At 44.5% G+C, this 208,812-nt stretch overlaps 2 protein-coding genes across 3 annotated transcripts; one reads left to right on the top strand and one right to left on the bottom strand.

Annotated features, from left to right (window-relative positions):
- Positions 1-449: 449 nt before the first annotated feature.
- Positions 450-43,030, bottom strand: LOC146351210 (allantoinase, mitochondrial-like). 2 transcript variants are annotated; one of them, XM_084846838.1, is made up of 12 exons: positions 42,875-43,030; positions 41,008-41,165; positions 26,901-27,052; positions 20,878-20,992; positions 18,269-18,415; positions 16,555-16,600; positions 13,892-13,985; positions 12,957-13,143; positions 7,670-7,808; positions 4,538-4,710; positions 3,757-3,789; positions 450-1,118 (listed from the first exon to the last, which is right to left on the bottom strand). In XM_084846838.1, exons 1-12 carry the CDS (start codon positions 42,903-42,905, stop codon positions 957-959), a joined length of 1,437 nt encoding a protein of 478 aa, XP_084702964.1. In that variant the 5' UTR covers positions 42,906-43,030; the 3' UTR covers positions 450-956. The 2 variants fall into 2 exon arrangements, with proteins under 2 accessions (XP_084702964.1, XP_084702965.1); XM_084846839.1 differs by lacking the exons at positions 20,878-20,992; positions 26,901-27,052.
- Positions 43,031-54,480: 11,450 nt separating this feature from the next.
- KIF1A (kinesin family member 1A) lies at positions 54,481-194,551 on the top strand. The gene is made up of 48 exons (XM_084846837.1): positions 54,481-54,651; positions 67,378-67,538; positions 98,815-98,891; positions 101,070-101,249; positions 103,955-104,020; positions 105,417-105,595; positions 107,907-108,018; positions 109,379-109,456; positions 110,229-110,294; positions 113,659-113,676; positions 114,250-114,325; positions 115,447-115,525; positions 117,640-117,782; positions 123,515-123,648; positions 125,125-125,204; positions 126,239-126,314; positions 132,204-132,283; positions 133,255-133,361; positions 135,256-135,339; positions 135,776-135,956; positions 136,319-136,391; positions 136,867-136,960; positions 138,102-138,250; positions 139,897-140,075; positions 141,007-141,144; positions 150,150-150,268; positions 153,000-153,085; positions 153,776-153,914; positions 156,939-157,107; positions 158,051-158,141; positions 159,530-159,648; positions 162,177-162,232; positions 165,311-165,419; positions 168,238-168,304; positions 169,413-169,497; positions 170,696-170,801; positions 174,805-174,831; positions 184,132-184,246; positions 184,943-185,076; positions 185,410-185,471; positions 186,291-186,436; positions 188,192-188,404; positions 189,333-189,410; positions 191,146-191,270; positions 191,417-191,563; positions 192,892-193,084; positions 194,143-194,261; positions 194,509-194,551. Exons 2-48 carry the CDS (start codon positions 67,433-67,435, stop codon positions 194,549-194,551), a joined length of 5,103 nt encoding a protein of 1,700 aa, XP_084702963.1. The 5' UTR covers positions 54,481-54,651; positions 67,378-67,432.
- The last annotated feature ends 14,261 nt before the right edge of the window (positions 194,552-208,812 follow it).

Raw genomic sequence — 208,812 nt, 5'->3', positions numbered from 1 at the left:
AGCGTGCTGGCCTTCCGACCTGCTGGGATGCCCCCCTGCTGTGCATTCCCAGAGAGTAAACAGCTGAGTAAATGGCAGAGATTGTCAAAAACACTGAACGGGGAGGTGAGGGGGCAGGGAGATCATGGGGGGACTGTCTGAGTGTCAGTCCCCATCCACCAGTAACGTGCAAGGAGAGGGAAAGAGGCAGGAACCAGGGAGGAGTTGTCGCTACACCCCAAGCAGGTGTAATGCTTTTTGAGGAAAGGTGGCGATGCCTCTGATCAGCATCACCACCCCCATGAGAAGGAAAGAAACGAAAAGGAATATGACAGGGACAGCCATCTAAAGAGAACAACCCAGTCCTGCAATGATACCGGATGGGGAAAGAACCAGCATTGATGTGGAATTCTCCGCCTGTGTAATGGAGCCCTGAGATAAGGTCATAACCATCATGAAAGAATACTTATTGACAACTCTCCACACGCTTTGGTTTATTACTGTCTCCTTTACTGTAAGCACTGTGTTACACTAGATTTGATAATTAGATGGATAATTCACAAAATAAACATTTTGAGATGAAAAAACAACAGCAAAGAAATCACCCAGATCCTTCTCCTGTTTCCCCCCTGATCTTTATTAGACTCATTTACAGTTCTGGAGAGCAAGAAGGAAGGACTTTTTGGCCAGGTGCTGATCCAAGTACCTGTCTTTTTCTGTTCCATTGTCACATATCCTTGACATATCAGCTGGAGCTATTGACTCCATATTATTTATTCAATGGTTTGGGGGGAAACATCAGAAATTTCTGGCACTGCTCTCATTTTGATTCCAAGGCCTATGTGAAGGGAGTTGCTTCTTTGTGTTACTCATCCTCCTCCCTTTTCCCCAATCACTCTTCCAGTTCGTATTATTCTTCTATCCAGATTTGTCCATGGCACTCTGATTTGGCTTGTAGGTTTGTGGTGTTCCCTCCATTAGTAGTATGGTGAAGAGACTCTTGTGGGCATCTTTCTCTCCGTCACAAGCAAGTCTCCTTGTGCCTTGGATGCAAACTTCCCATTCAGATAAACCAGCCTGCCACGTACAACAGTTGCAAAGACCTTGCCACAAAGCTGGAAACCCAAGTATGGGGTCAGCTAAGGATGGAGAAAAAAAGAGAGAGAGAAAAAGTAAAGATAACAAGAATGCAAAATCCAGAGTCCTGGGCCACATAAGTGGCTCTGTTTAAGATTGTTTTGATCCATCCATAGCAAGTACCTGCAGGGCAGCAAGGCAGGACAGTCTTTGCAGCACCACAGAAAGCTCCAAAGGGACCAACGTGCTCCAAGGTAAATTGAGGCCATATGATAGGGGTCCCCAACCTTTTTGGACCCATGGGCACATTTGGAATTTTGAGAAACTGCTGTGGGCACCACCACAAAATGCCTAATCAGTGGATCATCACTTTGGCATCTCCCTAGTGTGTCTATGGATATTACGCTGCGTTTTATTCAGCAAAAACATTTGTTTGGTGTCTATTGGACACCGCAACTTCTCTTTAATAAGAGATTGTCTAATTCAGCTAATTATTGGTGGTGCAATACAGCTAATACACAGACAATACCACCCTAATGGCAGAAAGTGAAGAGGATTTAAAGAGCCTCTTGTTGAGGGGGAAAGTGGAGAGTGCAAAAGCTGGTTTGAAACTCAACATTAACAAAACTAAGATCATGGCATCTGGCCCCATCACTTCCTGGCATATAGAAGGGGAAGAAATGGAAGCAGTGACAGATTTTACTTTCTTGGGCTCCAAGATCACCACAGACGGTGACTGTAGCCATGAAATTAAAAGACACTTGCTCCTTGGGAGGAAAGCTATGGCAAACCTAGACAGCATAGTAAGAAGCAGAGACATCACCTTGCCGACAAAGGTTCATATAATCAAAGCTATGGTTTTCCCAGTAGTAACGTATGGCTGTGAGAGCTGGACTATAAGGAAGGCTGAGCGCCGAAGAATTGATGCTTTCGAACTGTGGTGCTGGAGAAGACTCTTACGAGTCCCCTGGACTGCAAGGAGGTCAAATCAGTCAATCCTAAAGGAAATCAACCATGACTGCTCATTGGAAGGTGAAGCTCAAATACTGAAGCTGAAGCTCAAATATTTTGGCCACCTAAAGCGAAAACTCCCTGGAAAAGACCCTGATACTGGGAATGATTGAAGGCAAAACAAGAAGGGGACGGCAGAGGATGAGATGGTTAGTTAGCATCACCGACGCAATTAATATGAACTTGAGCACACTCCGGGAGAGAGTGGAGGACAGGAAGGCCTGGCGTGCTATGGTCCATGGGGTCATGAAGAGTCGGACATAACTTAACAACTGAACAACAACAAATACAGCTAATGCTTCTTTTAAACATATGTTTTGGCAATGTCCAGTAGCTTCTTTTTTGGGGGAGGAAGTTATTACACAGATAAATTTTGTACTGGAACAGCCTTTAGTATTCACTGATGTACATGCTCTATTAAATTATTTACCTGCTTCATGGAAATTAACAAATAGTCAGCATAAATGGATTCTCTGCATCCTTTTCACACCTAAAAGACTGATATTACAACATTGGAAGGATAAACACTCACCTCCTATAATGCAATGGATTGAGGACCTTACAATGCTTTCAATATTTGAACAGGTGGCATATAAACACCACCTTCAAATGGATACTTACCAATGGATATTTGGTCCACATTTGTTGAAGCCTATGTATAATTGCTAGAAAGTTTTATGCATTGCCTATGCATTCATTGCTATGGATATATACAAATCCATGTACATATATTAAAAAAACAGGAAAAAATTATAAATAAAAGTTTTGCAGGTGCACACGGGCTCCATGTTGGAGACCCCTTCGCCAGCACCATTGGAGGTGCTCAAGGGCACTGTGTTGGGGACCCTGCCTTATGAGTTCCTCCATCCATTCTAGTTCTTCCAACCTCCACCTCACTTGAAGAGTGTGACTCCTTAATTCTCCAGTCTGAAGGTGAGCACTTATCTTTTCTGTGGCTTCACACCTGGGGCACCCTCTGCACCATTGGGCAGGTGCAGTGGAGTGGGAGTTACTTGACTCTTCCAATGAATCATGCTCGGAGCAAGGCATCCATAAAGATTCTGGCTCAGGTCCCACAGACTCCTGACCACTAGCCTCAGGTTCCACATCAGGAACTTGGTCCAGGTCCTCAGCTGGTGGTACAGCGGCCGCAGACACAGCCAGCCCATCCTCCTCTGACTCTGAGCTTGAGGTTGTGGCCATGATATCATTCCATAATCTAAGACACCAGATGTGAAAATTATTCACACCCCCTCTGCATGTATATATGCAATGGCTGATGCCTGTTTGGGCCAGTGTGTTAATGAATATGGATGGGGCAAACCCTGTGACACAGTGACTGAAAAAGATAAACACTGAATAATAGCCCATAAATGACAAGGTTGGGGGAAAAGCAAGGAAGCAGGTGGTTGTGCTCACCCCTCCTTACAGTTTTTGTTTGTTCATTTTTGCCTGCCAAGCAAAGGGGTAGATGCTGTTGAGATGACTAAAGAGCCAATTCATTATATCCTTCACCACCATATGAACTGACACTAGGGATGTCCCATTTGCCTAGCAGTAAAGCCTGCCCTAACTAGAGGCCAAAGAATTTAGTGAACTGTACAGTAATTTACAGCAAGGAGCCTGGGTGTGGGAGGGGGGTGGGGGTGGGGAGCCGGAGAATGGACAAAACACGAGCCTTTCCCATACCTTATGCTTGTGATGAATTATGTCTTTATTCACCTGAGAGAGGAAGAGAGAGAAAGTCTTTGTAATATACCTTAGTTTGAGAATGTTGCTCTAGATAGGATATTTCCCCCCAAAATAATATGCTTTTCCTTGTGCTGTTATCAAAGAGAACAGGAATCCTTCTAAACTGGCCATTTCCTCAATCTGCTGGAGCAGGTTATGGACTATGGGGTGCTTTCAGATGAGGCTTTTACTGTGCAATCACCCTTCCCCATTCATGGAATTTTACAGGAGGTCCAGACGTCGTCACATTGAATTTGTAGCTCTCCTGTGTTTTCCTATTGCTTCTTCCATCTTTTTTCTCACCAGATAAAATAGTTAAGGGAAAAAAGGGAGCATTCGCACTAGCAGTCCTCTGTCTGCAAGCATCCTTGGGCTCATGGATCACAAAAACTCAAAGAAAAGTGATGCCTAGACTATTGGCCATATGAAGACTGGCTGAAAACTAAGTGTGTGAAGACTACTCTCTTGCTAAGAAGCATAAACAGAGTTCAAAGCTGTTTGGTTGAAACAACTATTCTGCTATGATTTTTATACTGGAAACTTTCAAGAGCAAGTGACTCTGTGGACCCCTCTGCCATAAATCTGGTACATTTAATTCTCCATTTGGTATTAAGTAACTTGCTTGTTTTCTAGAATGACAACACTTTACTAAATTAAATATTCTGCATTTAGTCCTGTCCCAGGCCCCCAAGGTGACACTCAGAATAAAAGATTAACCTATGTCCTCTTCCATCATTACCTCAAACTCCTTTTCTGGATTCCAGATCACCAGGTCTGCATCCATCCCTGGATGAAGCAACCCTTTGCGGTCATCCAGTCTGCTCAGAATAGCGGGATTTTTGCACATCAGTTGCACTAGATCATGGAAGGAGAACCCTCTGGATTTTGCAGAGGTCCAGAAGAGAGGAAGACCTGCATGATTTCCAGTCACAATTAGGGGAGGACTGTATTGTTAAAGAGGCTGTTCTTACCTGGTTCATTCTCACAGAAAATCACTTGACATCACTTAGAATTCCTAGACCTGAAGATTTGGTAAAGATCTATAAGAATGGGGCAAATTGTTTCTCAAAATGAGCCTGCACATATTGTTTATGGTGCCAAAAGGCCTGTTAGTCACATGTTTTGCCCTTCCTTTATTGGCCATATTTCTCAGACCTCCACCATCTTGTTCCTATGACAACACTGCCATCTCTTTCTTCAAGGAGAGGAAACAAAGTAGGAGCCGAAGCATATTATGAGAACTGGACATCCAGATGGGGTCAGATCTTTAAAACCATTTTAATTATTTCTAATAAAGATAGCAATAAAACTATAGGTAGCAGGTGCCATCTTAGAAGAAGCATTCCTCATTCTTTCTCACACAGGAGGGAATGTCTCTTCTACAATTTGTTGTGACACTTGCGCGCATAACCAAAAAACAAAGCAAGTGTGCTACTTTCCCTGGAATAATTTTTTATTATTTATTTGTTGCACATTTAAACCACCCTAGAATCCAAGTTCTCTGTGTGGCGTACAATGCGTTAAAACATAAAATACAGAGCATTCATATGCAAATGTGTGCCGATTTAGGGCGCAATCCTATGGGGATAGTGGATCACCTCCGAACTCAGAGGCAGCTGACTATCCAATGCAGGGCGGGCGGTGCGTGGAGGGGATCATCTTCTCCACGCTCCAGCCACCCTGCATTTGCAGCTAGACAGCCAATTTTGGTTGTCTAACTGGGGCGCCTTGGAGCAGCAGTGGGGATGCTGGACGGTGCACAGGAAGCATCGTACTGGCGCTTCCATGGTTCCCTCCCCACTCCCAGGAATGTCCCCTTTTTGGCTGCTCTGCACTGCTCTTCTGAACATGGAGCAGGGGAAGAACCATGCCTCCTACGAGGTGGTGGGGAGTTGGATTTCTGGGAACTGAGCTCAGAGTACTGGCCCTGAGCTTGGTTCCCATAAACTGAAAAATCCTATAGCCATCCAGATGCTGTCTAGCGGCCATAGGACTGCACCCTTAATCAGTTAATTATTTTGTGAAAACTGATATGCTCAGTCAAGTAGATTTCTTTAATTGGGTGAAAGCCATAATTTACCTAGAAATAAATTCTTCTGCTTTCAATGGGACTTCATAGAATCATAGAACAGTAGGGCTGGAAGGGGCCTATAAGACCATTGAGTCCAACCCCCCTACTTATTTTGTAGTAACCGTGCATAGGATTCCAGACTTTGCTTTATTGAATATTCCTGTTAAAAACAATGGGTTGGATCCTGAGTTGACCCTCTGCAAATGGAAGGGCTCCTTCCATTGGTGGATGGAACTGGGATCCAGAAGAGCCTTCCCACTGGAGGGAGGTGGCAGGGCAGTGATTTTTCTGATTCCTCCTTCCTCTGACAGCTCCCAGTGCCACCTCACACACTGTTCTGAAGGGACCCCAACCCTCCAGTTCAGATTTTCAGTGGCACTGGGGGTTGCAGTGGGGAGGAAGAGTCAGGGAAAATTGCCTCTCTCCTCCACCCATGAGATCATCCAGTTGGTGGAATTCTGCTCCTTACAGCTCTGGATCCAACCCAATCAGTTAATTTACTTTACATAGTGAAAAACTAAACTATAGCATATTTATTATTTAAATGGAATGGGAGGCTTTGAATGGGGTGCTGGCTTGCTATGCCTCAGGCTGCTGATGGTGCATGGGACCACAGGGTATCACTTCCTCTTTGGGTGAGGGGTCATAGCTCGGAGGTAGAGCACATGAGTTGCATACAGAAGCTCTGCTGTGTTCCGTTTCTGGCATCTTCAGTTAGGAGGACGAAGTAGCAGGTGATGGGAAAGACCTGTCCCAGATGCTAGAAAGCTGCCTCCTGTCAGAGCAGTCAAAACTGGGCTAGATAGACAAACCCTCTGAGCTAGTATAAGACAGCTTCCTATATTTGTAGCTTGGGGGTTCTCCTGGAGCCACCTTTGTCACTTGAGGCTCAGGTGGCCTCAGTGGCACGGAGTGCCTTCTACCAACTTCGGTTGGTAGCCCAGCTATGCCCCCATCTGGACAGCAATAAACTGGCTTCAGTCATCTCTGCTCTGGTAACCTCCAACTTAGATTACTGCAATGTGCTCTACATAGGGCTGCCCTTGAAGACGGTTCAGAAGCTGCAGCATGTGCAAAATGTGGGGGCTAGATTGATAACAGGGACAAGAAGGTCTGAACATATAACACCAATTCTGGCCCACTGGCACTGGCTGCCTGTATGTTTCCAAGCCTGATTCAAGGTGCTGGTTTTGACCTATAAAACCTTCCACGGCTCAGGATTGCAATACCTGATGGAACACCTTTCCCAGCATGAACCTGTTCATATACTATGCTCATCATCTAAGGCCTTCATCAGGTGCCTCCTCCGAGGGAGGCTCAGAAGGTGGCAGCAAGGGAGAGGGCCTTCTCAGTGGTGGCCCCCCAATTGTGAAATGAACTCCCCAGCAAGGCCTGCCTGGCACAAACATTATTATGTTTTTGATGCCAAGTTAAGACCTTCCTCTACTACCAGGCATTTGGCAGCATATGATAAGATTTTAATCAGGTCATAGGATTTCCTATTGTTGATTGTTAAGAGTGTGTGTGTGTGTGCGCGCATACATGTGTGCTGTCTTTTTATATATTTTATTGTCAACTGTTCTTATATTATGTATAATTACAGTATTTTTAAGGTTTTTAATATCTGTAAACTACCCAGCAAGCTTTGGCTATTGGGTGCTATAGAAATGTAATAAATGAAATGAAATATTCTTGAGTCATGAGAATAGTTAATTTCATTCTTAGCAGCATCTGCTCAAGTGATGAAGAGAAGAAATATGATAAACAACAACAATAATAATGTAGCTAATAACATCTTACCAAATTGTAGTGAGGCGATCCCTGCTTGAGCCTTGAGGAAATCTCCGCTATTCAAATCTTTCAAGTCTTGGGAACAAGGAGTATGGGCTGAGACAACCATGTCTATCTGTCCTACTTGCAAAGCTGCCCACAGCTGCTCCTAGAGATAAGGAAGGAAGGAAGGAAGGAAGGAAGGAAGGAAGGAAGGAAGGAAGGAAGGAAGGGACAGGTTATGTCAAGGAAATATTTTCACTGTTCTCTTGAAGCGACATGAAGTAATCAGACTATTAAGGTGCCAATAAACCCACCCAGGGCTAACTAATTCATTGATACTCCTGCAAACAGAGAGGTAACACTAAGTTTACCTCCCAGTGATGTACCAAAGTTTCCAGCCTGAGCTTCCAGCTCTGAAATGGAGCCTCCAATAACAACAGTGGCAGAGCTGCCATTGACAGGTAGTTCTCATTGGCTTGCCAAGGCAAAATAGAATGGGCATGGAGAGGAAACTGCTTTGGTTGATGATGTATATCTAGAAATAGATATGGACAGTGTGGCCACATTGATTCTTCTGGATATCTCTGCCACCAAATCCTCCTGGACAGTCTTAGGGAGCTGGGAATAGTAGGCACTATTTTGCAGTGATTCCACACCTACCTGATGGGTTGGTTCCAGGGGATAGTATTGGGTGATCTCTGCTTAATATCTATGTTCAGCAGCTGCAGGAGATTGTTCATCAGGCGGAAATGCAATGCCATCGGTATGCTGGTGGCACCCAACTGTTATTTTTCTTTTTCACCAAATCCAGGAGCAGCAGTGGATTCCTTGAAGCAGTGCATTGCTACTGTTATAGGCTAGATGAGGACTAATCACACCAAATCCAGACAAGACCAAAGTTGATGGGTGTTGACTGTGCTTGTGTACTTGAGGAACTCACCCAGTTCTAGATGGTGCCATGCTCCCCTTGAAGCAGTTTAGGGGTGCTTCAAGACTCAGCTTTGTTCCTGGATGCCCAGCAGGTGTTGGCTGTGGCTAAACTTTTATCAACTACATTTCATATACCAATTCAGAGCTTTCCTTGAGGACAAAGACATGGCAACTGAGTTGCCCATCCTGGTGACTGTTTGGACAGATTACTTTAATGTGCATTACGTGTAGTGGCCATTGATTAGGACAACTCAGCTAATGTCGAATTCAGCTGCATGTCTGCTGACAGGTAGCAGCAATAAGGAGCATATATTAGTGCAATGGTTGCTTGTATGCACTAGCTTCCAGTTCATTCTGTTATTATCCGTAAAGTCTTCTATGGTCTGGGCCCACTATGCTTGTGGAAATGGATTTGCCTTATCTCATATAAACCTCTTCATATTTTAAAAACCAGTGGAGGGAAGGGACTTTGCTTTAACTTCTTCTTCTTCTTCTTCTTCTTCTTCTTCTTCTTCTTCTTCTTCTTCTTCGATTAAGGCTGCAGTCTTAATCACTTTTACAAGGGAATCAGTCCTACCGAACTAAATAGGACTTACTTTTGTTTCATTATGCTGGCGCAAAAACAAAGTCTTGTTTGTATATGTAGTCAAAGAAAGATTGAAGATTTTGTAGATTATTGATTATACTTTCCATTATATGATAACCCTAGAACTAGATCTTTATCTTAGCTGCTGGTGCCTCTTACTGAAGTTTTCGAAGATTTGCTTCCTGTTATCAGATCAAGATAAATATGTCACCTACAAAGTGGTTTATTTGCTGTTGCAGCTTGCAACATTCAACATATATTTGTCCACACAATTGCCATTGCCTGTAATGGTGCTCATCTGATATAACTGTTTTGCTTTAGGCTTGCTGGTGCTTGCCGGTACATACTTTCCATTTATATGTTGAAATGACTCTGCATTTTTATTTTAGGTGTTGGGTTTTTTTGCACTTTGCAATGTAGTGTTTCGGTTCCCTCTATTTGCACTGTAATTTTAAATCATGATGACCTATGATTATAAACAATAAGACTGACTTGACTGAGCTGCTATTTTCCTATTTTTACTTTGCATCACTTTGGTTACAATCAGTAGAAAGCTGAATAATAAATGCTAATAAATCATAAATGCTGAAGTGTCCAGGAACAGGGGAAGAACAAACAAACCTGATCTGGCATGCATAATTGAGACTTGGGTGGGTGAACAAGGAGGAGTTGGTCTCTCTCAGCTCTGCCCACTGGGGTACTTGGTTCAGCATCAGGGTAGGCTTGAGGGCTGGGGAGGGGGGTTGCTCTGACTGTTGGTTCTGGGGGATGTCAACATCCATGCTGAGGGCACCTTGTCTGGGGTAGCTCAGGATTTCATGGTCTCCATGACAACCATAGGACTGTCCCAACATGTCATTGGCCCAACGCATGTAGCGAGGCATACTCTAGACTTGGTTTTCTCAACAGGACATGGAGATGGTGATCTGAAGGTGGGGGACTTTGCTTCAGTCCCTCTGTCATGGTCAGATCATTGCTTGCTGAGGTTTAGACTTATGGCAACTTTTCTCTGTTGCAAGGGTGAGGGACCTATTAAGATGGTCCGCCCCTGGAGGTTAATGGATTCAGATTGTTTCCAGAGGGCTCTGGGGAGGTTTCCGGCTGGTAGGGCTGGCTCTCATGTTGAAACCCAGTTTGATCTGTGGAACGCAGAAATGATCAGGGTAGTTTATATGATTGCCCCTGAGCACCCTCTCCTGAGTAGAGCTCATACTGCTCCATGGTATACGCCAGAGCTGACAGTGATGAATCAAAATAGGAGGTGGCTTAAGTACAGATGGAGAAGAACTCCCAGTGGGTGCAATTGAACCCTGGTGTGTGCCTATGGTAAGGTATACTCAGGGGCAGCGAGGGCAGCAAAGAAACAACATTCCACTGCCTCCATTCAATCTTCCATTGGAGCTTTTCAGGGTCATCCATGGCCTATTATATGCTGGCCCTAGGGACACTGTAGACCCATCTGAGGCCCACTGTAATTCCTTTGTTAGGCACTTCCAGGATAAAATCTCTTGCATTCGCCAGGACTGCCATGTTACAGCAGGTGAATCTGGTGAGGTGTCCAGAGCACAGCCTTGTCTAGTTTTCTTGGATGAGTTTCAGTTGGTACAGCTCGAGGATGTTAACAAGATGCTTAGACTGGTTCATGCAACCACTTCCATATTGGATCCTTGTCCCTCTTGGCTTATAAAAACTGGCAGGGAAGGAACAGTTGGCTGGGCCAGGGAGGTGATAAATGCCTCCTTGTGAGAGAGAGTGGTCCTGGGCTGCCTCAAAGAGGCAGTGGTGAGACCAGTCCTGAAGAAAGCCTCCTGGACCTGGAAAATCTTAATAATTTTAGGCCAGTGGCCTAAAATGTTCCTTTCCTGGGCAAGGTTCTTGAGCGGGTGGTTGCCAACCAGCTCCAGACACTCTTGGATGAGACTGATTATCTAGATCCATTTCAGTCAGGGTTCAGGCCAGGTTTAGGCATGGAAACAGCCTTGGTCACCATGCATGATTACCTATGTTATGAGAGAGATGGGGAAGTGTGACCTTGTTGATTCTCCTTGATCTCTCGGCAGCTTTTGATACCATCAACCATGGTATCCTTCTGGGATGATTGTCTGAGCTGGGGGTGGGAGGCACTGCATTGCTGTGGTTTCGCTCCTTCTTGGAGGGTCGGCTGCAGAAGGTGGTGCTTGGGGAATATTGCTCGGCCTGTGGAGTCTCCAGTATGGGGTTCCACAGGGGTCAGTTCTGTCCCCCATGCTATTTATCATCTACATGAAACCACTGAGTGCGGTCACCCGGAGTTTTGCAGTGCATTTGCATCAGTATGTTGATGACACGCAGCTCTGTTTCTCCTTTTCATCTTCTTCAGGGGAGGCTGTGGATATGCTAAATCGGTGCCTGGCTGCAAAAATAGACTGAATGAGGGCTAATGAACTGAAACTCAATCCAGAAAAGACTGAGATGTTGTTAGCGGGTGGTTCTCCTGACCAGATGGAGGGCACTCAACCTGTTCTGGATGGGGTTGCACTCCCCCTGAAGGAGCAGGGTCATAGCTTGGTGATCCTCCTGGAGCCGTCTTTGTCACTTGAGGCTCAAGGAGCCTCAGTGGCACAGAGTGCCTTCTACCAGCTTCAGCTGGTGGCCCAGCTATGCCCCTATTTGGACAGGGATAACCTGGCTTCAGTTGTCTATGCTATGGTAACCTCCTTATCCTCCTTTAGTGCTCCTTTAACTCCATTGTCATCCAACGGTCTAACTGCCTCCCAATCTGTTTCCTGCTTCTGATATTTTTAAATAATTCTGTATTGTTTGTCTTGATGTTGTTAGTGATATACTCCTCAAAGTGCTTTTTTGCATCCCTTATTGCCTGCTTGAATCTCCTTTGTGCAAGCTTGTGCTCCCTTTTGTTTTCCTCATTTGGGCAAGACTTCCATTTTCTGAAGGAAGCCCTCTTTTCTCAAAGAACTTCCTTGACACTGTTGGTTAACCATGCCAGTGACCTCTTGGACTTGGTACTACCTTTCCTAAACTCTGGTATACATTTTAGTTGAGCTTCTGTTATTGTGGTTTTGGGTAACTTCCAAGCATTTTGAAGGGATGTAACCCTCTTGACTCCCCCTTTCAACTTCCTTTTCACCAGTTCCCTCATTTTAGAAAAGTTTCCTCTTTTGAAGTCAATGCATTAAACTGTCAAACGTTGTGGTGATTTGTCACTAGGCAATTAATAGTGCATAGGATGGGGCTGAGTGTCTTCTATAGGTGAAATTCCATAGTATAGTGTGTGTGAGTGCATGTGTGCGTGCGCGTGCACACGCGTGCATGCGTGCCTGTGTATGCATGCTCACTCTTCCCTGAATGCCATTTTAGGGCACAATCCTGTGCATGTTTAGACAGAAAGAACTCCTACAGTTCTCAGCATGCCCCACCCAGTATAGCTGGCTGGGGCATGCAGGACTTTTTCTGTCTAAACATGCATGGGATTGCGCCCTTAATAATTTTACATGCATTATTCATCCAGAACAACCTAAAATTAGAGCAAACAAGCAAAGTCTAGTGATCACATATTGGCTTATTCCATTCTTACTGAATTCCATTCCTACTGGCTTATTCTGTTGTTGCAGATATTCTCAACAATATTTTCTTCATACACCCCAAGTTTTCCTGCATATGTCCTCTCTTGTCCTATCGTTTATATTTTTAATGCTTAGCCTTTCCATTTTTTAATTATTATTTTTTTTGCCATCCTCAATTGTGCCTCTCCTATTTCCTATATACTTCCAGTTTTCCATATATTCCACGATCTCCCACCTGGTTGTTTTTCTCCCTGATAGGAGGGCAGCATTTGTAGTAGGTTCCTCCTGGAGGAATGCATTCAGATGTCAGGTTCAGGTAGTGGTGGGTAGTTTCTACAGTGATTGGTGCTCCCTTCTGACGAGCATCATTGATGATGGGCAAAGCTTGAGCAGAGGAGAGATTAATGATGTGGCATGGTATCCTGTTAGGTAGAAAGCATAGGACAATTAAATGTTCATTGATTTCTCTTTCAATGTAGCCTGTCACTTAACTCCATGGTTTCTGGGGCTGACAGAGTGGTCCTATGGCGAGTGTGGCATTTGCTCAAGAGTGGGCAGTTCTGAACAAGAATGTTCAAGAGCTAGGGGCATAATAAATTATAAGGCATATCTACAAATGAAACCCATTTGCTACACGTAGAAAAAAAGCTGTTTCTAAATTTCTTTTCAGAATGATTTCCCATCCTATAATATCAGTGTGAAGCATTTAAAATCTTCTAATATTTTGTCCTTTTTGTCAAGAAGCTAACTCCATGGGATGTGTATAATTAGTAGTCCTACCTGCAGGAGGTGTGTGCTCAGATAACTCCAGACTGGGTTTCCTCCTTTTGGATTCTACACTGTTTCCAAGCTTTAATTATCTGATCCAGGGGAGTTGAAGACCCCTGCCCCTCACACCAGGGTCCCAATCCAGATTGGCTCCCCCATTCCTACAATTTACTTTTTAAAAGCCATTCACACAACTGCTAATTGCATCAATAGCATCTCATCTGGTTTGGGCCTCACTTCCAACCTAATCTAGGCATTTAGGGTGAAATCTATGCACATTTAGACAGAAAAAAGTCCTACGCCTCCCAGCATTCCCCAGCCAACCATGCTGGAGTTGTAGGCCTTTTTCTGTCTAAATATGCGCCCTTAAAAAACAACCTGATAACAAGGTCACTGTCTCACTTGTACTGGAGGCAGAGCTCAGCAATGGTGATGGTGGCCTTCACTTCCATGGTGTCAGGGTGTGAATCCAAGAAAGTGCTGTACTCTGTGGTGTCTGTGTGGGCAGAAGAAAAAAGACAAAGATACTATCCTACAAAAGTTAATGCTGCTGCCATAAGGTAAGGATGGGGAACCTTTGGGCATTTCAACACGAGGCTTTTATTGTATGCTTGTGATTGGTCACTCACAGGAGTTTGCGGGTCCTTTACACAATGTCATCAACTTCCAAGGGCATCTCCTACGCTTTCCAACATTTTAGGAATTCCCAGTGTTTAAAAGATTGAGCACAATGCACTAATAAATGTTAATCCACTGTAATGGCATGTATAATTGTGCATTTCTGCTATACCACAGCACCATCTAGTGGCTGTATAACAAAACATGTAGCACTTACAGCCAAAGGAAGTCCCCAGGGGAAAAAAGCATGAGTCAGCTTGTGTAAGGAGCTGATCTAAATACTGCAAAGAATCCGGAAGCAGAAGTTGCCCGATAAAAAGCCTGGTGTGGAGAAGCCCTTTGGCATGCTGGGATGTGGGTCCTTGGCAGGTGCCCAACTATACACAATGTCCCTGATTCATGAGTCTATTCTGCTTCCATACTGGCTGCAGAGGAAATGAAGCCACTTCCTCCACAGCTGGTGTAGATACCAACAGGACTGGTGAAGCAGGGATAGAATGCTTTGCTTCATCTGCATGATGTAGCGGATTGGTCTGGAGAAGGAGGACCATCCATCCCTGCTTCACCACCCTGATTGGTTTATGTGCAAGCACTGCTCAAGCCAGCTGCACCTGCCACGGCCACTGCCTGTGCTCCTCTGTGGGGGTGAGGTCAGCAGACAACAGTAGCTGGGAGCTCCAGCCAGCAATCCAGAAGCACTGTTGTTATGCCAGAATAAATATGTTAGTCTTTAAGGTCCCACAAAACCCTTTGTTATTTTCTTTCCCAGCAGTCCACAGAAAATTAAAGGTGCCATAATGAGGCCCAGAGTACAGTACAGGTGGTGGCATTCCTCTGCCACCCACCACTGGTAAGCCAGCAGCAGCAGAGATGGAAGTGGTGTTGGGAATATTGCAACCTTTTCTGCAAGTTACTCGAAGGGGGCAGTGTTGCAGTTAGTTAAGTCATGCGAATTTGGGGCATAGCTATCCTTAGGATCTCTGTAGCCGACAATGTGGTTTCCTGTGATTTCTTCCTTTTGCTCCTCCCCTTCCTTCCCCCGCCCCCTCTCTCTGACCACCTCTATTGCTGTGTTTGCTCTCTCGCTCCTGCTGGTGTAATGGGACACAAAATGGATTGAACAAACTCTTTTGAAACTCTACATTGTATATGCATTGCATATGCAAGAATATTTGTGAGTAAAACTTCAACGCAGCCGCCGCATGATCACATCACTCCGGTGCTGAAGGAGTTGCACTGGTTGCCAGTTGTTTTCCGGGCCAAATTCAAGGTGTTGGTTTTGGCTTTTAAAACCCTATATGGTTCCGGCCCAGCCTATCTCAAGGCACACCTCCAGCAATACCAGACAGGCCGCTCAACAAGATCAGACTTGGATGGCTTTCTCTCTTTCCCATCAGCCAGGACAGCTAGGCTGGTGAGGACAAGGGAGAGGGCCTTCTCTGTGGTGGTCCCCACTCTGTGGAACTCCCTCCCTAGGGAACTCTGCCAGGCCCCCTCTTTAATGAGCCTCTGCCACACATTAAAAACATGGTTGTTCATGCAGGCATTTGGGGTGGGTTAGGGTATTTTTAGAAATACGATATTTTAATGTGGAATTTTATTGTTTTAAACTGTTGTATTATTGTACATCACCCAGAGTGGCCAGGTGACCATCCAGATGGGCGATTAAGAAAATAAATAAATAAATAAATAAATAAATGGAACTGTTTTCTTCACTGAAAATAATTGTTTATTGTTCTGTATCCTTTATTGTTCTAAGATAGCCTATGGGCATGTGGGACTGGTAAATGCTCGTTCCGTTTAGCCTTTTAGTTTTTTGTTTTTCTCCTAATTGCCTTTTCAACAGAAAGCATCGTTACTAAATAATCCCATCAAGTGGAAGCCCAAGGGGGAGGGGGGATGTGCATGTGTGTATGTGTGCAAATATGGAACCAGCCTTGTTGGCTTCAATTCTGGGGCTCCAGGAAGATAGCTGGCAAAGATTGTGGGTGGTTCAGGCAAGATATTCCAAGTGCCTGCACGCATTAAAATATATGTTATTTTCTTAGGAAAAGGTCCTCTCAACTCCCTGCACATCACAAGAAGATGGTACCCATGTTTTGTGCAACTCAAATCTTCCTCCATTCTATGTCATAAAGAAGAGGCCATTTGGAGTATTTCAAACATTTCTCTCTAGACAGTTCACTGCCTAGGGATGCTGCTTCTTTGCTGTCTCCTCTGTTATCCACACTCTCTTATCCACCCCTTTGATGGTGACTCCTCTGTTATCTATCTCTTTGTTGGTAGAAAATAAGATCTAAGCTGAGCAAACAATTTAGTTTACTGGACTACAAAGGAATGACCAGGGGCATGTGATGAAGGAGAGAAAATGCATCCATGTCTCCTGGAAGACATATTTGGTAGGGTAAAAGGAAAGGTACTGGCCAGGGGATGAGCATCATACATACCTTCCAGGACAGGCATCAACTGAGTTGGCTCCTGTTCTGCATGGAACTGGGTAGAGAGTCCCAAATGGAAATAATGTTTAACATCATTTCTTAAAAAAAAAAAAAAAGCTGCTACAGGGAGATAACAAGTCAACAACAACATCCTTCTTTAAAAAACAAACAAAAACAAAACAAGTTCAGCTGAATTGCCATCTCAAGTGCTTAATTTAAAGGGGGGAAGTGTCTTGTTGTATTAAGAAAAAAAATGCAATACTGAGGTACCTAACATAACAGCACCTCCCTTTTCTGAGATTTACTGCTGGGAAAGGGTTTGCTCTAGTTTGACAGAGATGCTTCTTATTGCCTTGGAATCTAGGTAGTCCATGATAATATAGTCTATAGCAGTATCTTAAGTCTGTAGCAGTATTGTAAATCTTGGGCCTTGGTTCTGTTCTCCCTTTCACATGTTAGGTGAAAGTAATCCCCAAGAGCAAGAGAATGTGGGGTGTTGCCATCCAGATTAGGGATTTGATTGAACAGAGAAGATACTGGGATGGCCCAAGACATTTTGTTGCCTGAGGCAGAGCAGCAGATGGTGCCCCCTTCCCAAGTCAAGCAGAATAGTACCCAAGACAGGTGGGGGGTTTGGCCTCTGAGGCAGAAAATCTCACAAGAGCCTCTCTCCCCCACTCTAGCAGTAAAAATACACTATTAATAAATTAAGCAGCTAACCATTTGCTACCCTTGCATGGCACTGAGAGTGCTTCCAGATGACGCTTTTATAGCAATATCGCTCTGTCTCATTCATTGAATTTTATTGGGGGCTTCAGTAACATCATCTTCCGCTCATAACCCTCCCATGTTTTCCCATTGCTTCTTCCATCTTTTTCCTTACCACAGAAAATCAGTCAAGAGAAAAGATGGAATTTTTTTCTACACAATGCCTTCTGAGTAGTAGCGCTTGGATCTTTCCATCTGGAAGCACCCTTATCCTGCAGTTGCCCTGCTTATTCATGGAATTTTACAGGGGGGTCTAGTTGTAGCCCTTCTGTGTTTTCCCACTGCTTTTTTCATCTTTTTTTCTTTCCAGAAAAAACAACAACAACATTAAGGAGAAAAAGCTGGAATAGCTGTACAATGTCCATCTAGAAGCACCCTTAGAGACAGCTGCCTGAGGTGGCCACCTCACTCTGCCTAATGGTAGGGCCAGCCCTGTAAACAGAATTTCAAGAGAAACAGCAAACACAGAGAGCAATCCTATGGCCTCTAGACAGAGTGTGTGTGTGTGGGGGGGCCATAGGAGAGGTCAGATTCCTGGATCCAAAGGTGGAGACAGTGCTCTGACCTTGGACCCAGGAGTCCAAGCTCCCCCCCCCACCTTGCAGGTGGCACAGAAAGAACCACACTGGCTGCCTCTCGGAGGTCACAAAGCTGACCTCGGAGGGAAAGGAAAGGGTGGGTGGGGAGAGGATGGCTTATGCCATATTGCAGGCCTCCCCAGCCTCCCTCCCTCTCCCTCCCAGACGCCTCAGCTAGATGGGCCTGACTAGTGAGAAAATACAGAGTGGGAGGAGTGCAGAGGCAAAGATCACCTCCACTGCTCCTCCTGCTCTGCTTTGGATGGCCATAACCCTCCGAGTTCAGAGGCTTACAGCCATCCCCATAGGATTGCGCCCACAGGTACTTAAGCAGCTCAAGGGTGCTTGAGTGGTAGCATAGGAATCCAGATCCTTACCAGGAGCACACAGTCTATGTCTTGCAATTCATTCATTGCCATGTGTAAATCATGCAGACACACATGGGCAAAATCCTCCACACCGGTGGCCATCAGGAAGCACTGAAATCCAGGAACACCAGCCTCCAGCATTGGTAGGAGCTCAGCCTAACACAGACAGCACAAGGAGACATGCTCAGAATTCCAGGGGGCATGAGGTGAGGTTAACAAAACAGAAAGCATGCTAATGGTATAAGAGGAACAGAAGAATGGCTGAAGTGTATGTTAAATTCTGTAATCTTGCAATTCCTGCAAGTATCCAGCTACATTTAGAGCAAAACCAAGTGGATGAGTCCCAGAATGATCAGCCCCGTATCTCTGAAGAGGATCAGCTAAATACTGCACCAGTGTAGGTCACATTGGAATGAAAGGGGGTTATTTTGCAAGAGGGAATTGGACACCAGAAACCCAATATTTGCTTGGAATTAACAGGAGCGACTCTTCTTGAGTGTAGCAGGGCATAATTCCACATTTTAAATGAGTGGCTCCAAAGCTTGTTTTGAACATGCATATTGGCCACAGATGAGCCAACAAATCAAAGGTTCTCCTGACTGCAGACCCTTCCCCTTTCATCATACAAAGGTGTTACTATCCTTCCTCCCCGCCCCCTCCAGGCAATCCATCTAAAGAGATAGTTTTGGGGAGACTTAACAATCAGAGCCTTAATTGCAAATGGATTAAGGCCTCATTGATCTGGCAACTACGCTCCATAAGGCATTTAGAACATGTCTCGGGGGCTGGAGGGAGCCGAGTCTGTGTGTTTTAAGACTGCAGTTTTGGGAAGAATTACAGGTATCTCAGCTTCCATGTAAAAGAAACTTTCTCACGTATGTGTAAGGTTTTGGTACTTTCCAATAAGCCCCAGAATACTTGAGCCTTCAGGGTTGGTGGTGGTGGTGGTGGGGTATATGTGAGAATGGCATGTATAATTTTTGCCTAAATTAGCACACATCTGGAAGCATGAGCAGGACCTGGCTTGCAGACTATATAGAAGTCTGAAAAAAACACACCCGTGTAAACATGTTCACATTACAAAATACATGCGTCTTCAGAGTTCATCTGTGTAGGCAAAACTGCAATGTGAGAAGCAATGTGGGACTTCTCACATAGAGAAAGACAGATTCCCACCACTTTCTTCAAATGCCACCAGTTCCAGGTCAGAGTCATTTGCATAAGTTTTATTGTGAGGTCTGTTGTTTGATTGATTGTCTGTCTTTCTCATCTTATATGGTGACTGGCTCCATGCAACATTTGATAGGGCAAAGCATTCTGTCCAAGGCAGGGTAGGGGGAAAATAACTCTCCCCCACAAGTCAAAAGGCATGAGAGCCTAGATAAGCTGCACATTTTTTTCCACTGGGAATTTTAAAAATATGTTATTTGAAATAATTATATAATAATTTTATGTCTCAAAAGAGTCAGAAATCAAGAGGGAAATACAAAGATTAGTTATTTTCCCCAACTAGTACATATTATATGAAAAAGGAAAGGCTAGGAAGGGACTCCCCTTCATGGATCACTGTCTTGTTGTGGCGAAGGGACTTGCGTAACTCAGTGAAGCCATAAGCTATGCCGTGCAGGGCCACCCAAGACGGACAGGTCATGGCAGAGAGTTCTGACAAAATGTGGTCCACTGGAGAAGGAAATGGCAACCCACTCCAGTATTCTTGCCAAGAAAACCCCATGGAACGTATCACAAGGCTAAAAGAGATGACGCCAGAAGATGAGCCCCTCAGGTCGGAAGGTGTCCAATATACTACTGGGGAAGAGCAGAGGGAATTTCCAAGTAGCGCCAGAAAGGGGCCAAAGCCGAAAGGACACTCAGCTGTGGATGCATCTGGTGGTGAAAAGAAAGTCCGATGTTGTGAAGAACAATACTGTTTAGGAACCTGGAATGTCAGATCAATGAATCAAGGTAAGCTGGGAAATACTGAAGACAAAAGGAGAAGGGGATGGCAGACTATGAGACGGCTAGATAGCATCACCGATGCAATGAATATGAATTTGAGCACACTCCGGGAAAGAGCAGAGGACAGGAAGGCCTGGCGTGCTATGGTCCATGGGGTCATGAAGAGTTGGACACGACTTAACGACTGAACAACAACAACAACAGGAAGGGACTCAGCTTAGATGGTGATGGAGTCAAGAGTGACTCTGAGGATGTACAGGGTTCCTTTTCCCATACCACCAATTAATTACAATTCATCCATATATAACAGGGCTTCCAAGTCAACTAATTTGCTTTTCAGACAAACTTTGAGCCCCCATCTCTTATTTATGAAACTGAGCACTGCTTCCAAAACCCTTGAATAAGATACAGCAGAGGTGGAGAACTTCTAGCTTATTGACCAGATGCAGCCCACAGAAACTTTGTATCCAAACTGTAGCCTCCCCTCCAACCATTGTAATGGGGCACAATCTATCATCCATTCATAGCCTCCAATATTGAACTAATTGTTCTGGGATACTTCTGTGTCTGGGATACTCTCGATTTCTCATGTCTTTACAACCCACCCTCCAAAGTACATAAGACACAGGGGAGCTGATGCAGTTGCACTGCTGGATACAAACCTGATTTCCAGGTACCATGCCACCCCAAAAGGCAACATCAATATAGCACTGCCCCTTGGCAGACTGGAGCTTGGAATCAAGGGCAGACAAGGTTGTTGTTGGAGGACTAGAGTACCTGTGTGGTGGGATGCAAGAGAGGAAGATGTTATCTGGAAAGCAACTAAATTGTGTCCAGGATCATTTTTAACCCAGTCTGTCTGCCAGTCTTGGAGCACAGTCTGTAATGCATCTTAATATATCCCACATACTAATAGCAAACTCATTATCTGAGTCTGGGTCCTTATATAGCCAAAATGGCACCATCCACACACAAAAGGGGAGGTATCAGCAAGCTTGGCAGAACTGCAAGGTTTGCAGAAGGTTGTTGTTTTTGTTGTTTATTCGTTCAGTCACTTCCGACTCTTCGTGACTTCATGGACCAACCCACGCCAGAGCTTCCTGTCAGCCGTCGCCACCCCCAGCTCCCCCAAGGTCGAGTCCGTCACCTCCAGAATATCATCCATCCATCTTGCCCTTGGTCGGCCCCTCTTCCTTTTGCCTTCCACTTTCCCTAGCAACAGCATCTTCTCCAGGGTATCCTGTCTTCTCATTATGCGGCCAAAGTACTTCGGTTTTGCCTTTAATATCATTCCCTCAAGTGAGCAGTCTGGCTTTATTTCCTGGAGTGTGGACTGGTTTGATCTTCTTGCAGTCCAAGGCACTCTCAGAATTTTCCTCCAATACCACAGTTCAAAAGCATCTATCTTCCTTCACCCAACCTTCCTTATGATCCAGCTCTCACAGCCGTAAGTTACTACGGGGAATACCATTGCTTTAACTATGCAGCCCTTTGTTGTCAGTGTGATGTCTCTGCTCTTCACTATTTTATCAAGATTTGTCATTGCTCTCCTCCCAAGAAGTAAACGTCTTCTGATTACCTGGCTGCAGTCAGCGTCTGCAGTAATCTTTGCGCCTAGAAAGACAAAGTCTGGCACTGCCTCCACGTTTTCTCCTTCTATTTGCCAGTTATCAATCAAGCTGGTTGCCATAATCTTGGTTTTTTTTGAGGTTTAACTGCAACCCAGCTTTTGCACTTTCTTCTTTCAACTTCGTCATAAGGTTCCTCAGCTCCTCCTCGCTTTCAGCCATCAAAGTGGTATCATATTTCTGGTTGTACTGATCCATTTAGTTTTCATGGCAAGAATACTGGGGTGGGTTGCTGTTTGTCAAGAGCACTCTGGTGGCTTCTCCCAGTAGATTCCAATAGCCAACTCAAGACACAAACAAAAGGATTCTTTTCAAGGCTTTAATCCTTTTACAACTTAATGACTCTTTCAGATGCTAATCACCAGCAACTAAGCAAGGAACCACAGGGTAGCCTAAGTTTCAAGTAGTCAGTTGATCCCCATTTGAAAGAGAGTCACTTGAAGACCCAGAACTTATGGGCTAGGGAGAGATCCTCCCTCTTTCCCCTGGGTCCATGGGACGCGGCCGTTGCTTGAGCGCCAAACGGGCGCTACGCTTCCTTTCCGCGCCCTCCATCGCTTGTTGCTCTTTGCATCTGCATCGAGCATCTAAGAAGCCCCCCTCCCACATTCCCTCACTACCCGGGTCACTATCTATCTCTGGAATGCTGGCAGGAGAAATCTCTGCCAGGTGCTGAGCCTGTGAGGCATGAGCTGACCCCTCTCCCACGGATAGCTGTTCCTACTCAGAATCCGAACTGCTCTGAGGCTCTCTGGGCTCAGTTTCCACCCTGACACCATTACCTTCCCCAGGGATCATATTTAGTCTGAACTCTCTGCCATGACCTTCCCATCTTGGGTGTCCCTTCACAGTTTAGCTCATGGCATCATTGAGGTGCTCAAACTCCAGCACCACGACAAAGTAACAATCTCCTTTGCTGGAGTTGCAGAAGGTAGCACACACCATTCTCCCTCCTCTTCACATTTTATCATCACAACAACCTACCTGTGAGGTAGGCTAGGCTGAAGGAGTGAGTGACATGCCCCAAGGTCACCCAGTGAGCTTCATGGCTGAGTGGGGATTTGAACATGGGTGTTTCCAGACCAGTCGTGGTATCTTCTCTTTGTTAGCTGCCTTAGATGATTTGGAAAGGTGTACCATAACTTTCCCCTTCATGGATCACTGCCTTGTTGTGGTGAAGGGACTTGCGTAACTCAGTGAAGCCATAAGCTATGCCATGCAGGGCCACCCAAGATGGACAGGTCATGGTGGAGAGTTCTGACAATTTGGTCCACTGGAGAAGGAAATGGCAACCCACTCCAGTATTCTTGCCAAGAAAACCCCATGGAACATATCACAAGGCTAAAAGAGATGACGCCGGAAGATCAGCCCCTCAGGTCGGAAGGTGTCCGATATACTACTGGGGAAGAGCAGAGGGAATTTCCAAGTAACGCCAGAAAGAGTGAAGCGGCCGGGCCAAAGCCGAAAGGACACTCAGCTGTGGATGTGTCTGGTGGTGAAAAGAAAATCCGATGCTGTAAAGAACAATATTGTTTAGGAACCTGGAATGTCAGATCAATGAATCAAGGTAAGCTGGAGGTGGTCCAACATGAGATGGCAAGATTTGAACATCGACATTTTGGGAATCAGTGAACTAAAATGGACAAGCATGGGCGAATTTAATTCAGGTGACCATAATATCTACTACTGTGGGCAAGAATCCCTTAGAAGAAATGGAGTAGCACTCATAGTCAACAAAAGGGTGGGAAAAGCAGTACTGGGGTACAATCTTAAAAACGATAGAATGATCTCAGTACGAATCCAAGGCAAACCATTCAACATCACAGTAATTCAAGTCTGTGCCCCAACCACTGAGGCTGAAGAAGCTGAGGTTGATTGGTTCTATGAAGTCCTACAACACCTTCTAGAACGAACACCAAAAAAAGATGTCCTCTTCATCATAGGGGATTGGAATGCTAAAGTAGGAAGTCCAGAAATAACCGGGATAACAGGCAAGCATGGCCTTGGTGTACAAAATGAAGCAGGACAAAGGCTAATAGAGTTTTGCCAAGAGAACATGCTAATCATAGCAAACACTTTTTTCCAACAGCACAAGAGGCGACTCTACACATGGACATCACCAGATGGTCAATATTGAAATCAGATTGATTATGTCCTTTGCAGCCAAAGATGGAGAAGCTCCATACAGTCAGTAAAAACAAGACCTGGAGCTGACTGTGGCTCAGATCATGAGCTTCTTGTTGCAAAATTTCAGCTTAAATTGAAGAACATAGGGAAAACCACTAAACCATTCAGGCATGACCTAAATCATATCCCTTATATGATTATATATGATTATACAGTGGAGGTGAGGAATAGATTTCAGGGATTAGACCTGATAGGCAGAGTGCCTGAGGAACTATGGACAGAGGTCCGTAACATTGTTCAGGAGGCAGCAACTCAATCCATTCCCAAGAAAAAGAAATGCAAGAAAGCCAAGTGGCTGTCTGATGAGGCTTTACAAGTAGCTGAGGAAAGAAGGGAAGCGATAAGCAAGGGAGAAAGGGGAAGACACATCCAACTGAATGCAGAGTTCCAGAGAATAGCAAGGAGAGACAAGAAGGCCTTCTTAATTGAACAATGCAAAGAAATTGAGGAAAACAATAGAATGGGAAAGACTAGAGATCTCTTCTAGAAAATTGGAGATCTCAAGGGAATGTTTTGTGCAAAGATGGGCATGATAAAGGACAAAGAAGGCAGGGACCTAACAGAAGCAGATGAGATTAAGAAGAGGTGGAAAGAATACACAGAAGAACTATACAGGAAAGATCTGAATGTCCCTGATAGCCATGATAGTGCGCTCACTGAACTTGAGCCGGACATCCTCGAGAGTGAAGTCAAGTGGGCCTTAGGAAACATTATTAACAACAAAGCTAGCAGAGATGACAGTATTCCAGCTGAGCTATTTAAAATCCTAAAAGATGATGCTGTTAAAGTGCTGCACTCAATATGCCAACACATTTGGAACACTCAACAGTGGCCACAGGACTGGAAAAGGTCAGTTACATTCAAATTCCGAAGAAGGGCAATGCCAAAGAGTGTTCCAACTACCGTACAATTGCACTCATTTCACATGCCAGCAAGGTGATGCTCAAAATCCTACAAGCTAGGCTTCAGCAGTATGTGAACCGAGAACTACTGGAAGTACAAGCTGGGTTCCGAAGAAGCAGAGGAACTAGAGATGAAATCACCAACATTCGCTGGATCACGGAGAAAGCAAGAGAATTCCAGAAAAAGTCTATCTCTGCTCAATGACTACGCTAAAGCCTTTGATTGTGTGGATCACAACATACTGTGGCAAATTCTTAAAGTGATGGGAGTACCAGAACACCTTACCTGTCTCCTGAGAAACCTGTACAAGGGTCAAGAAGCAACAGTAAGAACCGGACATGGAACAACCGATTGGTTCAAACTTGGGAAAGGAGTACGACAAGGCTGTATATTGTTGCCCTGCTTATTTAATTTATATGCAGAGTACATCATGAGAAACACCAGGTTGGATGAATCACAGGTTGGAATTAAGATTGCCAGGAGAATTATCAACAACCTCAGGTATGCAGATGATACCACCCTAATGGCAGAAAGTGAAGAGGATCTAAAGAGCCTCTTGTTGAGGGTGAAAGTGGAGAGTGCAAAAGCTAGTTTGAAACTCAGCATTAACAAAACGAAGATCATGGCATCTGGCCCCATCACTTCCTGGCATATGGAAGGGGAAGAAATGGAAGCAGTGACAGATTTTATTTTCTTGGGCTCCAAGATCACCACAGACGGTGACTGTAGCCATGAAATTAAAAGACGCTTGCTTCTTGGGAGGAAAGCTATGGCAAACCTAGACAGCATAGTAAGAAGCAGAGACATCACCTTGCCGACAAAGGTTCGTATAATCAAAGCTATGGTTTTCCCAGTAGCAACGTCTGGCTGTGAGAGCTGGACTATAAGGAAGGCTGAGCGCCGAAGAATTGATGCTTTTGAACTGTGGTGCTGGAGAAGAATCTTATGAGTCCCCTGGACTGCAAGGAGGTCAAATCAGTCAATCCTAAAGGAAATCAACCCTGAGTGCTCATTGGAAGGACAGATACTGAAGCTGAAGCTCAAATATTTTGGCCACCTAATGCGAAGAGAAAAGTCACTGGAAAAGACCCTGATACTGGGAAAGATTGAAGGCAAAAGGAGAAGGGGACGGCAGAGGATGAGACGGCTAGATAGCATCACCGATGCAATGAATATGAACTTGAGCACACTCCGGGAGAGAGCGCAGGACAGGAAGGCCTGGCGTGCTATGGTCCATGGGGTCACGAAGAGTCGGACACGACTAAACGACTCAACAACAACAACAACAACAACAACACACTGGCTCTCAGTGTTAATGTTTGGTGTGTGAGTGGGTTTGGGGGTTGTGGTATTGTTATGTATAGACATATTTCCAAGGAAAAGCTAGGGTTTTTGGTGTGGAAACTAAATGTTCCAATGCGCCCTTGGTTACCTGTCCTATAGCATCTGGATATGACCAGTAGCTGGCACTGCAGGACCATAGATGACATTTTAGGAATTATTTATGCACAGAAAAAAGGTTCCTGCTGCCAGAAGAGACACCTTAGTTCTGCCCAGAGTGTTTTTTAGCTACAGATCCCAGAAATCTGTAAGATGGGCCAGAGCTCATGGCTGGGCAAAGTAAGTTTATGTTGTGACACAGAAAGCAACAAAGACAGTTGGTTGCATCCAGTGCAGTGTGAGCTCAGGGATGCTCATTCAAGGGGAATTTCAGTCCCCTTTTCCCTGCTACAGCTCCACTTGGAAAGCTTCTCCTATGGGTCCTGAGGAAATACCTGGGATGTGTGTGGGGCAGGGGGTACAATGGGACAGGAGAACTGGGGAAAAGTGAGCAGAGGCAGAAGCTTACACTGCCGATACTCATTTACTAAGAGATTAAGCAATACTAGTCAGTTGAGTCTCCTTGTACATCCTGCACTAAAATAGGAAAATCCCTGTTCCCTCCCTCCAGCCCACTGGTACCGTACAAGGGCATGTCGATAATGGTGGTGATGCCTCCTGCAGCTGCAGCCTTAGTCACTGATGTAAATCCCTCACGAGCTGGATGTCCAGGCTCACAGATATGCACGTGAGGGTCTATTATCCCAGGCATGACCACGAGGTCTCCAGCATCTAGCATCTGTAGACAGAAGAGGTCATGAGACTCACAGGTCATTGCAGAACATTCTAAGGTTGGCTTCATGGATATGAGCCCCTAAAATGCTCACGTCCTTTTGAAAAAAGCTGGATTTTAATTCCACATGCAGTTTAATAATTTAGCCTTTGGGGATGCTACAGAAAGCTTTAAAGAATTATGGCACAACATTTAAAAGGGTAAGAAACTAGGAAGCACACTTTAAAATCTTGCGGCTGCAATTCAGTACAGAGTAAGAAGGCTCTTAAACCCATTAATTCTGTGCTGGATTGTGGCCCACAACCGTTACAATTTCTAAGAACACTTCTTAGTTTATTGGATCATTTGGAGTCAGTGGTGCCATGAGGGTAGGACTTTGGGGGCAGATGTCCAGGGCCCCACTCATCAGAATAAGCAGGAGGGCCCCTAAATGCAGCAGGGTTGATACATTATCATCTAGAGAGAGCCCCTGCCCCAACAAGAAGTAAGTGAAGTAATACACATTACCATCTAAAGAGCCCCCTCCCCATAAGACTATAAGATGGGGTGGGGGTGGGAGATAAAGGGTGTCAGCACTATTAAGTCCAGAGTCCAAAACTGCCTAATTGCACCACTGTTGGATGTTAATAATGATAGACTTCTTGCTCACTCCAGCTAACAAGCATGATGGAAATAACAAGCAGAGTAACGAGAAGAGTCATCAGTGAGAGATTACAACCAGTGGAGGCTGCTGGCTTTGATGTAAGTGGGGATGTGAATTCACTCTGGGTTCCAGTCGGAACTCTAAGGGAGCTATCCAGGGTGATGAACCAGCCTTCACTGATTACAACACAACATGAATGGTTTCCAAAAATGTATTTCTTTGTAGCAGACAGTACATAATTTGTCAGTCAGTAAATGGCTTTGTGTGTGCTAGGAAACCTCAACCACTCCTCCCTAAATATCCTAAGAGTTATAGATGGCATCACCACCATTCAATTATCAGTTGTGATATGGCAGCCACCTCCCCAAGTTCAGGCAAAATCAGTGCATACAAATTCTGTTGCAAATGCATGGATATAACATGCACATTTGCAATGCAACCCTTCCCCTATCTACTACAGTTCCTTTCATTGTGACTCTAGATGCTGCACTACTCCTAGGCCCTCAGCCTCATTCCTATGCTGGAGTTTTCAGGTTCTGATTTATGCTAATTATAGGCAATTTTTGTTGTTGTTGCTGAGGTCCAGCTTTGAATAGGCAAAGAGGGAATGTCAGGGGATGGAAAAGAATGGATTCCTCATGTTTTTAGTGAATGACCCTTTGTATAAGTGGATGAATTCAGGCATAGCAACTGTTTGTCTCCTTCCTACCGCCTGGAAATTCACTGACTTTCAGTGGCTCAGCTGCATCTTATGTCATTCTTGATTAATTTGTGTCTTTCTTTAATCTCTAATCATTGTGCATTCCCCAAGGACCCTCTCATTGTCTAGAATTTATTAGTGTGCAAAACAGACCTCAGAGTCAATTTCTTGACTTTACAGGCTCCTTCACACCGGACTTTTATCCTGCGATTGAGATTGCTCCTTCATGGAAGTTTGTGGGCTCTTTATATGATGCAGTGATCATCCCAGGCATCTCCTGCACTAAATGCCCTTTGTTCAATTTTAAATAGATCACAGATAATGAGCTATCAAATTACCCTGTTGTGGTCCACTTCAGTTCCCTCCCTCCAAAGAGTTAAAGCGGCAAGAAGAGGAGCGAGATCAATGAAAGATAATGGAAGACTCAGCTACGGGGAGAAGGAAGTGGGTGAAAAAGGGAGTCCTTGTGCTGTGCTCCTGAATTTAAAACGGTAGCAGAAAGCCCTGTTTTAAATGCAGGATTTTAGGCTGTTGTAGAGATGCCCTACATCTTAAATGAAAAGGAGGAAGGTGGAAACAACAAAGGGCATATATTTACACTGCAAATTTATGTTACATTTACCACTTTAGCTATTGTGGCTTCTCCCAAAGAATCTTGGGAACTGGAGTTTGATGAGATGCTGTGACTTCTGTATTAGAGATTCTTAGCCCACCTTTCTCATAGAACTGCAATTCTCAGTGTTTTCTGGGAAGAGGGAATAACCATTTATTTATTTATTTCAGCATTTACGTGCTGCCTTTCAATGCAAAGCCCAAGGCTGGTTACACAGATGACTGAAACAAAATGTATATAAAACAACACTGTAACTACAATGAAAAAGTAATTACAAAACTAAAAACAGCAGCTTAAAACATCAGCAAACCCTGCACAGAGCACTGTAATTAGAAACAGATTGAAATAATAGAAAAATTTAAAGGATTGTTTAAAAACTAATAAAGATGGCCCCAAACCTCCCTCCCTTGGGAGGAAATTCTACAAATATGGGGCCACCACCAAAAAGGCTCTGCCTCTAGAGCCTGCCAGTCTAATTGACCTTGATGGCAGGCCCATGAGCAGGGCCCCTGAGGCTGATCTTAAGGCATGGACAGGTTTGTAAGGATTCAGGCAATCCTTCAAATAACCTGGCCCCAAACTGTTTAAGGGCTTAAAGGTCAACACCAGCACTTTAAACTGAGGCTGGAAACAAATAGGCAGCCAGTGCCACTGGTACAGTATGGGTCTTATTTGTTCCAAATACCTGGCTCCAACAAGCATTTGGGCAGCTGCTTTCTGAACCAGCTGAAGTTTCTGAACCATCTTTAAAAGTAACCCCATGTAGAACACATTATAGAAGTCTAGTCTGGATGTAACCAGGGCATGTGTAACTGAGGCAAAGCCTACCCTTCTAAAAAAGAGTAGCAGCTGGCAAACAAGCCTAAGCTAGTACAAGGTGCTCCTAGCCACTGACAGCACCTGCACCTCCACAGACAGAGAACCTCTAGTTGTGAACTTGGTATTTTAGGGAAACTTCAAACCCATCCCGAACCAATTGTGAATGTCCATGCAGATCAGCAGGTTTCGTAACCCACAGTATCCCAGTCTTAACTGGATTAAGCTTCAGCTTCTTCGCCCTCATCCTTAAAAAGCATGGGGGCAAGATTGAACCCTGAGGCACCCCAAAGGCCATGAGGTGAAATTGAGGTCCCCCAGCCTTTCTGGAAGGATAGACCACCTTGTGGTCTATCCTTCCAGAAAGGACTAGAGCCACTGTAATACTGTTGCCTCTAAGTCCCATCCCAGTAAGATAGTACAGATGGAAACCATGGTCAGTGGTAATGAAAACCACTGAAAGGTTTGGAGTACCAACAGGGTTTCACTCCCCTGTTCATTCTCCAGTGTGTCAGCAACCAGGGCTATTTCCATCTTCAAATAAGGCCAAAAGGCAGATTGGAACGGATCCAAATAATCAGTGTCATTCAAAAACAATGAAGACTCTTATGGCAACTTAAAGACTAACACATTTATTCTGGCACAAGCTTTTGTGGACTATAGCCCACTTCACTTGAGAGAAGCCACCACCTTATCCAACATTTGACTAAAAATAGTAGATCGGATACTGGACAATAATTATCCAGGATCATAGGATCCAAGCTAGGTTTTTTAATTTTTAGTAATGGAGGGAGCAATCCTATGCAGATAGATGGCTGCCTCCGAACTCGGAGGGGATTGTCTCCTCCGCACTCCAGCCGCCCTGCATTTGCAGCTAGATGGCCGATTTCAGGGCCTGGGGTGGTGAGGCTGGACAACACACAGGAAGTGTGGTACCGGCAGTTACGAACTCCCTGCCCTGCCCTTGGGAATGCCCCTTTTGCCCCACTCCGCACTGCACTTACGAGCGCGGAGCACAGGGATGATCCATGCAGCCTACAAGGTGGCAGGGGTGGAGAGACGGTTCTCCAGGAACCGACCTTGGAGCATGGGCTCCAAGGTTGATTCCTGGAAACCAACCTATCCTATGGCTGTCTAGCCGCTGTCCAGCAGCCATAGGATTGTGCCCGAAGGGCAGTGGGAACATACCCTCTCTCAGAGGCTCTCTCTGCTGCCTCTGAGATCCAGATTGAAAGACCAGCCCTGGCTGATTTCAATAATCAGGAAAGACAAGATTCTAAAGGATTTGGACCGCATTTAATATTTATTTACTGTACTAGTGTTTTAGGGGATTTTTTTAAAGGTTAGTATTTTTTTACTCTGGTGTTTTTCTGGAATATTACCTCACTCAGACCTATCTTTGCAAGAATTTTGTTTTAAGGTTGTGGGACTGATTACAGCATCAAGCAAACTCTGGGCTTTCCAAACCAACTTTAAGTTTTCCTCAAGATGTCAGAGTTCAAGGCTGCAACTAGCGGCACTTTTTCATATTGTTATACAGAATTCTCTAAGTGAATATTCTTTTGAGGGATTAGGCATTGCTGGCCTAATTCTCAGAGGTAAACCTGTCTCTGGACTGTACTACTTCTGGCTGCAGATAAGGGGGCGGGTGTCACATGATTGATGCTTCCCCATATTAAAAAACAACAACCCTGCACACAGAAAACTAGCATGTCAGGAAGAAGGCATACTAGAAACCTAATTGAAAGATATATAAAGAATGGGGCAGGGGGAGAGAAGAGCAGAGCATATGTGAGGGGTTCTTATGCAAACCCCAATTCTCTGAGCCTCAGACCATCTGTAATGGGATGATGATGATGATGATGAAGAAGAAGAAGAAGAAGATGATGATGATATTAGCCCAGCTTGTAGGGCTGCAAGGATTACTGAAATAATGTATGTGACACTTAAAGGATTACTGAAATAATGTATGTGACACTTAAAGGATTACTGAAATAATGTATGTGACACTTAAAGGATTACTGAAATAATGTATGTGACACTTAAAGGATTACTGAAATAATGTATGTGACACTTAAAGGTGGCATGTTCTTCATAAGAATATAATACCTGTAGCTACTTGATGGAAACTTCACAATTAATCAGCTTGTACTATGGATGCGCCCAGTATTAGGCGCTACCCATGATGCACACAGATCCTCCACAGAGCATGAAGAATCCACTGCAAGCTTACACTGGTTGGAGGGCCCAACTATGCTATGCCAATATTTCCACAACAGTACCGAGCCACCAGGAGAGTGGGACAATAGGATGGCTCTGTGAAATATGAAATCTGCAGGAAAGAAAGCGGTACGTCATTTATAAAATACTGGCTGGTTCACAATACTGTAATTCATTAGCAGCATGGCACGCAGTGTTGCTTCAGCAGTTGGCTGGCCTAGCTCTCTTAAAATAGTAACGCCAGAGGTAAGTTTCCTGGAAAATGTATAAGAATAATTTCCTCCAAAAGACGTTTCCGGAAAGAGGGCAGATGATGCAGTCTTCCATTTGTAACACCCTTGTGTTTTCCCACCACTTCTTCCATCTTTTTTTTCTTATTACAAAAAAAATCTGTTGAGGAAGGGAAGACATGCCTTTGATTGGTAGTGCTAGGTGCTGTCCTTCTGGAGGCACCAGAAGTTGTGGGATGAAACCCGCTCACTGTCACTGATAACTTTTAGGCGGGCAGTTAAAGCGTTTTTATTCTGCCAGGCCTTTAAGCTGTTTTAAATTCTTGCCTGCCAAATGCATTTGGGGTTTTGGCTCTGTTTTAATGTTCTCTGTTTTTCATTTTTGTATTGTATGATTTTTAAGTTGTAAGCTACCTTGACAGCATTTCTGAGGGCCAAAAGGCAAGATACAAATAATGTTATAAATACAAGTATAAACACAGAAATAGAAAAATAGATACAGACTTTGACATCTTTAGTGCAGTAGGGGAGAGGGTACAAAGGGAGTGCAAAACCCTTGATGGGTGAAATATAAAACAGTTAGCTCCAGGGTTCTGTTGTATACATGCAGCATATGATCTTAATTAGCTCACAGTTGACCACAGCTGAATCTACACATAGCAGTTATACCATTATCATACTGTTATCATGGCAACCCACTCGAGTATTCTTGCCAAGAAAACCCCATGGAACGTATCACAAGGCTAAAAGATATGACGCCAGAAGATGAGCCCCTCAGGTCGGAAGGTGTCCAATATGCTACTGGGGAAGAGCAGAGGGTATTTCCAAGTAGCGCCAGAAAGAGTGAAGCGGCTGGGCCAAACCCGAAAGGACACTCAGCTGTGGATGTGTCTGGCGGTGAAAAGAAAATCCGATGCTGTAAAGAACAATATTGTTTAGGAACCTGGAATGTCAGATCAATGAATCAAGGTAAGCTGGAGGTGGTCAAACATGAGATGGCAAGATTGAACATCGACATCTTGGGAATCAGCGAACTCAAATGGACAGGCATGGGCGAATTTAATTCAGGTGACCATCATATCTACTATTGTGGGCAAGAATCCCTTAGAAGAAATGGAGTAGCACTCATAGTCAACAAAAGGGTGGGAAAAGCAGTACTGGGGTACAATCTTAAAAATGATAGAATGATCTCAGTACGAATCCAAGGCAAACTATTCAACATCACAGTAATTCAAGTCTGTGCCCCAACCACTGATGCCGAAGAAGCTGAGGTTGATCGGTTCTATGAAGACCTCCAACGAACTTCTATGAAGACCTTCTAGAACGAACACCAAAAAAAGATGTCCTCTTCATCATAGGGGATTGGAATGCTAAAGTAGGAAGTCAAGAAATCACCGGGATAACAGGCAGGCATGGCCTTGGTGTACAAAATGAAGCAGGACAAAAGCTAATAGAGTTTTGCCAAGAGAACATGCTGATCATAGCAAACACTCTTTTCCAACAGCACAAGAGGCGACTCTACACATGGACGTCACCAGATGGTCAATATCGAAATCAGATTGATTATGTCCTTTGCAGCCAAAGATGGAGAAGCTCCATACAGTCAGTAAAAACAAGACCTGGAGCTGACTGTGGCTCAGATCATGAGCTGCTTCTTGCAAAATTTCGGCTTAAATTGAAGAACGTAGGGAAAGCCACTAAACCTTTCAGGTATGACCTAAATCATATCCCTGATGAATATACAGTGGAGGTGAGGAATAGATTTCAGGGATTAGACCTGATAGACAGAGTGCCTGAGGAACTATGGACAGAGGTCCGTAACATTGTTCAGGAGGCAGCAACGAAATCCATCCCAAAGAAAAAGAAATGCAAGAAAGCCAAGTGGCTGTCTGATGAGGCTTTACAAGTAGCTCACGAAAGAAGGGAAGCGAAAAGCAAAGGAGAAAGGGGAAGATATACCCAACTGAATGCAGAGTTCCAAAGAATAGCAAGGAGAGACAAGAAGGCCTTCTTAAATGAACAATGCAAAGAAATCGAGGAAAACAACCCAATGGGAAAGACTAGAGATCTCTTCAAGAAAATTGGAGATCTCAAGGGAACGTTTTGTGCAAAGACGGGCATGATAAAGGACAAAGAAGGCAGGGACCTAACAGAAGCAGATGAGATTAAGAAGAGGTGGCAAGAATACACAGAAGAACTATACAGGAAACATCTGAATGTCCCTGATAGCCATGATAATGTGGTCACTGAACTTGAGCCGGACATCCTAGAGAGTGAAGTCAAGTGGGCCTTAGGAAGCATTAGTAACAACAAAGCTAGCGGAGATGACAGTATTCCAGCCGAGCTATTTAAAATCCTAAAAGATGATGCTGTTAAAGTGCTGCATTCAATATGCCAACAAATCTGAAACACTCAACAGTGGCCACAAGACTGGAAAAGGTCAGTTTACATTCCAATTCCAAAGAAGGGCAACGCCAAAGAGTGTTCAAACTACCGCACAATTGCGCTCATTTCACATGCCAGCAAGGTGATGCTCAAAATCCTACAAGCTAGGCTTCAGCAGTATGCGAACCGAGAACTACCGGAAGTACAAGCTGGGTTTCGAAGAGGCAGAGGAACTAGAGATCAAATCGCCAACATTCGCTGCATCATGGAGAAAGCAAGAGAATTCCAGAAAAACGTCTATTTCTGCTTCATTGACTACGCTAAAGCCTTTGATTGTGTGGATCACAACAAACTGTGGCAAATTCTTAAAGTGATGGGAGTACCAGACCACCTTACCTGTCTCCTGAGAAACCTGTACGAGGGTCAAGAAGCAACAGTAAGAACCAGAGATGGAACAACCGATTGGTTCAAAATTGGGAAAGGAGTACGACAAGGCTGCATATTGTCACCCTGCTTATTTAACTTATATGCAGAGTACATCATGAGAAATGCCGGGTTGGATGAATCAGAGGTCGGAATTAAGATTGCCGGGAGAATTATCAACAACCTCCGATATGCAGACGATACCACCCTAATGGCAGAAAGCGAAGAGGATCTCAAGAGCCTCTTGTTGAGGGTGAAAGAGGAGAGTGCAAAAGCTGGTTTGAAACTCAACATTAAAAAAACTAAGATCATGTTATCTGGCCCTATCACTTCCTGGCATATAGAAGGGGAAGAAATGGAAGCAGTGACAGATTTTACTTTCTTGGGCTCCAAGATCACCACAGACGGTGACTGTAGCCATGAAATTAAAAGACGCTTGCTCCTTGGGAGGAAAGCTATGGCAAACCTAGACAGCATAGTAAGAAGCAGAGACATCACCTTGCCGACAAAGGTCCGTCTAATCAAAGCTATGGTTTTCCCAGTAGTAATGTATGGCTGTGAGAGCTGGACTATAAGGAAGGCTGAGCGCCGAAGAATTGATGCTTTCGAACTGTGGTGCTGGAGAAGACTCTTACGAGTCCCCTGGACTGCAAGGAGGTCAAATCAGTCCATCCTAAAGGAAATCAACCCTGAGTGCTCATTGGAAGGACAGATAATGAAGCTGAAGCTCCAATATTTTGGCCACCTAATGCGAAGAGAAAACTCCCTGGAAAAGACCCTGATGCTGGGAAAGACTGAAGGCAAAAGGAGAAGGGGACGGCAGAGGATGAGATGGCTAGATAGCATCACGGATGCAATGAATATGAACTTGAGCACGCTCCGGGAGAGAGCGCAGGACAGGAAGGCCTGGCGTGCTATGGTCCATGGGGTCACGAAGAGTCGGACACGACTGAATGACTGAACAACAACAACATCATAACTATTGGTACACATGACACCAATGGGCACCAATAGTTATGATAATGGTATGATAACGGTATAACTGCTATGTGTAGATTCAGCCCACAATTCTGGCTTGAAACCAGAACATTTTTTTCCTGCAAAAAACATATAACATGTTTTCCAGTTTGCAATGGAGTAATGCCTATAAAGTAGTCCTTTATTTATTTTATACGTTTTTATACCACCTTTCTGCCAAGGCACCCAAGACAGTTTATGCTTTTTAAATACAGAAAGAAAGAAAGAAAGAAAGAAAGAAAGAAAGAAAGAAAGAAAGAAAGAAAGGTAGGTTACAAAAGAATAAATAAATACACCAAACAAACACCAGAATACAGTTCTTCAGCCCTGCTGAAGGCCTCTTCAGGAGCTGATGACACGGGCTCCACAGCCTGGGTTTCTCCTCCTCTGCCTTCCCTCAGGGAACATAGGTCTTAAGTAGCCACACAAACCGCACCACCCCCGGAAGGTGGGGGAGGGGCTGCCTCAACAGTCTTCTTAGCATTAGTCCATCCCAGCATCTCAGTTACTCAGTAGCACATGTGAAGCTGTATTTTCATGTTTTAATATGAACACACATACTAAATGGCAGGAGATTCAGGACTGACAAAAGGGCACACTTCTTCACGCAGCACATAGTTCCACTGTCGAATGTGTTGGCATATGATGATGTGATGGCCACCGATCAGATGTCTTTAAAAGGGGATTAGACAAATTCATAGAGGATAAGGCTATCAGTGGCTGCTAGTCCTGATGGCTCTATGCTGCCTCCAGTATCAGAGGCAGTACATCTACATACACCAGCCATGGGGAAAATAAGCGGGATGGTGCTATTGCGCTCATGTTCTGCTTGTGGGCTTCCCATAGGCATCTGATTAACCACTGTAGGAAACAGGATGTGGGACTGGTGTCATGGATGAGTCCCAGCCTTTGCCGATGTCTGACAGCTCTGATTCTGAGTCAGAGTTAGAGCTGCTAGATCAAAGCATGGGGGCGGGACCCTCCCTAGAGCACCTAGATGCTGGGAGAGATTCTTCTGAAGGCCTTGACAAACAGATGGCCCAGGATCAGTCCCTGCCCCCTCCCTCCACCGTAGGAACCTCTGAGGAGGAGGAGGAGGGACATGACTTGAGATTCGCAAAGCTAGGGCACATCGCAAAGCTAAGCAGGAAAAGTTAGGAGCAGGGCTCAGATGCTCCGCCCAGATAGCCGCTCTTGGAAGCCAACGTAGGAGGGAGCCACCCTAAAGGAGGCGCATCACTGCCAAGCAAGCTGGGCCACAAGGTTCATGCCCAAACTGCTGACAACTTCCCTACTCCCTGGTTTTGACTCCTCTGCTTAGAGATTGTTGATTAGTTGTTAAAGCTTAGGGCAGTCTCAGAGTTTCCTTGGATCTGCATTTGTAGAGAGGCTAGTCTCTAGCAAAATAAAGTCATATTAGCCTGAAGCTGTGTCTATTGTGGTGTTGACTGCGAAGGGAAAGGAATATCCAGTTCTGACAACTAGATAGGTCTGATCCAGCAGGGTTCATTTCTTTCTTTCTTTGACTTGCACCCCAACTTTCTACCAAAAATGACACTCGAGGTGGGTTCTTCTTACATTCTTCCTGCTGACCATATCTCACGCTGATGACTCACATGCATAGATTATTTTTATAAGAAAGAGAACCAGTAGTGTTTCTTCCAAAATTTAACATATGAACTACACAATGAGAGAAACACATGGGCTGCTCAGGGACAATTCACAAACAGAAAAAAAATGTGTCAATTATTAGCCATGAAATATGGACAACACTGCCAGCACCGCACCAGCAGGGCATTGATAAAGGGTCACTGGCCAGGCAGCTAAAAGTTCAGCTGGCAGGGGAAAAGGGGTCAAATAAATGAACGAACAAACAAACAGAATACCTTACCGTGGCCTGTACCCAATGCATTAGCTGTGAATTTGAGTTACTACTCCTCACTCACATTATGGCCGTAGGGCCTCATTTTTCACTCAGTTACACTGAAGTCAATGGAGTCACAGCAATGTAAAACCTGTGTAACTGAGTGGATAATAAATTAGCCCCCAGGGATATAATGTTTGGTGTTGGGATAGTTCCCTTCTACAAGCTACCTCATGTAAGCTCTCCAAATACTGGGCTCTGGAATATCTTTTCCTTTCTCTTTCATAAAAGGCTTGGGAACTGGCTATCTGAAGGAGTGCCTTCTACCACATGAACCTGTCCAAACCCTTCATTCTCATTAGAGACCTTCCTTTGGATTCCCTTACCATATGAAAATAGGCAGGTGATGACCAGGGAGAAAGTTTTCTCAGTCATGGTGCCCCATACATGCCATACCCTCTCCAAAAAAGCTTGCTTTGCACCCACCTAGATGTCTTTTCAGTGCCACTGGAATACTTTTATTTGCCTAGACATTCCAACGTGTTTTTAGCCAGCTAGTTGTGTTTTTACAGCTTACTGGATTTGAAGGATTCACTGACTTTACTGGTTCTTGGCTGATGCTTCTGTGATTTGTATTGATTTTATGAAGTGTTTTATTACATTACATTGATTGCTTTTATTGTACATAGCCCTGGAAGCTTTGCACTGAAGGGCAGCCTATGTATTCAATAAATAAATGCACTTTTTATTTGTTTGTTTGCTTTATTTTTATCCCATTTTTCTTCCAAGGAGCGCAGAATGGCATCCATGGTTTCCTCCAATTTAATTTTTACAACAACCCTGCAAAGTAGGTTAGGTTGAGAAGTGTTGATGGGCCAAAGCCCACTTAGAAAAGTTCATGGCTGAGTGGGGATTTTAACCCAGTTTCTCTACCCTGCTTCAGCACTCTAACCTTTACACCACACTGGCTCCCATATTGTATTTATCTGTTCTTGTGCCGCTCATAATTGTATTCTTTAGGATAGCCTGCCTGCCCAAACTGGTACCCTCCAGATGTTTTGGACTTCAGCTCCCATCAGCCTGGGCCGCCATGGGCAATGATCAAGAATGCTGGGAGTTGTAATTCAAAACATTTGGAGGGCACCAGGTGGGGAAGGCTGGTTTAGGAGGAGGAGAGATACGTAACAGATGTAAGTGATGCCTCATAACGTAACTCCATGGAGCAGGAGCTATTAGCTTGGAACTGCAGACAAGAGTGGGGTAAGTGTAATATAAAGCTGGCTCAGAATTTGTCATCAGTGCAGATTAACAAAACATTATGGGGGTGAGGTGACATGGGGTGTGGTGTGGTGCATATGAAACATTTCAAAATGTCAGTGCTATCTAATTTTGAACTTTTGGCATTGCTGATATTTTAAATGGTTCAAAATAATTTGGAAATGGAACATGTCCATAAAATATTTTTGCATGTCAGTGTTTGAAATCCCAACACTTCTTATAACAATATTTTAAATGATACTTTGTTTTAATTCTCAGTCCATCTAACAGTTTTATCATTGACCTAAATAAGGCAAATTGCCCCCTATGTCCTATGGATTTTATTCCCTCTAGCCAGATAAACATAGTTCACTATCTTTGTTTCATTCCTACTCGTATCCTTTAACTAGATTCCCTCCCTCATTAATTTAGGGTAGACTGGCCAAAGTTATCCATGCTCTGGTAATCTCCCATTTAGAGTGCTCTAATGCATTATACGTAAGGCTGCCTTTGAAGACAGCAAGAAACTGCAGTTAGTAAAGAATGTAGTTGCTAGAATACAAACCAACCTGTCATTGGGAACGCATCTTGTCAATATTGAAAGAATTCCACTGTCCCTGGTCTGTCTGCAAACTCAATTCAAGGTTCTAGTGTTGACCTATAAAACCTTACATGGCTTGAGACAAGGGACGTTGTCAGGCACTTAAAAATATTTGGGGCTCAGGTCCATAGGACACATATCTGCATAAAATCTGCATATGCTAATATTATATCTATATATGCAAATATAGAAATAATTACTAGGATATATTTAAATTTCATAGGAGACAAAGCCAGCCAATAAGAATAAATTTCTCATCCAAATCATCTCAAAATAAATTCTTCAGTTAATTTGTACCCTGACCCAAATCATCCCAAACTAATAAATTTTTGTCCTCTAAGCTTAACTGCCATGCAGAGGAAGGATTTTTTGGCATATGTGTGCATGGGAAGGGGAGAGATAACTCTTCCCTCTCCAGCTGGAATCCTTCTTGAAAATTGTACCCTGGACTAATGGACATTCACGTCTCTGTGGAATATATCCAGGGCCCTGGGAGATAGATTTGGGGCTGGGGCAGTGGAGGCTGGTGTCTCCAATTTCGGAGGGGTGGTAATTCCATTCTGGGTTTTAGTTAGAACTCTAAAGGTGCTATTCAAGGTGCTGCACCCTATCCCCAAAATGGGTTCAACACCTTGGATAACACCTTTAGAGTTCTGACTGATTCTAGCAAAAACCCAGAATGGAATCACTGCCCCTCCAAAATTGGAGCCACCAGCCTCTACTAGGCTGGGGACCCATAGGTCTAGGACAAGCAATGCCCCTGCTTGAGACCCAAGTACCTAAAGGAATGCCTAATATTGCATTAACCTGCCCAGTCATCTGCCAATGCTCTCCTCCAAGTACCCCTTCCATCTGAACTGAGGCAGGCGACGACTGGGGAGCGGGCATTTCCAGTTGTGGCACCATGACTTTGGAAATCTCTCCCCAGGAAGACTCACCTGGCACCTATCCGGTTATTTTTTTCAACACCAGGCCAAAGCCCTTTTATTCTCCCAGACCGTTAAAATGATGTTGGGTCTGCAACTGTTTTTAATGCCTTTAAAAACAAACTTTTAACATTTGTTGCTTTGGATTGTATTTTTTGGATTGTGTTTTTGTTTTACAGTTTTATTTGTTAAACCTTCCTGGAAATTTGTTGTTGCAAGGCAGTATAGGAATCCATAAATAAATGAATAAAATCATTACTTCATACCTTCTCTCCACTGGGTCTGGCCCAGTTTCTCTTTGGCAGAACATCAACTATCTTTCCGTTAGAGATGACAATCTCTGCTGGGCCAACAGTATTATCCAGCACCACTCTGTTGCTTCTTACAACCATAATCTCTGAACCCACATCCACTTTGGCTGGCCCTTAATTGAAATTAGTAGAGAGGGAGAAGTAAAAAAAAAATCCCCAAAATGCCTGCATCACTTCTGATTTTGCTGTTTCTGTTACTTGCCCATAATGAGATGCCATCTATGTAGTGCACTGTATTGACTCGCCCTTGCACTTAAACCTAAATCAGGCAGTATGGAAGAAGTCTGGATATTTGTCTATTATTCCTTTACTTCTCAAAATATGGAAGAATCTTGAGTGGATTAATACACCAGCTGTTTGTCCTGATAATAAGGTTTTGGATTAGGTAGGTCCCTGCTTGTCAGGAATTAAAAGGAAATGGAAAGTTATTTGGCAAAGTGAACAATGGAATCAATCATTGCAAAATACTTGTAAGGTGAAATGAGATCTATGACTGAGATAGAAAAGGAAGTTGGATTCCCAATATTAATTAAATGAAATTAAAAAGAAAAAGGGTTGTATCCAGTGGTGTCTGTCTGCCAGTGGAATGGACACCAGTAGCAGAACAGATTTCCCCTCTCCTCTGCAGAACCCTGCATGCCCCCTGAAGCTGCTCTGGAGGGTTGGGGGACCCTACGGAGAAGTTTTAAAGGGGCACTGGATGCAGGGAGGAGGAGAAAAGGGAAGTCCCATTGTCTGAGAGGAAATCTGCTCATGTGACATTAGATATAGCTCAGAGGGCAGTATTAAAATGTTGTCAATGCACCAGTGTGACCCACCACTTGTGCCACAGAAAGCTAGCAATTCTTAGAGTAACCCTAGAAACTAACTGAAATGCCTGTTTCTGGAACAGGCCAGCGAAGCTTGCAGAAGGGAGCACCACTGATCTGTCCCATTCCAGAAATGAGCATTTCAGCTCATTTCTGGGGTTGCTTTAAGAAGCACAAGCTTCCTGTTATGCCAGCAGTGGGTCCTGCTGGCACAACCTAATCATCTTTTCTTTCAGTGTTACCAAAATTTGTAACCATGTTCTAACTATTCAATTGAACTGGACTGGAATTTATTGCAACCTAGCTTCAAATCATTATGATCTGAAAGTGAGATAAATCAAAATAAAACTGAACGTAGGTAGGTACATATATAGGGAAATCAATTAAAACAGCTCCTGTTGCAAAGAGTGTGCCATATAACTGACAGTGGAGGAGTAGAAAGAGGTTCTTGCTTGCCTCCCTTACCATGATAAATGGCGAGCAATCTCCGTCCCACAATATTTTTCCTCTTTCTTTTCTTTACCCTTCCTCTAAATAATCTGATTAAATCTGCTGAGGAATTGTCTTGGGGGGCTTCCAGACAGAAGGCTCCTAGCACTACCGGTCAAAAGGCATTGTGCACCTATTCCATTTTCTCCTCCTTACCAGATTGTTTTTTGTGGTGAGAAAAAAAGATGGGGAAAGTAGTGGGAAAATATGGGAAGGTTACAAGTTGAAGATGACAATGTCTGCCCTCACCCCCTGGTAAAACTCCATGTTTAAAGCAGGCCAAATGCAGGAGAAAATCCTCATTTGGAAGCTCCCTTCATCTGTGCCGATGTTGCTATAATAACATTCTGAACACTACCCAGAGGATCAGTCTTGCTGACAGTGGGCATGCTCTATGACAATAATACTCCAAACTGTCTCCCAGCTGGTAATTTCCTTGCTTCCTTTCATCGTGCAAATGCAACCTTCCATCCAGGGCCTCTTTATCAGGTTTTGCTCCCTCTGTCCAACAGGTCTTCACTCACCTGCCTGGGTGGCACTGCTTTTCCGAGACATGTCAGGCTGGTGACGAGGATCAAAACCCTTGGATATTGCCCCTTGCTATTCTCTTGGCTATTCCCTCTTGCCTTCTGGTGCACCTTTACATGAAATGTTACAAGACCACAAAGTCTCTGAATCACAGAGAAAATAGCTGGGGGCTTGGTCTTGACTGAAAGGCTGGGTACAAACTGTGAGAATAAAGCAAACAAATAAATAAATTTCGGATACCTTGGAGGTTAGTGATTGCACTGGTGAAGTTAATCATTAATAATTTGACCTTTTGCAAACATAAAGTCATCTTTCTTTCATAAACGACCCCCTGCCCAAATCAGTGGCAAAGGATTCTATGAACTGTTTCTTATATTCACAGTCTAAGATACCTTCAGTGCTACTACAATAAAATATCATTTTGTACACAGAGGACTGTGTACAAAAGAAGCCCATCCATCTCCCAAGAAGGTGGGTGATGACAGTGCCATTGCTCAGTTGCATTTTGCTAGTACATTTACACAAAGAAATGGATTTACTCTGGAAATGGATTTGGGGGGCTTGGCTGCCCCTTGTGGGTAGATTATCAATCATAACACTGCAGTGTGGTATCAGACAAGTTGGTCCCCAAGCAGCTATTTTATATGCAATGATGCAAACAGAGATTTGCTTTGTGGCAGCTACAGGGGCATCCTAAGTATGGCAAGTGAGATGAGGAATCCTGTTTAATTGATAAAACAAGCAATAAAAAAGAAGCATAACAATTCAAAACAGAGTCAGGATTTGAACCACATAATATACAGTTCACCCAACTCTGGCAAATGTGCAGTCATTCCCTTCCCTAGAAATTGCAGTATTAAATTTCTACTCCCCCCCTCCCCCTGCCCCCTCCCCCTGCCCCCTCCCCCCCATACACACATACCCAAAAAAGGAGAGAATTAAGTATGCAAGGCTGGCACCAGGTACAAGGGAGCGCTCAGCAAAGTGCCTTCTGGTGGACTCACTCCTGTGTCAGTAGGCTTAATTGGTAGGTCTGCTTGGCAGAGGCAGACAGCAGCATTCCAGTCAGCATAGGGCAGCCTGAAGCTGCCATTTTCATTTCTAAGAATGCCCATAACATATCATCACTCTGAGACATTATGGGGAATGTAAAATGGTGGCTCTAAGTTGCCCGGCCCTCATTGAAGCACCATTTAAGGGGGTACCAGTGGTGGGCCCTGCCAGGGTGCTGGGCTCCTGGCAGCTGCTTTAGGATGCCGGTTGCTGAGGCTGGCCCTGTAGCTGCCCCACTTGCCTTTTAAAATGCTTACTGCAAGGGTCCCAAAACTTTTCAGGTTAGTGGGCACATTTGGAATGTTAAATGTCATGGTTGCGCTCACAAAATGGCTGCCATCGGGCAGGCTTGCCCATTCATAAAATGGTTATCATCATGGTGGACATGGCCAGTCATAAAACATTAATTTTCCAGAAGGCAAACTGGTGAGACTAGAAGAAAAGTAACTTGCTCAAGCACATAAGTAAGGCAGAGGTGGGGTCTGAGCTTCAAAACACAAAACTGTTCTTTTGTGTCCAAATAAAGATGGTGCTTTGCAGCATGCCAGTCTACCAATTTTTAAGAAATAATTACTTTTTTAAACCTTAAGGAATAAAATAAAAACCAAGAGGGGCAGGGAGCCTGCCAGGTGCCGAAAGAGGTGTCCATGGGCACATTGGTGCCTACAGACACCACAATGGAGACCCCAGTCCTGCCACGTATCAATTCTGGATGTGGAATCCCAGCCCACTCTGAAAGTCATTAGGATCCCATGAAAGGAAACATTAGGAACTCTGCCCCTTACTAGACACTGTGCTATCCCTGTTCTGCATAAGCCACACATTTCCTAATAGGAGAACATTCCGGAGTGACAGCTCTGATGGCTCCACCAGTGCCTGTGCTAGTGCTACAGTTAGATCCTCCTGCTGGTGAAAAGGGATGACTTGCTTCCATCCACCGGTCCTTCCTGATCCCAAGAGCCATTGTTGCCTCAGTGGCTTCTGGGTATCAAGTCACATATGGAACATAACAGTGATACAGCTACCTATTATTAGAGGGACAATATTAGCCCTGCTCGGATGTTTAGCAGAATGTGTGAGGGCTACAACCATGTAGGGGAAATGGGGGCCAGTCCCTTCCCCCTCACGTTCCCAGGTAGAACTCTTCCTGTGACTGGAGGCCCTGCATATTCTATTTGATGCTATTGTATTCTGTATGGTGTCGTTAGCAGCTTCGGGCCTCCTTTTGGAAAGAAAAATGGGATACAAATAAATGACGTTGATGATAATCAATTGTTCTAGAGTTTGGTCACCTCCAATGAACACAAACACTCATTCCTCTCCCCTGCTGGTCCCCATTCAAATGCCATCATAACAGCAGTGCTGCAACCCTGCAAAACAGGCATTAGACAGTGCAGTGAAGTACCAGCAGGGCTTGAAGCAAACAGGAAATGCTCCAGCTGGGTCTAGCCAAGTGCAGGGAAACATCTCCTCCTGTAGGTGGTGATGCAATGAGGGCAGAATGCACTGACTGCAAACCTGAGCAGCGGCAGCACAAAAGGGAGCCTACAGAGGTTGGGTGTAACTCAAAAGGCTTCTCTACTGCAGTGTATGATCCTCAGTTTACGTGTCAGGTTCTAGGTTACAAGGGATGTCAGGAAGAAAAAAACAATCCTTTCTTCTAATATCTGCTATCTGAGTGTATTGGCTAGAGGCAGATTTTAATCTTTTAAAGAGTCTTTGAAGCTGCAAAGCACTCAGGGTTGATCCATGTATGCATGTACATTATCCAGTATTTCATCACCCGATGATTCACAACTGAATGTTTGATCTGCCACAATTGAAAAGTGACATGTTTGAGATGATTTTAGGTAATATGGGGTGTGTACAGACCCTAGAGAAAAGAGGCTATGTTTATTTCTTCTTCTAAAGAATGAGCCAGGTTTCCCCACATCTTCACAGTGTTTTCGACAAACGTACTTATCAGCCAATCACTGATTTAGGTCTTCTCCACATGAACCTAAAATCCCACACCCTTATGGGGGCTTCTGCTTCCAGATTCTTTGTGGGATTGAGATTGGCTCTTACACAGGCTGACATGGGCTGTTTTGGGGGGCTTTTCTTTCTCGGCAAGTTCTATGCATTTTATTTTAAAGCCACTAGATGGCACTGTGGTATAGCAGAATTATGGAAGTACATCCAGACCCAGCTAGTAAAGCACTTCATTGTGCTTCTTAGAGAAAAATCACACTTCCCCCAAGCTTTACAAAGCCGGGATAAAGATCATAAAGCACAGGAGGGACCCTGGAGGTTGACAGCATTGTGTAAAGGACCCATAAACTTCAGTGAGTAACCAATCTTGATTGCAGGATCACACAACCCTGTATGGAGACACCCTTAATATTGTCTGACTTGAACTTCTTTCCATACCTCAAGCAAGCTGTCCATCTCAAAAACCTTTTTAAGTATTTTATTCAATTTAGCATTTGTTTAATATCTTATCTATTTATTTAAAGCCACATTCAATTCTACAGGATTAAAATACCGCTCCCAGGGAGGGAGGTGAATTTGTGATGTCCCACGCCTTACCCAATGAGTGCAGTGCACGGTCAGCTCTTGAACTCCTTTTCACTCTGTTTTTCCCCAGAGCTCAATCCTGGGGAGAAGAACATGGTTAATGCACTTGCACATCAGCTCCATCACCTTGATGTATATTTTAGATGTACCCTCAAAAGCCTTTTCTGTGTATTTTGACCTGAGATGACTGTCTCACAAGTGTAAGGTTGCAATCATCAAGCCACAAGCATCATCATCATTGCACATTTGAAGCTTCATGCACACTATTTCAGTGGTCATTTCAACTACCCTGTAAGATAGGCCAGCATTATTTATACCAATATCGCAGATGGAAGAGTGAGGTTGAAAATCATCTATGGGAGATAGTGGGGCTGTCCACACAACACGCTAACCCATACTCAGTGGTTGAGTGTGGGTTGTTGTTGAACCATAGGTTAGCGTGTTGTCTGAACTCAGGACATTTTCCAGAGGGTGGCTTGTTAACCATGCAGTGTGGCTTGTTAACCATCCTGAACAAACCAACAACAAACCGTGGGTTCTCAAGGCGACTTGTTAGAGAAAAATAAGCCACATTGCATGGTTAACAAACCATGCTGTGGAAAATGTCCTGGGTTCAGACAACACTCTTCAACAAACAACCCATGGTTCAATAACAACCCACACTCAACCACTGGGGCTGTTCACACGTCATGTTAACCCATGGTGGGTTATAAGCTACGCACAGTAGGTTATTTTGCAAATAGCCTACTGTGCCCCTTCACACAATCTAACAAATACGCACACGGTGTAGTTTATTCCCCCCCCCTCACCTCCTCCTTCCCCAGTAGTCCTCTTGCCCACCCGGGCAGGTATCCCAACTTCCTTTGAGGTGGGAAGCGTAACCCATCATCCCTTGCGCTGCCGCTATGTCACCAGCTTTTCTCCAGTCAGCCCACTTCACGCTAGGAGTGTATTCTTCTGTCTTCTGTCTCTGCCATCTCCTCGCCATTCTTAACACACTTCCCCATGCCCCCACAGTCCCACCCAACTCACGTCACCCTGATTCTCAAGGCCTTCCTTCACACTCCTGCTCCCTGCTCCCAGCACCACCCTGCTTCCCAAGTCAGATTTTCAAGCCCTTGCTGGGTCCCCTGTCTCTGCCTATGTCCCACAGAAAGGGATGGGGTGCCTCCAACTCCTTGAAGCTTTGCACAAATGGGGCAAAATTTACTATGCAGGATCCCACCATGGAGAGCCTCCACATGCACTACTGAATAATTCCATGAGTTTTCTTTTTCACAGAAAAGTGAGGATCTAACCACAAGTGAAACTGTTTGGGAACAATGTGGAAGGGGGAGAGAGGATATGCTTTGGGGCTTCTCCACACAGGGCTTATTGTGCGATCAAGATCGGTTGCTCACAGAAGTTTGCGGGTCCTTTACATGATGTCATCAACCTCCAGGGCCCCTTCTGTGGTTTATGACCTTTATCCCGCTTTTTGAAAGATCAGAAATAATGTGATAAGTGACATTAATCTCATCTATCTGCTGTGTGTAAAGATGGTGTTGCGCTATAATCACAATGCTATCTAGTGGCTGTAAAATGAAACATATAGAAACATATAGAACTTGCCAAGAAAGGAAGTTCTCGGTTCAAAGCACGTGTCCACCTGTATAGAATCATAGAATAGTAGGGTTGGAAGGGGCCTATGAGGCCATCGAGTCCAACCCCCTGCTCAATGCAGGAATCCAAGTCAGAGCATCCCTGACAGATGGCTGTCCAGCCTTGTCTTGAACGCCTCCAGTGTGGGACAGCCCACCACCTCCCTAGGTAAAGGAGTATAAAGGAGCCCATCTTAATCCCGCAAAGAATCCAGAAGCAGAAAGCCCTGGTAAGGATGCAGGATTTCAGCCTCATGTGATGAACCCCTTGGAGTCAGAGACACAGCTGAATGTGGTAGGAAAACAAGTTGGCTCCAGGTCGCTCCGCTGATTAACACATGTGTGAGTGAAAGCAACTAAGCACCAAAAAGGGGTGGTGTGCCTCCAACTCTTTGAAAGTTTGCAGGAATTGGATGAAATTCAATATGCAGGTTCCCCTCATGGGGAGGCACCAGATGCACTACTGGATAGTTGTGTGGATAACTTTGCTTTTTCTCAGAAAAGTGAGGATTTAACCACAGGTGAAACTGGGAACCACATGGGCGAAAGCAACTTTGCAGGGAGGGAGGAGTCGGGCAGCAAAGAGGTCAGAGCACCAGCGGCAATGCAACCTCAGGAACAGAGATGGCTTAAGAGGAGCAGAGTGGTGGCAGCATTTCTGGCTACTCTTGCCAAGCGGCTCTGTAGGCAATCTCCATAACCCATGCTGGCGCAACCGACCGCATGCTATCCCACCATAGGTAAAATAACACTTACGGCAGGCTGTAAGTTCTCAAGGTGGCTTATTTGGGGTAAATAACTCACCATAGAGGGAAAAACAGCTCACAAATGACATACTAACCCATCATGGCTTACTCTGGAAAATAAACCATCGTGGGTTAGCGTGTTGTGCGAACCCAGCCAGCTTGTGTCTCACACACTTTTTAAGTTCTACGTGTGGAAAAAATCAAATAGTGTGGATAGAAATGAACTGTATCAAAGAAATAAACCTATCTTGATAAGGGCAGAGTCCCTGTATATTTTTTACCTTTTAACAGTGGCTTAAAAATAATTTTAAATAAAATAGCAAAAACAACTCACGGGGAGTACTTTTATTTTCCATCATTTTTTATAGGCATTTCCATCTCACCCTTCATTCCATATGTTCTCAGGGAAGCAATTATAAGGACAGAAATACAAGATGAAATTTCTGAAAATGCACATCAACAAACTGAAAGCAGCAATTTTAATAGAGCAGATAAAATAATAGCTGGACTAAAACAATTTAAATTAAAAGGCTTGGGAAAATAAAAACATTCTCTCCTGTCACCAAAATGATGTCAGTGTCAGCATCAATAAACAACTCTGGGGAGAGCATTCCAAAGATAGGGTACCACCACTGGAAAGGCCCTCTCCCTGGTAGCTACCCATTGCACCCAGGAGACAAAGGAATTTTCACCTGCAGAGCCTGTAATCAGAGCCAGGCAGAAGTGGAGGCACCAAAATATTTTGTTATTGTTTGCCAAACGTTTGAAATAGATATATTTCTTATAGTGACATCAGTGACATCCTGAGCAGTGTTAGAAAGGATAACGCTGATCTGTTTTCAGAAGAGATTCTCTCTTTATCAACAGAAATGGCTGGCTCTCTGCCAAGCTGCTAAGGCCCAGCATCCAAGATCTCTGAGCAACAGAATAGTGTGGAGGAGGAAGATCCTTTAAAATTCTGTTTGCAAAATGGAATTTCAAATCCTTGTTCAGAAGGGGCTCCAGATAATTCAGAAAACCACAACTGCAGCCACTTTTCTTAAAAGATCATATATCAACTAGGTTTTAATTACAGCATCACAAAACTTGAAGAACGGAGTGCAAAGTAAAGGAAACAAAGAGGTACTATAGGCGACCTCTAGGAGAACTATTAGGAATGTGTGACCCTCTCTTTCAGAAGGGCAGTTGGTTATGAATCCTACTGGAGTCACGGAAAAGCCTGACATTTATCTATACCAATAAAACATGCCAAATTGCTTGTACCCCATCCCCTAGTAGGTATCCCAGCTCCCTAGCTCCTTTGCAAAATGCTTTATCCAGAGGACAGATTGACCCTGGAGTAGATATTCAACCTGTGTTGGATGAGGTTATATTGAAAAATCAAGTATGCAGTTTGTGGATGATTCTGGACTCAGCTTTGCACCTGGATGTCCAGGAGACACCTGTAGCCAGGAGTGCCTTTGCCTATCTTCAGATAGGTTTTTATTTTATGCCTCTCTTTTACCTATTGCACCTGTCTCTGATTTTATTGTGTTATTGTGTTTGTGTATGCGCCTGTGCGTGTGTATATAGATATAGATAGTATTTTATGTCAACCTGCTGTTCTCAAAATCAACAAACTAAGTAAGTGTATGTAGGATTGGAGCCAAATCCATTGATACAGCAGCTGTCAAGGTCAGTGGAAAAGTAGCTCGCCCTCCAAGACTTCGGAAGTCCAATAATTTCAAATGAGTCTCCTGGGAAGACTATTCTGACGGGCCAGTCATTTCAGTGGAAGTTCAGGACTGCAGTGGTCTGTGCCTTCAGAAATATGGTATGACCGTGATAACTGCATCATTCAAAACTCCCAGTATAAATCCAGAATATTTTGGAACATTTGTTTTGTAACATGTGTATTGGGCCATTGTTTGGAGGATAAATGCATGAGGCCATGGAAGTTGTCAAGCCTAGTTGTTAGGGTGATGGACTAGGATTCAGGAGACCCAGGTTCTAATCCCCCCTCAGCCATGAAGCTCACTGGGTGACTTTGGGCCAGTCACTAACTCTCAGCCTATCCTACCTCACAGGGTTGTTGTGAGGATAAAATGCAGAAGGATTATGTGTGTCTCCTTGAGGGAAAGATGGGACATAATAGTAACAAAATAAATAAAATATGTTGAGATCGTTTTATTGCTAACCAGGATTCTGACCTGTTTGCTGCTTGTTTTTTCCTTAGATTTAAAAGACAACTGTAGAAATGGAATAATTATAGAAAAGGGTGATTTATATATCATAAGAAAGTAAGATGAGGCATAGAATTTCCCTTTGCATTTTGCTTTTGAAAAAGACCAATGAACTCATTAGAAAAGGATATATGAGTAGTAGAGAGTGACCAAGAAGTGACCCATATGCTGCTTTCAACATCTGCTAGCTAGGACACTTGGATATAAGCTTCTTTTCTTATTGGTGCAAATGAATATTTCCATCTGGCAGGAATGTCAACATTCTGACTAGCAAATTCCAGCCAGAAGAAACTGGAGATAAAACTACAAAGATGCTGAGCTTGCTCTCATTTGCCCTGGCTGTAAATCATGACATCCCTGCAGTGATCAATGGAGTTGATTAAGCAGTTGTTAAATCAGGTCTGTAGCAATGACAAAAAGTGGATTAACATTTTGCAGATATTGAAGCTAAAACAAGCAAACATAAACACATATATGATCAGACAGACTTCCCACTGTAAAGATACTGTGGAAATGTCTGTGGGCATTCAGAGATGGTAGGACACGCAAGCAGAGTCGGAAATGAATAACTTCTGGATATGATGGAGTGAAAAGTTTGAGGAATAAAGTAACAGGTATTATTTAATATGTGTAATAGATGCTGGGATGGACATAGGATGCCATTCTCTCTTGAAATCAGAAGACATTTACGAATGACACTGTTTTTCTTATATCAGGCGTTTTCTTTATGTAGCAAGTGGAACTGTCTTTCCATTATCTTTCAACTTGTGTCACAAGAGTTTGTGCAGATAGGAAGAAAAAGGCTAAGCAGAAGAGAATACTTTTATGGCCTTGCATCCCAATTCTCAGAATGCTAAGAACTCCAGGGGTGGAAGTGTTTTACTCAGGGGTTTGGTTTCCTTGATCAAGGTCACTGGAGATTTGTGGCATTTTTGTGATCTATGGTTTATTTATACATATATAAATTTGAATAAGGGCCGCGGTGGCTTAGTGGTTAAGACGCTGAACTGCAGACCGGAAGGTTGGCAGGACAGCAGTTCGAGACCCGAGTGCCGTGTGACGGAGTGAGCTCCCGTCTTCAGTCCCAGCTCCTGCCAACCTAGCAGTTTGAAAGCAAGAAATTGCAAGTAGATAAATAGGGAAAGGTAACAGCGTTCCGTGCACCTCGGTGTTCAGTCATGCCGGCCACATGACCACGGAAGCGTCTTCGGACAGCGCTTGGCTCTTCAGCTTAGAAACGGGGATGAGCACCGCACCCTAGAGTCGGACACGACTGGTTGGGGACACCTTTACCTTTTTTTAAAGGTTGAACATAAGTGAAGGTTCACAGCACCAGACCCATAGGATTCTTGCAAAGAGCAACTTCCCTCCCTCCCACCTTATCTTGTCTGAATCAATCCATCCCATCTCTAACTCCCCACTTTAGCTGCTTTGTCCATGCCCTAGACAGGCCAAATCAGCACATTCCATAGGAAGGCAGAGGGTAACCTTCCCAAAAGGTTTGCTTCTTCCAGAAGAGTTTGCTTATTGTGCTTCCAGAAGAGGCTTTTATTGCACCATTGCCCTGTGTCATTCATAGATTTTTATGGGGGGACCAGATGTCATCTTCCACTCGTAACCCTCCTGTGTTTTCCCGCCACTTCTTCCATCTTTTTCTTATTGCAGAAAATGCATTAAGGAGAAAAAGACAGCAAAGCTGCACAATGCCACCTAACTCATAGCACTAGGAGCCCTCCATCTGGAAGCACCCCTGGAGAAGACAGCAATCTCCTTAACAAAAGGAAAGGTACCTGGCCACTTTGCCAGAGCCAACAAGGCAATCTCCAGCAGTCCTACTGGTTTCATTAGCACTCTCCTATTCAAACCTCAACCTTACGATCAAGAATCACAGGGCTGTAAATAGTGATCCCTTAGATGACATCCAGACTAACTCCAAATCTCATTACAATGCAAACCAGAGGCATTGCATGAAGGGGGGAATAAACATTTATTTATTTTCAGTATTTGTATACTGCTTCTCAAATTATATTTAAGAGTGGTTTACGATTAAAATACCCACAAACTATACAGCTAAAAGCTATAAAAACAGCAAAACCATTTTTAAAGCATATATGAAAGCAGTCATTAGAGTAGGTCCCAATGGGCTTTTAAAATCTGGTCTGCCTGATTGAGCCATGACACATTGTCATCTGTTTATCCTATGGAAGTCTAATTTCTTTAATTTCTTCCTTTTCAGGAGTTGGACTATTTGATGTTCCAAGCCTTTCTTTTTAGGAAGAGAGAGTATATATGCAATGACCTGGATGCTGCACCCACTGATCTTATTCTGCTTCCAATCCCAAATGGGTCACAGCTAGATGTGACATCCGATCCAAAAGAGACAATTGGCATCAAACAATTATAACCTGAAAAAATAGCAACAAACACAAATGATGCCACAAAAATATATGGGGTTAATTCAATGCCATCCCCAGAATCTGAACCCACACAAAAATATGGACTCTTAAGGGCGCAATCCTATGCAAGTTTAGATAGAAAAAAAGGCCTACAACTCCCGGCATGCCCCAGGGAGCGTGGCTCGCTGGGGCATGCTGGGAGTTGTAGGCCTTTTTTTCTGTCTAAACAAGCATAGATTGCGCCCTAAAACATTCAACACAAATATGAGAGGAGACTAATCTAGTTTACCTATTTCTGTTAGACACCTATATACCAGCTACAGTCTCAAGCATTACAGGCGTGGGATGGTGTGGGCTCACAGATAAAACGTCTAAACGGGTGATCTCTTTGCAGTGATGACTATTGTTTCCATTTTCCAGATTACGTCTCTTTGGTGGTACTCTGTCGTAGTTTTGCCCTGGTCCTGGCTGAGGTTCAGCGCTAGCGTGTGCACGCGCATGGGGCTGCTGATGGTGGTGGAATGCAGTTTGGATTTTCAAGGAGCAAAAACGTTTGTTGGGAAGGCAAGGGCTGAGAATGAGTCAGATCTCCTCCTGCTGCTACTCCGATTGAGCAAGTGCGGAGATGTGGTTGGCATGGATGCCGTCTCCCGCTTGCTTGCTGCTCTGAGGATTCATGCAGCGGGTGGGCGGGAAGGCGTCTGCACTCTGCCCAAGGCGGAGGAGGGTCTCTTTGCCTGCCTGCCTGCCTGCCCCCCCGACTCTCCCCCGGGACGACGCAGCGCGGCTCCGCAGTGAGGGGGGCGCCGCTCTCCTGAGCGGGGAGGCCAGGAGGTGCCCCGCCCTCTCAGGCGGCAGCATCAACAGCGGCGGGAGGCTGAGCCCCAGCCAAGCCCCGCCCTCCTGGCGGCTGCGGTCAACAGGCTGCTCGGGTGCGTCAGCCAATCCGCGGACGGGCAGGGCTCAGGGGCGGGGCGCGCAGTGAACCTGCAGGAATCGAGCATCCCCCGAGAGCGCAGCATCAGCACCACAGCCCAGCGGAGGCAGCCAGACGCGCCTCAGCATCCCAGCGGGCTGGCAGGAGCCGCAGCCGGAGCCCCGCCAATGCCAGCCTCTCCCACCCCAGGGCGGACCGCGGGGAGCCTTTGACCCCGCAAGAGGTGAGCCGCAACCTTTTCCTTGTCCCGTTGCATTCCTCACACTCCCCATCCTCCTCCCCGTCTCTCGCCCTTGGTTCTGCCTCCCCTTTTGCAGTGCCATCTCCCCCAATGGCCCGTATCCGCGGGAGAGGCCTCGGGAGCCGCATCTCTGGCGGATCCTATTCATTCGGTACTGCATGGAATGCAGCTGGTAGCTGCGCATCTCCCTCCCCCAACCCTTCGCGGCTGGCTGGGTTTCAAGAAAGGACAATGGACCAGTTTCCAGGCGATGCCGCCTTTGGGAAACAATCGTGGGTGTGTGTGTCTGTCCAATCATGGGCCCCTTTATCTCACCACCGTTTCTGCCCCTTGGATGTATCGCCTGAGGCTCGTAAGAAAAGTGCTGGAAGATTTAAACAGAACACAAATCTGATCCGGTATTTTTCTTTCAACTGGAATGCACAGCATAAGGCACAGGGTGTGTGTGTGATGTCATGACCAGCCATGGTTGTAGGATAAAGGACAGACTGGAAAATGGGGCTGGTGATGGAAGGAGCAGAGGGACCAGCTTTCTGGAAAAGGAATTGCTTGTTGTCTCTTATATGCTATTCAGATCCCAAGGCTTGCCCCAAGGCTTTCTTTTATCTCAGAGACAAAACACCCACTGGCAAGGCCTTTCTTGTGGTGTGTGTTTAATCCCCTGTGCTTTCACCACTTGCTTATATTCCCTGATCCACCACAGAGAGGGAGACACCCTTTCTGTCTGGGCAGGATGCTAGGTCTCTGCTGCTCTGTGAGAAGGAAGAGAGAACCTCTGATTGTTACTGGCTGATTGATAGTTCTGTGTGCTTCAAAGCCATCTAGGCAGGAGACAAATGCATTGCTAAAAAACACTACCCCACCCCACCTGTCCCTGCGCCAATGGCTGTGACACAGGGCCATGGAGAGAATGCAGAGTCATGGGGACTGGGCAAGGGCCTGCCAATCAGTGGATCGAATCCATATTCGAATCCATATTCTGAGCCATCATATCATCCCACAATTTACAGTTCCTAGGTTTGAACCCAAGCTTGGCTCCTTTTATTTAAATAGCACATGAAATAGTGAGGGGGGTGGGGAATGCATTCAAAATGTCTGCCGTGGTGATAGCAGGTCAGTTTCACTCTCCATTTGCCTGTGAAAGGCCCTCTGTACACTTCTTAGCTTCCATTTCTTTGTGGGTATGCTGGGGGGCCTGGCAAAACCTCCCAAGTCACCTTAGAGGAAACCTGTGGTGTGTATCCTTTAAAAATGTTGTCTCGTATGATGAAGGTGGAACAATACTGTCAACTAGTTAAACAAAAGTGGGTGCTCTCTTATTTGACGCATTTGAGGGGGAAGCAGCTGTTGTGTTAGGGAAAAGCCTTCAGATCCCGTAAAAAAGGCCTGTTCTGATGTGGTGGAGGACCTGATGGGGTGTCAGCCATTTTATGGGGCTTAGAGCCTACACTGCTATAGTAACAGCATTGCTGGATTATACACTGACACTATAGCTTCCCAGGGTCCTACTGTGTCCTGGTTGGGATTGTTTATTTATATAATATGAAAAGCATGTTAATCTTTTACAGTTAAGAAAAATAAACATATACGATGGCACTTGAGACTAATTTTTAAGAAGCTTTTTATTACAAAATGGCATAAGCTGGTTGGGAGTCTGAGAGTCTCTGAGGGCTAAAGGGCAGCATGTAAGTTATTGGCATTAGCTCTATAGTTAAATCTAGCACCTAGCTTGATCATCACAAGGTGTTTTATAAACTCTGACAAGGCCAGAGTGGAATGGTAATGCTTGATTTGACAGCTTCTTGTGGTCAGCTAGAAATTTATGCATCTTCCTGAACTATTTTGAAAAGACAAAAGAGTTTATGTATGTGGCAGAGGTGGCGCTTCTGGGGCCATTCAGGTTGAGGCCTGCTTGGAAGTCACTCGAGGCCATCTTAGGAACAGCATGAATGCAACATGGCACATAATGACTTGTGCTAGTGTGCAAAGGATTAAGTAAGAGACATTGCTTCCCCATCTCCACCCTGAGGCATGTCCTCTCTGAAGTATACTGGGGAAAGCGAACACATTGCACGCCAGGAGTATTGGTTCTTGGTTGGAAATAGAAGGAAATACTAATATTTCCTGAACTAATTTGTCCATGTCATAGGCATAGAGATTTGGCTGTTGGGCAGTACAGAGATTTAATAAATAAATAGTTTCAGTCCTTCAGGCAGGTGGTTGCAAACAGCACCTCTATCAAGGAATATGGATTTTCTGCAATGCCAGTTAAGATGGATAATAATTGCCAGGTTCTACCACAGTCAGGGGATAGGATGGTTGTTTCAGGGTTGAAAGCCTCATGTGATATACATAATGAGCTGGTTCACATGATCAAAAAAGCCACTGTGGGTTAAGTAAGCCATTCTGGCATGTTTAAATTGGTGGCACATGCTGGGTGCCATTAACCTAATGGAGACAACATGACATGGCTGGTCATGTTGTCTCCACCCCAGGCAGCATTGCTTGTTTGAGGGAGAAACAACCCTCAGATAACCCAATTACAGGCTATGGGTTATTTGAGGGTTAAATAAGCCATGGTAGCTTGGTTTGATTGTGCAAACCTGGTCAGTGAGTCCACCTACTAATTTATCCTATGTTAAACTTGACTGTCTTTGGTGTGTTTTTGTTCCTTTAATGGGTCTGTGACTATATAATAAACTTTGATTGACTGATTGATAGATAATGAGGGAAGAGGAGTGCTGGAAGACTATCCACGTCTCCAAAACTTATAAGTGTTGGATAATCACCATTAACAATGCCATCCTATACTTGTCTACTCAGAAGTAAGTCCCATTGAATGCAATGGGCTGTATGCCTGGGTGAGTGGGTATAGGATTAGAGCCTTAATTGTTTGTTTTAGGAGGGTGGGGATGCTGCTTCAGCTTTTCTGACTTCCACCAAAATAATAGGGACCAGGTCACATGCTTTCGGGCAGTTTTTTTTAGTTTTCTGGATGATGCAAGTATCTACTCACCCACAGCAGCTTTTTGACAACGTTACCTAGCTGTACATATTTTTATTTTTTTGTTAAGGTACCTGCCTAACTTCTATATCTGCTCCTGTAAATATGGCCAGGGAGGTTTTAATTATCAGAAGTTCAGAGGACTTACTTTGACCTGAAATGCAGAGTGTTCCTCTTGGCTCAGCTCCAGTTTGCTGCAGTGACTTCAGTGACTTTCCATCATCACTCCTTATCGGTCTTAGCTTTCTTTTGATGCATTTCCTCACATCAAGGTAGGACAGGCCTAGTGCTCTACATTCTCTATATATTTTACAATTTCACAACTCTTAGGGGAGGATGAAGGTCACAACCAAAATGTAGAGAGGGAGGAGTAAGCCCTAGATACTAATGTCTATGCAGTCCTCAGACAACTGTATTCTGACCAGGAAGGTTGTCTGGATCATTTCTAGTTCTCATTTCCACAATCATTGTTGTATATTTTCAGTGTGTCTTATGAGAACTTGGCTATGTCGTCCATAAATGGGCTTCCTTTATCCTTTCCATGCAAACATTTAAGCTCTTCTTCTGAACCACTTGCAGAGACTTGATACACAAAACAGTATAATCAAAGGGTCGCTGTAGAGATAAAAATAAAGCATGGGGCAAGAAGCAGTGAAGATGTAAAGTGCTGCCTTCTACTATGTCAGGCCACTGATCTGTCCAAGCTAATAAAGGTAAATTCCATGTTAGGCATAATTAGGAAAGGAATTAAGAGAACTGCCAAGATCATGCTGCCCTTACACAAATTTATGGTGTGACCACACTTGCAAAACTGTGTACAGTTCCGGTCACCAGACCTAAAAAAAAATACCATAGAGTCTGAAAAAGTCCAGAAAAGGACAACTAAGGGCGCAATGCTATGCAAGTTTAGGCAGAAAAAAGTCCTACAACTCCCAGCATTCCACAGTGAGCATGGCTGGCAGGGGAATGCTGGGAGCTGTAGGACTTTTTTCTGTCTAAACTTGCATAGGATTGCACCTTTAAATGATCAAGGGGCTGGAGCAACTCCTCTATGAGGGAAGGTTGCAACAGCTGGGATTATTTAGCTTGGAGAAAAGGCAAATAAGGGGAGACATGATAGAGATGTACAAAATCATGCATGCTATGGAGAAAGTGGATAGGGAGTCATTTTTCTCCCTCATAATACTAGAACCCAGGTTTACCCCATGATGCTTTGGCTTGGATTCATCCCATGATACTTGGATGGCTTTAAAAGGGGGTCAGAACAAATTCATGGAGGATAAAGCTATCATTGGCTACTAGTCCTGATGGCTATATGCTACCTCCAGTAGCAGAGGCAGTAAGCCTATGTACACCAGTTGCTGGGGAATATGGGTGGGATGGTGCTGTTGCATTCAGGTCCTGTTTGTGGGTTTCCCATGGGCAGCTGGTTTGTCACTGTGTAAACAGAATGCTGGACCAGATGGACCCTTGGTCTGAGCCAGCATGGTTCTTCTTACATTCTATCTGACTAGCAGCAAGTCTCCAGTCAGAAAGCTCTTTCCCAGCCCTAAAAAAAACCGTATCTGGAAATGCCAGGGATTGAACTTCAGGTACAATATTTATTTATTTAATAAATTTATATACTGCTGTCCATATTTTAAAATATCTCTAAGTAGTTAATATGTGCAAGGCATATATGTGCCTTGCCTTGCCTTGCCATGAAGCAAAGCCCCTTCCTCAGTCTCTAGGGATGTAGGATACCAGCTGTATACTGTGGGTAAAAATGATTCACAATCTGAATGAGTCAAGAGCATGAGATAGTTGCAGAAAAAGGCAAATGCTATTTTGATTTATATTACCAAAAGAATTATGTGTACAATGCGGGGCTATTTGGCACTAGTTGGATCTCAGCTGGAGTATTATGTCCAGTTCCAGATATATCATTTTGCAGAGAAACTGGAGACAATTGAGAGACAAACAATAATTATGAGGTGCTAGATTTCAGGTTTAAATTCTTTTATATACCATTCAGGAAAATGAGAATAACAATTGAGCAATATGACTGAGGGAAGGAAAAGAAGCAGGGACTGAAATTGCAGTATATTGGATTTAGGACATATTGAGAGTAAGAATGATTTGGCAATGGAGGAAATGTTAAAAGAAATGGTAAAATTTCTGTGGAAATTTTCAACTGGAGGCAGGAAATACCCATCTGTTGGGGATAGTTTGCAACATTTCCTTTACCCAGCTGTCAGGGGGTCCAACTAGAGATCCCTTTGGGTCACCAAAATGTATCATTCTATATCTTTATGGTGTTTCCAGGTGGAGGATTTTCTGGCTGTTTTAAGTGCTCCTGCTATCCACAAGCAGACTATGTTTCTCTAGGCTGTAGTAGCAGAAAGCTGAATTTGTTGGTACAAGGTGGGAAAAATGTGTCCCCATGTAAAGGTAGTGAAACTGTTGGCCCTCTTAATGCAGTTGAAACATTCAACAGTTTTGCAGTTGGGCCAGTCCTGCAAGAATCTGACCCCTCAAAACTGACCATTAAAAAACAAAACAACCCAAATCACTTAATGTTGAGTGTAATAGTCAACACTTACTAAAGTGAGACTGCTTAGTGGCTGATTTACAAGAGCTAGGTATCTCGAGTACCAATATTTTTAGTCATAGTCCCTCAAGATACATTGCCAGGGTGTTCAATATGAAGTGGCTATTTTATTGGGCCTATGTTACCAGAAGGTAAAGTTCAGTTGAAGATTAGGAGAACCTTCTTGACAGTGAGGGCAATTTGACAGTGGAGCCAATTATCAAGAGGGGTTGTGGATTCTCCTTCAGTAGAAGTCTTCAAGTAGAGGCTAGACAGCCGTCTGTTGGGGATGCTGTAGTTCTGGATTCCCACAAAGAGCAAGGGGTTGGATTAGTTGGCCTTCAAAAACCCCTCCAACTCTATGATCTCTGTGACACACAGTCAGGGTACATCTAACCCTATCTGCAGAGCTGTATGATTTCTCCAAAGATTGAATGGAGAGCACTAGCGAATGTGTTACTGTCAGGCCATTGTCTCTTTTCTCTTTAAGAACAAGATGTCAGTGTTGTGCTAGAGTGGGCTGTGGAGATACAGAGATGTCTGGTTCCTCCATTATTTAGGATGGTTCATACAGCACAGGGCTGTGTGGAATAGGGCAGTAGCCACTGAGTTTGTAGCAGAACTAGGGTGGCCACTTACACATAGCCAAAAACACGAATTGCATTATTCTGAAAAAAGGACAAAACAAAAGAGGATACAGATTTGCATAAAATTTGCATGTGCTAATTTAAATGTATAGATGCATATTTAGAAATAATTGCTATAATTTAAATAGAAATACAACACATCTCACCATAGTGGGGATGACTATGACTAGGTGACCTGTGTGCTTGCCTGCTCAGTCTGCTGACCAGGTGGCAACTGTTGACGGGCAGCCTCAAGGCCACTGCCTCTCCCTTCTTATGGCTCTTTATCTTTAAATTGGATTTGGACTGGACAGCCCTTCAAATAGAGGATGTCTTCAAATAGAGGCCTGTCCTTGGCAATGCAGCACACATGGCCACCCTAAATTCAGAACAAATATCTCCATTGCTGAATCACGCTGAAGAAAAGCAATCAAAAATGTGCTTTCCTCTGACATTCCCTTTTGATCTCTCCTTGGCTTCTCTGGTACATCCGCTGTTCCACCAGCAAGCAGAGAATCCTGGATATGGCTGAGCAGAGCAGAGCACTGCTCTTAGCTCACTGAATTATTTATACTGAAAACAGACCTGGGGGGTGGGCCCCGGAGGCCTAGCTATGTTACTCAGATGTGCAGGGAAGCCAGCCTGATGCAATTTTATACCAGCTTTGGAAAGAGGAGCTTGCAGAGACAGAAAACGTGTGGGGAGAGATCCTGCCCCACTACAATTGGCTTTGGATCTTAGAATCATAGAATAGTAGGGCTGGAAGGGGCCTATAAGACCATCGAGTCCAACATCCTGCTCAGTGCAGGCATCTTCCAAATTTCCTCCTCTCTTTTGAACAGTCGTAGCTCATTGTGACCTACTGTGGTATCACCCTGGCCCAGGCAATGTTTGGGGAGAGATCCTTCCCCACATATGCATCTTTACTAAGGAAATCACCTTAGTAAAGTGGGAACTGGTGTTTCTGATTTCTTGTGCCATGACAGTTATTCCCACACATTCTGTCTTCCTCAAACCTTAGCGTAAATGTGAATAACATGGTAAGAGCATTATCTGCCTCTTTGCTTGCACAGCATGGGAGAAGGTAAAGTGAAGGCTGCTGTTCTCCATTGACATCTTTGGCAATAACCTTCGTAAACTCTAGTCAAGCGGCTGGCAGAATACCCTTTTTTGAGGCTTTTAGGACTATTCCACTTCTCTTTTGCTCCTTCCTCACCCCGCCCAATAGCTAGCTGATGGCCAGCCAGGAAGTGCTCAGGTTCTCCCCAGAAAAGTAGACAGTGCCACAGATTAAAGGAAAATCTTGTTAACTAATCCTTGATAAATTAACTTGATCCACCAGGATTAATTGGTGTGTTCTGATGGGCCTTTTGCTTCTCTGACTGCCAAATGTTACCCCATACATTACGGAGATGCATTGGTATCTTCAGGTAGGGATCTTATCTACTCTTGTGCTCTAGGAAGCATAGATAACGCTTCATAGATTTAATGGGTAAGAAATCTTGCCAAGAAGAAAAATCATATGCTGCTGGTGGTTTTGAAGGTGGTGTGATGATTACACCTGCTATAAAATGGCACCAGTCCACTGTGATGCTGAAAGACCTGATCAGGTGCTGTAGCCATATAATTTATCTCCGATTTCTGCCTTGTCTTTTTGTGGTGTAGAGTAATGTTGTTCTGTATATTCTGATATTCAATTTGATCATGGGAGAGCTGTTTATTTTGTAATGTCAGCCTGCTAGTGCCCGAGGTTAACTTTCAACTTGCCTGACTTGGCTGTCAGTATTTGTACTGCATAAATTCCTCATCCATTCATCTCTACTACTTTCAGTCAGAAATCCATTTTTGGATACTCACTGATAAGTAAAATAGAAAATCTAGCTAAAAAGAGTGACAGTTGAATCACTGATGGTGAAAGTACAGTCAAAATGCTATTAAACAACATTTATTTATTTATTTATTTATTTATTTATGGGATTTATCAACTAATCCCTAAGGTGTCTTACAAAGAATTAAAATTACAGCAATACACATTTGAAATAATGAAAACAACACAATTTAAAAGAGTAGCATAGACAAAAAGGTTTTCACTTGGTGCTAAAATTACATGGGAGTAGGGGCCAGGTGAGCTGATCCTAGTGTATGGCCAAGCACATGTGGAGACAAGTGATGCTTCAGGTCTTGTATTTCAAACTGTTTATCAAAGAGCAAATTAAGCCTTATGTCAGACTTACTGGCCCTAATTTACCTTCAAATGCCAAATGGTCCAGAAATTGAAAGTATTCTTCAGTTTGACCTTGCATGCGCAGGTATTTCCCATTAAATGTGCAACTGAAATGCAGAAGAAGCTCATAAAATTCAGAGTAGAAATTGATCAGAAGGTAGGATACATGACTGACAAATCTGCCATGATTAAAGACTGTACTAGTGATAAGTATGTATGCAAGAATGCTGGAATTCACTGACATAAGTATTTCCCCTTTGACATTCATTAAAAACATTCCTTTAATGACAGTCATTAAAAACTGCTGATGGGGTAAGCATAGAATTGGCAATCTTATATGATGATGGAGACTAACAAGGGAGGAGTGTGTGTGTGTGTGTGTGTGTGTATGTCTGAGAGAGAGAGACAGAGAGAAGAACAAAGAGTGTATCGTGGACATAGAAGTAGGGTGTTACATTAATAATTTGTTCTAGAAAATGTTGATGTTTTGATACTGGGTGGGGAGATGGATCAGGGGGAGGGAATGTATAAGGCTGTAGATGGATGGCACCGATAGGGCATTCTTTTAAAAAATATTAATTAATTTAACATGGTGTCTTTATTCTTTTATCCTATCTGCTGTTCACCGCTTCGAGATCTTTGGATGTGAAGTGGTATACAAATATTGTAAATAAATAAATAACAGGGAGAAGAAATAGAGAGAATTTTCTCCTTAATAATGGGAGGTTCTTGTAGCTCATCATTTCTGAGCCTTTAATGTACACACCATGGTTACTCACAAACCTTCATACCACAAAAAAGTTAGCTTCTAAGGTGCCATTGAACCTTTTGTCTCTTTCCAGCTGCAGATTAGCCTTATAGAACTCCCCTTTAAAATAAAAGGTATCTGGCAGCCATGTTCAGAGGTGATGAAGATTTGGCTTTGTTTCTAAGTAATACAGCGTGTGTAACTACCTGGATTGTTGTTGTTCAGTCGTTCAGTCGTGTCCGACTCTTCGTGACCCCATGGACCATAGCACTCCAGGCCTTCCTGTCCTGCGCTCTCTCCCGGAGCGTTCTCAAGTTCATATTCATTGCATCCGTGATGCTATCTAGCCATCTCATCCTCTGCCGTCCCCTTCTCCTTTTGCCTTCAGTCTTTCCCAGCATCAGGGTCTTTTCCAGGGAGTTTTCTCTTCACATTAGGTGGCCAAAATATTGGAGCTTCAGCTTCATTATCTGTCCTTCCAATGAGCACTCAGGGTTGATTTCCTTTAGGATGGACTGATTTGACCTCCTTGCAGTCCAGAGGACTCGTAAGAGTCTTCTCCAGCACCACAGTTCGAAAGCATCAATTCTTCGGCGCTCAGCCTTCCTTATAGTCCAGCTCTCACAGCCATACATTACTACTGGGAAAACCATAGCTTTGATTAGACGGACCTTTGTTGGCAAGGTGATGTCTCTGCTTCTTACTATGCTGTCTAGGTTGGCCATAGCTTTCCTCCCCAGGAGCAAGCGTCTTTTAATTTCATGGCTACAGTCACCGTCTGTGGTGATCTTGGAGCCCAAGAAAGTAAAATCTGTCACTGCTTCCATTTCTTCCCCTTCTATATGCCAGGAAGTGATGGGGCCAGATGCCATGATCTTAGTTTTTTTAATGTTGAGTTTCAAACCAGCTTTTGCACTCTCCTCTTTCACCCTCAACAAGAGGCTCTTTAGATCCTCTTCGCTTTCTGCCATTAGGGTGGTATCGTCTGCATATCGGAGGTTGTTGATAATTCTCCCAGCAATCTTAATTCCAACCTCTGATTCATCCAACCTGGCATTTCTCATGATGTACTCTGCATATAAGTTAAATAAGCAGGGTGACAATATGCAGCCTTGTCGTACTCCTTTCCCAATTTTGAACCAATCGGTTGTTCCATCTCTGGTTCTTACTGTTGCTTCTTGACCCTCGTACAGGTTTCTCAGGAGACAGGTAAGGTGTTCTGGTACTCCCATCACTTTAAGAATTTGCCACAGTTTGTTGTGATCCACACAATCAAAGGCTTTAGCGTAGTCAATGAAGCAGAAATAGACGTTTTTCTGGAATTCTCTTGCTTTCTCCATGATGCAGCGAATGTTGGCGATTTGATCTCTAGTTCCTCTGCCTCCTCGAAACCCAGCTTGTACTTCCGGTAGTTCTCGGTTCGCATACTGCTGAAGCCTAGCTTGTAGGATTTTGAGCATCACCTTGCTGGCATGTGAAATGAGCGCAATTGTGCAGTAGTTTGAACGCTCTTTGGCGTTGCCCTTCTTTGGAATTGGAATGTAAACTGACCTTTTCCAGTCTTGTGGCCGCTGTTGAGTGTTCCACATTTGTTGGCATATTGAATGCAGCACTTTAACAGCATCATCTTTTAGGATTTTAAATAGCTCAGCTGGAATACTGTCATCTCCGCTAGCTTTGTTGTTACTAATGCTTCCTAAGGCCCACTTGACTTCACTCTCGAGGATGTCTGGCTCAAGTTCAGTGACCGCACTATCATGGCTATCAGGGACATTCAGATCTTTCCTGTATAGTTCTTCTGTGTATTCTTGCCACCTCTTCTTAATCTCATCTGCTTCTGTTAGGTCCCTGCCTTCTTTGTCCTTTATCATGCCCGTCTTTGCACAAAACGTTCCCTTGAGATCTCCAATTTTCTTGAAGAGATCTCTAGTCTTTCCCATTCTGTTGTTTTCCTCGATTTCTTTGCATTGTTCATTTAAGAAGGCCTTCTTGTCTCTCCTTGCTATTCTCTGGAACTCTGCATTCAGTTGGGTATATCTTCCCCTTTCTCCCTTGCTTTTCGCTTCCCTTCTTTCGTGAGCTACTTGTAAAGCCTCATCAGACAGCCACTTGGCTTTCTTGCATTTCTTTTTCTTTGGGATGGATTTCGTTGCTGCCTCCTGAACAATGTTACGGACCTCCGTCCATAGTTCCTCAGGCACTCTGTCTATCAGGTCTAATCCCTGAAATCTATTCCCCACCTCCACTGTATATTCATCAGGGATATGATTTAGGTCATACCTGAACGGTTTAGTGGTTTTCCCGACGTTCTTCAATTTAAGCCGAAATTTTGCAAGAAGCAGCTCATGATCTGAGCCACAGTCAGCTCCAGGTCTTGTTTTTACTGACTGTATGGAGCTTCTCCATCTTTGGCTGCAAAGGACATAATCAATCTGATTTCAATATTGACCATCTGGTGATGTCCATGTGTAGAGTCGCCTCTTGTGCTGTTGGAAAAAAGTGTTTGCTATGATCAGCATGTTCTCTTGGCAAAACTCTATTAGCTTTTGTCCTGCTTCATTTTGTACACCAAGGCCATGCCTGCCTGTTATCCCAGTGATTTCTTGACTTCCTACTTTAGCATTCCAATCCCCTATGATGAAGAGGACATCTTTTTTTGGTGTTAGTTCTAGAAGGTGTTGGAGGTCTTCATAGAACCGATCAACCTCAGCTTCTTCGGCCTCAGTGGTTGGGGCATAGACTTGAATTACTGTGATGTTGAATGGTTTGCCTTGGATTCATACTGAGATCTTTCTATCATTTTTAAGATTGTACCCCAGTACTGCTTTTCCCACCCTTTTGTTGACTATGAGTGCTACTCCATTTCTTCTAAGGGATTCTTGCCTACAATAGTAGATATGATGGTCACCTGAATTAAATTCGCCCATGCCTGTCCATTTTAGTTCGCTGATTCCCAAGATGTCGATGTTCAATCTTGCCATCTCATGTTTGACCACCTCCAGCTTACCTTGATTCATTGATCTGACATTCCAGGTTCCTAAACAATATTGTTCTTTACAGCATCGGATTTTCTTTTCACCACCAGACACATCCACAGCTGAGTGTCCTTTCGGCTTTGGCCCAGCCGCTTCACTCTTTCTGGCGCTACTTGGAAATACCCTCTGCTCTTCCCCAGTAGCATATTGGACACCATCCGACCTGAGGGGCTCATCTTCCGGCGTCATATCTTTTAGCCTTGTGATACATTCCATGGGGTTTTCTTGGCAAGAATACTGGAGTGGGTTGCCATTTCCTTCTCCAGTGGACCACATTTTGTCAGAACTCTCTGCCATGACCTGTCCGTCTTGGGTGGCCCTGCACGGCATAGCTTATTGCTTCACTGAGTTACGCAAGCCCCTTCGCCACAACAAGGCAGTGATCCATGAAGGGGAACTACCTGGATACCCAGCTGCAATTGCATTCTCCAGTAATCACTTGCTGGAGCATGCAGAGCCTTAGAAGAGACTTTCCTAACCTCAATTTGCTGTTTTTTTCCAGGGCATTTTCAGGAGTACAATCCTAGCAAGAGGAGCAAGACCTTCAGATCACCAGGATGGCAGGAGCCTCTGTCAAGGTGGCGGTGCGGGTGCGTCCTTTCAACTCCCGGGAAATGAGCAGGGATTCCAAATGTATCATACAGATGACAGGAAACACCACAAGTGAGTAGTTGCTGCATCTTTTTATGTGATACTCTTCAAAGTGCATTTGCACCTCCCTTCTGTAATTTGTGATTGCTGTTAGTCCAGGAGAAAGTGTGGAAGTATCCTCTACCCATTGAGGTTTTACAATTGCATTACAGCAAATAGCAACACTTAAGCCTTGTCTTGAACGAAATTTCCGTAACTTCAAGCCCCTGAGAGGTGCTGATTTGGGGTGCGAGGAGAGAGTGTATTATCACTGTACTGTGATCTGTTTATTTTTCTTGTGCCATTTCCTAATAATGGCAGAAAAATTTACAGTAGCTCCACAAGAAGTGGAGGCTTTCTGCTGTCTCATGTGGAGGAGTTGGGAGATGGGGTCAGTTACCCACTTTGATGTGGAAGCCATTTTGGCTACCTGTCACCCAGATATCTCTAAAATACAAATTGACCCTAAGATCTCAACGATACCAGGCTGATCAATTCACGTTCCAGAAAATAGCAAAAGGTGTCCCAGTGATTCTGGCCCCATTCTCACCTTGTTGCCCACACATTAACCGAATGCATGGAGGGGGAGCAGGATCGCAGTGCTCGTCTTACCCCTGACCTCTGCATTTGCAGGCAAAGGTGGGAATGGGATCTAGGCATATACAGTTGTATGTGTATTGGGCTTGTACACGTGATCAGGAGCATTGGCATGACCAGGGTGCTTGATTGTGAGAACAGGCTCTATGTACATATGAATTTTATGCTCGTAGAGTCCGTTTTCACCTTTGGCCAAATGCATGGAAGTCAAGCGTGGGGACAGTAGATGCAATGAAGTCGGGGTGGTGGGGTTAACTGGTGCGATCCTTCCCCCCTTTCACACATTTGGTCAGAGCATGGACAACAAAGTGAGAATAGAACTTCTGCCTCAAACCCCTTATTGCTTGCTTATATGCTTCTTCCTCAAGCCCCACTGATTAAATATCCAGCAACTGGAGTTATTTAAGGGAAATCACCATCCTGCTAGATATTATACTATTTCCTGATTTGATCTGCCTCAGCCATTAAGAATTAACACCAACAATGGACAAGTGGGAGTGAATGCCTCCTTCAAGCCACTTGCCTGTTGGCTGGCCCAGATTTGCAAATGTTGCTAAGCTCTGATCCTCATGCCCAATTGAGACAAGAGCTCCATCAGAAAGCTTTGCCTCCCAGAAGTGTTTTGAAAAACAGAGACTTTTGTCTGTGAGGATGTCAGACAATGCCCATCCGGAGGATTTGCTTTCCCTCATAACAACTGATATCACTGTGTGAGCATCTGAATTGTCACCCAGCAACATATTAAGAATTAGAAACAGCTTGGCAATATACCAATGAGTACATAGAATTAATGTTTATCTTTCCATTTCTGAAATTGCTTGTTTTGTTGCTACCTATTCTTTTTAGAAATCAAAATCCTTTTTTTTTTGTTTTTCTTTAACTGCTCCTGACTGCTCTTGGTTGTTGTTAAACTGCTTCTCAGAATGTGTCTAGATGCTCCATACATTACTGAGCTAAGAGACAAGGTAGATATGATGTGGGAACCCTATGTTTGCAGCTCCCAAAAGCAGTCATGGTGGGTGGGATTTGGATCAGGGCCATGCCACGTGTGTGTGTGTGTGTGTGTGTGTGTGTGAGAGAGAGAGAGAGAGAGGTGCGGGGGTGTCTAATCCTTTCATTCCTTTCCATGGCCTGATCTAAATCCCCCCATCCCCCTTGAAGTTGCTATAAGCAGCCAAGGGGAAAACCTCCCCCTCAGCCAGTGTGGTGCTGCTCTCAGAGGCATGAGCCATGTAAGTGGGACTTAAAGGAAAGTGGGGAAGAGACTTGAGGGATCAATGTGGGCATGAGGAAGGGGATTGGAGAGGAATTGTCCTCCCCAACCAGACAATTCCCCCACCCCCATACATATACTAAACCACTTTATCTCCACCATGGTTCTGAATCTGTGTGTATTTGGGTCCCACAGCGGTACAAGTGGCTTGGTGGTGGAGAGGTTCAGGCAGGAAAATGGTTAAGCACCCTAGCCCACCTACCAGCTCTCCCCTGCAAGTGCTCTTTTGCCCTTTTATTTGCCTCATGAGGTAAATAGGGAGGTAGGAGCCCTGTGTTTCCCTTGTGAATATGTTGCTGTGCCCCTAGACATAATAATAATACTTCCATATCACTTGATGTAGCAAAGCCAGGGTAGGCAGCGTGGTGCCCATGGGCACCAATGTGCCCCCGAACACCTTTCTTGGTGTCTACCAAAGTGCCCTAGCTCTCTCACTTAAAAAAATTAACATATTATTTTACCAGTGGATGGGATTGCTGTGAAATAGATTCCTGTTGGTGCTGAGAACTGTGAGTTCAAAGGACTTGTTTAGTGTGTTGGGCTCAGCCCCCAGCCCTGCCTTGTACTCAGGCTTTTGGCCAGGTTGTTTGGCCTTTCCCATGCCTCCCATGGCAGCCATTTTGTGGTGGTGCCCATGACAGTTTCTCAAACTGCCAAATGTACCCATGGCCCCAAAAGTTTGCCTACCCCTGCTCTAAGCAGTTTATATGCCAAACTATTAAAATCATTATTAAAATAGTAAATTAATAAACAGTTACAGATACAACAAAAATTAATCAGATGGAGCAGCATCATGATATGAATTACAGCCTAGGGAGATACAACAGGCAAGTAGGAGGGAACTGAAGAGATGAGAGACCCTTGCCCTTCCTGTGTGCTGCTTAAGGGCACATCTTCTTTTCTGAACAGTGCTGCTGCTGTTGGCTGTTTGCATGCTAATGGAAGCCAGTGACCCCAGAGACCTGCTGACAGTGAGGATTTTATTGCCCATAGGACAAAGGCAGCGACAACAAGCAGCAAAATGAGTAGCTAATCCCCTCAGCCGGACATGAATGCTGGTTCTTTTTAGAGTCTCACTGGATTGCATGGCCCATAATGGCTCAGCAGTTCAGTATGATCAAGTGCTAGGTAGTGGAGGGCAAGCAAAGAAGTAATGGCTTAGGATATCTGTGAACAGAAAACCTCTTTGGAGAGATGGGACTTTGTTCACTGCTGGCCTAATCTGGGCATGAAGGGGACATTTATAGAAGTGATATAGGGTGCATATCCATAGGCAAGGGGGCTCTTTGGCTGGCCTCCTCTGAATAATTCTTTGGACAGTATATAAGTTTGGATATAACCCTCTATGGCCAGTTAAAGAAGAAGGGTTCTGTTAGTGATATTCAGAATATATTGTTGGAAACAGAGGTGGCCGTTGTCCTGTATTTTGATGAGCTTCAAGTGGAGTCCATGTGGAGGATCTTCTGCTACTTTCTTGCACCTCCGTAAACCTCGGGGTACTTTTTGTGCCACCCCCATGGAACATCGTCCAACATGACACTGTAACATTCTTGTCTCAGCCAGAGGAACCTCATGTCCTTTATGCAAACCTGTCATACCTTCCTCTTGTACCCTTGGATTCCTTAGCACTGGCACCTACCACTGTTGTGGGGCAATCTGGGGGAGGGGGAGGAGTGGGCCTTACTGGTGGGGGCAGGGCTTGTCTGAGTCAGCACTGAGTTAGCATGTGGTTGCTGACTGGTTACCAGCCTCCGGCAGGAGTGGCTAGCCAGTCAGAAGCCCCACATGTGAATAGGACTGCCTGAGATCTCCTCTGCCTTCACATCCGCCTTTCAATGGTTACCAGGAAGGGTGGGCTTTCTCCTTCCCTCTTGACCACCAGTGGAGGCTGGTGGCTCCAATGTCAGTGGGGCAGTGAATCCACTCCAGGTTTCAGTCAGAACCAGTCAGAACTCTAAAGGAGCTAACCAAGGTGTGTTTGGGTTCTGACTGAAACCCAGAGTGGATTTACCGCCCCATTGACATCAGAGGCACCAGCCTCCACTGTAGACCATCCTGCAGAGCTGATGGGTAGCTCCTGCAAGACATCTGCCACACTGAGCATGGCTCTTATTCAGTGTCCTTTGAGCAGCGGTGGGGTACCTCATGCCTGGTGGCCAAATCCAGCCCTCTGGGGTTCTCAAGGTGGCCATGCCCCTTTCCCCCAACTGAAAAGAAGAAATTCCCCACCTCCTGCATGAGAGGCACAGCAGAGGTAACCCAAGGGTGAGGCCCCCAGTACACAGCTTTCTCATTTCTCCTTTGTTTTTGAGCTTTGGATCCCTGTTGGACACCATGGCCATATCAGACCTGCTGAGCCCCTCCCTCTCCCCATCCGATTGCCATTGCTCCTTTTCTGCTGCCTTCCTGGTGGCACCCGGTGCTCCAGTCCCATCTGCTATAAGTGGTGACGACGCCACCTGCATATGCGCAGCGTCAAAAAGTGCCATTTAATGTACTGAAATGTGGCGTTGTTCACAAGAGTGGTGTCACGTTTGTTTACAGGCAGAGGCCATTTCCTTTCACTGAGCTGGCAGTTCTGGTTGCCAGGTTACAACCCCAAGATTTGCTCTGTCATTTTAAAACTTCTGATGAAGCAGCATATGTGCTTCTTTCAGCCTCTCCTTCTCTGCTCCTTCTGTCTGCCCCTCTTCCACAAATGCTATAGTGAGCTGAATTGTAGGCATGCCACTTAGCAGGCAGGCATAGAGCTGACATAAGGTTAGGGGGAACGAACAACTGGAAGAAACTCTAGCTGCCTTCGAGAATCACGCTTATTTTGTGGTTTTAGTGCAAATCTCCAGATTGTGACCTAGCAACCCTATGCACAGAGTCATAAGGAAATATGATTGATCTGTGTTTCATGAACCAAATATAACATTGGCTAAGGTAGGCATCTAAAGGCCTCTGTGCAGCGGTGTGCTTCTGCCATGGTAACTACCACCATTACTTTTGACTGTTGTCATTTTAATTTAAGTCAAATGTGTACACGTGTGCATTTTTTAAAAAAGTCCTACATAAATAAATGTGTAAAAAGGTAAAGGGAAAGGTGTCCCCAGCCAGTCGTGTCCGACTCTAGGGTGCGGTGCTCATCCCCGTTTCTAAGCCGAAGAGCCAGTGCTGTCCGAAGACGCTTCCGTGGTCATGTGGCTGGCATGACTGAACACCGAGGTGCACAGAACGCTGTTACCTTTCCCGCCGAGGCGGTACCTATTTATCTACTTGCAATTTCTTGCTTTCGAACTGCTAGGTTGGCAGGAGCTGGGACTGAAGATGGGAGCTCACTCCGTCATGCAGCACTCGGGTCTCGAACTGCTGTCCTGCCGACCTTCCGGTCTGCAGTTCAGCGTCTTAACCACTAAGCCACCGTGGCCCCTGGTACCTATTTATCTACTTGCAATTTCTTGCTTTCGAACTGCTAGGTTGGCAGGAGCTGGGACTGAAGACGGGAGCTCACTCCGTCACGCGGCACTCGGGTCTCGAACTACTGTCCTGCCGACCTTCCGGTCTGCAGTTCAGCGTCTTAACCACTAAGCCACCACAGCCCCTATAAATAAATCTGTACACATGTGCATTTTTTTAAAAAAAGTCCTACATAAATGAGCATGCAGGCAGCTTGAGTGGCAGTGCAGCAGTGGTACAGAGGCAGGGCTGGCATCAAGGATAAGTGTGGACGGACACCTGCCAAAGGACCACGCTCCAGCAGGGGCCCGCTGTGAAGAGCGCCCTGGAGTTGCTGCTCCTCTTCACCCTTGCAGCTTCTTTGTTCGCTTGCCTCTCCCTCCAGCCCAGACAATAGTGCTGGTGAGAAGGATGAGCAGCAGATGCCCCCACCCACTTGCTCCCTGGCTCTCTGCTTATCAAGTCAGCAAGTGGTAGCAATGATGAGGAGGAGCAGTTGGCGACATTGAAGGTGTCTTGCCCAAGGGCCATCAAAAGCCTGCAGGCAGCGCTGTACAGAGGCAGCAGGTGGGGGCAACAATTAGCAGTGATGGTGACAGAGACAGTGGGAAGAGTACATCTTCCTTGGCCAGCTCTATATAACTTGAACCAGGAGTAAGCAAGCTGGTGCTCTCCCTATGTTTTGGACTACAATTCCCACAAGCCCCAGCCAGTATGGCCAATGGTCAGAGATTATGGGAATTGTAGTCCAGAACATCTGGAGGGTACCAGGTTACATACTGAAATTCAAAAGTGAAAGCTGTTATTTTTGTCTACATTTTTCCATACACACAATCTCTCTTTCCATAATCATTTTTATAGAACAGCCTTCCCCAATCTGCCCTCAAGATGTTGTGGACTTCAGTCAACATGGCTGATGGTCAGGAATCTTGGGAGTTGTAGTTCAAAACATCAGGAGGTCACCAGGCTGGGGAAGGCTGCTATAGAAATTCTTAACCCTATTTTCATTTCTCCTGCCTGCCCTCAGGGGTCCTCTTTTTCACTGATCTGCACGGATGGTAGGACCAGAGCAGTGTCCTACTGTAGACATGCTGGCGATGCTCCACAATTTCTTAAAATCCAGTCATAACTATTTGATTTTGGCTGCCATTAAATCTCTGTAGAGATAAGAAAAGCTCTGTTGAGAGGAGAAGATACCAATCTTCGGGATTAGTTACAGTCCGACTGCACAAAATCACCGCTGTAAGAGAGGTTTTCTTTTTCTTCCCAGAAGTAATTGATTAAACACAGTTGGGCTCAAATAGGGAGGAAAAAGAGAGATAGGAAAGAAAGGATCAATATTTCTGCATTCCTGTTTGTAGGCCTCTTGGCTTCTGCTACAGAATGTTGGTTCCCAGCATCACACTTTTGTTTGCACTGAATGATCACTCTCTCTAGGGCTCTTGGCCCCCCACTGTGTCCCTGCAACTCCTCTCTGTTATTGCTGGGACAGGCAGTATAATTCAGCCGTTCCAGTCAGCTTCCGGAATTAGCCTGAAATTCCTTCATCCTCCAATCCTGCTTTTGTTATTTTTTCTTTTAAGAGCCAAATATGGGGCAGTTTCTCCATGGTGCATGCTCTGCATTCTCTGAGAGAAAAAGGAGCCCTGTATTGCTTCCAAAGGAACATTAACATTCTCTCCCCAGAGTGAGGTCTTCACTAGGGCAAGTGTGTGGCTGAACAGAATGTCATGTGGCTTCCACAGAAACTGTCCTCTGCTCCTTTCTCTCTGGATTTCCCTGATCCAGACCTTGTAACATGGGGAACTTCTTCTGGCTAGCTGGAAGGCCTTCTCACGTAATCGGCTGTTCTCATAATAATTGTGCGGTTCTTTATTCTGTTGATATGGAAGGTCCAGATGTTTTCCCTCAAGGTACTGAGGGAGCATCAAGTTTTCCAAGCAAAATATTTTGTATCTGGGAAAATGTGATTCTTTTCACAGAGAGTGCAGCACTTGCTGTGGCTCTTTGATGTGGCCTGTGATGTGAATGACACGAGCTTCACAAGTCCTCCACCAGCACCTCTCTGCCTGTACCATTTTATGCCTTTTTAAAAGCTTTGTTGTATTTATTCAATGACGGGTGGGGAATTGCAGCCTAGCAGGCCAAATGCAGCCTGCCTGGGGTCCCAGTCTGGCCCTCCGGGGTTCCCCAAATGGTCATGCCCCCTTTCCCTGGACCCAGCCACGGATAATTTGGTGGTTTCTTGGCTCTTGCACATTTTTCCCCTGTCTGAAAGGTTGGGACGCCTCTTCTAAGGCTTAGTAACCGGCAGGAAGAGCTTTACGCCAAAATATGCTGGTGTTTTTGGCCTTGCCGCTTTTGCCTTCGTCCCTGCCTGCCACTCGAATGTGGCCCCTGAGACCTTCTCCAAAACAAAATTCGGCCCTCTGGCTGAAAGAGGTCTGATACTTCTGCTTTCAGAGAGCTTCCTCTGCACACGTATCCCATCACCACTTCAGGTATTCATCTAGCCTTGCTGCAGGAAAGCTTGAGCAGCCTCTGGACTTTGAGGAGTGGGAGCTTAACTTTCTCTGCCTGCCATAGGCAGAAATCACCTCTCCAGAAGTTCCCATTTGCATTTAGGAAAGCCTCCGTTGTTGTCAATGGGAGCTACCCTTAAAATGCAGAGAGTAGCAAAGAAATGGAGTGGGGGCATCTTCCTTTATTAGCATAGTTTTGCCTTAAAAGTGATGCTTTTAGATTAGTGCGCACAATTTGACAGGGGAATGTTAATGTGTCTTGATGGCTGTGGATGGTCCCCTGAATGGACGATTCACCTACAAGGGTGGGGTTGGAGATGATTGCTTGGCAGACTGGGTATGAGAAAGAGGAGGTGGTAGTTCTGAAGACACAGAGCCAAACCAAACATGATCATAGAATCATAGAATAGTAGGGTTGGAAGGGGCCTACAAGGCCATCGAGTCCAACCCCCTGCTCATTGCAGGAATCTAAGTCAGAGCATCCCTGACAGATGGCTGTCCAGCCTCGTCTTGAAGGCCTCCAGTATGGGAGAGCCCACCACCTCCCTAGGTAATTGATTCCATTGTCGTATTGCTCTAACAGTCAGGAGGTTTTTCCTAATGTTCAGCTGGAATCTGGCTTCCTGTAACTTGAGCCCATTATTCCATGTCCTGCACTCTGGGATGATCGAGAAGAGATCCTATCCTTCCACTCTGTGACAACCTTTCAGGTACTTGAAGAATGCTATCATATCTCCCCTCAGTCTTCTCTTCTCAAGGCTAAACATGCCCATTTCTTTCAATCTCCCCTCATAGGGCTTTGTTTCCAGTCCCCTGATCATCTTCATTGCCCTCCTCTGAACCCTCTCCTGTTTGTCTGCATCCTTCTTAAAGTGTGGTGCCCAGAACTGGACACAGTACTCCAGATGAGGCCTAACCTGTGCTGAGTAGAGGGGAACTAGTACTTCATGTGATTTGGAAGCTATACTTCTATTAATGCAGCCCAAAAGAGCATTTGCCTTCTTTGCAGCCACATCACACTGTTGGCTCATATTCAGCTTGTGATCTACAACAATTCCAAGATCCTTCTCTCTTGTAGTATTGTTGAGCCAAGTATCGCCCATTTGGAAATTGTGCATTTGGTTTCTTTTTCCTACGTGCAAAACTTGGCAATTATCCCTATTAAATGTCATTCTGTTGTTTTCTGCCCAGCACTCCAGCCTATCAAGATGACTTTGAATTCTGTTTCTGTCTTCCAGGGTATTAGCTATCCTGCCCAATTTTGTGTCATCTGCAAATTTGATCAGCATTCCCTGCACCTTCTCATCCAAGTCATTAATAAAAACGTTGAAGAGCAGTGGGCCCAGGACTGAGCCCCGCGGTACCCCACTCATTACCTCTCCCCAGTTTGAGAAGATCCCATTGATAAGCACACTTTGTGTCCGATTTTGTAGCCAACTGTGGATCCACCACATAGTTGTTTCATATAACCTGTTTTTAGCTAGTTTGCTATTCAGGATATCATGGGGCACTTCATTGAAAGCGTTGCTGAAGTCAAGGTATATTATGTCCACAGCATTCCCACAGTTCCCAAGGGAAGTTACCTGATCAAAAAATGAGATCAGATTCGTTTGGCAGGATTTGATCTTGACAAATACATGTTGGCTTCGAGTAATCATTGCATTGCTTTCGAGGTGCTTACAGATGGATTGCTTTATCATCTGCTCCAGAATTTTCCCAGGGACCAATGTCAGACTGACTGGTCTGTAGTTCCTCCTTTTTGAAGATACGGGCAACATTAGCCCTTCTCCAATCATCTGGCACCTCACCCATCCTCCATGATTTCTCAAAGATAATAGACAGTGGTTCTGAGAGTTCTTCTGCCAGTTCCTTTGTTACTGTAGGATGCAGTTCATCTGGCCCTGGAGATTTGAACTCATTCAAAGTAATTAGGTGTTCCTTGACCATATGCCTACTGATCTCAAGCTGCAATCCTGCCCCTTCTGCCTGTACTTCACCTTTGCCAGGGGGCTTATAGACCCTCTTTCAGGAGAAGACTGAGCCAAAGTAGGAATTGGGCACTTCTGCCTTTTCCTTGTCATCTGTTATCATTTTGCCATCCTTATTTAATAGCTGAACCACCATTTCTTTCCTCTTCTTTTATTATGCACATATCTGAAGAAAGCCTTTTTGTTGCTTTTAGCATCCCTCGCTAATCTCAGCTTGTTCTCAGCTTTAGCCTTCCTGACGCCATCCCTGCAATTCTGTACTACCTGCCTGTACTCTTCCTTTGTAGCTTGGCCTTCCTTCCACTTCCTGTATGTGTCCTTTTTTGTTTTCAGGTCATCTCTAAGCTTTTTGTGAAGCCACATTGGCTTCTTCTGTTGTCTTCCGCCTTTTTTTCTTGTTGGAATTGTTTGTAATTGTACCTTGAGAATTTCCTTTTTTAAAAACTCCCACCCATCTTGGACTCCTTTTCTCATTAGAGTTGCTTGCCATGGGCCCTTACTTATCATTCTTCTGAGTTTATTAAAATTGGCTTTCCTAAAATCCAGGGTACACATTTGGCTACACTCTGCTTTTACATGTCAACCCCATTCACATTTATAGAGGGGTGGACGGGTAGTGGTGGTGGTGGAGGGCCTCAGTGTAACAGCAAAAGGATCCTGCAGGGGAGGGGTGCAGTTGGTTGCTCTCAGTTCTGGCTCTGAAGCTGGAAGTTGCCAGGAATGGAGAAAAGTGGCTGGAGCCATGGATTGTGGGAGAAATAAGGTGCAGGATGAGGGAGGACTGAGCACCCCTCTGCCACACACTCCTTTTATTGTTGGTCTATTTTTAAATTTATATCTTGCCTTTCCGCCAACTGGGGCTCAAGGCAACTAACAACAATAAAATGGTTAAAATTAGATCATCCTCCACCACCCTGCTTTATATGTGGAGGACATGTACATATACATATACATACATGCATATATATATATATATATATATATATACTTACTTACTTACTTATTTGATTTATTAGCTGCCCATCTGGCCGGCTACCCAGCCACTCTAGGTGGCATACAATACTAATATGTCTGGGTTGGCTCTGACTTCAAGCTACACCTTTCCTCACATGCAGCCTGCCAAGAACTGATCTCATGCCGGTGAATTACTTATTGAGGACCACCCGCACCCATTAAAAGCTTTTCTACACTAGGCATTTATTGTCCTCTCATGCTTTCTTACTCATAGTTGTTTACAGATCCTTTAGATGACGACATGATCCTCCAGTTTCGCTTGTGATTTTTAAGAGCATTCCCTGGTTTATTTTAGAGTGGGGAAAATGGGGCATTACTTCTGAAAGAAAAGGTAGTTTCCCACTTGTGTAATTGCATTATTCTGCTATAGCACAGTGCCACCTAGTGGTTATGTAGCTGAAAAGCAAGAAAGGAAAAGCTCTTCATGTAGAGCTCAGATCTCAATTCTGTGATGAAACTGAAAGTAGATTAAGTGATTAACAGCCTCGTGTAGAAAAGCTCTAAGAAACAACAACATTTTTCTGTCAAATCCTGTTCTCTAATCCAGACTTCTCCAACCTTTTGCCCTCCAGATATGTTGGGCAGCAACTTTCATCATCCCCTATAATCCTTAATGGTCAGGCTGGCTGGGGATGATGGGAATTGTATTCACACATATGGAGGGCATCAGGTGGGGGAAGGCTTCTCTAAGCACTTTAAGGCAAGACCACACTGGTAGACCCATTGACGGTAATCGGACCGCACACTTATAGTGACATGTACAGAGCTATGCCAGTTATAGAGGTTCTTATGAGATACATCTTGTGCTTCTGCTCCCAGACAGAAAAGAACATTTAATTTACACTTTCGCCCCCATCAAGTCAGCCACTGCTAACTATGCTCAAATGAGAACAAATTAAATCGGAGAGAGAGAGAGAGAGAGAGAGAGAGAGCGTCATTTGAGGCCATTGGAAAGGGAGAGAAAACAGGCCACCCACTGGTAACACCTTAATCACTGCTATTATACAGTGTTAACGGGAGTCAATTTAATACAAACTCCCCCCAGCCTTCTGCCCCAAGCTTTGTGAGATAGTGGGTCATCTGCACCAGAGCATTTACCCTAGAGCAGCTTTCCCCAATGTGGTGCCTGCCAGATTTGGACTTCAGCTCCCATCAACATGGCCAGTGGTAAGGGATGATGGAGTTGTAGTTCAAAATATCTGGAGGGCACAGGTTGGGGAAGGATGTCCTAGTGAAAATTTATTTATTTTATTGTAAGTGAAGAGTACATCACAATACGTCTTCCCAGTATAAGTATTTATGTGAATATGACCTGGTTCACCCATAATCGCAACCCACAGTATGGGTTATCATTGAATCTTGGGTTGTCATTGAATCTTGGGGTGCTGGATTGTGTGAACCCAGCCACACTAAGAAATCATGGTTTGTTAACCATGAACAACCCACCAAAGAGGAGCCATGGTTATTGTTGGGGTGTGAACTTTTGATTGTTCGTGATTAACAAACCATGCTTTGTTAGTGTAGCTGGTTTGACAGAATGCAACAACCCATGATTCAACAACAACCCATACTCAATCCACACTGTGGGTTGTTGTGTTGTGTGAACAACTTCATACTATGGGTTGTTTTTATGTGCCTACCAAGCCACTGACTTGCCTTTTAAATATTTATTTCTGTACCCATGAGGGCTACAGATTTGCTCTTAGTAGCCCCCCGCCCAGAATATGTTGGATACTCTCTTAGAAATAAAAATATGCCATAGTCTGTATCACAGGCATCTCCTGTGGCCCACTAACTAGCCCAGATCCCCAGCTTTCAAAGTAAAAAACAGTGCAAGTCTCTAGCCCTTGTAGAACCTGAGATATAAGACAAAATGTTCAGGCACTCTTCTGTCCAATGTTTTTGTGAGAATGAGCCTGCTTCCACCTTTCAGTATGTTTAGCCAATGAAGCCATAGTCATGACTGACAATTTGTGAGCAGCGTTAGCCAGAGAGATAAGGGCAGAGTGACAATTTTCTTCAGAAGGGACTTCCTGGTTCATTTGGAACCTGTTTTTGGTCTACCCTCATGGTTAGTGACCACAGTGGTGCAACTAGGCCTGGTGTGAGACCTTGCCCCAGGCCGGCTGGAGCTATAGCCTCTGACGCCGATTCTTAGTCAAAAGAGGAAGCTGTAGAGTGAGGCCCAGCCATGGGAAGCCACATGCCTGAGAATTCAATTCTACTAGATTCTGAATACTAGTTGCTATAAAAACTGTCTTTAAGTAGTCCAGGCTGATTTCTTTCAATTAAATTAATTAATTGGGAGGGGCTGTAGCTCAGTGGTACAGACAGGACTAGAAGAATTCCTGTCTGAAACCCTGGAGAGCAGCTACCAGTCAGTGTCAACAATACTGGGCTAGATGGACCAGTCAGTGGTCTGACTCAATATGTTCCTCTTTATAAATGTCCAGTAATTCCAGCCCTATTACGAACCACCCTGTCACTGTGGCTTAATTTCTGATGAACTAATAGCAAAGAATTGGAAAGGATCTACAGTTCTATCAATAATTGTGTGGTATAACTATCTTTGGAATATTGTGTTGGCTGAAAAACTAACTGAACAGATAAGGGCACAAAGGCAACAAAAAGAATCTGACACCTTCCATACAGTTGGTATAAATTTATTAATTTTATTAACAAAGAAGGTTCCCAGAGAAAACCACCAGCATGTCATGGGCAGACATGGAAAGATACATTTAGGGCACAATCCTATCAAGATAGGCGGCCACCTCCGAACTCGGAGGTGACCACCTATCCAAAGCAAGGCAGGAGAGGCATGGGGGGGATCGTTCCCACCGTGCCTCTCCTGCCCTGCTATTTTCCACTAAACAGCTGTTTTCGGGTGTCTAGCCGGAGCGGGGGGGGGGAGCGACTGGGAGAGGAGGCTGCTGTATGACACACTGGATGTGTCGTACACGCAGCTCCACTCTCCCCACCCCAGAACGCCCCTTTTCAGTCGCTCCGCGCTCCTCTTCCAAGGATGGGGCTTCTCTGCGCTGCCTTGGAGGCAGCACGGACATGGGGGGAAGTCAGTTTTCCAGGAACCGGCCTCAGACTGCGGGCTCCGAGGGTCGGATTCCAGAAAACAGCATATCCTATGGCCCTCTAGACAATGTCTAGTAGCCATAGGATTTCTCCCTCCGATAACTACAATTAAATCTTAAACCCCTGAGGAACTTCAGTGGATAAATATAAGGTTATTAATGTACTGAAATTCTTGTGATTCCTGTTAACTGTAATTGGATTTCCTATGTAATGGTTGTGTTTTGTTAGTTGAAAAAATTGTAATATTTGATATACCCATTAATTACATTGAAAACATGTGATTAAAATGCAATAAAAATAATTATAAAAAAAACCTAGGCAACCTAAACATATTGAGTTGAATGCATGCAGGTTTGTGACAAGAACATCACCACCCCTTTGGGTAGGGTATATAGTAAGTGGGGTAAACATACTTTGCTTCCAAAATATGTATGTTGCTATCTTAAATATGCAGCTCTGGACAGAAGCCTTTCAAAATGTGTTTTTAAAAATAAGAAAAAATAGTAATGTGATGGTCCAATATAATAAATATTGATGAATTTGGAGTATTTAAGGATTCAGAAATACACAGGCAAAGGATGTTCTAAAGACATTCAAAACAAGAACAGTGTTGTTTTATCCCACCCTCCCACGCTTGGGTTAATCCAAATTAATGTAGGCTCTGATTCAACAAAGTCCTTCCATGTATTTAATGCTAAACATGCTGGCACTCCCCCTCCCCATGGTTGACTAATTTAGCTTTTAAGGAGGTGCTAAAAACCACTCTGTTTCAATGGGATTGTGTGAGTGCCATTTACAGCAGTTATGAGAGAGAGAGAGAGAGAGAGAGAGAGAAGCAACTCATCTGCTAGGTTTGTTTCAGGATTTGAGAGAGGTTTGAAGTAGGATTGGGGCCAAGAAGCAGCATGCTTCCAACGACATCTAGAGGTTACCCGTGTAGGTAGGGTGAGCAGATGCAAGGGAAGACAGGACCCCTGTACTTTTCATATAGAAAGCGTGAGCTTGAGAAATACAGAGGTGAGAAAAACGGCACCTGCTGCTTTTCCTCCTTTTACACAAATATTAGAAATACAGTTTCAAAAACAAACCTCTTTGAATCCTACTCTTAAGTAAATAGCATCCTGATATCATTTTCATTATGCCGAGATAGTGGGGCTGTTAATACAACTAGGGATATTCCCAGTTTATGGAAACACAGGGCCGGCCAGCGATTCCCTCCAAGCAAGGCATTTCACTCCTTGCCCCCAGTTTTCTCTTTTTCTTTTCCGACTGACACTTTACATTTTTTGGCTGCTGAGGACGTTCAGTTCTCCCTGAGCATTGGGGTGGGGGGTGTTGCTCCCTTACATTTTTTTCTTTTTCTTTTTTTAAGAGTGGACTTCTGCAAACCTCAGAGTTCCAGGGACCATGCTGATAGCTCCTGCTTTTTTTTTTTTTCTCAGTGACTCTGTTTTGGCTGCAGTCCTGTCGGCACTCAACATCTGAGTTCCCTGTTGGAGGGAATGATATTGCTTTGCTGTGGCTCGCCTGGGCTGTTTAGTACTGCTGTGTGCGTGTGTTGTGGGATGGGGTGTGGGTTCTGTTCCTTTATGTTCGCCCAAACCTACAGGCTATCTTGAAATAACTCTCTGGGAAGCTCTGCTGGAGACCATCTGCATAAAGCACACAATAGCTGACATTTTGGTAATTAGCTGATTTGTTGTATGAATTTACTGTTTCCCGCAGCTTCGATCAAAGAGAGCTGGCGGCTGCTTTGTGGAGACAGCTGAGCCCCTTCATGATATTGCTGGGATTGTAATAATCAGAGGATATTCCTGATGCTGTCCCCTCCTGACTCTCCCTTAATTTCTTCATACTAACGTCCACTGCGTATATTCTTCTTTGTGTATTTGTATGCACACATCACCATTGCTGTTTTCAAATATGATCTTTTAGTTTAACTGTGCAGGAAGTCTGATGTCCAGATGAAGCCTTGGAAGATACCAGTTCTTATCATCTGAGTGTTATTAGGGCATCATCCACATAGTAGATTGAAAGATTATGGCAGAGATGGGCAACATGTAGTCCTCCAGATGTTTTGGCCTACATCTCTCATCATCGCGCACCATTGGCTGTATTGGCTATACCTGATGGGAGTTGTAGGCCAAAACATCTGGAGGGCCTCAAGTTGCCCATCCCTGATTTATGGTCATGCATCCAGTCCACATCTAATTTCCACATTGCGCTCCCACTCTGTGACCTCTTCCCATGCTGGCCACTTGCTTGTACTAAATAATCTACACTGCAGGCAACAGTGATTGCTAAACCAGTGCTATCTGCACAGCAAGAGTCATGCTCAGAATTCCATTCCCCAAATACCTCATTTACTTCCCACACGAGATTTAGTGCACAAGTGCTGTAATAAGAACATGCACATATAGGCTCTAACAGGCTGTAATCAATCAGGAAATAGATTTTGCGATCAGAAAGTCGAAAGCTCACTATGTGAGTACATATATTTTAGAAAAGGGGCAAATGAAATATTGGGAATTATTATGAAAGGGACTGAAAATAAACAGCAAAGATCATGGCATCATTATATAATTCACATTTAGAATAGGGGCTGAGGCCCAATGAACTACTTTAGGTTTATCCATAGGGTTGGCCTCTCCTTGTGGGATTCTTGACTTTTTCTTTGAACTGTAGACCCACTTGCCACATTGTAAGCTGCTTTTGAAACTCTTATCAGTTTAAAAAGACAACAGCTTGCCGTGCAGAATGGGAAACTGGTGTTACAATAGTTACTGGTGATACAAGCCTGAAGCTGTCTTTGGCACATGAAAATAGTTGTAGTGTTCTTTGGATCCCAGCAAGTATGCTATTTTGTTACTCTGTCTTCAAAATGATGTAGCAGAGTTAAAGAAGGAGTGATGGGGGCAGCAAAGGGAGATTGAGGGTGTTTATGTTGAGCAATCACAATGACTTATCCACAGAATTTTATGGGGGGTCCAGATGTTGTCGTTTTCCATTTGTAACCCTCTCATACTTTCTCACCGCTTCTTCTGTCTTTTTTTCTTACCACAAAACATTAGTTAAGGTCTTTGTTATTGAAGGAGGGCTTAAACAGCTGGAGCATCTTCTTTTTTTTAAGGTTAGGAAGAAAATATAACTAAAAGATAATTATAGAAGCATATGAAATTATGAACACTCTCTTTCAACACTAGAATGTTTTTTTGTGTGGGGGTCGTCAAATGAAAGGGAACAACAGATTCAGGACAAGCAAAACTACGTTCTTCATCTCACAATAAAACAATGGATGTATGGAATTCAATGGCACCAGGTGTTATGAAGGCTTGTAAAGAAGGTTCAACAAATTCACAGAAGTTGCCTGTATCGTCTTTCAGCTTGCACGTTTGCCACAGAACTGCGAAAGAGGAGCAAGGCTGAGTGGAATTTCAAGGGAGTGCTGCAGCAGACAAAGAGAGATGAGAAGTGAGACAATGACTGTAACATCCATTATAAAGAGACACTGACATCATCCAATTCTGGCGGTTTTAAAATTTTCTCTTAAAAATGAAATATCAGCTCTATATGGGAATACTGTTCAGTTCACCAAATTACAAGGAAATTGTGCATTTTTCTGAGTTCATGTTCTTGGCAGGCAAAAGTCCAGTGTAATCTGTCACCAAGAGATCCACAGCTAAGATATATTTGTGCAAAACTGAGAACTGTGTCTGCTATGGCACCAGTGGAATAAGCTGTGACGCAGAGAAGCATGTGAGGAGATCTGAAAATGTGGACCAGTCTTTTACTGCTGTTCCTGAATTGCAGCCTTCCATCCTTCTGTATCCCCTTCATGGATCACTGCCTTGTTGTGGCGAAGGGGCTTGCGTAACTCAGTGAAGCCATAAGCTATGCCGTGCAAGGCCACCCAAGATGGACAGGTCATGGCAGAGAGTTCTGACAAAATATGGTCCACTGGAGAAGGAAATGGCAACCCACTCCAGTATTCTTGCCAAGAAAACCCCATGGAACGTATCACAAGGCTAAAAGAGATGATGCCGGAAGATGAGCCCCTCAGGTTGGACGGTGTCCAATATACTACTGGGGAAGAGCAGAGGGAATTTCCAAGTAGCGCCAGAAAGAGTGAAGCGGCTGGGCCAAACCGAAAGGACACTCAGGTGTGGATGTGTCTGGTGGTGAAAAGAAAATCCGATGCTGTAAAGAACAATATTGTTTAGGAACCTGGAATGTCAGATCAATGAATCAAGGTAAGCTGGAGGTGGTCCAACATGAGATGGCAAGATTTGAACATTGACATTTTCGGAATCAGTGAACTAAAATGGACAGGCATGGGCGAATTTAATTCAGGTGACCATCATATCTACTATTGTAGGCAAGAATCCCTTAGAAGAAATGGAGTAGCACTCATAGTCAACAAAAGGGTGGGAAAAGCAGTACTGGGGTACAATCTTAAAAATGATAGAAAGATCTCAGTATGAATCCAAGGCAAACCATTCAACATCACAGTAATTCAAGTCTATGCCCCAACCACTGAGGCCGAAGAAGCTGAGGTTGATTGGTTCTATGAAGACCTCCAACACCTTCTAGAACTAACACCAAAAAAAGATGTCCTCTTCATCATAGGGGATTGGAATGCTAAAGTGGGAAGTCAAGAAATCACCGGGATAACAGGCAAGCATGGTCTTGGTGTACAAAATGAAGCAGGACAAAGGCTAATGGAGTTTTGCCGAGAGAACACGCTGATCATAGCAAACACTCTTTTCCAACAGCACAAGAAGCAACCCTACACATGGACACCACCAGATGGCCAATATCGAAATCAGATTGATTATGTCCTTTGCAGCCAAAGATGGAGAAGCTCTATACAGTCAGTAAAAACAAGACCTGGAACTGACTATGGCTCAGATCATGAGCTTCTTATTGCAAAATTTTGGCTTAAATTGAAGAACATAGGGAAAACCACTAAACCATTCATGCATGACCTAAATCATATCCTTTATGAATATACAGTGGAGGTGACGAATAGATTTAAGGGATTAGACCTGATAGACAGAGTGCCTGAGGAACTATGGACGGAGGTCCGTAACATTGTTCAGGAGGCAGCAACTCAATCCATCCCCAAGAAAAAGAAATGCAAGAAAGCCAAGTGGCTGTCTGATGAGGCTTTACAAGTAGCTGAGGAAAGAAGGGAAGCGAAAAGCAAGGGAGAAAGGGGAAGACACATCCAACTGAATGGAGATTTCCAGAGAATAGCAAGGAGAGACAAGAAGGCCTTCTTAAATGAACAATGCAAAGAAATCGAGGAAAACAACAGAATGGGAAAGACTAGAGATCTCTTCAAGAAAATCGAAGATCTCAAGGGAACGTTTTGTGCAAAGACGGGCATGATAAAGGACAAAGAAGGCAGGGACCTAACAGAAGCAGATGAGATTAAGAAGAGATGGAAAGAACACACAGAAGAACTACACAGGAAAGATCTGAATGTCCCTGATAGCCATGATAGTGCGCTCACTGAACTTGAGCCGGACATCCTTGAGAGTGAAGTCAAGTGGGCCTTAGGAAGCATTAGTAACAACAAAGCTAGCGGAGATGACAGTATTCCAGCTGAGCTATTTAAAATCCTAAAAGATGATGCTGTTAAAGTGCTGCACTCAATATGCCAACACATTTGGAACACTCAACAGCGGCCACAAGACTGGAAAAGGTCAGTTACATTCGAATTCCAAAGAAGGGCAATGCCAAAGAGTGTTTAAAGTACCGTACAATTGCGCTCATTTCACATGCCAGCAAGGTGATGCTCAAAATCCTACAAGCTAGGCTTCAGCAGTATGCGAACCGAGAACTACCGGAACTACAAGCTGGGTTTCGTAGAGGCAGAGGAACTAGAGATCAAATCACCAATATTCGCTGGATCATGGGGAAAGCAAGAGAATTCCAGAAAAATGTCTATTTCTGCTTCATTGACTACGCTAAAGCCTTTGATTGTGTGGATCACAACATACTGTGGCAAATTCTGAAAGAGATGGGAGTACCAGACCACCTTACCTGTCTCCTGAGAAACCTGTACGAGGGTCAAGAAGCAACAGTAAGAACCGGACATGGAACAACCAATTGGTTCAAAATTGGGAAAGGAGTACGACAAGGCTGTATATTGTCGCCCTGCTTATTTAACTTATATGCAGAGTACATCATGAGAAACGCCGGGTTGGATGAATCACAGGTCGGAATTAAGATTGCCAGGAGAATTATCAACAACCTCAGATACGCAGACGATACCACCCTAATGGCAGAAAGCGAAGAGGATCTAAAGAGCCTCTTGTTGAGGGTGAAAGTGGACAGTAACATTAAAAAAACTAAGATCATGGCATCTGGCCCCATCACTTCCTGGCATATAGAGGGGGAAGAAATGGAAGCAGTGACACATTTTATTTTCTTGGGCTCCAAGATCACCGCAGACGGTGACTGTAGCCATGAAATGAAAAGACGCTTGCTCCTTGGGAGGAAAGCTATGGCAAACCTAGACAGCACAGTCAGAAGCAGAGACATCACCTTGCCGACAGAGGTTCGTATAATCAAAGCTATGGTTTTCCCAGTAGCAACATATGGCTGTGAGAGCTGGACTATAAGGATGGCTGAGCGCCGAAGAATTGATGCTTTCGAACTGTGGTGCTGGAGAAGACTCTTACGAGTCCCCTGGACTGCAAGGAGGTCAAATCAGTCAGTCCTAAAGGAAATCAACCCTGAGTGCTCATTGGAAGGACAAATACTGAAGCTGAAGCTCAAATATTTTGGCCACCTAATGCGAAGAGAAAACTCCCTGGAAAAGACCCTGATGCTGGGAAAGATTGAAGGCAAAAGGGGAGGGCAGAGGATGAGATGGCTAGATAGCATCACTGATGCAATTAATATGAACTTGAGCACACTCCGGAAGAGAGCGCAGGACAGGAAGGCCTGGCGTGCTATGGTCCATGAGGTTACGAAGAGTCGGACATGACTTAACGACTGAACAACAACGATCCTTCTGTATGTGCTAACAGTTGAGAATCCAAGCAAGAGAGACATAGGTTTCTCCTTCTGATCTGGAAGTCTTTGCCCTTCTTGTTCTCAGTGCCATAAGGAATGAAAAGAGACTAAGACCAGAATGGATTTTTAAAGATACTTGTAGAAATTGTAATATTTGCATTCATTCAGGGAGTCTTGAATGCATACAAAAAGCAACAATATATAAAATGCTTCAAAGTGGCATGTTCGAAAATTGAACAGTGAAATATTCTTGTGTTCCGTACATTCTAATCTACGCATCTCCTGTTTGCTTCATGTGGCATAGTAGCTGTCTTACATGGTTTGGATGTGGAAAATGTAGGTTCAGTTCCCTATAAAACATGATGCTAATGAATGGCTTCAGGCGGAGATCTAATTCTGAGCCTTCCCTACCTTAGAGGATTGTTGCATAGATAACGTGAAAGAAAGCTAACGGGATCTTAAGGAAATTCACTAATCTGAGCAGCCAGGTATAGTTCAAATCTGACATCTTGACAGGTCTGCTTGCAAGACCTTAGATATGAGCTATCTTCCAGCTTCAAATATAGTAGCTGTATAGTTTGCTGAGGAGCTGGGCTGCCCTTTGTGTGTGTGTGTGATTCGGGATAGGAGAATGAGCAATGCTCAAGCCTTTTTTGAAGCAAGCACCCAAATGCATACTTTCCCCCATTGACTAAAGCATGAAAATGCTTTTTCTTTCTTTTCAAAATGCACATTTAAAAAGGGCACATTTTTATTGCAAATGCATTGTTCAAACGTGATCGATAGCTCGGGAATATCTGAGCTTTGGCTGGAAAATATGCTCCTGTTGGCATATGTGTTTGGGGTTGTGAACAGGCCAAGTTCTGACAATGTAAGTGGAACAAAATTCTCATGCATCCCTGTGTGATGCTTTGATATAGCTTGTCCATGGTCCTCATTAATTTACTTTGTTTTGTTTCTAAGATTTACATACCGCCAATCTGCAAAGTTTCCAGGGCAGTTTACAAGAAACAAGATAAGATATGTGAAATATAACATGTTTTAATAATACATTTAAAAGCCTCGGAGAATGATGGTAACACTATGAAACTGACTATAACACTGAACATCAAACACTTAAAAACCTGGTCAGAAGAAAGGTAAAGTCAGGAGTTTCCTTTTCAAGCTGGAAAGGAGTGTAACTCAAAAGCTCACATCTAGCACTTTGAGTGTTGTTTGATCTGATAAAGATGTTGCTCTACTTGCTCTGTGTTTCTCCATTGGCTTGCATGCTATTCAGTTATTACTTGGTTCATGCTGCTTTTGCTTTGATGGGCACACTCACCAACTTGATACCCCTAGGCAGTTTCCCTAGCAACTGCCACTCTTTACGCAGAAGGCTTATAATTAATTTAGGACCCAGGGACGAACAAAGACATCAGGAAAGAGTTTTGTTTGGTTTATTCCCTCTGGCCTTTACAGAATATATTGTTATAGATACAGTTAATTCTCTAGCACTGCTGCATGCATGAAGGAGACCACTTTATCCAGGGCAGATGTGCAAGAAATTAAGTGACTTGTTAGATATGAACAGTTGTATATGGCAAACCTGGGAGGGTTTAAAAAAAAAAAATTCATCCATCGTCCTTCATTAGATCTACACATTAACTTAATTTGACCCAGGTTTAAAAGCCAACAACACACGCAGACCAATGTGTTAGCAAATAGCATATAACATTATCAGTGTATAGACAAAAGTGGTTAGACATCCACCTTATTTTATAGTATGTATTCATATTATTTATTGGTGTTATGATTAGTTAGATTTGTATTCTGCCTTTTCATCAAATGGCACTCCAGGTGGCTAATTTCTGCCCCATTATTTCCTCATAACACAGTGTCTGCATGGAATTCTCTGCCACAAACATCACAGATCTTTGGTGTATCCCATATATTCCATATACCATGTGTTATTATTGTGTGATGCAAACAACTTGCAAATCATTCAGGTCTTTTTATGCATATTATGTCTGGAGCAGTAAGAGACATTGGAACTGGGTTCTTAAAAGTACCTGATACTGGTCTCTTCTCACCCATCAGAGTTAAATTTGGAGTGGCAGCCTAATTACTTTTGTCTTCCTTGAGCACCATTGAATAAATACTCAATGCATTAAGAACATAAGAAGAGCCATGCTGGATCTGACCAAGGGCCCATATAGTCCAGCATTCTGTTCACAGAGTGGACAACCAGCTGCCCACAGGAAACCCACAAGCAGTACATGAGAGCGACAGCACTGTCCCACCCATGTTCCCTAGCAACTGGTGTACATAGGCATACTGCCTCTGATACTAGTTAGCATATAGCCATCAGGATAAGTAGGCATGGATAGCCTTGTCCTCCATGACACATGACACAAAAAGGCACATACTGCGCTGATTTTAAAACATTTGAATATCAGTTGTGAGGCTCTTGTTACTGTCAATAGTGTTGTGTACTGGGCACCTCTGAAATCTGAGACAATGAGGGCCAGTACAGACAAACTCTGGGGCAAACATCCAGTGCTGGCTCCAGATTTGAGAGCCCTTGGGCAAGACAACATCAGTGCCCCGCCCCACCCCCAGTGAGTCTATCTTCTCACCCATTGTCACCGGGTGCCCCTCATCCTCTTTATCATCATTCCTACCACTTGCCTTGACAGGCAGAGAGCTGGTGAGCAAGTGGGCAGTGGTATCTATGCTCCTTCTCACCACCACAGTTACTGGCAGTAAAAGTGTTAAGCTAAAATATGCTGGTATTTTTGCCCAATGCCATTTGCCTTTGGCCCCACCCACCACTGGAATGCAGCCCCCAAGAGCTTCTCCAAAATGGAATTCAGCTCTTGGGCTGAAAGAGGTTCTGCACTCCTGATGTATATGAATCCAAGTTGGGGGAAAGCGGGGTTGTGTTGACTGACATGAGCATCAGATAACCACTATTACTGGCTTGTTTGTGCCTATTCCATCCGTGTTCGCTGGTGAGGCATGGGCATTGAGGGCTACCATTATCATCCCAGTTTCTGTGTTTCACATTGGCGTTGATTTATCTGCTAGGACTCTGTATATAAAACCAGAGGAACATTTTAGCCCTGTTGCCTTTGGGGATGCTGCGTGCTAGGGGTGAACAAGATAAAGGCGAAGGAAGGCTGTATCTGGCCCTGGGGTTGGAGATTTATCTGGGGAAATGGGAGCGTGAACTGTGAAGAGGTAGTGCTACCAACATTTTTAGCTGCTAGCCTGCCCATAATAACTCCTGCTGATTGAATTCTAACATGTTACATATCGCTCCTGTAGTCCTGAATGTGACAATAACACAGACATCTTTTGCTTTCAGATATTGCCAGCCTTGCATGCCATCCTCTGCATAATTTACAGCTTTTTTGCTTCACTTCCCAAAGAACTAACCTCCTCTTGGCACAGCTGAGCCTGCATGATTGAAACTCTTCTAATTTGAATTGTACATCAGCTGCCTGTTAAGCATATAATTCTTCACTCAGCTCTGCCTTCTTATTCTGAAAGGTCATTTGAATGACGCTTAAAATTATGGAATTGTTATTTTTAGCCTTGCCACTATTCCATGCGTGTGCCTCTGTTTGCTGTGCCTCTCTTATTTTAAAATGCAATAAACAACTAAAAGAAGAATGACAGAGCAAGCCAGTCTCAGTTTTTAGATTGCCACGGTAACATTCTCAACATCAGAGGAGAAATATGGTACAGAATTCCAAAGTGGGTATATGTTGCATTTGTAGGCAAATTTCAAGTGTTTCGATGACTCTCAACTGAAATCTCAGTTACTGGCTTTGTTGATCCTTACAATTGCTTCTAGAATCAAAGGGCTGGATGGGTTGTTGTTGCTGTTGTTGTTGTTATTTCTTCATTTCTATACATTATTTGTTCATTTCTCAACCACCCAATAGCTGAATCTCTCGGGGGTTCACAACAATTCACAAAAATCACACACCATAGAACATTATCAAAATGAATGACTGGTTGATCCATACTCCCACACTGAGACGTTTCACAGGACCTAACCTATTCCTACCCAGCTTTCCCAGGTTTTCTATTTCAGACCCTTTAACTGGCAATACTGTGGATTGAACCTGGGACCATATGCACACAGAACATGTGCTTTGCCAGTAAGCTATGAATTGTCCTGCAGCAAGTCCATTGCCCGATGCTCTACTCTTACGCAGAGGGAAATGCACGCTTGTTCCCCCTAGGTCAGTGATCTTCACTACAAGCCCCGAGGGCCAGTGGCAGCTCCCTATCACCTATCAAGTGCAGCTTTCCACATTCTCTCTCTTTTTACAGTAGTTTCTCACTCTCAGCAGGGTCTCTCTTGCCTTGCCTTGTTGCTTGCTATAGCAATGGCCAGTCTGCTATGATCTGGACTACCAGAAGAGACTTCAGGGCTTGTCAGCAATAAGGGGGTGGGAGAGGAGAATGCTGGTGCAATCAGTCAATAAGCTATGGTAAGGGATGAGCCCAAGAGGCAAAGAGCAGTGTGACGGGCTAGCTGCTGTCGTTCACTGTGCAGGCACTGGAGGTGGAAGAGAAATTGAATTGGTCTGAGAGTTTCTTTGTCATCCTCTGTAACAATGTCATCACAACAAAATTGCCCACGTCCCCTCTCCTTCCTGGGGCGAATTCAAAGTGGTGTACTGAGAGCTGGGGGGGGGGGGATGGATCCATATAGAGTTTGACCCTTGATGGTGAAACAGTTGGGTGACAACCTTACCATGTGGGAAGCTGCAAAGCAATTATGCTTGCCTTTTAGATGTTGATAATATCCTTTGCTAAGTCAGTCTCAGTCAGAAGCTTTTTATTTTTCAAAAACAAGAAAAAAAGAATATTTTCTCTGTTAAATATTAACAAGTGTTTAAGAATTTCAAAATGTATAGATTCAGAAAGATAATATTTTTATTCAAAAATATATAAAAAATAGAATGGCGGGGGAGAATAAAATTGTGGTAAAGGAATCTAGAAGATGTCATTTATACATGTGTTTAAGGAGGCAATCCTATGCATGTTTAGACAGAAAAAAAGTCCTGCAACTCCCAGCAGTCCCCAGCCAGCATGGTTTAAGATTACACCCTAAGAGTACAGTACAATCCTGTGCATGTCTACTCAGAGGCAAGTCTGTCTGAGTTCAGTGGGATTTACTCCTAGGTAAGACTGTAAAGCAGGAATGGGGAAACTTTTTCCCTCAAGGGGAGCATTCCCTCAGGGGTAATCTGTCAGGGGCTGCATGCTGACAGTGGGCGGAGCCAGGGGCTGCATGCTGACAGTGGGCGGAGCCAGGGGCTGCATGCTGACAGTGGGCGGAGCCAGAGCCACTCTACACACAAACGTACTCCCCCCCAGCCTAACCTCCTATCCATTCATTCACAAAGACACAGAATTTCAAAACCACTGACCAGCAGTAGCCAGCAGTAGTTTTGTATTAACTATCTCATCCTGGAAACAAGCCAAGGTCCTAATTTTACTTCACCCTTTTAGTACAACAGAACAACAAGCCTACTGTTCTAGGAAGTGAAAGTAATTCCTTTCTGACTTTAGTGTTATGCAAACACACACTGCAGAAGCCTACCAATTTCTTACCAGATAGCCAGGAAGCCTCCACTTTCCCCCCACAAGCCATAAAACCAGGTAAAAAAAGAAAACAACTATTACTATTTATTTGTAACAAATAACATCTGAAACTACATAGAAAGAGGAGAGAGACTGGTTTCACACAATCGAGGAAGGAAAAGAAAGCATTGTAGCTTGTTCTAGGGTTGTAGGGTGGCTTTTAACTCACCTGTGTCACGTACCCTTGCTGGGTTCAGATGACATGACAAACTGTGCCCAGCGAGAGTAATTGTGGTAATGATGCGGTGTATGACTGGCACGCACGGGGTGGAACAAAATAAGCTATAATGGCTTATTTTCCTTTCCTGATCATGCAAACCCAGCCAGAGAGGAGGTGGGGGGAGGGGAGGATTGCAGCTGAAAATACAGAGAGAGAGAGAGAGAGAGTGGAAGGAATTATTGGTGAGGGAGAGAGAGCACCCTCATGGCCTGTGGGATGACCTCTGCCTGGAGTGGGACAGGGGAAGTGTGACCCTGTTGATTCTCCTGTACCTCTCAGTGGCTTTCAATACCATCGACCATGGTATCCTTCTGGATAGGCTGTCTGGGTTGGGAGATGGAGGCACTACGATGCAGTGGTTCCGCTCCTACTTGGATTGCCAATTCCAGAAGGTGGTGCTGGGGATTATTGTTCTGCGCCATGGCAATTATGCCATGGGATTCCACAGTTCTCCATTTTATCCCCTATGCTGTTCAACATCTACATGAAACCTCTGGGGGAGGTAATCTGGAGGTGTGGGCTGAGGTGCCATCAATATGCGGATGGCACCCAGCTCTACCTCTCTTTTTCATCACACTCAGGTGAGGCAGTGGCTGTTCTGAATTAGTTCCTGGGCATGGTAATGGACTGGATGAGGGCCAATAAACAGACTCAGTCCAGACAAGACAGAGGTACTGTTAGTGGGTGGTTTGTCTGCCCAGCTAGGTGATGTTCAACCTGTTCTAGAGGGGGTTGCACTCCCCCTAAAGGATCAGGTTCATAGTTTGGAGGTGCTCTTGGACCCAGAACAGTCACTTGAGGCACAGGTAAACTCAGTGCCACGGAGCACTTTTTATCAGCTTAGGCTGGTATACCAACTACGCCCTTAACTGGACAGAGGTAGCCTAGCTACAATTATCCGTGCTCTGATAACCTCTCATCTGGATTACTGCAATGTATTATATGTAGAGCTGCCTTTGAAAATGGTCCGGAAACTTCAGCTAGTCCAAAACAGGGCAGCAAGATTGTTAACAGGGACTGGCCGCCAGTCCATTTCCAGACCCGATTCTAAGCGCTGGTATTAACATTCAAAGCCCTTAACAGCTTGAGGCCAGGTTATCTGAAGGATTGCCTCCTCGCATATGTACCTGCCCAGACCCTAAGATCATCCTCAGCAGTCCTTCTCTGTGAACCCCTGCCAAAGGAAGTGAGGCAGGTGGCTACCAGGAGGAAGAGGGCCTTTTCTGCTGTGGCAGGCTGGCTGTGAAATGAGCTCCCAAGAGAGGTTTGCCTGGTGCCTACGTTGTATGCCTCCTGGTGCCAGGTGAAGACCTTTTTATTCTTCCAGTATTTTAACATTTTAGCTTCCAAGTCTTTTAGCTTTGGTGTTTTAAATCTGTATTTTAAATCTCTGCATTGCTGCTATGATTTATACTGTTATATGGGGTTTTAAGCTTTCATATTTTATATTGTTTCATTCTGCGCTTTGTAGTTTTAATTTTGTGAACTGCCTGGAGAGCTCTGGCTGTTGAGCGGTATAGGAATGAATGAATGAATGAATGAATGAATGAAAAATTAAAAATAAGCCTCTTCTATGAGAAACTGTTAGAGACAGCCAGCCAGTTGTTGTGGACTTGATAGCATTCCAGCAGAAGATTAAGGGTGAGTGGCTTACATTAAGGACACTCTGCCATTTGCTGCTTCTGACGTGTGTGGGAGACTCATCATAGCTGTGTCTGTAACTAACCAAAGTAATTGATGCACATATCCACTGACCTCCCCGTGTTTACTGTCATCTACGTTTAGCAATTACCTCAGAGTCCTTTACATCAAGGCTCAGTGTTAATGGCCCTTCTGTGGTCTAAGTAAATGGAGGGACCTCTTTTTAACACTAGTTAGGATTTCATGCTAGAGAGGGCAAAGCTCTGCTATACATTCATTCCACATCTTTCTACCAGGGCAGCACTGCATGAATGTTTTGGGCCTGTTTTGCCTCTGAATAGCATACCAGGCCATTTCTCACTAATTCTGTAAATGGACATATTAATTGCAGATGGATATACTAACTCTTCTCCATAAGTTCACTGCTCTGTGTGACAGAGAGCACCACACAGAAACAGACTAAGTCTAATGTGCATGTATAATAATAAGTAGTAGTGCCTACATTGTACTGCTGTAGAAAATGATTTTTAAAAAAGCGTTCCTGCCTGCTGGCATATAATCTAAAAAATCATAGTTTACACTATGCCCCAAGGCCCTGGAATAATCTCCCATGTAAGGTCAGGAGCTGCTCCCTTTCATAAGGGATGTAAAATCCCTTTATTCTGGACAGCATTTCACTGCTGACTAATTTGTAGGCTATTATTTAGCTGAGTGGTTGATACTGAAAAAAAGAAAGAAAAACATCGTTGTTTAAGGCTTGTTTTATTGTGTTTTTATGTAAGCTGCTTTGAGCATGGAAAAAAGCAGCATATAAATCATTTAAATAAAAATCAATATGTGATCCCATTATCATGTAATTGGGGGAGCTGCTGCAGCATAGTTCGATCTCACGTCACATGTGTGTGCACGTGCACATGTGTGTGGGCCCGTGGGAACATGTGGGATTTCCCCACACAAATGGCACCTTATAGATTTGTGCAGTCAGCCTCATCTATGTAGTCTCATGTTCCATGTGCATGTCCCTGCAGTGCAGGATTGCACCACACTAATGTCACTCTCATGGTGCTGGGCGTGCATGCTAAGAGCACCTGTATTGGCTGCCCTAGAATTTACATTGCTACCTTTAAAATCACAGGCTGCTTGCATTTTTTATAATTACGTACAGAAAGTGTATAATGTATATATGTTCCCACAGTACCTATATAATACATAACACTATCTGCATTCCATGATACAAGTCAATTGCTGGTGTTTAATAAAGCAGTACCTAATATTGGAACTTTGCCTTCCCACTGTATCTAGCAAGTGAGTGCAATAAAAAACCTTACGCAGATGTTTGATGTATGTGTGGGGAGGAAGAACCTGATTGCACCTGCCAGCTCTGCCCCTTTGGCACACTCGATGTCCACACATAGAGAAGGACATCTGCGTAGGGGTTGCTGCACATGGACCTAAACTGTGCAATTCCTACACTTCTTTGTATGTGGCATATTGATCATGTGATTTGTGCCTGTTCATGTAGGCCTCTGTACAGATGTTCTTCTCTATGTATAGACATCAGTTGTGTTGGGTGAAGGGGCCACCAGGCATGATCACAATCCCCTCCCCCCCCCCATATGTTTACTTAATGGCTCTCTTCATTGGGATTTTACACCTGAGGGAGTGGGGGGGTTCACATGTAACAAGAAGCTACGGAGAAGCCACCATGGGGGAATTTCCACGCAGGGCTTCTTGTTGCAGTGGTGGCTGCCATTTTGAATATTCAAGCTGTGGGGGGAGGGGCACACTGTAGCTTGTCATTGGATGCGAACCCGGCAAGGGTGGGTTGTTGGGGTGCTTGACAAGCCACCCACAATACTAAAACAGCCCATGGGTTCTGGGTGGCTTGTCAAGCACCCCAACAATCCACCCTCACTGGGTTTGCATGTAACAACAAGCTACCACGTACACCCACCAACAAAAAGTCCTACAGGAAAATTTCTCCACAGTGGTTTCTTATTATGTGCAAATTAGGTCAGTGTGTAATGTTGATATACTGATTAAAAACAATATATTTTTAACTGACATATTACATGAAAGCTTAAGATGTCTGTTTGGAGTTCTGAATCTTCAGCTGAATCATTAAATGTAACTCAGCAGCTATAGCACGTAATTGTTTTGTATGTTTTAACAGTCTGATTTTGTGCATGTTTATTCAGGAGTAAGCCACTGGCTTCAATGAAGCTTTTTCCCAAATAGGTCTGCTTAAATTGAATTTAATTATTTTTATGATGGATGATTTTAAACTATCTTCCGGGCTCTGCTGGACTGAAAAATGAATAAAACAATCAAATATGAAATGCTTTTACATAAGAAGGGACAGCAGCAGTGGCCTTGAAGTTGCCCATGAACTCTTAGTACCTGGGTGGCGATAGGCACACAGGTTACGTAGTCAGTCTTCCCCACTATGGTGAGATGTCTTGTATTTCTATTTATACTATAGTAATTATTTCTGTATCAGCATACCTCTACATAAATTAGCATTAGTAGATGTTATGCATATTGGTGTCCTCTCCTGTTTTGGGGTAATGTAATTCCTCTTTTGGGGCAATACATAAGTCAAGTCTGAGATGCCCTAAGTCTGAGATGCAGTTGGCCAGTTCACATGTTTCAGATGGACTCCTTGTGATGGGGTCTCATGGAGTGTGAGCTTCCCAGAAATGATCACTGGCAGAATGTGTGTTCAAAATCAGTGGATTGAATGGCTTCGTGTATTTGGATGCTTCAAGGCAAAAAACTCATTAATGCAATATGGAAATGCCGACTGCTGAGTGGTCATGTCATGTCATATGTTTTTTCCCCCTGTTTTTCCTAGCTATCATTAATCCAAAGCAGCCCAAGGAGACACCCAAAAGTTTCAGCTTTGACTATTCCTATTGGTCTCACACAACTGTAAGTAAGCACAAGGCCACAAATGGAAATGCGTTTGCTTTGGGGGTCCATTTTCTTTGGCTTAGCACTGGCCTTGAATTCTGAATCTATAGAAGGATGCTGCTAAATGAATATCCGGCTAAAAATAAATCAAGGCAATTATTCAGTAAATGATTTGAAACAGGACATAATTCTGAGGAATAATCACAAACAATTCATGAGCAAATAGCTGGAAAACTGTGACTCAGCTGCTTTGATATGTTTGTCCAGATGGGTTTCTGGGCCCTTGTACTAACCCCTCCCCCAATTATACTCCCAAATACTGGGAAGAGTTGTTGAGTACAGTATAAGATACCTTCAAAAGTATCAAAGCCACCTCAGTAAGACTCAAATACCTTGATTATTTATTTCAGTCATGATACATGAAAGATCTTTCTGAGGTTCACCATGTCATAACTTTGATCCAAGTGAATATAGACAAGGATTCCCCAATCTGGTGCTTTCCAGATGCGCTGGACTACAATTCTCAACATTCTTCAGCCAGCATGGGGGATAAATAATCAAGGCATAGCTGGCTGGGGGATGCTGGGAGTTGTAGTCCAACACATCTGGAGGGCACCAGATTGAGAAAGGCTGATATAAACCAATAGCCTTTCTCCACATCTAAGGATCTAGGCCATTCTTCTCCAGCTGGTGCCCTCTAGATGTTTTGTCTTCAACTCCCATCAGGCCAAGCCAACATGACTAATGATCAGGAATTCTGGGAGTTGTAGACCAAAATATCTGGTTGGAGAAGGCTGATCTAAGGCTGTAAAACAGAAGCCTTCCTTCTTCACCATCCAACACATCCTGATTGGCTGGCCAACTCTAACCATCTCCTGCAACTCAGCTTGGCACTGGTAATGGATTCAGCCAGACCTTTACATAACGAGGGAGGGAAGCTAAATATTTGGGAATTGCTGTCCTGGATGATAGCTTAGAGATAGCTCTCCTTCTCTTTGCCGCCTTAGCTGCAGTTGCTGCCTTTAGGTTGGCATCTCCCAGCCATTCCCACATTGCTATACCTTGATCTACAATGTAGAGGGAAACTGATCACATTTGTTATTCCCTGCTGAAAAGCTGCCATGGTCCTCAGAGTACATTTCATGGTGTATTTCACAGGCCTGATTCAGATTCACACATGCAAATGGTTGGTATGGGGTAACTTACAGTGCAATTGCTTGGAGGCTATTCCCAGAAATAAGCCATTTGTGTGAATCACTTGTTCCAGCAATATTCACAGAATCCCCTTGTGGTGACCTTCTTGATGTTTGCATGCATGACTTCCTCGAACACCAGATAGGACAGTAGAGGTAGGCAGAACTTTTGAACATTTGGAGTCTTCCAATAGGGGATGAACTACTCAAATCATTTTTTCCCAGCCTTGGAAGGCAGGACCCTGGAGCCTGTGAGAAGGTGGCTGGCTACCCAAACTCGGGGTTATACATTAAAGGGATTGGGCCTTGAGCATGAGGTCCCCTGAGTGCATCACAATATTACTAAGTCTGTGGTGAAGCCCAGGAAGCTCAGGGCTCATTATCAGTAACACAAGGTCACAGAATGAGTAGAGGCTTCCCTTTTGTCTTGGCAAAAGTCACTCCAAAATCATGGAAATACACTTTATTATTTACCTGAATTTTGCATTTATTAATTATATTTTAATCTGCTCCCAAACAAATGTTCTTGGGGTGGATTACAAATAGTTAATATAAACATGAACAGTGTGGGTTGCATCCAACGCCGTTCGCCTGCCCACCAATGGAACGGAACCTGCTGGCAGAGATTTCCCCTGCAGCCTCCTACATGCCCTCCAGATCTGCTCCAGAGGATTGGAGGACTCTCTGGAGCAGGTTTGGGATGGGCATGGGTGGGGTAGGGGAGCTGCAGGGGCAGGAGAGCAAAGGGCAGTCCCTTTGTGCAAGTGGAGGTCCACTCATGCAACGTTGGATTTAGTCCTGTATGGAGTTCTTATTTTTTGCCCCAGGAGTTACTCAGAAGCAGCAGTCAAGGAAAATCTATTCTGATCAGACTGCGCCAATGTGAAGCTGCAGTAAAGCATAGTACTAGGGAAAAGGGGAAATGGTTTGTCTTCTTTCCTCTTCTCTTCTGACTTGTTCCCAGTCTCCCTCACCCTGATCCCTGTTTTCTTTCTCTTCATAGCCTGAAGACATCAACTATGCCTCTCAAAAGCAGGTGTACCGGGACATTGGAGAGGAGATGCTGCAGCATGCTTTTGAAGGTTATAATGTCTGCATCTTTGCCTATGGCCAAACTGGAGCTGGCAAGTCGTACACAATGATGGGCAAACAGGAGAAGGACCAGCAGGGCATAATCCCCCAGGTAATCATGACACGGGTGTGCAGCTGGAAGAAAACAAGCAGGCCTGTTTGTGATGGAAAGAGGGTAGAAATTAAGGAGGGCGGAGAGAGAGAGAGAGAGAGAGAGAGAGAGAGAGAGAGAAAGCATGAAAAGCCCACCATGGCTTCTGGACAGAAGGGAAGGATGCAGCACCTAGTGGAGGTGAGATGGATTGAACACCAGTAGATGGAAAGGCAGGAAGAATTTTTCCAAAGTCATCAAACTACCCAAAAAGAATGGGTGGAGTGAAGAGAGTGGCTGGCTCTGAACAGAAAGTGCTATGAAAGCCTCTGAGTTAGTGTAACTGACCAAATGGCACCAGCTCCTCCTTATTAGTAGTAATGGGCACTGTGTATGTGTACCAGGGGAATTTCATCTCAGGAACATAAGAACATAAGAAGAACCCTCCTGGATCAGACCAAGGGTCCATCTAGTCCAGCATTCTGTTCATACAGTGGCCAACCAGCTGTCAACTGGGAACCCACAACCAGGGCATGAGCGCAACAGCACCCTCCACTCATGTTTCCCAGCAAGTGGTGTACATAGGCTCACTGCCTACTGGAGGTAGCACATAGCCATTGAGACTAGTAGCCACTGATAGCCTTTTCCTCCACGGATTTGTCCAACCCTCTTTTAAAGCCATCCAAATTGGTGGCCATCACTACATCCTGTGGTAGCGAATTCCATAGTTTAGCTATGCGCTGTGTGAAGAAGTACTTCCTTTTATCTGTCTGGAATCTCCCACCAGTCAGCGTCATGGGATGAGCCCAGTTTTAGTATTATGAGAGCGGGAGAAAAAGTCTCCCTATCCACCTTCTCCACACCATGCATAATTTTGTACACCTCTATCATGTCTCCCCTTACCCTCCTTTTTTCCAAGCTAAACAATCCCAGCTATTGTAACTTTCTCTCATAGCCCCTTGATCATTTTGGTTGCCCTTTTCTGCACCTTTTCCAGCTCTACAGTATCTTTTTTTAGGTGTGGTGACTAGAACTGTACACAGTATTCCAAGTGTGGCTGCACCATAGATTTGTACAGGGGCAGGGAGCCAAAGGGATTTTGGATCTCTGATCTGAAGCCAAAACATTTTGCTGCCTGAGCTGAAGGACAAGATAATGCTCACCCCATTCCACATAAAAAGCTGAGTGAGCTGACACTGAATTTTCCTTCAGTGCTGGTGACAGGACATCGTCTTCTACCACACCTGAGGCTATTTTAAGTGGGCACAGAGCAGGCTGTGTGTTGTACACCCTTCTGTTCTCCAATACGTCACTGGCACTCCCCAACCCCCTTCATCCACTGCTTGAGGTGACTGCCTCACTCTGCCTAATAGTAGGGCTGGCCCTGATCTGAGGTCACTGGGAAGAGTTCCTCCTGACCTATGAATAATGCTACTGAGTGACCCTGTTGCAGGTTATTTTATTGGAATTTGCACAATGTTTTTCTTTTTCCAAATAACTATTGTTTTCCTATTAAGAAAGAGTCTTTGCCCCAAATATTTTTCTTTTTTTTGGGGGGGGGGATATTTCTATTATATTTGGGCAACAAATCCCCCTAACAGCTAACATTTGAATACCAAAATGTTGTAACCACTGTCTCTTCTTTAATAAAAGAGAGTGGGCATGGGGGGGAGGGGAGAGAGAGAGAGAGAGAGGATTGCACCCAGGCACTTAAATGAGGAGGGCTGGAAGAAGGCCTGGCTCATGACTTTCTTACCTGAGCAACTGCAATGTATAAGCTGAAGCATGTGACCAGAGCCTCCCTTACAGCATTGCAGAGGATGGTGATGTCCAACATTTCTATCACGCATGGCTGTTTGCAAGGCCAAGCGTGGCACCCCAGCATCCTTTGTGACTTTGCAAAGGATCCTTTACCCAGGCCTTCCCTGAGTCATTGTGCTGCCCAGACTGTTTGTTTGTAATTACAGCATTGTTTTGATTGATTTTAATGTTTTTATTAAGGTTTTGTATAACAAAAATTGTTTTAGCAATTTTTATGTGTTTTAATGGATATTATAATGTATTTTGTGAACCGCTTAGATATATTTTTAAATATGTTTAGCAGTATATAAGCCTATTGAAAATAACCAAATAAATAGGGCATCTCTCATGCGCTACTCCCTTAGAAGGTCCACAGGGATGGAGTTCTCTTCGGGTGCTTCCACATGTCATGGAGCTCTGTGGCACAGCTCCAGTCAGCTATGGCCAACATGTTCAGAGAAGCAACTCCTGTTCCTGTCACTGCTAATCTGGATGTACTAGCAATCAGCACAGGGCACAGAACTAGGGCTGTACCAAAACAGCAATGGTAGCTCTAATTTCCTGCAACAAAGAAGCATCTTTTAAACAAAGTATTAACATCTTCCTCTCGGCAGCAGCTGCCACACTTTGGAATGATGTGTGGCACTTATCTTTTAGTGTTGTTGTAAGTTTTATTTGCCACATGTCTCACTTTACAGAGAACACTCCTCTATTTGAAGGGAACATTTACCTGGATCTGCCAGAATCTTCTTTCATGCACTGGAGGGTTGGAAACACATGGCAGATGCCTCAGTGACACAGATCCTCTCATTCAACACCCCTTAGAAATCTGTGCAGCTGCCAGATTGTTGGGGTGGATTCTACGTCAATGGTACTACTGTCACAAATACATGTAACTCTTTCTCTTTCCTTCCCATGCTACGCAGCTGTGTGAGGATCTCTTCTCCCGAATCAATGACACAACAAATGACAACATGTCGTACTCAGTGGAGGTACAAACTGATACTTAGCCATATCGTCTGTGTAGTTTCCTGGGGGCAAGAGGGAATTTATGGTGAAGTAACTGAACATGCATGGAAGTATTATCTAGTTTTGGAAACACAAAACCATTGGAAAATGTGTTATACAAAAGAAAGTCCGGAATAGTGTGTTACTAAATACCAGGGTGTTCTGGCCTCAGATTTGCCTTAGAAGATGGCTATGTTTCTTTAATATTTATATAAGAGTTTAATGAGTTGCAGCTGCCCTAGTCAGCTTTCAGTATCAACCTTTTAGAAGTCCTGCATGGTCACCTTACTTCAGTTGTGCTCTCTGTTCACAAAACACCTCACTTCTGAACATTGACCAGGTTAGTACAAACAAAATAAGCCACAGTGCCTTATTTAAGCCACGTGCCTTAGTTTGATCATGCCAACCAGGTCCAGATCATCTGAACTGCTTGGATCATGCAAACCGCCTAGGTTCGGACGACATGATAACCCACGGCCCGGTGGTGATTATGGAAATCATGCCTGGCACACGCACAACATGCACCATGATTTAAACGAGCTGTCATAGCGTAAATAGTCCATGGGCTATGGTAGGATTATTGGAGGGTCCTTTGCCCCTCCAACAAGCCATGCCTCCCAGGTTCGGATGGCACAACAAACTGCGCCTGGGTGGTGATTATGGAAATCATGCCAGGCATGCACCCAGCATGTGCCATGATTTAAATAAGCCACCGTGGCTTTAATAAGGGGCATGATTTCCATAATCGCCACCTGGGCATGGCTTGTTGTGTTGTCCGAACTCAGACAACATGAAATAAGCCACAGTGGTTTATTTTGAATGTGCAAACCAGCCCAGTGTTTCTGTTAGTGCCAGCTGTATGGATGTTTCTTTTTTAATCCTGTACACACCTGCCTTCATGTTTTCCAAACAACAACAAGAACAAACCTTTAAGGACTGCATATCTAGCTACTAAAAGAGTGGGTCATAGACAGAAAATGTAATGTAGAGAAAATTGGGCAATCAGTAGAAGACAGGGGGAGCCATCCTTCACATATAACTTGGAAATAAGTCCCACTGTGTTCAATGGGCTTTACTGCCAGCTAAGTGTGCATAGGATTGCAGCTGGAAATGCATAAATGTGTAGCTAAATTCCTTTGATTTGTTTGCAGGCTATGTTTGTAGGGTCTTCCCAAAAATCTTTCCTCTTAACTCACTCTTGCAAAATACCGTTGTAGTTATCTCCTCTGAGGTCAATAGGGTTGTTTGTTTTATTTTGAAGAGATGGTTTGCAGTATGTGTTTATCAGTCTGTGCCTACAAGATCCTGTGCTACTGCTGATGTTCAAATGCATTTTTTAAAAAATGTGTAATTCTCATAGACTGCACATTGTGCTCACAGGTAAGCTACATGGAAATATACTGTGAACGTGTACGTGACCTTCTCAATCCCAAGAACAAAGGGAACTTGAGGGTGAGAGAGCACCCACTTCTTGGGCCATATGTTGAAGATCTCTCGAAACTAGCTGTCACATCCTATAATGACATTCAGGATCTAATGGACTCTGGGAACAAAGCCAGGTAAAAAAGAACTGCAAGAGGGACGATCCTATACTTCCATGGAGTCATGGATCTAATTGTTATTCAAAGCCCTTCCCACCAAAAAGTCTCTTCATGATAAGGGGACTTATAGGGAAACTGAGGTTGCCCAAGAGGGCAGTTTGATGGTATTAAGCTAGCTGGGGGACTAAGGAAACCCCTAGGAGATGGGGAGCCCAACACACTCAAGACAGAAATGACCATGGTGTATACAGCCATAAGAAGCTTCAAGAAGATGCTTCCAGGTGGACACAGGATCTAGAAGGGCTTTGGCCCTACTGGACATGCATATTAGCAGCAGTCCCTTTAAAAGCCCAGAGCAAGAAGGGACAAGGGAGTGGTTTTGGGTGTAGATGGGGAGGGATGGGATGGGGAATCCAAAAGTAGGTCTGAGGCTGGCTTAAAGGAGTTGCCCAGGAGAATCCTCAGCCCTAGAGATCTGAAGGGAGTCAGCCCTCTATGGGGATGGAGTCCTAACATTCCTCTGCTACTTCTTTATTTTCTCATACCTACCATCTAGATCTCCATTCTAGTTTTTAGTCTGAGAAGTCCACAGGAACTTCCTTATGGAGCGTATCATCTCCTTTCCTTAGCTGTCTAGGCAGAGTGACACTGAAGGTATATTTGGGAGAATGTTTTTCCGTCAAAAGCTACACAAGGTATCTGCCTAATGCTTTCTGCTAGCAGTTGTCAAGATGCCCCTGTTGCCTACTGAATCCTCCAATAGCCAGAATCAACACTCAGACAAAAGGGCTGCTTTCCAAGGCTTTAATTCCATTCATCCTAATGAAGCATACAGGTGCTAATAGCCTGAGACTCAGAGGAACTACAAAGGAACAGCCATCTAGGGGTTTCTAAGGGTTAGGACGTCAGTTGATCTCTGGGAAAAATGCGGCAACTCTCTGAACTTAAGGGGTGGGAGGGGAAGATCTCCTTCTTTCCCATGGGGCCTCAGGGCACAGCTGTTGACGTCAAGCCAATCGGGCTGAGCGTCTAAGCTTGGCTCCTGCAATCTCTCGCTTGTGCCTGCGCCTGCGCCTCGCGTCTAAAAGCTCAAGTTGTCCCTCCCTTTCCATGCCTGGGTCACTGTCGCTCCCAGGGATGTGAGCCGGAGGGGCTTCCCCTCCAGCTGCACCTCTGAAGTCTGAGAGAGTTTCTCCCCACGAATTGTATCTCCTCCTCAGAATCAGAGCTGCCTTTGGACTCTGTGGGCTCAGATACAACCCTGACAGCAGTGGAGCTGGAGAAACGGCACAGATAGCTCCTAGACATCTGTCAGGAGCACCCTAGTGGCCTCTTTCAGTACAATCCAATAGCCAACTCAAGACACAGATGAAAGGATTCTTTTCAAGGCTTTAATCCTTTTACAACTTAATGACTCTTTCAGATGCTAATCACCAGCGACTAAGCAATGAACAGCAGAGTAGCCTATGCTCAGGGTAGGCAGTTGGTCCCCGTTTGAAGGAGAATCACTTGAAGACCCTGAACTTATGGGCTAGGAAGACTGGAAGAGATCCTCCCTCTTTCCCTTGGGTCCATGGGACGTGGCCATTGCTTGCGCACCAAACGGGTGCTATGCCTCCTTTCTGCGCCCTCCATCGCTCGTTGCTCCCTGCGTCTGCATCGAGCGTCTAGCAGGCCCCCCTCCAGCACTCTCTCACTGCCTGGGTCACTATCTATCTCAGGAATTCCGGCAGGAGGAATCTCTGCCAGCTGCTGTGCCTGTGAGAGATGAGCTGGCTCCTCTCCCACGGATTGCTGATCCTCCTCAGAATCAGAACTGCTCTGGGGTTCTATCAGCTCAGTTTCCACCCTGACAACATCTTTATTCTTCTACAAGGGAAAAAAGCATTTTAAGATTAAAATTTTGAATTTTGAGAATTCGCAAATGCGAGCCAATGTTTCATACCCTCTGCCAATGAATGGTTCTTGGTGCTGGCCTCTTGTGTTGGGTGATTTTAAAGGATTGTTTAAGCAGCTGGGTACTGTTAACTCTAGATCTGTCTTCCCCAATTTGCTGCCCTCCAGACGTATTGGGCTACACCTCCCATCCTCATGCTGTCTGGGAATGGTGGGAATTAAAATCCAGCACATCTGGAGGGTGCCAGGTTGGAGAAACTTTATCGAGATTATCAGTTGCCAGCCTGGAATCTTGTCTTTCCAGCCTTGCTTCACAACTGAGTAAGGGTTTTGAGTTCCTACAGATAAGTCTTCTGATAGCATTGGATTGTTTTGCTGGGCCTGAAGAGAAGTAGAATTTAATTAACACTTCACCGCTGTTCTTGCTCAATAGGACAGTGGCTGCCACTAACATGAATGAAACCAGCAGCCGTTCACATGCAGTCTTCAATATCATCTTCACTCAGAAACGGCATGATGCGGAGACTGACATCACCACTGAGAAGGTAGGTAGGAAAGACAAGCAAATGCTAGTAGTCCTGCCAGCAGCACTAGGCGGTAGGGAGGGGTGTAGCCAGTGGAGGCTGGTTGCTCTGATTTCAGCGGGGCTGTGAATCCATTCTGGGTTTCAGTCAGAGCCAGCTAGAACTCTAAAGAAGCTATCCAAGGTGCTGAACCTATTTTGGGGATAGGGTTCAGCACCTTGGATAGCTCCTTTACAGTTCTGGATGGTTCTGACTGAAACCCAGAATGGATTTACAGGCCCACCAAAATTGGAGCCACCAGCCTCCACTAGGCATCTCCTGGCACCATCTCACTTGTTATTACTGCCCGTCCATGACTCAGCCTCTGACCTCAGCTGTCTGTTTAGGTAAATGGGCTGACTCAATGGAATGAGGAGCAAAATACATCAGTGTACAGGAAATGAGGAGATGATAGCTTTAAGACATTGGTTAGAAGATGAATCTGATATTATTTCATCTTCCTTACATATCCATAGATAAACTATCCTTTGTACATTTTTGTTTGTTTGTTTTGGCCTTGACTTACACTGAGGGGAGTTGGGTACTGGAGTAAAAGCTGCAAAATATGGGAAGAACTTTGTACAATCTAGTGCATTCAGCACCTTTGCTATAACACATTAATTATTACAGACAGTACTAGGAACTTCCACGGTGCGAGAACATAAGCAGACCCCTGCTGGATCATATCAAATGTCCATGTTCAAAGGTAGTGTGGCATTGGATGCCAGTTGCTGGGGAACAACAGCAAGAGAGAGCTATTGCCTTCCAGCCCCACTTGTGGGCTTCTTGGAATGATCTGATTGGTCACTGCAGGAAACAGGATGTTAATTCAGCATCCTGTTTCCTACAGTGATCAACCAGATACCTCCCTTCAAATGTCATGGCAAACAAGACGGGACGAGCCCATCACTTTCACTTGAACAAAGTATCTGCTCCCAAAATGTGCATTGCTGTACATCATATGTGCATCATCATCATCATGTATTTTATTTCTATCCCACCTTTCTTCCATCGAACTCAAGGTGGTGTACACTGTATCCAGGCACTGATTAAACCCAGACCTGCTTAGCTTCAGCAAGGTGGCTGCATCCTGTGTCTTCAGACTATACTCTGGAACCATCCCAGATATGGCTGTTTGACTAGGTGAAGTCATTGCTGAGATAGTCAATCCGCACCGCACTTTTCCCAAAGGAAAACTATGTTTGGAAATATTATGTACCCCATAATGTCTGAGAGGTAGATATAGATATGTAGACAGACAGACAGACAGATCCACACACACACAGAGATGTGGCGACAAATATAATGGGCAATATGTTTCTAATTTGTTTTCTGATTTCAGGTCAGCAAAATCAGCTTGGTGGATCTTGCAGGAAGTGAACGGGCTGACTCCACTGGAGCAAAAGGCACAAGACTTAAGGTAAGAGAAGGGACCAAATTAATGTGCTAGACATTAATGCACACATCTTTGTTGTATGCAGAACTGGGCACTCTGATCCCTGACACTATAGCCTAGTATTATCTCTTGGGAAGCTATATATGCCAACCAACTGCAGTGTAAGAAAGGGTCCCTGTAATGATCACTATTCATTAGTTCTTTTCTGCTGTCCATACTAGCTCATGTTCCATCCTTTTCAGTTTTATTCACTTTGCTGCTGATTCCTTTTATTGTTTTAAATTGTTGTAGACTGCCTTGATGGTTTTTGAGCAGAAAGATGGACTATAAATGTTAATAATAAATAAATATATGTTGGCTAGTTATTTAATGCCGCTCCATATTGGCACCAAGTCATAGATCATAGAATCATAGGGTTGGAAGGGGCCTACAAGACCATCGAGTCCAACCCCCTGCTCAATGCAGTAAGCCTGATTCCCAGGCGGTCTCCCATCCAAGTACTAACCAGGGCTGACCCTGCTTAGTTTCCGAGATCAGACAAGATCAGGCACATCCAGCCCTTTGCTCATTCATACTGCGTTGAGAAAGAATAGGCAAAGGTGTCCATCACTGTGGATGTGTGTGTGTATGTATGTGTGTATGTGACAGAAGTTAAGAGAAATGTCAACTGTTCAAGAGAGTAATTCTGAATCCTGTCTGTTGTGCTGAGTGGAATGTATACTGCTGTTAAAATTACTTTGTGCAAATTCTGTGTTGGAACTGATTGTTCCAAATTGGAATTTTCTCATTCTCACAGGAGGGAGCAAACATCAATAAATCACTAACCACGCTGGGGAAGGTGATTTCCGCTCTGGCTGAGATGGTAAGGCTTTCATTGATATTGGGGGTTATTGGGGGTTGGATAGGAGGGGAAGGTTTGCCCACATCTGATCTGTGCAGAGTTTTCTTCTCCCAATACACCCTCTGAAGTGCTCAGCCATTTGGCCTCTGGAAAAGAAGTCACATAAGCATTTTTTTTCTCACCAAGATCCAAATGTCATTTGGCTGCTATGAATCAAACGTGCAGTGTGGTGGATGCCCTGTGTTCTAGCCAGTGGAACGGAAAAACTCTCATGCAGTTCACCTTTTTATTAATTTAAAACAGGAGGTTTCCAAAATATTTGGGAAATCCTAAAATGAGATCTACTGACCAAAAATGTTTTATAAAAAGCAAAACAAAGACAGACAAAAGCTTTTAAAGTTCCAGATAACTATATTTAATTTCTGCATTTTTAAAAAAGTTATTTTTGTTTGAAAACATGTCCACTCTTAATCGTAATAAATGTAAATGGCTTGAGCTCTGCAAGGTTTGAACACTTCAAGACTGGATCTTAGTAGAAGAACTCCTTTGTCTGTCTGCCATTCACTGCCACATTCCTTAAGGGCACAGAAGAGAACTGGGTTCTTATACTGTGCTATAATGAGATCATAACCTAAACAGTTACTTCATTGATATGAAACAGCCTTCACCAACCTGGTGACCTTCAGATATTTTAGACTATAATTCCCAGCATTCCTAACCATTGGCCATGCAGGTTAGGGTTGATGTGAGTTGAGCACCAAAACATCTGGAGGGCAGCAGGTTGGGGAAGGCTGAACAATACAAACACCAGTAAATACAGCTACTGGAGAGGCATGTATGATTTCATAATACATTGGTTATGCAATGTGAATGGTCCGTTCTCTCTCCCCACCCCCACCCCACTTGCCTTCTAGCCCAATCAATACATCGGCTTAGTTCTTGATGAGGCAGTAAACCTGTAGATGGGTTCCACCACTTTAGACTCCAGGTGGATACTCACACAGATTGATGCACCTCTGTATGAAGATTAGATGTCAGGGGAAAGGGTTCCAGCCTGACTTTCTCCTGTCCTGATCCATCATGAATTCCACCACCACAAGGAAGTGACAGCTCAGATAAGCTGGCAACAGATAAGGCTGTAAGTTGGTGCTGACGTAGAGAAGGAGCATGGTCAGGACTAGAGATGTAAACTTTCTGGAAATTTTGAACCCGTTGGAAATTTTGGGGGAAATGTAAAAATGTGCATTACTTATTTGATTGGCATTCTTTACAGATCTCAAGTCACTTTGTTGCTTTAGGACAGCCTTCCGCAACATAGTGCCCTACAAATGTTTGGAACTTCAGTTCCCATTAGTCCCAACTAGCATGGCTAAAGGTTAGGGATGCTGGGAGATGTAGTCCAAAACATCAGGTTGGCCCCAGGGTGGGGAATGCTGCTCTAGGAATGTAAAACAGGTTATGTACAACTTGGTTTGGTCATGAAATTATCATTAAAATTAAAAACATTTCAGAGTAAACTCGGTAAATTGGTAATTATTGTCTGAATAAACTATATTTTAAATTTAATATACCAAACTTTATAATTTTATGAGCAAACCAAATTAAACATAGTATATTTTAGGTTCCTATTTTATATCTGATCAGAGGGAACTTCAGCAAGCAGTCCCTGAAACATCTGTATCATCTTAGAAGCCAGAAGAAGCAGGAAGAACTGGAGGCAGAGGACGACTGGTGTACAGCATCTGTTCCTGTTTGTGAGGAAGTTTAGGGAATTTCCTAAACTTGTTCCTGTTTTGGGGATGGAGTTTAGGGAAATGTGGTCTGAAGGAAAAGCTATTGAGATTGTATTTAACTGGGAAAGACTCTCTTTCCTGAAAGGAATGGTAAGCAACCATATTTAAGAATCTTTACGTGATCTCAACCTATTATTTGAAGAGTGACATTTTATTCCCTTTGTAAATAATTTCCATCTTATTTTTTGAAAAGTTGTCTTTAGTGGTGTCATAGGAACCAGGCTACTGAGTTTCTTTTAGGTAGAGAGGGTTTATTTTGGTGACGGTGGTTAAAGGTTTTTATAGTTGAGGCAGCATTCCCTGGCAATGAGGTCTAACTGGGGACTTTATTAAGAACTGTGACAGTGAGTTCCATAGACCCAAACCTCGAAGTTCATAAAAAAAGAAAGAAACATAACCAACGTGGTATTCTGTTGCGTCTGGTGGTAGTAGTGGGATAATCTACAGTGTTTCTTTCACATGCAGGTTTTAGATTAGAACTACATCAATTGACTGCTACAGCATCTAACCAGCACAAGCCTAGGACTTTATAGAATAATACCCAAACTGTCATGAATGCACATTTTCTTCTATATTGTGATATGGTGACTCTAGTCATGTTGGAAAACTGAGCATGACTTAGGGCATCCCAAAATGTCTATCAGTAAAAGATACATTAGAGCAATAATTTTAATAAGGAACAGAAGAAATAACTATGCTGGCAATCCTACACAGAGGATTAAAAAAAATTCCCTCATGCCTTCATTATTTCCAGAAATGTTACATCTCTAGTCTTTCTATAAAAGTCTTCCTATTATATCGTTTTAAGAAATCATTTGGGGGAGTAAAGGTTGGGTAGCAATATAGAAACATTGCTTAAACATTTTATTCATCATTATAAAATAAAATATTTCATAATCCAAAGCTGTTCAGTTTTTCAAATTTTCCAGAACAAAATATTCTGGGGGCAGGGGGGAAATGGGGGGGGGGAAATTCCCTGAATTTTTCTGGTTTTTTCCTGGGCCTTCACATCTCTAGTCACGACCCTGGACAAGACTGGAGAAGCTGATCTAGTGACCACGTTTCAGGACCACAGCTAGCAATCCTGCAGCTAAGACAAGGAGACAGGTTACTTTAGCACTGACCTGGAGCAACTGCCAAGGTTTTATGGTCCGCCCAAGAGAGACCCTAAAGCTCCACCCCCCGCCCTCAAGTGCTACATCCTGGCCATCCTAAAGGGCATTTTTATGCAGTCGTTGGCTTCTTCTGTGGCATGAGGTTTGGAAATGTGGCAACTGAGTTGGGGAGTGTTTCCCAGAGCCTTCCTGCTTGTTGGGCGTCTGAAGTCCACTCCAAGAAGAGCTGGAGGGCAGATCTGACTCCTCCTCAGCACTCTTTCTCTGCCACACCAAAATGGTACCATGAACATTGCATCTGAACTCTGACTAAAAGCTCCTCATTTGCGGATGTGGAGTTATATCTGGGTTGCGGGAAGTCAGAGTGCTGTCCCATTTTTTTGTGTCAGTCCTTGGACCCAATCATTCTTCTCTTTAAATCTGTTTTGGTTAGACATGATCATATAATTCTAATGAATATCTCTGGTTTATTTTCAGGATTCAGGGCCAAATAAGGTAAATACCTGTGCTTGGGATGTGGCGATAGGGCAAAATGTAGTTGTTTAATTTTGAACGCTGTTATGGGAAAAATGTAGATATAGACACAATATACATATGAGCCAACTTGTACAGGCAAGCTGGTTCTACTACCATTTAAATCATACTAAATATAAGCCAATCTTTTCCTGAGTTCTGAAAACACTTGCTTGTTTCCTGGTTGTTCTATATTTACCTTAGTTCACTTGGCACATCCTGTCTCTGGAAAGTGGCAGCACTGACTGCACTTGTTACACCAGTAGTCCAGTTTAGAGTAGGAAACTCATGGCATCGCCACAGGCAGCGTGTTGTTGTATTTTCTCCAGAGATCCTTTACATGGATCAATATTCATTATTTGAAAGTTAATTACAACATTATGAAATGTCTGTGTCTTAGTGAGACACCTGTCCTTAAAGGGATCATCTCTAGGTTGTTTGTCATGCTGGGTATGATGGGGCTTAACTTAATGTGTTATTTATCCTTCATGAATCTACATATACTTCCAGCATCAAAGGTGTCTGTTCCATTTTTGTGTTCTCTCCTTCCTTTAGAATAAGAAAAAGAAAAAGACAGACTTTATTCCATATCGGGACTCTGTACTTACCTGGCTCCTTCGAGAAAATCTAGGTACTTTGTTCACATGATGTCATCCATGTTCTATCCCTATTCTCACCAGATTTCTAGGCAGTGGTCCTCTATCCTCTTCTGCTTTCCTGCCATTCATGATGTCCATTATAAACTCCTCCACCTGCTGACAGGGTGGGTAACACTCTTATAAACAGCAGAGGCATCTGAAATCTAATTGCAACAATATGTTCAAGCCACTGATACAGGATACTTGTACCTCTACAAGAATCCTCTTCTAGAGGATGGGGCTCTTGGGAGGGGCTGTGGCTCAGTGGTAGAGCCACATGCTTTGCATGCAGAAGGTTCCAGGTTCAATCCCTGGCATCTCCAGGTAGGGCTGGAAAAATCTCCCACCTCAAAACCTAGAGAGCCGCCGCCAGTCAGTGTCAACAATACTGGGCTAGATGGACCAGTGGTTTGACTCAGTATAAGGCAGCTTCCTATGTTCCTAGTCTTTGGGTGACTGATAGGACTACCATGATGTTGTGGGATTGAATTTTCCATTCCCTGCCTATATCTTATGAGCAAAATGATACAGTAAACCCTAGAATGGAAGAACAGATCGACAGAAGGAGTTACAGCCGATGCAAGATGTTGTGCTGCCTGAAGCAGGACGATCCTTGCCCTCCCCTACCTCCATTTTGTTTGTATGTGTATGTTTTTCCACTGCATCAGCATGGGTGATTTCACCCATCAGGACCTCCCTCTGAGAGTTCCATCCTCAGAGCAAGGCGTTGGGCCAAGAGAACCGTGCTGGCTGCAGCAGGAAAGTGGCTGGCAGAGCTGTCCAGAGTGGCTGCCCAATGCCTCGCTCTGGGGGGTCTTTCCTCAGAGCGAGGCTTTGGGCCTGGCGTGTGTTCTGGAGAATCCTACAGACCAGCTGCAGCCAGCCAAGGAAACGCAGGTGGTTGCGGTGGTGCCGGTCAGCCCACTGGGCGGTGGATGAGGAGCGTATGATCTGCCCCTCCCATTTGCTTCCTGAGGCAAAGGTCTCACCTTGTTTCATGGGAGAGCCAGTCTTGGGAAGAGTGTTAAAAAGAAGATGGAGGCAGCCTAAGAAGAGGTGTGATCTATAACTTTATCCTTGTACCAGCCAGAGTTATTATGTGTTCTTTGGGCAGGTGGCAACTCTCGGACTGCTATGGTTGCTGCTCTCAGCCCTGCTGATATCAATTATGATGAGACCCTCAGCACCTTAAGGTAGGAGCTATGCAAGATTTCTCACACTCTGAATTGGGACCTGGGGAAAAAGACTGAGCCTTATGAAATTAGATTGTCTCCCTTCTCTGATTCTTTATTTATAAAATATTCTGGGAGGAAAAAGTTTGGATACTGAATAAATTGGAGCTTTTCTAGCAATGGAGCTACTTAGGAAATACAAAGTAAATTTTTAAAAATCCAGATCATTTACATTTGGAAATGTGGATTCCACTGCATGTTCATATGGCAACAATTTCAAGGGTTTTCCACATAAAGCACTAGGCCTATTTTAACCAACTGCCAGTTTGATCACTTGATTAACCTATAATAGTTTCATAATATCAGCAGTGGTGAATGGCAGTCCGGAAAAGTATGCTGATATGCCTGTATATGTTGAACAGATATGTTAAGCAGGAAAACTTTCACATGACCAAAATAACACTGCAGGTGCAATGTAAATGAAACTCTATGAAATTTTCGATGCATCCCTCCTTGAAGACTAGCTTTCCACCCATAGCTCTTTAAAGGTGGTGTTGCTGAGCTCCTTCCTATGAACGACACTCAGTATGCCTTGCAGTTAACTGATGTGGAACAGTTTGAGGACCCGCAACTTCTCTGTATAAAGCATTGTCCTTGAGGGATTTCATTGTGCCGTCATCAGCTTGGCACCACATAAGAGGAATGAAAACAATCTCTGTCACTTGTGAGCATTCCCGCATCCAGGTTGCTGGATTCAGAGGCTGTATTGCTATGTCTGAAGAGGACAGATCTAGTCTAAAGGCAGGTAAACAGGAGAAGTCCCGGTATGTTTCTCTGTCAAATGGCCTCCAAAATCTCTCTTCTATATTAGCGATGTAATTAGGTTTTGTATTTCCTGGCTTGGAAATACAAATATCAGCAACTAATGATGCTCACCTCAAATAGGAGCCTGGCATTACGTCCCTGAATGTTCTTCTCCTGCTCAGCTTTTAACTGGAGGAGGAGGAGGAGGCAGGTCAAGGTTGGAAGAAAGGGGTTTGAGAGGGTGTTGTGAGAAAAAGTGGATCTCGTAGTGCTACTGGTGACATCATTGGGTGTGCCGTGGGGTCTGGTTTGGCTTGGAATGGGATAGAACTGGAATATTTTCTGGGTTTGGGGGGAAATAGCTTGGTTTACGAAGCCTGAGCAGGGTGGCTCACGTCATCACTACTTTTACATGTCACGCGGTATGGCTGAGGTCTCCAATATGATGCCCCTGGACATCTCTCTTGTCACCCACTAGGTTCCCTGCCCCTGTTGATTTTTATTTTATTTCTTAAGATTTTTTTTAATTAAAAAAAAGTTTTTTTAACTGGGAGGCTGGTATGCTGCAAAATGAAATGCTGCTATCCAGCATCATCGACATTTGGGTTCATTAGAGTGTGTTTATGTTTTGGAGCTCAGAACTCACCTCTGCCTTTTACTTAGGTTCTTGGGCAACTTACTATTCCCCCCATGAAATCTGAATTTATTTTGGAATGACATTAACAAAATAAAGGCAACAACAACAACAACAAAAGAACATACATAATAATAAATCACGATCACTGAAGTAGCAAAGGCATTCACAAATTATAATTGTTAATCTATAACCTGTAGGCTTATGGAACATATACAGTAAAAGAGCCTAAGTAGGAGCGCAGTACCTAATGAAAGAGTAAAAATACAATGTATACAACATATAAAAGGAGTGTGTGCGAATGTAAGTTATTTTGTGTATATGTGTGTATTAATCAGAAAAAATATAGGCAGCTGTACTTGGCTGGAATTTGATCAAAAGTTATGAAGAGCTTCAACATAGGAAATAAATGGAAACCATGGTGCTGAGTAAGTTTATACATAGTTGTAGTCTCCCAAATTTTGTCAGCCCATGGCTCTTTAGTTACCTTTCTTTTAGTCTCACTGGTTGACCTTATGGGAAATGGGTGTTTTGTGACCAGCCGCACCCACCATGGCAGCCATTTTGTGGGAATGCTCACAGTACTCTTTCAACTTTCCAAATGTGCCCACCAACCCAAAAATGTTGGATGGAGACCCCTGCTGTGTGGCATTTTCTGCAGCCTTTACTTTAGCCAGAATACGTCTTGCTCCTACAGGTATGCTGACCGTGCTAAGCAGATCAGGTGCAATGCTGTCATTAACGAGGATCCTAACAACAAGCTGATCAGAGAACTGAAGGATGAAGTGGCTCGCCTGAGAGACCTGCTCTATGCCCAGGGCCTGGGAGACATCATTGACAGTATGTTGACTTTCTGTGCATTGGGCTAGGGCTGGCATTTGCTGACCCCTTGTCCTTCTCAGCTCACTTGAACAGAACAAGTCCATCTTCTGCATAGTTTCCCTTTCTGCTTGATAGTCCCACTGCCCTCGTGGTCCGCTACAAGCTGACCATAAGGAGGGCATACTAAGGGCCAGTTCAAATGGCACAGCCACCATGCGGAGGCTACTTTAAGTTGTTCCATTTGGTGAATTTGCCAGATGTACACTGGCTCCCCACAGGCTGTGTATTTTTCTCACACACCACCACAGGCTTTTAAACAAAAGGTTTGCAGTCACATGGTGATAAATATGCAATCAAAGTGTGGAGCTGCTGCACATGAAGAGCACACTGTGTTGTTAGAGCCACCAGCTGCAAGTGCCTCTGTAATACGGAAAATGACCCTAAAGCAGCATTGTTCCTTGACTCTCTCATTGCTCCACCCTTTCTTTCCCTGTTGTCTCCCTTTTTGCACGTCCATTTCTAGGCATTTCTGTCTACATCTCTGTGTCGATATTGAACTGTTCACTGGCCCAATAGCAGGATCACAGGAATATTTTAATTCTCCCAACATCTGACTTGGAGAATTGTCTCACCACATTATATTCCAGTGTGCCATTCCTCAGCTCTGAACAAGGGAGGAATTGTTTGATTTGAAGGATATGCATCTCAGGGCTTTTCCAGTCAATTCTTTAATTGGGTAAAAAAATAGCAATTGTTTCAGGGGATCCAAATACCTTTCTCCTAGGTGATGCATTTGTGCTGGGATTTATTTGTCCACAGCACTCAAAGAGCAATATTTTGCTGCTAGGGAAATGTGCTTCACCCCACCCAGAGCTACAATTGTGAAAATGGGCACTATGGGGAAGGTGGTTCCTTTTTGGATTATGCCACAGTTCCTTACTGGATAATGACCGTGTCATGCCTGGAAGCCAGAACAGCTGCTCCCTCCCCACTGCCCCATCATTTTGTTAGCCTTTTTTTAGTTTCTTTTGCCTTCCCCCCTTCTTTGCTAGGAGACGGTGTGATCACCTTTTGCAGTACTTGAGCACACACCTCCCCATTTAAAGTGACAGAAAGGGTGTCCCCTCACAGTGTCCATCTCTCATCTTGCATTATGTAACGACAGGGTGTATACTTGTACTAGTTAAGTACTAGGAATCATATGCAGGGATTCTGGACACATGGAAAGGCCCTCAGGTGCTGTTTCTTTATTCCTATAAGATGAACCTACTCTTGTTTTCTTTGTCTTTTTCCCCCACCCTTCTCCTATCTCTCTTAGCCAATCCTGTTCCAGGAGGACCTAAATGTGTGTATTCCCCATTGCTGGTATTTTGTGTGCTTCACTGCTTCTTCTGACAGACTCAGCCATAGCAAAGGAACATAAGTACAGCATGAGAAATGGACTCAGTAGCCCATGGGCAGTTCAGCCAGGCTATTGGGAACACTTTTGCCTTCATAGCTGCCCAGGGCGCATATTGAGCTGAACTCCTGTATCTCCACAAAAATGCAGAGGGGACCAAAGCAGGGGCATTAAGGTTAATCCCACCATATTGTTAAGCATGAACTGCATGTGCATCTGCTGCTGTCAAGGTGCACAGAGCACTGGTGAGAGGTTGGTTTGTTGAGTCTTGGGCTCTCATTAGAAAAAACCTTTCACAGAAATGGCCTTTCCCCCCATGAAGATGCCCAGGTGTGAGGCTGCCAGGACTGCCCCTTCCTTTCCTCTTCATGAATGGAGAGCATCTATCCCAACCCCATCTACACTTCCTGAAGATGCTGTAAAAAGATGTTTTCTGGGCCTTGATTGACACATGCACCCACAGACCAAAAAAGTCACAACCCAGAACTGTTCCAGGCCATTTTGCCTTTGTTGGAGACCCTGCGGCTCTTCACCTTAGCTGGACTTGGTTTTTCCTGGTTATCCAGTGAACCTTGCCATATTTCCCTCTCCTCTAAAATATTCTGTCTGGGTTTTATTCTTGAGATTTCCTTTCTCTATGCTGTAACTGTTTCCTGCTGCTTGCGCTGCTGCTGTTGCTGCTTCGTGCTGGGACTGGGCCTAATTAATGTGTTCTGCTGGGGGGAAGGAAACAGCCTGCCCAGAAGCACTAAAATATCCGCTTCAGGCCACAAATGGCGCAAGTGTTACTGGTTATCCTGTTTGGCCCTCCTGCTGGTTGTATGGTTGTACCTGTTAGGAATGCTGCTGGAAAAGACCATTTGCTGATGGGGCTTGACAGAAGGATCTGGCTTTAGCTGGCATGCTAGAAGGCCCTGCAGCCTGTGCCTTGTTTGCGAGCAGTTCAGCCTACGCTCTGATTAAAGTACTCATTTAAAGTCAGGCAAGCAGAGTTTTCCAGGACATGGATACTGTGCTTTAATGGATCCAGTTCTCAGAGGTTGCCCAGCATCCATGTTCCAAAAACCCATCTGGGCCTGCCTTACTCCTCTTGATTGCACAGGTTCTCCCCCTGCCCCTCCAATCTGCTGAGCATAGTCCAAGGCACTTCATTATTTTACTAAACATATTTTAGATATTTAATGCATTGAACTGAAATCTTGCCCGATTCCACATGAGTCAGGGTGGTTATCAGTATTATCACCTTATGTTTGCCTGGGTTTCTAATGCTGTTGTTAATTTATCAGTTTAGCCCTTGTCACTGAGCTGGCTTTCTACAGTTATTTTTCCCCAAAAAACTCAATATCAGGAAACAGTGAATTGATATTTACTCTCCTGTTTACTCTGGGGCCAAAGTCCTGCCCCTCCATGCTCCAAGAGATTTGGAGGGAGAGTGATGGCAGAAGCAGAGACAAAGCTCTTCTTGGTCCTCAAGGGATTCTCAGAAGGCTGTCTTGAAATGGAAGGTTTTGTAATGGTGAGAGGGATGTCTGGCTGTCAGGCTGTTTTGGAATCTAGTCAAGCCTAGGAAGAGATGCTGAATAATTTAGCTGCAGAGGAAAGCACAGCATTCAAACCCCATTTCTGGCCTTACAACTGTATTGCAAGGTCAAGGCTTATTCATTGCTGCCAAAAAGTTTACTAAGAGCATTTGAGGAATGTATTCATTGTTGCATTTAAAAATATGTGTAGGAAAGCAGCCAGAATAGGAGATGTATGTCTTCTAAAACTCTCAGGATCTTCTCATGGAGTTCACGCATCTCACTTACATTGGACCTTTCTGACATTATAAAGATTCATGTCTTGAACCATTATCTCTCTGTTTTCCTTCTCATTTTAAAAAAGCAAGTAGCAGGGCAGTGTTGAACCAATATTCAACTGCCAATCCACTCAGCTTCTGTATGTAGAATGTGGGCGGGCGAGGGGCGGGGGAAACATCTTGTCCTTCACCTCAGACAGAAAAACGTCTTGGGACAACCCAGGCAAGTAGGGAAAGGTAACATTTAGGAGGGGGCACTCATCAGGGAGGAAGATCACTCTGGAGTTTGGGTTTCAGAGACTCTGAAGATCCACAGCTTGTGTTAACATCTTAGAGCTCAGAATCTTCAAGGCACAGGTTTTATGCCACCAAACAGACTACAACAGCAGCCATCTTAACCTGATCTATACAAATCAAAAAGGAAATACCTTGGGAAATTCCTAAAGCCAGCCTTCTATCTTCCCCTTTTCTCTGTGTATTTTGACCAAATCGCAAACATCTCATGTCTATCTTGGTCCACATTGGAAAGACAGCATGCCTTTAGTTCTGATTTTTCAAGCAACACTTTCGAACAGGCCTTTTTGCTAGCAGCCTGGAAGTTAAACACAGTTTCTAAATTCAAGCTGTTATGCTCATTAATCCTATATTATCACAGTCCTAAAATATTAAACTTTTGCTGGAAATTTTCTTTATTTTGTACATAAACCTCATAAAACTAATCTGTTGTTAATACTCAATATCCATGAGTGACAACAAATGCCGATGCTAATATTAACTGGTTCAGCTATATTTGAATTACCCTGTTAGACCCACAAAGGTTGTCTATTGCACACTTAATATTTGGGCCTCTTTTCTGGTTTTCACTGTCCACTAACCCATCCAGGTTTTAAATGTAGTTATCAGAAGCCAAGGCGTGACAGATGCATAATATGAAATAACAGAAATCTTGGGGTATTAACATCAGCCAATCATTTCATTCCTAATGATGGGAACATAATGTGAACTATCACAGACTGTGATACTTGTTCCCTGATTGGATGACCCAGCCTTTATCAGGGGGCTGATTTCTATTTTACATACTTAAAACTTCTGTAAGGAACCAGCCAGAATATTGCAAGATATCTGTGTCTTTATCATGTAATATCTGTGAGAGAAATTAATGAAATAATCTTGAGGAGTGATAGTCCTGTGGAGAGGGGGCTAGACTCTAGAGAAAAGTGCAGGCTTGAGCCATTTTAATATTTCACCAGAAAATAAGTTCTGTTGAAATTACTAAGGCAGAGTAAACATGGTACCAGTTGAGCAGAAATTATCTCATGCACTACTATATAAAGAGTACCAGGACAGTGGAGACATCCCTGTGGAGGCATTTGAGCATTGGATGTTCTAAGCAAGTTATGTGGGCCTCCTCCTAACAGGCACAGCCTGCCATAGTTGCTCTTTGTTCTAGTCACACCTAGTAGTGCCAGGTCTACTTCCATTTCTCTGGAGCCACAATAAGCTGCAAAACAGTACAGTTTTGTACAAGTATTAGATTCATAACCTGTTACAGAGGGCTCATATGTTCTGTTCATCATGGCCAGGTCTGGAGGTCTGTAGTTCTACTGATTCACAGCCTGACCCTAGAATATGCACACAACATCTTCAGGCAGAGGAACATTTCTCTAATTTGGGCATCCCTTTTCCTTCTCACTGGAAGTTCTCATGATTACTTGGTTGCAAGCCAGTTTCCTGTTTCCTCCCATCTTCCCCCTCCCTATTCTTGGTACTCAAATAGCAAAAGTTGGATGGCCAGTTCTAGCTGATTCCACATCTTCATTTGTCATTAATTTCTGAATTCAGCATATTCAAGACACTTTCCCGAATATGGAAATGAATCATAAAGGCATTAGTGGAAGCAAAATGTCATAACCATATTCACAGCTGGAGCTCTATCTTAGACCCAAGTATCTCATTTGTTTGTTTATTTTAGGGAATTATACTCCATCCTTCAATATAGTTCCTAGGGTAGCTCCAAAATGCAAAGACATTTTCAGCTTCTGGAAACCCAGCCCTGTGAATAAATGGTACTAATCCCCTGAAACCTTCTCTCAGCCTTCTGCGTAGCCTTAACAGACATGGTCTCTGGTAAATTCTCTGTCCCCTGCCTAAAATGCTGGGGGAGAAGTTGGGGGTGGGCACAGTGATTGTGTAGCCTAGATCTCCAGTATGCCAGCTGTTTCCCCCAAGGCACTGTTGTATCAGTGCTTAAGAGAAGCTGTATAGTGCGTAGAGTGACTGCTCCAGCTCATGTGGGGATCCTGCCCTGGCATCTATAGCTACATTACTGTCTGCGTATCTCTTTGTTGAATTTCTACCTTTCTCCTCATTGCATCATGTTGCTATTTCCCAACTGCAATTCTTTTCTCTATCTTTTCCTTCCTTCTTCCTGTCTTGTGTTTTCCCCTCTTCTTTCTCCCCTCCTGAACCCCATAGACATGTCCGACTTTGAGAACAATAATGATAATCGTAGAGTGGCAGATATGAGTCAACGCCATGACAATCTCTCCACAGTGACCAATGCCTTGGTAGGAATGAGCCCATCCTCCTCACTCTCAGCCTTGTCCAGCCGAGCTGCTTCTGTCTCCAGTCTTCATGAACGCATCATGTTTGTTCCAGGTAGTGAAGAGGCCATTGAGAGACTGAAGGTAAGAACTAGCATCATGGATGCCATGTTGTATGGCAAAGATATGGGCAGTGGAGGCTGGTAGCTCTGATGTCAGTGGGGCTGTGAATTCGCTCCAGTTTCAGTCAGAACCAGTCAGAACTCTAAAGGAGCTAACCAAGGTGCACAATAAGCTGCAAAACTGTGCAGCTTCCACTGGATATGGGAAGAAACCTGGTGGGAAGATGTTACAGCACAAACACATTTTAGTAGTCTCTAATATGTTGCCTTTAAATATTATAATCCTGTCAAGAAAGACTCTGAAGAAGCACTGTGCTGAATTTTTTGATCTATTTATTTTCAACCACTTGTTCGGGGGAGAGGTAAAAAGAAATTGCATCTGAAAATTGTGGGAAGGGGTGAGAATTTTGGAGCAAATTCTCAGTTTGCAGGGCTTCAGTGTGTACCTTACCAGCTTACCAGGGGGTAAGTGAGGGTGGTGGTGCTGTGTCTGACCTTTATTTTACCATTTTTATCCCATTCTATCCTCGCAGCCTTTTTGGCTGCTTGAGCTTTCTGAAAAGCCCCCTGGTTGACATAACAGGATCTCCTCCCTTGGGGCTTTCCAGTGTTGCTACCTGCTGAGTGCCTGAAAGCCGAGTTGTTGTCATGCTTCTTCTTCATCTTGTTGTTGTTAAAGGAACTTTTGAAACCAAAAATGCCTCACTCAGCTTTCAGGCACTGGGAAGCCCCAAGAGAGGAAGACCTGGCGAAATCCTCTAGGGGGGCTTTTCAGAAATCACAAGCAGCCAGAGAGGCTGCAAGGACAGAATGGGATCAAATAGTTAAATAAAGAGCGCACATGAGCCCCTCAGCCATCTCCTTAAAGCCAGGTAAGCACTGAAACCCTGCAGACTGAGAAATTTCTTTGAAATTCTCAACATCCCTGAGAAAGAGGCAGAAAAATGATTGCTCTTTTGAAGGGAAACAAAGAGATTACAAAAGGGCAGGTGGGATTTTGGCTGACTGATCTGAAGGTACCTGCTAACATCCTTTAATGTTGCTGCTTGAGGGCTGGGGAAAGTGTGATTCTGCAGAGAAACAGGGTGGGTAATCCTTGCAGGCTCTATTTCTCTGCATAAGAACATAGGAAGAGCCATGCTGGATCAGATCAAGGGTCCATCTAATCCAGCATTCTGTACACACAGTGGCCAACCAGCTGTCGACCAGGAACCTATATGTTTCCCAGAAGTGGTAATTCTCCTGGGGAGCACATGCCTTGTTTCCCAGCAGAATCATTGGGGTTTCAGCAGTGCAATGGTGGCTGCCATGGAAGCAGCGATGGTGGGACCCAGTGGGGGTGGCAAAAATCACCAGAGGGGCTGCATGCAGCACTGTGTTGCCTACCCCTGTCCTAGAAAAATGGTGGTGAGCTCTGCATAATGCATTGTAGGCCAAGTATTTGTAGTCTAATCAGGTAGCAGTCATGAAATACTCATGTTTAACTTGTTCTGTTCAGGAAACAGAGAAGATAATCGCTGAGTTGAATGAAACATGGGAAGAAAAGTTGCGTAGAACAGAAGCAATTCGTATGGAGAGGTAGGAACTGAGCTGTGAGTTTTGCCTGGTATATTCATAATAAAAAATTTATATCTGAGTCCCATGTGGTTCAACATTTTGTTTCACTACCACATCTTCATTCTTTTGGCAGAGAATGATTACTCTTATTGCTGCTCTGCACATGACATTCCTTATGTGGAAGCTACATGAAACAGTCTTCATCCAGTAGAATGTTTTACCATGTGGTTCAACATCACCTCACGAAGGGTGCCCATGCCACTGCCAGACTTTGCTGGTGGCAGCGGCAGGGAAACTCTCCATGAAATGGTAGTGACCAAACACGTATTGCATGTTGAAGTTATCTTGTGGAACAGTCACCCCATGGAGGTTGTTTCAGCTTGTAGACCAGCCTTTTATGATAACTCAAGAGCCCGAGAGGCTGGGAATTATTGTGCCGATAAGAGTCACTTAACACGTTACTTTTCCTGACATGGTTCAGAAATTTCAAATCAAATGTTAGAATGCAAGATGCTTCTTCCCCCCTGCCCCCCCAATATGTTCAACAAGAAACCAAAATAAGAGGGTTCATAGAATCATAGAATAGTAGGGTTGGAAGGTGCCTACAAGACTATCGAGTCCAACCCCCTGCTCAGTGCAGAAATCCAAGTCAGATCATCCCTGACAGATGGCTGTCCAGCCTCATCTTGAATGCCTCCAGTGTGGGAGAGCCCACTACCTCCCTAGGGAATTGGTTCCATTGTCGTATTGCTCTAACAGTCAGGAAGTTTCTCCTGATGTTCAGCCGGTTCATCTCTCACTTTGCCACACATAACTTTGGCTCTCTCTATGTGAAGCTGCAGTCAAGACTAATCTTTGCCTCTTTCCCACTCCCCACTTTCCATTCTTTCCCAGCATCAACACTCCCCTGGTACCTGCATTTTAAAGATGTACGTGTAGTATGATCAGTTTTATTCAAACAGTATGAGGCTTCCTTTCTCAGAGTACCTCTGCATCTCATGCCATGAGGACGAGTTCTCAGCAGAGTTTCAGTTCTTTCTTTTGATATTTTCCAGGGAAGCCTTGCTGGCAGAAATGGGTGTGGCTATGAGAGAAGATGGTGGTACCCTGGGGGTGTTCTCTCCTAAAAAGGTAGGACATACTTTTTCTGCCTCCTCCACAGTGCTTGGTGTATCTTGAAATATACCAACTGTGCAGCATGTATCAATTTTAAAATTATTTCCACCGTTACCTCTGTTGTTTAGAATTTCTGGTTACCGTTTGAATGAATGAGTTGCAGACTTTGCAGATTTGGAATGCCATTGCATTGGTATTTTATTGCTGGTTTACTACTGGAACTAGTTATGGATGTTCTTCTATTGTTGTATAGTTTGCACTCACCCAGCAGTAGCTCATTATTACATTACTGTTAGAAGACTGAACTGTAGTTGAGTGCCGTTTTCACTGAACTGCTTGAAAAAAACAGAATAACTTTGATCCTCCTGGGCAGTTATGCTTGGTAGAGTCTTTTTTTTTTTAAAGCAGCAGCATCAATACTCTGTTATTCATCAGAACATGAGAACAACTCTTTTGGATCAGACCAAAAGTCCATCAGCATCCTGTTTCCTATAGTAGCCAACCAGATGCCTTTGGGAAGCCCACAAGCAGGACATGAGGACAATAACCCTCTCCCACTGTTGGTCCCAAGCAATGGATATTCAGTGGCATATTCAGTGGTGTAGTGGTACATTTTGAAGTGCAAGAACTCATCATCACAGTCCCCATGACCACGCCCCCAAGGAGAGTACAAAAATGCAGGCATATCAACAAACCACTTCTAGCAGTTTTCAGCTCCACCGGGAGCTGGTCTGTCATAAAGCTAATGGGTCTTAATTGCATATTCAGTCCCAGGTCACCCAAAAATATTTTGCATTACAACAGGGATAGCTCACAACTGTACATAGCTGAGAAATCCCCACACACACACACACACACCCTGCCTTCTGTGTGGATTGCAGCTGTGCTCAGAGGGAACAGAGAAGCCTGTGGGAAGATGGCAGATGACATCATCCTTGCTAATCAAAAGGTCTCAGCACTTTGACCCTATGAGCCCTGGCTCCCCTCCAACACTGGACACATTGCCTCTGAACATGCAAATTTCATTTAGCTGTCACAATTAATGGCCATTGATAGACTGATCCTCCTTGAATGTGTCTAATAACCAAATGGTCTACTCTACTTGCTAGACAACCAAGAACTCTGTGAATGTATGTTCTCTCTTTAGTCTTTGATATTTTAAAACAAAACCTCTTACTACTGAAACATATTGATATGTGCTTGTGCTTTTCTTCAATGCAGTGTAAGAATATAAGAACAGAACTTTTTGGTAGCACCTCTCCTACTGGACAGCATAGTTGGGAAAGCCAGGGGAATGTCTTGGTACAATCCAATAACCCGATGGTCTGCAACTGGTTTAATAGCATGAAATAGTTCAGAAAAGCGGAGGGCAGGGGGAGAGATCCAGCACACTAACCACATTAAAAATCCAACACACCATGATGCCTGTTACTTCCTTAAGTAGATTCGTAAGTTCACCAAGATTGTGATGATTATTGCACATTTGAGTTCTTCTTCTTTCCCCTTTTGCCACGTAGCCACCCCCAGTTAACCCCCAAGATGTTTTTCTGAAGAGTGTAGGGGTGTATTCCCCAAAGAAGGTTGGTCTGGAGGGTTGTGTTGGAGTGATCTGTGTGATTCCTTTGAAAACCATGCTTATGCTGTTTTAGGCATAGGAAACTTTCTGAATTCTGTCTGTGGTGGCTAGAAGAGTTGGCTTACTAGCTCTTTTGCAATAAGTAACACAGGTAAAAGGAAGACACCACACCATTCAGCATGCCTTCTTTGGATTACATAATCCAGACCGTTCCAAAGGGTGATGTAATAAGCTTGCTTATTCAACCATATGACTCTGTACATTCTGCCTGATGTCACAAGCAGAGTAAGCTGGGGAGGGTTCTGCGTCATACTTTCTCCTCTTAGCAGAAAGGCCTCAGGTGCTGATTGCTCAGAGGCAGGATAACCATGCTCAGCCCTGGCAGTTGGTCCTGGACGCGTGCTCCTGACAGTGTTTACAGTGATAAGCAGGGCTGTCAGTCAATTTATTTTAATCCATCCCCTGCCTTGCTTCTGACTGATGGATTAATCTTTAAAGTACATAGTGACAGTTTCTCAGTCAAGGTGATAATATCCCCACTTTGAGAACAGCTGTTGAAGTGTGGTAGAACATTCTGTCAATAAAAATAATAAAATGAGTATTTTCAAATTAAAAATAAAATCGATAATGTTGATCAAGAAAAAAATCAAGATTTTAAAACCCAAGACCAGAACCTCTACTCTGTTCCTATTTAAGCACCTAATCAAGGCTCTAATGGTCCAAAAATTCTGAGTTCCAGGGACAGCTCCAGTTTCGGAGGGGTGTGTGGACTTAGGAAGCTGCCTTATACCATGGGTCCACCTAGGTCAGCTTTGTCTACAGTGACTGGCAGCTGCTCTCCAGGTTTACCAGTAGGAGCCTTTCCTCGCCCTACCTGGAGATGCCAGGAATTGAACCTGGGGCTCTCTGCATGCAAAGCAGGGGCTCTACCCCTGAGTCAGGGCCTTTCTGCAAAGGCAAGATGCTTTCCAGCCGGCTGCGGCCTCCACAGGCTGTGGCTCCCTCTCCTCCCACCCACCACGTAGACGGAGAGGGACGATGCTGGCGGTGGCGGCTCCTGCCGTTGCCACTTGCTTGCTTGCCCTCCTGCTCGCTTCTGAGGGGCAGCAGATTGCTGGCCTTCCCACCCACCGGAGTGGGTGAGTCAACAAGCAGCAATGGTGGCTCTTTTTATTTACTTACTTAATCTATGTATTGGCCTCCTTTCAAGATTATGGCCTTCCCAAGGTGGTTTACAGGATACAAAGTTCAATATAAAACAAATTATGAAAGCACTATAAATGTAACCCCTTTTAAAGTAAGCCAGTTAAAATAAAATACCATTTCAAATACCTAACAGCAGCAAATCCCATAAACCCTTTTCAGTTAAATGTCAGATAGAACACGTATGTTTTCACAACCTTCTTCAAAGCAGCCACAGATGGAGTCAGCAGTACATTTCTCACAGGGGTGGGCAACTTGCGGCCCTCCAGCTGTTCTGCCATACAACTCCCATCAGCCCTAGCCAATATAGCAATGGTGAGGGATCATGGGCATTGCAGGCCAAAACATCTGGAGGGGCACAAGTTCTGATCTCTCGGGAGGGAATTCCATATGGCAGGGGCCACCAGTAAGAAGCCCCTATCTGTAGTGTCCACCAACCTTGCTGATCTTTGTGGCAGGCCAGTGAATAGGACTAATAGCAGCCCCCACGAGCCAGCAAATGGTAGGCAAGGCAACTGTGGCTGTAGCTCCTAGCTACCATCACCACTTGCTTGTCAACCTGGCTGGCCAGGCGAGTGATTAGCAGAAGTGGAAGGAGCTGCCTGCTCAGATTCTTTGTGTGGTGAACGGACAGGAGGAGGAGCCACTGTCGCAGACAGCAGAGCGTTGCAGAAGAGGGAGCGCTGGAGGGGCCCAGCATCTCTCCACCAAGCCAGAGAGAGAGGGCAGCTCCTCCTCCTCCTCCGCACTGGTAAGGTAGGGTGCAGGGGCCTTGGCAGCTGCCTGACAATGCCAAACCCTGACTCCGTGTGCTGGGTACCCCACAGCACAGATACACAGTATGTCAGCTGGGAATGCAGTTTGCTGACTAGCCTTTATATATCATGTAAGAGAAGGGCAGAGATTCTACAGTCCCTGGCATTAGAAATCTGGAAGCCCCCAAGGCTCATTTTCACTGGAGAGTGCTTAGTTGGTAAGTGTGAATTCCCAGCACTTGCATGTGTAAATGGTCTCCAGTCCACTCTGCATGGTGTTCAGATCGATGTGATAGTTGCAGTGCTAACAGTTCTTCTGAAAGAGATTCAGCAGTGGTAATGGCAGTAGAGTTCTTTAGCCGTTTCATCATTGGAGTTCATTTTTCAACTCCAAAAATGAGGATCACACATAGAGCAGTGTGAGACCTTTGGAATTGGACGATGCTTATTCACTGCAGCCTCGTTTCCACTTGAGTACAGGTCTTCATGTATGCATGATGTTTCATCAAGAGAATTTGATTCAGTGGTATGCGTCGCCATACTTGTTAGTAATAATTTGTATCTGAATTCATATTAAGTATGCAAAATATAGCATAGGTCATTGTTATTTCCCTTTTGGAGACGGGTTGAGAGAAAGAGACTTCCTAAGACCTTAGAGTCATTCCACGCTCCAGGCTGTGTTTAGAGACCCAACTGTCAGGGTGGACACTGAGCCCATAGAATCCCAGAGTAGTTCTGATTCGGAGGAAGAGCAGTCGCTCCTGGGAGAGGAGCGCGCCCCTTTTTCCCAGGGTCCGCAGCTGACAGAGATTCCTCCCACCCACATTCCTAGATTAGAAAGCAGTCCAGGGAGTGACCCAGAACCGATAGCAGACTGGTTGGATGCGCGGCGCAGACGCAGAGAGCGGCGCCAAATGGAGAGCGCGTGGAAAGGAGGCGTAGCGCCAGGTTGGCGCTCAAAGAACGGTTGCGCCCAGAGGATCCAAGGGAAAAGGGGAGGGATTCTCCCTAGTCCTTATATTCAGGGGTCTGCCAGAAATTGCTTTTCAAGCAGGGACCAATTGTTCCAACTTAGGGCAGAGGGATGCTGCTGCTCAGATCTAGTTGCTACCTATAGAGTTGTAAGTTGTAAGAGAAGAATAAAGCTTTGAAAAGAATCCCTTTGTCTGCGTCTGGACTTGGCCACTGGATTAGACTGAGAGAGCCCTCCAAGGAGCCCTTGACAGCAACACATAAACCACTGAACTACTCCGATGAAGTGGACTCCAGTCCACAAAAGCTCAGGCCATAATAAATTGGTTAGTCTTTCAGGTGTCACAAGACTTTTGTGTGTGTTTGAACAGCACCAGCTGAGATACATGGAAACGTAGGAAGCTGCCTTATACTGAGCCAGACCATTGGTCCGTCGAGCCCAGTACTGTTGACAGTGACTGTCAGCAGCTTTCCAGGGTTTCAGGCAGGATTGTCTCCTATCCCTATCTAGAGATGCCAGGGATTGAACCTGGGGCCTTCTGCATGCAAAGCTGGCGCTCTACCACCGAGTGCAGCCCCCATCTTGTCCCTTATTTGTTGGTCAGGGGAGCCATTTCTGCTTTTGGTGCTCCCAGTCAAGAGTATCCATGTGTTGCTGCGGTAAAACATGGCTGCTGTAAAACATGGAATGCGTACAGAAATCCCTTGCATAGAGGCCATTATGGAATGTTGCAGCTCAGGTAGCAGAGACACATGCCCTGGGTGTTAGATCGCCGAGTATTTTCCACCAGAAAGTTTTCCTTTAAGCTGTTATGCAGCTGGACTTTAACAAGCCCCTCATGGTCAGTAGCACAGCCTTCATGTTACAGCAAAGGGGCTGTTTAAGTTCACAATTTAAAAAATAAAACCCAATTTCAAAACTAATTTAAAACCAGAATGAACAATGCAGGTTGCAGTCCTGCAGACCCAGAGCTCAGAGTAATCCCCATTGAACACAAGGGGGATTATTTCTGGATAAACAGGGATAGGATTGGGCTTATGCAGTGCAACCCTATGCATGTTTACTTGGAAGTAAGCCCCATATGGTTCATTGAGTCTTACTTTCAGATAAGTGTATGTATAGGATTGCACCCTAAATCTACCAGTTATCACAGCTACAAAGCTATCAAAACGTCCTGATAAAACAGAGGTGGTCGTTTCAGTGCTATGGCACAGTAAGATTGCTCTCAAAGAGGGCAGACTTGTCAGAAGGGCATGGCTTTGCCTGGGAAGAGAAGAAGAGTTTAGAGCACAATTCTGTGCCCCATGGCCAGCTGGGGAATACTTGGACTTGTGGGACTTTTTTCTGTCTAAACAGGCATAGGAGTGCACCCTTTTTCACCCTTTTGTCTCCCTCAGACACCACATCTGGTCAACCTAAATGAGGACCCGTTGATGTCTGAGTGCCTCCTCTACTACATTAAAGATGGAATAACCAGGTAAGTAAGATGGCAACAATAGCAACTTTGCCAGGATGAAGTCAGAGGATTGGCATTGATATGGTTTACACCAACCATTTTGCATTCAAATGCCTCCCTGTAGAGTAGGCATGACTTCCTGAAAACGATGTGAAATGCTTTTGCTTGCATATTTTTTATTTTTAGAAACCCTGTATAATTAGAACAGAAACAATTAGAACAAAAACAGCAGTATAAATATATAACAGAAGACGAGTGGTCTAAAAACTGCCAGTTACTGAGAAGCCATAAAGCAGCACTGTAAAAAGATTTCACAGAACAAGCTTTTCTTTCAGGTATGCACACCGCTAAGGAAATTCATTAATGGAAGCAGGCTTCTGCATACTTATCTAGTTGCTAGATCAGTAACTATGAGTGTAAATCAGATGTGCATCTGAGTGCAGATGCTGTCTGTCTACACAGTGCTGCTTTCAACAGGATGCATGTTTGAGCCCCATCCATGTTTTGACACAACTACTCATGCATCAGTATCTTCTTTTATGTGTAACTAGATCTGGACTGGGGCTGAGTTATTGTCTGCTGGACTTCCCTGGAAGAATTTCCAAAGCTGTGGCACTACCACAAAGAAGGCCTTGCTCCCTGTACTCATAGATATGGAGCAGAAGTGAGATCCCAAACAGCCTCATCTGTTGATCATAGTGGACAGGGAAGCTCATATGGGAGAAGGTGCTCACTAAGACAGGATAGGCTCAACCTGTTCAGGGCTTTCTATAGAATAACCAGCACCTTGAATTATGACTAGAAGCAAACTGGTAGCTAGTTCCGCTAAGCAAGAAATGGTGTGTTATGCTGCTCCCTACAACAGCAATCTCCTAGCTCTCCTGTCTGCTGGGAGCTGATTACATTTGGTTCAAGCAACTCTGTTTGGAAGAGCACAGAGCATGCAGGTTTGGAAACCTGACCTCTGAATAACTGTGTTTTTCCCCCAACAGGGTTGGTCGAGAAGATGCTGAGAGAAGGCAGGACATTGTCCTCAGTGGGCACTTCATCAAAGAAGAGCACTGCATATTCCGAAGTGACACTAAGGCTGGCAGTGAAGGTATCCCCATACAGAGTGCCTCACTGTTCTCAGGCCTCCTTCCCTATCTAGTTAGAACTGAATCCCTCTAAGTCAGTGGTCCCCAACCTTTTTGGCGCCAGGGACCGGTCAAATTTTTCCATGGACCGGGGGGGGGGGGGGCGGTTTCCGCTGGCGGACTTCCAGCTGCTGGGACACAAATGGCATCTGCTACACAGATGCCATTTACGTCCCCATTCTTTGCAGTAATCGGCTACGTAAAGATTTACGTAGCCTATTACTTGTAGAACAGGGACGCAAATGGCGTCCCAGCGGCCGGAAGTCTGCCAGCAGCCGGAGCCGGCCAGAAGCTCCACAGACTTGTCACAGAGCCGGCCGGGGCCAGCGAGGATTCCGGGGGGAGATGGATCACCTCCCCCCCCCCCCCCGCGGACTCCCCATGGACCCAAGGTGAGGGGGTTTTGCACACCCCTGCGGCCCGGTTGCTGACAGGCCACAGACTGGTACCATTCCGCGGCCCAGGGGTTGGGGACCCCTGCTCTAAGTCATTGCCCTCTGTTCCTGCCAATGGGGCCTACTTGCCTTTCAAATATGATGGGCATTTACACATTGCCAAAAAAAAAAAAAGGAAATGTATCAATAAAAAAGAGGACAAAATATGACAGAGATTTGCATAAAAACTGCATATGCTAACTTGCATATGTTGGTATAATGTTCCCGCTAAAGCCTCCCCCAATCTGCCCCTGACCTACCCTTGGAACGCTCATTTTTTGCCCAGAGCTGCCACCTCTGTGGAGCTTTCTGCCACTAGTCAAGGAAAGACCTCCACAGCAGTCCTCCCTATATACCCCTGGAGGGGGCGGTCTATAGTATCCTATGGCCTCTGGGATGTCCTCCATGGGAATGCACCTTAACTGGACCTATGCTTTAGAAATGTGTAACTGATGCACTGTGGAGCTGAAGCACAACAGTATATGATAGGTGGGAGTATCCTTGCTGTGTACGACACTGTAATGGGGAGCCCATAACCATGTGGTTAAACTAGCATTGCTACCCTCCATCTCTCCAGATTTCCTAGAGGCAGAAAAGGACAGTAAATTAACTGCATAGTTAGAGGATACATATGGCCGCCTTTCCAGCAGTACAAGCGCTTTGTGATAAACTGTTAAGGCTCCAGTATGTGGCTCCCAGTTGTCTGAATAATCCATCCACTGAAGCTCTATTGGATTAAGCCAGTTTAATGGAGCTATTTTGATTGTTACCAGCTATGAATGAAACCTATCAAAGCTCCATTAGAAAAATGTAGATTTGGAACCCCAGCAAGTATAAATCCATATGGCTTCATTGGATTGATCGTTTAATCCTGGGGTCTCCAACATGGTGCCACGAACACCTCTCTTGGCACCTGCCAGGCTCCCAGTCCCTCCTGATGTTTATTTTATTTCTAAAGGCATTTATTTATGTATTTATTTATTGGGTAGTTGGCATGCTGCAAAGCAAAGGGTTGCTCTCCAGCACTTACAACACTCTCATAACATTCAAATGTGCCCACCTTATATGGTCCGTACAGCTCCCTTTGAGCTTCTGGATCATGTCTTAACGTGTTATAAACTCATTCTTTGCTGTCCAAGATGCAGTGACTTTCCAGGCTGTCACACCAAATGAAAATGGATATTTAGAAAAAAAGCGTTACCGTGTTATATATATGTTACTGCCCATCAAGGTTTAATCTCATTTGTAGAAGAATACTATACCTACTCACACAGAAGGCTTGGTTCCTTGTTCAGCAAATAGACTGGTCATCCAATATTTTTAACACGATTGGCAGACAATTGTTCCTTGTGCACTGATAGTACCTTTCACATACCATTTTATTCCCCACCCTCTCCCAATTCCATTTGTGCCCTTACTGCAGCAGTGGTGACCCTGGAACCTTGTGAGGGGGCAGACACCTATGTCAATGGCAAGAAAGTAACAGAACCCAGCATCTTAAGATCAGGTAGGTTCACTCTCCAGGAGAAAAGATTGGGCAATGGGGCCGTAGGAGAAAGGTGTTTTAACAAGTGCCTTGCAACACAGGGATAAACTCATGGAAATCATTCTCTGAGAAGAGGGTTTCATTGTCTTGAATAGACCATTGGTTGCACTAAAGTAATTTGGAACAGATGACTTGGGCTGAATCTACACATAGCAGTTATACTGTTATCATACCGTTATCATAACTATTGGTACACATGACACCAGTGGGCACCAACAGTTATGATAACGGTATAACTGCGATGTGTAGATTCAGCCTTGTATGTTTCTGTGTATGGGGGCCATCTTTGGTATCTCTGCAGTGGGTCATCATGGCATCCCCTTAGCAATGGACCAACTGGTACTGGAATCCCTTCCCATTTCCATCCCTGTACTTATTATACCCCCTCTCCCCACAGGAAATCGCATAATCATGGGGAAGAGCCATGTATTTCGATTTAACCATCCTGAGCAGGCACGGCAAGAGCGGGAGCGGACCCCTTGTGCAGAGACCCCTGCTGAACCAGTGGACTGGGCTTTTGCCCAGCGGGAACTGTTGGAGAAACAAGGCATTGACATGAAGCAGGAGATGGAACAGAGGTGAGTGGAAGGAAGGGTATGGAAGATCTCGGGAACAGGGATGGAATATTCAGAGGCCCAGAGCTAAGTGGCAGGGCATGTCCTTTGCAGGCAGAAGGCCCCAGGTTTAATTCTCACCACCTCCAGTTAACAGGATTGGGTAGCAGGTGATGGGAAAGGCCTGTGCCAGAGACTCCTTGGGAGCTGCTGTTTCTCAGGAGACACAAGATTGGCCTAGATGGAGAATTGCTGCATTTGTCCATATATATGTTCAAAGGAAGTCTGGATGTAGAGAAGGCAAAGTGGCAATGAATAGGAAATATGGTGGTTCTCTGTAACTGTCCATACTGCTTTGTCATTCCATCATTCCTATTTTTATATAGGCTTCAGGAACTGGAGGACCAATACCGGAAGGAAAGAGAGGAGGCTAATTACCTTCTGGAGCAGCAAAGACTTGTAAGTAATAAACAGGTGGCTTTTTGCATGCTTTACTGCAGCAGCTAAAAGCAGATGGGCTGCAGAGTGGTTGACAGTGGAGACCATTATTTTCAAGATGGGGCCAGCTTTCCAGAGACCATATACACCTGGTTTACAAGAGGGACAGCGACTAGGATTTGTTATTATCACATCCCCTGCCAGCCAAATCCTAATACAATTTCGTACCTCACTTTTATCAAAGGCCAAGGACTCCGCATAATCGTTGCCATCTAACATCTCACACAGTGTAAGACTGGAAGCGTTCTCAGAGACTATATATAGCTTCTCATAAAATTCTATAGTTGGCTAAACTGAAATGGTGACTACTAAGGAAAGGGAAGTATTGGTTGACTACAGGATATGGGATCATTTCTGAGTTTTACATAGAATCGAAATACAGCAGGCAGAAAGAAGACAATACAATTCTTGGCTGCTCATCTGCTTGTCCTTTTAGGATTATGAAAGTAAATTGGAGGCTTTACAGAAGCAGATGGACTCAAGGTACTACCCAGAGGCTAATGAGGAAGAGGAGGAACCCGAGGATGAAGGTAAGAATTCAGTAAAAGGGAAATATTGTTATATGCAACTTTATCTGCAGTGATTTGTATTCTGCTACAAATACCTGAATACAAAAGTACATACAAGCTATAGTGATTATGAATCGCTCACTTAAAATACATGGAAGCAGTGAATGGGAAAAGATCAGGCCGCCGCTTCCATTTATGTTAAGGCAGACAGAGCACTGAATTATACCCAAATGTTGCATATTGTATGTTGTGCTGAAGCATCTTGAGTGAGAAGCTGTCTTCTGTTTCTGTATACTTCTCCAAAAGGAGAATAGCTCCCCTCAAGTATCATTTTCAGATTATGTTCTGTGAAGATGTATATGTTTTACATCACAAGTTATGAGGGGAAGGATTGCTCAGCTGGAAGAATCTATTGGCATTACATCTTAGATAGAGCTACCAAAGCTAGCACTGTGCTACAGACTTGCTGCGCCCAAGACAGTTACAAGAACAAGATCAACATATTGCATTGCTTAAAGGGCAGCTTTGTTAGGCTAGTTATTTCTTCATATTATGGAATGATTGTGGTTATATAATGAGGTATGCATGCATATTTGGATAAGCATTGGAGTCTTAGTGGTATGCTGATTAGTATTATTCAGAAGCAGGGTTAAGCCAGAGCAAAGCCAGATCAAATATGAACTACAGCCTTAGGCAGGTGCAGGAACAAAAGACTATAATCAGTCAAAGCTCTTGCAAACAATATTATCATAATGTAATAACATCTTCTTGATTCTTTTGGGGCCTTCATAGGGTGACCTTTGGGAAGTTAGCTAGTTGGCTTACTCAGAGCAGTCCTTGGAGCATATTTTTTCCGGAGTCCTGAATGTAGGCTTCGCATAAGCATCTGGCTGGCTACTGTGGGAACAAGATGTTAGACTAGGCAGGCCTTTGGTCTGATCCAGCAGGGCATTTCTTATGTTCTTAACGAAGTCTGTGGTATTAAAAGAATTCAGGATATTTGCTTGAAAGCCATCAGACCTGGGGCCAAATTTTGTTCTAACATGCCGTTGTTAAGAGCATTTGTTTAAGGAGAGGAATGGTGTGAGCTATAATCAGGCAGTATGGACAAGGACTTTACTCTTTGAAGGGAGTGATCTTGTGGAGTCTTATCTCTCTCCAGTTCAGTGGACGGAGCGGGAGTTTGAGCTAGCACTCTGGGCCTTCAGGAAGTGGAAATGGTACCAATTTACTTCCCTCCGTGACCAACTGTGGGGCAATGCCATTTTCTTAAAGGAGGCCAATGCCATCAGTGTGGAGCTGAAGAAGAAGGTGAGCAAGTTTTCTCACAGCCATGGAGGATGATGAGTTTTTAATACTCTTTCTTGGGATGAAATAGTCCGGCAGATGGATCAAACCATCCTGTTAGATAGTAGGTGTAAGAATATGCATTTATTATAGAAGATAGATACAGCAGTGTGTGTCTAGTGAAGAAGGGATTGGGTATAGCAGGGGTACTGAACCTCCTTCAGCCTGAGGGCAAATTCAGTTTCAGAGAAACTCCCGCAGGCCACGTTTCAGTGGTGGGTGGGGCCAAAGGCAAAGCAGCGTGGGGCCAAAATGCCCAAACTACCAGCATATTTTAAATCTCTTCCTGCCGGTAACTACGCTTTAGAAGAAAGAGGCATTTCAAACTTTTAGAATGAGAGAAAATGTGCAAAAGCTGGGAAACCCACAAATGATGAGCTGTCAGGGGAAAGGGGGTGGGGCCAGGGGAGGGGCGTGGTCATCTGGGGAACCCCAGAGGGCTGGATTTGGCTCCCAGGCTGGTCAGATTTGCCCCACGGGCTGAAGGTTCTGCACCCCTGGGGTATAGGACATTTTTTGCTTCCCATCTCATAATAGTAGATCAGCGTATAAACTTCATTGGCAGTAGGTTTAGGGCAGACAAAAATAAAAGCTTCCTCACGCAATACATATGTAATGTCTGCAGCTTGCTACCACTTAATGTGTACCCATCGCTGCTAGCTTATGGTTTTTTAAAAGGGCTAGATAGAACCATGGAGGATAGGCCTATCAATGGTCATTTGCTATGTTAGCTAAATGGAACCTCTGTGCATAAAGCTGGAATAACTTTGATGCCCAGGAGAAGCCTTCACCTCCATGTTGTGCTTGTGCATGTCCAGAAGCATCTGCCTGGCTGTGACTGGAAACAGAACACAAGTTAGATGGACTTTTGTTTGACCCCAGAAGGGAATTCTCATGTTCTTATGAAATAACTGATATTTTTAAGTGGCATGCCACCAAGTGAAGTGCTGCCCTCCAGCACCATCTCTATTAGGGTTCAAAAAAGCGGTTTTGTGTTTTGGAGCTCAAACCCCCACCTCTGTCTTATACTTAGGTTCTTGGGCAAGTTACTCTTCTTTTAGTCTTGCCAGTTTGCCTTCTGGGAAATGAGTGTTTTGTGACCAGCCGTGGCGACCATAACAGCCGTTTTATGAATGGGCAGGACCCCTTATGCTAGCCATTTTGTGAGGGTGCCCATGACTTTCTCTCAAAATTCCAAATATGCCCACTGACGCAAAAAGATTGAGACCCCTGAAATAATATCCTAGGTGAGTCAAACTGGCATATAAATGAGGGAAGGGACATAGGGTCTTGAAGTTAAGAAAAGTATTATTTCCCTCCCAGATGCAATGGTTAAAAGTGTCTTTGCATAAATACTGAGAGATTATGCTGATGACGATGATTATTAATTTCAAAAAGGGCCCATTAGTATGAAATGGTGTGACTACAGTTCAGCTGAATGGAACTGCTAGTGACCTGGCTAAAGAAGAGTGCGTTTTCAGGGCTCCTGTTGTCTTTGTGACAATCCTGCTATCATAACTTGCATGCAATAGGAGAGAACAGGTTGCCCCAAGTAGTGTGCTCTTTGCATGAAGCAATACTAACCAGCAACACTGATCGTTCACTTCCAGGTTCAGTTTCAGTTCGTACTTCTCACAGACACCCTGTACTCACCTCTTCCTCCGGACCTGCTTCCTCCGGATGCTGCCAAAGACCGTGAGAAACGTCCTTTCCCAAGGACCATTGTGGCAGTGGAGGTGCAGGACCAGAAGAATGGAGCAACCCATTATTGGACTCTGGAGAAACTCAGGTAGGCAGACACATCTCAGCTGCACCACAGGGAGCTGGCTGGCTGACCAAGAGGCAGGGGAGCTTTGATCACCTGGAAAAAAGGTGACACGGGGCATGGGATTATCATCTGACATCGTAGCGAGCCTTCTTATAGGCCCATGGTGCCCCAATCAAAGGGCATTTACCTGTAAGCATGTGTTTACCTTGCCTTACCAGATAATTTGAGGGCTTGCTTACATGACTACTTCAGTGCATCATGATCGGGCAACATGGGTTGAGTTTGGAAATGGACACATGAGATTTTATTTCATGGATGTATCAGCCAGCAAGATTACACAACTAGTCTTCTGTGTACGGTGTGCAAAGTATACCCTTTCCCAATACTACCACTTACAGCAGGAATTTTCTACTGCAAGGTCAAATGAGATTTTTTGCTTGTAGTCTCTGTGATCCAGGATGACCACATTAGCCCACGTTGCTATTTGATCCCATGCAAGGATCTCATACGACATTTGTGACTTGTGCCAGAGCTAGGTTGAGCTTGGTATACCACTGATCAGCCTACACGTTGACTGGTTCATCACATGGGCTGAAACCTGATTTCTGCACATGCCAGAACAGTCATGCATCCATCGACTCTGGGCATGTTGAATGACAGCTACTAGTGCTTGTGTGAACAGGCCCAAACTCTACAAAGAGAAGTCCTTACTATAAACTCTGTCCAAATAGGGCTCCTCTACTGGGGCTCTTGAGGGCTTTTTTTATTTACTTGTTCCTAACAAGGATGGAGCATTTACCCCATGTATTAGCTTGTGTCGAGTGAGTAGAGCAGGATTCAGCACCAGCTTCTGAGGGCATGCAGGTAAGATAGTGCTGTCGGTGCAAGTAGACCGATGGGGAATTACTCAGCCACCATCATGAGTGCTAATTTGTTTTCCTTACCATTTTAGGCAGAGGTTGGACCTAATGCGGGAGATGTATGACCGGGCTGCTGAAGTGCCCTCTAGTGTTATAGAAGACTGTGACAATGTGGTGACAGGCGGAGACCCCTTTTATGACCGCTTCCCTTGGTTCAGGCTGGTTGGCAGGTGAGAGCTTTGATCTGCCCTTGTTGAAATTTCATGCCAAGCCAAAGTGATCCAAAGGAAGGAAATGGTCCATGGGTGGGTGTTGTGCAGCAATGGTGTTCCTTCCACAGTGGGGCAGAGATTGCCAAGCATCTGGAGATTTGATCACACATCAAGACAATTGCATAGCATCTCACTCTTTGCAGGGATCTTTCTCTGCCCTCCAGGTTTGTGTACTGGAATGGGTAGTCTTCCATTTCTATCAGTGCAGGGGCTTTTTTAAATGTGAGCTGCACACAGATATATATATACACACACACACACACACACCAGCATAGCCCTTTCACAAAGGTATGCTTGACATCCAAATGCACAGCATCCAGAGTATGTTCCCCTTCTTACCACCACCACTGATGGCTGCAATTTCTTACAGCAAGGTCAAAAGAGATTTTTTATAGCCTGTACTCTCCATGATCCAGGATGACCATGCTAGCCCACATTTATAACTTGTACAGACTAAGTTGTAGCCCTTCAGACAGGACTCCCTGCTTGTAGGCTGTGATCTTTGGGTTGGTGGGAACCATCACAGACACATGTCATGGGATTGTCACCATCTGTCCATACCGTACTACTATGTAGAAGATCCTCCTGGCTGTCTGGGAGTACTGTGCTCTTGGGTTGAAAAAAAGGCTTGCAGAGTGAGATGCAGCTAAGAAACCCTGCTGTAGGATGTGTACATGTGTACGTGTGTATGTGTTGTCTGTGTGTGTGTGTGTGTGTGTGTGTGTGTCATGTGCGGTGTGAATATCTGCCTATATACTGCCTAGTATGTACTGTGTGTTCTCATGTGCTTCCCATGCAACTATTAGAAAACAAATGTGATGCCATCGGCTGGGAATTGTCGGAGACCGGGGGAAAGGGTCTGCCATTAAATTTTAACAAATTTGGGTGCATCTGAGTTATGATTCATCCCATTGCCAAGATCCACAGTGGAATTTCGCCTCTTACCGGTGGGTGAGAAGAACCTTATTTTACAAAGCGACATGTTTGTTCCAGTGAAGATTGTTGGGGGATTCCCATCAAATGCATTGGATCTTCACAGTTTTCAGCTGATGGCGTTGGTGGCTCCTCTGCTAGACGTGTTCAGTCTGGGAGGTTTTTCATTTCTTCCCCCCCTTATTAACACTTTTGCTTGGTTTAAAAGAAAAGGCAAAGCGAGCCTAGTCTCTCTCTGTGTGTGTTTGGAATAGCTGGTGTTAACCTGTCTCCTATCTTGTTGTACTAACCTTAGTTCAGATATCTCTGGCTGCAACAGCTCTCCTATTTTCAACACATGCATGAGCGAGCGCATGGCTGATCTCACCCCCTCCCCCACCTTCTCGAACCCTGACTCCGACATCACCGAGCCTGCTGACGAGCAGCACGTGGGGAAGGAGGAGGAGGAGGAGGACCTGGAGGAAGACATCTTTCCGGAGTACCCGCTGTATGATGGCCAGGATCCATTTTACGACCGCTCCCCCCTGTTCAGTTTAGTAGGAAGGTTGGTGAGGTCTTAGGAGAGCATGCTGGGAAGGAACTAGCTCTTTCGCATAAGAGACCTGCTTTCCCATGTTAAGGCACTCAGGGACAGGGGAGCTCTAAGAAGGTCCAGAGAGAATGGGGCAAAACAACAAGAAGTGACTGAGCATATATATACAGATATATATATACATATATATATGAAAGGAGGAATCACAGTGAGACAACTGGCAGTAAGACAAATAGAACAGGGTATTTTCTAGAAGGCAAAAAGTTCTCAGTTGTTATCACAGAACCTGGCTAGCCACCAGAGTTGGTGGCTGCACTTGGGACCTTCATTGTTTGTTAGTATCATGGATTTAATTCAGTTCCCTGTTGATTCTGGAGCAGCAGGTAGAGAGGGCACCAAGACATATCTCTGAAATAAATGAACACTGGGATGTCATTTCAGAGAGAAGGGTAGTTCAAGGTATAACTGCGATTCAGAAACAAGAAGTAAACCCTGAAAACATGATGAAGAAGCTAGGCAAACACCTCTTGCATGCAGTGGTCAATAGTACAAGACTGGAATTTGGGGCATTTAACTTTGTCAAAGGGTAGTAGTTAGGATTTCAGCAAGCAGCAGCAGTGGGGAGCCGGTTAATTTCTGAGGATGAACTCCAGGATGTATTTGTAAGAACCCTTGCCCTTTATATGGCCACCCAGTGTCATTTGCTCTTCATAGGGCCAATGCTATTTGCTCTAGCTGTCCTGCCTCCTGAGGGAATGGAGATATTTCTGCCACACTGCAGTTTAGCAGAGATGGGCCCTGGAGAGAAATTATTTCTGCAAAACAAACCTGGTCAGTTCCCATTTCTAAATACGGCAGTGAAAGTCTTCATCCTTTCTGTCTTGGGACTGCAAATTGAGTTTGCTGATAATAAATGTAGATTCCCTACCACATTATTACCTTTGCTTGTGAAAGCAGAAAATTGGCCTATTCTGACAATGGTTGCATACGCTGTACAAAAGGCACGCTCCTACTGGTCACTCTTAGTCTCTAACAAAGACGTGGCTGGGCTCCTTGCAATTTCCTTACCCATTTTGCTCAGGCAGAACCAAATAGTTCTCTATTTATCCCCCAGACTCTGTCCTTCATGGGACTGCATTCACAAGCCAGTGATTCAGGAGCTGTTCCCTTTATACTGGGCTCAGTTTCAACCTTGGATTGTAATACAGACGGTTCTTTCCTTGGTGTTCAGGTTAGGGAGGCTGGATGCAAAAAAAAGGACAAGGCTCTTGCACTTTTAATAGTTGTGTAGAAGAGGGAATTTCAGTACGTGTAACTTGTCATGCAAGCTACTCCTGTTGAAATTCCCTTTTCTGTACAACTATAAATGATGCAGGAGCCCTGTCCACTGTTGCCTTTGGCCACCCTGGTTCAGGCAAGAAGCTTTGACCTCTAGTTTCCCCACTTTTAAGTAGGATTCAGGAAAATGGGAGCAAGCAAGGGAGGAAAAGGGCCTGGAAAAAGCAGAGAGAGAGATGGGGGAACAGTCCTGCAGTCTCCGACCGAAAGAGCTGGCTTCTTCCTTTTTTTTTCTCCTCTTGGGGGATTTGAGATTTTAAATCAACAAACAGGCCAAACTTACCAAATAGCTCAATGAGGGAACACCCTCTCCCCCAATCATGTGAACTGTTCTTGGGGGTCTTTTGAGTCAGCCAAAATTGACTCCCCCCATGCAGCAGCTGTGCCGTTCACATTTCTCGTGAAGTGTGCTTTGATTGGATCTTTGTCTTTGATTTTTTTTCCTTTTTTTTTTTTTTTTTTTTAGCTGCTGGCTCTATCTCCAAAGCTTTAGCAAAATTGGGGGGTTATTTCACTTTTGTCTTCCTTTTTAAAGGCTTTTCTTTGGTCTGAGCATGCCATCTTTGCACCTCACCAATCTTGTGGTTAGTGCCTCTGTCCTACTCTATTCCTTTAATGACACACAGGCTCTTTCTGCTGTCCTTTATCCAACCTTCTACCTCTCTGTCTGTTCCAGCCCTCCCTGCCCTTTTCCCCTTTCCTCTTCTTCCAGCTTTTGTCTCTCAACCTCTCCAGCTCTCTAACTTCTTCCCTCTTCAGTCTTCTGGATTTCAGGCCTATTTCATAATGTACCATTGTTGGTTGTGATCATAATGGGTCTCCAATAGAAGTCCACCCCAAGCTTCCTCTTAGTCATCCAATATCAAAATAGACATTGGAGGTCATGCTGGAGAAAAGAGAAGCAATTTGATGAGGTGATATTATCTGTGCCCTTTCAGAACATCTGCCCACAGGCTCTGAGCATAAAGGTGATTTGCAGGTCTGAGAAATTAATGGAAATACATAATGTCTTCTAAATACCTGAATATGAGCTTTTCAAAAGTCTTGGTTAGCCTTTGTTGATCTCTACTGGGGAAATGTTATGTAGGAGTTCTACATTTAGAAAATGAATAAGAAGCTGAAACACATAGTGGTTTGAAGGAAAGTAAAATTTGGGGTATTTACTGCAATGTGATGTAAAATTGTGTAATAGCATTCAAATTCTGAATGCCCACAGATATGTAAAGCTATGTGCTTTTCCAGTGAATAAACAAAATAAAACAGTGGGCTGGTTTACATGACATGACAGCCCACTGTGGGTTATTTAAGCCATGGTGAGGCTGTGGGGGGTGGGGGTGGCTGCCATTTTGTATATCCAACCTCCATTCAGGGGTTGTTGTGTCATGCACACCTGGTGACCTAGAAGAGATCATGGGTTATGCGAAGGTTGTCTAACCCTTGCATAACCTACACTCGCCAGGTTCACACAACATGACAACCCTAAGTGGGGGTTGGATATGCAGAGTGGCACCTGTGGGTGCCACAGCTTGTTGTGGGTTAAATAACCAATGACGAGCTGTGCCATGTTGTGTAAACCAGGTCAGGGTGTAGCTTCTACCTCCTTTTTCTCCCTTCACTGGATATCTCTCTCTCAAGACAGCTTAGGGCACATCCCTATCCATGTTTAGACAGAAAAAAGTCCTACAAGTCCCAGCCATATTGGCTGGGGAATGCTGGGAGTTGTAGGCTTTTTTCTGTCTAAACACACATAGGATTGTCTACTTAAAGTGTTATTTATCAGGGATGTGAGTTTTATAGCACAATCCTGTGCATGCCTACTCTTATTGAGTTCAATGGGACTTACTCCCAGATAAATGTGTATAGGATCGCGGCCTTAATCACCTCTAGGCAGAATTCTATATTTACTGTAAGCTATGAGCAATCAAATATTGCATATACACCCTTTCCCATAGATCTGGCAATCACTGACATACAGTAGGACAAAGTCCTGTCTTCTCCAAACCCAGAGCAATGTCATTGGACACAGTCATCAGCTGATTGACTCAGAATCAGCTACTGCTTTTGTAAATGTTTGTCTTCGTTTCTGTTGTCTATAAATTATTTAATACATTTGGGAGTGATTTTTGAGAATACACCCATTGCTTCTTAACACTTGGGCATTTATTTATCTTTTCTCAAGAAAACAACCTCTGTGTTACCTTTTAACAATCCTTCCAGTCACTGACCCTATTTATGAGTATTAGGTGAGCTCATGATATATGTTCACAAGATTTAAAATTAAAGGTGTTAATCTATTGTAAGGAGCACACATACACATTTATCAGATATGCACAGTAAAATGTGGACATGATGTAATCTGATAATTTTTAAAATTAGTTTTATGAGCACTGATTCATGTAAATTGGAGGGAAACTCCTTTGTAGTTCTAGATTTCACTGAAACATTTCATTTTTGGGGTCAAGTTGGATAGTTTTTCTAAAACCACAAGAAAAGTATCACCTAACAACAGTTGCTTGTATGTATGTTTAAAAGTTTTAAAGGGCTGTGTGTGGCCCAGTCTGCACATCACAACAACCCAGTTTTTTGTTTTAATCCTGGGTTGTTGTGAACAAATGAGCATGCTGCTGGTACGTGCTGCCAGATTGCTCCCACTGCAAAATCCCAGGTTGTTTGCCGGAATATATGTGCCAGGAACTCTGGCTTGTCTCTCTCCCAACGAGAATCAAAGCTGGGCCTCTTTTTGCCACATGTTACACCTCTGTTAAGAGAACTGCACTGGCTGTCCACATTTAAGGTTCTGTTGTTAACATATAAAGACCTAAAAACTTACCTTAAAGATTGCCTCACCATTATGTTTCCGCCCAGCCCTTGTGGTCTGGGTAGTACTTTTGATGGTGCCACATGCTTCCTGAGGTTCCTTAGGAGTACCTGTAATAAGATAGTAAATGGCGTTTCTATGTGACACTTAATATTGTGCTCTGTTCCTCATAACAATAGCAGAATGCCCATCTTTCACCACAGACAAGATCCTAAGTATGTTTATTGGGAAATTACTCATCTGCTTCAGGGGGAGTTACTCCCATTTTTTTTAGTGCTGCTTCAGCTACCAGCCCTTTAATTAGTTGCTTACTGTTCAATCCTAGGAAGTATACAAACTATATTTATAAAATTACCATACTACAAATAATTTTTAAACAAGTAATGAACAATTATGCAGATCAGAAATGGGTACTTAGGAAGGCTTTTCTACACGAGGCATTTACCGTGTGTTCATCATTCCCTACTCACAGTTGTTGACAGGTTCTTTAGATGAAGTCATGACCCTCCACTTTTGCTTCTGTGTCTAAAGAGCAATTTCAGTGAGTTTTTCAGAGCAGGGAAAGCGCGGTATTTAATTGTAAAAGCAAAAGAAAACCCTTTTTTTACTTGTGCGTGCTATTCCACTATCCAACAGTGCCACCTAGAGGTTATGTCGCAGAAAAGTGAAGCTCCTTATATAGTACTTGGATCTCAGTTCTTCCACAAAACTGAAAGCAGATACAGTGGATTAACAACCGCTTAACAGCCTAATGTAGAAATGCTCTTTAAGTATCCCCTACAAAAGTGAGGAACAAGAATTGACTCAGTAGCATCTAGACTTGAAGTGAACAGAAAGTAATTAATTAAATGGACAGATAAGCCACAATTGTATTTTGCCGCACTGGCAGTCTGGTGCTGCAATTGTATTTTAATTAAATTTTTAAAATCACCATAACCCAGTCTTTCAAAAAATGGCAGGACAAACTGAAACCTCTATATTTCAATAAATATCATCTAGATTCGCCATAAAAACAGAATGAATGATGTCAGTTCCCAAGAAAAGGTATAAAAGAAACCCAGGCTGATGTCATTGTTTAGTAGTGAACACTGCCTTGTAACACTCAGGATAGCATCCAACATAAAAAAAATTGGATCCAGATTTACACTGGAACAACTGTGCTGGTGGAAGTGGACTTCCCTCTCCCTCTTTTCCACAATAACCCTTCCAGCCCCCTGAAAATGCTAAACAGGTTCAGGATACCCTGCTGAATGGGGTGACCTGTGGTGTGGATGGGGGGGAGATCCCCAAAAATCGGGCAGAGGGATCTTACTCAACCAGAGCTCTTCCTCTTGTCAAAGGTGCATTCTGGATCCAACTCAAAAACATTACAAAATTGAAAGTAGAGGTTTAAAAAGTGCAATAGGCAATAAAACAGATACAAGCAGCTTAACAACAGGGAGCAGTGCATGAATATTCCATCAACCCAACAGAACAAATGCCTGCTAGAACAAGAATGTGGCAGGAAGCCAAGAGAGAATGAGCCAAATGGACCTCCCCAGACCTAAAGAGCAGCCTTTCAAGCTGCAAGTGATTCTTGCAACCTCCTCAACTTGGTGCCCCCCAGATGTGTCAAACTATATATCCCATCACCTCCAGAGGGCATGTCCACTGGCCAGGGTGGCTGGGGGTGATGGGAGTTGTAGTCTAACCTATCTAGAGGGCATCTGGTTGTGGAAGGCTGCTGTGACCAATGTTCATATGATTTCTCTCATATTTCTATCATTAAGAAAAGCCACAGATGGTAGAAACACCAAGAGGGAAGCTTAAAGCCTCTCTTGGTATACACAATAATACTCTTAGGGCGAGCTTACATAAATCCACATACATTTTCTTACCTTCTCTGGACCACCTAACTTCTGATCACTTGTATTAAAACCTACATGGAAATGTCTCTTGACCCCAATTTGGAGTTCTAATTTAGCAAGGTCCTCGTGCAAAGTTAGGCCTCTGGCTTCTCTCTCATAGTTCTTATTTGTGTAGCATGTTCATTCTCATGCAGAACTGTAATGGTTTGCCCTATTTTGATATGCAGCTTCCATAGAAGAAAGAGCTCACTTATCATAGAAGAAACAGCTCAGTTAGGACTTAATGGGTGTCTCTTTGTTCTATAAGGGCTAATGACTGTTTTCTATCACTAGGTGCTAAACTGTAATGGCTGTACTATAAAGGATAACATACAAACATTATAAAATATTATAAAATATCAACCAAATGGAGCAGGGCTAAAAACATAACCCATAAATGTATGTTCCCAAATGCAGATAACCAAGCAAAGATTTTAAAAGCCATATATATTGTGTGTAAACTCACCATAGGTTCTATTTTTATCAAGGATATTGGATACTGTGTGGATAATGTCATCATAGTGCTTAGTCACTAAGTGGCATTGGACTTAGTTGTATCTGGGTGGATTCAGGAGTTTTCTGTTGCTGTTCTGTTCCTGTTTAAAAAAGACAATAAAGTTCTTGTCCAGCTACCTGACTGGTGTGTCTTGTAAGCCTTCCGTGGCACATTCTTTCCCTCCAGAGGTAGCAATGCTATTTTTGCACATGGATTTATAATAGCAAACCCAAGTAGTTGGGGAACAATCCATGCCCTCAGCTTAGTGGTTTGAATGAAGCTAGCTGCAGCATATTATGCTCTATATGGGCATGTTTTCTTCCCATGAGGTTAGTTTGACTAGATTAAGAGCTCATTTGAATCAGGCCTGTAATTCAGCTCAGTTTGTTTCTCTCAAATTCTGGAGAGTATTTCATTCTAGAAGAGGCCTGTCTCCCTACTTCCTCCCCTTTTCTTTCCTACCTCTCTGCTCTTCATGCCTAATTCCCTCTGCCTTTGTTTCCCTACTCTGATCCCCTCTTCCCTCTCTTTTCTGTCCTCTTTGCCCCACCATTACGCAGCAGCAGGACCTTGGACGAATTACAGCACCCAGGGTACTAGTTGTCTAGCCTCTCCTGCCACAGGTCCTTTTTCTAGTTTCCTTCTTGCACCAGCACAGCCCCCCCCTCCCCTCCCGTCGGCCACGGGAGATGACAGAACGAGAGGTACGCTATGCTAGCGCTCACTAACTCACTACACTTTCGCTTCACTGCTCAGTACAGGAACTCTGTTCTAAGCACGCTGAATCCCCCTCTCTGTCCGGCTGGCCATGGCTGCCTTTCTTTAGTTTTGCTTTGCAGCACCATGTTGTGATGTGAGCGGTGAACTGTGGTCCCAGCTACCATCGGCTATGGAGTATGTTTGGAGAAGCTCAGACGTGGGACGCAGTGACCACTCTCCTTATGTTACTTCTACTTCCAGAGCCTTTGTGTATCTCAGCAACCTGCTGTATCCTGTGCCCCTGGTCCACCGCGTTGCCATTGTCAGCGAGAAGGGGGAAGTCAAAGGATTCCTGCGTGTGGCAGTTCAGGCCATCTCAGGTAAGAGGGGGGTGGAGCTGGTGATGGGGGAAATTCCAGGCCTGCCTTCCCCCACTTGGTGCCCTCCAGATGTGTCAGACTGCAACTCCCATCTTTTTCAGCCAGCATGGCCAGTGGCAGTCCGACACATCTAGAGGGCAGTGGGTAGGGGAAGGCTGTTCTAGGTGCTCTTGTCTATAGCATTTCCTCCACTCATGACCAGCTCATTTTTTATACTCATGACCTGTGCTTATGACCAACTTGGTTTTTTTAAGTGGAGAGGGAGCAGAAGAGCCCTTTGCCTTTGTGTCGGAATGAACAACTAAGGGCACAATCCTATGCATGTTTAGAGAGAAATGAGACCTACAACTTCAAGCGTTCCCCAGCCAGCCAAGCTGGGAGTTGTAGGACTTATTTCTGTCGAAACATGCATAGGATTGCACCCTAAGGTGCATAATAAGGGGAGGAGGATTTTGCCAAAATATCTGTTGTTGTTCACCCTGGGGAGGAGGAGTTAAAGAGTCCTTTGAGACCGTTCACACATACGTGTACATTATTTGATTATTCAGCATTTCATTGGTCACAGCTGAATGTGTGAACTGACGCAATTGAAAAGCATTGTATATGAGGTGATCAGTGGTAGCTTGTTCACACATGCAATTCCCCACTTGCTGCTGCTGCATTCATGAAGTGATGAATACCTGTGTGTGACCCAACCCTGCATTTCGACGTGTGTGGGAGAAAGCACCTGAGATGCATAATACCATGGGTCCCTGGAGTTTGAGCCAATTGGGACACTCCTGGGGACCAGCTTGAGTCCTGAGGTCTCTGGTTTCCCATCTTTCCCTTGTACTGTTGTTCTAGTTACCACTTCAGGGCAGTGATTTCTATCCCAAGCTAGTACTCTCTTGGTTCTTCCATGCATAGTGCAGGCAAGCAATGTGGTGGCCATCAAAAACTGCTTCAGTATGATGGGGATCCATGTGGGGGTGAGAATTGCACTAGTTTGAGGCAGGGCAAATGTTTCTGCTAAGGCTTAGCATGGACCTGAAAAGCATGGAGACAGAAAGCATACATTACTCCAGTGCTCTGCCATTGTAGTTGCCATGTGTTGGCCAAAGTGGTCTGTTCTTATTTTTCCTCTGTTGAGCCTGGCACAAAAGGTGATTGTGCCTCCCAGAAGTGCAGATGGCTTAAGCAGGGTTTGATTTTGTTGACTGGCTATTCTTTGTGAAATTCTAGAAATACTTTAAAATATAATTATTTAATTTAAAAGATTTTCAATAGACAAATCTAGAATTCTCCGCCTACACATCTACAAGGGCAGGATGCAGAGAAGACACATCTGCAAAGTGCATGAACAGTCCCTTGGGCATAGGGCAACAATTTAAAAAGAGGTTCTGAATCAGTAACAAAGGCATAAATCAGGAGTTGACAACTGTGGGGTACCTCCAAAAATGTTTTTTTAAAAGAGAGGAAATCATCGGCTTGCTACCAAAATTCAGCAGCAAACCAGTCCATAGCACTTTAAGGGTTAAAATGAGCTTGTTTGCAAGTGAAATTTAACCATTTGGGCATGCTGTAGCAGCTATGGCACACCAAGAGGGTCAAATTTAGCCCGCAAACAAGCTAAATTTGGCCCTTTGGGTGCTCCATAGCCACTAGGACACAATTTGGGGGGGGTAATTTTTTTTTTTAATATCAGGGGCAGTGAGTGCCGTGTGTTGCCAACTCCTAGCATAAATGGTCATTTACAAATTCAGTAAAAGTTGAATGTATCAGATATACAAGTATGAGCTTTGATAAGCTACAGCACAGACAAACCCTAACAATCCTTGAAGGATGGACTGTGTAGCTGATTCGGTTCCCATCCATTCAGAAACAATGACAGCTATATAAGAACTTGGCCCAACATACATCATGGACAAATCCCTGAAGATGGAGGCTGAACCTTTTAGAAATAGACATACTGTGGATTTAAGTTGGAACATGGATACAGCAAAGCGAGCAATGGGGCAGTATGATGCTTGAAGAAGTTTAGGATGGCATCTGTTGGAGCAACACATATTCATAATTCCTTCGTTCCTTTAGATCAGAGTGGGCCCAGCTGGTGCAGATGTATAGTGGAAGCAGAGGATTCATATCAGTGATTTGTGCCTGTGCAGAACAGCATATGTGGTAGTACTAGGATCGGATCTGCTTCATATGTAGCACCGGGTTGGTTGTTATCAAAAACTACTTCCATGTGGTTGAGAATCCATATGGGGGTCACAACTGAAGGAGCTTACCATATGGACTTGCCCAATCACATACAAAATATCTGGAACTTCTTGGAGGGTGATGGCAAAAAGAGCAATTGACGTGGCAAGCACAATCAAATGTTATGCCCTACTCCACTTAAACCATCCAATGTATGAATTCCAAGTGGTACCTTCACTGATTCCCATTCATTTGGATGATTCAAGGTGCATCCAGATAGCCAGCCCCACTTTTTACTTTTCCTTCATCTTAGTCTGACTGGACACATGGTAACTATCTAGAGAAGTAGTTTGCAATGTGCAAAAATCATCTTTGATTGATGTCAGTCTAAATGCTGACTGCATTTGCCCTGCATGGCTGGACAGTGCCTTGTGAAATGACTGCATGTGAAAAGACGGGTATCTTAAGAGTCCCTGTCCATGACTCTCAATCTGTAGAGGAGTGTGAGCTTTTCTTTCCTTACTATAACCTCTGGCTACATTCCTATTTCCAGCGGATGAAGAAGCACCAGATTATGGCTCAGGAGTGCGGCAGTCAGGAACAGCCAAAATTTCCTTTGATGATCAGCACTTTGAGAAGGTATGCTATGAAAGCCAGCACTGTCTGAGCATCATCCCAGGAAGCTGATTACATGGAGTACATTGGCCCATATCTAATCACTTATCAATTAATCAGTTTGTTGTGCAGATTCAAAACCATCAGAGTGCAGTACTGTGCACAAAGTAAGGGAGGGGGCAGACAGTACTTGTTAATCCTGAGTTTCATCAAAGACAGCTGTCTCTTCAGTTTCCTAGCATCCTGACTATTTATTTTGCATATGTCCAGTTGTTTGTAGTTCATCCACAAAGCTAAGCAATGAATACCTTAAATTTGCATCTTTTTACAAGTATTAACATATGGAATAAAGAGTAGGCAGGTTTGTTTTCTCAGAGTGAAGTGGAAACCACCATTAACAACATCTAAAGTCATAGACTTTTGTGGTCTACCTATTTGGGGTGGGTGGAGGGATGCTGACTGATACCTCCTTTAATTCATACTGTTCAACAGCAGTGTACTTATCAGATTATTATTGACTGATATAAACACAGGTCTGTACAGGTCCCTCTTTTCTTCAGTCCATTTGCTACTTGAACTTGGCTGTGAATCTCCCTGACCTAATGGTTAAAAAAGAAGAGCAAAATACAGTGCTACAAGAGAAAACAAATACCACCATTTACAGCCTTCATACTTATCCTTTGTATTCCATCCCTTTCTTTTGCTTTCTTGTAGTTCCAGTCTGAGTCCTGTCCTGTAGTGGGAATGTCCCGCTCTGGAACTTCACAGGAGGAGCTGCGCATTGTAGAGGGACAGGGGCAAATAACTGACATAGGACCATCAGCAGATGAAGTCAACAACAACACCTGTGCAGGTATACATCTTTATAGGTCAGAAAGGGGGTGGAGAACTTAGTGCACAGCAGTGAAAAGAAAGGATTTGAGCCCCTTATTGGACCTCCCTATATGGAAAATAGGAGAAGTTACATTATCAGATGCTTTATATCTGCATAGCGTGGTTGAAGGCAGTGGAGCAAGGGTGATAAATAAAACAGTCCTTATTGAAACAAAAAAGCAGTCTTTATTGAAATGATAAAGTGTATTGGGAAAGAAACAGCACTTGCGTGGTCATCCCTACATTATATTCTGTGTTCCTCCCACCCCTGACATCACTCCCTCTAAAAGCAAGCTCAGGTGGTGAGTGCCAACAGGAATGGAGAGCCAAAACCGGGCTGTTGAAAAAAAGAGACGGAGGTATCAAAATGCAGAAGTGCAAAACAAATTTGTAAAAAAACAACAACATACACCTAAGGGAGCAAAACCAACACCCAGTGAGGGCTAAGCATGCTGAATGGCCAAAGAATGCTGCATTTCACAGTTGAAAAGAAAACAGAAAACTGGGGTGGTGGCAGTGGAATGCTGTGCTTGAGTCCTTTACACTCAGCTTATAGTATCCTGGAGGGGATAATTGTTTGGAAGGAACCCTGCACTCCTGCTAGAGGTGAGAATACATCAAAGTTGGGATACTACCTGTCATGCCTCAACTGGAGGAGTCCTCCTCAGAGGAGGAACTAGAGGCCCCAGAAGCCCAGGGTACCCCAGACCAGAGACTGCCACCAGACCCACAGGAGCCTGAACCCTTGGGGGAAGTGGTTGCAGGGCCATCCCTGTCAGGAGAAAGGGACTCTGAGGCAGAGGCTGAGCCACCCCCTGATCCCCAGGAGTGTTGTTGCCTGAAGTGACAGGCTCGTAGGGCTCCTGTGCAAAGGAGTGCTCACCTGCAGAAAAGCTCTCCTCAGGATAAAGGGACTCCTCAGGACTAGGATCTGGAAAGGGAGCTCTGATTGCTGCAGCTGAGCTCTGGGTGGGGGTCCGGCTGGCTTTGGGCTTAAAAGCCTTCACTAGAAACCCATCCGCTGTTGGAACAACTCGGTCTATCCAGCCTCTGCTGTGTACCTTGCCTCCTGAACTATGCCCTGTGGTTGATGCTCTGGTTACTGACCTTCTGGACTGCCTAATGAGCCTGCTTCTGAATGGTGTAATGTACCTGACTGATTTACTGTGTTTGACCTCTTGCTTGGTACCTTGAGTACTCCTGCTGCTGCCTGATCCTCATTGCCTGACTGACTGACCGTGTTCTGACCTCTGCCTGGATTTTGACCACTCCTGCCTTAGCCTAAACCTCCTTGGACTGTAACCTGTGTGTCTGCCCATTTGCTTGCCAACTTGACTATTCTATTGCATCGCTCCCTGTATTTGCTTGCAAACTGCCAAGACTCAATCTAGAGCAGGACACTGCCACAGAAAAGCCACTGTCCCACATTCCCACCAACCTTGCCTCTTTTGGTGGTGGGACATACAGCAGGGCCTGAAAAGAAGATCATAATGTGTGGGCAGATTCATACAGGTGGAGGTGGTCTTTCAAATATCATGGCCACAAGCTGTTTGAGGCTTTTAGGTACAACCCAGCACCTTGAATTGGACCCTGGAACAAATTGGGAGCCAGTGCAGCTGGTATAAGACCAGTGTAATATGGTCTGTAACCCGCAGACTGGAAAGAAACCTGGCTGCAGAATTTTTCACCCTTTGCAGTTTCCGAACATTCTTCCAGGGCAGTTCTATGTCAAGTGCATTGCAGTAGTCTAAACGGGAAGTGATAAATGTGTCACTGAGGCCAGATCTGTTATTCAATAAAAGGAACATGAGGCGCTGGCCATAACATTGTGAAAGTCTGCTGCCTCGTTTCTGTTTATCCTAATGATAGGTTGTACTCATGAGCGTTTTAACATGTGGTGCTTGAATTGTTTGTGAATAGCAGTATGTCCACTGTAGGGTTCAGCCCTATGAGGCTGTTGCAACCACCTTGCCATTTCATACCAGAAGCCCTGGTGGGTGTTTCCACGACAACGGAAGAAGAAGTGAATGGAGGAGTACCTACTTTTTTAAAAGGAATCAACTTTGTTGTGCTTTGGTCCATGCAGGGCTCCACGAGTGAGTGCTCTGAACCAGTAAAAATTGCTTCACAGAACATACTTCTGGGTGAGGGTGGGAGTTGGAATGAATGTCATCTGACTAGCAGGGGCTTCTCAACCAATAAGAGAGGCTTCTCCCCCTTTCTCCTTTGCCCTGAAGCTCCAGATGCACCTGCATTTCAGGAGCAAGCCTCATTGAGCACAATGGGAGTTACTTCTGAGTAGACATGCATATGCTTGTGCTGGGAAAGGGAGGGGGAACACAGGGATGGGAAACCAGCCCCCTTTCTAACCTGATGCTGTGCAGGATCTCCATAAAGAAGGTGTGAAGTAGTTACTTCCTCAGGCAATAACCCAAACAATGAGATCACGCCTTTAGGGAATTTGTGCTTTAAACTGTGATGGGGAACACTGTAAATTGTGATGTGGGCATTCAGGGGACAAGCCTCATTGAGCACAAAGGGAGTTACTTCTGAGTAGACACTACTTGGTTTGTGCAGGGATGGGAAACATACAGGAAACACCCCTTGACCAGGATCAAGGTGAAGGGCACACCCTTGGGCAGGGCTAGCATACTTGAGGTAAATGCAAGGGTTGGGGCACACAGCAACTATACTGTGGAGAACCAGACTTAAGGAAAAGAATTGGACTTTAAGCAGTCTCAGGAAATCCGGTTTTTCCCTGATAAGTTCCAGGGTGGCTGCTGGATGGCCACAACATCATATATCTCTAATGACCTCCAGACGCAGCCAGCTTGGAGTAAATCGCTCATGGAGACACACACACACATCCCCCCGTGATGGTTTTTCCTCCAGGACCCAGCACCTCCTCTACTTTTTACTTTGTTGTGTGGGCCCCATAGGATATAAAACATGGTCTTTATACCAGTGAGGAAATGTTTACCATTTTTAAACTCTGTTTCTCCAGCCACCCCAGAAGATCTTCTCCTGGACAGTTCAGAGAAGTCTGCTGTGGACGGGCCTTTAGAGGCAGCCTTGGAGCACTTGAAGCTGGGTAGCATCTTCACTTTCCGAGTGACTGTTCTGCAGGCCTCCAGCATCTCAGCAGAATACGCCGACATCTTCTGCCAATTTAAGTGAGATGCAGTCCTCCATCCTCATTTGCCCTTTACCCAGTTCAGACAAACTTGGGAGATTGTGATCACTCCTTCCTTTGCAGTTCACTGGCTGTTCTAATCTATTCAAATATATATTTAGATCTATATTTAAATCCAGATTTTCCCAACCTGGTGCCCTCCAGATGTTTTGGACTGCAACTCCCAGGATTCCTGACCGTGGGCTATGCTGGCTGGGGCTGATAGGAATTGATGTCCAACATATCTGGAGCCCACGAGGTTGGGGAAGGCTATTCTAATCTATGTTTAGAATTTAGGTCATTTTAGTGTGCTGAATGTTTAATTTTTATGTACGCCACCGTGAAATCTACTTTTTGGGATGAAGGCATGGTATATACATAATAAAAATTCTGCCCTTTCCAGATGGGAGATCCTGTCTTGACAGAAACTCCAGTCTGTTTAAGTGGTTTTAGCACTTAAAAGTATGAAGGGTGGAGGCTAGGATAGAGCTACATTTTCAAAGTCCCTACTTAGATTTTGTAGTGGGAGGAAGGCCAATGGTTTGGTGGTGAGCCAACAATTATTATGGGAGAAGGAGAACACATGTGAAAACTCTAAGGGACCCTGCAAGATGGGGGTGAGGAACCCTACAGAGAATTATCTTCCCCCCTGCCCCCCAGATCCTTGTCTTACTGGTCTTCCAGTGTGTACACGCCTCCTACAAGAAAGTAATCTACGCAGAGAACATTTGTTATCGGGTGGATTAAAGATATAATAAATAAAGTAAAATAAATTGTGCCTTTTTGCATAGGAAGCCCAGTTGTGACCAACAGACCCCAACTGAACCCATGTTTATATATTGAATATAAATAATATGTAAACTAATAAATAAAATGATATGTAAATAGATCCTCCTGAGATAAATATATTTAACAACAATAATAAAAGCTGTATTTGTTCACAGCTTTATCCATCGCCATGATGAGGCCTTCTCTACAGAGCCCTTGAAGAACACTGGACGAGGCCCACCTCTTGGCTTCTATCATGTTCAAAATGTTAGTACAACTTATGGCACATCTTCCTTTTGACAACTTCACATGCAGGGCCTGCATCCAGGATAGAAATCTCCCCTGGTAGAGCAGGTTTGTGATTGCCATGGAGATGGTATTAATGGCAGCACCTTTTATGTCAAGCAACAGTGTATGCAACTGCCCAATTAAGAACAAGGAGATACTTGGAATACTGTGTATAGTTCTGGTCACCACATCTGAAAAAGGATATTGCTGAGTCAGAAAAGGTGCAGAAAACAGCAACTAAAATGATCAAGGGGCTGAAGCAACTCCCCTACGAGGAAGAGTTACAACAGCTGGGACTGTTTAGCTTAGAAAAAAGGCAAGTAAGGGAAGACATGAAAGAAATGTACAAAACTACGTATGGTGTGGAGAAGGTGGATAGGGAGACTTTTTTCTCCCTCTCTTATAATACTAGAACCCATGAAGCTGATTGGTGGGAGATTCAGGACAGATAAAAGGAAGGACTTCTTCACACAGCACATAGTTAAACTATGGAATTCACTACCACAGGATGTAGTGATGGCCACCAATTTGGATGGCTTTAAAAGGGGGTTGGACAGATTCCTGGAGGAAAAGGCCATCAATGGCTACTAGTCTTGATGGCTATATCCTAACTCCAGTGTCAGAGGCAGTATACCTATGTACACCAGTTGCTGGGGAACATGGGTGGGAGGGTGCTATAGCACTCATATCCTACTTGTGGGTTTCCCACAGGGAGCTGCTTGGCCACTGTGTGAACAGAATGCTGGACTAGATGGACCTTGGTCTGATCCAGCATGGCTCTTCTTATGTTCTTGTATGAAAAAGTACATTGTTCTTGATTCCAGGTGCCTTTCTTATACTATGGATGTAGCAATCTTCTCATGTTAAGACCAGTTGGTCACCTCCTTCTATGTGTGGAAGAACTATTCAAAGCAGTGGTTTCTACACAAGCTGAAAGCTCTATGATAGGGTCTATGAATATTATGAATGACCTAATATAATCTGTATTATATTATTCTATGTGCTACACCAGGAAGTAAGTGTTTAAGATGTGGCATAACCACTGCAGCTGCACAACATGCCCTGTGTCATTGTGCTAACATATGAGCAAATTTAGGATGACACACCAACACAGCAGTGCAAAGCATTCCTTTTTGCACAAGTGGGAAATGGAAAAAGCAGCCATAATTTTTGATAATATGGATACAGATGGGGAGTTCATATTCTACATGACTAGTGTCTTCTAGACAGGGCTTTGGACGGAACTGAGCCTCCTCACCCATAGGATTGCGCTGTAAATGAATGGGAAGTTGTCGATACCCTAGCAAGCTTTACACGTCATCCTTTGTAAGATGAGTTGTCTTATCCCCTTCTGTCCTGTCTTTCAGATTGCTGTGGAGGTCACCAAATCTTTCATTGAGTACATTAAGAGCCAGCCAATTGTCTTTGAGGTATTCGGACATTATCAGCAGCATCCTTTCCCCCCACTCTGCAAGGATGTCCTCAGGTAAGTGTGTCACTTCCATGACAACTAGCATGGCCATAGAATTGCTCTTTCATGGGTATGGCTTGTCTAAATGTAGCCCAGGTGTATTTATTTATTAGCAATATTTATATACTGTTTCTCATTTGAAACCTATCCCAAAGCTGCTTACAAAGGAATGAAAAACAAAAACCACACACACACAGACTAATATCACAAGGCTGTATATGTCCATTTTGTGATATATGGACCCTGTTGCTATAGCAAAAAAGTCATTGGGACTCTCTGTTGGCCTTCTCTGGAGCAGTGGTGCAGCTAGGTAATTTTAGCCCCAGGACATAATGGTATTGCAGCCCCCCCTTTAGACAGCCATGTGTGTTACTTCAGTTGTGAAGCACACAACTAACATTTGTCTTCCCCCCCCAATCCCTCACCATGCCATTCCATGCTTTACAACTGCTTCTACATTCCCAATATGGTAGAGCAACAAAACAAGAAAAGAAAAACTGTGCCAACCCTGCTTTTGAAAAGAATTACTCTGAACATGTGCAATTTCACATTGTGGCAAGTTCTTGGTGGTATGGGGATACCAAATCATCTTGTCTGCGTCCTGAGGAAACTGTATAACGACCAAGTAGCAACGGTAAGAACAGACCACAGAACAATGGACTGGTTTAAGATTGGGAAAGGAGTACAGCAGGGTTGTATACTGTCACCCTACCTATTCAACCTGTACGCAGAACACATCATGCAATGGGCTGGGCTTGATGAAGCCAAGGCTGGAGTTAAAATCACTGGAAGAAACATTAACAATCTCTGATATGCAGATGATACCACTTTGATGGCTGAAAGTGAGGAGGAGCTGAGGAACCTCATGACGAAGGTGAAAGAAGAAAGTGCAAAAGCTGGGTTGCAGTTAAACCTAAAAAAAAACAAGATAATGGCAACCAGCTTGATCGATAACTGGCAAATAGAAGGAGAAAACGTGGAGGCAGTGACAGACTTTGTCTTTCTAGATGCAAAGATTACTGCAGACGCTGACTGCAGCCAGGAAATCAAAAGACGTTTACTTCTTGGGAGGAGAGCAATGACAAATCTTGATAAAATAGTGAAGAGCAGAGACATCACACTGACAACAAAGGTCTGCATAGTTAAAGCAATGGTCTTCCCCGTAGTAACCTATGGCTGAGAGAGCTGGACCATAAGGAAGGCTAAGCGAAGGAAGATAGATGCTTTTGAACTGTGGTGTTGGAGGAAAATTCTGAGAGTGCCTTGGACTGCAAGAAGATTCAAACCAGTCCATCCTCCAGGAAATAAAGCCAGACTGCTCACTTGAGGGAATGATATGAAAGGCAAAACTGAAGTACTTTGGCCACATAATGAGAAGACAGGATACCCTGGAGAAGATGCTGATGCTAGGGAAAGTGGAAGGCAAAAGGAAGAGGGGCTGACCAAGGGCAAGGTGGATGGATGATATTCTGGAGGTGACGGACTCGACCTTGGGGGAGCTGGGGGTAGCGACGGCCGACAGGAAGCTCTGGTGTGGGCTGGTCCATGAAGTCACGAAGAGTCGGAAGCGACTGAACGAATAAACAACAACAAACTACTGGACTTTGCTTCCGTTGCCCTGATTGAATAAACACCATTTTGTTGTAAAAAAAAAAAAGGATAATATATATTTTAAAGTAAAACTAATAAAATGAGCATCTGTATCCATGTACATGCCCAGCTGGCTCCCTCCAACCATAAAATGTTTTTTTCAGAAGAAGAAAGGATGCTGTGGCAAACTCCATCAGCCCCAGTGGGACTCAGCATGCTCAGTTGCTGATGTGCCTCTTTGCCATGCTGCCATCACTTTCCACTCTCTGGGTGGTCCCTTGGGCCCACCCTGGGCTTCAGGGCCCTGGACTTGGGCCCCAAGGTCCAACTCTAGCAGCACCACTGATCTTGAGCAGGTTCCTGTGTTCAGTGACAAGGATTTGTGCCTTGGCAGAACTGGTGCAGTCTGTGCCATAGTAAAATAACTGAAGCATGTCCAGGTATATCATCCAAGCCAGGGAATGGTACAAGGGCACATGCTGCTGCTTCATTTACATTGTTAAAGCTAAACATGCTGTGGCAGGGTCAGTCTCTTGAAGATCACATGGGAGCCTCATGTAAATCAGCATGGCCAGTCAGCTGGGCAAGGGAGCCAATCACCAAATATCAATGCGAAAATTATGGTTGCCATTTTAGAACCTTGTGTGGGTGAAGAGCACTAGAGGCTGGTAGCTCCTATGTCAAGACAGGGTCCAGCACTTTGGATAGCTCCTTTAGAGTTCTGACTGGTTCTGACTGAAACTAAGAGTGGATTCACTGCCCCACTGACATCGGAGTCACCAGCCTCCACTAGTGAAGAGTTGAGGCAACTGCTTAGTCCCTCATGGGCTCATTTTCCAGTCTTTGACCAACGCAAACTCCTGTTGGAGTAACATAGCGAAATCTGTCCTTTGGGCCTCCAGGGATGGATTATTGTATATTTTCACAACGGTTTGTGTTCTTTCTCTCTACAGCCCCCTAAGACCATCCCGGCGCCACTTTCCCCGCGTCATGCCATTATCCAAACCAGGTAGGAGAACAATTGCTCCTCATTCAACATGATAGTTAGTGGAGATGTAGGAAGAAGAAGAGCAGGAGATTGGGGGAAAGAGGTCAGCCCCCACAAAACTGTTGCTTTTGTCTGGGAGAAGATGAATCACAGCAAAAGAGCTTGGAGAGAAACACCAATGTGACTTGTTGCGTGAATGAACAATGCCCAGAATGCAGGGAGGAGCCACTTCCATGCTTTTTCCAGCACTGTTCTAGCCGTTGCCTTGGTATTCTGATGTGCCTACGGGGAGTCACAGGTGGAGGGCAGCATTCCCCATATATATGAGAAATTCCAGTGGGCACTAAGTGCATCTCAGCTCTGGCCTTTGCACTTTTCTGGTGCTGGGGAAAGCTCGGGCTCTTTCTTGAGTTGTTTCCAAACACTGAATTTTATAGGCACCAAGTTAAAACTTATTGCTGAGGCATTTTAGAGTTTTAAAGCTAGTGTATGTGTGGTTTGCTCTGCTGTTTGTATGCTTCTGATTTGTTTTTATTACGGCATTGTTTTACTGTGTATTGTATTGTATTGTATTGTATTGGTAGCACATTTTAGTGTTTATGTGCCTCTTGAGTACCACCCTAGTATCTATTAGGTCAAGAGTAGGGGCTAATCTGGCCTACTTGGGGTCCCAGTCTGCCCTCTGGGGTTCCTGAGATGGCCCCACAGCCTCCCCCTGGCCCCACCACCTTTCCTCTAACCACTGATCATTTGGTGGTTTGACGGCTTTTACACAGTTTTTTCCCCATTCTAAAAGGCTGAAATGCCTCTCCTAAGGCTCAGTTGCTGGCAGTCAGAGCTGTAAGCTACAACATGCTGGTATGTTTTGTATTTTTTACCTCTCCCCTTTTGCCTTCAGCACCTCCCACCTCTGGAATGTGGCCCCTGAGAGCTTCTCTGAAATTGAATTTGGCCCTTGTGCTGAAAGAAGTTTGACACCCCTGCGTTGGGGGATGAACTGAGGCACCAGAAGTTCATCCAAGGAGGAGTTGGAGCAGATAACTAACCACTGCTGCCCCTGCCCCTGTCCCAAATCTCTGCCTAGCATGGTTAAAGCTTGGCTAATCTCATTCTCCCTTGAACCCATGTCATGTTGTACATTTCAGGGGCACACAACATTTAGGGCTATAGGAGTAGGGGTCATGGTTGCAGGCACTGGATAAGCTGCATGTGTCTCTCACAAACCTTGTAGGTATCCAAGCGTAATTGTTTCATTTTGTCTTGTCTGTTTGTCTCTCTGTGTCACCTATGAAGAATATGAGAAATCCCTCCAGATGATTAAGGGCCTGGTAGTCATCATGCTTGCTGGCGAAATCCTGGAAGCCTTCTCTGGGCTCATGTTGTCTGCTGCCAGCACAGCCTCCTCCTTCCCATTAAGAGAGAGGGAGGAATCCAGCCCTGCAACATCCCTGTCAGTTGTGAACTGTGTTGTGAGAAAGGCTCAGAAGCCTGGTTGGTCCCTGGACAAAGCTGTGAAAAGACCCCAACTCAGGGAGGGTTCTTGCCTTGGAGGGTTCCTGGGAAATGCACCCATGCAGTACTCGGAGGACAGGGAAATGGGACCCCATCTAGAACAGCATTGCTTTGCTTGCTGTTCCTAAATTTAGTCTGTATGAAGGCTTGAATGAATCCACAACGAACATGAGTCCCTCCCAGGATGACTTTGATCCCTGAGTCCCCGGGGTTTTCCACTCTGCTGTATGCGGTGCCCCCTGTGTGTTTTCCTGCTGCTTCCTTCTGTTGGGATCTGGACTGTGTGTGTGTGTGTGTGTGTGTGTGTGTGTGTGTGTTGGCTGGCCAGTCCAGCTCAGGAGATGCAGTGAAAGTGTTGGGCCATCATTGCATTTCTTATATTTCTATACCGCCCCATAGCCAAAGCTCTCTGGGCAGTTCACAAAAATTAAACCATTAAAATACACTATATAAAGTATAAAAACCATTAACGTAAAGACATAAAACAGATAGCATACACAACAACCACATATATCTAAAATAATTTAAAACGATCAGCCAGAGACAATCCAGGACCTGATCAAAAAGACTCATTATATGTTGCCAAATGCCTGAGAGAAGAGAAGAGAGATTTTTGTCTTTGAAATCCTTGTCTGCTTTCAGAAGTATCTAGAGATAGGGATATAAATACATATAGCTCCATCATCGTACACAGCACTTTTCAGAATATCATAAGCAAAGCAACAGCAAGACGTTCCTGCTCTGAGGTGCTTGCAATATGGATTTCACCCGTGAGCGACACAAACAGAAGAAGGAGGAGGAATGTCACACCTGAGATGCCTTAATGGGGTTGATTTGTAGAGTCCCAGGGCATGGTGCAACAGGTTTCCTCAGGGGGCCTCAATGCCTAGGTGTGCAGCATTGCTCTCTGCTTGCAAGCTAGCTGGCCACACTCTTTTCCAAACATCCACTCGAGGACTAATGCCCTAGGCCAGCCATCTCCAACTCAGTGCCCTCCAGATGTGTTTGACTACAACTCCCACCACCTACCATGCTGGCTGGGGTGATTGGACTTGCAGTCTAACACATCTGGAAGGCACCAAGCTGAAGAAGAACGCCCTAAGCTCTCAGTAAATTGCTTAGGTATTCATACAGCCAAAGAGCAAGTGGAAGGCATGATCCTTCTTTGCTGCCCTTAATGGCACCATGAGCAAGAATAGTTTCCCCACCTTTCTTTGTGTGCCGTGTGTCTTTCATGCAAACTGTCTAGGCCCAGTCTTTCTTGTTTGCCATTTAGACTGCATTCCTGTTGACTTTCGTTTCATTATATATGAGTCTACTCATCTCATGGCAGGAGGAGATATGTGTAGCCTTGTGCATTTTTGTGCCTGTCCCATCCATGTTCCTTCCATGCATTTGAGTCCAAAGGCCTCCTTCAGACATTACTAGATCTGAGCACTGGCTCTTCTTTTTTTAGACAGTCGGTGCTGGTGGATCGGGCTGTTCTTCCCTTTTCTGTGTGGTGCAGTGAAACCAGTCTCCAGTTAGAGATAACAGGCTTTGCCTGTTGTTACCTTTGGCCCCTAATTCCAGTCTCTCTTCTTGCAGTGCCTGCAACGAAACTGACTGCCATGACAAGGCCTAGCATCGGCCCCTGCCAGTGCAAATATGATCTGATGGTCTTCTTTGAGATCTGTGAGCTGGAAGCCAATGGCGAGTACGTGGCTGTCTTGGCCTATGGAGGGGTGGGGCCATGGTTATCAGGTTTGGACAGCCAAAATGTCTTTATCGCAGCTTAGGTATAGCCGTTGGAGAACCTCTGCCAGCGTTCAAGTGGAGGGCAACCAGATGAGTCTTTATGGGGCAGATTCGGCCTCACTGAAGTCTGAACCAGATTCTTCAGTGCACTGGCAAGCCACCTTTGCCTATGAACATAAGATGCTGCCTTAGACCCTGTCTGACCGTTAGCCCATCTAGCTAGTATTGCCAATAGGAATGTCGCGGGCGCCTGTTTTGGTCCGCAAATTTGACGGACCACTGGCGCCCGCGCCCGCTGAGCTTTGCCCGCTGAGCTCCCCCCTGCTCGCTGGCCCTCTGGGTTGCAGTCGAGCGTCCTCTCCGTGTTCAATGAGCAGCCCGCAACTTACCCGGGCCTGTTCGTCTCTGTAGCAATCGCCATGTTTAAAAAAAAAAAAAAAGTGATCAGCAGCACTTGCCCATAGACTTATATGCAAAAAGTGCTGTGAATCGCCCATAGTTTACAGAGCTATTTTATGTATAACTCTATGGGCAAGTGCTGCTGATCGCCATTTTTTAAAAAAACATGGCAATCAGCACAGAGACGAAGAGGCCCAGGTAAGTTGCGGGCTGCTCACTGAGCATGGAGGGGGCACTCGACTGCAGCCTGGAGGGCCAGCGGGCAGGGGGAAAGCTCGGGGCTGGAGAACCCAAACTGGGATGTGTTCTCACATCCCTAATTGCCAATGCTGACTGGCAGCGGCTCTCCAGGGTTTCAGGCAGGAGACTTTCTCAGCCCTACTGGTAGATGCCAGGGATTCTACTTGGGACCTTTTGCATAGAACACATGTGCTGTACCACTGAGCATCCCCAGCTCACCCTGATTTTATTTGTCCATGCAGCAGGTACACTAAATTGTGTGACGTACACAAACTGCAGAGTCTGCCCAGGGGATGGGAAGGTCCTATGCAAAAATTAAAAAACCCTGCATGTTGTATTGCATTATTTCCCTCAAGATGTAGGGTGACTATGACTGGGTTTGCACAACACTCTAACCCACACTCAGTGTGGGTTGTTGTTGAACCATGGGTTAGCGTGTTGTCTGAAACCCAGGATATTTTCTGCAGGGTGGCTTGTTAACCATGCAGTGTGGCTTATTTTTCTTGAACAAGCCACTTTGAGAACCCATGGTTTGTTGTTGAGTTGTTCAGTGTGGTTATTAAACCACACTGTATGGTTAACAAGCCACCCTGCAGGAAATGTCCTGGGTTCAGACAATATGCTAATCCTTGGTTCAACAAACAACTCACGGTTCAACAACAACCCACACAGAACCACTGAGTACGAGTTAGCGTGTTGTGTGAACAGCGCTATATCTAAAGGAGGACAGGGCTCCTGTACCATTAACAGTCATGCAGACCAGGACAATTCCACACATCTGCTGAGAAGCTAGACCCACCAAATGTCCCTTTTCCACATGACTGTTAAAGGTACAGGAGTCCTGACTTAACTTGCATCTGATCACACAACTGATCACCAGCTATAGGAAACCTATTAAAGGATAACTCCAGAAACTTCCTAGGCACATGCACATTTAGCTCTCCAGTTGTCTCTTTTGCCTAATCATGAACCTTTGTAACTGCAAGTCAGGGTGCCTCCAGAAGAGGCTCTTATCATTCCATCATCCTGCCTCATTCATGGAATTTTAGGGGGGCCCAGATGACATAACCGTGTTCCACCTGTAACCCCCCTGCACTCCCACCACCTCTTCTGCCTTTTTTTCCTTCCATGAAAAATCCATTAAAGAGAAAAAGACAAAAGAGCTGCACAATGCCTTTCAATTGGAAGTGCTAGGAGCTGTCTGTCTCGATGCACCTTTGGAAATAAGTGACATATTCACAAAGTGTTGTACAGAGAAGTTGGGAATAAGGAATGTAATAATAAATAAATAATAAAATAAACTGGCAATGTGTGTGCAAAAGTCAAGCTGAGGCGAATAGCTGCCTGTTGAGAAAAGAGCATACGTGTGCTTCCATAATAGACTATGAATCATTCAGCCCGCTATCCATGTGCCACCCAATATGATCATACACACCTTCTCTGGGGCCTGTCTCTGCAGAGTCAAGAGTTCTTCCTTTCTCTAAACCTGCACGCCCTCCAGCTGAGAGGTGGAGAAGAATACTCTCTGTTGCCTTCTTAGTGGGCTGGAGAGGGCCCTCTGTCCTTCTTTCCCTGTTCTTTATACATATCTGCACCTTCCCTTCCACCATGTAACATAAAAAGAATAATGAAATCCTTTGCATCTTGAAAGCAAAGGATGGAGTGGTGCAAAGAGACCAAACACTATTCCCGAAGCCATGGAGAGCACTGCATCATGTGCGGCGGCAAGTTTGCAATATGGGTCCTTGGATGGGGCTGTGGGTCTCAACCAGCTGTCCCCAATCTAGTGCTCTCCAGAAGGGTTGGGTTACAATCCCCATAATCCCCAGTCAGCTTGGCTATCACCAGGCTGGTTGGGGATGATAGGAGTTGTAGCCCAGCACATCTGGAATGCACCAGGTTGGGGAAGGCTGGCTCAGAGTCACAGTAGTGAGACTAACACAGGGTGGTTGCATTTTTGGTGCACAGACAACCAACCTGCGCAAAATAATGCTGCTATGGACACGCCTTCAGGGGTTAGCGTGGGCAGTAGAAGTGGAGATAACTAAGAGATCACAGAGATCACCTGTATTGTTTCTGGGGCTTTGCAGTGTGGGCTGATATTCTGCATCTTGTCTCACTCAAGTTCTCTTTTCCAGCTATATCCCTGCTGTTGTGGATCACCGTGGAGGAATGCCCTGCCATGGAACATTCCTACTACATCAGGTATTTTTTGCCCCCATGTTGCCAAGAGGCAGTAGTTCTTTTTAGGATTAGAATACAGTGAACACACTAATGGGTGAAGGCTAAAGATTGTATTAAGCCAGAATAAACTAACACAGAGGAAAAGCAGAACACTACAGAGCAAGATTATAAGCTTATGTCCCTTCAGTTGCTGGGAATCTCATCAAAATATGGCAACGGACATGACTCCCATAATGGCCTGGAATGCAGCACCTTTCCAGATCAGCCTGCATGGAGATCCCCACCCTGGGAGTGTCTCAGGAATTCATTTATACTATTATGCTCATAGTAACCCCACCCCCTGTCCTGGCCATAGTCCAATGGCTTCGAAAATGTTTGTCAGTAACCTAGCATAGATACCTCCATCCCAGCTACTCTGGCTAACTTTGAGATCTTGCCAGAGGCATATCTACTAGCCTCTCAAGTTGTTCAGTCTCAAACAGATAACTAGCCCTGGGAGGAAGCATAGCTAACCACTGAAAGCAACAGGCCCAACTGGAAGTCTAGACATCAGAAGGAGCAATTTGTTGTGCACCCCTAAACTCCTCGTAATAGCAATCATCTTCTGTGTTTCCACTACACTATCCACCCCCAACCGCCATCCCCATTCCATATTGGCTCATTGCTAGTGCTGTGATGAATTTTTGTTAGCGTCAGTTTTCAACCCAAAGTTGCCATGGGAGGGGCAGTGAAACTCCCATTGAAAGACAAGCTGCCCCTCATAAAACTGCTTTTCACACTGAACAATGCGCTGTGCTTTGCCAGGAGAAATGGGGAGTGGGGTGGGATTCTGCTGTGCTCTGCTGTGCTTTTAAAGGAGCTGATCTGCAGCACAACTACGTTCCTCCCCGTATCTTGCCAAAGTGCATGCTGAGGGAGAGGCAGCAGTGTGGATTGTCCTTAAGAGCCAGTTTGAAGGAGATCTTCTGCTGTGAGGTCTCCCTTGGTCAACATTTCTGCTCCTGTTCACTTTTGCTCACGAAGAGTCGGACACGACTGAACGACTGAACAACAACAATAACAATCCATTGCCTTATCACCGTTCTTGTAACTGCTGTGCTCCTTTCTCTTTGGGCATGATCGATGGCAGGGTATTCAGAGGAGGATCACAGTCACCTTGGTGCACGAGACAGGTAGCCACATCCGCTGGAAGGAAGTGCGGGAGCTGGTTGTGGGTAAGCAAAGCTTGTCTCTCCCCTTGCATGGATCTCGTTAGCCCAGCCTCCCACAACCTAGTGCTCTCCAGATGTATTGGACTGCAACTCCCATCATTCCCAGCCAGTGTGGGAATGATGGGAACTGCAGTCCAACACATCTGGAGGCCACCAGATTGGGGAAGGCTGTCCTAGCCAGTGCTGAGGCCAAACAGTTGCCTGAACTGAGCAGCCGTATATTCCTAAACAGTGCCATTGGCTTCAGAGAGGCTTTTGGATACAGATGCTAGGCCCTCACAGTCAGAAACGGGGCAATAGGGCCCTATGTGATATAGACCTCTGAGCATGCTTGTTGGCTTTGATGCAGCAACATCCTGCTGGTTGCCTGTTCAGGCAGACAGGGCCTGCATTAGTTCAGGGAAATCCATGCCAAATGACATCTGTTGTGAAGAGCTACTCTGCCCCGGAAGGCTACATCAAAATGATTCCCTTTGCTTTTGCATGCACATTTTGAGAGGTGATCAAATTATAGTGATGTAGTAGGCTTGTTGCCTCTTTTTGGTCCATGGATAGCATGGCTCTGTATCTGGGGATTCCAACATGGTGCCTATGGACACCATTGTACCCACAGACACCTCTCTTGGCATCCACCAGGCTCCCTGCTGCTTCCAATGTTTATTTTACTTCGTATGATTGCTATTAAGTAAAAAAAAATGTTTTTTAACTGGGAAGCTGGCATGCTGCAAAGCCACATGCTCCCCTCCAGCACCATCTTTATTTGAGTTCATAAGAGTGATTTTATGTTTTGGAACCATGGCAGCCATTTTATGAATGGGCACCCCCCCATGGCAGTCATTTTGTGAGAGTGCTTACCACACTCTTCAAAATTCCAAATGTGCCCACCAACCCAAAAAGATTGGAGACCCTTCTCTATATGGTGAGAGTGCAGAAGTGTCTCAGATGTATTACTTTCTTTGCAGCCTCACCTTGACAGGAGGTGATGGATTTAAATGGAAAGGATGGCACCTGGAGAGAGTCATCCCTGTAAACAGAGTGTGTGCCTGTGTGTACATATGTATGGACTCACTGCCCATTGCCACATGTGGCCCTGGGTGCCAAAGTGTTGCCCAACCCTGCTTTAGAGGCTCAGGAATAGACCTGTTCTGCTTTCCATCAGCCAAGAGCAAAATAAATTGCATGTGCTATTTTCTGCTTGCAGGTCGGATCCGAAACACCCCGGAAGGAGATGAATCCCTCATTGACCCCAACATCCTCTCTCTGAACATCCTGTCATCAGGATACATCCGCCCCTCCCAGGATGATCGGTGGGTTCGACCACATGTTCTCCCAGCATGCTCTGCTTATCTACCCTGGCGCAAACATAGTCTCCCTGGAGGTCTTCAGGGAGTGCATGTGCCTAAGTTTGTGGGGAGGCGTTTCTCCCAAAGCCCCCCACCCCTTACTGCAGCACAGCCATGGGGCTAAAGCCATGCTGAGACTAACTAGCTGAGTGTCCAGACTACAGTGCCCAAGTAGCAGTGAGAGAAAGCCAGTGGGTTCCAAAATACTTTCCCCAAGCATCTCCCTCACTGACAAGAGTTTTACCAGACCGGTAGCTGACATTCTAGAGCAACGAGCCTGATGTTCCTAATACCTGTTTGGGCTTGGCCAGGAACATCCGCCGCCTTGTCACAGAATGTCCAGGAGATTAGAATCCTATTCAGACATAGGAAGTTGCCTTAGACCAGGTCAGACCAGCTTGTCCATTGGGCCAGTAGTGACTACACACCACTCTGACTGGCAGCAGCTCTCCAGAAGCTCCTTCTGTCTTTCACACCACCTGCTCCCTGCTCCTTTTATCTGCGGCTGCCAGCGATTGAACCTGAGGCCTTCTGCATGGATGGCAGGTGCTCAGCCACTGAGGGGTGGCCTCTCCCCACATGTGTAGGAGTCTTGGATTTGCCTGTGGGGCGCTGCTACCTCTGCAAACATCTCTTTGCCATACACTGTAAAGCAGGGGCAGGCAACCTTTTTTTCTGCTGAGGGCTGCATTTCCTTGTGGGTAAACCACCAGGGGCTGTGTATCCACGGTAGGCAGGGCCAAATCCAAAAGTGGATGTGTCCCCCCTTTTCTCTTTGTCTTTCTGCCACCTTGTTTTTCCCTCTCTCCCCCTTCCTTCCCACCCAGCAGGCTGCTAGAGAAGGACAGATCGCTCTTGCCAGAGGCCTGAACTGATCACATGCCAAGGGCTTTTGAACTTAGGCTGAAGGCCGTATGGATTTAGGCCAAGGGCTGTATATGGCCTGTAGGCCGCAGGTTGTCAGTCTCTGCTGTACAGAGCTACAGCCTAAGTGAAAAGAATTGCTGGAAGCTTTCGCTGCTGTTAAAGGGTACTAGTCTCTCACACAACTTTGGAGTGGGCTCAAAGTCATGTTCCAGGGCAGCAGCGTAACAATATCTGACAAACTATTCTGCTATGCAGAAGTTCTCCTGCCTAGGCTGATGACAAACATCATAGCTCCCAGGTCTAGAACTGCAGTGTGACTGGACACCCCACCCTGGGTAGCTCAGTAGTGTCTGTGGGGATGCCTTAGAGGTCAGTCACTGCTCCTTTATTTTTGTGCAGTAAGAACTGGTTTTCTGGGGAAAGAATAGCACAGGACAGCTGGGAGCTGGCTCCAGCAGCTTAGAGATCTTTCTGGGCTCCTTAGGGCTTGGTAGCAATGCTTGCATGGAGCACAGTCTCATTGGGGGTGAATCCAGGAGATGGTGACACATGATGACACTTGTAATTCATAAGAAGGAGGACTGAGTTTGGTACCATGGATGGGATAATGATGCCTCTTCATCATTATCAGAGGCCAGGCAGCCTGTGTTCCAGTCCAAGTTTTCCTTCACTTCTTTTTTGGAAGGCGATTCTTCTTTCAATGTCTCCTGTTGATGCAAGGCTACTTTATTAATAGTGACTCATCCCAGGCGTGCCCCTCAGCCCTCATTTCCATTCATCTATTTAGCATACATCATTTATCCAAACCTCTGGCAAAAACTATTAATCACAAGCTTATATGGGTGAGGTGGGAGATGAGGAGGAGACAGGGAGCCATGAAAAGGAGTCTGTGGACAAGACGAGGCAGTAGCGTATATATCCTGTGAAGAGCAGAATCCGATGAAGAAATGCCAAAAGGAAAAGGCGGATTGTGTGAGGTGAGTCTCCCTAGAGCAAGAAGTAAATATAGTTGGGTGGCAATGTCAAAAGAGAGCGAGGACTCTCCCCCCACTGGGCTATTAGTTGTTCAAAAGGGATTTTTCTTTTCCAAATGAGCAAGCAATACATTAATGAAGAACAAAATTAAACCAAAACAAGGAAGCTGTGAAAACAGGGCCAACTAGTATAGAACAGTGTCACTCCATTTACTGGTATCAGCTAAAGGCTTGTCCTGTTGATTAAGATGCAGGAGATGTCATTTATATGAAGGTGCTTCTAAATGGAGGCTTCTTCAGCAACAGTAATAGCAGACTGAGAGGCAAAACAGGAAGAACCTTATGGGAAGACTACCATGCCATCACAGGTGTTTGAAGCTATCATTCCTAGTTTTGCACAACACTTGGCTATTCCCCCTTGTGCTAGTCTTGCTAACAGGGTGTTTGCTAGTGGGGATGAGCACAGTAAACATCTGATTTGCAGGTATCTGGCTTGTCACCATGCCAATCAGCTGCAAGAGCTCTATGATCATTGAATAAAGCAGACATCTGGAAGAACCCATAGTTGTATAGTGGATCTCGATGAGTAAAATGAAAAGCAAGTCATCCTGGGTGTGCAGGCCTATTAAGTAATGCTCATTCCAGGCCTGGTTATTGGATGGGTAACTGCATTTTCTGGGAATGGTCTTTCTGCTTCTTTCTCACTCAAGCTCTCCAGCTCTTGGCAGGAGATTTCAACATGACTTTTCAAGTGAATAATTAGAGCTTTTCAGTTCTGGCTTAGCACATGTTTTATTTCTTTATAACGCTGATTAGCTGCAATTCTCTGCCAAATATGTCACCCAAAGCTGCATGCACCATTAAAATAATTAAAAAAAAAAAAAACCCATAAAGCATTAACAACAATAAAAAGATCTATCTTGGGCCATGAACTATGTGCCAGGAAAGGGGGGGATGGAATGACCTATGCAAGAAGACCTATGCCTGTTCGTGCTTCGTTCATCCTCTTCATGGCTGTGCCTGGTCTATGAGCGTTATTCTCAGCTGCCCGCACAGATGAAAACTGAGGTGTTGGCTGACACCTCAGAGCTGTCAGCAAAGATGGTCAAATTTGGCAGCAGGAGAAGGACAAAGGGGAGGTCTGCTAGAGCAACTGAGGAAGACAATGGAAGACTCTCCATCTTCCAGATTCCGCATCGTTACAATTTTGCATGGGCTTTGGGGGCTTGCTTTGGGTCTTGATGTTGCTGGAATGAGAAGAGCTTATGTAGGGAAATGCCTAACCCACCGTGCGAACCTTCTGCTGCAGCTCCTTGCTTTGCTATGGTGTGTCATCAAGCTGCCTTCCCAGAGCCCAGGCAGCCATCGCTTTTGGTCTCCTTCCCTTTATCCCCAGACCAATGACAATCTCCAGCACAAGAGAAGCTCAAATTGGCTTCATTCTTATCAATGAAGAGCAGAAACCCTTTATTGCAGTGGAATTAAGCCCTCATGGACCTGTAATGGCAGCACTTATGGCAGTTGCCTGGGAGTTACAGATGCATCAGATTGGACCGGACGTGTCTCAGTCAGGCCTTCCTAAGTCTGCTGGGCAATTGTTGGTCTGTTCCAAGAACCTGAGGCAAAATCTACACCAATAAATCAGGCTGGCATCACAAGCTTCAGATCTCAGTATGAGGACAGTCCTTTTGTTATACATGACACTTGCGGTCAAGGTGGCATATCTGGGTTTAGCTCATTTTATCTTCAAAAGACCTCTGTGAGATAGGTTAGGTTTGCTGAAAGTAGCAATATCCCTATGTTGTGAACATCATGACTGAGCAGGGATTTGAACTTGGGTCTCCCCGATCCAGGCCCAATATTCCATCCACAACTCCACACCGGCCCTCAGTGTTAAACCATTCACTCACCGACATGGGTGTGCCCTTATCTGAGGGATTTGCAAGCTTTTCTTTTTTCTACTGCAGCTTTGTGTGGTGGGCCAGGGGGCAGAAAGGAACTGTTGGTAGGGCTTGGGCTTTGGAAGAGCTGCACTGTGAAACCGCTGCTGCTGCTGCTGCCGCCACTGCTGCTGTCACCACCCATTTGAATCCACACTAACCATATGATTGTTTGTGTTTTTGCAGGCAGTTTCTTGATTCGGATATGCCTAGGTATTATTTGTTCCCCTCCCCATTTCTTTTCTTTTACCTTTTCCCTGGTGCACCCTCACCCTCACCCCCACCCAAGTCAGCATTGTGGGTACCAATGCTACAGAAATGGAACTTTCCTCCACCTACCCAAATACACCAGCTGCATTCTCTCTGTCTTCTGTATCATTGAGCTTCCTTTTTGCTCCATTTTGTTCCTTGGGTTTTTCTGTTTGGTTTTCTTTCCTTTATTTCTTTTTAAAAACAGCTTTGTCTCTTCTCTTCTCTTCTCTTCTCTTCTCTTCTCTTCTCTTCTCTTCTCTCTCTCTCTCTCTCTCTCTCTCTCTTAAACGTTTATTCTTTTTTGACTGGTTCTCTTTCCGTTTTGCTGCTGATGTAATTTTTTCTGACATCTGCCAAAAACATGCTAGCCCTTCTTGCCCATTCTGAAACCCCATCCCCTGCTCCCAGCTGTGGCACAAGGGCAGTTTGGATAGCTGTGAGCTGATGCAAGCTGCATGAGAAGCTGAGCTGAGTGTGACTGTGGGGGTAGGGGGGGCAGTATGAAAAAAGCACTATTGTGTGAAGGACAAGAGGGAAAGGACCTTGTTTAACAGGCTGTGCGGGAAAGAGTCGTCTTGGGAGAATAGCTTCTTCAAATTGACTGGCAAAGGCTAGTCATGATCCAGTCAGAAGCAGCTGCACAAACGCGAGTACTAGACAGATTGCAAGATCTGAACAGTGAAAACAACGAACCTATTAGAACAACGTCCAAGGGAGACAACGATAGATCTTTACATGTAACTTGCAAGCTATATTTAACCAGGAAGGTGGAGCTTTAGGTGGGAAGGACTGGCTAGAATTCTTTGGCATATATCACTCAGGAGATGACACCAGAGTAGCCTTCTCCATCCGGTTATGCTCCAAATGTTCTGGACTACAGCCCCATCATTCCCAGCCAGCGTGGGCATTGGCCGTGCTAGCTGGGGATAATTGGAGCTGTAGTCCAAACACATTTAGAGGACAACAGGTTGGGGAAGACTGCCCTAGAGAAAGAGGTTTAATGGAGATTGGCAACCCAAGTGGCTGTTCAATATATATGTTTGAATAAGTGACGTTCAAACACCTCTCTCCATTCCTTCTCTCCAATTGCATATAATCCCCCTGATTTGGGATTTCCCTCAATATTTAGAGCCAAAGAAAAGAGTACTAAGAAAGTGGAATGGTAAACTTCTAGGTTTTCATTTAGCGATATTTCATTGAATTCCATTGAGGCCCTTGGACATCTGGGGCAGTCAATGATGTAGGTCAGGGACAATGGGAATAAAATGCAGTTTTTCACTTACTCTGATTGCAAGTCAGTGTGCAATTAATTGTAGATGTTTGACTGATTTGAGGCAACTCTAGAAATTGTGGGAGTGGGGGCGGGTGGCTCTGATTTCGGTGAGGCTGTGAATCCATTCTGGGTTTCAGCCAAAAACAGCCAGAACTCTAAAGGAGCTATCCAAGGTGCTGAACCCTATCCCCCCAAATAGGTTCAGGGCCTTGGATAGCTCCTTTAGAGTTCTGGCTGGTTCTGACTGAAACCCAGAATAGATTCACAGCCCCACCGGAATCAGAGGCATCAGCCTCCACTAGATTGTGGCTATGTTGCATATTGGTGCATGCTAACTGATCTTCCAGATCTGAAAGTCTGGTGTGCAAACTGCCATTCAGGGAAATAGGCTGTGACGTTTCAGGGAGCAAATGGAATGAATTGGATTGTGCTTAGTGCTCTGGAGCAACCATTTTGTCTGCCATTGAGGGTATGACGCTAGATTGACTTTTGATCTCACTCAATAAGAGTCCATCATTTTTGAGAAAGTTAAAAGTAGTTTGAGAGAGCCATCACTTCCCGTGGTGCTTACTTTTCTCCCACTCCCGCCTTTACATATATTTTGCAGGTTTTTGGAACAATACAAAATCCTGTTTTATCAGCAGTGAACGTGCTACTTGTAAGCGGTGTTCCCTCTTTCAAACTGTCCTCAACTCTGAAAAAAATCACTGTCTCTATCCAGCCTAAGGACAAAACTAGAGAAGACAAGATCCACAATCAGGATAGTGGCATGGGAGAACGGGGTGGTAAACCCTTTTCTCAGTACCATTTTCCTGCTGAAATCACACCCCCAAAGTTGGTATTTGCCTTGGATGTTTGCGTGTATGTGCAAAACTGGTGCTCAGGGGAAACAGCAGTGGGAAGATGGTTTAACACACTTCCCCTCAGCACCACAGACACATTTCAAATCCCCCTTCTCACTGCAGCTACTATTTGCTAGAATTTAGAGAGATGAGAGATCCAGTCACAGAGCTGCATCATGCTATCTAACTAGACTTTAAGGTTATCTAAGAAATGCAGCATCGGATTTCAACAGCTGAAAATAGGCTGGCCACTTACACGTCACCAAAAAAGAGGACATGTAGATATAATTTATATTTGCATGTAGATATAATTTATATATCTACATGCAAATTTAGAAATAATTACTATAATTTAAATAGAAATACAATACATCTCACCTTAGTGAACTAGAGCTACCTGTGTGCCTGCTCAGTCTGCTATCCAGGTGGTACCTGTTGATGGGCAAGTTCAAAGTCCCTGCTACTGATTGTTTTTATCTGTAAACTGGACTTGGATGGGACAGGCCTTCAAATAGAGGACACCTTTAAATAGAGGACTGTCCCATGACAGCCCTTCAGATAGAGGGCTGTCCTCTGCAAAGTAGGACATGTGGCTACCCTAGTTGAGAACAAGGCAAATTGAAAAAGGTATCCCAGCGTGAGTAGGAATTTTATGCTGGGAATGCTATATAACGGTGCTATAATGAAATAATATGTGGGTTATTGTTTGCATATGGCTTCTGATGAGATGTTTGATTGCTGTGGGGCATCATGTGGTGACTGCACCAGGTTTTTTGGGGGTAGGTACTGACTAAAAAAAAAGTCATCACAGTAGTTTATTGTTGGGACTAACCTCCCTTTTAGTTCCAGAGAAAAACAGTGCTTCCATAATTCAAAAACAGTTTGGGGAGCACATGATGGCCAAACTAGATGCAACTGCAACAGATTTGTTGCAGTCGCATGTAGTCATTTAAAAAGCAAAAAGGACATTCTGCTGAAGAATGCAGAGCCCTCCTTAGCCAGGCTGATCCTGTAAGAGGACCTGGCTGGAAGAAAATCACTTTGGGGAACAGACTGTGGACATGTAAGCCACAATTAAAGGAAGGTTTAATGCACCTGTCTCATACCTTTGATCCTTACATACTCTGTCCCCGCCACTTTCTATATGTGATTGGGAAAAATCCAGGTTCAGATATATGACTCTGCTGCCACCACATCTACTTTGGCCCTTAATCTAGAATGCAAGTATCCTTTTAACTTCGATAGTCTGGTCACCTGTAGCCCTCTTTACTGCTTCTAATTATGATGTAATTCAGAGTTCTTCTATGCTAAGTTCTGTAAAACTATCTGCTTTACTTTTCCTGCTTATTCTTCTCTTCTGCTTTCCATTATTTATTCCAAACATTTTTGTAAAAAACACAAAAACAAAGCAAAGATCTTGAGAGTTGTGTGCACAAGCTGCTGTCCTCCACCAATGACACCACAGTTTGGTTTGATGTTTGCTTGTGTGTATTTACAATACACACTGCCCAAAGTCCCTCGAACGGTTTTTAAATGGTGTCTGGGAAAAGAAGGCTACAGCAAGGAACTGGGATCTGTAGTAACTTTCACACTTTCTAATGCTAGATGGTGTCAACAGAGAGTGGTATGAAAGCATTTGGCAGTAGTACTATGTCAGCCTTCTCCCTCCTGGCACCCTCCAAATCTGTTAGACTACAACTTCCAACCCTCCCAACCAGCATGGCCCCCAGGTGGGGGAAATCTGTCTATGGCAATCCAGAACATCAATTATGCCAACCGTCCTAGTCCCAGAAACAGAGAGTGCAGCTGGACCACCCATCAGAGCCAGGGATCCCCAGTACTTCCGGGACTCAGAAAGTTAACAACTAGGAGCATTCAAAATCCAATTATCCTTCAGGCTCTTTTTTACATGAGCCCCAATTATATTCTTCATGAGCCCCTTGACATGTGAGTATCGGATGTATTTCAGTAGTTTTAATCAGGGAGTGCTCAAATGTATAGTTAGGCTGCACATAATTAAGGGAGGTGACTATACATATTGATAGATATCAATACATACCAATAAATGTATCTTATAAATAGATATAATCTTCAGATTCTGCTTTTCTCTCTTGGTGCTAGCATTCAAGAATTCAGTTACTTCTTTCTGCCTGATTTTCAGCTATGTTTCTGTTGCTTATTCCATGTACCATGGTGGAACTGTGTTCCATTGTTGGTTTATTATATGGTGTGAGATTGGGTAATGTTCTCCTTGGGGGTTATTTGGTGTTAGGAAATAATTTTTCCCAGATCAGATTAACTTTTGATATTTCCATGTGATCTGTGGGAGTAGCTCATTGTCCTGAGCCATTTGGATTTATTTATAGTTATCTTTATTCTGCATCTTGCTGTAGCACCTTTGCACGGCATACCTTGCTTGTGGCTCCTTGTCTATCAGGGGATACTACCGTCTGGATCAGGGGAGCTGATCTTTTTCAAATTAGCAGCACTGTTGCTAATCACCACTCAATTTACAATATATTTTGGTGTCTACGTGCTGAGTTTTACTTTGGTGGCTACATGCAGTGGCAACCGCACTGCCGCTTGCCTATACTGCACTGCAGAAATTTGAATTTCAAGGAACCACGTGGGGTAGACAGATGATGTGGATGCTTCCCATATCAGTACTGCACTTCTCTGGGAGTGTGCAGTGTGGTCTTCCTATTTCAAATGTTATTGGTAGCCAGCATGGGGCTGGTTATACAGAAGTAGCAACCCTGCTGCACAGGTACCCTAATAATTAGCCCCTGGATGTCAATCCTAAATATATTTACTAGGGCACTAAGTCCCAATGAACTCAGTGGAATTTACTTATTGATGCTGCATGCTATAGGTTTGTTTCATTGTACACCTGGATTATAAAGCTTCTCTCACAGGGCCAGTCCTACCCTTGGGCAGAGTGAGACAGCCGCCTCAGGAGGCGGATGCTGAAGGGCAGGGAGTGTGTCAGGGTTGGATCGGAGCCCAGAGAGCCCCAAAGCAGTTCTGATTCTGAGGAAGAGATAGAAACCATGGGAGAGGAACCCACACGCTGTTCAGAGGCGCAGCTGGGGGGAGAGCCAGGTACACATTCCTGAGAGTGATAGTGACCCTGGCAGGGAGAGGGAGGCACAACAGCAGTTTCTAGATGCTCGGCGCCGGCACAGCGTCAAGCAGGAGATGGTGGGCGCTGAGAGGAGGCGCTTAGCCCGCTTGGCGCGACAGCAACAGCGGCGCCCTGATGCCCCACGGGAAAGGGGTGGACTCTCTCTTCCTAGCCCATAAGTTCAGAGGTTTCCCGCCTTACCCTCCAAATGGAGATCAACTGATTCCTAAGGCTAGAACCCCCGAGTAGGCAGCTCTCTTAAGTCTCACTCATAGGAGCAAGCAATTAGCATCTGTAAGCGTCATTAGGTTGAATGGAAATAAAGCCCTATTGCCTGCGTGTTGATTCTGGCTACCTGAGGATTTCAGAAGGCAGCAGGGGCAACCTCCTGACAGAGTGCTGGCAAAGCACTGGAGGACAGAGCTGTGAGTGCCACACAGTCTGCCCTGCACCCCCTAAGCTAGTCTGCTGCTGCAGGTGCTGTGGAGGATGCTGTCTCATCATCAGTGTTGGGATAAGATTCAGCTGTCAGTCTCATGGCTTCTGTATGTGGAATGGGGGGAGGGCGCCATCTTGTCATTTGCTTCAGGCAGCAAAACGTGGTGGCCTGGCCCTGCTCTGTCATGGCTTGTTTGTAAATCATATGTAGAAGCACCTCACACTCCTTCAACCCACTAAGCCAAGGTATCATATTGAAAAGGTGAGGTATCTGGGAATGCAAACAGTGCATGCAGCGAGCTCAGCCTCCCCCGACCTGGTGCCCTCCAGATGTCTTGGACTGCAATTCCTATACTTCTGAGCGAGCACGGCAGTCCAACACTTCTGGAGGGCACCAGGTTGGGGGAGGCTGAACTAGATCCACCGTTACAGCTTTGCACAAATAACTGAAACTGGCTTTGACTGAATAGCTGACTCCGATTGACCTGTAAATTAGTAGCTGAGAAACTTTCAACTGTACATCTCCCGAACGCACTGCCCAGGATACCTGAGTGCCAGTGCTGGACTAGGTCCCAGAATATAAAGCCTTATTTTGATCACTGCTCTGCAAAATGATGTATTAGCTAAACTGTCTGTTGAAACGTATGCTACTGCTCCTTATGGAATTCCTTGATCATGCATTTCTACATTCTCCAGATTGTTAATAATAATAGCTGCTCAGAAAACTGATAGTATTAATAGTATCTATTTCTGCTATTGTAGAAGGGCATGCACGCGCGCACACACATCTTCTGTTATCCATGTATCTGTGTAGAGGGGCGAGACTTCTTGTTTGCAAAGCCTAGGGAAGAGTGACCACCAAAGGTTCTCAATGCAAAGACCCTCAATACCAGGCCATAATAAGTACCATAACTGATTCTCACAGCCATGAGCCCCCATAGGCAGCACTCCATAGTCCTCACTTCTAAATTTGTAAGCCATGCACAGTGGCATTCCCCATTAAGGTCTTGACCAGCCTTCCACAACCTGGTGCCCTCCATGGCCATGCTGGCTGAGAATGATGGGAGCTGCAGCCCAACACAACTGGAGGGCACCAGGTTGTGGAAGGCTGGTCTTGACTATGCAGCATCCTAGATGTTGGACTTCCTTAAAACACCCCCACCCAACCCTCCCCCACCCAGCATCACTTGCCCAACAATGTTGTGTACAGTGATTCATTTCTATTCAGAATCTTTTCTTGGGAAGTGGGGTGATAGCTACTGTTTGTGTAAATCTCACCTTGCACAGGTCATTGTAGCACATTTTCCACACTGAAAATCAAAACTTTGATAAGAATCATGCTCTACTGAAGACAAAGCCTTGACCTGTCTGCCTATTGATAGGCAGGGCAATGGAGCTTAACTGGATGGGTATGGGTATCAGACTTTCTACTAATAAATAAGAGGGGAGTGTTCAATATGTGAAAGTGCATTCTGGGTTTCATTCTGTGACCATGCCCTTCTACCTAGAGAGAGAAGGGAGAGCTGTATTTTTCATTTTTCTTTGGGTTACCCACCTGTACCAAATTTACCACTAACTGTGGCTGGACTGTGTTCAAATCCCCATGCACCTGCGATGTATCTGCCTCTCTGGGTAGCTTTTCACAGGGCACCATGTAATCGATGCTTTCTGACATTTTAATTTCTGTGTATATGTGTGTTTGTGTACATGTGTTTGTCTTGGGTTGCCTTCCACTTATAGCATTTCACTTGGAAATGACACTAGGTATTTCTATCTCACTTTTCTGTCACACACTTGCTTGATATGTTCTTGTCTCTCTTTGACTTGTTTCCTCTAACCCCACCCCCCTTCTGCAATCCTCCTTTCCTAATCTTGCTTCCTTCCTGTTAGAGTTAACCTGTCCTCCAGTGGCTTAAGTCTCAGTGATCTTTAGTCTCAGCTCTTTTCGTTTCGGTTTTTGCAAGATGCTCCAAATCTCTTGCTGTGAAAGTGTGTCATTTAGAATGGGATGGTAACTGTGCATCAACCAGTAGTCAGATCCTCTTTAACAAGAGCCAGGATCTGTTTCAGAGAGGTGGACCTATGATAATGCATCATCATCCAAGAGGAGGCCTGGCGTCTTCTTTTAAAGAAGCTTCTGACTATATGGATACTGTTGGTGAGCTGTGATAATGGAACATTCATGTGGAAGTGTTTTTTTGAAACATGAGGATGCTCAGACAGAAATTAGAGGAAGTCCTGATGTTTTGATCACCTTATGAATGTAGCTTCTGAAACTACCCTTAATTTAGTGGATCAGAAACATTAAAACTGAGCCAAACAGGTTCCATAAAAGGAATGCCATCGTTGTGGAGAAAGCTACTGAAAGAGGATAGGCGGGAAGTTTGGGTGTCTGTATAATATCAGCCTTCCCCAACTGAGTGCTCTTTAGATGCGCTGGACAAGAACTCCTATCATCCTCAGCTAGCATGACTGATGGCCTTGCTGGCTGGGGATGAAGGAAGATGTATGCAGTAAGATAGGCCTCGGGGTAATGATATTCCCCTCATTTGAGGTCAGGCTAGTCCCTATAAATCAAGGATTGGAGAAATAGTCAAATTTCATAAGGGTTAAGCAGGCCCACTGGTTTTTCCGGAGTTTTGGGAATGGTGGCCGTATGTGGGAAATTAACCACAAAGAAAATTAGCTGAAAATACTTTTATGGACATGTCAAACTTCTAGAGATGGTAATATTCTAGATGTGAAATGCCAAATGCTTTTGGAGAGATGGAACTGATTGCAGCACTGAGCATCCTCACTCTTTTCTTTTTCCTTTTCTCAACATGCTTGCCAAAAATTAGTACCTCCTTCTGGTGGAAGGAAGATTGTCTGTTACTCTATATTTGACTGAAGAGATATGGCCCTGGAGTGCTTTTTGCAAAAATGTGAAAATAACCAATTAAGTCTGGATTAAGGGACGATCTGTTTTTTTTTTAATTATTTCCTAGTCTGCCCTTGCACCTCTGCCCACTCTTCCTCCATCTCTTCTTGCCCACTTTCTCTTTCAGAAAGCATCTTTAAATTCCACCCCAAGATAAGGATGGGGCAATAGATCTGTGACTTCACCTCGCTTCTTGGAACTATGCAGGCAGAAATGGGCAGAGGCTTCATACATTTCTAGCAAGATATGATATTTACAGATGACTAGAAGCTTGTACCCTGTTTACTGCAGGATCTAGATGACAGAATGCCATATGTCGATACAATTTTCCTTTCTATTGCTGTCTCCCTCTTTCCATGCCTTACTGGCATCCCATTCTTTCCCATAGCTTACAGTATATCCCAAATCATCTCTGTCCATATGCAATCCATTTAAAAATAGCAATTCCCACTGGTGCCTTCGCTATTGCTTTCCAAAATGAGGGAGTGTTTTTGGGCTAGAGCACTCCAGGATAGCTGCATCCATTCAGCACAAAGATGTTTGTGTGTGTGCATGATTGCATATTGCTGCTGCTATAATTCTTTCCACTTAGTTTTATGCTTGTCTCTTGTTGGCTGGTATATGTGTGGGTTTTGTTACCAGGCATCTTGCTGTTTCTTTGCAGGACATTTTACCAATTTGAAGCAGCGTGGGATAGCTCCATGCACAACTCTTTGCTGCTGAATCGTGTCACCCCATACAGAGAGAAAATCTACATGACCCTCTCGGCATACATTGAGGCAAGACCCATCAGTGTCTTTGTAGCACCTCCTAGAGCAGTGGCCCTCAACCTTTTTGGGATGGTGGTGGGCACATTTGAAATTTTGACTGTTGTGAGTGCTCTCACAAAATGGCTGCCGTGTTTGCTTGTTTTGTTTGAATCCATTCATAAAATGGCTGCCATGGTAGGTGGGGCCAGTTACAAAACACCCATTTCCCAAAAGGCAAACCCATGGGACTAATAGAAAAGTAACTTGCCCAAGAACCTAAGTACGAGGCAGAGGTGGGTTCTGAGCTCCAAAACATAAAACCACTCTTATGAACCCAAATAAAGATGATGCTGGAGGGCAGCAGTTCTCATTGCAGCAAACCAGCTTCCCAGTTAAAAAAACTTTTTTGTAATGAAAAAAAAATATTAAAAAATAAAATAAAACAAAACTCAGAAGGGCAGGGAGCCTGGTGGGTGTCAAGAGAGGTGTCCACAAGCACTTTGGTACCCATGGCCACCACACTGGAGACTCCAGAAGTAGAGTCTTGGCACAGTTGCCTTGCACCCATAGACTGTCCTCATGGTTTATCCCAGATTAAGGGAGCTGCTCCAAATAGCAATAATGTAAATATTCAATGATTGAGAATCCACTTGTGACACCATTGGGAAACCTGCTGCATCCCAGGGGAGCATGCTTTTGAAACAAAAAAGTATCCTCCCATTTCAGATGGAGAACTGCACCCAGCCAGCTGTGATCACCAAAGATTTCTGCATGGTCTTCTACTCCAGGGATGCCAAACTCCCTGCTTCTCGATCCATCCGCAATCTTTTTGGAAGTGGAAGCCTACGAGCCTTGGAGAGGTAAAGATGTGTTTCCTTTCATTTTCTGTTGGCAGAAGGACAGAGTTAAGCACATGGTGGGGCAGGGGAGCTTGGACAGTGGCACTTCTGATCTACTAGAATGAATGCATGATGGTGTAGATCTTAATGGGGTTACCGACTATTACATTCACACTCTTAGCTTAGGGTTGCCTGATCTCCATATGAAACTTTGGAATTTGTATTAAAGCTCACCTCAGCTGAGAGGGATGGCCTCATCAGGAGGAGTAAAATAATTCCTTGGATGTGCCTCGTGCACATGAAGGGCATTCCTTCTGTCAACTTGGTCTGAGTTTTCACTCCATTCCCTTGCAGTAACCGTGTGACTGGGGTTTATGAGCTCAGCCTTTGTCGGGTGGCTGATGCTGGCAGTCCAGGTGAGAAGCTCATCTTTACTTTTGGTTTCACTTTAAGGGTTCTAATAGGCTTTGTCATCGTGAACAGGTCTGTAGGGCATGAGGGGCTTGTGCTTAGAGGGAAAGGATGTAACATGAGAAGGGACAGACGTACCATTGCTATAACACAATTGATTTCACTTGAGTGGACGTTTGAATTTCAAAACTTTAATCATCAACATCTGCAGTGGCATATCTGCTCACATGGTTGGCACAATGTTTATTGTTTGAAAACTGCCAAAACATCATGCTTTATTGATGTTGCATGACACATAAGTCAACTATGTACCATTTCTCTGGATGAGGGGACACACAGGGCCAGCGTCAAAGATAGACGTAGGCGGCTGCTGAGGACCCACAGCCCAGCAGGGGCCCGCTGATAAAAGCCCCCCGGATTTGCTCCTTCTCTTCATCGCTGCAACCTGCTTGTTCACCTGCTCTGTTCACCAGGCAACGGTAGTGGCAAGAAGCAGGAGCAGTAGATGCCGCTGCCTTCTTGCTCACTGGTTCTCTGCTTTTTAAGCAAGCCAGTGATAGCAATGGTGAGAGAGAGGGTGGGGAGCAATAGCAGCTGGTGAGCATGGTGGTGGACAAGCAGGCCCCCAGAGGGAGGGGGCCCATAGAGAGCCCTCGAAAACCTGGAGCTGGCACTGGGGGCGCAGCACGCACAATTTGCAGATCACAACATGATTCCCCATAAACAGAACCCTAAGCCCCATCCAGCAAAAACATATCTGGATCGCGCTTCGCAGACCGGGCATGAGCAATGCTGAATAAAGCCTGAAACATTTCTCTTTGCAGGCATGCAAAGGAGACGACGACGTGTGCTTGACACATCTGTGGCCTATGTGCGAGGTGAGGAGAACCTGGCAGGCTGGCGACCCCGTAGTGACAGCCTCATCTTGGATCATCAGTGGGAACTGGAGAAACTCAGCCTCCTGCAGGAAGTAAGACTCAAGCCCAGGAACTCGCCACTTCACATCAACGTATCCATGCCCATGTTAGTGGGGCAGGGTGTGAAGACACAAGGGTGTATGCATTTAGAATAAGGGGTGGGCAACTTAAGGCCCTCCAGATATTTAGGCCAACAACTCCCATCAGCCCTAGCTAGCATGGCTAATGGGGAGGGATCTTGGGAGTCATAGGTCACAACATCTGGAGGGCCACAAGTTGCCCATCCCTGGAATAAAGTACCTAGGATAAACTGGTCATACCTAAGCTGCTGTACACGCATTGGATAAAAATGGAAGAGAGAAACTGTCTAGGACACACAGAGGTCTTTTATCTTGGAGACTTGCAAGACTTGACCTCTGCACATGTACAAATAATGTTAATTGCTCTAAAAACAGCATCCATATTTAGGCCCTGATCCAGAGAAAGTTGTTTATGCTGAAGTCTCATTGAAATGAATAGATGTAAAGTTACTTGTGTCTAACTTGTCACATTGATTTCAATAGGATTCAAGCACAATGTTCTCTGGGGCCATGCAACCCAATCTCATGCATGTTTACTTGGAAGCAAGTCCTACTGAGTTTAATAGGACTTCCCATAAACATATATAGTTTCAAGATGTTGATCATGCACCTTTTCAAGGTGTTGGGAACTGCACACAGAGTAGCACAAATTAACCCCCTTAACCCTAACTGGGGAAGGGCCATCTCCCCCGCCCCCGCCCCGCACTTTCTCCAATTGCACCTGTGGTCACACCCATTAATTTCACATTATTGAGCTTCACTGGCTTAACTGGGGAATGTTTCGGGAGCTATTTATTGAATGCAATCAGAAATGTTGCCCAGGCAGCAGCCGTGCTCCCTTCCTCCTTGAAACCCATCCGGGCAGTGACTGTGTGCTCCCTTCCCCCATTCAGAGTAATACAGGAAGCTTTGCCCACACTCTGAATGGGCAAAGCTTCCCATTGCGTCATTGCCATCTCGTCAGGAGGTGTGTGTAGGGGTAGAGAGCTATTGGGGTATAAGATGATTGAACCTTATGCATTTTCCTAATAGACTTTTCTGAGTTCTCTCACTCCCACTAAGTTGTGCCTGAGGACCACTTCACATTAATTAGGAAAAATACCAGTGCCTGTTTCTTCTGCAGTCCTATACATGGTATTTCCTACATAGATATTAATCTCTGTATGAGATGACTCTCTGGGTCTGTTCAGATGATCATGAGGGGAGGGAGGGGGAGGGGAACCACAGCAAGCCCTCCCCCCATGTTTGACTGCCAAATGTGCCAGGCAGTATGGCTGACTTACCCCCCCACCCCCGGTACCCATGCCCCCTCTGCTGTCCTCCCACCATGGCAGCTGCGCATCCCAGCAGCCACTGCGGCAGAAACAAGCTCATGCCAGCTGCACCAGCCATTGCTAGGTGATCTCGGCCATAGAGATCTGCCGAACAGGCCAGAGCATTGGCAGTGTTTCCAGCTGCTCTAGGCGGCCGTTTCTATGGTCGCTCACAGTACTCCACATGAGCTCACCACACAACACAGTAAGCCACCCCAGGGCCCTTTACCCACTCTGCAGAGGGGGGTTCCGAGGGTGGGTGACGGACCCATTGTGGGTGGGAAAGCAGCCCCCACAGGACATGTTAACCCATTATGGGTCACTCCCGGAAGCTACCCACCATGGGTTAGCATTCTGTGTGAACCCAGCCTGTGTGTGTCTGTGATCTAACCCTGAAAGGGCTTTATTTCTACAGGTTGAAAAAACAAGACATTACCTGCTCCTGCGTGAGAAGCTAGAGACAACTCAGCGCTTAGGTCTGGATTCCCTGTCCTCAAGTTCCAGCGAAGACTCTGATTCTCGCAGTACATCTTGTGTCTCATCACCTATCTCAGCAGATGGTACCCCAGAAGGGAGAACTTTACCACTGGACACCCCTAGTGAGAGGCAGAAAGAACTTGCAGTCAAGGTATGGGATACAGGACAACACCATCCTGGTCTCTGCATTTGGCTTCATCTTTGCCTTAGGCATGTGATGCAATGGACATTGCTATACCTGCATTCTCATAGTGCCCAAACTGGGGGCAGCTTGATAGTTACTGTAAGTCCCAGCATTGTCTTTTGTTTTGGTCATCCAGGAATGGATAAAAATTTCTTCACAGACAAGGTTGTGGTCTTGCCATAACTTTCTCTTTGTCAGGTTAGATTTTTGACATGAATAATGCCATCTGTCATGGAAGGTTTAGAGGACACACCAGTGAGGTATGTTGGACAAGAACTTTATTGTCTCTCTTCGACCAGAACAAACAGCCGCAGGAAACTCCTGATGCCACCCAGATACAACTAAGTCTAGTGCCACGTAGTGACTAAACAATATAATGACATTATCCACGCACCATCTCAGACAAGGCAGCACTGTGATTGCCCAGCTCTGTTGAAACTGTTTGGAGCATCTATAGATGGATTTTAAACACCAAAGACAAAATATGGATGGCATGGAGAGAGAGAGGTTGGAGGATACAGACACTCTGGTAATGTTTCCTTGCACATAGAAGATGCTGTTATGGTGAAAGACACATGATAGGCACTGTGCTTTTCCAGTTGCAAAGGTGTCACCTACAGAGTTTGGAGGATATTATTATATTCATCTTTATGCAGCTCAGGCTACTACTATTGAACATTTCCTCATGTGTACAAGTGTGGCTCTAGCTTTCCTAAAACATGATCATAAAATTGCAACTGTGTGGGCAGTATTGAAGGAGACTGATACAGGGAGCACGATTGGTGTTCTCTCCACACAGAAGTGTTCTGAAAGAAACGGGGACACAAATTCTGAAAGAATGTTCTGAAAGAAACGGGGACACCTTTTAATTTTTCCCTCTCCCTCTTTTCTACAGTGCCTGCGCCTCCTTACACACACATTCAACAGAGAGTACAGCCATAGCCATGTCTGTGTCAGTGCAAGTGAGAGCAAGGTAAGAGAAACTCCAGGGTTTCCATTTTGGACCCTGTCATTTGGCAAAGAAGCATGAAAGGGATCCTTCTGTTTGTAAGGATATTGTAAAACTGGCTAATTGGAAGTCAGGCAGGTGGCACATTTCTTTTGGAAAAGGGAAGGTGCAAAGGGTGGAATCTCTCCATCATCACAATTCTGGGTGGACCTTGAGGTGCTGCCTCTTTTATGATGGGGGACATGCGGAACAGCTTTCCAGGATCAGGTCTTAGTGAAACTGGTATGGCATCTGTCTCATTTGTGAACAACCTAGGCTGCTTCCAGACAAGACTTTTATTGTGATCGTCCTGCCTCATTCACGGAGTTTTACAGGGGGCAATGGTTGTGCATGTATCCAGATGATGACATTGTCTCCCACTTGTAACCCTTCTGTGTTTTCCCAGCATTTATTCCATCTTTTTTCTTACCACAGAAAATCCATTAAGGAGGGAAAGGTGGAATGGCTGCACAATGGCGTTTGACTGGTAGCACTAGGAGCCCTTTATCTGGAAGCAGTCCAGAAAAGGGGGGCTGGAACAGGAATTGTCTTGGGATGGGAAACAGAGAATCACCCAGCTTAGAGGCTGCCTGCTATTCTGGAGCCTGATCCAAAGTCAGTTGAGGATAAGAAGCCCTGGGAGTGAAGTTGTAGGGTGAAAAAGCACCCCATTGCTCTCCCCTTCCCTGGAGACACACAAGTAAAAGCCGTCACATGTGGGAAAATGAAGAGCATACATACCTCAATTGAACATTATTTCAAAGGACTGCTTTATCTATTGTCCTCTTGCCTTTTCTCAGCTTTTATGATCCCCAGCATATTAAGAGCCCAATCCTATACATGTTTACTCAGAAGTAAGCCGCAGTGCATTCAGTGGCTCTTTCTCTCAGATAAGAGTGCATAGGACTGCAGCCCGATTTTAGGATTCTCTGTCCCATCCCTCTGGAGTGTGGGATCTGTAACAGAAACATAGGATGCTGCTGTGCCAGGACAGTCCAGTGGTCCATGTAGCCTAGTATTGTTTACTTTGACTGGCAGCAGCTATCCGTGGGCTCAGGCCAAGGTCTATCGCATCGCTTGCTACCTGATTCTTTTACCTGGAGATGCTATGGATTGAACCAGGGGCCTTCTGCATGCAACGTGTGGGCTCTGTCACTGAGTCACCAAATACTTTGGTATTTTATTTTATTTATTTCTAAATGTATGAGTCTCTTTTCGGCCCAGATGGCAACCCCCAAGCAACTTACAATTACATATGAAATACACTTTTGTGCAAATGAAGAGATTAGCCTAGATGCAGCCAAGCACCAAACTCTGACATCCCTGACAACAGTGGAGTTCTGCCAGATTTGAGAATGGTCCTCATCCTGAGAACACAGTCCTGAGAACAGGATGAGAATAAGCCGTGGCTCAGTGGTAGAGCACTTGCTCTGAATGCAGAAGTCCCAGGTTCAGTCCCCAGCATCTCCAGGTAGGGCTGGGAAAACCCCTGCCTGAAACTCTGGGTTGCTGCTGCCAGACAATACTGGACTAGACAGGCCAATGGTCAGACTCAGTATAAGGCAGTGTCCTATGTTCCTTTGTGTTCTATGTAATTATGATAAATTACTATGTAATTATGATAAATCACTATCTACTATAAATCACTATCTACTGTAGTTTAGAGAGGTTTGTTGTTGTAAAGTAAGCCATATGCTAGTGCTGGATTCTTTCTATACAGCTATCTGAAATGTCAGTGACTCTGATTAGAGACCCTTCCATGCCAGCTCTTGGTGGCACTACCTTGACCCCTTCCTCCACCTGCCCATCACTTGTTGAAGGACGATACAATGCCACAGAGGCCAGGTAAGAAAGCTGGCAAAGCTAAGAACTCACAATAGTGTAAGATCACAATTATATGTATGGTTTCAGAGCCTGTGTCAACATCAGGAAAAAAAGAAGGCTCTTGGTGAAAAAGTAATTGAAGTCACATGCCTATTTCCCCCCTGCAGACCTCTGCAGCTCTCTTCCAGGGTGGAAAGCCCCGAATCTGAGCCCACAATGGAAGGGGAACAGAAGAAATCCCCCACCTGTGGGCCCGAGGATGAAAAGGAGACCCAGCGCCTATTGGTCCCTGATATTCAAGAGATTCGGGTCAGGTACGAGTCATGGGCTTGTGGGAAGGATTCAGTGCTTGGCTAAAGCTAAGGGCTTGTTCTACCTTCATTCCACTGGCCTGAGCTGATAATATATGTCTCTCCTTCAGTACACCTTCCCTTTGGAGAGAAGCAACCCCATGACAAGGGATGCAGCCAGTATCTCTGGTTTTTGAGGGCCCTTGGGCAAGGCACCTGCAGTGGCCCCTCCCTCAGTGAGTCTACTTTACCACCACCATGGTCACTAACTGCTGTTGCACCTCATCCTCTTTCTCATGATTGCTACTGCTTGCTTGTTTGACTGATAGAAAGCCAGTGGGCAAGTAGGCAGTGGCATGTACTGCTCCTCCTTTTCACCATTGCCATTTTCGAGGCCAGAGTGAGAAGTAGGTGAACAAACAGGTTGCAAAGGTGAAGAGGAGTAGCAGCTCTGGGGGACTCTTGTCAGTGGGCCCCTACTGCGGTGTCTGCCCTCGGCAGGTGCCTGTTCATGCCTACCTTTGATGCCAGCCCTAGATGCAGCAACTGACAGGTGAAATACCTTTTAGAATGTAGCATAGGTGTTTCTGAGAAATGGAAATGGGTCCTGGGCAAGTAATGGTAAGGCTGCTGAAGCAATAGGAAATGGATCTAGAGACGTGGAAGGCTGCATTCACCCATACTACACCCAGACAAGTAATCCCACCCAATGTCGCTCTGGCATTAATGATGCAGACCATGATGGCGGTGGAATTATGCTACCGGGGGTTGGGAGCAGTGATTCTGCTAGCAGTATGTGAGAATGAGGACAAAGTCCAGGGAAGAAGAGAAGAGTCTGCAGGACTGTGCGGATACGTGCAACTGGAGTGTTAACTAAAGACTATCAAAGGGATTATGGGAACTTTTTATTTGGATCACCAGTAAATGGTTGCTGAGGCCAAGAATGACTTCCTTGTGTGTTTGGCTTATTTTCTCTCTGTATGATGTTCCCTATCATGCAAAGATGCTCGTGGAAAAGGGAATGCGCTGTCTAATTTTCATAACTTTCCTCCATTCAAACCACTGGTGAGAAGCAATGAGGACCACTTTCTCATGGTGTAGTATGTGAAACTGTGTACCTAAAAACAGATGTATTATCCCATTTACATGTGCACCTCTCTGCACAGTAGGGATCATCCTGCAGAGAGAGAGGAAATAAGCCCAAGAGCCCACAAAGTAAGTCACTTCTGTGCAGTAGTTGGAACAGATAAGCAAGCCCTAGAAAAAAGGCAAAATTCTGATGGTCTTAAAATTTTCAGACTTTGCAGCTTTATACAGTTATGAAGTATGATGCCAATGTGTCTCCTCTACAGCCCTATTGTCTCCAGGAAAGGCTACCTCCACTTCCTGGAGCCCCACACCAATGGCTGGGTGAAGCGCTATGTGGTGGTGAGACGCCCTTACGTGTACATCTACAACAGTGACAAGGACTCTGTAGAGAGGGCTGTCCTCAATCTCTCATCAGCTCAGGTGGAATACAGCGAGGACCAGCAGGCGATGTTGAAAGTAAGAAACAGGTTCATGGGCTGGACTCAATGAGAGAGCCCTCAGCCAAAGCTGATGCTTAGTTTGTTGGAGACTGGGCTGTAAGGGGAAGAAGAGGCCATGGTAGTGGCTAAAAGCCAGGAAGAGTGTGAAGTACAGAGAAAGGAATGACAACAGAGCAGGAGAATTTAAGTGGCTTGACCAGAGCTATTTCTGAACAGGCTACATCCAGTCCATCTATTGGTTCCCCACTGCTTTGCTTAAGAAGATCTTGCACGGATAAGTTCAGACTCCACTTTCTTGAGTGCACAATGTTGCGACTTATTAGTGTAGACTCTTCTTGATAAATATGATCAGAAGCCATGCTTGATACATGGGACATGCTATGTTTTGGAGCAATTGCAGCTTGTGTGAAAGCCCACAATTTGGTCTCTCACAAACAGTCCAATGAACATAAACAGGCTTGACTTGCTCTTCATAATCTTGAGTGGCATTCACAGAACACCCTTTCCACCCCTGGGCCTCAGAAATGGCTTGATGTCGGTGCTTTCCCTTAAGTCAACAGACTCGCCTTTGTCCCAGGGCGCTTAATGGCAACTGCTGTCATGCAGTCTTGAGCAAAACCTGCAAGGAGGAGGGATGAAAGAGCTTCCAGTTCCTCCCTCTCCTGCCCTAAGAGTATTTAAGCATAAAGAAGAACCGGGTCTAAGACAGAAACTGGGTGATCAAGATGATTCTGCAGATAGACAGTACATGCATACTCTAGAAGCGATAGCGGTCAACACCTTGAGGAATGGTGACTCCAGGATGAGGACAGAGGGCCTATTCTCGTTATGGTGGAAAAAGACTCCTACTTTTGCAAAATGGCCTATGCTGTATGTGTGTACAAATATTTACATGTCTGGAAACAGAGAGTGTTACAGTGTGAATTGCTGAGGGAGCATTACCACATTGCCAAACAGAGGTTCTGGGGTCATCTGGTTTAGCCTTTGATATTTTCACTCAATACATTCTACTACATGCTCCTCTGCATCCTCTTCCTCTATTACTGTGTCTCACATGCACTTTTTCTATTTTAGACCCCCAACACATTTGCTGTGTGCACTGAGCACCGTGGGATCCTGTTGCAGGCAAGCAACGACAAGGATATGCATGACTGGCTGTATGCATTCAACCCTCTCCTCGCTGGATCAATAAGGTAAATGAATATCTTAATAGCCAACCCTCTAGAATGAGAGCAACGTTCAGTGCTTCTATACTGGAAACAGCTTCTGACTCCATGGTCCAAATGACACAGAGTTAAGGCTGCCGGCTCAGTTCAGATGCCTGTTCTGTGTGTGTCCATCTCCCTGAAGATGGACTAGGAGTCTGAAGAATAGTTCCCCCTCAACTTTACATCTTTTCTCCATCCTTTCACTGTTCTTCTTTCTTGGCTTCTCCAACAGATCCAAACTGTCTAGACGGAGAACAGCCCAGACAAGAATTTAGCCTAGAAGGGCTGCCTGCCTCATCAAAGTGAATCAATGGGTGCTGTTTGAGGGTCCCCATCTTAAATTTGGATTTCTCCTGTCATTCATTTCCCCAGATGCCTGTGCCACAGAGTGGATCCATCTCAAGTTACAGCTTCATTGGCCAAACTCATTTCTGTTGTAACTTTAGAAGCCTGATACACCCTGGAATTCTTGTGCAAATGTGATCTTCTACCCATCTCTTTATTGGGTGACATATGACCACTAACAAAGCAAGAGCTTTTTTTAATTTAATTTTTAAAGCAATTGTTCAATTAAAAGAGAAAGGAATTTGCAAAAGAGTGGAAGTTAGAAATCATGTTACTTATAAAGGAGATACAAGCGATAGGATTGTGTGCTGATAATTCATAACTTATTGACATTTTAAAAATTGCTTGATAGAGCAAGAAAGAGTAGTTTGAGATTATATTTATAAAGTATTTATTTCTATTTACTTCACTGAAAAATGTACGTTCTGTTTATCATGTGGTGTTCTTTTTCTCTGCACACCTACGCACATACATGATGCTGCATCTCATTTCTGGTAACGAAAAGATGTGGTGGTGATTGGAGAGGGTCCCATCAGCCATTTTGTGAGGGCACCTTTGTTTTACTTCAAACGCTACCCTTGCTGCCTGGCTGCAGTTAGGGATGCTCATTTTGAGCAGAATAATGGTTGGTGCAGAAAGGGTTAAGGAATGCCCCCCCCCCCACTCCCCCAAGCATTCCTTTGCTCCCAGGATCAGCCTCCCAAGGCTGTTTTTCATGTACAAAAAAGTGCCCATCAGGGGAATGTAACGTTAAGCTGGTTCGCACAATCAGGAAGGGAAAATAAGCCACTGCAGCTTATTTTCCCATCCTGTGCATGCTGATCGCACAGCGCCTAATTACCATAATCACCCTCAGTGGGCGTGGCTTGTCATCACATCTGAACCCAGCAAGGGTGGTTGGCAGGGGTGGTTTACAAAGCACGCCGGAACCCAAGGCTTGTTCTAGGGTTGAAGGGTGGTTTACAACCCCACACACACCACACACCCTTGCCGGGTTTGGACATCATTCACAACAAACCATACCTGACGAGGGTTACTGTGGTAATTAGACTGTGTGTGACCGGCACATGCAGGGCAGGAAAGTAAGCCACGGTGGCTAATTTCCCCTCCCCAGTTGTGCAAACCCGGTCATTGAGATTGCCTTATGTCAATAGGGATGTGGTGTTGGAGGTGGGCACATGATGTTCCCAGTAAAGGAATGCTGGGGTGGTGGCTTACTTAATCCCTTTCGCCACCAGCTATTATTCATAGCAAGGGAGGAAGAAATAGGGTTGCTTTTTGCCAATCATGTCACAGGCAGTATTCAGTAGGTTAATGTGACATACAACCATATTCCACACAGCAATTGGAATACTAATGGTTGCACTATCTGAGGGAAGCATTGCATTTTCCAAGGTACGAAGTATGAATACTCCCAGTGCTTAGGAAAATACAATATCTGCACAACAGAAGTATAACCTCAAGAGAAGTTGTCTGGACTTCCCTCAACAAATGAGAAACTACTGTATGTTTGCTGCACTCAGAACTGATTGACTGGAAAGACCCTTTCTATTTTCCTTTCTGAGAAAAGTAGGTTTGAAATAGATGATGGGGGTTTATCAAGAAGGATAGGACATATCATAGAAATGAAAGGATGTGATATAAAATGGACCCTTTTTTCCACTGTTGTATCAGAGGATGCTTTAAAAGTCTCCTTCCACATCTGCACCTCGCTCCTTTCTTTTTTCAGGAGTATTTGAATTCTAAGTAGAATGGCAGAGTCAGAGTCATCGTAAAATTAATAAGTCCATAGGATGAAGTAGTTAAAGATTACCCTTCCATCACATTTTTAGAATAGCCTTGACTGCAAAGGACTGGATTTTAGTTCCGAACTTTCCTTTTCAGACTTTAAAAACTGAGTATCTCTGTGAATCCAACCTTTGGCAAACCCATGAGGGTCTCCATCCTTTTCCAGATGTGTCCTCAGGTTTATATTGTCTCTCATTGACAACGGAACTTAGCTTGCACAGCATGGTTGCACCCTGGTTTGGTTGTTTCTCACTTTCCCATCTTTTCTGTTGTGTCTGTTTGGTCCCCTGTGTGATGTCCAGATGAGATAGATTATTCAGTTATTTTTTCTTTGGAATTTCATTTTCTTGTGATGTGGGGAGATACGGGCAAAAAGAAGGTGAGGACCTCAGAACCCTTTCTTCATAGATTCAGTGGGCTGGCCAAAGTACCCCAGGTGTATGTAATCTTCAGATAGCCCAGCAAAAACGGTGGCCAGAATAACCATGACAGAGTATGTAGGAAAGGTTCTGAATCCACCCCACTCCATTCACTTGACTGGAAGACATAATGTAACTCATTAGTATGTTACTCCGTTCTTTGCTGCCTATTTCTTTCTAATTCACTATCTCAAAATTACATGGCATTCCTTCTTTCCCCCAGTAAACTCTATTCTGTCTTACAGCTCTAAAGGACAACAAAAGGTTGGAAGGGGTATTTCCTCCCATGGCCTCACTTTTTACTGGTCCTAACCTATACTTTGGTCTTGTGGTGTTAGCTGCTCTTTCAAGAATTATTCTTAAACCCATTTCTCCATGTTCATAAATTAAATACTAAGTCTGGAGATACTAAGTGCTTGCCTATCCAGATACAATTTTCTAAGGTGTGCTGGCTAACTTTATATGCATAAAGAACACTATTTTGCAGCCCACTGAAGATGAATATATAGGAAACTGTCATGTGATAGTTGTATTTATTTATCTTAATCCCCATGGGTTTACTTTCCATGTTTGCAAAAAAAGAAGCTAATAATAATATATATTTTTCAAAACAGCCTTGGTGGATAACTTTGATTCATTTGAACTTTCTAGCCCAAGGCTGCTTCCAGACAAGGCATTTACACTGCAATTGCTATGCCCCATTCACTGGTCTTCAACAGGGGATCTGTACAACACAGACCTCCTTCTGTAACCCTCCCATATTTCCACAGTGCTCCTTCTATCCTTTTTCTTACAGCAGAAAATCCCACTTTGGGGGAAGGAGTAGAACAGCAGCTCAATCTCTTTGCAGGTGTGGAAAGGAAAATGGGCAACAGTGGAAGTTGTCCTCCCTGGAGAAGGTGGATGATATGCCAGGGATGCCTCTGTTCTTTCTCTATTGCTTGCCATTAATTTCCAGTTGCATAATCACTTTGTGTGCTGCAATGCAAGCCGTTGCCCCTAAAGAGTTTTCCTTTTACCTTCAGTAATCCTTGTAACTCAACTGCTTGTTCTTTATTTTTTTTTCTTTCTGAAGAATGCATATGAATGCATTTGATTGATCTAAAGCAGCTCTGCTTTTGGCTCTGGGCACCCCCCACTAGCAGCCCCTTAATTAATTGCTTCCTGAACTTGTTCCCCCTCAGAACTAGTTGTCCTCAATGTCCCCAACATGCAAAGTAGCTTTTTAACTGAGGATTCCACTATGCCCTTTGATATATTTTTTTTCTTTTTAAAGATAGTTGTATCTGAGTTCAATTCCGATGGAACGTAATTGTGCAAGTACTATTTAAAAATTGTAAACATTGTTTGGTGCTGCTTAGTGCTTGGGCGGGCGGGAGAGGTACCTAGGCTTTCTAAGAGCAAGAATGCAAATGCTCCAGAGCCTTCTCTGACTCACCATTGAGATTAGAAAGCAGTGACAGATTGCATTGCTGAGAGGGGGAAATCTCCCTCTCTGAAAAACAGCCCAGCATCTTGCAGGTGTCAAGGTCTACAGGCCTAGGTGGTTCTGGAGAGAGAGGAAATACTCAGTTCTGAGCCTCTTTCACACTTCTCAGACTGAGTACAGCAGGAAGCCCCAGTGTTTGGAAACATCAAAGAAATGGCCTATTTGAACTTCTGTTTTCTCCCTGCGCTTTCAGTATTGAAGCAAGGGAGGGAGAAAGGTGCAATTCAAAGCAGCCAAGCATAGAAAGGCACGGTGGTAGAGGGGAGCAGCATTAAAAATTACATCTTGCATCCCCTCTTTATAGACAGTGTTTTGCTTTTAAATAAGAACAGCAGTGACACTCTGATCAAGAGCCCGTAATTTTATTACGGAAAATAGGGGAAGGGGGTCAAGGAGGAATTGCCCTTTCTCCCTGCATACACAGCTATGGTACACGACCCTGGTGTGGATGGAACATAGCAGGATGCAGGCACAGAAAAAGCGCTGTACCTCTAGAAGTATCCTAAGTTTGGAAGTACCCTAAGTCTGAAGATCTAGGCATCATCTCATGAAAATCCATTCTCAATTCTCAATTTCTAATCAGTGGTGATTCTTGCTCTCTTATCAATGTCTGATCTACCAGCATGATTGAGAAGAACATGATTGTTCTTCCACCAACATGATTGAGAAGAATTCCATTGACATCATTGGGCAGTAGTTTAGATGGGTTGAGCAGAGCATTTTCATGCATATAATGTAGAGCCAGAAAGCAAGTGGCTGCACTGAATCTTTGATTCTCTGAGATGTCCTGAGTGGTTGTTATAGTAAAGGGTTAAGTGTAAATCCACAGCTGCCTGGAGCCAACTTGAAGAAAACATTTGAACTTGTAAGCTCATTTTCTTAACAAGAACAAAGCTTACAGTGGAATCCTAGACATATTTACTTGGAGGCAAGTCCCACTGTGTTTAATGGGTCTTACTCCCAGGTAACTGTGCACAGGACTGCAGGCTTAATATCACCATTCCTGCCAAAGGAATCTCATCTTTGCTCGCCAGAGTGTGGGAAGGCTTTCAGAGGCTGATAAAGTTCACTCCATAGGAGCATTTGTGCCTCTTGAAAATGTATTGCAGTAGAGAAGTTCGACTATTGGGTGGTATAGAAATGTAATAAATAAATATTGTAAGATCACCACATCAGGACTTTAAAAAATATTTTTACATACATCTGAAATTGTTATAGTGGTAATGAATGAGGACGTCATGTCAGTATCCTTTCTTGTTCACATTCGTTTTGGATCAAACGATCAAGGGAGACAACAAATGCGATTATCACCTGCACTGAAAATGAGAAAGAAGTCTTTGGAAGGAATGCATAATGGGGAGGGAGGGATTGAAACGGGACATGACTTAGGTCAGCCAACCTGAAGAGCATATCCCAGATAGTGTGAATTTGGGGTTAGAACTTGGGTCTCTCTCTCTCTCTGTTCCATGTTTCTGGGGCCAGCAAACCTGCAGAAAACATGACTGTCTTGAGGTAGGGATCAAAGGCTTAACCCAAAGCCCCTGAAAATCAATGGGAATTTTTGAATCGGGACATAAAAGATAATAACTGAAAAGTAGTTGGTGAACTGTGAACTCAATAAATTGACAGTAGCTTATTTAACATATATGCAACAAGGTGCAATCTCCTGCTGGTGTGGATACAGTTACAAGATTTCTTTAGTACTGCAGGAGAAAAGCATTAGAGATCTTATCTATTCCAATGTTATTTTAATAACCTAATAATTGAATATATTGCAGTGTTATTTTAATAAAAATCATTGGCATTTGTACTACTGAGATGACTGCTTCATTCATTGCCAAAATATCAAGCTACAGATACATTTACCAACCAGGCTTCAAACTACCCGAGAAGAGTCTCCACTGATCTAATTGTAGTTTTTTCTATTGAGATGTAAAAAAACAAACAAAAAGATTACACTTTGTAAATCATTTAGTTTCAGTAATACCAGCACCTTTATCAGGGAGAAAATGCTCAGTTTCTTTCTTGATTCATATTTTGGGAAGTCCAGTAGATAAGGGGCCCTATTAAATTGAGCATAAAATACCAACAGGGCAAATTTCCAACTCTGCTCAATTTCACACTGCCCCAGCATTATACCAGTCCCAAGATGGAGGCTGGTGAGATAAAACATCACAGAAGAAAACTTACGATTTCATATTATGTCCTGCTTATATGCTTTCATAGAATATATTGGTTGGAGACTGGTTTTCAGTAAGAGCAAGTGACACAGTTCTTTTGTTTATATAAAACTCCCATTCCAATAAATTCATGGGGAATAACAAGGAATTTACCCAACAGAATAGCTCTCTAGATCACCCTCCACTAGAAGGAGGGCAAATCTTATCCCAGCATAAAGTAGTCTTGAAAATTATCACAAAGCAACAGGCAAGCAGAGAAACAAGTGAAAGAAGCACAATTAGCTAAGAACTGTGGGAGTAGGAGACGGCTTACCTCTATGGTAACACGCAACTGCGACAACACAAGACATTTAACTGTTTAATATGCTCTTACTGTCTCTCTGTCGTGTGTTGAATGATCTGTATGAAGGATCTCTATCATTCATAAGCTGTGACTCAATATCAAGATCTTACTGTATAATAACAGAGATTGTGGTTACTTTTTAATTTCTAATTAATCTTATTTTGCCTGTGCTTCCATGATCTTGTTTGTCCACATCAGTTCTTCCTGTGACATCATCCCCAAGTGCTGGGAGACCATTTCTCTTGCTTTGTATATACGTGATTGCTGTGGGCACACCCTTTACCACTGTATAAATAACAATACTGAAGTAATGAGTCTAGTTTTCTTGATGTCTTAAATTATGAGTGTTGGAAATTAGGGTCTTAAAACTGTTTGTGTACACTTAAGGCATTGTTCAGTTAAAGAAATAAATGTGGCATTTATGCAAATACTGGACAGTTGTGTCCTTGAACTTTTTGTTTGTTCTCTTAACAATCAAATGTTGTCTTGTTAATTAAAACAAAGCATTCTTTCAAAATATTTTTTTAAATCTAGAAATAAACATACCTGGAAAGTATTTTTCCCAACCCACAAGAGGCAGCTTTCTTTAATGAGTTATAGATACATAATTTTTTTATCATTTGCTATCAGATGGCCAACTAGTGTCTACAGCCTGCAAACCACACACGCAATGCACAATGGAATTTTACCATGGCCCAGGCTGCCCTACAAAATGTAATACAGGTGTGCATTTTTAAACCACAAATTGTTTTCAAAAGTTGTGAGCGCAATATTCCACACTTCTGTGTTATTTATTTTAAAGATGTCCAACTATCTCCAACATGGCTTACAACAGATTAACACAATACAAGCGTAAATTACAAAGCAGCAAGGCCAACTGAAATCACCACAAGTCAGCATTCCCGTACCAAGCATCACAATTATATTGTTAAAAACTTGAGCAAAGCTTATAAGAAAGTAATGGGTCACCAGGCAGACATGTTGGAGAGAGTGTTCGATATTTGAGGTGTCAAGACAGAAGAGGCCCTGTGCCTGGTGGACACTAGACACACACCTAAACTTCCAAAGGTGGGAGTACCCAGAGCAGGATCTTAGTAGACAATCTTAATATATGGGTAGAAGGGAAAAGGCATTAACTAGTCCCAGACTGTTTAATGTTACATCTGTTTTTCTATGTAATGCCCCAGCTATAGCTGAGTGCATGTGCTCTATAATTGTGAAGTCCTTACTGCTAGAGGAAGCTAACTTTATAATAAAGCCTGATCCATAGCTTATGACAGGGCAGCTTTGCTTTGTGTAACACAATACACTTTTGCACTGCTTTCTAGAGAAGAGGAGCCCTCCAGAATACAGAAATTGGCCGTTCCTGTCATATACCATGTAACGCTGTTTGCATTTGATTATCAATTGTAACTGCCAGCACATGAAACAATAAACTAAGGGTGCAATCCTATGCATGTTTAGACAGAGAAAAGGCCTACAACTCCCAGCATTCCCCAGCCAGCATAGCCATGCTGGCTGCGGCATGCTGGGAGTTGTAGGCCTTTTCTCTGTCTAAACATGCATAGGATTGTGCCCTAAATGTCTGAGAGATCTGAGAGATGATTCCCCATGCTCATGAACACACATGACCTCTTATGAACTAAGTATGGATCGCTCACCTGTTGTGATTGGGGCATGAAGGTGCATCTGGACTTAATGTACCGACACACACAGACCCCTCCACTGATCAGCACTACCTGAACTGACAGCGCTGGCCATCTTATCAGCCATGCCCATGCATGCTGCTGGATTTGGGAATTGCAGATTGCAATCCCAGATTGTTCTCACTGGATTGGGACAAATGAGTAATGGTTTTACCAACATGTATTCTCATAGTCATGATCTATCTAACTATACTTAAGTATGGAGGAGGAAGAAGCCCTAGTCAGGGAGGTAAATGTTTCAGTTTCAGGGGCAGTGAGCAAACCTGGGAAAAGGTGGGTGTGGAGCAGTCTTTTTAAAGCATTCAGGCAAGTTAATAGCCCATGAAGAAGCAGACAAAGAATCATCGGTGGGGAAATAAATTCAAGTAGGATAAGGAAGTAATAAACTAGTGTAAAGCTCTTACTTTAAGGCTGCAATGCTATGTGCACTTATACACATTGATCGAATTCTTCCACACTGAACACGTTTCTTCTAATTGGTGCTCTCTGGATCTTGTAACACTGAGATCCATCTCCCAAGATACCTGTTTATGTCCACGTAGAAGAGTCATGGCTTGCCCCATGTTTGACTACAGAAAGGTCCTTGTTGCACCAAGGCATGAGAATGACCTTTCTGATGTACAGGATGAAACAGGTATATTAAGGCCTATTTTAATCAGTTTGGTCAATTCTGGTGGTAGCTGTCACAGATGTTTCCCACTCAGCCGATCAACTACATCCCAAAGAGTGGAAAGCATCACTTTCCATTCCCTTGCGATATCCAACAGCGTATCATGAAGCTGTGCTTGAGTGCCATACAAGTCTGTTTTCTGAACACCTAAGATGTATGTGTCACCATCCTCTTCTATAGCAGTCTTTTCCATTTTGCTCGTGTGCCGGCACACATTTGAGGAAAACCGATTGTATAAACTGCTGCTGATCTTATCAATGATTTCATGGAGTTTTTCTTGTAGAATTCTTTAGGAGATTCAGATTGGTGAGGCTCACACCCAGCATCTGTGTGCCCCTGAGGCTTTCTGCGCCCAAGAAGAGAGGAACTCTAAAAATACAAGTCTTTTGCTGTCATGGTGGTCTTTGGCCAGAACTGTTCAAAGTTGTCCTGCAGTGGCTTCATACAATCCTTTGCAGAAGCAAAACGTTGTTCTGCCTGATGGAATTGAAGATTACTTTGCTGAAGAGCTGTATTTGGTGTGTCCAAACAGCCAAACACAAGTAGTGATAACTGTAGCATGAAGAAGCAAACCTCTGCATGTGTGAAGGATTGTTGGTCTCACCCCAACAACCCTGCAAGGTAGGCCAGGCCCAACTTGGCCACGAGTCTTCCCAAGATTACTCAGTAGCTTCCCTCCCAGGCCAATAAGCACTCTATTTAGCACTAAAGTTATACAGGACACACCACACCAACTGGAAGTTGGAAAAAAAGTTTATTAGGGGAAAGGAACAAAGAGGAAGGGAAAGGGGAGAGGTGGTAGGTTGTACAGGAAATTACAAGCAAATTATAATACTCAAAGTAACCAGAAACGCCAGTCACCAGGGCACATGCTCCCAGGAGCAAAACAATAAAGCTAGCTAGTCTATCCTATACATACCAAAGTATGGGCCTCTCAGGATAGCCATCGAACAGCGGCACACCCTAGTACCATCAGGGCAAAAGAAGAGACACCTGCCCCTTCTTTGGCCCCCTTTTCATTACCCAGCCCTAGCAACTCAGGGCAGATTTGAAACACCCAATCATAACCCGGTCCCAGGACACCCCACTCCACCCTCCAAGGATGCTGAATCTTGCCACTGGACACGGCTGTTATCACTTTCCCAGTTAGCCAGAGCAGAGTGTGGTCTTGAGCTGCAGGGCTGAGAAACGGACCCAAAACAACCATTTTCCAGGTGGCTGCTTTGTACGGGACAACCCAATCGGCCCTCATGGCTTCAGCGTCTACTACCCTCATTCTTGACAGCATGTTTCATGCATATCCATCTTCTTTTGCCCCAGGATCTCCTCTCTCCTCAGATGACATATCCTCAAAGAACTCAGTCAGCTCTCTATCATTAAAAGCAACTGTCTGTAAGGAAGCTGTTCTGACCGTCCAGCTTGTGGTACAAGAGTGTCTAGTGGATGCTCTCCTCTCCTTTTTGAAAGTGCTTCACCAGAGCAAATCGTTTTGGAGAAGTTCTCGCAAAGGCAGTCAGGGTGGCTGTTTCGCTCTGAAAATTTCTACACAAAGTAAGATTTTCTGATGCAGTGGCACAAATTTCTTTGTGTAGAAATTTTCAGAGCGAAACAGCCACCCTGACTGCCTTTGCGAGAACTTCTCCAAAACGATTTGCTCTGGTGAAGCACTTTCAAAAAGGAGAGGAGAGCATCCACTAGACACTCTTGTACCACAAGCTGGATGGTCAGAACAGCTTCCTTACAGTGAACATACCGTGCTTGTCTCTCTTCATCCTTTATGTGAGCCTGCGGTCCACTAAGATGTCCATCGTAGTGCTGGCCACAGCCCCTGGCAAACAGAGGTTGAAACGGCAGAGTACAGCCTTCAAAATGGCAAAGAGTTTTAACTGTGGTGGCATCAGTTTCATAAAACCACAGCGGAACCTGTTCCTTTGTGGCAATATCTGTGGCCTCATCAACGACGCTGCAGTAAGCAGCTGCTTTACTCTCTCACTAATGCATGCAGAACATCGTGAACATCTCAAGCATCTCATTCACAATGGCAGGTAAAAGCCATTTGGAGTTCTGACATTTGACCATGGCCTCAGCTGTGGAACATCATCAGCATGTAGCAGCAAGAGTTGGCTCAGTTTTGGCTCTCTCTCAAGATGGTCATGTATCGTAATGCCCTGACATGCAAAGTGCCTTAGAGATTATCAAATAGACAGCAGTGCCTTCCCAGCATGTTGCATTTGCTTCTGTTTGCCTTCTGAACAACGGCCATGTACACTGACCGCAGCGTTAACTGCAGCTTGGACAGCTGCACAGTGCAAGTTAGAATTTTGATGGCTGTGAAACCTTTCCATTGCTCTCTTCCAGCTGAGAAACCATTTTGAACAAAAGCTTCATATATATCTTTGTCTCTTGAGGTGTTTAGAAGAAGAGCGTGCAAGTCACTCGCTGAGCAACAGATGTGGCAGTATGCTTTGTCTGTTTCCAAATCACAAAGGAGCCACTCAGAGGTTCTTTTCAAAGTAACTTTGTACTGGCATCCTGGATTTCTCTTCACATCAGGAGCTCTAACCTTTGAGAACTCTCCCTTCTTGTCAGCTATGTTTCCAGTCAAGGAAGAAGTAGTGGCACTTCCCTCTGCTGTCAGGTTTCCACTTGAGGATGAAGTACGTGTAAGAAAATAAGAAGAGCCATGCTGGATCAGACCATGGCCCATCTAGTTCAACATTCTGCTCACACAGTAGCCAACCAGCTGCCTGTGGGAAACCACAAGTAGGACATGAATGTAACAGCACCCTCCCACTCAGATCCCACAGCAGCTGGTATACAGGAGCATATTACCTCTGATACTGGAGATAGCATGGGCTCCTTCACCCTGGGCTTTTATCCGGCTATGGAGATTGCTTACTCACAGAAGTTTGTGGGTCCTGTACATGACACAGCCCTCCTCCAGGGAACCTCCTGCTCTTTGTGAGCGCAATTGTGTTGTTTTCCATGACGACGTGAGTCTGGCATTTTCCCTCCTCCCACCATAGATTCGATATAAATGAGGGTATACTGCTTAAAGTTACATTTATTGCAAATAAAACAACAGTGGCTTTATAATGAAACACATAGACGTTTAGGTTTTTTTTTAAAGCCACATGGAAAGAACCCCATCTAATCCCACAAAGATTCCAGAAGCAGAACCCCCGGTAAATTCCAGGATTTTTAGCCTTGTGTGATGAAGGCCCATATAGCCGTTGGGACTAGTAACCATTGATAGCCAGTGGTGTACTTTCACCACTGGAAGCATCTACTTCAGTATGGGTTTTCCACTTTCTAATTACAAATCTTTCCAATGGCAATGATGGCAGCCAGAACCTAATTTCAAAAGGAAAACATCAGGAATCAGTAGCAGAAGAAACATGTTTTACTCGCATTTCATTAGCAATATGGACCCATTTCATTGGGTCCATATTGCTAATGGGAAAAGAAGCATGCAGGGGCTTTGCTTTATGCTTGTCCTAACTGTAAACAGATCCACTTGAAGGCCTGGCGCAGCACTGCCTGGTGTCAGCTGGATAGGCAGCACAATATTCTGGTCCCAGTGTGGTTCAGTCTATGCTACAGACCCAGTCTCCCTTCCTCCCCTTTGGCCCTTTCTCTCCAAAGGTCCCCACGACCATGAGGCAGAAATTCCCTGGGAGGAGGAAGAACCTGGTGGTAATGTGCAAGGGTGGGCATGCGAGGGACTGGGAGAGAAAAGAGAACAAAGCAGAAAAGGATGAGCCAGAGGAAAAAAAGTTTCCCTGTTTTGATCCAGCAAACAGATGGGTTTATACGAAGGAATAAGAGATCTTCTGCATCACATCTGGTTCGGCCCTGAGAGTCCTAGAACCTATCTTATCCAGGGGTAGGCAACCTTTTCAGGCCTGTGGGCACATTTGGCAATTTGAGAAACTGTCCTGAGCACTACCACAAAATGGTTGCCATGGCATGGCTAGTCATGAAGGACAAGTAACTTGCCTCAAAGACATACACATGCAGCCTCATATCCATTCAGACATAGAAGCACACAAGCCCCCACCCCCCCCTGCCCAGGTTATTTCCAGGTGATTCCCGGGCCCCCACCAGCTTCCCTGACCCCCTCCATCAACTTACTGCTGCTCTCCCTCACCCTGCACTGCTCTTCCTATTCACCCCAGCTTACCAAACAGATGAGACAGGAATCCTTTTCCCTCTTTCATTCTCGGTGGTTGCGTGCACTGCAGAGGATAGCCTCAGCCTGCAGCTGCCCACCATCCTCATCTTCTAAGAATGTCTCTGAAGCCCACGTGTGACCAGAAGCAATTGTGGGAAATGAAGATAGCAGTGACTGGAGGCTCTCTCTTTACTTTGAAATAATCCCAGCTGCCGGTAAGGAAAGTGTATTTTTAGGTGGGAGGGCTAGGCACCTTGAAGGGTGCCCATAACGGTATCCAGGGGCACATTGGCACCTGTCTGACACTCTCGTGTAGCTATGCATTGCTGCAGAACATAGCAGGCAGCCATCTTCCAGGGAAGTTTGTCTTCCATTACTTATTTTTATGCCATCCGTTCCCCAATTCTTCAAACAGTGAGAATTCCAGGGGTGCAAACATTACCCAGAGTCCTGTTTCCTTTGAATACATTCACTCACTGGAGACTTACTGTGTTTATGGTTTATTTATGAAGGTGAAGGTGTCCCCAACCAGTCGTGTCCGACTCTAGGGTGCGGTGCTCATCCCCGTTTCTAAGCCGAAGAGCCAGCGCTGTCCGAAGACGCTTCCGTGGTCATGTGGCCGGCGTGACTGAACACCGAGGTGCACGGAACGCTGTCACCTTTCCCGCCGAGGCGGCACCTATTTATCTACTTGCAATTTCTTGCTTTCGAACTGCTAGGTTGGCAGAAGCTGGGACTGAAGAAGGGAGCTCACTCTGTCACACAGCACTTGGGTCTCGAACTGCTGACCTGCCGACCTTCCAGTCTGCAGCTCAGCATCTTAACCACTAAGCCACCATATACAAGTTAAGCATAAGGTGAAGGTTCACAGCTTTAACACAGTAACAGATGCTATTCATTCCCCCATCAGATTTCTGGAAGACTTTCCAGCTCCAAAGAAATCTCCAGTTCTGATGTTTGCTGTCTCAGCTGCAGCTCTGTCTCCAACACTTCACAAAGGCTTTCCTTCACAAATAAACTACATAACATTATGGGTGGGTGGAGAACTAAGCCCTGGTTTTCAAATGGCTCTCTTCTTCCACAAGAGCCCATCCTTTGAGATACATCTGCTTATCAAACCTAGGGTATTTGACCACTCTGCCACAGCAGATTATCTCTAGCAGTTCTATTGGTTCCATTAACCTTCTCCTGACCAAACCTGTCTGACAAGCAAGAAACACAGGGCTGTAAGGTATGCCTGACATTTTACTGTGACACAACAGAGAGAGAGACCTGTCCTGTGCTGATCCTGCTGTTGTCATTGAGAGAAGAAAGAGTGGATTGGGTCCATCACGTGACACATAATGAGCCTGCCATTGCTGCACCTGGAATGGGCAGCTGTGGGGGGGGGGGCAAAGCCTCTCTGTGGAATCCCCCACAAAG

The sequence above is a fragment of the Heloderma suspectum genome, chromosome 3, assembly GCF_057233095.1.
Source record: "Heloderma suspectum isolate Gila_16-S chromosome 3, 16-S_ref, whole genome shotgun sequence".
NCBI classification, from domain to species: Eukaryota; Metazoa; Chordata; class Lepidosauria; order Squamata; family Helodermatidae; genus Heloderma; species Heloderma suspectum.
This window is presented reverse-complemented; position numbering and strand designations above follow the sequence as displayed.

Coding starts and splice junctions, on each gene's coding strand:
- LOC146351210 (XM_084846838.1), bottom strand. CDS start 42,905: ATGTCTCGGAAAAGCAGTGCCACCCAGGCAG. Junction 7,809..12,956: donor TCAGGGAGAAAAACAACCAG/GTGGGAGATCGT, acceptor CCTTATCTCTAG/GAGCAGCTGTGGGCAGCTTT. Junction 4,711..7,669: donor GATCGCCTCACTACAATTTG/GTAAGATGTTAT, acceptor GAAATCATGCAG/GTCTTCCTCTCTTCTGGACC.
- KIF1A (XM_084846837.1), top strand. CDS start 67,433: ATGGCAGGAGCCTCTGTCAAGGTGGCGGTGCGGGTGCGTCCTTTCAAC. Junction 123,649..125,124: donor AGGCCATTGAGAGACTGAAG/GTAAGAACTAGC, acceptor TGTTCTGTTCAG/GAAACAGAGAAGATAATCGC. Junction 140,076..141,006: donor TGGACTCTGGAGAAACTCAG/GTAGGCAGACAC, acceptor TTACCATTTTAG/GCAGAGGTTGGACCTAATGC.